The following is a 256,918-nucleotide window of genomic DNA, read 5'->3' on the forward strand; positions in this document are numbered from 1 at the left end:
TTTTCTCTTTCCAGCTAAGGATCTTCTTAAAGTCTTAGCTGCAGTGAGGTCTGATAAGAAACAGCGCTTAGATTTTAACAGACATTAAAATCTGTTTAATTTGGCTATGAGTGGGCATTTTCAGGCAAGGTAGCGATTGCCTCTTTTGAAGCTCCAGGTAGGGATGTTTTATGGCTTGCCCTCACCCTACAGTTTAGGCTGCAGGAGTGGGGAGAGGATTTTTCCTTTTGGAATTGATTGGCGTCGGCGTTGAATGAGGCTTGTATGGAAGGAGACGACTTTTTGCAGTTGCCTAGTCAGTGGTTTGTGACTCAGAGAACAGTTAAGATTGGAGGGACATCTGCTGGTCAGCCTGGCATTACAATGAAGAAGGCTTTAAACCAGGAAATTTTGGAGGCTGTTGAGCACAGTGTTTTGACTCGGAGCAGACCTAAGCAAAGGGTCAGTTACAGTTCTCCACATCTACGAAGGGGATTGCAAAAGGGCAATTTGATGGCTGAGTTACCACCTGAGGGAGAGGAGCTTGCCTCTGATTCAGATCAGGCTGAGGACATGGAGGATACCAGCACAAGGGAAGTGCCAGACAGGGGAAGGCCTTATGAAACAGCAGGAGCAGCAGCAGCAGGTGCTGCAGGGCAAGACCCCAATCAGAGTTTGTCAGCAGTGGACAAGTTAACCCTGATGTTTACTGATTTTGTTGCATGTCACTCTCAATCTATTCGTAATCAGGACCTGTCTGAGAGATTACTAAAGGAGTACAGATGAAGATTGCAAATTTAGAGGCTGAAAGGAAGGAAAAGGAAGCTTTTAAAAAATCCATAGCTAGTGTTGACAGAAGTAACCTGCCTTATTACCACGATGGCCAAGATGTCTTAGCATTTTTGGAGCTATTCGAAAGATCGTGCAGAGACCTTAATATTCCTGAGGACTGGTATGTAAGGCTAATATGTACCCAGTGCAGTGGTCAGCTTGCCAACATTGTAGCTAAATTACCTGATGAAAGAGTGGAGTGGCGTGTTTTTAAAGAGGCAGTGAAGAAAAAATATGGTTTTACTCCTGAGATACTTCGTCAGAACTTTAGAAAATTAAAAAAACAACCTAATGAGTGTTATTCTGCATTGGCTGATCGATTAGAGCAACTAAGAGATCAATGGTTGGACTCATTAGGCGTTAGAACCTTCAAAGATTTAAGAACAGTGATGTACATGGAGCATTTTCTTAGTTTGGTACCTACAGAGATAAGGAGTACTTTGTTGGAGAAAGACTTCAAAGACCTGCAGGCCCTGGCCTTAAGAACTGACGAGATTCTTTCCTTTAGGAAGCCTGAACCAGCTGTTAGAGCAAAGACTGCTCCAGTGGTCCCTAAGAGACAAAGTCAGCCTGAAGTTAGAAAGTCTTTTTCCCAAGACCCCAGACAAAGTTCATTTGAACTACGAAGGAGCCTAGCTCCTAGCCAGAGTAAAACACCTCTTAAATGCTATGAGTGTGGTGGCTCACATCTGCGACGTGATTGCCCAAGGTTGAATGTGTCAGCTAACCAAGATAAGGAGCCAGTTAGAAAAACTCCTGTCCCAACTCCACGCAGATCTAAAGCAGGCACTCCCAAGATGGTGTCTGTAAGTTCTGTGCCAGCGGGAACTCATCAAGTGCCAGCTGCCAGTAATGCAGTTTCTGTGCCTCACCAGTCAAGCATTGTGCCTTCACAGAGTCAGGAAGGAGTTAACTTAATTGTAACCCCTTCGCAAGCCAGTGGAATGCAGACAGCAGTAAACCAATATGTGCCTAGAATTTTGGACTTACAAATTGCTTCAATTTCCTCAGAAATTGTAAAAGAGACTGCATCAGGAGAGAGGTTTTCTGTTATGGACCCTGAATGCATAGTGCCAGATGCACAGATGGACTGGGCGACCCGCTCGTTCACTGAGGTAGTTTTCCTGCACACACCAACAGGCGATATGACTTTGAGCGCTTTTCGTGACTCGGGTGCCGACATTTCTTCGATAAGCCGACAGTTTCTAGACCCCACTTTGATTCTGAACAATCTGAAGTGTCCAATAAAAACTTATGGGTCCATAGAGACTGAGCAGAAGTTCGTTTCTTTGGCATATGTAAAAATTACCTACAAGTCCTGGTCAGGTGCAAAACATATCCTAACCCATGAGGGAAAACCTGATTTTCTGCTTGGAAATGATCTTGCCTTTTTGGATCACATGCAAAGTCAAAATGCAGCTTCGATACAGGTAGTCACCCGTTCTCAAAGTAGGGAGATGCATGGTCCTGAACTGGAGCAGGAATGCACTGAGGATAACTCAGATGGAGACCTTACCCAACAGCAGCCTCTTGTGACCGAACCTGATAATGCAGCTAAAACTGAAACTACAATAGAGGAGGTGATACCAAAGGGATCAGAGGACTTTAGACTGAAGCAACTTAATGATCCCTCGCTAGCTTCATTGAGGTCACAAGCAGACAACTATGCTGAACGTCCTGCACAGCAGCAAGTTAGCTTTTTATGGAGTGAAAATGGACTGTTGTATCGAGAGTACTACCCCAAGTCCAATATGGATGCCCAACCTATTCAACAGTTAGTGGTGCCTTCTGAGTATAGACTAAGAATTCTAGAAGTTTCTGGCCCTTGGGAACTCTGGGAAGAAGAAGCGATGGGGGAGAGAAAGTAGTGTGTGTTCCATCATGGATTATAAATAGTTTCCTCTGCCATGGACTGAGGGGAAACACCTGGATTGCATCTACAACAGCTTGTGAACCCAGGACACGTGAGATGGACTATGTTACCCTTTATATTAGTTAGCATAGTTTCATTTCTTTATTTTTCTAGCTGGAGTGGGGGAGGAATTATCTGTGCCTTGTATTGAAAATGTACCAACTAAACATTTGGTTTCTTTACTTTAACAACCTTTATTAATAAAACAGTAATGATTGATTTCTATCTAGAAGCATTGTTTCTTGTTCAGACTAGCTGAGGAATGTTAATTGGCCTTATATGTTCGCTACCAAAGATTTCTAGAGCCCAGATTAATCTGAGTATATCTCATGGTTATGTCTGTGTTGGCTATTTGGCTTACTAAAGGAGTGTGGCTTTTGGAAAAGAAGGAATAGACAAGACCTGGCTGAGATCCCCTGGGCTCTACTCAGCAGTATTGTGGTTTGTCTGTCTTTCAGATCCATCCCATTCTCCGGAACCCCACGAACGTCTCCTTGGAGATATGGGCGGTGTTTTCGCAGTGACATCACCCAGGAGAGTGTTCTCTGCACTCAAGAATCAGCAAACAGCTTAGCAACTTTGGGGAGAAGCGTTCCCCCCACAATAGACTACTGCAGTGCTCTCTACATGGGGCTACCGTTTAGGCTGATGTAGAGACTTCAACTGGTCCAAAATTTGGTGGCTACCAGTTCGTTTCTGCATCAACTTGAAGGTTATGATAACATTCAAGCCTCTCAATGGTTTAGGACCTTGGTATCTAAGAGAATGCCTGCTCTCAGCCAGATCTGTCCAGAACGCCTGCTTATTTATTTATTACATTTTTACCCCACCCCTCTAGACAATGTCTGCTCTCAGCCAGATCTGTCGGCTTCCTTTTTGCCATTCTTTTCATCATCCTTTTACCACCTTCACTGCTAGATGGTGCAGGGCATAAATCCAATCAATCAAGCAAGCAATAAATTGACCAGACAGAAACAATAAATATCAAAAAGAGAAAAAAGAAATTAAGCTGACTCTGGGGACCACAAAAGTAGTCCAGTTTATTGGCAGAGGCAGGGCTGTGGGCAAGGAAGAGACCCCGCCCCTCCTCTGTAGGAGAGCTCATCGAGTGTTGGAAAAGGATCATCCCTCTTGTCTTCTTTGCTCAAGGCTGAAATGTGCCCAATTCTTTTCAAGTGAAGTCAACTGAATACCAAGAATTGGAAGGACAGGATATGCTTTTTTTTTGGGGGGGAGGAAGGAGTTAGAGAGGTCCAGATGTGGGACCTTTTACCATTCCACCCTTCCACATCACCCCTTTGAGGTGCAGGAGACTTGTGCCCCCTTTTCCCCAGGACCACTTCAGGGTATTTGTTAACCTCAGGAACTCCCCACCACTTGACATTCCTACTGAAGACACTGGTAGCCCCTGGCCCAGACCAGCCCCCTCCTCTTCCTTCCCTTCTGCCTCTCAGCAGCAAAAGCCCAGCTTGATGGGGGTGTTTTGAGACTGGCCGTTGAAGGGACTTTTTTGAATAAAAGGACGGCTTTTGCATTTCTCTTCTTTTAAATCTGTATTTCATATGGTTTTCACCAAACATTTTTATATTATGTTCATTTAATTCTTCTGTAATATTGGAGTGATGTTCTGTTTTTAGCTTTTAATGTTGTGTTTCTAAGGATGGAAGATGTTAAATAAGTGAGATCTCCCCTTGTGAAGCCAGAGATTGGGAGTTTAATTCCTCCCCTGTGCCTCTTTGAGAAGGCTGGACTTCATGACCGAACTCCGGGAGGCTGTGGAAGGCAGGTGGGCCTGGCGTGTTCTGGTCCCTGGGGTCACAAAGAGTAGGGGTCATGACTTAACGACTAAACAACAATAAGTAAAACCCTGCCCCGCCCTTGTGCAGCATCCAAAAGATGACATGACTGTATTTGAATAAATGTAGATTATTGAACTAAGCCCTAATGCACTTTCTTTTGGCTATGCTCTTCCTTCCTTCCTTCCCACCCACCCCACCCCGGCTCGCTTTTCATTGCACCCTGAAAGCATCCAGGGGCTTCTCTGTTCAACCATAAGGAAAGAGCAGCAAGACGGAAATCTTTTGAGGTTGCACGCGAAGGGGGAAGGAAAACAAGGAAGGGAGCAAGCTAGAAGCAGGCCTTGCTAGGCACTGTCGCACTCTCTGCTTTTAATCCTTACAGCTCTTCTAAAAAAATTGAAAACCTTATTTTTGGGGAAAAAATAGCTTTATCAGAATCAATTGAAAAGGATTAAGGTTGGGTAAAGAGGAATTGCACGCAAATGCAGCAACTTCAGGGCCTGGCTTGTGGACACAATACAGATTTTAGTCCACCTGGTAATACTTAGCACCCTTTCCGGGGATTTTACAACATTGCCTCCCAGATAAGCTCGGTACTCAACTTACCAACCTTGGAAGGACGGACGGCTTAGTCAACCTTGGGCAGGTTCCCTGAGTCTTTCAAGAACAAACTCAGGTCATGAGTAGAGTCTTCACAGCAGTACTGCAGTTCAACCATAAGGTGCAACATAGCCATCCTTTAAACTGCCTAAGGAGGTAGCCGTGCACCTGAATCTATACACCTCCCCCTTTCATCAGTCATTATTGTCCCCTCAGGAATCTTCCCTATCAACATTCAAAACCGAAGCATGAAATCCCAAGGTTCCTCCTGCTGAGATGGAACTTGTAGTTCAAAACCCATCATGCTTCCACCCCAGTTCTTCCAACAGGCAAATCTCTACAATAAAAGACAAAAGATACAGTGGACCCTCGACCACCTTCCAGGGAGTAGACTGGGCCTACCGGGGGAAGCCCTCCCCTGGTAGGCCCGTTCCACCCTAGAAAAGCCGGTGGGGGCAGGGGACCTCTGACAGGCCTCCAACAGTTGCGGGGAAGCCCTCGGAGGCCTCGGGCAGCAGCAATGGTGGCAGCGGGGGACCCCTGGAAGGATTCGGACCAGTAAGGTGTTTATTTTAATTTTTTGTGGGGGGGGGGTATTTTTTCTTAGGTCGTACGGATTAATGGGTTTTCAATGCATTCCAATGCGAAATGGACCCTTGACCTATGGACTTTTTGACCTGCAGCCACCATTCCAATATGGATTAATTCCGTAAATCGAGGGTCCACAGTACACACAAGCTAGATTGGGCATCCTTTAGTCTCGAGAGACAATAGTAATGTGCCCTGAATAGAGGTCTTGGAACAGCGTCTCGTGTGGCTGAGAAGGCCAATTCGAGAGTGACCATCCCTTCCACACTGAAGACAAATACAATCTATCCTGTGTCCAGCTCCCTGATTTTGCTGCTTTTGGGACTTCCTCTTGGCCTGCTGGACAAGGGTTGCTTAAAAATGGGAGAGGCCGTGAAGCACCGTCTGCCTCCAGGCTGAATGCTGTTGAGGTCCATTCCTAAGGCCTTCAAATCCCGCTTGCAGATCTCCGTCTATCGGAGCTGAGGTCTCCCTCTGGGGCGCTTTCCCTGCACTCATTCTCCATAAAGGAGATCTTTTAAAAGCAGAAAACAGGCTGCTAATAATCAATATATTCCACACACTGGAATTCATTGTGTGAATGTGAAATTCAGCACAGGTCCAATCTCAGGAGTTTTTAGCCATGTGACCAGGCCCTAAGCAGGGTTTTAAAACAAGCTTAAAATGGGTCAAACCCCAGGGGTTTTGGATGTGGGACAAGGCCCAGGGAGTAGATAGATCCCTTTAAAATAATATCAGCCAAGTAATAAAAGGGTCCACACTTAATAGGTGGGGGCGGAGAGACAAACGAGATCCTAATCTTTTTGGCCTTCCAGAACTCTGCCGCAGGGCCTACAATGAACGAGACTTCAAGCTAGACCCACCGCTCACCTTTCCTCTGAAGGGCTTCCACCCTGCGGTGTTCCTGGCCTTTGTCGAGGTGCTCCAAGCAGCCTTCCCCATGTCGAGAGAGGAGGGGAGATCCGTCTCTTCTCCCCAAGCACCCTCCTTCATGAATCCACCTGGGACATCCTGCCTGTTGTAGCCATGCTTCAGATACTCTTTTCACTGCCCGTCTTCTCTCAGCAGCTCCCACCTTGGATGTTCTGCCAAGTCTTTAGAGGGCCGGTCTCCTCTTTGGTAAGCACAGAGCAGGGAGGCCGTGGGATGAACATGGCCTCCCGCTCTGGGAGGACCCCTTTGCACCCTCAGCAGCTGGTGCCAGGACCATTTACACACCTCTGCTTTTCTTACTCCTTGCTGAGGAGCGAGAGGGGGTACCAGCTTATCGGTCACAATCCTCTTCCGTGTCTCCAGCAGGAGAGACCATCGGGGGCAATCTGCCACAGATTCGAGCCTTCCTGTGGCCATTTCGGGGTGCAGACAAGCAGTATGACCAAGCAACGTATGCCCAGAAATCAGAATATGAAGCCTTTAATTGTCAGCTATTTGCTGATGACTTCATTCCCATTGTGCACACAGAATCCGGCTTTCTCAGTTTAGCCTTTGGCATTTGTGTCTCTGTGTGTGTGTGTGTGTGTGTGTGTGTGCATGTGCATGTGTGTGTGTGTGCACGCGTGCATCGGTCAGTTGCCCTGGAGGGGAGGAAGCCTGTGCAGCCCACAGACAGTGAGGAGAGTGCCTTGGCTCTTGCACACGCCACAACACAGACTTCCTTCGCAACTGAACCGGATGTACACATCGCACTATCAGCCTCAGTTATGGGCCTCTGGGCAGAATTCTCATAATGGCATCTCGATCCCGTCCTTTTGTAGATGGATGCTCTTTAGAACCCCAATCACAAAAAATTCCTTTGGGGCTCATTGTGAGAAAGCAGGGCAAGACCCTCACGCTGGGAAAGGAGGAAAGGCAGCAGGAGGAGGACCCAATACGAGACAGACTGACTTCCTAAAAGAAGCCCCAGCCTGGAGTTGATGCATGAGCTCAGCAGGACCGTTAGGGACCGGGCGATTTGGAGAGCGCTCCTTCACAGGGTCATCAGAACTGAAGGAGAGCCCTGTGGTGGGGCTACTTGTCCTCTGATCTTCCTCAGTAGGATGTTAGATGCCTTCCGACCTGAGGGGCTCATCTTCCAGCATCATATCTTTTTAGCCTTTTGTTTCTCTCCATGGATTTTTCTTGGCAAAGATCCTGGAGTGGCTTGCCAGTTCCTGCTCCAGGTGGATTACGTTGAGTCAGAACTCTCCACTATGACCTGTCCGTCTTGGGTGGCCATGCACAGCGTAACCCATGGCTTTTCTGAATTACTCAACCCCCTTCGCCATGATAAGGCAGCAATTTGTGAAGAGGAAATGGAAGGATAGGAAGGGTAAAATTTAAAAAGAATCAATGAAGAGGGTTTTTTTTGGAGAAGAATACTTGTTAAATCTGTTATGGGTGGAATAGCGGTTGAGAGAAGGAGTAAAAATTAAATTGAAGGATAAGCAACCAACAAAGTTTGAAAATATCATAAAGAATATGGAGAATGTGAGATGAACAGAAAAAAGGAGAGAGAGAGAATTGGTAGTATTTATAAAATATTGACAGAAGAGGCAGATCAGTAGGCAGATTAAGGAAAAAATGAAGAGGAACAGGAAAATGTATGGAATAGAAGGGTGTTTAAAACAGTGTCTCTCTCTCTCCTTCCAGACCAAGCCTGACCCTTCTCAAGACACCTGGAAGGGCTGGGCGTTCAACCCCTTCTCCGGCCGTCCTGGTGGGTCTGCAGAGGGACAGGCCACCCACCTGGCTCTGACGAATCTCCTTGGCTACCTGGAGAGAAAAGGGCGGTCGGATCTCCTCTCCCTCCTGTTGTTGAAGACTCACAATAAAGCAAGTTTACGATTTGCTCCCGACACCCAATGCACAACCTGCAGAAGCAGGAAGCCCACCAGTGGAGCAGCCATTGGCAGGTGGGACCTCCACCCTCTGTGCAAACAGATATTTGGGGGGGGGGCTTTTCCTCTAGCAATTGGGAGTGGGAAGTTTCCACTGTGGGAGGGGTGGGGAAAGGAAGCCCACAGGGTGGGTTAGGGAACCCTGAGTCTTCAGATCCTTGTTTCACTACAATCCCCATTATTCCCGACCATCTGCCATGTGGCCAAGCCTTCTGGGAATCGAAATTCAAAACATCTGGAGGGCCAGGCCGTTCGCTCTCTCTCCTCCAGCATAAGACAGGATGAGAGAGACACACACCTGCAGCAAACCCCCAGATTCGCCCGCTTCCCAGGATGAATCCCTCTGAGCAGTTCATAAGGCCCTCCAGCCCCTGGGGCTTCCTCCTCAGCCTGATCCGGACGGATCCGCACGAGGTCCAGCAGAGCAAAGCAGAAGGGCCCAATTCTGTGCCCCAAGAAGGCCTCCTTCACGTCACAAATCTTGATTCAGGGAATACCTCATGCCGGAAGGGGCACAGACTGCGTTGGCGGCTTCTTCAAGAACTGAAAGGGCTCCTCACAGGTAAGCGACCTCTCTGAAGCCGTCTCCCTGAGATTTGGCAGGTTGGCCCATTATTTTATTATTATTATTATTATTATTATTATTATTATTATTATTATTATTATTATTATTATTATTATTATGGCACCTTTATTTCCTGATAAGGAGACTCAAGTGGATTACAATATTAAAAGAGCAGAACTGAAAAAAAAACTGTACACCACTTTAAAAAATCTGTAGTCTAATTAAAAGTGGGGAAGCGGGTGCTAGCCAGGGGACCGACCATGAGGGGGGGAAAGGGCCTGGAGCCAGTGACTTGCGTGTTCAGAGTTCCCCTCCCCCCTCCTTGGACTGAACGGGGGGGTGCTGTTCCAGTTGTGGGGCGGGTGTGAAGATGGAGAAGAAGGGGGGGTCCCGGGAGAGGGGCTTGTGTCTCCCGGCTGGAGGAGGAGGCGGGCCTTCCTTTGGGGAAAGGGGCTGGAAGGCTGCGGGGAAGGGAAGAGAGCCCCCCCCCCCCCGAGGCTGCGCTTTTCTCCCCCCTCTAGAAGACTAAGGGAGGGGAGGCTCTTAATTATTCTTATTAATTATTACTCCTCCCCTTCCCTCCTCCCACGCCTCCCTTCAGGCAACTCTTAAGGGGAGGGGAAAGGGGAGGGACCATAGAGCTAAGAAGGAAGTAGAGGGGCCTCCCTCCATCTCTCCTTGACCGGAAGCGGAAGCCAGGTGCCTGCTGTCCTCTCTCTCCCACCTCTATGGTTTTCCTCCCGAAAGGAGGTGCGCCGAGGACGGTAGGGGTGTGTGTGTGTGTTTTTGTGGGTCGGTGGGGGCGATTTCCAAATACGAACATTAGGGGCCACCTCCCCAGGGACCTCGCGGGGCGGGGGGAGGAGGGGGAGGGGCCTCTTTTCCATCCGGTGGAAAAAGCTCCGCAAAGCCAACGTCTCCCCCCCCCCGCCTGGAAGGAAAAGCAGGAAAGAAGGACCCTCCTTTCAACCTCCCCCCTTTTTATTCCTCCTCTTCGTGTAATCCTGGGAGACCTTCTCCCTCCGGGGCCAACCCACCCCCCTCCCAGACCACAGCTGGGTTCAGAAGATCTCTGGCTCTCCTTGGGTGCCCCCTTTCAGATCCCTCTTGATCTGGTCCCCATGGGGCTCCCTGGTGGGGCACACCCTTGCACGGGGGGGAGGCTTTGTGGCCTACTGGGAAGAGCCGGGCCTTTTGGGGCAGGAAGTCGAAGTTAGGATTGGAGGCGATGCCCTCGACACTTGTCAAAAGACCCCGGCCGGTCCCTCTCCGGCTTCCAGGGACCAGGCTCCCTCCTCCTGCCCCCTCCACACACCCCATTGACTCCTCAAGGCAGAGGAGGAAGGAAGGCCTGGCCACCCCAAAGGCAAAAGCCGAGATTTTCCTCCAAATCCAGGATCGGAAAGGAAAAGCCTCCCAGACCGACCGCCCTCCGCCTGCAACCTGCCAGCTTTGAGGTTCTCCAGAATTCTTCCTCTGTGCAGGAGAGGAGATGATGGGGTGGAGGCATGAAATCCATGGGATCATGAATTAGGAGAGGGGGAGAGAAGAGGACAAATAAGGAAATGCCTTGCCCTCCCCCACGCCATTCCACCCTTTGGCCCTCTTTCTGTCCCCACTTCCCCCGCTTCCCTAGGCATCATCCCCCTTTTTTTCCCACCTCTCTTTAGCCCCTTTGTGATTTGCTTTCCCATTCCTGCTTTGTTCCCTCTCTGGAGGGGGGTAGGAGGCCACGGGTTAACCTGGCCGCCCCACAGGAGGAGAAAGGCACACCTTGGGAGTAAAACCTCCTCAGTCTCATTATTACCAGTAACTTCCTTTTCCCCCCAAGAAGCCTCCAGCGGAGCCTTTTTCTTCAAGCGTAGGAGGATGGGCTGCTATTCAGCAGGCTGGTAGGGAATTTGAACCCAGGTCTCCTGAATCCTCCCACCACCCGGCTTCTCTGCACTTGGGCAGAGAGTCTTTTCCTTTCGCCGGGGATCCTGCTCGTCCTGACCCCCACACTCTCACAGAGGTCAGGAACTCTTAGTGGGACCCTAACCCTGCTGTTGACCTGACCCGGAAGGCTTTCTTGGGAATCTCTCCTCCCTCCCCCCCCCCCAAATTTCAGGGATCTAGAAGGAGGAGGGCAATAGATCTCTTTCCCTGCCTCTGGATGGAGACCCAAGAAGGTAGGCAGGAAGAGGCATAATGTTTCCTCCTCTGCCCAAAATATCCCCACCACTGCCATCTCCTTCCTCTTCCACCTCCCCAGCTACCTTTCAACCACCCCTCATCTTTCCTTTTTCGGCTTCTCCCTGCTTTTTCTCTCTTTTTCTCCCCACCTTGGATTCTCCCCTAAGCTGGGAAAGAGGGGTGAGTGGGACAGAAGAATTAGGAAAAGCATGCCCCCCTCCAATTGGAGGGAAAAGAACCGATCCAGACCATGTTTTCCCTCCCCTTGGAAAGAGAAGTGAAGGGGGGGCAGGCGACTCTCCCCACCGGGATGAGATATTATGGAGAAACAGAGATCCCTCCCCAGCTGAAAGGTACAGGGCCTTTTGGGGGACCCCCTGGCCTTCCTGGAGTGTGGAGAGGGAAGGATCAGGAAACCCATCCCCGGTCCTCTGAGGATGGAAAGAAGGAGCCGACCTCAAGGTCCCAGAGAGGCAGATCTTCCAATCTTTGTGCGAATGGAAGAATTGCATTGACTCCTTTATTGTGAACTTATAAAATACCTATATTATTCTGTATTGTATTGACCTTCTGTCTGTCTGTTTTGTTCGGTTTTGCTCATTTTAAACTCCTCTTAGTGTAATTTAAGTTTATATTGTTATGTTAAACATGCTGGTGGGGGGGGGCCATTTACACACCTGTGCTTGTCTTACACCCTGCTGTGGAGCGCGAGAGAGGGCACCAGCTATCGGTCAAACTCCTGTCGCGTAGCTCCAGCAGGAGAGACGCCATCATTGGGGGCAGTCTGCCACGGATTCAAGCCTTCCTGGGACCATTTCAGGGTGCAGACAAGCAGTATGACCAAGGGACGTGTGCCCTGAAATCAGAAAAGGAAGCTTTTAATTGTCAGCCATTTGCTGATGACTTCATTCCCATTGTGCACACAGAACACGCCTTATTCCATTTAGCCTTTGGGGTCAGGAAGGGCCCTGGTGGCCGAATATTCTCATAGTTGCATCTGGATCCCACCCTTTTGTGGATGGCTCTGCTGTGGCACAATTCGAGTCTGGATGCTCTTTCGAACCCCAGGCCACAAAACGCCTTTGGGGCTCATTGTGAGAAGGCAGGCAAAGACCCTCAGGCTGGGAAAGGAGGAAAGGCAGCAGGAAAAGAGGAGGACCCAATACAAGACAGACAAACTCCCTAAAAGAAGCCCCAGCCTGGAGTTGATGCATGAGCTCAGCAGGACCATTGAGGACCGGGCGATTTGGAGAGTGCTCCTTCACAGGGTCATCAGAACCGAAGGAGAGCCCTGTGGTGGATCAGGCCCAGGGACCCTCTTAGTCCCACTTACTATGTGCCTCCCCTTTGTCCCCACCAGATGCCCCCCTGGGGAGCCCACGAGACCCCCCCAGATCCCAGTCTCCCGATGGGAACCCTCTTCCTCCCCTTCATCCGGCCTTTTGGGTCAACCCGAGGCCTTGACAACTTGGTGGCCCCGAACAACGAGCGAATCTTCAATGGCTTCCAAGGGCCTTCAGCTCATGCCCTGGTTCTCATTTGATGACCATTTCGTCACTTTTCCTCCCTTTATTTTGTGATTTGAGTTTTGTTTTGGCCCCCTCTCCCCAGGGAGATCAGGAACAGGTCCTTCCCTGTCACTCTTCCGAAAAAAGGCTAAAGACCTCCGTCTCGTCAGGCAGGCTTTTGACAATTACTGCATAAGTGAATCCTTGAACCCCATTTTAGCAGAGAGTCTTAATCTTTTCCATATTTTCAGGTTTTCACCTTTTAATTGTATTTTAAATCATATATTGTTTAATTTGTCTTTTAATATTTTAATTTATTGTGCCCTGATGGCTTCCCTTTCCCCAAGAAGACGAAAGGGCGGGTGCTCTTAATTATTCTTAATACAGTAATTATTACTCCTCCCCTTCGTCAACCGTCTCCTCCCTTCAGGGAACCGTTAAGTGAGGGGGGGAAAGGTGTGTTCTACTAGTCACATTGTTGTTGCGTAGTAGTTTAGTCGTGTCCGACTGATGATCATAGCCCCACTCAGCTCCAGGTCTTGTTTTTGCTGACTGCGTAGAGCTTCTCCATCTTTGGCTGTAGAGAACATAATCAATCTGATTTCGGTATTGCCCATCTGGTGATGTCCATGTGTAGAGTCGCCTCTTGTGTTGTTGGAAAAGACTGTGATGACCAGCTTGTTCTCTTGAGAAAACTCTATTAGTCTTTGCCCTGCTTTGTTTTGTACTCCAAGGCCAAATTTACCTGTTGTTCCTTTTATCTCTAGACTCCCTACTTTAGCATTCCAGTCCCCTAGAATGAGAAGAACATATTCCTTTGGTGCCAGTTCTAGAAAGTGTTATAAGTCTTCAATTTAAGTCTCTTCAGCATCGGTGGTTGGTGCATAAACTTGGATTATTGTGATGTTGAAAGGTGTGCCGTGGATTCGTATTGAAATCATTCTATCATTTTTGAGATTGTATCCCAGTACAGCTTTTCCCACTCTTTTGTTGATTATGAGGGCTACTCCATTTCTTCTATGGGATTCTTGACCATAATAGTAGATATGATAATGGTTTGAATTGAATTCGCCCATTCTTGTCCATTTTAGTTCACTGATGCCCAGGATGTCAATGTTTTATTCTTGCCATCTCCTATTTGACCACATCCAGCTTATCAAGGTTCATAGATCATACATTCCAGGTTCCTATGCATTTTATTTCCTTTCACCACCTGACTTTCCTGTCACGTTCGGGCGCGTCTGCAGCTGAGCATCCTTTTGGCTTTGGCCGAATCCCTTCATCAGCTCTGGGACTACTTGTACTTGTTCTCCGCTCTTCCTCAGTAACATGTTGGACGCCTTCCAACCTGAGGGGCTCATCTTCCAGCATATTTTAGCCTTTTATTTCTGTCCATGGAATTTTCTTGGCAAAGCTCCAGGTGGATTGTGTTTAGTCAGAACTGTCCACTATGACCTGTCCGTCCTGGGTGTCCCTGCACGGCATAGCCCATAGTTTCTATGAGTTACTCAACCCCCTTCGCCACGTCATGTCAAGGAAGGGACAGGTTTGTTTTCCACAGCTCCAGACACTAGGACAAGGAGCAATAGCTTCAAACTACAGGAAAAGAGATTCCACCGGAATCTCTGGAAGAACTTCCTGACAGTCAGAGCTGGTCGCAAGTGGAAGAGGCTGCCTTGGAGTGGCAGGAGTGTGGTGGAGTCTCCTTCTTTGGAGATTTTTAAGCAGAGCCTGAATGGCTTTGAAGGAGTTCCTGCATGGCTGGGGGGTTGGACTTGATGGCCCGTGGTCTCTTCCAACTCTATAAGTCTATGATTCTAAGTCCAAACCCCCTGCTCAGTACATCAATCCCAATTAGAGTGTATCTGATAATAAATGACTGTCAGGCTTTCTTTTCAATGCCTCCAGCCCTGGAGCCTTCACTACCTCCCAAGCTAGTCGGTTCCATTATTGTAATCTCAGATTAACGCCTGCAATGTAAGTATGTTCAATACCTTTTCAATCATTTTCTTTCTTGACTCTACCCTGAACTCTCAGCTGTGGCAAGGTTATTCTCCCCTGTGACCTTGTTCCCAGACTTGGCTGAAAAGCTCCCTCTTTCAAGCATCAGTTTTTCAACACATCTTACATTTCCACTGGGCTGACTTTCCTGGATGCCCTGCGTGTCCAGAGTTCCCCCTCCTTCCTCGGACTAAATGGGGGGGCTGTGCCAGTTGTGGGGCGGGTGTGAAGATGGAGAAGAAGGTCCTGGGAGAGGGGCTTGTGTCTCCGGGTGGGAGGAGGAGGAGGAGCAGGGCCTTCTTTGGGGAAAGGGGCTGAAAGGCTGAGGGGGAAGGGAAGAGACCCCCCCAGGCTGTGCTTTTCTCCCCCCCCAAAAGAAGACCAAGGGCAGGGAGGGGGTCGGTTCTTAATTATTCTCATTAATCTTTACTCCTCCCCTTCCCTCCCCCCCACGCCTCCCTTCAGGCAACCCTTAAGGGGAGGGGGAAGGAGAGGGACCATAGAGCTAATAAGGAGGTAGAGGGGCCCCTCCCTCTCTCCTTGACTGGAAGCGGAAGCCAGGCGCCTGCCGTCCTCTCTCTCTCACACACACACCTCTATGGTCTTCCTCCCACCAGATTTGCTGCCTGGGTACCAGGCTATCCTCCATATTACTTTATCAATGCTTCGTGCTCTGGAGAGGACACTCCAGCTTCGCATACAGTGTCAAAACAACACGGGAAGTAGCAGTTTCCAGTTATACATCTTTGCTCGAGTGGCGTTGAGTATGACACTAGGTGCTACTTCTGTCGGTGGGGAGGTCATTACACCTCACTAGGTAGCTACCGCCCACCTTAAGCAGGGCAGCCCCCAGCCAGTAAGGTGCTACCTTGCCACAGTCTGTTAACCTCATGCGTAGGTGGGGTTTAGGGTGAAAGCCAACAAGCAGATCGATAACCCTGCACCATGCAACAATCATAAGAAAACTTCTGCCATAAAGCTGGGCACCTGTAATGTACTGAAAATGACCCCTGGCTTTTCTGACTACGGCTTTTCTGATGACCTGCAGGAAATAGATGATGTGCACAAGACAGCTGTCATCAGCACGGAACTGAGTAGACTGCAGATTGATATTGTTGCTCTGCAAGAGACAAGATTGCCAGACTCGGGATCTGTCAAAGAAAAAAAACTTCTCATTTTTCTGGCAGGGAAAACCATCGAATGAGACCAGGGAATATGGTGTTGGCTTTGCAGTCAGAAATACTCTTCTGAGATGCATTGTTCCACCTTCTGTGGGGAGTGAAAGAATCCTATCTCTGCAGCTCCACTCATCAGCAGGACCAGTAACCCTCATTAGTGCATATGCACCAACACTGTCATCCACTCCAGAAGTGAAAGACAAATTCTATGATGACCTGGCAGTTACTATCAAAAAAGTCCCTGAAAGAGAGGCACTATTCATTCTTGGAGACTTTAACGCTAGAGTTGGTGCTGATCATAATTCTTGGCCCACTTGTCTAGGCCATTTTGGCATTGGAAAGATGAATAAAAATGGCCAACACTTGCTGGAGTTTTGCTGTTATTATGGTCTCTGTGTCAGCAACACATTCTTTAATATGAAGCTGCAACACAGAGTTTCCTGGAGATATTCAAGATCCAAGCATTGGCATCAGCTTGATCTGATCCTCACTAGACGTTCTAGCCTTCCTAGTATTATGATCACACGCAGCTACCAGAGTGCTGATTGTGATACTGATCACTCCCTGGTGCGCAGTAGAGTAAAACTGCAAACAAAGAGATTGTATCAGACGAAAAAGGAAGGAAGACCACGTATTTACATCAGCAAGACTTGCAATCAAAGAAAAGTGGGGGAATTTGACCAAGCTCTTGAGGAAACCCAGGCCTGGCTGATGCAAATGCATCTGAACGATGGGAACATTTCAAGAACGCTGTTTATAACACCGCCTTGTCCACATTTGGCAAGAAGACCAAAAAGACCGACTGGTTCAAAGCCCAGTCAAAGGAATTGATGCCAGCCATCGAGGATAAGAGTTATCTAGCAGCGTACAAAGCCTGTCCTAGTGAGTGCATCTTGCAAGCTCTTCGAGGTGCTCGTAGCCAAGTCCAACATGATGCTAGGAAATGTTCCAATGATTATTGGCTTCAGCTCTGCTCTCAGATACAGTTAGCAGTGGACACAGGTAAAATCAGGGGAATGTGTGATGGTATCAAGCAGGCTTTAAGTCCAATACAGAAGAAATCTGCTCCCTTGAAGTCTGCTACAGGCATAATCATCCAAGACCGTGCACAGCAGATGGACCGCTGGGTGCAGCACTACTTTGAGCTAGATTCCAGAGAGAATGTAGTAACCAAAGAAGCATTAAATAACACAGAGAGTGCCTGCCTGTCTTGGAAGAGTTGGACAGTGAACCAACCTTAGCAGAAATAAAAGTGGCCTTGGAATCCCTCGCCTCTGGCAAGACACCTGGAAAGGAAAACATCCCTGTTGAAGTGCTGAAGTGCTGTAAAGAGACTATCACCACCAAACTGTTTGAAGTCTTTCATCTTTGCTGGAGTGAAGGTGGAGTACCACAGGACATGAAGGATGCAAACATCGTCACATTGTACAAGAACAAAGGAGACAGGGGCGACTGCAATAATTACTGTGGCATCTCTATCATGCTGAAGCACACCTTTGGAACAGCAACAGAAGGTGTCTATTTCCGTACTAGATCAGATGGAAAGCTCTTTAATCTCTCTAGATTGAGAGCAAAGACCAACGTCCAACTGAAATGCATGAGGGACGTCCTCTTCACTGATGATGCAGCCATTGTTGCCCACTCTGCTGAAGACTTCCAACAACTCATGAATTGTTTTAACAAACCCTGCCAAAACTTTGGACTACAGCAGTACCTTGACTTACGAACTTAATCCATATTGGAACGATGTTCATATGTCAAAAAGTTTGTAAGTCAAAGTACCATTTCCCATTGAAATGCATGGGAATGGAATTAATCCGTTTCAGCATTTCAAAGGCAAAAAAGCAGGGGGAAAGGGCTGGAAATTCCAGTTTCCTGCCCTTTCCCCCCTGCTTTTTTGGCTTCGGAGGTCTCAAATGGCTTCCTCTGATATTGGGGCGGGAGGAAGCCTTTTGAGAGTTCCGAAGCCACCGATCGCGGTGGCAGGGGCCCCCATGGAGGTCTTCCAGGGCTTGCCTGCCACCATGGGAGACCTCCCTAGGGGTCCCTGCCACTGCGATGGGTGCCTTCGGAGTTCCCAAACGGCTTCCTCTGATGTTGGGCGGAAAGCCCTTAGAGAGCTCTGCAGGCAAAAAGGCTTGGAGAAAGGGCTGGAAATTCGAATTTTCCGCCCTTTCTCCCTGCCTTTTTGCCTTTGGAGAAACATCACCCTCTGCAGCCAAAGCTCAAATTGTAAGCCACCTCTCCCTGTTACTTCCTTGGTTGCAGCAGGCACTTGTAAATCCTCCATTCTTTCAGAGATCAGAGATAAGCCAGCTTGATTGGTTACAGCTGTGGATTAGCCCCAGGCAATCAGTCAATCTGAAGCTTCTGAATGACTGCTTCCTCCAGAAATGACTGCAAACAAGCAGGAGGAGGGAAGGGATCAAGAAGCAAGCAAGGGAAGGAGGGAAGAAAGGTACGAGAGACTGAGGACTTCATCAAGCTTATTTAACTTTAAATGATTGTAGAAAATAGAGGGAGGGAGAAAATGAAGTGAGGGAGAGTGGATGGATCAATATGTGTATGTTTGTGTGAGGGAGAGAGAGAGACTGACTCAAAACTATGAAGAAGAACAGGCAAGCAAAAGAGAAGCCGCCTAGAGTGGTCTATTCAGCCAGATAGACGGGATAAATGAATGAATGAATGAATGAATGAATGAATGAATGAATGAATGAATGAATGAATGAATTACATTTATGATGACATTTCGGCACCAGGTCAAAACCTTCCTGTTCCAAATGGCTTTTAACTGAAATAATACCAGCTGTAGGTCTGATGGCAATTTTTAGAATATATATTTTAATTGCATTTTAATTATTTTGCCATTTTATTTTGCCTTTTAATTGTATTTTAAATGCTGTAAGCTGCCCAGAGATCTTCGGGTAGTGTGGGCGGCATATAAGTTAAGTTAAATAAATAAATAAATAAATAAATAAATAAATAAATAAATAAATAAATAAATAAATAAATAAATAGAGAAACCCTGAATTAAGGTGTGGGGGAAGGGTGGCTTTTTAAGGTGTTGTCTAGGTTTATAATTGCTTTCCTTCCAAGAATATTTATTTATTTATTTATTTATTTATTTATTTATTTATTTATTTATTTATTTATTTATTTATTTAATTTATACTCTGCCTATCTGGACCGATGGACCACTCTAGGCGATGGACCACTCTAAGAAGCAGGCGTCTTTGAATTTCGTGGCTGCTGTCACCCTCTGCAGTGACAATGGAGCCCAAGAAAGTAAAATCTGTCAGGGTCTCCATATCTTCCCCTTCTATTTGCCAGTAGGTGATGGGACCAGTGGCCATGATCTTAGTTGTTTTGATGTTGAGCTTCAGACCATTTTATGCACTCTCCTCTTTCACCCTCATTAAGAGGTTCTTTAAGTCCTCACTTTCTGCCATCCTTTTCCGTAGTCAATGAAGCAGAAGCAGATGTTTTTCTGGAACTCTATGATGTTTTCCATAATCCAGCGCATGTTAGCAATTTGGTCTCTAGTTCCTCTGCCCCTTTGAAATCCAGCTTGTACTTCTGGGAGTTCTCGGTCCACATACTGCTGAAGCCTACCTTGTAGGATTTTGAGCATAACCTTGCTAGCGTGTGAAATGAGTGCAATTGTATGGTAGTTAGAGCATTCTTTGGCAATTCCCTTCTTTGGGATTGGGATGTAGACTGATCTTTTCCAATCCTCTGGCCACTGCTGAGTTTTCCATTGATGATGATAAAAAACACACACTGGTCCTTTGATATTGGGCAGTGGCACCAGGGTGTGTGACATGACCTTTAGCCTGGTTTGTTCCTTTTTGCACAATACCCATAGAATGATTAAAGTGGTAGGGAAACCCCCCCCCCAATTCTTCGTTGGCTGTCTCTAGCAAGCATGTCATTGCTAGCACCAATCTGGCAGCCACTGGTGATAATTAAAACCTCTGCGAGCTAGCAAAAATTTAACGCAACTTCCTAGGCACGTTGGATACCTTACTACTCCCTATACCACACCATGGCTGGAGTGCAATGTGTTCCACCAGAAATAGTGTACATCTTTATCAAATGTGGTGCATCCTCCTACTTCGGTACACAGCCTGTGAAGATTCAATAATATTTTAATTCAAATAATGTATGATTTCCTTCCTTTCGAATCAAGGCGGTAAAGTTGGCGTATATAAATTTGGGGGGGGGGATAAAAGGTAAAAAAGTTCCCTGACCCCTGTATTAAACAGACTCCATGCCATCTGGAGATAATTTTTTAACCTTTTCTTTCAACTTCTTTTTAACTAGTTTCCTCATCTGTGGGTAGTCCGCCCTTCAGAAACCAAAGGACGATAGCACACCCAACTCACAGTGATTCTATGTTGGACTGAGACCCACCATCCATCTCCATTCTGATGGATTCTACCCCTTCTTTGACCTAGATAGCCACCCCACCTCCCACATGCCCCCTTCCTATCCCTCCTGGATAGCCTGGGACTGCGGAATCAATGATGGCCGCTGTATCCATGTTCTATCTAGCCTCAGTGTGCCAGTTCTCCACTCTTTGCTCAGACGCTTCAGGCATCTCTGTAAAAAGCACCTGGGTATGGGGTCCCCCAAAAAGGGTGGCTTGTTTCTTTTTTTCCTGGAGCTCCTTGAAACGAGGACACACCCATAATACTTTTGCCCATGAGGCAGGTAGTCATGCAGATGACCCTCGATGAAAAACACAGGATAGCCCCCAACCCACTGCTGTTTTCTGACTGCATGCTGGTTTTTATTCGTGCTTGCCAAACCTCTTCTCAAAGGATGAGAGAGGCAGGATCTGGGGCCCTGGCTTCCTTGCCCAGCTGCTGAACTCACTGCATCTTCTTACCCTGCCTTTCCCTTCTAGCTCTGCAGTTCTAGTATTCTGTTAACTCTGTACCTATTTCCCTGGCCATCTCTGCTTCCTCTCCTGTTTTCAGAATGCCTCATGATTCTCTACCCATAAGAGCATCTTATAAACTCTACATCCCATCCCTTTCATGGGCCTGTCCTTTCTCTTCTCCTGCTGAAGGATAATCTCTCCAGATTTTGTCAGTTCCCTGCACTGAGCACTCACTGCTCTTTACCCATTCTCGAGTCCAATAATTGAACTGCATTACATTCATCCACATTGACTGTTCCTTTTCTAACACTGTCCTCCCCCATGTTCATTTCTGCTAACCAATCCTTTAATTCAAATATTGGTTTTCTCTTTAATAAATTTGGGAAAATCCTTTCTAATTTTCTGGAAAATTCATGACAGTCATTGGAAGGATTAAAAAAGAGAATTAAAAATTGATGTTCGGTACAGTTTTCATTTTAGACGAGACAATTTCAACCAAAGTGTGATGGCTAATCTTCCTATAATCATTTAAATTATGTTTAATTTCTAACTTCAACTTTTCAAAATTTTGATTTTTAAAATCTTTTAATTTTAGTAACATTTATTCCTCCTTATCCTAGTCTAGTAATAGTATTTTTCCTCCTTATTCTACTAAAACAATGTCATCTCAAATTTATTCCTGTTTATTTTGTCCTTTCCCCACTGATTATAACTGCTGCTGATCATGGTGATCTCTCCTTAAGAGGCATCTAGAACAGTGTTTCCCAACCTCTTTTGAGTTGTGACCCCCTTGTATAATTGCTACGCGATCTACAATTTTCATTAAAAGGCATTTTAATGTGATAACGACATCACATCAAAATAGACTTTTCAGAATAGAATTGAATGCTAATAATTAAGGAAGGGCTGCAAATCAGTGCTTTAGGAGCACTGATTGGACACTGTTTGAGGAGGACAATGTTAATACTTATGCCTCGACAGTACTGTTTTATATCAAAAGCTGCATCGATGTTATTGCTACTACAAGACAAGTACGAGTGTTTTCTAACAACAAGCCTTGGCTAAATAGAGAAGTGCGCCTTTTATTAAAAGCCAGAAATACTGCTTTTCATTCTGGTGATGAACTACAGTATAGAGAGGCCAGAGCTAAACTGAAAAGGGGCATTAGGGATGCCAAAGCTATGTACAGCCAGAGAATTGAACAACACCTTGAAAGTTCTGACACTCGCCGAGTGTGGCACGGCCTACGACAAATCACTGGTCAGAGTAACAAAAACAGTCTGTGTAGCAGCAGTGATTTTTTGGCTGAGCAGTTAAATCAATTTTTCAGCCGTTTTGAGGTGAAAACAGGAACAACCATTATTCCAGCACCTACTGTCCATAATACATCACTAGAATCTACCATCGACAGACAACCACTAGTACTGCAGATTTCAGATGTGAGACGCGCTTTCCAGAATATTAATATTCGAAAGGCAGCTGGACCAGATGGAATCATGGGACGAGTTGTTAGGTGCTGTGCTGCAGAATTAGCTGGAGTTTTTACGGATATTTTCAATCTATCCTTGTTGCACTTAGAACAACAGGGAACTTATGCGAGGCTGTTGTTTGTGGATTATAGCTCTGCTTTTAACACCATTCTACCAAATAGGTTGTTTTTAAAAATGATCAACCTGGGATTACCTCAGGAGATCTGCATGTGGATAAAGGATTTTCTGACAGATAGGCCACAGTCAGTAAGGATGGGATCCCACCATTCTTCTACCCTGGTACTAAGTACAGGAGCTCCCCAGGGCTGCGTGCTAAGTCCTTTCCTCTATTCCCTGTACACACATGATTGCACCCCACTATATAACACCAATGCAATTATTAAATTTGCGGATGATACAACAGTGGTGGGACTCATAAATAAGAACAATGAGTCTGCTTATAGAAAGGAAGTACAAAGATTGATACTATGGTGTAAAGAAAATCATCTCACACTTAACATCAAAAAAACTAAAGAACTCATAATTGATTTTAGGAGGAAGAGAAATGTACATTTACCACTGTACATAAACGGTGAGGAAGTGGAGAGAGTTGGTAGTTTTAAATTTCTGGGCACTTACAGCTCAGAGGACCTCTCAAGTCACACAGCATCCTGAGAGACTCTTCCCATCCTGCTTATAACTTTTTTGAACTGTTACCGTCTGGCAGAAGATATAGAACAATTAAGACTCGGACCACACGTTTTCTAAATAGTTTTTATCCTAGAGTTATAATTGCAATTAATAATGAGCTTAAAGACCACCAGTAGTGAATAATTAGTTGGACTGTGTTACTTGGCCTGAGGTATAGATGTTTGTATTTTTAGTGGGGGATTTCTAGTGGGTGGGGAGTGTTTGGGGAATGTTATGTGTGTGCATGTGTCTGGTCTCTGGGTGTCTGTGAATTTCGTTGTATGATATACTGTGTATATACTTACAATGACAATAAATTATATTATTATTATTATTATTATTATTATTATTATTATTATTATTATTATTATTATTATTATTATTATTATTATTATTATTATTATTATTATTATTATTATTATTATTATTATTATTATTATTATTAAATCTGCCTCTACCAAATGAAAATTGAGAAGGAAATAAAGTTAATATACTTTGAGGTACTTTTTTTGGGTGTGGAAATGTTCCTTCCTTCATGACTCCTGCCCCCAAAAGGTTCCTCAGTGAAGTGCTCCCCCCACCTCAAGGCCAAAGGAGCACCCTCAGGTCCAGCCACACACCCACCCTGTTTCTCCTCCCTCACCTTTTTGCCTGTCTTTCCTTCCTCCTCCGTTACTCAAACGGAGCCCAAATGCATTTCTCCTTATCCCTGCAGATTTCTGAAGTGGTTGTTTCTTTTCTTTTTCTAATCTACCAGATGAAGAACAGGAGAAGAAAAATCGCCCAGCAACACCTGGGGCATCCTCAGCAGAAACACATGAACAAGGAAAAAACAGAATTGAAAATCCAACAGGACAGGAATAGATGTCACATGAAAGAACTCATGCAAGGGAGAAACCAAATAAATGCATGTCACCTCAGTAGACATCAAATAACTCATATAGAGCAGAAAGAGTATCCATGCATGGAATGTGGAAAGAGCTTCAGCCGGAAGGATCACCTGCACTCACATCAACAAACTCACACTGGGGAGAAACCATATAAATGCATGGAATGTAGAAAGAGCTTCAGACACAGTAGTTACCTTAGTTCACATCAAAGAACTCACACCGGGGAGAAACCATATAAATGCATGGAATGTGGAAAGAGCTTCAGTCAGAGCAGTGCCCTGATTTCCCATCAAAGAACTCACACTGGGGAGAAACCATATACATGCATGGATTGTGGAAAGAGCTTTGGTCACAGTAGTTACCTTAGTTCACATCACAGAACTCACACTGGGGAGAAACCATATACATGCATCAAATGTGGAAAGAGTTTCAGTCACAGTAGTCACCTGAGTTCACATCAAAGAACTCACACTGGAGAGAAGCCGTATAATTGCATGGAATGTGGAAAGAGCTTCAGTCGGAGTGGTCATCTGAGTTCACATCAAAGAACTCACACTGGGGAGAAACTGTACAAATGCATGGAATGTGGGAAGAGCTTCAGTCACAGCAGTGCCCTGAGTAGACATCAAAGAACTCACACTGGGGAGAAACCATATAAATGCATGGAATGTGGAAAGAGTTTCCGTCTCAGTAGTGTACTGATTTCACATCACAGAACTCACACTGGGGAGAAACCATATACATGCATGGAATGTGGGAAGACCTTCAGTCAGAGCAGTGCCCTGAGTTTACATCACGGTACTCACACTGGGAATAAACCATATGCATGTATGGAATGTGGGAAGAACTTCAGTTGTAGGAGTCACCTGAGTTCACATCAAAGAACTCACACCGGAGAGAAGCCGTATACATGCATGGAATGTGGAAAGAGTTTCAGTCACAGCAGTAACCTGAATTCCGATCAAAGAACTCACACTGTGGAGAAACCATATAAATGCATGGAATGTGGAAAGAGTTTCAGTCACAGCAGTAACCTGAGTTACCATCAAAGAACTCACACTGGGGAGAAACCACATAAATGCATGGAATGTGGAAAGAGCTTCAGTCACAGCAGTAACCTGCGTTCCCATCAAAGAACTCACACTGTGGAGAAACCATATGAATGCATGGAATGTGGAAAGAGCTTCAGTCACAGCAGAGCCCTGAGTTCACATCAAGGAACACCGGGGGAAAACGGTATATAAATGCATGGAATGTGGAAACAGCTTGACAGAGTAATAAACTGGGTTCACATAAAAAAAAAAACTGATACTGGGGGAAAACCATAAAATGGCACAGAATATGGAAAGAGCTTCAGTGACGGGATCATATACTAAACATCAGAGAACTGCCACTGGTGAGAAACTGTATAAATACATGGAATGTGGAAAGACTTTCAGTCATACCAATAGGTCCCATCTAAAAAATTCACAATGGGGAGAAAACATAGAAATACACATGTTCATATCAAATCCTATCAATGCATTGAATGTGGAAAGATTCAGTTAGACCTTAGTTATCATTGTCACGATCTCTACCTGACAAGATAAGGATCGTGGGTCAGGGAGTCACTGTGGGTACAAACTACCACCTTTGGTGCCGAAGGTAGGTGCTTTAAGCCTCAGAAGTGTTTTCCTAAAGAGGTAATCGGCTTGCAGGGTGCATACATAATATTTTCCTTGAAACCATATTTTTCCACACTTCATATTTCTCCAAAAGTTAATCTTGTCACAGGTGTTAACTGGATTTTGCAAACAGGGTCTTAAGAAGCTCATAAGGATGTTGCAAATGTTATGTGGGGAAATCCTATTTTTTAAACCCCTTTTTATTATTGCTGTGGGTGCTTAATAAATGCTTAGTATCCTCTGAAAAGGCCTATGTTTTTTTAAAGCCTATTGAGGTGGCCTGAAGATCATAAATTTCTACAGAAGGTCTTATTAATTTTTCAGCCTCTGGAATATAATTTTTTTTCTGTGCTTCAAGACTGTAAGATTGAATAAAACCCCTTTTGAAATGTACTGTTCTGTCTTATTTTGTTTCCCCCTGAGAACCAGGATCAAGAAGGCTTTGCTTTTCCCTGAGCTTTGGACAACAGAAGCAACCTTAACCTTGCAGGGTGCATACATAACAGTCGTTTCCTTTTAGAAATGCTTTTTAAATTCATATATGACATTACTAGAGCAACCTGGCCTAGAGGAATGTGGGGCATTACATGGACAGGGGTTCTAGTAGCCATGATACCTCCCAAGTTGACCTTTTTAAATGCAGGTGAAACCCTATTTTTCCACACGCCATATTTCTCCTTATACAGAAGCTTTTTATACCTTTCTCCAGGTAATCAACATAAAGCAAAATGTATATCCACCCCCTCCTTTCCCCCTGCAAATAAACAGGGGTTTATTTTCCTGACCCCCCCCCCCCTACAGTGATGTAACAACCTTGGCTATTGGAGTCCAGAGCTGCTGCTGAGAACTTTGGCTAAGAAGAAATGGCTCAGGTAAGAATAGTAGTTAATTCTATAATCTTTTCTAGAATTTCAGCACTAAAATGCAAGTTCACCCTGGTCCTGACACGCAGCAGAAAGGTGAGAGACTGACTGTTTTAAAATATATTTTTATTTTACTGCTAGACACAGAAAAAGTTTTTAGGTAATACAAGACCCATCATCCACTTACAAAATATTAGTAAAATTTTATTGTAGTTTCACATCTTGTCTGAGAAACGTGTTTAACCCCTTTTCATGTAACAGAGAGAGAAAGTAGCGGTTATGTCTTTGCAGAAGAGGTCCATAGCTGTAAAAATGGTCTGTTTAGAAAGCAGTAATGCTGTTTTTACTTTAGATAAGGGTAAAAATACTTAGTGTTACATATCCAACTGCCGTTTTGAAGAAGCCACTCTCCATGTTGACTGATTATATAGGTCGTGATACAGGTTGCAAGAGAGTCTAGATCCTTGCTTGTTAAAGGTCTGTAGTCTTTCTGAAGCATCTTCGCCCGGCTGCAGCCAAAGCCGAGGATCGTAATCATCCACCCCAGTTAATTTTTCCATCTTCAAATTCAGATTGCATTGTTAATATAAACATAGAACAAGCTTCATCCAGGTTAGAAATCTTGAGTTGACTTACGTGAGTGTGGATTTGAAGTTCAAAGTGAGTTTGAATCAGAGAGTATATTTTTTAAATAACACTCATTTCTGATTTAGACCACGTATTTTCAGGCTGTCCACAGCCGATCTCAAGATAGGTGGAGACAATAGAGAAGGTCTGTTGATCAATCTTCTCCATGCTTGCTGTATATACCTAAAAAAAACAGGAGCCATTGTGAGGCGAGGCCTAATATGTGCTTTTCTTTACACTTGTGGGATCGCCCAGCATTGTGAGACAAGTCCTAACATGTCCTTTGCCCCTGCAGGAGGTCAGAGCAATGAAAGATGCTCACTGGCTCCAGATTTTTTGGGTGAGTCACAATGCCCTAAGATATAATGCTTAATGCCTGTGGTTCAGCTTTTAAATAGTGCAACCGATATAGAAATATCTTTTTCAGAAAAATATTTCCAAGATGATTTTATTGAGCCCATGAAGACACCTTCTCCTAGGCTCTACAAAGCTGAGCCAGAGAGGCTTTCTTATAATGGTATGCTGAGAATCAGCCAAAAAAATTAACCTTCAGAGAGAATTGGCTTTCTATTGCCAACAGAATGTTAACATCTTGGTACAGGCCTGTACAAAATATCACCACGAAATTATGGAACTGACAAAGACTAAGAAAACGTGTGATGGCGAATCTGAGTGGTTTGCCATAGACCGACTTCAGTATCCCACTGTGAGGGTCTGTTATTCTTCGCTTCCCCCTTCCCAAATAAAGCCTCAGATGCATTTGAACAAAACAACTTGTCTTCTTTATTTAACTGTGGCAACGGGATAGAAACGTCAATCAGGTTGGGGATAAACTTCTCCTGTTGAAGTAACGGTTCATACAGGGGCACCCAATCTTCGTCAAAAGGATTACTGGACTTCGAAGCCCATGGACCGGCCTGAACCTGGGAGGGTTCTTCAGGTTCGAAGTCATCTCTCTCCATCGTCAGTAAGGGGGTCGTCTCCTCGAGCCCTGCATATCCCCAGGGTGAGGTTGCTGTTGCCCCGAGGTGCTCCCAGGGTCCGTACGATACCCCAGCCTCCTCAGCTCCTCCAGATGCCATCGGGTCTTTTCTTCTCTCTCCCTCTCTACCCGTTTCTTCTCCTCAACTAACTTTCGCCTCCACTCACGGGTCTCTCTCCCCAGTAAGAGGGACGGACCCGAGCCTCATTCCTCCTCTCCTCTGCTTCTTGCTTCGTCATACACACCTGCTCCCACTTGCCCGACCAAGGGTCTTGGATCGAGACCCATTCCCATTCGCCTTCTTTCCCTGCCTGTCTCTGACTGACTTCCCCCACAGCTCCCTCTTCTGGATCTTTCGCCCCCCTTCCCGCCCAGACTAGAGGAGTCTGGGTCGCTATGCTTAACCCCTTCATACCCCTTTCTAAATCAATGGTATCCACTGCCTGGTGCAGCATCCGGGGTGGAAATGGCTTGGGTGCGGTCTGGGTGCCCACGGAGGCTCTAGGGCGAGACGGCACTCCTAACACTCCTAACTGTGGGTCTTAATGATGGCAATTTTAATTTTAATTGTATTTTTTAATTGTATTTTAATTGTATTTTAACTGTATTTTGATCATTTTATTTTATCGCATTGAATTTTAATTGTTGTAAGCCGCCCAGAGACCTTTGGGTAGAGTGGGCGGCATATAAATTAAATAAATAAAATAAAATAAATAACATCACCTCACGACCCGGGGAACGGGTGTCACACCCACCCTGGCTAGTGTGTGTCTTGCCACGTACAGATTCAGGTTTCTGAAGAAAAACACAATAGCTATTCCACAGCCAGACAACTATCGTAATCGATGTAAAAGATATTCTTCCGCATCGATCCAGTGGTTGTCTTATACTGCACATAAAGAAAAAACTAGGATTCAGCATGCCTTGAATGATGGGGAATTTTTTATTGACCCTTTTTATGTAGATGGGTTATATGGTTGTGAATGGTCAGGGGGTTTGTTTAGAGTTCTTGGGCTGTTTTTTCCACGGCTGTGTCCCTCTGGTTGGAAAAACCTATGGGGCTCTTTATAACGCTACACAGGGAAGGGCGGCTGTCCTGAAAAGTAAGGGTTTTGAAGTCAGATCAATTTGGGAGCATGAATGGAGACATTTAGTAAGAAATGACAGCGATGTCAAACAATTCCTTGCTTCAGCTGATTTTCCAGAACCCTTAGAACCTAGGGACGCTCTCTTGGGGGCGGGGGCGTACAAATGCAGTCTGTCTGTACTACACACCTAAACCTGGAGAGCAGATTCATTACTATCATTTTACCAGCCTTTACCTCTGTGTCAACAAAACTAAAGAGTATCCTCTGGGTCATCCGGAAATCATTTTTGAGAAGTTTAAACCTGTGTCTGTATACTTTAGCTTTCTAAAGGCTAAAATCTATCCGCCAGGAGGTCTCTTCTTTTCAGTGCTACCCGCCAGGGTCGGTGGAAAACTTGTGTTTGCGCTGTGTGCCACATGTGCAGAAGGCCATCAGTGAGAACTGTGTCAGCATGCTGATGAGGAGAGAGCCTTGATGGTGACCTGGTGTACTATTGAGCTGAATGCGGCCATAGAGAAGGGCTACAAGGTTGTGAAAATCTATGAAGGGTGACATTTTGAGAATGGATCCGCAGGCCTGTTTTCATAATAAATAGAGCTACGCCTTCACCACAAACAGAAGCAAACAAGCGAATGTGGGGCCTCTCCTTTTCCTCAGTGACGGCTCTGCTTGCTCTCAGTCCCTCCCCTGAACTTGCACCCACGCCACCCCCACCCCCATTGAAGAAACTTCCCTCTTTCTTCAGATTCAACCGGGACCACTCGTTGGGGTCATGCCATGCAACTGGGAGAGACTGGATCAGGTCATCCTACTGAGAGACCCCCCCCCCACTGTTCCACTTTTGATCCCCTTTTGGCATTTTTGGGGAAGCCCTTTCTTCCTCTGTCCTGATCCAGCTTGTCCCCCCCCCCTTTTCGTCCCTTTCCTGCAGGATGGGGTCATGGTGGCTGAGAAGGAGCACTGGCTTTTTCCATCTGTGCGGAGGGGCTGAGAGGCTGCACTCCGACCCCCTGCCGTGTGCCCCTCTCTGGTGGATGTGTAGCGCAGTCAGGTTTCCCCTCAGCGGTGGAGGGAGTCTGAGAGAGGGAATCTCTTACGACAGGGACAGCCAGTTCTCCAGAGCTGTGCCAGCCTTCTGCTCCTCACAAGACCCGTGTCGCGAGTCGTACATCTCAGCCCTTCCTGCAGGTGTCTCGGTGTGACCCAGACCTCTAGTGGGAATCCCTGCCCCTCTTCCGCTGTCCATCCTCTTCTGTTTAACCTGCAAGGTTTTGTCCTCACCCTCAGGCTAGAATTTTAGTCCTTTTAGCTAAACAAAGAGAAAAGACATTCAGACTCCCAGAGTTAGGTCAATACCCTTGTGGACAATGCCCTTGCGAGTGGGGTTATACCAGTTGTGATGATATTGGGTGGAAGACGGTCTGTTACCCCTCCTCCTCCTCTCAGCCCACAGAATCGAGGTAGCCCTATCTGCCGACCTTCTGATCTGCACATGGGACTGTTAAAAGCCGGTTGGGTCCAATTAGACCTGACAGAAGAGGGAAAGGCTGACCTGAAATCTGGGTGGGAGAGGAAAGGAGAGCCGCCCTTGTTTCCCAGGTTCCTCCATCCAGCATCAGGGCAGGGCAGGGGTGGGGTCCTCTTCTACAGGAACTTCTTCAATATCAGCAGGGTCTCTGCCCTCTGGCACCTCAGTTTACCTCATGCAGGACCACTGGGGCAGAATGAGACCGATGGTGCCACAGCAGTCTTAGACTGTACCTGGGTTGTTGGTATTTTTTAATGGTTCCATCATTAAAAAATCAAGACTGGAAGGAAACCTCAGCCCTTTTTGTGAACAGGAAACAGTCAACTGTGCTGTGTATGAAATAAGACTAAGATTTACTTAGTGCCATTCCACAGGCTGGTCAGTAATCTAGTTCACAGGCCATACATCTAGGCTAGTTCAGTCCACTTGTCCAGAGATCTTTGGCCTGGGATACCCTTTTGACCTAAAAGTTGCACCTGATCAACACATGAATGAATGGATTTGACAAGCCTTGCAACATATTAACATACCTGCAACCTCATTTCAGGGATTTCCCCACAGGAAACACTTGTAGTCCAGGTAGATCAAGTTTAGGAAGAGGGTGAAAGGGACTGTCTGGAATCATGGGGTCACCATCCGTTGCTTTTTTCCTATTAATCATTAGCTAGCCTAATCAACAAGGACAAAAAAAACCCTGGCTGCCCAAATGGGAATCCCCCACTATTTTGCTAAAAATCGGTATAATAGAACTTAATCTGAGGAAGCTCTTGAAAATCAATAGTGGGGAACCCATATGGAAGTCCCTAATGATAGATAATCATTTTGTTAATTGCCATAATGTTCTTACATTGTGAAGGTTCTAAGGAGCAAACACTTTCAATAGTTGATTAGCATACTGTGGCAGGATGTGACTAATCTTTGGAAAAGCAGCCGCAGACTTCAATTTGTTTCCTAATTCAATATGGCTGAAATGGAGGACTATACAACGCTGGGCGTCACTCACCAGGAAGTGCATGTGTCCTTCGCTCTCATTGCCTGAGCTTGATATGAGTGGCATCATTTTGAATGGAGCCAAATATTTCCCCAGAGCACCTGAGTCTGTTCATTTGCAAATGCTTGCCACACCTTTCTGCTTCTCTTATCCAATTATTTTTCTGTTGAAAAAAGAATTGAGTGGCTAATGGTCACCTATTTTTTTTCTCACCTCCTGCTTCTTCCTATGCCACCAACCCCACCATCTTGTCTTCTGGCCCTCTGATTACCCCTTGCCAGAATTCCTGGTCTCTTTGCAGAAGGGGGGGAGGGATCCCCTTTGATGGGAGGAATAACCTCCTCCAAGAATGTTGTTAAGCCTTTTCGTCCAAGTCCCAAGTTCAAGTCCTTCACATCAAGTTTAAGTCTAAATCTTTGATACAGAGTTTTAAAAACAAGCGTTTTCCCTCAGAAAAACGGGAGAGGTTGGGTGGGTTCTGAGTTGAGCCTGAGTCATTGGGAATGAACCCCCCCCCAAAAAAAAACCTGGTCCAGTTTGAGTGGTCACTGGTGCTTCTCGACAGTAAGCTACATCTCCACTCCTGGCCTCCTTTTCGGGGAGCTTTTCCCTCCAGGTACCGAGATCTGACCCTCCACCCCCCCAAAAAATAAACTCAGGTCTGGTGCGGCTGCCCGTCATACAACAGTCCCACCCAGCCTTGTCTCTGGGGGGGGGGGGAAGTCTTTCGCCCCATTGAAACGTGTGGGGAGGGAGGAGACGGTTGGGACCTGAGGAAAAGCCCCACCCTGTTGAACATCTGCCTGTCACGGAGGCCTTTAGAAGGGCAGGGTGTGTACGTGACGACACACAGATAAGAGGCGGGCATGAGGGCACTCCTGAACCTGACGGACAAGAACAGGGCATCCCCCACCTTTTTTCTCTCCCTCTCCTGAGGGAGGAATTTTAAAAAAATAAGCCGCTAGTAAAACTCGACAACCGCCTTTCTGAGGCGAGCCGTTAAGGCCAACGGCTGCCTTCTCACTGGCTAACCCAAGCGTCCCTCGACCCCTCTGTGAGGCAGGGGAACGCATGCGCAGGAGGGAGAGCGAGCGGAGCAGCCAGAGGGGATCTCGCGCGTGCGCAGAGAGGAGCCGTGGGTAGGCTTGGCGGGCAGCCCGTCAGTCAGTCTCTCGAGGGGAGAGAAAGGGGGGCTTGGGCAAAAGGCGGTTCTTGCCCAGCCTTCCAACGGGTGACGCGTCACTGGGTTGCCAGGCAACCCCCTCATAGACGCCACGCCATAAAACGGCAGAGGGACCCCCAAGGGGACCAGCCTTGGAGGGCTTCCGCCCAGCAATGGGTGACGCGCAAGAGGAGCGAGTTCTCATTGTGTTTAGTCGTTTAGTCGTGTCCGACTCTTCGTGACCCCATGGACCAGAGCACGCCAGGCCCTCCTGTCTTCTACTGCCTCCCGGAGTTGTGTCAGGTTCATGTTGGTTGCTTCGCAGACACTGTCCAGCCATCTCATCCTCGGTCGTCCCCTTCTCCTCTTGCCATCACACCTTCCTAACATCAAGGTTTTTTCCAAGGACTCTTTTCTTCTCATGAGATGGCCAAAGTACTGGAGCCTCAGCTTCAGGATCTGTCCTTCAAGTGAGCATTCAGGGTTGATTTCCTTTAGAACTGATAGGTTTGTTCTCCTTGCAGTCCAGGGGATTCTCAAGAGCCTCCTCCAGCACCACAATTCAAAGGCATCAATTCTTCGGCGGTCTGCTTTCTTTATGGTCCAGCTCTCACTTCCATACATCACGACAGGAAAAACCATAGCTTTGACTATTCGGACTTTTGTTGGCAAGGTGATGTCTCTGCTTTTCAAGATGCTGTCAAGATTTGTCATCGCTTTCCTCCCAAGAAGAAGGCGCCTTTTAATTTCAGGGCTGCTGTCTCCATCTGCAGTGATCATGGAGCCCAGAAAGATAAAATTTGACACTGCCTCCATATCTTCCCCTTCTATTTCCCAGGAGGTGATGGGACCAGTGGCCATGATCTTAGTTTTTTTGATGTTGAGTTTCAGACCGTTTTTTGCACTCTCCTCTTTCACTCTCATTACAAGGTTCTTTAATTCCTCCTCACTTTCTGCCATCAGAGTGGTATCATCTGCATATCGGAGGTTGTTGATATTTCTTCCGGCAATCTTAATTCCGGCTTGGGTTTCTTCCAGTCCAGCCTTCCGCATGATGTATTCTGCATATAAGTTAAACAAGCTGGGGGACAATATACAGCCTTGCCGTACTCCTTTCTCAATTTTGAACCACTCAGTTGTTCCATGACCAGTTCTAACTGTTGCTTCCTGTCCCACATATAGGTTTCTCAGGAGATGGAGAAGGTGGTCAGGCACTCCCATTTCTTTAAGAACTTGCCATAGTTTGCTGTGGTCCACACAGTCAAAGGCTTTCGCATAGTCAATGAAGCAGAAGTAGATATTTTTCTGGAACTCTCTGGCTTTCTCCATAATCCAGCGCAAGTTAGCAATTTGGTCTCGAGTTCCTCTGCCTCTTCGGAATCCAGCTTGTACTTCTGGGAGTTCTCGGTCCACATACTGCTGAAGCCTACCTTGTAGGATTTTGAGCATAACCTTGCTAGCGTGCGAAATGAGTGCAATTGTACGGTAGTTGGAGCATTCTTTGGCACTGCCTTTCTTTGGGATTGGGATGTAGACTGATCTTTTCCAATCCTCTGGCCACTGTTGAGTTTTCCAAACTTGCTGGCATATTGAATGTAGCACCTTAACAGCATCATCTTTCAAGATTTTAAATAGTTCAACTGGAATGCCATCACCTCCACTGGCCTTGTTGTTAGCCAGGCTTTCTAAGGCCCACTTGACTTCGCTCTCCAGGATGTCTGGCTCAAGGTCAGCAACTACATTGTCTGGGTTGTCCGGGATATCCAAATCTTTCTGATATAATTCCTCTGTGTATTCTTGCCACCTCTTCTTGACGTCTTCTGCTTCTGTTAGGTCCCTCCCATTTTTGTCTTTTATCATGTTCATCTTTGCGCAAAATGTTCCTCTAATATGTCCAATTTTCTTGAACAGATCTCTGGCCTTTCCTTTTCTGTTATCTTCCTCTATTTCTTTGCATTGTTCATTTAAGAAGGCCCTCTTGTCTCTCCTTGCTATTCTTTGGAAGTCTGCATTCAAGTTTCTGTAACTTTCCCTATCTCCCTTGCATTTTGCTTCCCTTCTCCTCTCTGCTATTTCTAAGGCCTCGTTGGACAGCCACTTTGCTTTCTTGCATTTCCTTTTCTTTGGGATGGTTTTCGTTGCTGCCTCCTGGACAATGTTACGAGCCTCTATCCAAAGTTCTTCAGGCACTCTGTCCACCAAATCTAGTTCCTTAAATCTGTTCTTTACTTCCACTGTGTATTCATAAGGGATTTGGTTTAGATTATACCTGAGTGGCCCAGTGGTTTTTCCTAATCTCTTCAGTCTAAGCTTGAATTTTGCTATGAGAAGCTGATGATCAGAACCGCAGTCAGCTCCAGGTCTTGTTTTTGCTGACTGTATAGAGCTTCTCCATCTTTGGCTGCAGAGAATATAATCAATCTGATTTCGGTATTGCCCCCTTTAATGCTCGGGGAGGGGAGGAGAAGGAGGAGCGCCCCCTCCCCGAGCATTAAAGGGGGCCAAGGGTTGGATAGAGATGGGAGAGTGGGGGGGGGGGGAGATGGCTCGGACAGCAGCCGCTGAGGGAAAGGGGGAGCCCTCGCTCGTGCGCGAAGAGGAGCCGTTGGGGGGGACGGGGGTGGCGGTGTTGGAGGACGGCCAGTCACTCGACCGGGAAGAAAGGAGGGTGACGCTCCTCTCGCGCGTCACCCGTTGCTGGGCGGAAGCCCTCCAGGGCTGGTCCCCTTGGGTGTATCCCGGCCGTTTTATGGCGTCTATGAGGGGGTTGCCTGGCAACCCGGCGACGCGCAAGGGAGGAGGTGCTGTTTCCGCCCAAAAGACAATGGAGGCCCAATGAGAGCTCGCTCCTTATCCGCCTCCTGCGCGTCACCTGTCTCCGGGCAGAAGCCCTCCTTTTTTCCCCGGTCGAGTGACTGACTGACCGGCCGTCCTCCAACACCGCCTCCCCCCGCCCAGGCTCCTCCTTTCCCTCAGAGGCGGCTCTTCCTGCTCTCCGTCCCTCTCGTGCGCGTGCGCCACCCCCACCCCCATGGAAATGAAAATCACACACACACACAGCCTGGAGAAACTTTCCTTCTTTCTCCAAACTCAAACGGGACCACCCGATCGAGTCACGCTATGAAGAGCTGGTCGAGTGAAGCGTTGTGAGCGTTGACAACCCAACTGGGAGAGACTGGAGCAGGTCATGGTGGTTGCCCAGAGTCGACTGGGAGGTGACCTTGCACCCCAGGTTTCTGCTTTGCCCCTTCCTCCTTCCTACTGAGAGACACACACCCCCACTGTTCCACTCTTGATCCCCTTTTTGGTTTTTTTTGGGGGGGAGGGGACTTTCTTCCTCTGTCCTGATCCAGCTTGTCCCCCCCCCTTTCGTCCCTTTCCTGCAGGATGGGGCCCATGGTGGCTGAGGAGCACTGGGTTCTTTCATCTGTCCAGAGGGGGCTGAGAGGCTGCGCTCCCACCCCCCGGCTGTGTAGGGCAGTCAGGTTTCCCCTCTCCGGTGGAGTCTGAGGGAGGGAGTCTCTTACGACAGAGTCAGCCTCTTCTCCAGAGCTGTGTTAGCCTTGTGCTCCTCGCAAGACCCATGTCACAAGTCGTACATCTCAGCCCTGCTGCAGGGGTCTCGGTGTGACCCAGAGCTCTCATGAGAATCCCTGCCCCACCTCCACTGTCCATCCTCTTCTGTTTAACCTGCAGGGTCTTGTCCTCACCCTCAGGCAGGATCTGCACATAGGCCAGGGTGAAACAAAAGAAGGGGTGTCACTCCCTGCCAATAGAAATCCAGAGCATCAGGGATATAGAAGGAGGATGTGTCCATTTTGTTTTGTTCTCTTGGCATCACGGGGCTGTTTTCGGAAGAAGCACCATAAATAAGTAATAACCTCAGAAGTCTCTTTTGCAGCCAGAACCCCTAAATGGAGGCTACTGTTCTTTTTGGGCGCAAGTCTTGTCAAAAAATATAAATAAACAAAGGCAGACGGGAGAGAGGAAGGACCTAACGCAAGGCTGAGTTTGCAAGCCTTAAGGATGTACACTAGTCCTTAAGGTACCACTAAGCATGGTGTTTGAGCTTTTGGATCTTTTTCACTACATTTTCCAGAACCCAGTATGAATCTTCCCCTGAAGCCAGATTTCTAGTCCTTTTAGCTAAAAAAAAGAGAAAAGAAATCCAGGCTCTCAGAGTTAGGTATGCCAACATGGACAATACCCTTGAGAGAGGAGTTACACCTGTTTTGATGATATTGGGTGGAAGACAGTCATTTACCCCTCCTCCTCTCAGCCAATAGAATCGAGGTAACCCTATCAGCCGACCTTCTGATCTGCACATGGGGCTGTTAAAAGCCGTGTGGGTCAAATTAGACCTGACAGAAGAGGGAAAGGCTGACCCAAGATCTGGGTAGGAGAGGAAAGGAGAGCTGCACTTGTTTCCCAGTTGTGCTTCCCAGGTTACTCCATCCAGCATCAGGGCAGGGGTGGTGCCCTCTTCCACAGGAACTCCCTCAATATCAGCAGGGTCTCTGCCCTCTTTCGCCTCAGATTACCTTTTGGCCAGAATGGGACCGATGGTGGCATACCCACTCCCACCGTGACCCAGCACGCCTGCATACCAGAACTTATGGAACAGGCCTTTGCTGTTGTGTTGAGAAGCCTTGGACATCTAAAATCTAAAGTGGAGGCCATCCGCCGGGAGCTCTCTCCTTTTTTTTAACATATTAGATCAAGCAGAGACGTCCAGCGCTCCACCTTGCCCGATGAGACTCAATCTCTTTCAGCCTGTGATGCCAGATATGGTTGATAAAGTGCTTGACTGCTGTCGTGCCTCCTCCTTGACCATTACCCAGCCTGGCTAATCAAAGCAGCCAGTCCTAAAAGAACAGAATGGGCCATAGCAATAATTAATGGGTCTCTCCAGGAGGGCAAGGTTCCTCTCGCCCTCAAGGAGGCACTCATTAGGCCCATAACGAAGAAACCAAGTTTGGTGGCAGATGACATTGGCAATTATAGGCACATTGCCAATGTTTCTTTCTTCAGCAAAGTGTTAGAGAGAGTGGTGGCTGACCAGCTCCAAGCTCTTTTGGATGAGACCAATGCCCTGGATCCATTCCGGTCAGGCTTCAGGCTGCACCATGGTACGGAAACGGCATTGGTCACCCAGTTTGATGACCTGCTGAGGCAGGCTGACATGGGCAAAATGTCTTTGTTGGTCCTCCTTGATATCTCAGCCGCCTTCGATACCGTCAGCCATGGTATCCTCCTGGGGGGCTCTCTGAGCCAGGAATCGGTGGTCTGGCATTTTGCCTGGCTCCGATCCTTCTTGGAGGACCATCCTCAGAGAGTACAGCTTGGAGAGAGTCATTTCCACGCGAGATTCTGTGGCTGGAAATCCACTTTTTCAGTGTTCATGGGTTCTTACACGGTGACTTTGACAGTCTTCTTTGTTTTCAAGTGGGTCGTGAGCCTTGTCCACATGGGGATAAGTATAAATGCAAAAGGAGGCAGTACGACAGCAGAGATTGCCCCTCTTTGTCCAGTGAATGAGAAGGTGGGTGGACGAAAACAGGCAGATGGGGTTGGTTGGAATACGTGATGGAGCCCTTGTAAGACCTGAAGGGCTGTGATCACATCACACGGGGCTGTCCTTGGAGGTCACCATGACTGCTGGCAAGAACAACTTATGGCAAGAACTTACGAAATCCCTGGAACGGCACCAGCTGCCCCACACACACATGGGGGTCTGAAGCTCATGGGAGCTCTCTCCTTGCCAGCAGCTGCCCAAGCATGGAGCTTGCCCAGTGTTTGGAGCAAAACCCAGTGTGGATCCATGCAACATGGGCTTTCCTGCTGTGGCCCTGGCTGGCGCCAAAACCTGGCAAAGCTCATCTCCTCGCTAAAACGTCAGGCTCTGGAGGGTTGGTCAGAGATGGGCTGCGTTATCTTCCTCTCTGGCTACTCTAAAGAGCTTCGTCTTGACGTTACTCTTTCTTGATTATTTCGATGGCTTTTTACGTCATTAAATGGAATTCATCGCTAGTACCCCTTACTGCTATGCCTAGACAGATGAAGTGGGCATAAATGTTTGTACAAATCAAAAGGAATAAATGCAGTCCATGCTGCTGGGAGAGAACGTGCTGGACTCAGTCCGCAGGCTCTGTTTGTGAAACAGGACAAATCTATGAAGTGGTAAGAAGTGTTGTGGTTGCACCTCGGTGTGAGTCTCCCCTGCAGACACCACTGTTTTTCCACTTCACTTGAGGGTGAATTTGCCTTGAATTCCGTCTTTGGAATTCTCTTTTTCGGGCCCCATGTTTTGCTGGTAGGGAGAGAAAGAAGGCTGCCTGGAAGGGGGGGCTTATAGAGCACCCCCTGCCTTAATGCGGTTCTCCCCCTTTAAGCCCCGATCCTCCTGAAGCCCTGCCACCCCTTGCTTTGCCTTCCCCCACCTCCAACACAAGAAGGAGGTGCCCTACCTTCTCTGCCCCAGCTTTAGAAGGATTTTTTTAAAATTCTGATTAATTGCCATCAATTAAGAGAGACCCACAGTGGATTTGAGGGAGCAGGAAGGGGGGAGGGTATTGGAGGGGGCAGCCATTGAGGTGGTGCTGGTTAGGGGAAGGAATGGTGGTGGGGGTAGATCATGCCCACGTAGGAGAAGAGGGGTTAGATATCTTACAGCTCTCCCCTCTTCTAGTCCTACCCCCAACCAGATGGTATCAGGTGACCGTATCAGCAAACCCTGGAGCCACAGGGTGCTGTTTTAAATCTCTCAACAACGGTTGAGAGGAGTAAAAATTAAATTGAAGGAGAGGCAACCTGTTCCTGGAGAATGTGAGATGAACAGAAAAAAGGAGAAAGAGAGAATTGGTAGTATTTATAAAATATTGACAGAAGAGGCAGATCAATTTAAAAATCATATTGGAGGCAGATTAAGGAAAAAAATGAAGAGGAATGGGAAAATGTATGGAATACAAGGGTGTTTAAAACCATGTGTGTGTGTGTGTGTGTTGTATTAATGGATGGTCATTGGGGTGAGGGGGTGCACTGTTACTTTTTCTGCTTATGTTTTTATTTTTCTCGAATGTAAACAAAACTTTAAAAAACTATATAGAGAAGAGTTGCTGGAGAAAGAAAGGCTTTCTGCCCTCTTTTTTTGCAGAGAGGTATTCCTAGAATGCACGCACACACACAAAAAGACAAAATCAGGGGTGGAGGATGGGGGGAAAGGCCAGCCTGCTTTCTTAGCCCCTCCTCCAAGTTCACCCCCCCGACCCCTCCCTCCTGGCCTTCCAGACCAAGCCTGGCCCTTCTCAAGACACCTGGAAGGGCTGGGCGTTCAACCCCTTCTCCGGCCTTCCTGGTGGGTCTGCAGAGGGACAGGCCGCCCACCTGGCTCTGACAAATCTCCTTGGCTACCTGGAGAGAAAAGGGCGGTCGGATCTCCTCTCCCTCCTGCTGTTGAAGACTCACAATAAAGCAAGTTTACGATTTGCTCCCGACACCCAATGCACAACCTGCAGAAGCAGTAAGCCCACCAGTGGAGCAGCCATTGGCAGGTGGGACCTCCATCCTCTGTGCAAACAGATATTGGGGGGGGTTCCTCTAGCAATTGGGAGTGGGATGTTTCCACTGTGGGAGGAATGGGGAAAGGAAACCCACAGGGTGGGTTAGGGAACCCTTGTGTCTTCAGGTCCTTGTTTCACTACAAACCCCATTACAGTGGTGCCTCACACAACGATGTTAATTGGTTCCAAAAAAATCAACGTTGTGTGAAACATCGTTCTGTGAAACACCATTTCCTATAGGAATGCATTGAAAACCGGTTAATCCGTTCCAATTGGAACGGATTGCCATCGCTGAGTGAAAATCCCCATAGGAAACATCGCTGTGTGAAACAATGTTTCCTCCATTGGAATGTATTGAAGCCGACTCAATACATTTCAATGGCTTTGCGAAGTCTTTTTTCGTTCCTGTAAAAGTGTCTTACAATGTTTGGAAGCCGTTTTAAATGGTTGCAATGGTTAGCCCACCTCCTGAAACCTACGCAAACTGATTTTGGTGTTGTTCTGACACTTCGTTAATTTATGGTAATTTTTTGTTTTTCCCCCTCATTGAAATGCATGCAGACACTTTTACAGGAACGAAAAAGAGACATTGTTGTGTGAAAATCCCCCATAGGAAACATTGCTGTGTGAGGCGGCAAATTTAACAGAAAAAGGCATCATTGTGTGAATTCATCGTTGTGTGAGGCACCCGTTGTGTGAGGCATCACTGTATTCCCGACCATCTGCTATGTGGCCAAGGCTTCTGGGAACCAAAATTAAAAACATCTGGAGGGCCAAGCCGTTCACTCTCTCTGCTCCAGGATAAGACAGGATGCCCACCTGTGTGAAACCCAGGCTGCTCCAGCTTTTGAGAGGGAGTGAGAGACGCCTGCAGTGAATCCCCGGATTCAACCGCTTCCCAGGACAAATCTCTCTGAGTGCTTCATAAGGCTCTCCAGCCGCTGGGGCTTCCTCCTCAGCCTCATCTGGATGGATCCGCATGAGGTCCAGCAGAGCAAAGCAGAAGGGCCAAATTCTGTGCCCCAAGAAGGCCTCCTTCATGTCACAAATCTTGATTCAGTGAATACCTCACGCCGGAAGGGGCACAGACCATGTTGGCTGCTTCAAGAACTGAAGGGCTCCTCATAGGTAAGCGACCTCTCTGAAGTCTGTCTCCCTGAGATTTGGCAGGTTGGCCCATTATTTTTGATGATGATGATGATGATGATGATGATGATGATGATGATTTATTAGGCACCTTTATTTCCTGATAAGGGGAATTACGTGGCTTAGAATATTAAAAAAACAGAATTGAAAAAAAAACAATCCTGTACACCACTTAAAAGACCGTCCTCTAATTAAAAGTAGGGAAGGGGGGTCTGGCCAGGGGAGGGCCTGGAACTGGTGACCTGCCTGTCCGGAGTTTCGCCCCCCCCGGGACTGAACGGGGGGGAGGGGGCTGTTCCAGTTGTGGGGCGGGTGTGAAGATGGAGAAGAAGGGGGGTCCCAGGAGAGGGGCTTGTGTCTCTGGGCGGGAGCAGGAGGAGGGCTTTCTTCGGGGAAAGGGGCTGGAAGGCTGCGGGGAAGGGAAGAGACCCCCCCCCAGGCTGCCTTTCCCCCACCCCCACCCATACACAAGAAGACCAAGGGTGCGGTGGTCAGAACTCTTCACTATGACCTGTCCGTCTTGGGTGTCCCTGCACGGCATAGACCATAGCTTCTCTGAATTCCTCAAGCCCCTTCGCCACGACTAGGCAGCAATCTGTAAAGGGGAAGGGCCGGGGGACGGGGGGCCCTTAATTATTCTTATTAATTATTACTCGTCCCCTTCCCTCCCCCCATGTCTCCTTTCATGAACCCTTAATGGGGAGGGGGGGAAGAGGGAGGGACTATAGAGCTAGGAAGGAGGTTGACCGGAAGCGGAAGCCGGGCACCTGCCCTCCTCTCTCTCTCTCTCTCTCCCACCTCTATGGTCTTCCTCCTCCTTCCCCCGCAGGAGGACCCGGAAGGAGGTGCGCCGAGGTCGGTAGGGGTGTGTTTGTGTGGGTCGGTGGGGGCGATTTCCAAAAACGAAAATTATGGGCCCCTCCCCCACCTCCCCAGGGACCTCGTGGGGGGGGGGAAGGAGGGGGAGGGGTCCTCTTTTCCATCCGGTGGAAAAAGCTCAGCAAAGCCAAATGCCCCCCCCCGCGGTTGCTCTGCCTGGAAGGAAAAGAAGGAAGAAGGACCCTCATCGGGGGGGGGGGGCAGTTTCAACCTCCCCCTTTTTCTCCTCCTCTTCATGGGGGGCACGGTTTCCTTTATTCCTCTTTCTGCTTGGGGAGGAGGACCGTTTATTCAGGGGAGGGGAGAGAGAAGGAGGCGGTCACGATCCCACCTCGTGGCGGGGTGGGAGAATAAGGAAGCGCTCCTGTTCCCCCCTCTTGCACGTGTGTGAGTGCTGGAAATCATCCTCGGGGGTGGGCGGTTCCCCCCTTTTTTAAAAGGGAAGGAGACTAGCCCCATTCCCCCCTTGCCCTCATTCTCTCCCCCCCCCCGCAACGCTGTTCTTCCTCTTTCCTGCGAGGGCCTCCCCCTACAGTGGGGGTGTGGGGTGAAGTAGGAGGGCACTCTCCTCCCCCCCTTCTGCCTCCTTGCCCTCTGCAGGCAAAAGGCCCCCCCCAAAGTAGGAACTTTCCTCACCCCACCCCTGAAGCTCAGCACCCCCTCCCCCTTTGGCCAAAGGGTGGGACAGTGATTTGAGTAGAGGTGGGGGGGAAGGTGAACAGAAATAGGGATTTTGGAAAAAAGGGAGAGAGGGACCAATCAGGACCCCCTCCCCCTTGCCTTAGGAAGTCCTTCCAGGATGCTGCTCTGCTGCCTGGATCCCTCCATGGGGTGGGGGGGCAGACGGGAGTCCACAAGTTGGATCCCATCTCTCCAGTTCTGGCTCACCGGCCTTGGCTTCTCACACTCATCTTTTCTGGTGGCCAGTTTGAGGTGTTTCTCCCCCCCCCCAAAAAAATACATCCCTTTTGAAAAGTTAATTTTGTCCCCCTGTTTCAGCCATTTGTTTTGCTTCAAATGTGTTGGGTTAAGGTTGGTCTAATTAGTACTAAAAGAAGCCCCCTATGAATCTCTGGAATCAACACCAGCACATTCATTCCTTCGTACCCGTGACGTACCTTTTCAATCCAGGCAAGGGCTCTCGGAGCCGGCCGGTTCTCCTGTCCCGGCTGGGAGTGTTTGGGGGACGGAGGGCAGGAGAGTCTCTCTGCACGTCCTGGAAAGGGGCGGAGGATTAAATATGGGTCGCCTTTTCTCTTTCCTGCTTCCAGTGTCCCTTGAGGAGGTGACCCCGTATTGCCCCTAACTCAGAGGGTGGGATCTTCTGGATCAAGACTAGAGATCTCTGTGCGAGGACCTCCTGCTGGAGATTTCTGGGATCAAATTATCTCCAGGTAAGGATCCTGTTGCCTCTTCAGGCTGAGACTGGGAAGGATGATGATTGGTTGCCCCACCGAGATGCCTCAGTCAACGGAAGCGCCCTGAGCATGTGTGTCGGGAGCCCAAAGCTCCTGTGCCACAGTCAAGAACATGACCATACATTTAAGGAAGCATGCCTTGGATTCGTATTGACATAGAATGATGTCAATACGAATCCAAGGCAGACCATTCAACATCACAATAATCCAAGTTTACGCACCAACCAGCATTGCTGAGGAGACTGAAATTGAACAATTCTATGAAGATTTACAACACCTTCTAGAACTGACACCAAAGAAAGATGTTCTTCTCATTCTAGGGGACTGGAATGCTAAAGTAGGGAGCCAAGAGATAAAAGGAACAACAGGGAAGTTTGGCCTTGGAGTTCAGAACGAAGCAGGACAAAGGGTAATAGAGTTTTGTCAAGAGAATAAACTGGTCATCACAAACACTCTTTTCCAACAACACAAGAGGCGACTCTATACATGGAAATCACCAGATGGGCAATATCGAAATCAGATTGATTATATTCTCTGCAGCCAAAGATGGAGAAGCTCTATACAGTCAGCAAAAACAAGACCTGGAGCTGATTGCGGTTCTGATCATCAGCTTCTCATAGCAAAATTCAAGCTTAGACTGAAGAGATTAGGAAAAACCACTGGGCCACTCAGGTATAATCTAAACCAAATCCCTTATGAATACACAGTGGAAGTAAAGAACAGATTTAAGGAACTAGATTTGGTGGACAGAGTGCCTGAAGAACTTTGGATAGAGGCTCGTAACATTGTCCAGGAGGCAGCAACGAAAACCATCCCAAAGAAAAGGAAATGCAAGAAAGCAAAGTGGCTGTCCAACGAGGCCTTAGAAATAGCAGAGAGGAGAAGGGAAGCAAAATGCAAGGGAGATAGGGAAAGTTACAGAAACTTGAATGCAGACTTCCAAAGAATAGCAAGGAGAGACAAGAGGGCCTTCTTAAATGAACAATGCAAAGAAATAGAGGAAGATAACAGAAAAGGAAAGACCAGAGATCTGTTCAGGAAAATTGGAGATATTAGAGGAACATTTTGCGCAATGATGAACATGATAAAAGACAAAAATGGGAGGGACCTAACAGAAGCAGAAGACGTCAAGAAGAGGTGGCAAGAATACACAGAGGAATTATATCAGAAAGATTTGGATATCCCGGACAACCCAGACAATGTAGTTGCTGACCTTGAGCCAGACATCCTGGAGAGCGAAGTCAAGTGGGCCTTAGAAAGCCTGGCTAACAACAAGGCCAGTGGAGGTGATGGCATTCCAGTTGAACTATTTAAAATCTTGAAAGATGATGCTGTTAAGGTGCTACATTCAATATGCCAGCAAGTTTGGAAAACTCAACAGTGGCCAGAGGATTGGAAAAGATCAGTCTACATCCCAATCCCAAAGAAAGGCAGTGCCAAAGAATGCTCCAACTACCGTACAATTGCACTCATTTCACACGCTAGCAAGGTTATGCTCAAAATCCTACAAGGTAGGCTTCAGCAGTATGTGGACCGAGAACTCCCAGAAGTACAAGCTGGATTCCGAAGAGGCAGAGGAACTCGAGACCAAATTGCTAACTTGCGCTGGATTATGGAGAAAGCCAGAGAGTTCCAGAAAAATATCTACTTCTGCTTCATCGACTATGCGAAAGCCTTTGACTGTGTGGACCACAGCAAACTATGGCAAGTTCTTAAAGAAATGGGAGTGCCTGACCACTTTATCTGTCTGCTGAGAAACCTATATGTGGTACAGGAAGCAACAGTTAGAACTGGTCATGGAACAACTGAGTGGTTCAAAATTGGGAAAGGAGTACGGCAAGGCTGTATATTGTCCCCCAGCTTATTTAACTTATATGCAGAATACATCATGCGGAAGGCTGGACTGGAAGAAACCCAAGCCGGAATTAAGATTGCCGGAAGAAATATCAACAACCTCCGATATGCAGATGATACCACTCTGATGGCAGAAAGTGAGGAGGAATTAAAGAACCTTGTAATGAGAGTGAAAGAGGAGAGTGCAAAAAACGGTCTGAAACTCAACATCAAAAAAACTAAGATCATGGCCACTGGTCCCATCACCTCCTGGGAAATAGAAGGGGAAGATATGGAGGCAGTGTCAAATTTTATCTTCCTGGGCTCCATGATCACTGCAGATGGAGACAGCAGCCCTGAAATTAAAAGGCGCCTTCTTCTTGGGAGGAAAGCGATGACAAATCTTGACAGCATCTTGAAAAGCAGAGACATCACCTTGCCAACAAAAGTCCGAATAGTCAAAGCTATGGTTTTTCCTGTCGTGATGTATGGAAGTGAGAGCTGGACCATAAAGAAAGCAGACCGCCGAAGAATTGATGCCTTTGAATTGTGGTGCTGGAGGAGACTCTTGAGAATCCCCTGGACTGCAAGGAGAACAAACCTATCAGTTCTAAAGGAAATCAACCCTGAATGCTCACTTGAAGGACAGATCCTGAAGCTGAGGCTCCAGTACTTTGGCCATCTCATGAGAAGAAAAGAATCCTTGGAAAAAACCTTGATGTTAGGAAGGTGTAATGGCAAGAGGAGAAGGGGACGACCGAGGATGAGATGGCTGGACAGTGTCTGCGAAGCAACCAACATGAACCTGACCCAATTCCGGGAGGCAGTAGAAGACAGGAGGGCCTGGCGTGCTCTGGTCCATGAGGTCACGAAGAGTCGGACACGACTAAACGACTAAACAACAACTTTCTTCTGCTGCTGCACGTGACTGGAGAGTTGGGATCCAGTGCAGGTTTTGGATTTAACTTTATTTTTCTAAAAAATCAATTGTCTAGTTCATAAACAATAGTCAATTTCATTCCTTACTCCCTCTTACTTACTTCCCACCCCACTCTGTCCCATTCCAGATGTATGATATAAGAACTTTGAAAAATGCTTTTAATACCATTCTACCAAATAGGTTGTTTTTTAAAATGATCAACCTGGGATTCCCTCAGAAGATCTGCATGTGGATAAAGGATTTTCTGACAGATAGGCCACAGTCAGTAAGGATGGGATCTCACCATTCTTCTACCCTGGTACTAAGTACAGGAGCTCCCAGGGTTGTGTGCTAAGTCCCTTCCTCTATTCCCTGTACACACAGGATTGCACCCCACTGTATAACAACGCAATTATTAAATTTGCGGATGATACGACAGTGGTGGGGCTCATAAATAAGAACAATGAGTCTGCTTATAGAAAGGAAGTACAGGGGTTGATACTTTGGTGTAAAGAAAATCATCTCGCAATTAACATCAAAAAAACTAAAGAACTCAATTGATTTTAGGAGGAAGAGAAATGTACATTTACCACTGTACATAAATGGCGAGGAAGTGGAGAGAGTTGGTAGTTTTAAATTTCTGGGCACTTACAGCTCAGAGGACCTCTCATGGAATATAAATGCCAACATGCTAGTGAAGAAGGCACAGAAGAGGCTGTATTTCCTGAGAATGCTCAGCAAGTTACATTTATCTCAGCATTTACTTCTGTCATACTATCGTAGCACCATTGAAAGTGTCCTAACCTATGGCATTCTGGCATGGTTTGAGAGCTCTGTAGCGGACAAAAAAGCTCTACAGAGAACCATTAAAATTGCCCAGAATATCATCGGGCTCCAGCTACCAACCCTGGATGACATCTTCACACATCCCGCTGTCTGAGGAAGTCACACAGCATCCTGAGAGACTCTTCCCATCCTGCTTATAACTTTTTTGAACTGTTGCCGTCTGGCAGAAGATATAGAACCATTAAGACTCGGACCACACATTTTCTGAATAGTTTTTATCCCAGAGCTATAATTGCACTTAATAATGAGCTTAAAGACCACCAGTAGTGAATAGTTAGTTGGACTGTGTTACTTGGCCTGCGGTGTAGATGTTTGTATTTTTAATGGGGACTTTTAGTGGGTGGGGAGTGTTGGGAGATTTTTTAGTGGGTGGGGAGTGGGGAATTTTATGTGTTTGCAAGTGTCTGGTTTCTGGGTGTCTGTGAATTTCATTGTATGGGTATATTGTGTATATATTTACAATGACAATAAATAAATAAATAAATAAATAAATAAATAAATAAATAAATAAATAATTCAGAAAGATTCAGGTCCACACTTCAAGTTCTTTTAAATAAAACTTTGGTTTATTGATTACATAGATTCATAAATATCTTCAGTAGTGAATCACATATAAACTCCCCAAACTACACATTCTCTTGCACACCCTGACTTTACTCTCAGTGACTCAATCTGACTTCAACTCCTTTAATCCTCACACTCTGACTGAAATATTGACTCAGGCTCCGCCTCTTATAGCATCTGTCTCTGCTCCGCCTCTCTGCAACATTAATATTCATAAACCATTATTTTACATAACATAGACCATAGATCAAATAAAGAGAGAACGCTACAGACCTCCCCCCTTAACTATGTTTGTTTGGGAGGGGAGACACCATTTTTCCTCCTAAACAAATAGATACAGTGGCATAACTTATACAGTGGTGCCTCGCTTAACGGGTGCCCCGTTTAACGACGAATCTGCATAGCGATGGCTTTTTTGCAATCGCATTATGGTGTTGCCTATGGGGAAAAATCGCAAAGCGATTTTTCCCCATAGGCCCTATTTTCACCCAGCTGGCCGGCGGGCGTTTCCCCCACGGTCCTTCCGAAACGCCCGCCAGCCAGCTGGGCGAAAATGCCGGCTAGGGCTTTGCGAGGACCGCTTTTCTTCTCCGCGTCTCCTCCCATGCGGGAAGCTCCAGCTCCTATCCCATCTGGAGGAGGGGGAGGCAGAAGTGCCCGGGGGGAAGGAGCGGTGGCGCTTTTCTTCTCCGCGTCTCCTCCCATGCGGGAAGCTCCATCCCATCTGGGGGAGGGGGAGGCAGAAGCGCCCGGGGGGAAGGAGCGGTGGCGCTTTTCTTCTCCGCGTCTCCTTCTCCTGTGCGGGAAGCTCTGGCTCCTATGCCAGCCAGAGGAGGGGGAGGCAGAGGCGCCGGGGGGGAAGGAGCTGTGGCACTTTTCTTCTCCGCATCTCCCCCTGTGTGGGGAGTGGCGGCGCTTTTCTTCTCTGCGTCTCCCTCTCCCCTGCCGACCTTGGTGAACATGAGGCAGCTTGGGCTCGGGAGCCGAGGTGGTGGCTTGGTCACTCTTCTCCGCGAGGCACCCTTGCACTGCCCATGCAGGAGGAAAAGGCTGCAGGCAGGAAGCGGGAGAAGAAGAAGAAGAAACGCCCCGTCGGCTCCTGAAGGAGAAGCCTCGCTCGGGTCTGGCGAACTCGGCGGGAAGCTTCGGCTCCTATCCCAGCCGGAGGAGGAGAAGGCAAAAGCGCTGGGGGGAGGAGCGGCAGGGCTTTTCTTCTCCGTGTCTCCTTCTCCCTTGCGGGAAGCTCCGGCTCCTATTCCAGCCAGAGGAGGGGGTGGCAGAAGCGCCGGGGGAGAGGAGCGGCGGTGCTTTTCTTCTCCACATCTCCTTCTCCCCTGCCAACCTTGGTGAACAAGGTGGCGGCTTGGTCGCTCTTCTTCTCCGCGAGGCACCCTTGCACTGCCCATGCAGGAGGAAAAGGCTACAGGCAGGAGGCGGGAGAAGAAGAAGTGCCCCGTCGGCTCCTGAAGGAAAGGCTCGCTAGGGTCTGGTGAACTTGGCGGAAAGCTCCGCTCGCCGCGTCAGCAGCAGTAGCAGAGGTGGCTCTGCTTTTCAGTTACCACCGGGGCGTTGAAGGCAGGAAGAGGCAGGTGCCACTTGATTGCGCGGAGTCCCCCGAGTTTTCGGGAGGGAGGAGCGGGGACACGAGGGTCCCGCTTGTGGCTTCCCTGAGGGGACAGTGCCCCAACACCTTGGCGTTTCCTGTCCCCCTGGAGCAAACTTTAAATGGTAACCAGGGATGTTTAAAAACCTCAGGAAAACAAAATGGCCTCCCACTGTTTTTCCTCGCTTAAGAGGCAGCGAAAATGGCGGCGCTATGGAGGATTTTCGCATACAGGTGAGTTTTTAAGTCAATAGGAACGCATTAAACACATTTTAATGCGTTTCTATGTGCTTTTTAAAATCGCTTAGTGATGAAATCACTTAACGACAATTTTTTGGAACGGATTAACGTCGTTAAGTGAGGCTCCACTGTATATCATTTAACAGTTCAATAGGTAATGTCATTCAATATAACAATTTCCATTCTTATTACTATAAACATTTTAAACAACTATCATTCCTTATACTCTAAACATTTTACTAATTTCAACAGTATACTTTACCTTATCACTTATACTTTATAATTATTTTTCATGAACATTACCAACTGTACAGTAATCACATCAGGAAACTTATACATAAATAATTAACTGGTGAATCATAGTCCAGTTCAGTTTGTAATAAACTCCAGGTATCATTCTTCTGGTTCTGTCCATGGATATACAATTTTTAATCATGTTTGCAAGTAGTGTCCATCCCCCTTCCATCAGTCATTTGGCTTCCGAAGCACTATCTGAGTCTCTTTCGCAAAGTCCAAGGTTGCAACGTCCAAGACAGGCTCACTCCCGCAGTCATCTGCATGGTACCACACCTCTCCAAGTCCATAGCTTGAAGCATCTGTAAAAAGGTTGAACTCACGGTGGTAACCAGGTGCGCTGAAGACTGTTCCAGATGTTACCGCCTCCATCTGCTGGACACATGACTGCTGGCACTCAGGAGTCCCTCTGTTGTCCACAGGCTCCTTCCTCCGCAACCTCTCCTGTTGTCTGGCGGTCATCGGCCACTCGGTTGACCCCGGGATGTCGTCAGCTGGTTGTTTTATAGTGAAGCCTGCTCTCTTTCTGGCTCAGGGCTTCACCATCTCGTTTGGGGAAAGGATAGGCAATTTCCTCTCCTCCCTCCGACCCTCTCTGGATGCGTCCCTCTTTAAGACATCAGAGTGGATGCCTTTCTCCACATATTGTCCCATAAGTACTTTCTCAGAATTCTTTTTTTCCTATGTGGGAGAACACTATCATGGGTCACTTTAGGATTCTCAGGTTTGTCAAGTGCAATCTTAAATGATTGGTTGCTTCTAAACGCACTGCACTTGTCATCTGATTCTGGTTCTTTATTCAGGGGCATGTCAGGTAGAGGTTTGCTTTGCAACCTTTTATAATCTAATTGTTCTGCCTCTGTCAAGAGCAATTTTCTCCCCTCTATCGTTCTCAGTTCTACTACTTCTCTTTCCTGGGCCTCATACAAGCTTTTTACTTTTCCAGGAGCATCTCCCAAGCTTGGCTCTGCCATCTCAAAGGACTTTTCTTTATGTAAAAGCTCATTATCCAGGCAAGACCTTGCAGGGTATTCAGTGGGTGTACTAGTGTCTGTTTCAAAGCAATCTACCAAACTAATCTCCTGCTGCTCCTGAGCCAAACTATTTTCATTTGAGGTTTTAAGAAGCATGAGATTGATTGATTGATTGATTGATTGATTGATTGATTGATTGATTTGTTTGTTTGTTTGTTTGTTTATTTATTTATTTAATATCCCACCTAGCTGGTTGGTTAAGATCAGCTACAGCAACACTCTTCAGCTGCGTAACCACGGAAACCTCTCTCTCAAAGCTCCTATATGATACTGTAACACTTTCAGCTGCAGTGGGTGATTCCTGGCCTCCTGGTGATAGTGTAAGTGGGAAAGCACTCTTAACATGCTCTATTAACTGCAATCCATCTCCATATATCAGGTCTTTGTCAGTCACAAATTTCTCTGGGTATTCAGGGGTTAGTGAAGTACTCTCTATCAAAGTACTATCTTCCTTCTGTTCCTCATTACAGGAAGGAACAGTAAGGGTTTTCACAATACTCTCAGCAGCCATTTTAGTTACGTCATGGTCCTTTTCTGAACTGGGGCATCCCTGGTTTGCTTCTAGGGTTTGGGAATCTATCTTTCCCTCAGAGGCCTCCACAGTTCCCAAACAGTATACTTTCTTGATCTGGCCATTATTCTCCACATTTTGAGGTTTATCTTTTGTACAAGGGTATGGTAAATGACCAGGCTTGTCGCTTTTGTAATTCCTTCTCTCATCCTCAAGAGATCTGGTAAATTTTTTCCTCAGAGTTCACTTGGTTCTGAGGACTAGGCCATACTAATTTAGCTGAGGCACCACTCTGGCCTTCGTTCCATGTTGTTTTGCTGAGGTAATTTTCACCAAAGGTCTGCTTATTGTTGTCCCAACTCTGCCTGCCAAAATCTACCTCAGACTGTACCTCCAACTGAAAGAGCAGTTTAATTTCCAACTCTATTTGTCTTTTTTCCTGCTCAAGTGTCCTTTGAATGGCTTCCTGCTCAGCTTTCCATTTCCTTTGTAATATACTGATTCTTTTTGTTCACTAATTCATCCATTGTAAATTCCAATTGTAACTCCATTTTTGAAAATCTAGGAAGCTTATAACACCTTTCCTCCCTGAGGAATAATACCCCTGAGCTTCATTTTGCTCAACTATTTCAGATAAAGGGTCTCTGTTTCTTCCCTCAATTTCTTGAGTAAAACCTCAGCCTCAGGATTCCCCCTGAACGTTTGGGTGGCATATTTACTTCTGGGATGATTACTACAGAGTGTGTATTTTTTTTAAAGGAACTGTTTTTCTTCTCTTACTTCCAGTCACTAAAATATTTCTACTTCAAGCAAAGGCTTTCTCCTTTCTTCCCTCAGATCTGCTCTGACCCCTGGCTTCTGCCTTTTCACAAGCACTCTCAACTCTTAGAGCCTTGAGCCTTAAGCTAGCCTTCTGGTCCTCAAATCCTGAGGTAAAACACAAGAATTTCCTGTGACAAACCCAGACCTACTGGGATCTGCCACACGTTAACTAAGCTGCCACCAACCATTCCCTGTAAGAAGTCACACAGACCAGGGATGGATTTTTAAACAAATAAAAGAATAAGGTTTATTTAAATACACACAGGGAAAAATAAAACGATCAGGTGAATAAGATAAAGTAACGTGGCTTATTCTCACTCATACATACACACAGTTTGGTTCACACAGAACCCTTAACTTGAAGCACAGACCCTGAACCTATCAGTTCTGGCTAACCAACAGACACCTGAACCTATCAGGTTGGTACTCTGACACACAGTAGTACCCTGTCTGACACACAGACTCCCACACCAGCTTCTTCTTCCCAGCTGCTGCTTCGTCACATCCCAGCGTCTCCTCACACGCTTCACATATATATACAGTACAGCCCCTCCTCCTGATGTCCCGCCTTCCACTCCCCATAGGATGGAACTTTCCCTCCAAACCCATGACAGACAGGTAACATCAGTGCTGTATGTAACACCTCCCCTCTTTATAAGTTGTTTTGTAGGGGGAAAGCTAAGGTGCTTTTTCCCAAAAAACAACCTGGATAAAACACACAACACAGTTATACATACAATATCATACTTACTTATACTTACATTCTAAGTTAACCATAGCAATTAGGCATTTAAACATTTACCATATACATTACATCAATTTACCTTTATTCATACAAACCAAGTTCAAAAAACAGGTACATTTAACTTTTTGTCATCAATATATATACATAGTCCATGTTCTTTCGCCGTCTTCAATCTTCAGGTCTTCTTGACAAGGCGTCAGCAACACAGTTCACTGACCCTCTGACCACCTTCACTTCAAAGTCATAGTCCTGTAGGTTTAAAGCCCACCTCATAAGTTTGCTATTGTGGGTTTTCATTGTCTTTAACCATTGCAGTGGTGAATGGTCAGTGCACAGAACAAAATGTCTTCCCCAGATGTAAGGCTTGGCCTTCTGGATCGCGTAGACTATGGCCAAACACTCCTTCTCCACGGTTGCCAAATGTCTCTCACCTTTTTGAAGTTTCCTACTCAGGTAGGACACTGGATGCTGGTCACCATTCTCATCCTCCTGGCACAGAACTGCTCCTACCCCGCTGTTAGACGCATCGGTGTAGATGATGAACTCCCGGTCGAAGTCTGGAGCCCGCAGCACTGGATAGTTGATGAGCGCCTGCTTCAACCTCTGGAACGCCGCCTCACAGTCGCTGGTCCACGGGATGCGGTCATCAGCCTTCTTCCTCGTCAGATCGGTCAGCGGAGCCGCAATCTCGCTAAACCTCGGGATGAACTTTCTGTAGTAGCCCACCAACCCAAGAAATGATTTGACTTTTTTCTTGGTGTTGGGTCTAGGCCAATCACGAACTGCTTCTATTTTGGCCTCTAGGGGTTTTATCACTCCTCCCCCTACCATGTGACCCAAGTATTTTATTTCTGGGATACCCAGCTGCAGTTTGCTCTCTCTGCAGGGCCTGGGCCAAAGCACTCCCTCCCCTGGGTTTAAGTGCCTCTCCCTGGCGTTCTGGTCATCCCAAGCTTTCTTTCTGACCTTTTGAGCTTGCAGGGTCTCTGCTGCTAGCTCTAGGTTTCTCTTTAGGTCCTTCCTTAAAGAGTCTATATATGTCACAACGTCTTGTGGGTCATCCTGGGTGATCTGCTCCCAATTTTGTCTGATCAAATCAAGGGGCCCTTTCACCCTTCTCCCAAATAAAAGTTCAAATGGACTGAACCCGGTACTGGCTTGTGGCACTGATCGACAAGCAAACAAAAGGGATTGCAGCTTCTGGTCCCAATTGTTTGGATTCTCTGCCAAGTAAGCCCTAATCATGCGCATTAGAGTCTCATTGAACTTCTCAGTTAACCCATTACTTTCAGGATGATAGGCAGTGGTTTCCTTGTGCTTAATTCCACAGATTTGCCATAAGCGTTTCATGAGCTTTGATGTGAACGATGCGCCCAAATCTGTGATTATTTCTGAGGCAAATCCCATCCTGGACATATACCCCACCAAGGCATCTGCCACTGTGTTAGTTTCAATGTTAGTCAAGGGAATGGCTTCAGGGTACCTCGTGGCATGGTCCACAATGGTGAGAATGAACCTGTTTCCCCTCTTTGTGGCCTTGGGCAAAGGTCCCACAATATCCACCCCTATGCATTTGAACGGAGTGTCAATCACAGGCAAAGGGCACAACTTTGCTTTGGTTCTGTCGCGGCTATTCCCCTGCCTTTGACACACATCACATTGTTTACAGAACTCCCTGATCTGCTTCCCTATGTCAGGCCAGTAAAAATTCTGTGTGATTCTCTGCTGTGTTTTGTTCACCCCTAAGTGTGCAGCAAACATGTCAGAGTGCCCCCTTTGTAAGATCATGGGGCGATACTTTTCAGGTACCACTAGCTGACTTCTGATTCCCTCTCCCCCTTTTGAGATATTCCTCAGGGTCTCTCTATACAAAATCCCCCTTTTCTCCAGAAATCTCACTGGGGTTTCAGGTGTTAGCTGGGCGTCAGTCACCTGTTCAAAACACTTTTGGAGAGTGGCGTCTGCCTTTTGCTCCTGTCCAAATCTGCTGTCTGTGGTTAAGGTTTCCACCACAGCTTCTGAACTCCCCCCACCTGCTTCCGTCTCTGGCTCATCATTACCCCCCTGAACTGTCCCCATGGTGGCTTGTGAACGTGTAATCACTAGCACCCGTTTCACATGTTCAGCCAGGTCATTTCCCACGAGCACGGCTGCTGGCAGAGTTGATGAAATCGCTAGCCGCCAAACTCCCCTCCAGCCTTGAAAGTTCACAGGTATCTCCGCGACTGGCAGTGAGATTATCTGCCCCTCAATCCCTGCCACCTTCATGCTTTCATTTGGGATTACATATTCCCTAGGAATAATATCTGGATGGCACAGGGTCACCTGAGAACAAGTGTCCCGCAGCCCCCGATACTGACGGTCAAGTATTCCTACATCCACCCCTGCTGTCTCAAACAACTGAGAATCTGTTCTCACCAGCAGGCAGCGCCTGACTTCTACAAGAGGACCATTTTCCTCAGCCTGATCAGCAGAGGTAGCTGTTCCAGACTGAGTAGCCATGGCAACAGGCTCCCTCAGTGACAATGAGCCTTGCTCTTTCTGGACACAGAACACAGCTTTTGGCTTGGTTCCACTCGACTCCTGAGGCACCATTCCTTTTAGCTGCTTTAATTTCTCACACTCTGAGATTAGATGACCCTTTCCCTGACAGAAATAACATTTTCGGGTGTATTTTGATTCTCTCTCCTCTTGTTTTAGTTTTCCCTCCAAAATCTGAGGTCTTGGTTTCATGTCTGAGGGCTTCCCTTCACCATGGGCCCCTCCCCCTTGCTGGCTTTTCCCTGGTCCCTGAGAGTACTTGCTGTAGGTTTCTTTGGGTTTACCTACAGATTTCCCCTCACCCAAGGGCTTTCTTATTTGCGAAATAAAATCTGTGATCTCAGCTGCTTCTACCACAGATTTTGGTTTCCTTTCCCTCACCTGGAACTTCAATTCCCCATGGAGAACTGAATAGAACTGTTCCAGCGCTATTAAATCTTTAAGCTGCTGAAAGGTCTCTGTCCCCTCCTGAGATAGCCATTTCTCAAGCAGCCTCACCAATTGGGCCCCCACTTGGGTAAAAGTCTGTTCTGGCTTCTTGGTGATTGACCTGAATCTTTGTCTCAGTTGTTCCGCATTTATCCCATGTCTTGCAAACACCAGTTTTTTAAACTCTGCAAAATCTCTCATCAGTTCCTCAGGCATCTCGGCATAGACCTCAGCCAGGCTACCACTGATTAAAGATCGCATGATGGTCATCTTCTCAGTTTCCCTCACTGAGAAGTCCACAAACGCTCTTTCCACTAAGGAAAAGAACACCTCAGGACAATCTCCCTTGTGGTACACAGGGAATTTCTTCAGGTCAGCCTTAGACAATTGGCCTCCCTCAGAATCCCTATTGTTATTATTATTCTGGTTCATCATTTCCAATTTCCTTAATTCAAACGCCATCCTTTCTTTTTCCAGAGCAATTTTCTCTCTCTCCATTCTTTCTTCCCTCTCCATTCTCTCTCTCTCTCTCTCTAATTCAAATTGCCGTTGTTTCTCTCTTTCCCTTTCCTCCATTTCCCTCACCCTCAGTTCATGCTGTTGGGCTATGAGTATTTTTCTGAGTTCTGGGTTTTGTTCTCCCGTGCTGTCACCTTGCACTGAGCCAAATTCATCCTCAGAACCTTGGTCTACCTGGGGGTCTTTCACTTCACCCATTTCTGCCATCTGGCTTCGAGTCAAGGGCATAATCCCCCCTCAGAACAGGCTGCTTTAAAAAGTCAAGCCTCAAAATAAAACGACCACCTTTTTTTTTTCTTCTCTTTTGCCTCAGAAGCAGCTTTCCCTATAGAATGCTGCTGTCCTTCAGCACTTAACTTGCAACTGTAGCAAGTTGGAGTCTACCCCCCTCTGCTGGGCCTCTCAGCAGGCAGGCTAGATCACTGTTACTATACAGTTTTGCCTCAGCTTTTTTCCCGCCAAAACAGGCTGCCTCAGAGCACTCTAATCTAGTCTCCCCAGTTGGCACGTTCTTCCACTAGCGCACCTCCCCGTGAGGTACACCTAGAAGATTACCTACGCGGCTCAGATTGTCCCTGACTAGACCCCCCTTGCTCTGGGCACTCTTGCCAAGGCTTTGCTGGACCACTGGACAACTGGACCAGTCGTATCCCACACGCTGGACACCAATCAATGTGACAAACCCAGACCTACTGGGATCTGCCACACGTTAACTAAGCTGCCACCAACCATTCCCTGTAAGAAGTCACACAGACCAGGGATGGATTTTTAAACAAATAAAAGAATAAGGTTTATTTAAATACACACAGGGAAAAATAAAACGATCAGGTGAATAAGATAAAGTAACGTGGCTTATTCTCACTCATACATACACACAGTTTGGTTCACACAGAACCCTTAACTTGAAGCACAGACCCTGAACCTATCAGTTCTGGCTAACCAACAGACACCTGAACCTATCAGGTTGGTACTCTGACACACAGTAGTACCCTGTCTGACACACAGACTCCCACACCAGCTTCTTCTTCCCAGCTGCTGCTTCGTCACATCCCAGCGTCTCCTCACACGCTCCACATATATATACAGTACAGCCCCTCCTCCTGATGTCCCGCCTTCCACTCCCCATAGGATGGAACTTTCCCTCCAAACCCATGACAGACAGGTAACATCAGTGCTGTATGTAACATTTCCTTTCAGAGTCATTTCCTAACTTAGACCCCCCAGATCTGGGTTCAGAAGCACCCACTACTAAGCTTTACCCAAAAGCTCTAGCGAGGAACCAAACTTCTTTGCCACAGACCTCTGTCTAAAAGGTACCCTTGACTCAGGGAAAATTCTTTTTAAAATCAGACTTGACTGGAATTCTTTGAGTTCAACTTAGGCTTCACTGGATTACTTCGTATCCCGCTGCTGAACACCAATTGTGACATCCACCCTCATGCCCCTTGCTTGACCTTTAAGCCCCAGAGCACATGAAGGCAAACCAACCTCACTCTTCTCACTTGCTGCCACCAGGTGATCTCTAAATCACCATTTAATTCAGAAAGATTCAGGTCCACATTTCCAGGTCTTTTAAATAAAACTTTGGTTTATTGATTACCAAACGGCGCATTCTCTTGCACACCCTGACTTTACTCTCAGTGACTCAATCTGACTTCAACTCCCTTCATCTCACACTCTGACTGAAATATTGACTCAGGCTCTGCCTCTTATAGCATCTGTCTCGGCTCTGCCCTCTCTGCAACATTAATATTCATAAATCATTATATTACATAACATAGACCATAGATCAAATAAATAGTGAACGCTACACTACTCTTTACCAGTTCTCGAGTCCAATAATCGAGCTGCATCACATTCATCCACATTAACTTTTCCTTTTCTAACACTGTCCTTCCCCCCATGTTCATTTTTGCTAACCAATCCTTTAATTAAAATATTTGTTTTCTCTTTAATAAATTTGAAAAAATCCTTTCCAATTTTCTGGAAAATTCATGACAGTCATTGGAAGGATTAAAAAAAGAGAATTTAAAAATTGATTTTCGATACAGTTTTCATTTTAGATGAGAAAATTTGACCAAAGTGTGATATTCCTATAATCATTTAAATTATTTTTAATTTCTAAGATAAACTTTTCAAAATTTTACTTTTTCAAATCTTTTAATTTTAGTAACATTTATTCCTCCTTATCCTAGTCTATATAGTAATAGTATTTTTCCTCCTTATTGTACTAAAACAATGTCATCTCAAAATTATTCCCGTTTATTTCGTCCTTTCCCCACTGTTTATAACTGCTGCTGATCATGGCGATCTCTCCTTAAAAGGCATCTAGAACAGTGTTTCCCAAACTTTTTTGAGTCGTTACCCATTTGTATAATTGCTACACAATCTACAATTTTCATTAAAAGGCATTTTAATGGGATAACAACATCACATCAAAATAGACTTTTCAGAATGGGATTTGATGCTAATAATTAAGGGAGAGCTGCAAATCTGCCTCTACAAAATGAAAATTGAGAAGGAAATAAAGTTAATATAATTTGAGGTACTTTTTTGGGTGTGGCAATGTTCCTTCCTTCATGACTCCTCCGCTCAAAAGGTTCCTCCGTAAGGTGCTCCTCCCACCTCAAGGCCAAAGAACACCCTCAGGTCCAGCCACACACACACCTGGTTCCCCTCACTCACCTTTTTTGCCTGTCTTCTTCCTCCTCCATTACTCAGATGGAGCACAAATGCATTTCTCCTTATAACTGCAAATTTCTGAAGTGATTGTTTCTCTTCTTTTTCTAATCTACCAGATGAAGAACAGGAGAAGAAGAATCACCCAGCAACTCCTGGGGCATCCTCAGCAGAAATACATAACAAGGGAAAAAATCAGAGAATTGAAAATCCAACCAGGCAGGAATGGATGTAACATGATAGAACTCATGCAAAGGAGAAACCAAATAAATGCATGTCACCTCAGTAGACATCAAAGAACTCACACTGGGGAAAAACTGTATAACTGCATGGAATGTGGAAAGGGCTTCAGTTACAGCAGTGAACTGAGTAGACATCAGAGAACTCACACTGGGGAGAAACCATATACATGCATGGAATGTGGAAAGTGTTTCAGTCAGAGCAGTGCCCTGAATTCACATCAAAGAACTCACACCGGGGAAAAACCATATCAATGCATAGAATGTGGAAAGAGTTTCAGTCAGAGCTGTCAACTGAGTTCACATCAAAGAACTCACACCAGGGAGAAACCATATCAGTGCATAGAATGTGGAAAGAGTTTCAGTCAGAGCTGTCAACTGAGGTTACACCAAAGAACTCACACTGGGGAGAAACCACATAAATGCATGGAATGTGGAAAGAGCTTCAGTGACAGCAGTGCCCTGAGGAGACATCAAAGAACTCACACTGGGGAGAAACCATATAGGTGCATGGAATGTGGAAAGAGCTTCAGTCGCAGCAGTGCCCTGAGGAGACATCAAAGCACTCACACTGGGGAGAAACCATATAAATGCATGGAATGTGGGAAGAGCTTCAGTGACAGCAGTTACTTTAGTTCACATCAAAGATCTCACACTGGGGAGAAACCTTATATATGCATGTTATGTGGAAAGAGCTTCAGTCACAGCAGTGCCCTGAGTTCACATCTCAGAACTCACACTGGGGAGAAAACACATAAATGCATGGAATGTGGAAAGAGCTTCAGTCAGAGCTGTCAACTGAATTCACATCAAAGAACTCACACAGGAGACAAACCACATAAATGCATGGAATGTGGAAAGAGCTTCAGTCAGAGCAGCATCCTGAATAGACATCAAAGAACTCACACTGGGGAGAAACCATATAAATGCATGGAATGTGGAAAGAGTTTCAGTCAGAGCAGTGCCCTGAATAGACATCAAAGAACTCACACTGGAGAGAAACCATATAAATTCATGGAATGTGGGAAGAGTTTCAGTGACAGCAATACCCTGAGTTCACATCAAAGCATTCACACTGGGGAGAAACCACATAAATGCATGGAATGTGGAAAGAGTTTCAGTGACAGCAGTGCCCTGAGTTCACATCAAAGAACTCACACCGGGGAGAAACCATATAAATGCATAGAATGTGGGAAGAGCTTCAGTCACAGCAGTACCCTGAGTTTACATCACAGATCCCACACTGGGGAGAAACCATATACATGCATGGAATGTGGAAAGAGCTTCAGTCGCAGCAGTCACCTAAGTTCACATCACAGATCTCACACCGGGGAGAAACCATATACATGCTTGGAATGTGGAAAGAGCTTCAGTCACAAGGGTAACCTGAGTTCGCATCAAAGAACGCACACTGGGGAGAAACGATAAAAATTCATGGAATGTGGGAAGAGCTTCAGTCACAGCAGTGCCCTGAGTTCACATCAAGGAACTCACACAGGGGAAAAAACCCTAGAAATGCATGGAATGTAAAAAGAGCTTCAGTCATACCAATAGACTTAGGTCTCATCTAAAAATTCACACTGGGGAGAAAGCATAGAAATACAGAGTGTAAACAGAGCCTCATTAGGAGCAATTATCTTTGTTCATATCAATACATTGAATGTGGAAAGCCTGAATTAGACCAATAGCCTTAGTCATTAGTGCCTGCAGTAAGTGCTTTAAGCCTCAGAAGTGGGTAGTACAAGCTCCATGGACAAGCCCAACCTTAATAGAAAACTTTGCTTACTTTCAAAGCAATAAATGATTGACTGAGTGCTTCTTTGGCAGGACAACAGCCTGAGCAAGTAGGACCTCTCAATATTACAGTAACAGTGAGTGACCTTCTCAGATCCTCAGTAGATTTATGTTTAATCCTGCTGTTCAAGAGACCAGTCCTCCATTGAAGAATTATATTTGTTTTATTAAGAAAATAAAGCCATTTCATTAGAATACAGTTGTAGCCTTAAAGGCATAAGCAGTAGGCATATCCATTTGTTACAATAATTAAAATAAGTCTACTATTTCTAAGTAAAATAACAACTAGAACCTAAGTTATCATCATTGCTCTCACTATATGTTAGCATCTAGGGAAGCTGAGTGATTTCTCCCCTCTCTTCTCTTTCAAAAGGCAAACCTTTCTAATTCCACAACATCCACCATCTTTGTCTTTGTGATGGCGAAGATCAGGATGAACTCTTCCTGACTGGAGTGCCATCCTTTCCTGACAAGAGGATGGAGAAGCTCATGAAGCCCCAGAGAAAGAACATATGACTATCAGAGAAGCGACAGCTCCATGAGGCGAATGCGATGAGAGATATCAGATGAGAAGGGTCACAGAAAACCAGGAAGATATAGGTCTTGGTGAAGAATCAAAGTTTCAGAACAGTGAAGGGATGGGAGAATCTGGTATTAAAGAGCCAGGAGTGCCTAAGGTGGAAGTTTGAGTGAGGGAAGCAGAAGACCCATCAGAGGGAAGGAAGGATCCACTGGGTAAGGGACCGTTAGGAGTGGCGGAGGTGAAGGAGAAAAAAAGAAAGGAATAAGACAGGAAGAGGGAAGAGAAATATATCGGGAGGATAAATCTATAAGGGGGACAGCGGAAGCTGGAGAGGCAGGAGGGCAAAAGAAGGAGAGGATATTTCAAGGCTGGAAGAGAATATGAATGGAGGACCCCTGGACCAAACAGGGGGAGAAATTGATGATCCCTCATGAAGAGGCAGAAAGGAGAAGTAAGACCTGAGAACCCCTTCAATTGGGGAGAGAAAGAGAAGAGAGTGGAGCAGAAAGATCAGGGAGGAAAGAGGCATGCTAGCCAAAGAGATAAAGGGGGAGATGGACCAACCCCTCAGATACGGCTTTTGGCCAGACCCTGGTGGGTCAGTTGTCCTTTTTGGAACCCAGAAGGGAATTTGCACATCTCCAGACATCTGAGAATACCGAACCCCCACAGTCTAGTTTCATTGTGGAAATCACCCTTTTTCTGCAATTGTATCAGCACTGATGAATCATAGAATCTCCTTGCCTGGGAGGTATGTAAATTTCTGTAGGATTCCTGTGGAGTCATGTGTCCTAATGATTCATAGCTATCAAAGACATGGAGAGGCCATGGAAATGCATGGAATGTAGGAGGACCTTTATTAAAAAGAGTCATCTTTTTAGTCATCCAAGATCTCCTATAAAGGGGAAACCCACTGCTCAAGTGAAACCGCTACTGTGTTTCCTCGAAAGTAAGCCCTACCCTGAAAATAAGCCCTAGTGAAGTGAAACCCTGCCCTCCACCAGGGACTCACCAAGATCCTCCCAGGGATGAGTCTCCCCCCTCCTGCTCCCTCCACTGCCCTCTCCATTGACTCCTCAAGGCAGAGGTGAAAGGAAGTCCTGGCTTTTTTATCTCTTTCTCCCCACCTTGGATTCTCCCCTAAGCTGGGAAGGAGGAGGGAGGGTGGGGGTCTTGGGGAAAGGGGGGGACAGATGAATTAGGAAAAGCATTCACCCCTCTCCAATTGGAGGGAAAAGATCTGATCCAGACTGTGTTTTCCCTCCCCTTGGAAAGAGAAATGAAGGGGGGGACTGAAGATATAGCAAGTGGGAGGGAGGGGGCGACTCTGCCCACGGGGAGGAAAGATGGAGGAACAGAGACCCCTCCCCACCTAGAAGGTGCAGGGCTTTTTGGGGGATCTCCTGGCCTTCTTGGAGTCTGGAGAGGGACACACACACACAGTCCTCTGAGGATGGAAAGGAGCTGAGCTCAAGGTCCCAGAGAGGCGGATCTTCCCACCCTTCTGCGAATGGAAGAATCTGTGACAATTTGCCTGTTTTGAAGGAAGATCAGACAGAAAGCCCCTCCCTGGGGATAGCTTGGTCGATCTATGGGAGCCCTTCCTTGGCTCTTTGTAAATGCATAAGATCCTTGGCTCATTTTAAACGCTTCTTAGGGTAATTTAATTTGATATTGGTATGTTAAACATGCTGCCGGGGGGGGGGACCATTTACACACCTCTGATTTTCTTCCACCCTGTTGTAGAGCCAGAGGGGGCACCGGCCATTGGTCAAAATCCTGTCGCGTGGCTCCAGCAGGAGAGATGCCATCATCGGGGGCAATCTGCCACTGATTCAAGCCTTCCTGGTGCCATTTCGGGGTGCAGACAAGTAGTACGACCAAGGGACGTGTGCCCTGAAATCACAAAAGGAAGCCCTTCATTATAATTCATTTGCTGATGACTTGATTCCCGTTGTGCACACAGAACCTGCCTTATTCCATTTAGCCTTTCGCCTTTCTGTGTGTGTGTGTGTGTTTTGCATCGGTCAGTCACCCTGGAGGAGAGGAAGCCTGTGCAGCCCACGGACAAAGGAGGAGAGTCCCTTGGCTCTCGCACACTCTCCACAACACAGACTTACTTCACAACTCAACCAGATGTACACAACACACCATCAGCCACAGTTCTGGGCCTCCGGGCAGAATTACCAAGGTGGCGGGGGCAGGGCGATTTGTAGTCCCTGGGGGCCGAATATTCCCATAATGGCATCTTGATCCGGTCCTTTTGTAGATGGCTCTGCTGTGACACAATTCGAGTCTGAATGCTCTTTAGAACCCCAGGCACCAAAAACTCCTCTGGGGCTCATCGTGAGAGAGCAGGGAAAGACCCTCAGCCTGGGAAAGGAGGAAAGGCAGCAGGAGATGAGGAGGACCCAATACAAGATGGACCGACTCCCTAAAAGAAGCCCCAGCCTGGAGTTGATGCATGAGCTCAGCAGGACCATTGAGGACTGGGCGATTTAGAGAGCGCTCTTTCACAGGGTCATCAGAGCCAAAGGAGAGCCCTGTGGTGGAGTTACTTGTCTTCTGCTCTTCCTCAGTAGCATGTTGGACGCCTTCCGACCTGAGGGGCTCATCTTCCAGCATCATTCTGCTTCACCTTCTGGTGTACAATGGACACCCCCTCAGCCCTCAACTGGCCTTCTTCCTTGTCCCTTCCCTCTTGCGCACCTCCGCTGTGGTGGTAGCGACCCATCACGGTCCGGATCTGCCACTTCATGGTGGTGCTTGGCATTTCTAGCATTTTGGTTGAGCCGGTCCCAGTCCTGGGTGTCCACCTGGATCATCTCCTCCATCCAGGACTCCTGAGGCTCCCCATTCTTCCACTCACTGTCATAGGAAGCAAAGACCCGAACATCCAAGTGTGTCGTGACAATGAACTGGGACAACCCCAAGCCAGGCTCTGACAGAACCATGGAACGATAGTGGAGGGAGTGCATAAAGGGGGGTGGGGGAGGAACCTGGAGGGGGGAATCAAGAAACATCAAGAATCTATCACAATACGTGGATGATTCCCTCACAATTTGGAAACAGTGAAAAAAAACTGGAAGAATTTCTAAACCATTTTAACAGTATCCACCCAAATATACAATACACAATGGAAAACGAAACAGACGGCCAACTCCCTTTCTTAGATGTCATGGTCATACGCAAAATTGACCACCTATTGGGACACAAGGTCTACAGAAAACTCACTCACACAAACTCCAACCACCACCCACGACAGAAAAGAGGCATATTCAGAACACTGGTAGACCATGCAAATCGGAACTGCGAAGCTCAATTTCTCAGCACCTAACTCAACCATCTGAACTGGGCCCTACAGGTGAATGGCTATTCCAAAAATGAAATCAAAAGAGCCATCAAATCAAGAAAACAACACCAAACTGAAGAGAAAAACAGCCACCCACAAATAAAGTATTTCTGTCATACATCAAAGGGGTCACAGACTGCATAGAAAAACTTTTGAGAAAACATAACCTACAAACAGTATTCAGACCCACCACAAAAATGCAACAAATGTTACGGTCAGCAAAGGACAAAAGGGATCCCCTTACCACTGCAGGAGTATACCAGATACCTTGCAGTTGTGGACAGGTATACCTATATATTGGAACCACAAAATGCAGCATTCACACCAGAATCAAAGAACATGAGAGACACTGCAAACTAAAACAACCAGAAAAATCAGCAGTAGCTCAACATGCCCTAAAACAAGCCGGACATGATATTCTATTTCAAAATACTGAAGTACTGGACAACACCAGCAATCATTATGTTAGACTTCACAGGGAAGCCATTGAAATCCAGAAACATCAACAGAACGTCAACAAAAAAGAGGAAAGTCTAAAACTAAACAAGGCCTGACTCCCCATATTGAAAAATACATCCTGCAAAAAGGTCAACAAATTCTCTGCTGGCCACAGAGACTGGTGAAACATCAGGAAGAACAACCTTCAGAACATGGCCAAAGAGCCCAAAAAAACCACAACAACCACCAGTCTATCAGGAATTAAACTTCCAACAGAACCGTAAATGTTTGTCAACAGAGGACTTCCGACGGATCAGAGGCCATGGGCTGCTTCAGTCCACCAAAGTGGCAATCAAACAAAACCTGTGAGTAAACAGCCACAGGACCTGATCCAAGAAACGTGACCCAGCGTGGATGGGTTCTAGCCCAGGATGGCCATCACTCCAGAAACCTTTTTTACTTTTTAAGGAGAAAAGAAAGTGTTTGTTCTCTTACACAAGGCCCTGCTGCTCACTGGAGGGAAGAGAGGATGTCAGGGGAAACAAAGAACCAAACAGATGAGGGATGGAGAGGAAGATGCCCCGTGGATGCTTACGGTTCGAATGGGCAGAGCTGGGCTCAATGGAGACCAAGGATTTGATTGAGGCGAAGGCAGCTTCCTCGGTCCCTCCTTGGAAGGGTAGGACTCAACACATCTTGCCCTCAAAAGGGTCTAGGTAGGACTTAAGGCTTGATGTTGCAACGAGACAGCAGCAGGAGGACAGAACTCTGTCCCCTGGGCTGAATTCTGACCTGTGTGCGACACCCCAGGGTGTCGGAACCACCACGGAGGGGTGGTGAACTGAGGGGGAAGCCTGTTGATCATGGGGGGGCGGTCACCCCCGTTTGATCCAGAAAACTCCCTAATCAGCCAATGGGCAGAAACAAGCAGCTTGGGCTCACTTGCAAGTCATTGGCAGCCGGCTAAGAGAAGCAATGATCAGCATCTGTCATCGCTGTTTACCATCGGGAGAGATTTTTACAACTAATTGCTTATGTACCCCTGGAGAAAACAATTCCTATATATGGTAAAAAAAAGAAACGCTATCTATCTCAGAAACTATAAAGCGGCAAAAAAATCTGGTGAGAGGATAGCTGATGGAAAGAAAATAACTTTTTAAAATATACTTCAAGAATATTACAATTTGGCGTAGAGCTGCTTTGATTTGGGTTCCCGCCTTGAGCAGGGGTTGGACTCCATGGCCTTATAGGCCCCTTCCAACTCATTTATTCTATGATTCCACTGCAATTAATTTATTTCCACCTTAATAGTCTCTACGTTATTTTCTAGATGTGGGATTTTTGTAGTGTTCTCCTTTGTTTTAATAATTCTATATCATTATTCTAAACGTATCCTGATGAGTGGATGTTTTATTTTTGTATTTTGTAGATGCAATGTTTTTTGGTTAAACTACTCCTGCAGCACAGGAGAATTGTAAGAGTTAACAAAACAAATAGCTTCAAGTTCCCAGGTTAGTACAATCCCTTTTGCCCACCAGCTGGCCCACGCTGAGACCAAATAAAAAGATCTCATTTACTCACAGTTGAACAGCTAACAAAAAACTAAAAACAAGACTGCTTTGAACAACAGGGCCTCAACAGACTATTTCCAATTTCAACACTGACTAAAAAGGGGGGTAAAGTCACTTAAACAAAGAGATGCCCTCTTTGACATAGAGACAGGGGCAGGAACATTTGGTCACCGTGCCCCCGAAATGTACCTCCCAATCAAATCTACTAAAGCCATCATATGAGGCTGAAATAACTCCAACATAAATTGCTGCTGAAGTTTTTAGGTATTTGTTACTACTGTATTATTTATATTAATTCAGAAGTTAGACTACAGCTCACAGAACAACAGTCATGCTGATTTGAGGGGTCTCTGGGATCTGTAATCCCAAAAAGGAAATTCCAAGCTGCTGCTGCTGCTGCTATTGATATTACTGTTACTACTATTAGATAAACCTTAGACATGTAGGATCAGCTTCTTAGAATCTGTAAACAAGGGGTGGGGGTGGGGGTAACCAAGACCCAATAACCAGAGTTGAGTGCAAAAGACATATTTTGAATGTGTTAGAATCACATTGAATAATTAGAATACTTCTTGGAAAATCAAAAGGGGGTTTTAACAAGCGCACAGGTATTCTAGGTATCTTCCTTGGTTGTAAAAAGGTGTGGAAAAATGTTTTACTCTGGACAGTCTTAAAACAATTTTACTAAAAGGTGGGGTTATTGTAGTGTTCTTGCAAAAGCATCACACACAGAGATTCTAGGGAAAGACCATGAGTATAAAAATGTTGAAAATGTTTTACTTTGGACATGTCTTAAAGCCATTGAGAAACATCCCCTGCCTTTAATGTTCTGATCTGTTTTTTTGGCCGGCCTAAAGAGGGCGCTGGGTTCAGACCTCCAAAATTCCCTGCTGGTGAGATTGTATAATAGCTGTCCTATTGAGCTATTCTAGCAGTCTGACTGTGCTCAGGAAAAAATGGAAATAAACCCTTCTTTTCCCCTTTCTGTGTTGCAGGAAAGTGTACTAACTGCTGGACAGGCTTGGCAAACTCAACACTTTAGAATTTCTTAACCTTTTTTCCAGCACTGAGGATTTTGAATATTGAAACTGAGTTTCATTCATAAACCATTAGCACTCCCTCACAGCTCTTTCTGTGACAGACCATTCAATGGTTTCCAGTGGAGAAAATTCAAAAAATCACCAAAAATTAACGAAGTGTCAGAACAACACCAAAATCGGTTTGCATAGGTTTCAGGAGGTGGGCTAACCATTGCAAGCATTTAAAACAGTTTCCAAACATTGTAAGACACTTTTACAGGAGCGAAAAGGGAGATCGGGAAAGGGCTCTTTGATCTCCGTTTGCCTTTTAAAGCTCTTCCCGATCTCCCTTTTCAAAATGAAGCAGGGTAAAGGCTGATAGAGGGCCTTATTAAATAAGCAATGCAAAGAAATAGAGGAAAACAATAGAAAGGGGTAAACCAGAGATCTGTTCAAGAATGCTGAAGATATAAAAGGAACATTTTGTGCAAAGACGGACATGATAAAGGACAAAAATTGTAGGGATCTTACACAAGCAGAAGACATCAAGAAGAGGTGGCAAGAAAAAACAGAGTAATTACACCAGAAAGATATGGATGTTTTGGACATGCCACATAATGTGGTTGCTGACCATGAGTCAGACATCCTAGAGAGGGAAGTCAAGTGGGCCTTAGAAAGCCTGGCTAACAACAAGGCCAGTGAAAGTGATGGCATTCCAGTGGGAAACCACAGGCCGGTTAGCCTAATTTCTGTTCCACGGAAGGTTTGCCTCTTATCAAGAGGACCTGCCATTGGTGACCATGGGGTTTGGGTTGAGCAGGATTGAAATCTTTTAAAAAAAGAAAACTAAATAAGACGCAAAGAAAACCATACCCCAAAAATCAACACGCTGCACATGGAAAGAAGAAGTGTTGAAAGAAGAAGTGTGGTGTTGTAGATGGAGTACCAGAGTGGAAACCAGTAGACCTGGATTCAAATCCCAGCTGGGCCAGGGAAACTGAGAGGAGAGAGCCTTTGGCAAGGCTACTTAAGCCACCTCTTGAAATCTCACTGACCTTGCAAATCCTGGAGGGCTCTGGTGTTTGGTTCTTTGTTTCTGGTCCCCAAAACAGCAAAGATGACCCAGCTCAGTCTCACCCCTTCCTCGCAGAAAAGAAAAAGGTCAGCCTGGAGGTTTTATGGATAAAGCAAATCAAAAACTTTTTCTTGCGGGATGTGCATCATGTTTCAATTGAACAGGGCTACATCCCCATCGCTCTCCCTTCTTCAGGCAGCAGAACAAGACAAACACAAACGTGGGCAGACAGGCAGGCAGGCATATCTTCCCTCTGAGAAATGTGATGAAAACTGTAGCATACAACATGGTATGTCTCCTACTGTCTACTGAAACTATTTTTACCCTGCCTTTCTCCTTAAAAACGACCCAAGGGAGCATATGTGCATCAGAAAAAGGCAATATTTCACAGGGAAAAACAGCAAGACTACAAACATTAAAATGAATCAAACTAAAGCTACACTAAAGATGGTAAACAAAATCAACAACATCTAGAAAACAGCAGAGCCCGTATGATGGAGTGGACAAAGGGATGGACCGGACCCTCTGTTGTCATGGGACCATTTGTAATTCAAATTGTGGTTCTTATTATTTTGGGATTATTTGTATGTGATATATCTAGACTTTTGCCTCTGTGTGTTGGTTTCTGTTCAGGAAAGGCTCAACAAAGAGGAGAAGATTTAAATTCAGCTTAGTTTCTATTGTCAGAATTTTAAAAGGGGGGGAGGGATACACAAATATGGCCAAAATTAGTTTTATTTCTGGTCTTGGGGGTAGAAAATGTTACTCTACAGATTCTGTTTGTTCCAACATTACTTCTGTCTTAACATTTGTATTCAAATGCCTATATTGCACACTTTCTACCCTCTCACCTTTCACTTAGTAGAGGGCCCATCTAGGAATGCTGCCTGGAGGCCAAACGTAGATAGAATCAGAGAATCATGGAAAGGTGAAGATGGAGGGGGCCCACGAGGCCATCAAGTCCAACCCCCTGCTCAACACAGAAATACAGTCAAATCAGATCTGAGGATCCAGAAGAGTTGAAACATAAAATCCAGCAGGGAGCCGGAGGCTGAAGGCCATACATCGGGGTCCTGCTTGGACTTTGGTTCAGCTGCTTGCGTCTTGTCTGACCTCTTGCTGGAGCTAAAATATTGGCTAGCGGGCTTGGTCCATAACAAAATGGTCACAGTGCCAGAGGACTGGAGGAAAGCACATGTCACACCAATCTTTAAAAAGGAAAGGAGGGGGGAGCTGGGAAACCGCAGGCCGGTTAGCCTAACGTCTGTGCCAGAGAAGACAGTGGAAAGCCTCATCCAAGATAAAAATTTTAAAATTGAACAAGCATTGCTGAGGGAGAATCAGAATGGCTTCTCTAAGGGCACATCGTGCCTCACAAACTTTTTAGAACTCTTTGAAAATCTCAACAGGCATGTGGATGTGAGCAAATTGGTGGATATTGTCTATCTGGATTTTCAGAAGAGGTTTGACACGATGACTCGCCGAAAGCTGCTGAGAAAACACCACAGTCAGGGGATAAGAGGGCAAGTCCTCTTATAGACTGAGAATTGGTTGAGAACCAGGAAAGAGAGAATTATCAATGAGCAATTTTCAAAATGGAGAGAGGGGAACAGCAGTGTGCCCCAGGGATCTGTCCTGGGATCGGTGATTTTCAACCTGTTCATAAATGATCTGGAGACAGGGATAAGCAGTGAGATTGACAAGTCTGTGTGATGAGATGGGTTTTTGAGTTAAAATTTTTTAAGGCATATGGGTTTTGTAATTAAGAAATGAGCCAGAGAGGTTCCATCTTGTTTCTTTGTATAAAGTATCTGTGCTATGCTGACAAGTTGTTTTCTAGGCGAGCAGAGAGAATGTTATTCTGAAAGCCTGAGAAAGGACTCTGTGTGATTAGATAGATGGGAATTGTTGTGACTCTTTGATAAACCACAGAAAACCCAAATAACATCTGGTGCGTATGGGAAGGAAGTCATGTGATGTAACAGGACTGTTTGCCTAGTAACGAACTCTGATTGGATGACATCGTGGGAAGGTGCATTAGGCCCTTGCCAGTTAGTCTTGAAAAAGGAACTTTTTGCCTATGGACTTTGTCTTTCCAAGACCGACCTTTCAGTCATTCGTGACCTACTCTTCAGCCATTTGGGACTCACCCTAATGTCTTTCGAGACGGACTGGTGGCCTACCTACATGGACTGGTTCCTATGCTTTGCTGGATTACTTTTGGACGTAGGGATTTTTCCTAAGGACTGTGCATGGACTATTTTCTATGGACTGTTACCTATGGAATATTCTTTATGAACTCCTTTTCTTGGAATACTCCATATGGACTATGCTCTTGTAATTTTGTAAGGACTATGGTATTTTTCTTTTCTAAGGACTATGGGACATATAAGGGATTTTTACTTTTGTTTAGGGGTTTTTATTCTATAGGATCACTGAGGACTATAGCCTTTTTATAACCTACTTGGATTATTTTGTTTTTACTAATGAATTACTGGAGTGGAACTGTTTTTATTCTTTTTAATGGCTTTTTGTGTTTTTGTAAGGTTTTTGAACTCTTTTATATTTTTCATGTTTTCTTTGCCTCACTACATCTGTGTAACTAAACAGCACAATGCTAGTTTATTTGTTTTGGTTTAATTTGGCTTTGATACCTAGTAACATGCTTTTTCTTTAATAAAATAAAGATTATAAAACTCAATTGGTTTTCTGAACAGTACACTTGTCATAGGGTCATCTGAGAGTGCTGCCTCGGCCTAGCTTACTTAGAGTCCTGTCAGTGGTGCAAGTTAAGTCTAAGGACTACAAAGCCCACTTGACCTTTTCACAATAATATCTGAGAGTACCAGGGTGTTCTTATGTGGGCAGACCTGCGAGAAGGAGTGTTGTATCAAGGCTAGCTGAGATTGGACTCACTCAGCCCATTTTAGCATGTGCAAACTCCTGATTGCTCTCTGTCCAAGCTTACACGTGAGTTTTCGAACCCGTGTTTGCCGACAGTCTGCAGATGACACAAAGCTTTTCTGGGTGGTGAAGCCCACAAGGGATTGTGAAGAACTCCAGAAGGATCTCTCCAAACAGGGAGAATGGGCAGTAAAACATCAAATGCGTTTCAATATAAGAAAATTTAAGAAAATGTAAAGGAAGGGAGAAGAAGCTGATGCGTGACACCTTTTCTGAAGAGAGACATGGATATATTCTCTACACATCTGGGGTGCATAGCCCTAAAAATAAAGGGAAAAAAGTTCTCCCCTCCTTTGTGGGGTAGGGCCGATGGGCCACTTATTCACTTTCCTTCTTTGCTTTCTTTTCCAGAGGGTTAAGCAGGGTGTTTTTTGTTTGTTTTGTTTTTATATCGAAAACTACAGATGCCCAGTAACCCCCTTTCAAGATGATCAGAGGGACTTACTTCCAGTAAAATAGATTTAGGATTCCAACTTAAAGAGCGGTTCTTTCCCTAGTTGGGCTAAAAGGAGATCGGATAAGAATGAAGGGAGTGAGTTTCTTTATTTCATTTATTTCAATGGGTCTGATCAAAGCCCTGCTAACCAAATAAAGCAGCAACAGCAACAGAAGGAGAAGAAGAAACCAGAATACTAGGTCAGGTCAAAGTGAAGGAGTATTTTTAACTCTCCAGGTGATTCCTAGATCACCTGTTAGGGGGAGGCACCAAAGTGTGTTTACAACAACGTTCACAAGTGCTCAGAATCCTGGATGCTCAAACCCAACAAGAAACGTTATGTTGTGTTTCCACTTTCCACCTTCCCACAATCGTCTTCTCCTTCCCAAGGGCATCAGGGAAACCCCCCCCCCCAGGCATAGCCCTGCCTGCCTCCCATCATCTGACGTCTGTTTCAGGCTGGGGGGGGGAATGAAGTCTTGAGAAGACCAGGCTGAAATGTCCCCCGCCCCCTTCTTACATCATTCCTAATTTCTTAATTTGGAATCACTCTCTTGCTTGTCCAGCAGAGGATCCCCCTCAGAGGGAAGGTGCAGGGAGGACCCCCCCTCCCTCGCAAACCCCACTTTTCCTGCTCACCCCTAAGTCCCCGATGAGCCTCCTCCTCCTCCTCCTGCCTTCCCCAGTGCAGGGAGGGGGGTGTCCTACGTCGTTAGAGGGTGGCGGGGGGGGGGGTCAGAGACGGGAGGCAAGTTACTTTCTCTCCCGTTCCTTTGTTTGCATCCATTCCTGTGCAGGAAGGAACCAGGGGAAGGCAGGGTCTCCTTGCAGAGAAGGAAACTCTCTCCCCACCCAAGTCGATGAAGCCCTAGGGCGTTGCAGGGGCGGGGGGGTCTCCCTACCCGTGAGGGTGGGATCTGGACCCCCCAGAGATTCTCTCTCCCCTTTGAATTCCCCTCCCCCTTCCTCCGAAATAGAGACAGAGGGAAGAAAAATGCCTTACAAGCAGGTCGAGCAGCAGCAATACGAGACTGGGAACTGGGTATCTCTCCCTACCCTGCAAATCTCACCTCCCACACACACACACACCGCACCCCCGACCTGCCCCCCTCCAGTGCCCACCTCCGTCCAGGTCCCGATCCGGGAGGTGCCCCCAAAAGTCCCTCTTCTCTCCACGCGCCTTCTTCGGGCAAAGGGGAAGAGACAGGCGTAGCGATCCCCGCTTCCGTGTTGAGTCAACTCCTCCTTCGCTTTCGTAGCTCTATGTTCCCTTCCTTCCGCCTCCCGGGGGGGGGGCATTGAAGAAGGAAAATGGCCGAAAGAGGAGCGTCCTCCGGGCGGCCCAAGTTCTCCCACTTCTAGTGGAAGGAAAGACTCAGACGAGACACAAGAGTTCCCGTCACCAGAATCAGTTCACAAATATTTGAAGAGAGAAAAAGGAGACAAACGAGCAGGGAGTTCAGGCTCTCAGACCGACCCGGATTGTGTGTCTCTCCTTCCAAAGAGAGACTCACAACACCCGAGGAGAAATGACGTCACATCAGCTTCTTCCATCATCTGCCTGCGCGGCAGGACTCTCCACTTTGTCCTCATTAATATCCTCTGCTCTGTCCCGCCTTTACCGCACATCTTTTTTTGTTAATAAATTCCAACACACAACGTGAAACACCTAAAATTGTTTTCCATTACTGTATTTTGAATTCTATCTCCCAAAGTAGCTCAAATGGTTTTTAACATTGCCAAGGAATCTAAGTGACATTCAGAATAAGAAAATTGCAATAGACCTTTCATATAAAATTTAAAATAGTAACAGCTCAAAAACCCAGCAAGCTCAATCAGAGGGGAAGTTTGTGGGGGACAGAGTGATTATTTTCTGTTTCTCAATGAATGCACTCCGACCTCCTTGTTTGCTGATTATGCTGGTCACGTGACCAGTTCAGGTGTCCTTTAGCTCAAGATGCTGCGTTTCTCCTTCCACCAGAGAAGATCATGTTGGCTGTTTTCCTCTTCTCTTTCATCCCCAACTTTATTTATCCCTTTTCTCCTCCTCCGACAGAATCCCGATCTCTCTCCTCTAACCTTTATACTTGCACTCACACCTCTTTCCAGACCTCTTTCCCCTGATATATAACTGGTATAAACTTGCCTTGGCGCTCAGAAAGAGGTGTGAGAGAGCCGGAGATTTGGGTTTGATTGATTGATTGATTTTTGTAGGTGCCCTGAAGGGGATGGAGCTGCCCTTTCAGAGACAGCAGAAACCTGAGAATTGGAGTCCCCTCCCCTGTGGAAGGTGAACAGCTTCCCTATCAGATCTTGCCAAGATCACAAACCAGTTTTTAGTCACCAACGAAAACTGATGCTCCTCTTCCTTGCGCCTCACACTTGTTGCATCCTCATATCTGAGAGAAGTGGGTGCGATTCAGTCACTGATTTTCTTCTGCAGACGAAGAAAGCAGAGTTCAGCCCAGCCTGTGAAAGAGAAAGACTGAACAGACAGGCAAAGACATGCAGAGAACCGGGGTGGGAAACGGGGACCATACATCTTAGAAGGCGGTGGTCCACCCTGGGGGTCAACAGTTGGATACATCCTGGCTGTGTGTAGCCCACCTCCCCAAACCCTTTATGCGAGTTCTGGACTGCCAAAGCGAACATGGAAACTAGTTTTAGGTTTAAAAGAGGTAGCCCCCCTTCGTCTGTGCAATAACTCAAATAATGGATAAATAAACCAATAAACCAAAAGAAGGTCCACGAAAGCTCACATCCAAATATAACAGTCTTTAAGGTGACACATGGTCTTTGGATTAGTTTGATTTCTTTGGATTTGATGGGAACAAATTGATTAGACTTTCTGGGGCTGCAAAGTGAGGGCCTGGGGTTCCTCCCCCAGCCCTCAGTGTTGCCATCAGGCGGCTCCCCACATGTTGGTCATTTGAGCAGGCAAGAGATTCTGAGAGTTGTTCCTCCCGCCAAAGCCTGCTCAGGATCAGACCAGCCTTTCCTTCCCACCCGGCTGGCCAGCAGGACAACCACACATTGGGCCTGGCCTAACAACGAAGATCTTGCTTGCTTGCTTGCTTGCTTCCTTGCTTGCTTGATTGATTGATTGGCAACGGCAGGCACCTCATTCAGCTACCGGGAGCGCCAAGCCCAGGGACTCCCCATACCGATGGGGCTGCTCCCGTCCAGGACCACTCCCCCTAAGTAAAGCCGGGCTCCCCCTTCTTGCCCAGGGGACAGGGGCTCTGGATGCTTGCGGGACCTCCCTGGCTTTCGAAACGCGGAGTTCTGGGGAATGTCTTCTTTCTTAAATTTGTGCTTCTGTGTTTGGTTTTTTGTTATGAGCTGGTTGGTTGGTTTGGGAGGACGGTGTTTGGCTTTTGCCTTTGCATACGATCCTGTTGGCCAGGAGTACAAAAGGGAATGGGAATCTGAGCTGGGCTGCACCCAGAGCTCCAAACACTCCCCGGAAGAGAAATGCATCAGCATGTTGCTCCAATTTGACAAGAAGGAACTGCAGAGAAAAGGTGAGGCTGGAGACCCGACCATAACACACTGTGTAGGAGTGAAATCTATAAAGGCACAGCCTGGAAAAAAAATTCTCCTTCCGAATCTTTGAGACCCCCAGACAACATATTCTGGGAACTGCAGTTCCAGATAAGACAAAAGCTCTCTCTCTCTCTCTCTCTCTCTCTCTCTCTCTCTGTGTGTGTGTGTGTGTTGGCAGTTCTGTTCATTCAGGACTGCTACCTGCACAGATGCCTCTCCTGCACCCTCCAAGTTGAGCAGTATACTTTTCTGATGTCTGCTCCATTTTTGAAATGTGCCTGTTGCAACATGGTGTTGCAGATCCCCCCTTGTCCAGCTGAATAGTAATCACACAGCGAGGCCCTGCATTGCCCATTCTCCCATCGGTGGCATCCTCCTGCCTCTGCCAGGTATGCCCTGGTCCATCCTCTTCCTCTCCCTGTGGCCAAAGTCACCCGGTCACTGCAATGGGGGGCTTGTAGTCAGCACTGAGAGCAGAGGCTGACGCCAACATTTGAGCCATCGATCTGTTCTGCCCAGGCTTTTTGTTAATTTCCAAAGCTGTATCCCACTCCTAAGTTTCCCCGAACCGCCCACTCCTCCCAAAACCCCCCGATGGTTTCTTATTTGAGACTTTCCCTCTCACTTTCCAAACTTTTGGTTGCAATACAACAGTTAGTCGCAAAGTTATGTTCTGGGGATAATTTTCAAAATTTGCTTAGAAGGGCCTTGTTATATATTCTGCCTGGCTTTGTATTTTTAGACTCATTCCCACCATGCCACGAGAGGGAAGCTGGTATTTGGGTACGACTCATTAATGACGGGCAATGCATTGAATTGAGCATCGGGAAGGTGAAGGACTGGGCTACCCACAACCAAGAAGCAGGAGTGCCTCTGAAACATCACAGTCCAAGCTCTGAGAAAATAAGAACTGACTCGTGACATGAATAAAAGTCAACAGAGATATATTTTACCTCCTATTGCAAAGGCTGGGCAACTTTGATCAGGTAGAGAGTAGGATTTTTGATACATTTGGAAATAGCCAAAATGTATTTTTTAAAAAATAAGGTGATGGCAACTAAATATCTCCTTCTGATTTCTTTTTAAGCTGAGGGATGTGCCCTTGGAGGAGAGGAAATAAGGTGAAAACATCTGCATGATTCCATGAGAAAAACTCAAATTGGGCCCACCTCATATTTTGTTTGTATTGGAGGAAGAACGGAAAGGTCTGGGAAGCCGAGACTCTGTGGGAATGTGGTTCCTAACTCGGATGGGAGCTTCCATACCTGGCTCAGTACAGTGGTGCCTCGCTTAATGAGCGCACCATATAATGACGAAATCACATAGCAATCCCTTTTTTGGGATCGCTAATGCGATCGCTTACCGATGGCCTCTATGGCGAAAACTCGCATTGCGTTTCGCTTACCGATCTTCGCATTGCGACCCCCGAAAATTAGTTGTTTGGCAGCTCCAAAATGGCCACTGCGTGACCCAAAATGGCCTCTGCAACCATTTTCGTGCCCTTCCCTCACTTACCGAGGGCGCGAAAATAGTGGCACAATGAGGAGACATTGCATAACGGTGAGTACAGAAGCCATTGGAATGCATTAAACTAAGTTTAATGCGTTCCAATGGCATTTTCCATCCCGTTTAGCGATGTTTCCTCATAGCGATGGTTAATCCGGAATGGATTAACCTCGCTATGCGGGACACCACTGTATTGAGATTGACTCGGAGGAGAGGGACCAGTAGTGTTGTACTGTGGAGCACAACAGCCTGCTCAGGAATCCCAACCCAACTGTGGAGCAGCCTGGTAAGAACCTGGAAGGGACGAGGAAGAAGGCCAGTTGAAGGCCAGTATCCGGGGGGTGGGGTTGTCCATTGTACACCTGGTTGTAGATCTGGATGTGCCATCAGCCATGCATCAGACACACCTTCCTGAACAGAGAATACAATTGCCTGTCTGAAGGAAATGTAACAGGATTCTGAGCTAGGATGTTCAGGACGGCTCCATGGATGGGAATACAGGAAAGGCCCTGAAGGTGAATCAGAATGAATGTTGTCTTCCTGGCTGTGATTGGGTTCAATAAACAGTTTGAACAGTTCCTCCTTTTGGGCAGGAATGAAAAATGGAGTCTCTTCGTGTGTTTCTAATGATAGAGAACATCAGGGCAGAGGCAGCTTTCTTGGTTTTCCAAGACACACGAGACCAACTGAGCAATAGTCCAGGGTGGGGCATAGGAGCTCCACCAGCAGCAGGTGGGGAAAATTGACTAGGTATATGCTAACATATAAGGGGGAAAATATGAACTGGCCAGAGGGATAGAGAGGAACAATTGCTGTGTTCTCTCAAGTTGTGTGCTTCCTTGGGTGCATAAGACTAGCTTTTTATGTAACTTAACGTCAGGAGAATCTACAATAACTTCAACTGGGTCAATTGGGTTAAATTTTAAAGGGGACTCAGTCCAAGGTAACATCAGTTCTTCCTTTAACTTCCCTTCATTCACTGGGGGCTGGTACAAAACATTCTTGATTGGGAGGGGAAGCAAAGGTTGGGGAGCGGGAGGAAGAAAGGAGAGTTTGCAGAGATCATCCCTCCCAGTATTTTGGTTAATGTGTTTTTTGTTTATGCTGTTGTTTTAGAAAAAAAATAAAACCCTTTAAAAAACCCAATTTACATTACATCATTGGACATTACATAATATTACATCATTTTCTCCAGCCACACAATAGTCTTTAACCTGGGCACACACCTGAATCCACTTTGTACATGACTCAGATTATATCAGCCATTTTACTTTTTCTATAAAACATTATATTTAATACAGTTTTAAACCAAAAATCTCAACAGCCAAATGAGCGACAGGGCTCAGCAGACCCTGTTGTTGAGGGACCAGGATAGGCTGCTGCAAAGCTACTGGAACAACGTAAATGCAAATCTTGGACTCTCACCGAAAATCAAGAAATTATGAAATGTTATTATGAGGCAAATCAGAGAGTTTAAGTACTTGGGTGTCTTTTTGCATTATAGACACTCCTGGTAAACGCACCAGTGGGCAGCGACTAAGTCAGCAAACTTTCACCACAGGCTGTCTTATGTTTCCATCGCATGTGGGGCCATTCTTTACATTCCTGCTGCACTGCAGATGTTTAATGCTAAATCAGCAACACAGCTTCTATATGGCGTTCCCATCTGGATGTCCGTATTTCACAGTTCTGTGGAAAGAGTCCAGTCAACATTTTTGCATAAAATCTTTGGCCTCCACCACTGTGTGTCTTATGCTACCCTATGCCTTGAAGGCGGCCAATACAGGATTGAGACTCAGGCCTGGCTCAGATTCTTGAAGTATTGGATTAGAATCTGTTTCTTCTCAGCTCCGGACACCTTATTTCAAGTGCTGCTTTCTAATAATCTGTTTCCAAAAGGTTTGGCCCAATATCTTCAGAAAATCAAGACCCTGGGGCTGTCACCAGATTTACTGGGCTCGATAACCCCCTGTAGGGTGTTCCAAACAATAAAAAAAAAGGGTTCTGGATATAGAGGGGTAAACTTTGCACAGCGCTGCCCAAAGAGTCTGTTCACCACTTTATTTTCAGCCAGGTGTAATATACTGTAGTACCATCGAGCTTAGCGCAGGGCAAGCATAAGGGTCTACCTACAGAACTCTGCCTGTGTGGTCAGGGAACGGTGGAATCCATGCAGCATATGTTATTTTATTATATTCTGTACAAGGACATCCGCCTGTCTCACTTGAGCATTTTTCTCTCCTCCCATTCTGGATGGGACAATTTGAGGAAAATGCAACATCTTTTAAGTGGCAATATTAAGGAACATACCCTGTCAACTGATAGATACGTCTACGCCATTATCCAGAGACGTCGTAGCATGCTCTCGCAGAATGAAGAGCCCTAAATATGCATTTGGCTGGTCCCTGCCACATGTTAGCTGTTGAACATTTTAGCTGTATTTTATTGTGTTTTAATTTGTACAGTATGCCAATACAGTGGTGCCTCGCTAGACAGTTACCCCGCATGACAGTTTTTTCGCTAGACTTTGACTTTTTGCGATCGCTATAGTGATTCGCAAAACAGTGGTTCCTATGGGGGAATTTTGCTGGACAATGTTTGGTCCCTGGTTCGCAAACCAATTTTCGCTAGACAACGATTTTGACAGCTCCCTCCGCGCTCGCAAAACAGGTGTTTTCGGGACCTAAGCTTTGCAAGACAGCTATTTAAACAGCTGATTGGTGGTTCGCAAAGCAGCTTTCCTATGGCCGATCTTCGCTAGACAACGACGATTCTTCCCCATTGGAACGTATTAAACTGGCTTCAATGCATTCCAATAGGGAAATGCTTTTCGCTAGACAATGATTTCACTAAACAGCGATTTCAGTGGAACGGATTATCATCGTCTAGCAAGGCACCACTTGTAAATGTTCCTGTCTGTCTGTCATTATGAGGCAAAGGCAACAGTCTGTGGTTTTCAAAAAAAGTTAGAAATTTGGAAAAGGCAACACCCAAATAATAACATAACTGAAAAACGATTAATAGACCAGAGAAGGTTTATCATCCGGAGTAAAGTGTTTTCAAAACTAGGATTGCAAGAACTAGAAAAGGTGGCAAAATCAACACAGGACAATGAGCATAATAGGGAAGGCAAATGGAGGGTAGAGGTAACCACAGCAGTGGAAGAAAACATATCAATAGAGCAACAGCTTGTGGAGCAGCCCAGAAATTATGAGTTGACACAATGGCAAATATCAGAGGGAAAAAAGAGTAATCCATATTAGCCAGAACTCAGATAGGCAAAGACTCCCCAATTAGCACTAATTACAAGGAAAACCAGTAAAAGATCTACCGAATTCTGCAAATGTTGTCATCAGAACAATCCCAAACAACATGGTGAAGGAAACAAACTAGCTCATGTATAGCACAGCTACCATAGGAAAACAACAGCAACAACTATGAAATTGACTGTGCCTGATATTTACAACTACCACCTCCACTACCACTGACTTCAAAGGGCAGAAAAAGCTCCCCACCTCCTTCAAGAGGAGAGCAGAAAGCAAGACGAATCACTCACGACGCGCCATTGTACTTTGAGAAGAGGGAGCCGACTTCTTGTTGACATATTCAACCATGTGTTCCATAGGGAAAGTTGAATCAGATCATTCAAATTGATCCATACTAGGTGCCGTGGATGGATATCCTCATGGAGACCCTGGGAAAGGCCTAATATATCAGCACATTTGATCTACACAAAGGTTATTGGCAGATGCAGGTAGATAAGAATGTTTCCAACAAATATGCAATTGTCCTGCATGTCAGCTTGTTGAACTGCATCCGAGAGTGTTCACGGAACTGGCTGAAGAACTTTCAACCACTGATTATAAAGTGACCACAATACAAACACCTACAAAACAAAGCAGTCATAACTAGAAGCCAATACGAATTTATCAAGAACAAAACCTGCCAGACTAAACTGATCTCACTGTTTGATTGGGTAACCTCCCTGATAAGGGGAATGGTGTAGACATCTTAGATCTTGACTTCACCAAAACTCTCTTCCCTCCTCCTGTCTTATTCCTTTCTTTTTCTCTTGCAACTAAGGTTCCTTTACCTGATAGATCCTTCTTTTCCTCTGATGGACCTTCTGCTTCCCTCTATGGAACTTCCACCTTAGACACCCCAGGATCTTTATTTCCAGGCTCTCCCATCCTTTCATTGGTCTCAACCTTTGATTCTTCACTCGGAATTATCTCTATATCCTCCTGGTTTTCTCTGTGACCCTTCTCATCTCTCCATCTTCCTGTTCTCCCCATGGAGGTGTATCTTCTCTGACAGGTCATATGTTCTGTCTCTGGGGCTCCGTGGGTTTTTCCCTCCTCAGGAAATGATGGCAATCCAGTCAGGATGGGTTCAGCCCAAATTTCTCCCTCACACAGACAACCAATGACATGGTGGTTGAAGCTCATCTGGGTATCTCATAAGAAGTCTTTTCATTGTTGCAATGATTCCAGGCAATTCCAAAATTTCTTATTTCTCTACAATTCATTTATTTACATCATTTCTTGCATCCATATTTAAATATACTAAATAAAAAAAATATGTAAGGCAGTCTTACAGGCATAGGGAAAAAACTGTCGGTACAGATCTTCAAATCCAAACATCATACTGTTATACAGAAACTGCAGACTTAGTTTAAATACATCCTTGCAACATGTAAACAGATGCAGGAATTTAATTTTAGATAATTGGGAAAACTTAGTATGTACTTGAATCTAAAATAAAAGCACATTAAAACACTGGAGGTCATAATCTAGAAAGACAGAGAATACATCTTCAGAACACTTCAAACTTTCTAAGAATACAATCAAAATGGAAAAAAAGATCATAATTTGTAATGAAATACATGTACAAGTATTTAAACATTAAAAATAAATGTATACAAAGGAAAAAAAGCAATATTTGGCTCTAAGTGTGTTGTTAAAACAGAGAAAATATTGTTCTCACCCAGGCAGGTGTAAAATCCATTGCTGGCTGTCCCTGCCTGATGGTTATCTTCCCACTCTTCCAAGCAGTTTCACCCGGCATCAGTTCCATGGTTCTGTTGTACTCCATGAAACCAAAAATCTACGATTCTCCATACCGTTCTAATAACAGCTTGTGGAAGATCTCCCCGAATATTTATATTCCTTTGTTCTGCATCAGTCAGAAAAACCAAATCTTCCCAAGGATTGGGTTTCCCAGCCTCTGAGAAGCTCAGATGTTAAGGATCAAAGGACTTGGTCACCACCGACCCAGTGCAGTCCAGGGCCTGCAGAGACCAGAGTTTGAAAAACCAAAATTTCCACTCCTTCCCACAATCCCTGCCATTACTGAGCAATATCCTCTCAATACAGTTAGAAACACCTAGTTCTTCATGAACAATACAGAATATATATATATTTTTGTTCATAAAAAATAGAGAACATTCATTGGTACCATCTTTAAAAATCAATTACTGTTATTATTTATGAGGGTAAAGCTTTCTGAAACAAATGAAAGCTTCTCTCTCTTCACTACTTGCTATTCTTTCATCAGTTAGCCTTAGAACACGCACCCTTTTCTCTTTTTACATTAATTTTGAAAAAGCGCCTATTGCAAAATACATGTGCTTATTCTTATTTTTTAAGCATACGGTTCGACATATATTTTGTGATATCTGTTAATAAACGATGGAAGTAAAACTCGTCACAAGTGGTACTTCAAAATGCATCCAATTTTATCTCTTTTCTGTTTTCAGCATTTTGTTATTTATTCTTTAAAGTGGAAAACAGCACAAAACTCAATGAGCACCTCAAGCCTTTTTATCAGGATCTCTGAATATAGCTCTTTCCACATTCTATGCATTTCTATGGTTTCTCCTCAGTGTGAGTTCTTTCACGTTTCCTAAGGATACCACTGCGACTAAAGCTCTTTCCACATTCCATGCATTTATGTGGTTTCTCCCCAGTGTGAGTCCTTTGATGTGTCCTAAGATTAACACTCTGACTAAAGCTCTTTCCACATTCCATGCATGTATGTGGTTTCTCCCCAGTGTGACTCCTTTGATGTAACCTAAGTGCACCACTCCAATTGAAGCTCTTTCCACAATGCAATCATTTATGTGGTTGCTCCCCAGTGTGAGTCCTTTGATGTGACCTAAGGGTACCACTGTGACTAAAGCTCTTTCCACATTCGATGCATTTATGTGGTTTCTCCCCAGTGTGAGTACTTTGATGTGTCCTAAGATTAACACTCTGACTAAAGCTCTTTCCACATTCCATGCATGTATGTGGTTTCTCCCCAGTGTGACTCCTTTGATGTAACCTAAGGACACCACTGCGGTTGAAGCTCTTTCCACATTCCATGCATGTATGTGGTTTCTCCCCAGTGTGAGTCCTTTGATGTGACCTAAGGGTACCACTTTGACTAAAGCTCTTTCCACATTCCATGCATTTATGTGGTTTCTCCCCAGTGTGAGTCCTTTGATGTAATCTAAGTGCACCATTGTGGCTAAAGCCCTTTTCACATTCCATGCATTTATGTGGTTTCTCCCCAGTGTGAGTCCTTAGATGTAACTTAAGATGACCACTCCGACTAAAGCTCTTTCCACATTCCATGCATTTATGTGGTTTCTCCCCAGTGTGAGTACTTTGATGTGTCCTAAGATGAACACTCTGACTGAAGCTCTTTCCACATTCCATGCATGTATGTGGTTTCTCCCCAGTGTGAGTCCTTAGATGTAACCTAAGTGCACCACTGTGGCTAAAGCCCTTTCCACATTCCATGCATTTATGTGGTTTCTCCCCAGTGTGAGTCCTTCCATGTGACCTAAGGTCACCACTCCAATTGAAGCTCTTTCCACAATCCATGCATTTATGTGGTTTCTCCCCAGTGTGAGTCCTTTGATGTGACCTAAGGATACCACTGTGACTAAACGTCTTTCCACATTCTATGCATTTATGCGGTTTTTCCCCAGTGTGAGTTCTTTGATGTATCCTAAGATTAACACTCTGACTAAAGCTCTTTCCACATTCCATGCATGTATGTGGTTTCTCTCCAGTGTGACTCCTTTGATGTAACTTAAGGCCACCACTGCGGCTGAAGCTCTTTCCACATTCCATGCATGTATGTTGTTTCTCCCCAGTGTGAGTCCTTTGATGTGACCTAAGGGTACCACTTTGACTAAAGCTCTTTCCACATTCCTTGCATGTATGTGGTTTCTCCCCAGTGTGACTCCTTTGATGTACCCTAAGGACACCACTGCGGCTGAAGCTCTTTCCACATTCCATGCATGTGTGTGGTTTCTCCCCAGTGTGGGACCTTTGATGTAACCTAAGGGTACCACTGCTACTAAAGCCCTTTCCACATTCTTCGCATTTATGTGGTTTCTCCCCAGTGTGATTCCTTTGATGAAACCTAAGGTGACCATGTTGACTGAAGCTCTTTCCACATTCCATGCATTTATGTGGTTTCTCCCCAGTGTGAGTTCGTTGATGTAACCTAAGTGCACCACTCCGACTAAAGTTCTTTCCACATTCCATGCATTTATGTGGTTTCTCCCCAGTGTGAGTCCTTTGATGTAACCTAAGTGCACCACTGTGAATGAAGCTCTTTCCACATTCCATACATTTATGTGGTTTCTCCCCAGTGTGTGTCCTCTGATGATACCTCAGGCCACCACTCTGACTAAAGCTCTTTCCACATTCCATGCATTTATGTGGTTTCTCCCCAGTGTGAGTTCTTTCATGTGACCTCAGGATACCACTCTGACTAAAGCTCTTTCCACATTCCATGCATTTATGTGGTTTCTCCCCAGTGTGAATCCTTTGATGCAGCCTAAGTTTACCATTTACAGTGAAGCTCTTACCACATTCCATGCATTTATGTGGTTTCTCCCCAGTGTGAGTCCTTTGATGTAACCTAAGGGTAGCACTCCGATTGAAGCTCTTTCCGCATTTCATACATGGATACTGTTTCTTCCCTTTGTGAGTTATATGATGTCTACTGAGATTACATGCGTTTATGTGGTTTCTCTGCTGCGTAAGTTCTTTCACGTGATGTCCACTCTTGCTTACTTGGATTTTCAATTCTCTGTTTTCTTGTTTGATTATGTGTTCCTGCCCAGGTTACCTCAGATGTTGCTGGGCAATTCCTCTCTTCATCATCTGGTATATTAGAAAAAGAAGAGAAACAACCACTTACAAAAGCTGCAGAAATAAGGAATGGTGTGTTCGGTCTGAGTCACGGAGGAGGAAGGAAAGACAGGCAAGAAGGTGAGAGAAGAGAACCACGGAGGAGATGAGGTGGGACCAGAGAGTTTTACTTTGGGCTTTAGGCTGGAAGGGCTCTCCACTGAGGAACCTTATGGAGGGAGGTGTAATGAAGGGATGGTCATTTTCAGAACCGAAAAAGTATTTGAAATTCAAAGTATATTGATTTCTTTCCCTTCTCAAATTCTCCCCAATGATTGTAACTTTAGTTTCCAGAAAAATAGAAGTTGATTTAAGAGGAAAGTTGATTAAAGAGGAATCACACTTGATTAAAGAGGAAACAAATATTTGAATTAAAGGAGTGTTTTGCAAAACTGAATAATAAAAGGGAAAACAGGTCAGTGTTAGAAAGAGTAAAAGTGGATTGACAGGTTTAAGTCAAGCTTGAGGGAATTGTTGAATACAATTCTATAAGTATTGACAGGATCAGAGCTACAAAATATGTATAGCTAGGATTAATACAGCTGAGTTGATTGTGACTGCTGAGAGAAGAATCTCAGGATTGGACAATCCTGAGATAAAGCTAGCAGAGCTAGCACACACACTCTGTTGGTGGTGTGGAATGGTTGATGTTGTGTCGGATTGCTGTCGTCGAAGTGCTGTGTTGGAGAGATTCTGAGAAGCCTGTCTCCGTGCTACATATTGGGGGAAGAACTTTGGCTTCAGGACTGCTCATCTGATAAATGAACTCTGGACTAATTTAGAGAATTAAATTCTCTAAAACAGCTCAAGGTGTATGAGGAAGTTAAGGAACCTGAGAATTGTAAAATAATAGGATGCAGGTGGGTATTTAAGAAGAAGGTAGATGCCGATGGTAACTTAAGATACAGAGCAAGGCTAGTTGCGAAGGGATATTCTCAGACTTAAGATACAGAGCAAGGCTAGTTGCGAAGGGATATTCTCAGACATCCAATGATTACGATCAAGTTTTTGCTCCAGCATTGAGACCAGAAACGTTGAGATTTGTATTGACTTATGCAGCTAAGCACAATTTAGTTTCCAGGCACATAGATATAGAGACAGCTTATTTATATGCTGACTTGCAAAATACAATAAATGAAAATTCCACCTATTATTGAGAAGAAAGGTAAATGTTGGTTACTGAAAAAAGGTTTATACGGATTAAGGCAAAGCAGTTATGAATGGAATCAACACCTATCCAAAACTCCGAAAGGTAATGGTTTTTCACAGGCAAAAGCAGACCCTTGTCTGTTTATAAAACGAAAGGAACAAGCTATCATATTAGTCTTTGTTGATGATATAGCTATATTTACAAAGAGTGAGAAAGCTGCTGATGAAATAATACAAATGTTGAAGAGAAATTATAAATTGAGAGATGTAGGTGAAATCAGCAACTATTTGGGAGTAGAAATTAAAAGATATGAAAAAGGATTTAAAATAGCTCAAAGAAACAAAATATTAAAGCTATTGAAGCAGTACAAAATGAAAAACTGCAAAGGTGCTGCAACTCCAATGAATGTTGAATATGAAAAAGAAAACATTACTGGTCCCGAATGTGATATAGATTTATACAGATCTTTAATTGGTAGTCTTCTGTATCTTAGTAGATGGTTAAGGCCAGATATTTCCATAGCAGTGAATTTATTGTCAAGAAACGTGTGCAAGACAAATGAAAAACATTGGCAATCAGCTAAGAGAGTGTTGAGATATTTAAAGGAGACACAAGACAAAAAGTTATATTTAGAGCCAGAGGGAGAATTTATCATAACTGCATACGCTGATGGTAATTATGGAAGTGATGTAATAACAAGGAGATCTACTTCAGGCATGACAGTACATTTAGGAGGTAGGTTGGTGAACTGGAAAAGAGCAAGGCAAAAATTTATTTCTCTATCGTCTGCTGAATCCAAATATGCTGCATTGTCAGAACTCTTTACTGATCTTGTTTATTATAAGCAATTAGTGCAGGATCTGGGAATATATTTACAAAATCTGATAACAATTTATGAAGACAACGAGGCAGTCATTCAGATGGCAAATCCTCCAAACGTAAAGAGTAGGTCAAAACACACTGATATCAGATATCAAATGTAAAACAAAGCACTGAAAATGGATTGATAGAACTGATATATTGTGAAACTGAAAAGAATATAGCTGACTGTTTAACCAGGGTATTGGGGCCAACAAAACATGAAAAAGCTTGTTACATGCTGGGATTAAAATGAAATGCATATGAATGTAAATATTTTGCTATGTATAAAACTATATATATATATATATATATATATATATATATATATATATATGTCTGTGTGTGTGTATGTATGTATGTATGTATGTATGTATGTATGTATGTATGTATGTATGTATGTATGTATGTATGTATGTATGTATGTATGTATGTGGAAACTGAGAATTGAATTCAACAATTGGAGGAGACTGACAGGTTTAAGTCAAACCTGAGGGAATTGTTGAATACATTTCTATAAGTATTGACAGGATCAAAATATGTATAGCTAGGATTAATACAGCTGAGTTGATTGTGACTGCTGAGAGAAGAATCTCAGGATTGGACAATCCTGAGATAAAGCTAGCAGAGCTAGCACACACACTCTGTTGGTGGTGTGGGATGGTTGATGTTGTGTCGGATTGCTGTCGTCGAAGTGCTGTGTTGGAGAGATTCATTTCTGAAACATTAAGGATATGGAGAAAACATAGTAAACATAGTAAAACATTGGCCCCCCCAGTATCCCCTTTATGTCCCCTCATGGATCACCCAGATTTTAAGTCTAAAGAAAAATATGCACAATTTAAGGAATGGAAGCAAATTGGAATATATAGAATTAATGACTTATTCGAGTCAGGGGAACCACTCACTATCAGACAAATAGAGGAGAAAACAAAGCAAATAAAAAGCAATTGGCTACAAATAAAACAAATGAGAAGTTTCGCTACTCACTTACAACAAAAAACTGGCCTTCTAAGAACATTAACCGAATTTGAACAATATTGTATACAAAAAGATAAAAATAAAAAGAAAGGATTAACCTCACTAATATATAAAAGTATTATTGAAAAAGAATATGGAAAAGGTGGAGGATCTAAAACAGTCTGGGAAACAAATTTAAATATTAATATACCTGAAGAAACTTGGACAGGAATCTGGAAAAAATATCCATATAAATCTATTTCAGCAAGTGCAAAAGAAATGGTTCTAAAGGTAGTGCACCGATGGCATCTATGCCCTACAAAACTACACAGAATTAATAAAGATATATCTGATAAATGTTGGAGGAACTGCGGTCAAAAGGGAACTCTGGAACATATGTGGATCTCTTGCCCCAAAATAGAAACTTTTGGGCTGGAGGTAATTAAATGGATAGAAACACTGACTAATCAAAAAATAGAGATTAATGAAACATTATTGTTATTTTCATTATTCACGGGGGGAAATGAGAAACTACAATATAAAGAATCAATTGCAAATCTCATAGGCACCGCAAGATCTGAAATAGCTAAAAATTGGAAAAAAGCCCAAGATCTCTCACTGCAAGCATTCACAAGTAAAATATGGCATACATTGTTGATGGAAAAAATGACGAATAAAGTTAGAGCACATAAAGGCAAAATAAGTCATAGTAAATTCACGGAAAACTGGAAGCCATTATTAAAATATGCCGATAAAATGGAGATATGTGGTTTGAAAAGAGACTTAGATTGTTGGTCAATTTTTTTTAAAGGGTAAAGGTATATATGTGTGATTTGGAGAAAAGTAGGGAATAGTTTTGTATTTAATATTTGTAAAATGTTCGATTGTCTTTTCATTCTTTAGAAATAAATAAAGGAAAAAAAACTCTGCTGGTGGTGTGGGATGGTTGATGTTGTGTCGGATTGCTGTCGTTGAAGTGCTGTGTTGGAGAGATCCTGGGAGAAGCCTGTCTCCGTGCTACATATTGGGAGAAGAACTTTGGCTTCAGGACTGCTCATCTGGTAAACAAACTCTGGACTAATTTACAAGGACTTTGACTGTGATTTATGTATTGAATCCTGTTGAACTGTTGTGCATGACCTCGGTCTGGAAAACTAAGACTAAAGCTGTAATACAAGTAATTCTTCTACCAACACTACAAGTTGTTTGGCGTCTTCATCTCAGGGAAATTTTTCTACTGATAGCGCCACCTGGTGTATCTTGGTATTTCTGCACCTCTGTCATGGATGAATGTGATGCAGCTAGATTATTGGATTTGAGAATGGGTAAGGACCAGTTAGTGGTCAATGGCGGGAATTGACAAAGTCTGCAGAGATTATTATTCAGAGGGAGAAGTGAAAGGACTGGTCCATGAAAGGGATGGGATGTAGAGTTTATAAAATAAGGTTACGGGTAGAGAATCATCAGGAATTTCTGAAAAAAGGATAGGAAGCAAAGATGGTCAGGGAAATAGGTACTGAGGGAATAGAAATGTAGAACTACAGAGCTAGAAGGGAAGTAAACTCCCATCCTCTTGCTCCAGAGTTAAATACCTTAACCAATGTCTATTAAGAGGGGGGGAAGTTGATGAACCACATCTGTGACAATAAAAGCAAAAATTTATACATTCAAATTGAGAAGGTATTTGACCTCCTGGTTCAAAATTGGGAAAGGAGTACGACAAGGCTGTATATTGTCCCCCAGCTTATTTAACTTATATGCAGAATACATCATGCGGAAGGCTGGACTGCAGGAATCCCAAGCCGGAATTAAGATTGCCGGAAGAAATATCAACAATCTCAGATATGCAGATGATACCACTCTGATGGCAGAAAGTGAGGAGGAATTAAGAAACCTTGTAATGAGGGTGAAACAGGAGACTGCAAAAAATGGCCTAAAACTCAACATCAAAAAAACTAAGATAATGGCCACTGGTCCCATCACCTCCTGGCAAATAGAACGGGAAGATATGGAGGCAGTGACAGATTTTACTTTCTTGGGCTCCATGATCACTGCAGATGGAGACAGCAGCCACGAAATTAAAAGACACCTGCTTCTGGGGAGGAAAGCAATGACAAACCTTGACAGCATCTTAAAAAACAGAGACATCACCTTGCCAACAAAAGTCCGAATAGTCAAAGCTATGGTTTTTCCTGTTGTGATGTATGGATGTGAGAGCTGGACCATAAAGAAAGCAGACCGCCGAAGAATTGATGCCTTTGAATTGTGGTGCTGGAGGAGGCTCTTGAGAGTCCCCTGGACTGCAAGGAGAACAAACCTATCAATTCTAAAGGAAATCAACCCTGAGTGCTCACTGGAAGGACAGATCCTGAAGCTGAGGCTCCAGTACTTTGGCCATCTGATGAGAAGAGAAGACTCCTTGGAAAAGACCTTGATGGTGGGAAAGTGTGACGGCAGGAGGAGAAGGCGATGACCGAGGATGAGATGGCTGGACAGTGTCTGCGAAGCAACCAACATGAAATTGACAGACCTCCGGGAGGCAGTGGAAGACAGGAGGGCCTGGCGTGCTCTGGTACATGGGGTCACGAAGAGTCGGACACCTAGAGTGGTCATTCGACTAGATAGGCGGGGTATGTACAGTATGTATGTATGTATGTATGTATGTATGTATGAATGAATGAATGAATGAATGAATGAATGAATGAATGAATGAATGAATGAATGAATGAATGAAGCAAGCCCACAGGAGACTAGCGTTCATTTTGGGACTCCTCATCCCTATGGAATGAGGGTGGAGAGGGTCAAGAACAACAAAATGATGATAGTGTAGTAATTAGGACTGAGAGCATAATGGGATGGAATTGTTGTTCCACTGGAAGGAGGAGCAAACAAGCAGCCCTTCGTGGGGGACCCCCATAAGAAAGTGCTTTTATGCAAATGCCCAAAGCAGCTCAGCAAAGATGAGAGAGCTGGAACAGGGATAGGGAGGGGCGCGTTGGAGTTGGGGTGGCCATATAGGTCAAATGGAGATGGATGGTGGGTCTGACTCCATCATGGAATCACTGTGGGTTAAACTACCAGGCTAAGGAGCAATGAGATAGTGTGTCGTGTGTATGTGTGTATCATCCTCCAGATCAAAAACTTGAGGTGGACCTTGAAATGCACAGAGAAATCAGGGAGGTGTCCAAAAGGGACAAGATTGTAATTATGGGGAAGCCAAATTCTCCTCACATCAATGGGGTCAATGTGTGCTTGAGTCAAGGAAGAGTGACCGGGTTTCTTGAGATGCTAAAGGACTGTCCCTTGGAGCAATTTCTTATGGAGCTCAACAGAGGACAGGTGACTCTGGATCTAATATTGTGTGGTACTCAGGACCTGGTTAGGGATGGGAATTTCACTGGATCGCTAGGGAATAGTGACCAGGCAGCCATCTCTGGAGTCTCTTTAAAACAACAGTAGTAGAGGCCCTGTGGTAGTGTATACCATAAAAAAAGGGGCTCAACTAACTCCAAGAAAGTGCCGGAATTGTTAACTAGCAAAGTTACAAAGGCGTTAACAGGAAAGAAGGGACCTTTCCATAAATGGAAATTCTTTCCAAATGAGGAATATTAAAAGGTACACAAACGCTGGGAAAAGAAATATACAGTGGTGCCCCGCATAGCGACGTTAATCTGTTCCATCGCTATCCGGAAACATTGCTATGCGGTGGGGGGGAACCCCATAGGAATTCCTTTTAATGGGGAGGCGGGGCTTGTCGCGGCGAAGCCAGCAGCAACAGGGAAGAGAGCTCCCTGGAAAATGCTGGAACTGCTAGATTCGGGACATCCCTGAAACACGGGAGGTCGAGGAGAGCTCAGGAGAGATCTCTCTGAAGCATTTGGTGACGACAGGAGGGGGAGAGAGTGGGTCGCGACCCAGTATCTCTTCCATCTGTAAGATTCACTCAAGCACGAATCGACGCAGGAGCCATCTTGTATGTATGGCACGAGCCGTGAGTACCAGAAAAGGGGGAGAGCGGAACATGAGTTATAATTTGGAAAACTAATTGAAGCCTCTGATTTATGAACAGCCCCGTTAAGCTGGAAAAAAAAAGAAGTAGAGTGAAAGGAATTTGGCAAAAGGAGGAAAGAAGCGGCGAGCGTTTGCTTACCAGTCTGCCTTTGATTTCTGAACTTTTAAACGGTCTTGGAAACAGGCTGGCACACAACCAAAAGAGAGACGGTGAAAGAAACTTGCTTGTTTTTTAAAATCCCGGAGGGAAACACCGAGGGATAGGATTTATGAGACTGAAACTTAGGCATTGCGACTCAATGTGGAAGAACCAGTCTGTGCGAGACCCTGAAATAGGCATTTATCGGGCTGCTGGAAGAAGACGGGATGAGTTGCTATTTTTAGATCATGAGAACAGACGGAGGAGGAAACGAAACAGCGACAACTGGCTAGTGGCTGGGCAGACCGGAAAACAAGGACTGGAGCTCCATTTAACGGATTCTAGAGACTCTGGACTTTATAGTAAAACTATATTGCTTGCTTAAAGGGGACTATGGACTATGGACTAATGGAAAGAAGATCAGTTGGATTATAAGGTGATTTGTTGGAGAGATTGAAATCTGGTGAGCTGAAATTCGGATGCTTTTGGCTGGACTTCGTGGGATCCTGATAATAGAACTTTGTTGACTTTCTGCAGGAAAAAAAAGGCTAACTCTGCCATAGCCATATTTTAAGCTTTTGGATTTAAAGTGGTAGGAGTAGAAATGATGGTACAAAATATAGATAAGGAATGGCAGTTTAATATACAGAAATTAATAATTTCAGGATTCCAGAAAATAAATGAACATCTTTGCCAGTTAGAAAATTTGATGAAAGAGAAATCATCAGATGGTGAAATACAGCTATGTAAAAAGGTAAACATTTCAGAACAGCCTCCACTGAGTAAGGTACCAAGCAATATAGATGGGGTAAAGAGCCATCTAGTGATCCATTCAAATACTGCAGTCAGAAAATGTGAGATTGAAAAATTGATGGTTGTGCCGGATGCATCCTCCTCTCTCAAAAATTGGAAGAAAGCAGAATTAGGGAAACAAGAGGAGTCTATTGAGAAAGTAGGAAATGAGAAAGAAATAGAAAAGGACTCAGATGTGCTTAATAGTTTTTTAAGCCAAAAGAATTTAATATACAAATCGAGATGGGTCTCAGACAGTGTCGGAATAACATAGATGTTAAATAGTAAGTGGGCAAATGAATTATATAAAAAAAAAAGAGTTAAGAATTGTTGCCTTGCAATATGACTTGATTGGATGATGGCATATTATGTGTTCTGCTATCCCCCCCAACCCTAACCCCTTCCCACCCTTTCACCCCTTCCATCCCCCCCACTGCCTTTTGCCTTTTGTATTCCTTCCCCATTACCCAATAGTTTTGAAAATAAAAATTAAAAAAATTTTTTTAAAAAAGGAATTCCTTTTAATGCAATCCTATGGGGACAAAACTCACTGTTGAGCGAAGATCCTCCATAGTGCCACCATTTTCGCTGCCTCGGTGAGGGCAGCACGCAAAAACACTGTGGGCGGCCATTTTGGTGACACATCGCAATGCGGTCGTAAAAACGATCGCAAAAAATGAATTGCTATGCAGATTCGTCGTTAGACGGTGTGCTCGTTATGCGAGGCACCACTAAAATAAGATTATATGAAGGGCAAAGAAAGACCTTGCGGAAAATATAGCCAGCAATATAAGGGGGAATAATAAAAGCTTCTTTAAATAGTTTAAACACAGAAAACTTGCCACAGAAGCAGCTGGCCCTCTGGATGGTGAAAAAGGGAAAGGGGAGGGAGATTGCAGAGAAATTAAATGAGTTTTTTGCATTAGTCTCCACAACATATGACTTTGGGCAGATTCCACCGCCTGAACAGCCCTCCTTGAATAATGAATTAAATCAGATCCAATTTATTCTACTCAAGCCACAGATATCATTAGGAGATCATCTCTGGAGGCCTGGAAATGGTCAACAGGGACTCAAATGGGAAGGAGCCTTTTTTCAGCAGTAGAGGTGACAGAAAGCTATAAAGACATTCCCACCTTGGCAGAATTTGTATATAACACTTCAGGAGCCATAAACCTCTTGGAGAATGTCACTATGGAGATACAAGCAAAATTAAAGGCTGAAGTAGTTTCCCTGAAGAATATGGCTTTGCAACAGAAGTTAGCCACTAATAGGCTGCTCCTGCATTGTGGTGGCCTGTGTGCATATATAAATCAAACACGTTGTATTATTTATTTATTTATTTATTTATTTATTTATTTATTTATTTATTTATTTATTTATTTATTTATTTATTTATTCGCTTTATATCCTGCCCATCTAGTATATTTATACCACTCTGAGCGGCTATTAGGATGCCTCAAAAAGACTAGTATGGGATCATGATATGTTAGCAGGTTCTAAAATCTGCTATTAAGGGAGAAGTGTTAGCACCTTCAGATTTCCATCACAACATCCATCAAACCACTTGATAAAATTAAAGCATTTGATGAGTTAATGGAACATCTCCACTGGGAATTAGGACAAGCTCCTTCAGCCCAAAGGTGCAGCAATCCCTCAAAACAAAGAACCTGGGTTTGATCCTGACTATAGGGATCTGAAAGTACACATCCGCCATTCATGGAGGGAACATAGGAAGACTGACTTCAACTGAAGCTTCAAAGAAAGGAAAAATTAACATTGCCAGACGGCAATCCACAGCTCATTGTTTGCCATCTAATCATCCTGTTGGATCCCTGGGTGAGTTTTTCAGTTTAAACTAGAAGCAACATGGGAAACGCCATATCTCCTTTACAAGGAAGTCACAAACAGAAGTTAATTTCTCTCCTACAAAGGGAAATTTTTTTTAATGACCTATCTCAACAACTAGTGCACATTTAATGACAGAGATAAGTTCTCTCTGCCCCTTCTATCCAGAGGGAGGCACTTTTAAATTTTCAGTTTGAGAATTAATTGGAAAAGAACTTCACAACACCAAGGGAATTTCACATGAAATTCTTAACACATGGCAGGTATGCAATTTCAAAGCTAGAAAATCCTCTCCTATCTCAGGGAAATGAGCCACAAGCTCTTCTGTTAACTAGCCCAAAAATCCTCCCCCCCGGTCAGGCCTCCCGAATTCCCTGATGAATCCCCTCAAAATGGTCTCCATCATGGTCTCCCTGCCCAGCTTCTAATTCATCTTCTCTCCCCCACTCCCTCCTTTTCTCTTTCTGCCCTGCTTTCCAATGCAGATGCTAGTTTCTATTATTCCCCACCCTTCTCCCCCTCTCTCCTGCCTTGTGATGCAGCAGTCTCTGTTCCCACACTCCCTCCTGCTCTTCCCCCTCCCAGTTCACTCCTTCCCTGCTCCGCTATGCAATTAGCTGAAACACCTGCAATTCTCCCTCTGCATGCCTCTCTGATCTTCTCTGGCAAGGCAAAGCAAAAAATGTTATCTCCTGAACAGCTTGGCAGCAATTCCCAGGGTTTCGCTTTTGTTCCCCCTGTGGTTTATAATGACCAAAGAGATTTGCGGGGAACTCAGTAAACAGCACCCCAATTAGAGAAATTCAACTTGCTACTGTTAAAAGTGCTCCTGTTGACAAATCAGCTCAGAATTTGGCAACAGCACATCATGAACCAGGTGCTGTAGATTTCATGTTGAAAACTGACTGGCTTGAAATTTATGCTACTCAACCAGTACAAAACAGGGAACAATCTGCTTTAACAATCCCTATGCACCACAGTTCACATTCTTCTCACCGGTACAAGGTCTTGCCAAAGGAAATGTGGAATGCTGGTTATCTAGTCCTAGAGACACCTTGTTTGGGAAACCCTGCGTTGTTTGCATGTCATTTCACGGATCAAACTTTGTTGGGAGATCAATTTCTCCCTGCTTTGATTTCTCCTTCTTTAACTGCTGTATTCTTCCATGTATAAGATGCCCCATGAACCAGACGCCCCCAATTTTTCTAATCCAAAATTAAGAAAAATAAGTGGGGCTTAGCAGGTGTAGGGAGAAAGGGATCAAAGTGCTCAAGGTTTGCTTTGATCCCTGCTTTTGCCTCTGTACTCTCATCAGATTCTGTGTATAAGACGAGCCTCAATTTTTAGTCGAAAGATTTTAGACAAAAGTATAGTCTTATACACGGAAAAATACAGTAATTGCTTACAGCAAACACATCTTTACATGGCTTCAGCATCCCCAAATTTCTATTTGGCACACCAATTCCTGAAGACTACATGTTCCATGTTTTTACCAGTACTACAAACTCCATCACAATTTGCATTGGTAGAAAGGCAGTGATTTCTTGAAAATTTAAATTGGGCTTGTGCATTCATGAACCTTAGGACACATGATTTCTAACTCCTGTTTAATGCAGTCCAGGGGCCTCAAATTCCTATAAAATCTTCCATAACTCAAATTCATGAAGTGGTTAAACAGTAGCATTGCAACTTCCTCTTTTTTTGACTCTTTGCAGCTGCTTATCACACATACAGTTCAGGTGTTTCTTCTCAAGGCCACTGAAATGCCTAAATTGCTTGACTTCTTTAACACTTCTGCTGGGAATGTTTACTCTGCGATTACAGACCATGTGACAAAGGGAAGCCAGCGTATCAAGCACTTCACAAATTTGGAGTGCCTGTGTTGTTACGTGCCTATCTTCAAGACTGGCTCACTAATTATTCACACTGTGGATTCATATTGCATTCTTGACATGCGCTTCAATCCTTTTCTGACCTTAGAAAACTTTCCTGCTGTTAACTCACAGCTTTTTTTACAGCTCACATTCCTTCTCGTAAGGAAAAAAGAAAAAGAGGAAATGTGGGGGGGAGGGCTTCCCAAGGTTGCTAAGCTGTTGGCTGATGGTACAGTTCTAGAGGACACTCTCTCAGATGATGTCACAGCTGCTTCTGAGAGGAGGCGTCTCAATACCTGGCAGATCGTCTTCTCCCACCCAGATCTACCCGAATCACCTGACATAGAAAACAGGGACAGCTAAGGGGTCTGATGCCGAGGGAGGCCCGGAAGGAAAAAACAAGAAATCAGGCAGTGGCCCCTCGTCTGTGGAATACCTTCCCCACTGAAATTCAGATGGCACCCTCGCTGGGCAACTTCAAAAGCCAGCTGAAAACTTGGCTATTCAAGCAGGCTATTCAAGCCCTTCAGTCAATTAAGTCATTCTTATTCCTTATTTTTCTTCTTTTATTCTTGCCATCTTGGGACTCTTTGCTTTAAAGTAACTGTTAAAATAGTAAATTCATATTATATTTTATATTGTTTTGTTTTATTAATGTAAAACTGTATATTTTCGATTGTTTTTATCTTCTAAGTTGTGAGCCGCCCAGAATAGACTATGTCTAGATGGGCGGCATATAAATGCAATAAATAAATACAGTGGTGCCTCGCATAGCGAGGTTAATCCGTTCCGGATTAACCTTCGCTATGCGAAAACATCGCTAAACGGGACTAAAAAAGCCATAGAAACGCATTGAACTTTGTTCAATGCGTTCCTATGGCTTGAAAACTCACCGTTAAGCGATGTTGTCCCATAGCGCCGCCATTTTCGCGCCCTCGGTAAGCAAGGGCAGGGCGCGAAATTGCGGCGCGGACCTTCCGGCGGCCATTTTGGAAACGCCGATCAGCTGTTCTCCCCCGCTTCGTTTTGCGAAGATTGCTAAGCGAATCGCTTAGCGATCATCGCAAAGCGAAAAATCGCCATAGGGGCCATCGCTGAGCGAATGCTCCAGCGATGGCCCGGACCCCCTCGCTATGCGAATTCATCGCATAGCGAAGCACTCGCTAAGCGAGGCACCACTGTAAATAAATACCCATCCTTTCGCTTTCTCATAGTGATAGTGAGCTAGCTTCAAAGCCTCTCTTTGGCCAAGCCTAATGTCATTATGCAACCATTGCCCTATCTGTATACTGTCAACTATTTGTGAGCTTGTAAGTTTATTGAAAGAGAGAACTCCGAGAGAGCTGGATCCAGAGGTGTGTATGGAGGACTCAGCTGGCAGACATCCTTGTGTGTGTAGTTGACTACTTTAACTTTTCTCTCTAGGACTCTTTGTTATCTGACTTATCTGCTGATCACCCTAAAACTATCTAAAAAATGACAGAATGATTTCAATACGAATCCAAGGCAGACCTTTCAGCATCACAGTAATCCAGGTTTATGCACCAACCACCAATGCTGAAGAGGCTGAAATTGATCAATTCTATGAAGACCTACAACACCTTCTAGAACTGAGACCAAAGAAAGATGTTCTTCTCATTCTAGGGAATTGGAATGCTAAAGTAGGGAGTCAAGAGATAAAAGGAACAACAGGGATGTTTGCGGTTGAAAATGAAGCAGGGCAAATGCTAATATAGTTTTGTCAAGAGAAAAAGCTGGTCAACACAAACACTCTTTTCTAACAACACAAGAGGCAACTCTACACATGGACATCACCAGATGGGCAATACCGCAATCAGATTGATTATATTCTCCGCAGACAAAGATGGAGAAGCTCTATACAGTCAGCAAAAAAAAAGACCTGGAGCTGATTTTGGCTCTCATCATCAGCTTCTTATAACAAAATTCAAGCTTCAACTGAAGAAAGTAGGAAAAACCAGTGGGCTAGTCAGGTATAATCTAAACCAAATCCCTTAAAAATACACAGTGGAAGTGAAGAACAGATTTAAGGAACTAGATTCGATGGACAGACTGCCTGAAGAACTATGGATGGAGGTGTGGGAAAATTTTATGCCTTTAAAATGTATATATCTATGGCAGTAGCAAATGTATATTATAAATGTACATAAATGTATATATCTGTATGCTAGTACCAGACATCATGTTAAAACTGCAAGGCTAACTTCCAGTAAGGATAATCATTAACCTGCTCTCTATTGTCTCTGGGTAATGTAGTTAAAGTGTCTACCTCAGGAATGTTTACATTGTCTGTGTATTTGGAGTTATCTGTGTCTGTTTACTATTAGCTGTCTGTTTACCAGCCTGTCTGTTTACCAACCACTCTGTTTACTGATGCCTGTGTATTCAAGGAAATTACCTGTCTGTTTACCAGCACTCTGGTTATTCTGTTGTGTATTCAAGAAATTAGTTACCTCTGTATTGATTAACTAGTGCTGTGGTAGGAGAAAACAATAAAAGAAGAGGAGGCGGGGGAGCAGGAGATTCCCTCAGAACAGCTGTCACGGCATGCTGTTGTTCCCGTCCTGAAAAACCACACTCGAGTGTCCTGTGTCTTTTCCTTTCTCCTTGCTGGTCTAGGAGAAAGATCCCTGCCCTGAGGCTTCATCTGCAAGATCCCTACTTCCTCTCATCTTGCAGATCCCAACATGGAGGCTCATAACATTGTACAGCAGACACCAAAAAAAACCATCCCAAAGAAAAAGGGAATGGAAGAAACCAAAGTGGCTGTCTAACGAGGCCTTACAAACAGCAGAGAAGAGAAGGGAAAACAAAAGCAAGGCAGATAAGGAAAGTTACAGAAAATTGAATGCACACCTCCAAAGAATAGCAAGGAGAGACAATAAGGCCTTCTTAAATCAACAGTGCAAAGAAATAGAGGAAAATAATAGAAAGGGAAAAACGAGAGATCTGTTCAAGAAAACAGAAGATATTAAAGGAACCTTTTGTACAAAGATGGACATGATAAGGGACAAAAATGGTAGGGATCTTACAGAAGCAGAAGACATCAAGAAGAGGTTGCAAGAATACACAGAGGAATTATACCAGAAAGATATGGATGTTTTGGACATGCCAGGTAGTGTGGTTGCTGACCTTCAGCCAGACATCCTGGAGAGGGAAGTCAAGTGGGCCTGAGAAAGCCTGGCTAACAACAAGGCCAGTGGAGGTGACGGCATTCCAGTGGGAAACCACAGGCCGGTTAGCCTAATGTCTGTTCCAGGGAAGGTTTGCCTCTTATCAAGAGGACCTGCCATTGGTGACCATGGGGTTTGGGTTGAGCAGGATTGAAATCTTAAAAGCCGCCTAGAGTGGTCCATTGGTCCAGATAGGCGGGGTATAAATCATATAAACAAATAAACAAACAAATAAATAAATAAGATGCAAAGAAAACCATACCCCGAAAATCAACACTCTGCACATGTTCCAAGAACAAGTGTGCTGATGTGGATGGAGTACCAGACTGGAAACCAGGAGACCTGGATTCAAATCCCAGCTGGGCCGGGGAAACTGGGAGGTGAGTGTGTGTGGCAAGGCTACTTAAGCCACCTCTTGAAATCTCGCTTACCTTGCAAATCCTAGAGGGATGTGGGATGTAGTTCTTTGTTTTTGTTCCCCAAAACAGTAAAGACAACTCAGCTCAGTTTCACCGCTTCCTAGAAGAAAAGAAAAAGATCATCCTGGAGGCTTTATGGATAAAGCAAATAAAAAACATTTCCGGGATGTGCGTCATGTTTCAATTGAACGGGGCTACATCCCCATCTCTCTCCCTCCTTCAGGCAGCAGAACAAGACAAACACAAAAGCAGGCAGGCAGGCAGGCGTATCTTCCCTCTGACACATGCGATGAAAACAGTAGCATACAACATGGTATGTCTCCCACTGTTTACTGAAAATATTTTTACCCTGCCTTTCTCCTTAAAAACGACCCAAGGGAGCATACGTGCATCAGAAAAAGGCAATATTTCACAGTGAAAAACAGCAAGAGTACAAACATTAAAATGAATCAAACTAAAGCTACACTAAAGATGGTAAACAAAATCAACAACATCTAGAAAACAGCAGAGCCCGTATGATGGAGTGGACAAAGGGATGGACCGGACTCTCTGTTGTCACGGGACCATTTGTAATTCAACTTATTTATTATTTATTTATTTCATTTATATCCCGCCTTTCTGGTCGGGTCAGGACCACTCTAGGCGACTGTGGTACTTATTGTTTTGGGATTATTTGTATGTGCTATATCTAGAATTTTGCCTCTCTGTGTTGTTTTTTGTTCAGGAAAGGCTAAACGAAGAGGAGCAGATTTAAATTCAGCATTGTTTCTATTGTCAGAATTTAAAAAGGGGGAGGGATATACGAATATCGCCAAAATTAGTTTTATTTCTGGTCTTGGGGTAGAAAATGTTACTCTACAGATTCTGTTTCTTCCAACATCATTTCTCTCTTGACATTTGTATTAGATCAAATGCCTATATTGCACACTTTCCACCCTTTCACCTTTCAATTAGTAGAGGGCCCATCTAGGAATGCTGCCTGGAAACCAAACACAGATAGAATCAGCGGTCAGAACGGTAAAGGTGAAGATATTACTAGAAGGGTGGGAAGGTTTCTGGATGGAGAAAGCATGGATTCATATCTAGGAGAGGATGATAATACCAAGAGAAGAGGCAGGAAGGGGAAGGAACCATCACTCAACCAGAAAAACTCTCTACTTGGACAAATGGGAGAGAAGAGGATGGAGCCGAAAGATTAGGGGAGACTGGACGCAAACAGGAAAAGAGAAAAGAGAATGTGGAACAGAAGAACCGCGGGGGTGTGGAATCGCCTTCCCAGAGGAGACGACTCGAGGGGGAGAGTGGAGGACTGAGGAGACGCTGCCCTTCTTGCATCTGATGGTGTCAGCCTCAAGAGAAGCCCCACATAAAGAGAATTACGGTAGTCTATTCTTGAGACTATCTGTGCGTGGACCAATCTGGGGAGTGACATTGAAGGAGAAGGTGGGAACAGAAATGACTTTACCTGTTAATCAATTATCATCAGAGACCGAAGTAAATGGTTGGAAAGCAAAATTCCCCACACCAACACTCTTCACATGTTCAAAGAAGGAGAGTGGTGTTGTGGATGGAGTACCAGACTGAAAACCAGGAGAGCTGGATTCCAATCCCTGCTGGGCTGGGAAAACTGAGAGGAGAGTGTTTGTGGGAAGGCTACTTAAGGCACCTCTTGAAATCTCACTCACCTTGCAAATCCTGGAGGGATGTGGGATTTGGCTTTTTGTTTATCGTCTCAAAAATAGCAAAGAAAACTCAGCTCAGTCTCACCCCTTCCTAGAAGGAAAGAAAAGGAAAAGATCAGCCTGGAGGCTTCATGGATAAAGCAAAGCAAAAATGTTTCCTTCCTGGGTGTGACTTTGTCATGTTTATATTGAATGGGGCTCCATCCCCTCTCTTTCTCTTCTTCAGGCAGCAGAACAAGAGGAACAGAAAAGCAGCCAACAAAGAAACCACAGGAAGGAAGGAAGGAAGGAAGGAAGGAGGGAGGGAGGGAGGGAGGGAGGAGCATCTATTGCTGGGCTCCAAGATAAAATCTCCTCCATCCCAGTGAGGTGGAAGCAACAGCAGAGAACCAGAGAGCAACAGGACATGCTTCCCACTGACACATGTGATGAAAGCAGCAGGAAACAAGAGTGTAATTCTCCCACTATTTTTTAAAAATATTTTACCCCACCTTTCTCCTTTAAAAAGACCCAAGGCAGCTTATGTAAATTTTTAAAACACAAAACCAACATTTAGAAAACACCAGAGTCTGTGTGATGTAGTGGACTGAGGGTTGCACCAGGTCCTCTGTTCTCAGGGGTGTATTTGTTATTTTTGTCACCCCAAGGATCCCAACGCAGGGGGCGTCTCCAAAGGGGCTCCTCGGCCTCGGGGAGAGTTCAGGTCTCAGGACTTTTCTCCCCTCCTGTCTTCCAACCCCCAACCTTGCTTAGGCTTCGCTCTTCCCTTTGAGCTCACTGGATACCTCACAGGGGCTTGGAGGGGCAGCAACTGAGGGAGAGGGTTGGAGGTAAGAGGGCGAATTCCCTAGGAAGCAGGAGCGAGGGGCAGGTCTTTTGCAGAGCCGATGGACCTGAATTGTGCCTTTAGGACCCAAAGACCATAACAGTTTTGGCCCTGCGGGAAGAAGAACAACGTCCACCAGGAGACCCTTCCTGGGGAGATCTCCCTTTCAGCCTCCGCTAGGAAACATCCCAGGGAGGAAAATCCACCCCCTTCTCTCTCCTGCTTTCTCTCCTGACTGACTTCTGTAAAAGGACAGTCTCTGTTCACAAACAACACAACAAGGAAGCCACGAAGCAGGGGGGGTGGAAGTCATCCCCGCTTCCTAAAGTTGATCCTCAGCTCATGATCTGGTCTTGAGAAGGATCAGAGTAGCCCTTCTCTCTGCTGGATCATCCAGGAAAATACAAAGACACACAACACACAGAGAGACTCACAGAAACAAACACAGAGTGTGTGCAAAAGGAAGAGGTCTGGCACAGGGTGGACCCGCTCCCTTGCAAACCCCACTTCTCCTCCCATTCCCCCCAAATCCTACACCTCCCTCCTGCCCCCCATCGCAGCCCCCTTTGCCTCTTCAGCCCCACCTGGGACTTTGACCCTTTAAAATAGGGAGAGGGTGTCCTACGTCATTAGCGGGAGGCACGGGGGGGGGGGAAGATGGGAGGCAAGTTACTTTCTCTCCCATTCCTTTGTTTCCATCCACCGGATGCTCGCAGGATTCAAGGGAAGGCAGGGTCTCCTTAACCCCCCCTTGACACTCACATACACAAACACACACACGCACTCGATGAATCTCCCTTCCCCTCCCTCTGGAGGAGACCCAGAGGAAAAAACTGCCTTGCACGAAGGTCGAGCAGCTCAAACAATACCTGGAGAAGCAGCTTCGACGCCCCCTTCCGTTGAGACTGGCGGGAATCTGGATATATCTTTCCTTCCCCATAGCAAATCTCACCCCCCCAACACTTCACCCCCGATCTGCTCCCCCTCCAGCGCCCACCTCCGTCCAGGTCCCGATCCGGGAGGCGCCCCCAAAAGCCCCGCTTCTCTCCTCCAGGCGCCTTTCTTGGGCCGAAGGGGAAGAGGCAGGCGCAGCGATCCCCGCTTCTTCCGGCTCCCGTTCAAAGGGCGTCCAGGGGAGGGGCTCTTCCTTCGCCTTCGTAGCTCTAGGTTCCTTCCCTTCCCCTCCAGCACGGAGAAAATGGAGAATTAAGGCCGGGGGGGGGGGCGGTTGAAGGGTAGAAAGGCGCCAGAAAGGAAAATGGCGGGAGTGAGGAGCTTCCTCTGGGCGGCCCAAGTTCTCCCACTTCTGGTGGAAGGAAAGACTCAGACGAGACACAAGAGAGAAAAGGAGACAAACGAGCAGGGAGTTCAGGCTCTCGGACCGACCCGGATTGTCCGTCTCTCCTTCCAAAGGGAGACTCACAACAGCCGAGGAGAAATGACAGAACATCAGCTTCTTCCATCATCTGCCTGCACAGCAGGACTCTCCACTTAATCCTCATTAATACCATCTGCTCTGTCCCGCCTTTACCGCACATCTTTTTTTTTTGTTAATAAATTCCAACACACAACGTGAAACACCTCAACTTATTTTCCATTATTTTTGAATTCTATCTCCCAAAGTAGCTCAAATGGTTTCTAACATCGCTAAGGAATCTAAGGAGGGACATCAGAATAAGAAAACTGCAATAGATCTTTCATATAAAATTTAAAATAGTAACAGCTCAAAAACCCAGCAAGCTCAATCAGAGAGGAAGTTTGTGGGGAACAGAGTGATTATTTTCCCCTTCTCAATGAATGCACTCAGACCTCCTTGGTTGCTGATTATGCTGATCACATGACCCGTTCAGGTTTCCTTTCTCTTAAGATGCTGCTTTTCTCCTACCACCAGAGAAGATCAGGTTGGGTGTTTTCTTTTTCTCTTTAATCGCCAGCTTTATTTATCCACTTTCTCCTCCTCCGACAGAATCCTGATCTCTCTTCCCTAACCTTTATACTTGCACTCACGCCCTTTTCCAGACCTCCTTCCACAGATGGATGCGTGGGTATAAACTAACAGATTTTTTTGGAGACAGGGGTTCTCCACAATGTCTTTCCATGCATGCCTTTCTTGCTTGTCTTGCATGTAGCCATTGGTTCAGATCATTTAAAAAACATCCACCCATATTATAGCATTGAATTTGTTGATGAATTTCTCAGGAGAGCACAGAACATCTAGACTTCAGTGACTCCAGCCCTCATTTCACTGAAAACCTAGCACCGGTGGGTCTCACGCTAGAATTCCCACAATGTCTTCCTGGAAATTTGGTGTTAGTTCAGGGCCAGCGCAAAGCATATCAGGTAGGCATCCTTCAGTCTCGAAAGACTATGGTAGCGTGCTCTGTATGGAGGACTTGAAACAGCGTCTAGTGTGGCTGAGGAGGCCAATTCGAGAGTTACAATCTCTTCCACATTGAAGACAAATCCAATCTGTCCCCTGTCCAGCTCCCTGGTTTTGCTTCCTTTGTGACTTCCTCTTTGCCTCGGCCTGCTGGACAAGGGTCTCTTCAAATTGGGAGAGGCCGTGATGTACCGCCTGCCTCCAGGCTGAACGATCAGATGTCAGAGTTTCCCATCTGTTGAGATCTATTCCTAAGGCCTTCAGATCCCGCTTGCAGATATCCTTGTATCACAGCTGTGGTCTCCCTCTGGGGCTATTTCCCTGCACTAATTCTCCATATAGGAGATCCTTTGGAATCCGACCATCAGCCATTCTCACAATGTGCCCAAGCCAGCGTAGACGTCGCTGTTTCAGTAATGTATGCATGCTGAAAATTCCAGCTCGTTCTAGGACTACTCTATTTGGAACTCTGTCCTGCCAGGTGATACCAAAAATCCGTCGGAGGCAACGCATATGGAAGGTGTTCAGCTTCCTCTCCTGCCGGGCACAAAGTGTCCAGGACTCACTACAGTACAGGAGTGTGCTGAGGACACAGGCTCTATAGACCTGGATCTTGGTATGTGTTGTCAGTTTCTTATTGAGCCATACTCTCTTTGTGAGTCTAGAGAACATGGTAGCTGCTTTCCCAATGCGTTTATCCAGCTCGATGTCTAGAGAGAGGGTGTCAGAGATGGTTGAGCCAAGGTACACAAAGTCATGAACAACCTCCAATTCTTGTGTGGAGATGGTAATAGAAGGAGGTGAGTCCACACCCTGGCCCATGACTTGTGTTTTCTTCAGGCTGATTGTTAGTCCAAAGTCTTGGCAGGTCTTGCTGAAATGATTCATGAGTTGTTGGAGGTCTTCAGCAGAGTGGGCAACAATGGCTGCATCATCTGCAAAGAGGAAATCCCGCATGCATTTCAGTTGGACTTTGGTCTTTGCTCTCAATCTAGTGAGATTAAAGAGCTTTCCATCTGATCTAGTCCGGAGATAGACACCTTCTGTTGCGGTTCCAAAGGCCTGCTTCAGCATGACAGCAAAGAAGATCCCAAACAGGGTTGGCGCAAGGACACAGCCTTGTTTTACTCTGCTTCGGATGTCAAAGGGATCTGATGTTGAGCCATCAAAAACTACAGTGCCCTTCATTTCCTCATGAAAGGATTTCCTCATGATATTAAGGAGTTGAGGTGGACACCCAATCTTGGGAAGTATTTCAAAGAGTCCGTCCCTGCTAACCAAGTCAAAGGCCTTTCTGAGATCTATGAAAGCCACAAAGGGTGGCTGTTGTTGTTCCCTGCATTTCTCCTGCAACTGTCTGAGGGAAAATACCATGTCGGTGGTGGATATATTAGCTCAAAATCCGCACTGTGATTCTGGATAGACTCTGTCTGCAAGCACCTGGAGTCTCTTCAGCACAACACGGGCCAGCAGCTTTCCTACAACACTGAGAAGAGAGATACCACGGTAGTTATTGCAGTCACCCCTGTCACTTTTGTTCTTATACAATGTGACGATGTTTGCATCCTTCATGTCCTGTTACACTGTGGTACTCCACCTTCTCTCCAGCAAAGACAAAAGATTTCATACAGCTGAGTGGTGATGATCTCTTTACAGCACTTCAAAACCTCAACAGGGATGTTGTCATTTCCAGGTGCCTTGCCAGAGGCAAGGGAATCCAAGGCCGCTTTTATTTCTGCTAAAGTTGGTTCACTGTCCAGCTCTTCCAAGACAGGCAGGCACTCAATGTTATTTAATGCCTCTTCTGTTACTACATTCTCTCTAGAACATAGCTCAGAGTAGTGCTGCACCCAGCGTTCCATCTGCTGTGCTCGGTCCTGGATGATCACACCTGTAGTAGACTTCAAGGGAGCAGATTTCTTCTGTATTGGACCTAAAGCCTGCTTGATACCGTCATACATTCCCTTGATGTTACCTGTGTCCACTGCTATCTGTATCTGAGAGCAGAGCTGAAGCCAATAACACCTCCTGGCAGTCTGTTGGACTTGGCTACGAGCAGCTCGAAGAGCCTACAAGTTGTTCTCACTAGGACAGGCTTTGTATGCTGCTAGAGGTCTCCACTTATCTTCAATGGCTGGAATCAGCTCCTCTGAATGGGCTTCGAACCAGTCGGCCGTCTTTTTGGTCTTCTTTCCAAATGAGGACAAGGCAGTGTTATAAACAGCTTTCTTGAAGTATTCCCATTGTTCAGGTGCATTTGCATCAGCCGGGCCTGGAAGGGTTTCCTGAAGCGCTTGGGCAAATTCCTCCACTTTTCTTTGATTGTGAATCTTGTTGATGTCTATACGTGGTCCTCCTTCCTTTTTAGTATGATACAATCTCTTTGTTCACAGTTTTATTCTGCTACACACCAGGGAGTGATCAGTATCACAATCAGCACTCTGGTAGCTGTGTGTGATCATAATACTAGATAGGCTAGAACATCTAGTGAGGATCAAATCAAGCTGATGCCAATGCTTCGATCTTGGATGTCTCCAGGAAACTCTGTGTTGAGGCTTTGTATTAAGGAACGTGTTGGTGACACAAAGACCATAATAACAGCAAAACTCCAGCAAGTGTTGGTCATTTTCATTCATTCCCAATGCCAAAACGGCCTAGACAGATGGGCCAAGAGTTGTGATCAGCATCAACTCTAGCGTTAAAGTCTCCGAGAATGAACAGCGGCTCTCTCTCAGGGACTTTTTTGATAGTAGCCGCCAGATTGTCATAGAATTTGTCTTTGACTTCTGTTGTGGATGACAGTGTTGGTGCATATGCACTGATGAGGGTGACCAGTCCCGCTGATGAGTGGAGCTGCAGAGACAGGATTCTTTCACTCCCCACAGTAGGTGGAACAATGGATCTCAGCAGAGTATTTCTGACCGCAAAGCCAACACCATATTCCCTGGTCTCGTTCAATGGTTTTCCCTGCCAGAAGAATGAGAAGTTTTTTTCTTTGACAGATCCCATGTCTGGCAATCTTGTCTCTTGCAAGGCAACAATGTCCATCCGCAGTCTACTCAGTTTGATGTCGATGACAGCTGTCTTGCGCACATCATCTATTTCCTGCAGGTCATCAGAAAAGCCGTAGTCAGAAAAGCCAGGGGTCATTTTCACTACATTACAGGTGCCCAGCTTTACGGCAGAAGTTTTCTTATGATTGTTGCATGGTGCAGGGTTATTGATCTGCTTTTCCGCTCTCCCACCATCAGAAGTAGCCCCTGGCATCATGCTCTACGCCGATCGAGCAAGACTTATAACCAGTAACTGCTAGTTCCTGTGTTATTTCAACACTGTATGCAAAGCTGGAGTGTCCTCTCCAGAGAACGAAGCCTGGGTAGAATAATATGGAGAATAGGCTGTTACCCAACCACGTCACTGAAATAATCCAATGGAAAGGCAAGAGCCAATACAACTGGTTCCAGCAACGTCGCAGGAGTTGGCAGAACAACACGAACTGTCTACGGGACTCCGGCTCCGGATTTTGCCTCGAGGTAGGAGTGAAGTCTATAAAGGCACAGCCTGGAAAAAAAATTTCCTTCCAAATCTTTGAAACCCCCAGCCAACATATTCTGGGAACTGCATTTCCAGATAAGACAAAAGCCGTGTGTGTGTGTGTGTATGTGTTGGCAGTTCTTCTGTTCATTCAAGACTGCTACCTGCACAGATGCCTCCCCTGCACCCTTCGAGTCTTGAGAAGTATACTTTTCTGATGTCTGCTCCGCCTGTTGCAACATTGTGTTGCAGATCCCCCCCTTGTCCAGCTGAATAGTAATCCCACAGCGAGGCCCTGCATTGCCCATTCTCCCATTGGTGACATCCTCCTGCTGCCACCAGGTGTGCCCTGGCCCATCCTCTTCCTCTTGCTGTGACCAAAGTCACCCGGTCTCTGCAATGGGGGGGGCTTGTAGTCAGCAGTGAGAGCGGAGGCTGACGCCAACATTTGAGCCATCGATTTGTGCTGCCCAGGCTTCTTGTTAATTTCCAAAGCTGTATCCCACTCCCAAGTTTCCCCAAAGCGCCCCCCTCCCCAAAAAAACCAATGGTTCCTTATCTGAGGCATTCCCACTCCTTTCCAAACTTTTGGTTGCAATACAACAGATAGTTACAAAGATATGTTCTGGGGATAATTTTCAAAATTTGCTTAGAAGGGTCTTGTAACATAATCTGCCAAGCTTTGTATTTTTAGACTCATTTCCACCATGCCACAAGAGGGAAGCTGGTATTTGGGTACGATGACGACTGGGCTACCCACAACCAAGAAGCAGGAGTGCCTCTGAAACCTCACGGTCCAAGCTCTGAGAAAATAAGAATTGACTCGTGGCATGAATAAAAGTCAACAGCGATAGATATTACCTCGTGTTGCAAAGGCTGGGCAGCTTTGATCAGGCAGAGAGTCGGATTTTTCCTACATCTGGAAATTGCCAAAATTTATTTTTAAAAAGTAAGGTGATGGCAACGAAACATCTCCTTCTGATTTCTTTTTAAGCTGAGGGATGTGCCCTTGGAGGAGAGGAAATAAGGCAAAAACATCTGCATAACTCCATGAGAAAAACCCAAATTGGGCCCACCGCACATTTTGTTCGTATTTTGATTGATTGATTGTCTTGTCAGGATGAGAAAGGGGTTGAAACAGCCTTTGATGCTGCATTGGTCTACGAGTCCAGGTTCAGAGATTGCTCTTTTTGCAGTGGCTCTAGGAGTGAAGGTGGTTCATAGAAGAGCCCTTCGTCGACCATATTCAGGGTTTCTACTCCAAGGCGGTTGGAGGAAGAACGGAGAGGTCTGGGAAGCCGAGACTCTCTGTGAGAATGTGGTTCCTAACTAGGATGGAATCTTCCATACCTGGCTCAGTATTGAGATTGACCCAAAGGAGAGGGACCAGTATTGTTGCACTGTGGAGCACGACAGCCTGCTGAGGGATCCTGACCCAACTGTGGATCAGCCTGGTAAGAACCTGGAAGGGACGAGGAAGAAGGCCAGTTGAAGGCCAGTATCCGGGGGGTGGGGATGTCCATTGTACACCTGGTTGTAGAACTGGATGTGCCATCAGCCATGCATCAGACACACCTCCCTGAATGGAGAATACGATTGCCTCTCTGAAGGAAATGTAACAGGATTCTGAGCTAGGATGTTCAGGACGGCTCCATGGATGGGAATACAGGAAAGGCCCTGAAGGTGAATCAGAATGAATGTCGTCTTCCTGGCTGTGATTGGGTTCAATAAACAGTTTGAACAGTTCCTCCTTTTAGGCGGGAATGAAAAATGGAATGTCTTCATGTGTTTCTAATGATAGAGAACATCAGGGCAGAGGCAGCTTTCTTGGTTTTCCAAGACACACGAGACCAACTGAGCAATAGACAAGGGTGGGGCATAGGAGCTCCACCAGCAGGAGGTGGGTAAGAATAGATTAGGTATATACCAACATATAAGGGGGAAAATATGAATTGGCGATGTGACAGAATGTAAGCCTTCCGTCTTTGGCGATTGGCCAGAGGGATAGAGAGGAAAAATTGTGTCAGGTATATAAGATGCGTTTACTTGAAAAAACCCTTCAGATCCCGCTTGCAGATATCCTTGTATCGCAGCTGTGGTCTCCCTCTGGGGCGATTTCCCTGCACTAATTCTCCATACAGGAGATCTTTTGGAATCTGACCATTCTCATGACATCCCCAAGCCAATGTAGATAGTGCTGTTTCAGTAATATGTACATGCTAAAAATTACAGCTTGTTCTAGGACTACTCTATTTGGAACTTTGTCCTGCCAGGTGATACCAAAAATGCGCCAGAGACAACGCATATGGAACGTGTTCAGCTTCCTCTCCTGCCATGCACAAAGGGTCCAGGACTCACTGCAGTACAGGAGTGTGCTCAGGACACAGGCTCTATAGACCTGGATTTTGGTGTATGCCGTCAACTTCTTATTAAGCCATACTCTCTTTGTGAGTCTAGAGAACATGGTAACTGCTTTGCCAATGAGTTTATCCAGCTCGACATCTAAGGAGAAAGAGAGAGATCGTTGAGCCAAGGTACACAAAGTCATGAACAACTTGATGCCGTGGATGGATATCCTCATGGATACCCTGGGAATGACCTAATATATCAGCACATTTGATCTACTCAAGGGTTATTGGGACAAATCTGCAATTGTCCTGCATGCCAGCTTCTTGAACTGCATCCAAGAGTGTTCATGGAACTGGCTGAAGAACTTTCAACCACTGATTATAAAACGGCCACAATACAAACACCTACAAAACAAAGCAGTCATAACTAGAAGCCAATACAGATTTATCAAGAACAAATCATGCCAGACTAATCTGATTTCACTGTCTGATTGGGAAAGCTCCCTGATAGGGGGAATGGTGTAGACATCTTATATCTTGACTTCACCAAAACTTTTGTTAAAGTGCCCCATGATATTCTGGTTAGCAAGCAAACAAGGTTAGCAAGCCGGGTAGGCGGGGCTCGTCAGCCATGGAAGGCAGCCCATCTAGGAGATGGAACACTCCGATTTCAAACCTCCACTGCCTTGTGGCTATATCCATTCATGGAAAAGGCTTCAGGAGTTAACCTAGAGGCAAAATCCGGAGCCGGAGTCCCGGAGGCAGTTCGTGTCGTTCTGCCAACTCCTGCGACGTCACTAGAACCAGTTGTATTGGCTCTTGCCTTTCCATTGGACCATTTCAGCAACGTGGAGAGGGGGGATCTGCTGCTTGGGTAACAGCCTATCCTCCATGTTACTTTACCCAGGCTTCATGCTCTGGAGGGGACACTTCTCAATTCAGAGCATGTTACCATAGTCTTTCGAGACTGAAGGATGCCTATGATGAAGCAAACTAGGTGTGGCCTGGATTTAACAGCTGGCAGGCTACAGAACCCTACACGGAGGATGATTGACACCTCCTTCTCAAACTGGGAGGAGTTAACAAGTGGGTTACCCCAAGGCTCTGTCCTGGGCCCTGTAAACTCCAACATTTTAATTAATGATCTGGATCAAGAGATACTGGGAGTGCTACTCACATTTGCAGATGACACAATATTGATGGAATAGCTGATACCCTGGGAAGAGAGAGAGAAAAATCAAAAAGGATCTAGCAGTTTCACTTTGAGCAGTGGGCTGAAAACAACAAAAGGAAATATAAGAATGAATGCAAAATACTGCACCTCAGAAATATAAGCCAAACACACAGCTACAAAATGGGGGCTATTTCAGGAGGAAGAAAGATCTTGGAATTCTGTAGATCACCAGCTGAACATCAGTTAACAGTGTGATGTGGCTACAAAAAAGGTAAACACTATTTTAGGCTGCATTAACGGAAGCATAGTCTCCAAATCTTCAACGTACTAGTTTCCCCTGTGTTCGGGCCCTTGTTAGGCCTCATCTAGAAGACTTTGTCCACTTCTGGACAATGTACTTCAAGAAGGATCCTGCCAAAAATGGAACAAATTCAGAGAAGGGCAGCAAAGATGATTAAGGGACTGGAAGCCAATCCATATGAGGAAAAACTGAAAAAAACTGAGCTTGTTTAGGCTTGAGAAAAGAACACTGAGGGGAGATCTGTTAGCACTTTTCAAAGACTTGAAAGGCTTTCATTCAGAGGAGGAGCAGGACCTGTCCTCGAATCAAACCAAAGTGCAGGACACACAACCGTGGGCACATATTACAGGAAGCCAGATTTTGGTTGAATAGCAGGGAAAACATCCTAACTGTTAGAGCAGTAAGACTGTGGAACCAATGACCTCAAGAGGTGGTGAGCACTCCAACACTGGAGGAATTTTGACAGCTGCCTGGTAGATATCCTTTGATTTGTGTTCCTGCACTGAGCAGCGGGTTGGACTTGATGAGTGGCAAAGGGATCGCCAGGCTGCTGTTCCACAGAGCCCGAAGGAAACACATGCGTCCCCTCGGGGTGGGGGCAAGGTGAAGCTTCCTTCCCCCCGCAACTCAATCAAAAATTCATCTGTATACTGTACTTGCACAGTCTGATCTCTCTGCCGTGCCATGAAGGACTATGAGATGAGGGAACACATACCAACAACCGATGGAATCAGCTGGAGTAGACCCATGGAAGGATCCCAAGCCATTTCCCTCTTTCACAGATCACCCACCTCTGGGTTCGCCTTGGTTCCCTGCCCGTTTTCCTCCATCCATTAATAAAGTCTTTCCCACATCTCACTGAGGTTTAGGGCTTTCCTTTGGGTTGCCCCCTTGTTTTCAAAACACACACACACAGAGTTGTCTGCCAGCAGAATCCTCCATGCCTACTACGATGCCTTGAATCCTATGAATCTTGCAAATCCTGGAAACGCCCCCAGGAGGACTCACTTTATTTCCTTACAGATTTTTGATAGTATACAGATAGTTGACAGAATACAGATAGGACAACGGTTACATAATGCCATTAGGATTGGCCGAAGAAAGGCTTTGAAGTTAGCTCTCTATATGAGAAAGAGGAAAGATGGATAGACACGCCTCCTCTCAGAAGCCGCTGTGACATCATCCAGGAGAGTGTCCTCTGCGACTATAGAATCAGCCAACACTTAGCAACCTTGGGGACCCCCACAGTAGAGTTACCCTTGATAGCTTTCAATATTATCTTTTAATGATGTAAGCCATCTTCGAGTCCTTTCAAAAGAGAAAATATTTCAAACAAACAAAAAAATATAAGAGTAATATATTAGCAAGTTCTAACATATTGATGGAAATTGTAAAAATAATGTAAAAGGGGGTGTCCAGACTTCACGCTTTCTCAGCCATTTTGACTCTTCTAACTAACGGGTGTCTCTGTCGCTTATTTCATCAGCTTTTATCCATGTAAAGAAACATGGAGTTTGCCTGTCAGTTCCTTGGGATATTATCAAATCTTGCTCCCATGCCAAGCATGTGATATGGAGGGAAGTTCCCCTTCGCTGAGTTTATTCAACTTTTCATATTTGCTCCACTGACACTCAAACCCTTTCCACACAACACAGACTTATAAAATTGCTCCCATGTGGGTTTTTTAAAAATTAACCTGAAGTTTCTACTCAAACTGAAGCTGGTCCCACATTCCATTTGTGATGAAGTGTATTTTTCTAATTAGGCAGTTTTTTGATTTTCCTAAAATTCTGCCTCAATAGCTCTTTTGTATAACCATATCGCTGTTTAATAACCCAAACTAATTCAGACCAATCATAATCTTCCTCAGCCACTTTGGCCACGATTGTGGCGAGTTGACCGGAAATTTGGGTACAAAAGGAGTTTGTTAACACTTTGAATCAGGCTGAGAAAGTGAAGAATAAGTGCAGGGAGCAAAAAGTGCAAGAGCTGCAGGAAAAGAGAAAGGCCAAACAGGCAATTAAAGACTCTATAGCCAGTGTGGATAGGGGAAGTCTACCTAGATACCAGGAGGGCGATTGTGTGTTGAGCTTCCTTAAGAATTTCGAGCAATCTTGCCAAGATTTGGAGATACCTAGAGAGTGGCTTCCCAAACTCCTTCGTACCCAAATTTCCGGTCAACTCGCCACAATCGTGGCCAAAGTGGCTGAGGAAGATTATGATTGGTCTGAATTAGTTTGGGTTATTAAACAGCGATATGGTTATACAAAAGAGCTATTGAGGCAGAATTTTAGGAAAATCAAAAAACTGCCTAATGAGAGTTATGCAGCTTTAGCTGACAGGCTGGAATTTTTAGGAGACCAATGGCTGGACTCTTTGAAAATCAGATCTGTAGCAGATATGAGAAAGGCATTATTCATGGAGCAATTTATGAACTTGGTCCCTTTAGAGTTGAGGAGTTCTTTACTAGAGAGAGAATTTAAAGACCTCCAATCCCTTGCGCTGAGGACTGACGAACTGTTATCGTTTAGAAAGCCTGAACCAGCGCCTAGAGCCAGAGCAGAGGCGCCTAGAGCAGAGGCACCTAAGAGACAAAGCCAGCCTGACTTTAAAAAGCCTTACCATCAAGAGTATAGGCAGACTTCAACTGATCAGCGCAGGAGTTTAGCTCCAAATCAAAGCAGACCCACTTTTGCTTGTTTCAAATGCGGTGGCCCTCATCTACAAAAGGACTGTGGACTATCTCAAGGACCCCCTAGTCAAGCTAGGAAGTCAGATGTTAGGACACCGGTACCAGCGCCACGCAAATCCAAGGGAGGCACACCCAAAGTATCTCTGGTAAGCCCTAACACCCCAGAGAGTCAACAAGTACCAACTCAAGGCCAGACTGTCATGGGCACAGTGCCTAGACAGAATCAACCCAGTGGGAGTACTACCGCTTCACTAGCCAGTGATAGACAGGCAGCGGTAAATTACTACGTGCCTCAAATATTAGACGTTCGTGGAGGAGAACAAGCAGGAGTTATAAGACAGTCTCCACAGGGGAAAAAGTATACCCTAATGGACCCGGATTGCGTAATCCCTGAGTCTCAGAAAGAATGGGCTATGAGGACTTATTCTGAAGAAGTGATTTTGTATACTGATAAGGAACAGGTGGTTCTAAATGCTTACAGTGATTCTGGTGCTGAACTTTCTTCCATATCCCGAAAATTTTTGCACCCAGAACTGATTTTGGACAATTTAAGGTTACCCATTAGGACCTATGGTTCAGGAGAGGCGGGAGAACAACATATTCCTCTCGCGTTTGTGGAATTATCGTTCAAGAATTGGCGTGGTACTAAACTTTGCCTCACTCATGAGGGGAAACCTGACTTCTTGCTGGGAAATGACCTCACCTATTTGAATTTTAAGCAGAGTCAGGAAGGTCCTGCTGTTAAAGTGGTTACCCGTTCCCAAACCCAAAAAGCAGAGACTGGGAGTGTTTCTGATGAAGCTGTCCCTACTACAAACTTAGACCAGCAGCAACATCTAGTGGCAGAACAAGATAATGCAGCTAATACAGAAGTGGAAATAGAGGAATCAGTGCCTATGGGGTCAGCTGAGTTTAAAGTGAAGCAAATGACTGATCCCTCACTAGCTTCCTTGAGAGCACAAGCAGATGACTATGCTCAAAACCCAATAACACAGCAAGTTAACTTTGTGTGGGGCCAGAATGGACTTTTGTATAGAGAATATCATCCCAAATCACACTTGAACATGCAACCCACACAACAGCTAGTAGTACCACAGGAATACAGACTGAGGATTCTTGAATTAGCTCATGACAATCCATCTAGTGGTCACCAAGGTGTGCAAAAAACTTTAAAAAGAATTTCTCAGCATTTTTATTGGCCTGGTATTAACAAAAATGTGAAGGACTATGTCAGTTCATGTGACTATTGCCAAAAAACAGGTTATCAGACCGATAAGACGAAGTCGGAAATGTTCTTAATGGAAATACCTGATCAAGTTTTCCAATGTTTGCAAATGGATGTCATGGGACCTTTTGTTCCAACTAAGTCTAAGAAGAAATACATCATCTCTTTCATCTGCCAAGCTAGTCGTTGGATCGAGGCCTATGCATTGAGTAATCTAAGAGCTTCCACCATCGCACGCATCATCATAGACTTGTGCTCACGTATTGGAGTACCATCTCAGATAAATTGTGATCAGGCGGGGGCGTTTCGTAGCTCCTTAATGGACAAAATTTGTGAACTTAGTGGAATAGAAATAAAATTTAGCTCCGCCTATCATCCTGAAAGTCATGGGTTAATTGAGAGAGGTCAACAAACCTTACTGAGGATGATCAAGACCATGGTACAGGTGTATGGTAATATTTGGGACGATCTGTTACCATTTGTTTTATTTGCTTATCGAAGTTCTGCTCACACTTCTCTTGGTGGTTTCTCTCCAAGTGAAGTGGTATTTGGGAGGAATCTACAAGGACCTTTGGATTTCCTGAAATCTGATTGGGAAGGTGTGGTGAAAAGCAGCACAGTTCCAGTTGCTGATTTTGTCAGAAATCTGCAAGAAAAACTGTTAGCTGTGCAAGAATTGGCCAAAGACAATTTGCTAAATGCTCAATCAACCCAGAAACTCTACCATGACAGACATTCCAGACACAGGGAATTTGATGTGGGAGATTTGGTTCTTGTTTTAAACCCCCTCAGACCTTCTAAATTAGAAGTTGGCTGGGAAGGTCCAGGGGAAGTGGTACAGAAACTGGGGAATAACAATTATTTAGTAAAAATGTTGAATTCTGATAAAAAGCCTGTAAGTTACCATGTCAATAGGTTGAAATTGTATAAAGACAGAACTGCAATGGTTTTGCAATATAAGGTTGCTTGTCATCAGTCTGAATATGAGCCTGTTGATATGCTAGCTGAATTAGAAGATGCTGGTGATTGGGCTGACAACCTTGTTTTGACAGGTACCTCACTTCAGAAGGGAAAGCTGTACCAAATCTTAGAAAAATATCAAGAGGTTTTTTCAGATAAGCCAGGTTACACAAATTTGGTCAGTCATGAAATTATCACTACCGATAGTCAGCCAATTCGATCTAGTCCATACAGAGCAGTTGGTGATCATGCTCTACGGATTGAACAAGAGATACAAAAGATGTTATCTCTGGATGTGATTGAGGAGTCATCATCCCCATACTCATCTCCAGTGGTTCTGGTTTCGAAAAAAGATTCCACTGGCAAGATTCTTGATGAGATAAGGTTCTGTGTGGATTACAGAAAGTTAAACAGTGTTACTGTTTCAGATCCTTATCCATTGCCTAGAATGGATCATTTAATTGAAAAATTGGCCAAGGCAAATTTTATCAGCATAATTGACTTAAAGAATGCTTACTGGCAGCTGGATTTAGCCGAAAATTCACGAGATAAGACCGCTTTTATCACTCATGTAGGCACTTTTAGATTCAAAAGGCTACCATTTGGATTGAAAAACGCAGGAGCATCATTTCAGAGAATGATAGATAAAGTTTTAAAAGGTCTACCTTTTGCTAGTGCTTATCTTGATGATGTTGCTATTTTCAGTTCTGATTTTGACTCTCATATGTCTCATGTTGAAACTGTGTTGTCTAGAATTCATCAAGCTGGTCTTACTGTCAAAGCTAGTAAATGTCAATGGATGAAAGGGAAGGTCACATATTTGGGTCATTTGGTTGGTCAAGGTGAAATTCATACTCTGCAAGCCAAAGTTCAAGCTATCAATGATTGGCCTATTCCAAAAACCAAGAAACAAGTGCGTTCATTTTTAGGTGTAGTTGGCTATTACAGGAAATTCATCCCTGATTTCAGTGAATTGGCTACACCTCTGACAGAGCTAACTAAGAAGAGACAGCCTGTCAAAGTTAATTGGACCCCCGAGTGCCAAGAGGCTTTTGAGGCCTTAAAAGCGAAGATTATTCATGCCCCTATACTGAAATCACCTGATTTTGATAAGCCTTTCATTTTGCAAACCGATGCTTCAGAATTTGGATTAGGAGCTATTTTGTTACAGCAAGGGGAGGATGGGAATCTATATCCTATCTCATACTTCTCTAGAAAGCTCTTGGAAAGAGAGAGACATTATGCAATCCTTGAAAAAGAGGCTCTTTCTATATATTGGTCTCTTAATCTTTTACGACCTTATCTATGGGGGCGTAAATTTACACTCCAAACTGATCATAGAGCCTTAGTCTGGTTACAAAAGATGAAGTCTCAGAACCAAAAATTGTTAAGATGGAGTTTAGCATTACAGGATTTTGATTTTGAAGTTCAACATATACCTGGAAAGCTAAATGTGGTGGCAGATGGACTTTCCAGGATGTACTGTGAAGATCCAGATGTTCCTGACCGCTAAAGAAGATGGAAGACGGTTGGAGTAGTTACTGTGGCTAATGAGCTAACATGCTTGTTTCCTTTTTGTATAACTGAATGGTGTGCCAAAAGATTGTATTGCTATATTGTTTGTTATAATCCATATATAATCATTTACTTTTAGTTGTTTTATCAATTTACTTCAAATTAGCTCAGAATAACTGTTCTGAATTTAGAAGAAATTTAGCGGGGGTGTGTGATGAAGTGTATTTTTCTAATTAGAGATGGGTTATGTAGTCATGTCTTAACCATAGAGGAATCCATTTTGAGTCTGACACAGGCTAAGTTCTGGAAAATTACTAGTAGTTATTTTCAGCTTTCCTTATCGCCGCAGCTGGAGAGGAAAACACGGCAGAGTCAAAATATCTCTAACCTGAATGATAAACAATTCTTTGGTGTTGGTGGGAAAGTAGGGCGTACCCTATGCTAATTCTTGCCTTCATGATTGGTTGAATATGTCAGGAGGGGGCAGGTTGGAGAAATTTACAAGAGGTTGGAAAAAGTAACTTGAGGGAGAGAAGAGAGTTTTGGGGTTTCTGAAAACATGGCGTCGCATTTCTTTGATCCAAGCGAAGGAACCTAATTCAACAATATGGACTGCGTAAGAATATCGTTTGCTTACCTTAGTTTATAGTTTAGTTTTTGTTTTGTTTTACTAGTTAACTTTTATAGAAGGTGCTGAACCATTATGCTGTTGCTTAGAAATGAAACTGTAGAGAAATGTTTTCTTTGTTCACTTAAATAAACTTCTGTTGTTTAATAATTGGCCTTTCTAGTCCTTTGAACAGAACAGTTTCCTTATAGATAATTAATTTGGCTTACGTTACCAAAATTGAGTCATTAAACAGTAAAGATACGGTATTGAGTGATTCCTTTTAATAAAATCGAAACAGACTTTAAATGCAGGCTGCCAAGAGTTCATGTCCCAGGAACTGTGTTGACTCAAGCAGTTTAATTTCGAATGGGAGTGAATGGGGCCTGGATTTTCCTGTTTCGTGGTTTTTGATCTCATTTATGGGACCAATAACTCACACCATTCATTTCAAAATTTTCCACTTTGTATGAGATCTTTGAATAGAAAGATGACTGCTTTTATTGAAGGTTCTCCTATTTATCACCTCTCCCCTATATGATGTCTTTGATATTTACCGGTCAGAACTTCATTAGGATACCTGATTCCCCAGGAATCCTACAGAAATTTACAGACCTCCCAGGCAAGGAAATTCTATGATTCCTCAATGTTGATTATGATTGCAGAAAATGTGTGACACCAACAAAGAAAGTAGACTGTGGGAGTTCGATATTCTCAGACATCTAGAGATGTGCAGTTACCCATGTGGGCTCCAAGAAAGACAACTGACCCAGCGGGGTCCTGCCAAAAACCCTCTCTGAGGGGTTGGTCCATCTCCCCCTTTCTCTCTTCGGCTAGCTTGCCTCTCTCCTCCCTCATCTTTCTCCCCTCACTCACTCACCTCTTTCTCTCATCAATAGGAGGGATTCACTGGTCTTGCTTCTCTCTAACTCATTTCTGCCTCTTCATGAGGTATCATCAAGTTCTCCCACTGTTTGGTCCAGGGTTTCTCCATCCATATCCACTCCCAGCCTTGTGGTAATATCCTCTCCTTCTTTTGCCCTTCTACCTCTCCAGCTTCCGCTGTCTCCCTTCTTGATTGTTCCCCAAGATAAATTTTCTCTTCCCTCCTCCTGTCTTATTCCTTTCTTTTTCTCCTGCACCTCTGCTGCTCTTAACATACCTTTACCCAGTGCATCCTTCCTTTCCTCTGATGGACCTTCTGCTTCCCTCATTGGAACGTCCACCTTAGACATCCCAGGCTCTTTATTTCCTGACTCTCCCACCCTTTCATTGGTCTCAACCTTTGATTCTTTACTCGGAGGTATCTCTGTATTCTCATGTTTTCCTCTCTGACAATTCTCACCTCTCTGTCTTCCCGTTCTCCCCATGGAGGTGTCACTTCTCTGACGGGTCCTACGTATGTTGTCTCTCGGGCTCTGTGGGCTTCTCCCTCCTCTCCTCAGGAAAGGACGGCAATCCAGTCAGGATGGGTTCAGCCCAAATCTCTCCCTCACGCAGACAACCAGTGACAAGGTGTTTGAAGCTCATCTGGGTATCTCATAAGAAGTCTTTTCATTGTTGCAATGATTCCAGGCAATTTCAAAATTTCTTAATTCTGTACAAGTTAATTTATTTACATCATTTCTTGCATCCATACTTAAATAAACTAAATCCAGAAAAGTATGTAATGCAGTCTTACAGGCATGAGGAAAAAACTGTCAGTACAGCTCTTTAAATCCAAACATCATACTGTTATACAAAAACTGCAGTCTTACTTAAAATACATCCTTGCACCTTGTAAAAAGATGCAGGAATTTAATTTTAGATAATAGGGAATACTTAATATGTGCTTGAACCTAAAATGCGAAAACATTAAAACACTGGAGGTCATAATCTAGAAAGACAGAGAATACATCTTCAGAACACTTCAAACTTTCTAAGAATACATCATCATAGGCATCCTTCAGTCTCGAGAGGCTATGGTAACATGCTCTGAATCGAGGAGTGTCCTCTCCAGAGCATGAAGCCCAGGTAAGGTAACATGGAGGATAGGTTGTTACCCAAGAAGCAGATCCTCCCTCTCCACATTGCTGAAATGGTCCAATGGAAAGGCAAGAGCCAGTACAACTGGTTCCAGCAATGTCGCAGGAGTTGGCAGAATGACACATGCTGCCTTCGGGACTACAGCTCCGGATTTTGCCTCTAGGTTAACTCCTGAAGCCTTTTCCATGAGTGGATATAACCACAAGGCAGTGGAGGTTTGAAATCGGAGTTTTCCTTCTCCTAGGTGGGCTGCCTTCCATGGCTGATGAGCCCCACCTACCCGGCCTGCTCTTTAATAGTGTGAAAGTATGATCTGACCATTAAAACTTTCCTGCCTCCCAGGCTTATGCAAATCTATTTGTCTTTCCTATATACCATATTAAGGCCAGAGATAGAATTTGAGAATTTCGCATGTTGTGAAAGCTTACCGCCGAAGAATTTATGCTTTTGAATTATGGTGCTGGAGGACATTCTGGAGAGTCCCCTGGACTGCAAGGAGAACAAACCTATCTGTTCTAAACGAAATCAACCCTGAGTGCTCACTGGAAGGACAGATCCTGAAGCTGAGGCTCCAGGACTTTGCCCATCCCATGAGAAGAGAAGAGTCTCTGGAAAAGACGCTGATGTTGGGAAAGTGTGAGGGCAAGAGGAGAAGGGGACGACAGAGGACGAGATGGCTGGACAGTGTCATCAAAGCTACGAACTTGAATCTGACCAAACTCTGGGAGGCAGTGGAGGACCGGAGGGAAGGAGGGGCCTTTTGCAAACAGTGCGGCTCTGAATGGGGCATCCAGGAGAAAGCCACCACCACCACCAGGAGGAGCCACTCCTTTGGGGGGAAGATCTCTTTTCCGCCTCTGGCCTTCCCTCTCTCTGAAAAAAGGGGGGATTTTCTCCCAATGCCACCAGGAAGCCCCCCCCAACACTCATACAGAGGGAGGGAGGAAATCCCTCCACCCAACCACCCCACCCCTCTTCCTGCAGGGGATTCCCAGCCTGGGATCTGGTCGGGAGAGGGATCTGGTCAGCCCTTCCTTCTCCTCCATCCAGAGCCACTGAACCGGCAACAACAAAAGTGCAGGTAAAGATACCAGCTTTAGAAACAATGGAAATCATGCAATTCCTATGAAGGCGTAGGCACATCATAGGAAGACCTCACCTCTCTTCTAATGCTGTTCCTGCTTGTCATTCACTGCCTGAGGCTCAAGAGGGACCCTTTGGCCTGAGGACATCTCCTGGAAAGAAGGAGGATGCCCTACCCTCTCTGATGGCGCACAGTAGCCAAGAAATGCCCCCAGATAATGAAATAAAGCATCTCAATCATGGGGTCATTTTCTGTCTTCCACCACAGACAGGGGAGACTCTGGAGTGGGCTACCAATGGCTTGGGGCCAAGGCCTTATGCGGGAAGTACGTGGCCCATGGGGCCGTTTCAACTAGGGTTCTCCGTGTGTGTGTGTGTGTGTGTGTGTGTGTGTGAGAGAGAGAGAGAGAGAGAAACACACAGAGTGTGTGCAAAAGAACAAGAGGTCTGGCAGATGTTCCCCCTCAGAAGGAAAGTGCCTGCCCTCCATCGCAGCCCCCTTTGCAAAGAGATATCAGCCTGAAGGCTTTGCGGATGAAGCACATCAAAAACATTTCCTTCTGGGATGTGCCTCCATCATGTTTATATTGAACGGGGCTACACCCCCATCTCTCTCATGCAGCAGAACAAGAGTAACAGAAAGGCAGCCAACGAAGAAACCACAGTAAGGAAGGAAGGAAGATCTCATGCTGGGCTCCAAGATAAAAGCTCTCCTGTCCCAGTGAGGTGGAGGAAACAGCAGGGAACAAGAGAGTAACTGGACATGCTTCCCACAAACACCTGTGATCAAAGCAGTAGCAAACAAAAGTGTATTTTTCCACTATTTATTTAAAATATTTTTACCCCACCTTTCTCCTTTAAAAGGACTCGAAGCAGCTAATGTAAATGGAAAAAAGTTTATAATTTTTAATGAAAGACATATAAAAGTATTTAAACATTAAAAATAAATGTATACAAAGGAAAAAAGCAATATTTGGCTCTAAGTGTGTTGCTAAAACAGAGAACATTTTGTTCTCAACCAGGGATGTGTAAAATCCATTGCTGGCTGTCCCTGCCTGATAGTTATCTTTCCACTCCTCCAAGGACTTTCACCTGGTATCAGTTCCATGGTTCTGTTGTAGTCCATGAAATCAAAAATCTATGGTTCTCCGTTCCTTTTTAATAACAGTTTGTGGAAGATCTCCCCCAATATTTATATTCCTTTGTTCTGCATCAGTCAGAAAAACCAAATCTTCCCAAAGCTTGGGTTTCCCAGCCTCTGAGAAGCTCAGATGTCAAGGATCAAAGGATTTGGTCACCACTGACCCAGTTCAGTCCAGGGCCTGCAGAGACCAGAGCTAGAAAAACAAAAATTTCCACTCTTTCCTACAATCCCTGCCATTACGGAGCAATATACTCTCAATACAATAGCATAGAAACACCTAGTTCTTCATGAACAATACAGAATATATATATAGTTTTGTTCATAATAAATCGAGAATAGACATTCATTGGTATCCTTTTTAAAAATCACTTAGTTATTATTTATGATGGTAAAGCTTTTTCAAACAAATGACAGGTTGTCTCTTCACTACTTGCTTTTCTTTCATCAGTTAGCCTTAGAACATCCATCCTCTTTTATTTTTACAAATTTTGAAAAAGCGTCTATTGCAAAATATATGTGCTTATTCTCATTTTTTAACATACGGTTCCACGTCTATTTTGTGATATCTCTCTGTTAATTAACGATAGAAGTAAAATACGTCACAAGTGGTACTTCAAAATGCACTCCATTTTTTCTCTTTTCTCTCTGTTTTCAGCAGACCAGGGTGGGGAGTGTTTGGGGAATGTTATGTGTCTGCATGTGTCTGGTCTCTGGGTGTCTGTGAATTTCGTTGTATGGTATACTGTGTATATACTTACAATGACAATAAATTATATTATTATTATTATTATTATTTTGTTATTTATTCTTTACAGTGGAAACCAGCACAAAACTCAATGAGCTCCTCATGCCTTCTTATCAGGAGCTCTGAATACACCTGTTTCCACATTCCATGCATTTCTATGGTTTCTCCCCAGTGTGAGTCCTTTGATGTGAACTAAGGGAACCACTTTGATTAAAGCTCTTTCCACATTCTATGCATTTATGTGGTTTCTCCCCAGTGTGAGTCCTTTGATGTAACCTAAGGGTACCACTCTGACTGAAGCTCTTTCCACACTCCATGCATTTATGTGGTTTCTCCCCAGTGTGAGTTCTTCCATGTGACTTCAGGCCAACACTCTGACTAAAGCTCTTTCCACATTTCATGCATTTCTATGGTTTCTCCCCAGTGTGAGTTCTTTGATGTAACCTAAGATTACCACAGTGACTAAAGGTCTTTCCACATTCCATGCATTCATGTGGTTTTTCCCCAGTGTGAGTTCTTCCATGTGACTTCAGGCCAACACTCTGACTAAAGCTCTTTCCACATTTCATGCATTTCTATGGTTTCTCCCCAGTGTGAGTTCTTTGATGTAACCTAAGGGTACCACTGCTACTAAAGCTCTTTCCACATTCTATGCATTTATGTGGTTTCTCCCCAGTGTGAGTTCTTTCATGTGACTTCAGGCCAACACTCTGACTAAAGCTCTTTCCACATTTCATGCATTTATGTGGTTTCTCCCCAGTGTGAGTCCTTTGATGTAACCTAAGGGTACCACTCTGACTGAAGCTCTTTCCACATTCCATGCATTTATGTGGTTTCTCCCCAGTGTGAGTTCTTTGATGTAACCTAAGGGTACCACTGCTACTAAACCTCTTTCCACATTCCATGCATTTATGTGGTTTCTCCCCAGTGTGAGTCCTTTGATGTAACCTAAGTTTACCACTCTGACTGAAGCTCTTTCCACATTCCATGCATTTATGTGGTTTCTCCCCAGTGTGAGTCCTTTGATGTAACCTAAGTTTACCACTGTGAATGAAGCTCTTTCCACATTCCATGCATTTATATGGTTTCTCCCCAGTGTGAGTTCTTTCATGTGACTTCAGGCCAACACTCTGACTAAAGCTCTTTCCACATTCCATGCATGTATGTGGTTTCTCCCCAGTGTGAGTCCTTTGATGTAACCTAAGGGTACCAATCTGACTGAAGCTCTTTCCACATTCCATGCATATATAAGGTTTCTCCCCAGTGTGAGTCCTTTGATGTAACCTAAGGGTACCACTGCTACTAAACCTCTTTCCACATTCCATGCATTTATGTGGTTTCTCCCCAGTGTGAGTCCTTTGATGTAACCTAAGTTTACCACTCTGACTGAAGCTCTTTCCACATTCCATGCATTTATGTGGTTTCTCCCCAGTGTGAGTCCTTTGATGTAACCTAAGTGTACCACTGCTACTAAACATCTTTCCACATTCCATGCATTTATGTGGTTTCTCCCCAGTGTGAGTCCTTTGATGTAACCTAAGTTTACCACTCTGACTGAAGCTCTTTCCACATTCCATGCATTTATGTGGTTTCTCCCCAGTGTGAGTCCTTTGATGTAACCTAAGTTTACCACTGTGAATGAAGCTCTTTCCACATTCCTTGCATGTATGTGGTTTCTCCCCAGTGTGAGTTCTTTGATGTAACCTAAGGTGCCAATTTACAGTGAAGGTCTTTCCACATTCCATGCATTTATGTGGTTTCTCCCCAGTGTGAGTCCTTTGATGTAACCTAAGGGTATCACTTCTACTAAAGCTCTTTCCACATTCCATGCATTTATGTGGTTTCTCCCCAGTGTGAGTTCTTTCATGTGACTTCAGGCCAGCAATCTGAGTAAAGCCCTTTCCACATTCCATGCATTTATGTGGTTTCTCCCCAGTGTGAGTCCTTTGATGTAACCTAAGTGCACCACTGTGAATGAAGCTCTTTCCACATTCCATGCATTTATGTGGTTTCTCCCCAGTGTGAGTCCTTTGATGTAACCTAAGGTGCCAATTTACAGTGAAGGTTTTTCCACATTCCATGCATTTATGTGGTTTCTCCCCACTGTGAGTCCTTTGATGTAACCTAAGATGACCACTCCGACTAAAGCTCTTTCCACATTCCATGCATTTATGTGGTTTCTCCCCAGTGTGAGTTCTTTCATGTGACCTAAGTGTATCACTCAGATTGAAGCTCTTTCCACATTCCAAACATAGATACAGTTTCTTCCCTTCATGAGCTATATGATGTCTACTGAGATTACATGCATTTATGTGGTTTCTCTGCTGCGTGAGTTCTTTTACATGATGTCTATTCCTGTCCACTTGGATTTTGAATTCTCTGTTTTCTTCTTTGGTTATGAGTTCCTGCCCAGGTTGCCCCAGATGTTGCTGCGCAATTCTTCTCCTCTTCATCATCTGGTAGATTAGAAAAAGAAGAGAAACAAGCACTTTCAAAATCTGTATATAATACTTTAGGAGCCATAGATCTCTTGGAGTATGTCACTATGGAGATACAAGCAAAATTAAAGCCTGACGTAGTTTCCCTGAAGAATATGGCTTTGGAACAGAGGTTAGCCACTGATAGGATGCTCCTGCGTTATGTTGTCCTGTGTGTGTATGTAAATCAAACACGTTGTATTTACCAGGATGCCTCAAAAGGACTAGTATGGGATCATGATATGTTAGCAGGTTCTAAAATCTACTATTAAGGGAGAAGTGTTAGGACCTTCAGATTTCCATCACAACATCCATCGAACCACTTGATAAAATAAAAACATTTGATGAATTAATGGAACATCTCCACTGGGAATTAAGCCAAGCTCCTTCAGCCCAAAGGTGCAGCAATCCCTCAAAACAAAGAACTTGGATTTGATTCTGACTATAGGGATCTGAAAGTACAAATCCGCCTTTCATGCCCCTGTTTTCTCTTCAATTGCTTATGTCCCCTTACAGGTTGTAACTCATAGCTTTTTTTGCAGCTGACATTTCTTCTTGTAAGGAAAAAAGAAAAATGGGAAATGGGGTGGGGCTCCCAAGGTTGCTAAGCTGGTGGCTGATTTTACAGATGTAGAGCACACTCTCTTAGATGATGTCACAGCTAATTCTGACAGGAGGCGTGTCTACCCATCCTTCCTCTTTCTCATAGTGATAGTGAGCTAGCTTCAAAGCCTCTCTTCGGCCAATCCTAATGGCATTATGCAACCATTGCCCTATCTGTATACTGTCAATTATCTGTGAGCTAGTATGTTTATTAAAAGAGAGAACTCCGAGAGAGCTGGATCCAGAGGTATGTATGGAGGACTCTGCTGGCAGACATCCTTGTGTATGTGGTTGACATCTTTAACATTTCTCTCTAGGACTCTTTGCTATCCGAATTGCCCGGTGATCAACCTAAAACTATGTCAAAAATGAGAGAATGATTTCAATACGAATCCAAGCCAGACCTTTCAGCATCACAGTAATCCAAGTTTATGCACCAACCACCAATGCTGAAGAGGCTGACATTGATCAATTCTATGAAGACCTACAACATCTTCTACAACTGACACTAAAGAAAGATGTTCTTCTCATTATAGGGAACTGGAATGCTAAAGTAGGGAGTCAAGAGATAAAAGGAACAACAGGAATGTTTGCGATTCAAAATGAAGCAGGGCAAAGGCTAATAGAGTTTTGTCAAGAGAACAAGCTGGTCATCACAAACACTCTTTTCCAACAACACAAGAGGCGACTCTATACATGGAAATCACCAGATGAGCAATACCGCAATCAGATTGATTATATTCTCTGCAGCCAAAGATGGAGAAGCTCTATACAGTCAGCAAAAACAAGACCTGGAGCTGATTTTGGCTCTCATCATTAGCTCCTTGTAACAAAATTCAAGCATAACCTGAAGAAAGTAGGAAAAACCAGTGGGCTAGTAAGGTATAATCCAAACCGAATCCCTTATGAATACACAGTGGAAGTGAAGAACAGATTTAAGGAACTAGATTTGGTGGACAGAGTGCCTGAAGAACTTTGGATAGAGGCTCGTAACATTGTACAGGAGGCAGCAACAAAAACCATCCCAAAGAAAAAGGAAATGGAAGAAACCAAAGTGGCTGTCTAATGAGGCCTTACAAATAGCAGAGAAGGGAAAACAAAAGCAAGGGAGATAAGGAAAGTTACAGAAAATTTAATGCAGACTTCCAAAGAATAGCAAGGAGAGACAAGAGGGCCTTCTTAAATCAACAGTGCAAAGAAATAGAGGAAATTAATAGAAAGGGAAAAACCAGAGATCTGTTCAAAAAAATCGGAGATATTAAAGGAATATTTTGTGCAAAGATGGACATGGTAAAGTACAAAATGGTAGGGATCTTACAGAAGCAGAAGACATCAAGAAGAGGTTGCAAGAATACACAGAGGAATTATACCAGAAAGATATGGATATCTTGGACATGCCAGATAGTGTGGTTGCTGACCTTGAGCCAGACATCCTGGAGAGGGAAGTCAAGTGGGCCTTAGAAAGCCTGGCTAACAACAAGGCCAGTGGAGGTGATGGCATTCCAGTGGGAAACCACAGGCCAGTTAGCCTAATGTCTGTTCCAGGGAAGGTTTGCCTCTTATCAAGAGGACCTGCCATTGGTGACCATGGGGTTTGGGTTGAAATCTTTGAAAAAAACTAAATAAGATGCAAAGAAAACCATACCCCGAAAATCAACACTCTGCACATTTTCAAAGAAGAAGTGTGGTGTTGTGAATGGAGTACCAGACTGGAAACCAGGAGAGCTGGATTCAAATCCCTGCTGGGCCAGGGAAATTGAGAGGACATTGTGTGGCAAGGCTACTTAAGCCACCTCTTAAAATCCCACTTACCTTGCAAATCCTGGAGGGATGTGGGATTTGGTTCTTTGTTTTTGGTCCCCAAAACAGCAAAGACGACTCAGCTCAGTCTCACCCCTTCCTAGGAGAAAAGAAAAAGATCAACCCAGAGGCTTTATGGATAAAGCAAATCAAAAATGTCCCTTCGTCATGTTTCTATTGAACGGGGCTCCATCCCCATCTCTCTCCCTCCTTCAGGCAGCAGAACAAGACAAACACAAAAGCAGGCAGGTAGGCAGGCAGGCATATCTTCCTTCTTGACACATGCAATGAAAACAGTAGCATACAACATGGTATGTCTCCCACTGTCTACTGAAACTATTTTTACCCTGCCTTTCTCCTTAAAAATGACCCAAGGGAGCATATGTGCATCAGAAAAAGGCAATATTTCACAGTGAAAAATAGCAAGACTACAAACATTAAAATGAATCAAACTAAAGCTACACTAAAGATGGTAAAGAAAATCAACATCTAGAAAACAGCAGAGCCTGTGTAATGGAGTGGACCGAGGGATGGACCGGACTCTCTGTTGTCATGGGACCAATTGTAATTCAAATTGTGGTTCTTATTATTTTGGGATTATTTGTATGTGCTATATCTAGACTTTTGCCTGTGTGTGTTGGTTTCTGTTCAGGAAAGGCTCAACAAAGAGGAGAAGATTTAAATTCATCATTGTTTCTATTGTCAAAATTTAAAAAGGGGGAGTGATATACGAATATGGCCAAAATTAGTTTTATTCCTGGTCTTGGGGTAGAAAATGTTACTCTACAGATTCTGTTTCTTCCAGCATTACTTCTCTCTTGAGATTTGTATTAAGTCAAATGCCTATATAGCACACTTTCCACCCTTTCAACATTCAACTAGCAGATGGCCCATCTAGGAAGGCTGCCTGGAGGCCAAACACAGATAGAATCAGAGAATCATGGAAAAGTTAAGTTGGAAGGGGCCAACTAGGTCATCAAGTCCAACCCCCTGCTCAAAGCAGGAATACAGTCAAAGCAGATCTGCCAGGTGATGATCCAAAAGAGTCAAAACATAAAACCCAGCGGGGACCCGGAGGCTGAAGGCCATACATTGGGGTCCTGCTTGGACTTTGGTTCAGCTGGTTGCGTCTTGTCTGACCTCTTGCTGGAGCTAAAATATTGGCCAGCGGGCTTGGTCCATAACAAAACAGTCACAGTGCCAGAGGACTGGAGGAAAGCAGACGTCACGCCAATCTTTGAAAACGGAAGGTGGGTGGAGCTCAGAAACCGCAGGCTGGTTAGCCTAACTTCTGTGCCAGAAAAGACAGTGGAAAGCCTCATCCAAGATAAAATCTTAAAATTGAACAAACCTTGCTGAGGGAGAATCAGAATGGCTTCTTTAAGGGCACGTCTTGTCTCACAAACTTTTTAGAACTCTTTGAAAATCTCAACAGGCGTGTGGATGTGAGCAAATTGGTGGATATTGTCTATCTGGATTTTTAGAAGATGTTTGACACGATCACTCGCCAAAGGCTGCTGAGAAAACGCCAGTCAGTATATAAGAGGGCAAGCCCTCTCTTATAGACTAAGAACCAGGAAAGAGAGAATTGTCAATGGGCGGTTTTCAAAATGGAGAGAGGGTAACAGCGGTGTGTTCCCGGGATCTGTCCTGGGATCGGTGCTTTTCAACCTGTTCATCAATGATCTGGAGACAAGGATAAGCAGTCAGGTAGACAAGTTGTCAGTAAAAAAGCTAATGCGTGTCAATATAAGAAAACTTAAGAAAATGTAAAGGAATGCACACTGAGGCATGAAATCAAATCTTTTTTTCAGGAGCTAATGGGTTCTGAATAGTCTGTGATGGATCAGGAAAGAGATCTTGGGGTCCTGGTGGACAGGTCGAAGAAAATGTCCACCCAGTATCTGGCAGGAGTGAAAAAAAGGCCAATTCGATGGATCTAAGGATCGCCCTAAGGATCCTATTTCCTTATCAACTGTGCTGTTAGTCTATACAACTGCTTGCCACAGGATGTGGTGATGACATTTGGCCTAGATGCCTTGAAAATAGGATTGGACGAATTTCTGGAAGAAAAGTCCATCACAGGTTACCAGCCATGATGGGTCTGTATAATCTCAAGGTTTTTTTAAAAAAAAGGTACCTCAAAAGGCCAGTGGTGGCACTTCGGGTTAAATGGGTCCTTAGCATGATCCAGCAGGGCTCTTCTGTTAATTACAGAGCCAGCAGCCTCTGAACAGGCAAAAGCTGCCAGCTTTCACTCCACCCCAAAGAAAAGATGACATGGGTAAGGGCTCTGATGCCACCACGATGCCTCTGGAGGGGGAGACAGAGGACGGCTGAAGGATGCCGTTTCTCAGGCTTTGACATCCTTCAAACACAAGGAAGGGAGAAGAAGCTGATGCGTGACACCTTTTCTGAAGAGAGACATGGATGTATTTTCTAAACATTTGGGGGTCATAGCCCTAAAAATAAATGGGAAAAAGTTGCCCCCTCCTTTATAAGGTGGGACAATGGGCCACTTATTCCCTTTCCTTCTTTGCTTTCTTTTCCAGAAGGTTAGCAGAGTGTTTTTTTATTTTGTTTTGTTTTTACATCGAAAACTACAAATGCCCAGTAACTCCTTTCAAAATGATCACAGGGACTTACTTCTAGTAAAAGATTTAGGATTCCAACCTAAAGATTGGGTCTTTCCCAAGTTGTGCTAAAAGGAGATCGGACAAGAATGAAGGGAGTGTGTTTCCTCATTTCGTTTATTTATTTATTTATTTATTTATTTACAATATTTTTTAGCCGCACCATTGCCAGTGGCTTCTGGGCTTCAATGGGTCTGATCAAAGCCCTACTAACCAAATAAAGCAGCATTAGCAACAGAAGGAGAAGAAACCAGAATACTGGCCCAGGTCAAAATAAAAGAGTATTTTAACTCTCCAGCTGTTTCTTGGACCATCTGTTAGGGGGAGGCACCAAAGTGTGCTTAACAATGAAGTTCACAAGTGCTCATAATCCTGAATGCTTGAACCCAACAAGAAACGTTAAGTTATGTTTTATTTTCCCTCTTCCCATAATTGTCTTCTCCTTCCCAAGGGCATCAAAAGAAGAGGCCGGAAGGGGAAGGAACCATCACTCAGCCAGGAAACCTTTCTACTGGGGCAAACAGGAGAGAAAAGGATGGAGCCGAAAGATAAGGGAAGAGCAGATGCAAACAGGAAAGGAGAAAAGAGAGAATGTGGAATGGAGGAACCTTCCCCCACACGGGGGTGTGGAATCTCCTTCCCAGAGGAGACGACTGGAGGGGGAGAGTGGTGGACTGAGGAGACGCTGCCCCTCTTGCATCTGCTGGTGTCAGCTTCAAGGGAAGCCCCACATAAAGAGAATTACGGTAGTCTATTCTTGACACTGTGCGTGGACCAATCTTGGGAGTGACACTGAAGGAGAAGGTGGGAACAGAAATGACTTTACCTGTTAATCAATTATCATCAGAGTCCGAAGTAAATGGTGTAAAGCAAAATTCCCCACACCAACACTCTTCACATGTTCAAAGAAGGAGAGTGGTGTTGTGGATGGAGTCATAGGCATCCTTCAGTCTCGAGAGACTATGGTAATGTGCTCTGTATGGAGAATTTGGAACAGCGTCTAGTGTGGCTGAGAAGGCCAATTCGAGAGTGACAGTCCCTTCCACACTGAAGACAAATCCAATCTGTCCCCTGTCTGGCTCCCTGCTTTTGCTGCTTTTGTGACTTCCTCTTTGCCTCGGCCTGCTGGGCAAGAGTCTCTTCGAATTGGGAGAGGCCGTGATGCAGTGCCTGCCTCCAGGCTGAACGCTCAGATGTCAGGTTTTCCCATCTGTTGAGGTCTATTCCTAAGGCCTTCAGATCTCGCTTGCAGATGTCCTTGTATCGCAGTTGTGGTCTCCCTCTGGGGCGCTTTCCCTGCACTAATTCTCCATACAGGAGATCCTTTGGAATCCGACCATCAGTCATTCTCACGACGTGCCCCAGCCAACGTAGACGTCGCTGCTTCAGTAATGTATTCATGCTGAAAATTCCAGCTCGTTCTAGGACTACACTGTTTGGAACTTTGTCCTGCCAGGTGATACCAAGAATCCGTCGGAGGCAACGCATATGGAAGGTGTTCAGCTTCCTCTCCTGCCGTGCACAAAGGGTCCAGGACTCACTGCAGTACAGGAGTGTGCTTAGGACACATGCTCTATAGACCTGGATCTTCGTACGTGTCGTCAGCTTCTTATTGAGCCATACTCTCTTTGTGAGTCTAGAGAACATGGTGGCTGCTTTGCCAATGCGTTTATCCAACTCGACATCTAGAGAGAGGGTGTCAGAGATGGTTGAGCCGAGGTACACAAAGTCATGAACAACTTCCAATTCTTTTGTGGAGATGGTAATAGAAGGAGGTGAGTCCACCCCCTGGCCCATGACTTGTGTTTTCTTCAGGCTGATTGTTAGTCCAAAGTCTTGGCAGGCCTTGCTGAAACGATTCATGAGTTGTTGGAGGTCTTCGGTAGAGTGGGCAACAATGGCTGCATCATCTGCGAAGAGGAAGTCCCGCATGCATTTCAGTTGTACTTTGGTCTTTGCTCTCAATCTAGAAAGATTAAAGAGCTTTCCGTCTGATCTAGTCCGGAGATAGACGCCCTCGGTTGCAGTTCCAAAGGCATGCTTCAGCATGACAGCAAAAAATATCCCAAAAAGTGTTGGTGCGAGGACACAGCCCTGTTTCACTCCGCTTCGAATGTCAAAGGGGTCTGATGTTGAGCCGTCGAAAACTACAGTGCCTTTCATTCCCTGATGGAAAGATCTGATGATGTTGAGGAGATGAGGTGGACAACCAATCTTGGGAAGTATTTTAAAAAGGCCGTCCCTGCTAACCAGATCAAATGCTTTTGTAAGGTCTATGAAGGCCACAAGGAGTGGCTGTTGTTGTTCCCTGCATTTCTCCTGCAGCTGTCGGAGGGAGAATACCATGTCAGTGGTGGATCTATTGGCTCGAAATCCACACTGTGATTCTGGATAGACTCTGTCTGCAAGCACCTGGAGCCTCTTCAGCACAACGCGGGCAAGCAGCTTCCCTACCACGCTAAGAAGAGAGATGCCACGGTAGTTATTGCAGTCGCCCCTGTCTCCTTTGTTCTTGTACAATGTGACAATGTTTGCATCCTTCATGTCCTGTGGTACTCCACCTTCCCTCCAGCAGAGACGAAAGACTTCATACAGTTCGGTGGTGATGATCTCCTTACAGCATTTCAGCACTTCAACAGGGATGTTGTCCCTTCCAGGTGCCTTGCCGGAGGCGAGGGAATCCAAGGCCGCATTTATTTCTGCTAGGGTTGGTTCGCTGTCTAGCTCTTCCAAGACAGGCAGGCACTCAATGTTATTTAATGCTTCTTCGGTTACTACATTCTCTCTGGAATATAGCTCGGAGTAGTGCTGTACCCAGCGTTCCATCTGCTGTACTCGGTCCTGGATGAGCACACCTGTAGCAGACTTCAAGGGAGCAGATTTCTTCTGTATTGGACCTAAGGCTTGCTTGATACCGTCATACATTCCTTTGATGTTACCTGTGTCCGCTGCTAACTGTATCTGAGAGCAGAGCTGGAGCCAATAATCGTTGGAGCATCTCCTGGCTGCCTGTTGCATTTGGCCGCGAGCAGCTCGAAGAGCTTGCAGGTTGTACTTGCTAGGACAGGCTTTGTAAGTGGATGGAGTACCAGACTGAAAACCAGGAGAGCTGGATTCCAATCCCTGCTGGGCTGGGAAAACTGAGAGGAGAGTGTTTGTGGGAAGGCTACTTAAGGCACCTCTTGAAATCTCACTCACCTTGCAAATCCTGGAGGGATGTGGGATTTGGCTTTTTGTTTTTCGTCTCAAAAACAGCAAAGAAAACTCAGCTCAGTTTCGCCCCTTCCTAGGAGGAAAGAAAAGGAAAAGATCAGCCTGGAGGCTTCATGGATAAAGCAAAGCAAAAATGTTTCCTTCCTGGGTGTGATTTTGTCATGTTTATATTGAATGGGGCTCCATCCCCTCTCTTTCTCTTCTTCAGGCAGCAGAACAAGAGGAACAGAAAAGCAGCCAACAAAGAAACCACAGGAAGGAAGGAAGGAAGGAAGGAAGGAAGGAAGGAAGGAAGGAAGGAAGGAAGGAAGGAGCATCAATTGCTGGGCTCCGAGATAAAAGCTCCTCCGTCCCAGTGAGGTGGGGGCAACAGCAGGGAACCAGAGAGCAACAGGGCATGCTTCCCACTGACACATGCAATGAAAGCATGATGATGTTGTTATCTCCCACCATTTATTTAAAATATTTTTACCTCGCCTTTCTCCTTAAATAGGATGTAAGGCAGCTTACGTAAATTTTTAAAACAGAAAATCAACATTTAGAAAACACCAGAGTCTGTGTGATGTAGTGGACTGAGGGTTGCACCAGGCCCTCTGTTCTCAGGGGTGCATTTGTTATTTTTGTCACCCCAAGGATCCCAACGCAGGGGGCGTCTCCAAAGGCACTCCTTGGCCTCGGGCAGAGTTCAGGTCTCAGGATTTTTATCTCCTCCTGTCTTCCAACCCCCAACCTTGCTGAGGCTTCACTCTTCCCTTTGAGCTCACTGGATACATCATGGGGGGCTTATAGGGGCAGCAACTGAGGGAGAGGGTTGGAGGTAAGAGGGCGAATTCCCTAGGAAGCAGGAGCGAGGGGCAGGTCTTTGGCACAGCCAATGGCCCTGAATTGTGCCTTCAGGACCCAAAGACCAGAACAGTTTTGGCCCTGCGGGAAGAAGAACAACATCCACCAGGAGACCCTTCCTGGGGAGATCTCCCTTTCAGCCTCCGCTAGGAAACATCCCAGGGAGGAAAACCCACCACCTTTTCTCTCCTGCTTTCTCTCCTGAGTGACTTCCCTAAAAAGGCAGTCTCTGGTCACAAAAAACACAACAAGGAAGCCCCCAAGCAGGGGGTGGAAATCATCCCCGTTTCCTAAAGTTGATCCTCAGCTCAGGATCTGGTCTTGAGATGGATCGGAGTAGCCCTTCTCTCTGCTGGATCATCCAGGAAAATACAAAGACACACAACACACAGAGAGACTCACAGAAACAAACACAGAGTGTGTGCAAAAGGAAGAGGTCTGGCACAGGGTGGACCCGCTCCCTTGCAAACCCCACTTCTCCTGCCCGCCCCCCATCGCAACTCCCATTTGCCTCTCCAACCCCACCTGGGACTTTGTCCTTTTGTCATGAGAGGGAGGCGGGGATGGGAGGCAAGTTACTTTCTCTCCCGTTCCTTTGTTTCCATCCACCGGATGCTCGCAGGATTCAAGGGAAGGCAGGGTCTCCTTAACCCCCCCTTGACACTCACATACACAAACACACACACGGACTCGATGAATCTCCCTTCCCCTCCCTCTGGAGGAGACCCAGAGGAAAAAACTGCCTTGCACGAAGGTTGAGCATAGCAAGCAACAATACCTGGAACAGCAGCCCCCCCTTCCGTCGAGAATGGTGGGAATGTGGATATATCTTTCCTTCCCCATAGCAAATCTCACCCCCTAACCCAACCCCGATCTGCCACCCCTTCCAGCGCCCACCTCCGTCCAGGTCCCGATCCGGAATGCGCCCCCAAAAGCCCCGCTTCTCTCCTCCAGGCGCCTTTCTTGGGCCGAAGGGGAAGAGGCAGGCGCAGCGATCCCTGCTTCTTCCGGCTCCCGTTCAAAGGGGGTCAAAGGGAGGAGCTCTTTCTTCGCCTTCGTAGCTCTAGGTTCCTCCCCTTTCCCCCTCCTGCATGAACGGGGGGGGGGGGAGAGGCAGAAACAAGGCGGGTGGGGGGCGTTGAAGGCTCCAAAGAGGAAGGAAATCGCGGGAGTGCGGAGCTTCCTTTGGGCGGCCCAAGTTCTTCCACTTCTGGTGGAAGGAAAGATTCAGACGAGACACAAGAGTTCCCGTCACCAGAGTCTGTTCACAAATATTTGAAGAGAGAAAAAGGAGACAAACGAGCAGGGAGTTCAGGCTCTCAGACCGGCCCGGATTGTGTTTCTCTCCTTCCAAAGGGAGACCCACAACAGCCGATTAGAAATGACAGAACATCAGCTTCTTCCATCATCTGCCTGCACAGCAGGACTCTCCACTTTATCCTCATTAATACCATCTGCTCTGTCCCGCCTTTACCGCACATCTTTTTTTTTGTTAATAAATTCCAACACACAACGTGAAACACCTCAAATTGTTTTCCATTATTTTTGAATTCTATCTCCCAAAGTAGATCAAATTGTTTCTCACATCGCTAAGGAATCTAAGGAGGGACATCAGAATAAGAAAACTGCAATAGACCTTTCATATAAAATTTAAAATAGTAACAGCTCAAAAACCCAGCAAGCTCAACCAGAGTGGAGGTTTGTGGGGGAACAGAGTGATTATTTTCCCCTTCTCAATGAATGCACTCTGACCTCCTCGGTTGCTGATTATGCTGATCACATGACCCGTTCAGGTCTCCTTTAGCTCAAGATGCTGCGTTTCTCCTACCACCAGAGAAGATCAGGTTGGCTCTTTTCCTGTTCTCTTTCATCCCCAACTTTATTTTATCCACTTTCTCCTCCTCCGACAGAATCCCGATCTCTCTTCTCTAACCTTTATACTTGCACTCACACCCTTTTCCAGACCTCCTTCCCCTGATGTATAAGTGGATATAAACTACCAGATGTTTTTGGAGACAGGGGTTCTCCACAATGTCTTTCCATGCATGTATTTCTTGCTTGTCTTGCATGTAGCCATTAATTCAGGTCATTTGAAAAACGTCCACCCACATTATAGCATTGAATTTGTTGATGAATTTCTCAGGAGAGCACAGAACATCTAGACTTCAGGGACTTTAACCCTCATTTCACTGAATACCTGGTACCGGTGGGTCTCATGCTAGAATTCCCGCAGTGTTCTCCAGAAAAGTTGGTGTCAGTTCAGCGCCAGTGCAAAGCATATCAGGTAAAATCCAAAGAAATGAAACAAGGCAAAAACATGTGGCCCCTTTCTGCTCCGTCAGACATATAGGGAAACTATGAAATCCTGGATGAAATAATCATTTCACAAGTCAAGAATAACAAATACTCATGGGTATGAAGTTACAGCTCAAATGCAATGATTTCTGGGCTATGTTTGGTGTTCGGTTGTATCATAAACATTCCTACAGGAGACAGAGAAGAGATGACAGGCACAAGCAAAAGGGAGTGGGGAAAAGAGGTGGGGGTGAAGAGTGTTAAAATCTCAAGGGAGAGTGGGGTAACAGTATTTACAAGAAGAGAGGAGGAGAACCATGAATGAAAATATAGAGAACATTGACCGTTTTGCTATGAGAAACGTGATGAGAGAAGGCCCTGGTAGTGATGAACGAAATAAGAGGAGCCATACTTAACGGTATACCTTTTTACATTCGGTAATGGCTTAAGAAACCTAGGCTGATATTCAATCCATATATATGGGTGTCCATCATGTGTATAAATGTTTATGGCAGCTGTTTATCTTTGCATTAGTGCCAAGGAATGAGGGAGGGGAGGGGGAAGTGTGGCTCCCACAGGACAGCATGTCCAAAGTGATCTGTGTTCCTAGAGCAACCCTCAGCCATTGTGTGGGTCTGTTTGGATTGAAGGGGGCTTCTCCCGCCTCAGCTGGTCCCAATTCACTAGGGGAAGGGGATCCATATGAGGGACCAATGGGGACCCTTTTGTTGCTGGGAAAGTCCACCCCCCTGAAGAGCCCTTGCACTTCTGAGTACTTTTGTGGGGTGAGGGGCGCATTGAGCATCCCTTTGCATAATTTGCACCCAGACCAGGAAAGTCCCTCAGGAAGCTGCTCAATGCATTTTCTTGCCTTGGCGCTCAGAAAGAGGTGTGAGAGAGCCAGAGATTTGTGTTTGATTGATTGAATTTTGTTGGTGCCATATTTCATGTAGGGCTGTGCCCCCGAAGGAGATGGCGCTGCCCTTTCAGAGAAAGCAGAAACTTGAGAATCGCAGCCCCCCCTCGCAGCAGGTGAATAGTTTCGCCGTCAGAGTTTGCCAAGATCACAACCCAGTTTTTAGTCTCCAAGGAAAACTGATGCTCCTCTTCCTTGCACCTCACACTTGTTGCGTCCTCATATCTGAGAGAAGTGGGTGTGATTCAGTCCCCGATCTCTTCCTTTCTCTTTCTGAAGGCGAAGAAAGCATAGCCCAGCCCAGGCTGTGAAAGAGAGAGACCGAACAGACAGGCAAAGAGATGCAGGGAAACGGGGTGGAAACGGGGGCCTTCCATGTCCGAACTAAGCTGTACCTCTTAGAAGGCGGTGGTCCACCTCGGGGGTCAACAGCTGGAGACATCCTGGCTGCCTGTAGCCCACCTCCCCGAACCCTTTCTGTTTCAAGAAGCGGGCTCTGGACTGCCAAAGCAAACATGGACACTAGTTTTAGGTTTAGCAGAAGTAGCCCCCTTTCCTCTGTGCAGTAACTCAAATAAATAAACAAATAAACAAATAAACCAAAAGAAGGTCCACAAAAGCTCACAAGAAGGGGCCCCTTAATGTATATATTTAACATCGGGAATTGTAAAAGGATATATCCTTTATATTAAAAAGGAGAAGCAAATTGAAATAAGGGAGCCCTAATCAGGGTAATGATGTAATATGGTGGTTTTTCATTTTAGGTAAACTAAACTAGATATAAAGCTGGGGCGTGGATCTGGAACCACTTTCAATAAGAATGTTATTAGAAGACCTTGAGAATATTGTACAATATGAGAGTAATATTATGATAGTAGTCATATTATATACTAAAATATGAGCCTCGTGGCGCAGTGGTTAAAACGCTGTACTGCAGCTAAAACTGTGCTCACAACCTGGGGTTCAAATCCCAGGTAGCCGGCTCAAGGTTGACTCAGCCTTCCATCCTTCCGAGGTCGGTAAAATGAGTACCCAGCTTGCTGGGGGGGGCAATGTGTAGCCTGTATAATTAAATTGTAAACCATCCGGAGAGTGCTTGTAGCGCTATGGGGCGGTATAGAAGTCCAATAAATAATAATAATAAATAAATGTATATGAACGGTTTGAATGTCTAAAAGATGTCTGGAATTTGGGGGGGGGGGACAACCGGGAAGACACTGAGATGTAAAAAATAAATAATTGTAAGCAAAGCATGTAACACGACGCTTGACAAGCACAAACCAATGTAGATAGATTAAAAAATTAATAAAATGTTTTTAAAAAGAGCTCACATTCAAATATAACAGCTAGTCTTTAAGGTGCCACATGGTCATTGGACTGCTTTGATTTCATTAGATTTGATGGGAACAAATTGATTAGACTTTCTGGGGCCACAAGGTGAGGGCCTTGAGTTTCTCCTCCAGCCCACAGTGTTGCCATCAGGCGGCTCCCCACATGTGGGTCATTCGAGCAGGCAAGAGATTCTGAGAGCTGTTCCTCCTGCCAAAGGCTGCCCAGTATCAGACCAGCCTTTCCTTTCCTTCCCATCCCGGCCGCCCCACAGGACAACCACACCTTGGGCCTGGCTTGGCCCAGCAACAGAGATCTTTCTTGCTTTCTTGCTTTCTTGCTTTCTTGCTTTTTCTTTCTTTTTCTTTCTTTTTCTTTCTTTTTCTTTCTTTCTTTCTTTCTTTCTTTCTTTCTTTCTTTCTTTCTTTCTTTCTTTCTTTCGCTTGCTTGCTTGCTTGCTTGCTTGCTTGCTTGCTTGCTTGCTTGCTTGCTTGCTTGCTTGCTTGCTTGCTTGCTTGCTTGCTTGCTTGCTTGCTTGCTTGCTTGCTTGCTTGCTTGCTTGCTTGCTTGCTTGCTTGCTTGCTTGCTTGCTTGCTTGCTTGCTTGCTTGCTTGCTTGCTTGCTTGCTTGCTTGCTTGCTTGCTTGCTTGCTTGCTTGCTTGCTTGCTTGCTTGCTTGCTTGCTTGCTTGCTTGCTTGCTTGCTTGCTTGCTTGCTTGCTTGCTTGCTTGCTTGCTTGCTTGCTTGCTTGCTTGCTTGCTTGCTTGCTTGCTTGCTTGCTTGCTTGCTTGCTTGCTTGCTTGCTTGCTTGCTTGCTTGCTTGCTTGCTTGCTTGCTTGCTTGCTTGCTTGCTTGCTTGCTTGCTTGCTTGCTTGCTTGCTTGCTTGCTTGCTTGCTTGCTTGCTTGCTTGCTTGCTTGCTTGCTTGCTTGCTTGCTTGCTTGCTTGCTTGCTTGCTTGCTTGCTTGCTTGCTTGCTTGCTTGCTTGCTTGCTTGCTTGCTTGCTTGCTTGCTTGCTTGCTTGCTTGCTTGCTTGCTTGCTTGCTTGCTTGCTTGCTTGCTTGCTTGCTTGCTTGCTTGCTTGCTTGCTTGCTTGCTTGCTTGCTTGCTTGCTTGCTTGCTTGCTTGCTTGCTTGCTTGCTTGCTTGCTTGCTTGCTTGCTTGCTTGCTTGCTTGCTTGCTTGCTTGCTTGCTTGCTTGCTTGCTTGCTGGGACTCCCCACACGGACAGGGTTGCTCCCATCCAGGACCACTTCCCCCCTAGTAAAGCCGGGCTCCCCCTCCTTGCCCAGGTGAAGTCTGCCCAGCAACCGGCTGCATTTGCAAGACTTTTTCTCCCCACTGGAGGACTCTTCTCTGACAGGCCAATCCTGGCACCACTTCTGGGGCCCTGCCCGGTTCTTAGCTGGAGTTTCTCACAGCAGCACTAAAAGGGTGCGGTCAGATCTTGTAGGCAGCGCCGATGCTGCTGTTTTGGATCCTGATGGGGGGCAGCTCAGGTGAGAAGATTCTGGGGTCCATGAAGGGGAGAGGGGCTCTGGATGCTTGAGGGACCTCCGTGGCTTTCGAAAAGCAGAGTTCTAGGGGATGTCTTCTTTTTTAATTTGTGCTTCTTTGTTTGCTTTTTGGTTTCTGAGTTGGTTGGTTGGTTGGTTGGTTGGTTGGTTTGGGGGGACGGTGTCTGGCTTTTGCCTTTGCTTTTTGACCAATCTGCTTCCACAGATTAAGATGGCTGCTTCTTGGAAACCCAGGCCAATCCTCAACACGGTTCTTCTTTCAGGGTTCCACACCCTCCAGTGGCTGTTCGGCTGCGAACTGAGCCATGATGGAGTCAAGGCCGGGGTCAACAAGTTCAGCTATGACGGGAAGGAGGCCCTCAGCTTCGAGAAGGACTCCCTGAACTGGACAGGCTACGATCCTGTTGGCCAGGAGTACAAAAGGGAACGGGAATCCGAGGCAGGACGCACCCAGGAGTGAAGTTGGAAGACCAGATGGGCGGGGTATAAATCAAATAAATAAATAAATAATAAAATAAAATATAAAGGCACATCCTGGAAAAAAATTCCCCTTCCGAATCTTTGAAACCCCCAGCCAACATATTCTGGGAACTGCAGTTCCAGATAAGACAAAAGCCACTTGTGTGTGTGTGTGTGTGTGTGTGTGTGTGTGTGTGTGTGTGTGTGTGTTGGCAGTTCTTCTGTTCAGTCAGGACTGTTACCTGCACAGATGCCTCTCCTGCTCCCGAGTCTTGAGCAGTATACCTTTCTGATGTCTGCTCCATTTTTGAAATGTGCCTGTTGCAACATTGTGTTGTAAATCGCTCCTTGTCCTGCTGAATAGTAATCGCACAGCAAGGCCCTGCATTGCCCATTCTTACATTGGTGGCATCCTCCTGCATAGTCAATGAAGCAGATGTTTTTCTGGAACACTCTGTTTTCTCCATAATCCAGTGCATGTTAGCAATTTGGTCTCAAGTTCCTCTGCCCCTTCGAAATCCAGCTTGCACTTCTGGGAGTTCTCGGTCCACATACTGCTGAAGCCTGCCCTGGAGGATTTTGAGCTAGCGTGGGAAATGAGTGCAATTGTACGGTAGTTGGAGCATTCTTTGGGAAAATATACTAGGTATATGCTAACATATAAGGGGAAAATATGAACTGGCAATGTGACAGAATGTAAGCCTTCCATCTCTGGCGACTGGCCAGAGGGATAGATTGGAACAATTGTGTGGTGTTTACTTGAAAAACTTTAGAGACCACACCCTGCCAGGTCGTGCTCTCTCCATGCCTGCAGACATGAAATAAACGCTTACTGTGTTCCTTCAAGTTGTGTGCTTCCTTGGGTGCATAAGACTAACTTTTTATTTAACTTAACGTCAGGAGAATCTGCAATAACTTCAACAGGGTCAATTGGGTTAACATTTAAAGGGGACTCAGTCCAAGGTAACATCCGTTCTTCCTTTAACTTCCCTTCATTCACTGGGGGGGTGGTCCAAAACGTTCTTGTTCGGGAGGGGACGCAAAGGACGGGGAGTGGGGGGAAGAAAGGAGAGTTTGCAGATATCATCCCTCCCAGTATTTTGATTGTGTTTTTTGTTTATGTTTATGCTGTGTAACCTCCTAACTGTTAGAGCAGTAAGACCGTGGAACCCAAGACCTCAAGAGGTGGTGAGCGCTCCAACACTGGAGGCAGTCAAGAGAAATTTTGACAGCTGCCTTGTAGATATCCTTTGATTTGTGTTCCTGCACTGAGCAGGGGGTTGGACTTGATGAGTGGCAAAGGGATCGCCAGGCTGCTGTTCCACAGATCCTGAAGGAAACACATGGGTGCCCTCGGGGTGGGAGCAAGGTGAAGCTTCCTTCCCCCCGCAACACAATCAAAAATTCATCTGATCTCTCTGCCGTGCCATGAAGGACTATGAGATGAGGGAACACATCCCAACAACCGATGGAATCAGCTGGAGTAGACCATGGAAGGATCCCAAGCCATTTCCCTCTTTCACAGATCACCCACCTCTGAGTTCGCCTTGGTTCCCTGCCAGTTTTCCTCTACCCATTAATAAAGTCTTTCCCACATCTCACAGAGGTTTAGGGCTTTCTTTTGCGTTGCCCCCTTGTTTTCAAAACAAGCTCCTTACATTTACCTTACATTGGAGTGTGTTGGGCCAAGAATGTCTTCCATTTTGAGCTCTTTTGAAATTCTCACAGCGTGGAGATGAAACAAAAAGACGGATAGGCAACCCTCATCCGCTTTTGGGAATAGAAGTGTGCTGGAGACAACAGGTGTGTTTCTCAAACGCTGCTAACAAATGCGTCTCTAATACAGCTGTGCACACCTGAGTTTCTCATGGTGGGATACTGAACAGAACATAGTTCACACACCTGTATCACAATGTCAAGAAGCTTCTGTGGGTCTAAAATGGAGCAGCTAGACTGTAGGCTTGGGCTAGTCACAGGGACCACCATACCCCCCACTTTGAGCCTTTTAAACATTTGTAGAGTGTTGCAGTCACGGAATGAGAAGGCTGATAGTTTAGGTGATCACCAGATAATTAGGAAAGCAGATTGTCTTAGAGAGAGAAGTTAAGAAGTCAGTCATACAGGATGGGGCGGAGCCTGGATCAGCGAGAAGCAGCAGGGGGCCAGGGCTCTCCCCGGTAACCAGCTACTGCTGTCGGATTGACTCCCCCAGAGTTTTTTGGGGGAAGGGGAGCCAGGAGAAGCTCCGCCCCAGTCGGTGAGGGGCTTAGAAACTGAGGAAGAGGCAGCTAGCAACCTTCTCTCCCTCGGGAATCTCTCCTTCAGACAGAGATCCGACTGGTGCCATCTTCTATGTGGCGTTTAGCTGAGTGGCTCCGCGGAAGGACTTAAAGATTCCAGTCTCGAGCATTCAAAACCTCCCTTGAGAAAGTGAGTACTGATGATGAAACTTAACACCCAGATGAGAATTTAGTGAGAGACTTTATAGGCCTGGGAATAACAAAGCGTAGAATATCCACCTTTTTTCTTTTTCCTTTTAACTTTGGCATGCTCCCTCAAATGCTGCACTCACTGCAAGGGAAGGAACAAAAGCAGCTATAAGCAAGGGGAGGGGGTGTACTCCCCCTCCGTATGCTTGAAGGAATTAACAAAGTACCCGCCCATTACTTGCTTTAAGAAACCGGAATAACAAAGAGAGGGAAGATTGTTTTGAGCTATTAGCAAGAACTGAGAACTAAAGGCGGAGAGCTCGGCATACTAACTGCAGCTAAGAGGGACTTTTTCACTTTCCAGTTAACCTGCCCATGTCAGGAAAGAAAAGAAGTTTGTCAGAGACTGGTCTTTAGGTGCAACAAGCCAAAATAAAAAGGGGGGAAAACAACACACAAACAATACACAGTCTTTTTGTTATGGAATACAGTCAACAGTCCTGAATTTGACTGGCGTATATACCATTACCCAGTCCGCGTGAAGAGGAGGCTGTCTCTGTTCTCTCTCATCTCAAACAAACTAACTGCCTGGCAGCGTGTGAGGGGAGTTCAACGGACAGATTTTGAGGCATGTTACAGAACATCTTCTCCAGTCTCTTTCTTATGGGAATACAATTTTAAAACTCTCAGCTGATACCTACAAGAACGCACGGTCCCCCTTTTGTGGATTATAATTCCAAGGTCCCAAATTTAGTTTTGGGCATTTTGCCGGCTAATTTGGGATGAAGATGGGTTTTTGTTCTTCCTTCCTGACCCCCTCTCTCCCTTGCCATCGAAGAGGGTAACTCCTGGCAATCTGCAAGGGGTGCGAGACACTCACAGGATACTTAGTGGGTTACAGAGTTGATTGAGCAGAGGGATTTACAGATTGCTGTCTGGATTGGCAAAGGAAAAATAGAGAAGTTTCAGATCAGCCTAAAACACTGAGGACATCCAGTGATTTGTTTTGGATTATATATTAGAATTTTTGTCTTCTATCCATTTGTCAAAATAGACCCTTTCAATTTGTAAGCAACTAGGTATCTGCATATGTTGATAAAAGGGGAACCATAAATTGTAAATATTCTGGGGGGAGGAAAGCATTAAGTTAGCCTGACAGGGAAGGACCGAAAACATCAAAATGAACACCAGGAGCTCCTCTTCCAAAGAATCGCCTACGCAGAACTCAAATCTGCAAAAATTGTTAGGACAGGACGTTTTTAGGAGCGCATTACAAGACATTCAGACAAGCATTGTCAAACAGCTATCAGAACAGATGCAGGAATTCAGAAAGGAAACCAAAGCTAGCGCAGAAAATACTAACAAGAAAATTGACACGCTCTGTGAATCTCTCCAAAAGACACAACACAGATTTACAAGGATTGAACAGGACATACAAGAGATGAAAGCTGAAAGAGACGAGATGCAAGCACACCTTGCAACTTTAGAGATGGAAAAAGCCTCCTACTTTTTACAAATTCAGAATGTGGCCCAACTCGAGGGAGAGACAGAAGAGGACCTATTGACATTAATATCTGAAGAATTGTCGGAGCAAACAGGGATAGATCGACAGGAATTTACTCAAGCTGTGGAGAGAATCTTCAGAGTCAGCAACGCGTATACTAGATGTAATAATTTACCGAAAGATGTCCACATAAAATTCTTAAGGAGAATGGTAAAAGACAAACTGCTTAAAGTAAACAGAGAAAAAGAGCTGACAATAAAAGGAATAAAAATCAATATACTCAAACAGGTACCCTGGATGGTGAGAAAGAAGAGACAAGAATATTCCTTCTTAACTAAGATATTACTGGACAGGAAGATACCATTCCAATGGAAAATCCCAGAAGGGCTGCTTCTGAACTTCCAATCCAGGAGATTTAACATCAACAGTAAAATGAAAGCCAGAGACTTTATGAGAGAAATGAAATAGGAACTGAACCTATCAGAAAAGGATCTACAATTCTCAAGTGACGAATCAGAAGAGGAAGAAGAGGAGGAGGAGGAACAGGAAGCAAAAGGTGCCGGAAGCCAAAGGAAATCATCTACAGGAAGGAAAACCAAGGGAAAGAAACAGAGAGATACAAAAGGTAGTAAAGATCAGCAAGATGTTTAAACAAACTAAGCTTCTCTCGGTGAATGTTAAAGGACTTAACTCACCCCAAAAAAGAAGGAAAATGTTTACTAAACTTCTCAAAGTCAAGGCAGACATTATATTTATTCAGGAGACCCACATTAGAGAAAAAGATAAAAAATTGTTAGAAAATCCAAAATTAGGCAAAGTCTTTATAGCGTCAAGTAAACAAAAGAAAAATGGGGTAGCCCTCTACATCAAAAAAGATTTAGAACCAGAACCAGTGTTTGCTGCTGAAGATGGGAGACTATTAATGGTAGAAATTTCTAAGGGAGGAGAAAAAGTCCTCTTGGTTAACATATATGCACCAAATGAAGCCCAAGGCAAATTTTACTCCCAATTGAAGAACCAATTAGTGCAAAGATCAGAACAGAAAATATGTATCATGGGAGATTTCAATGCAATAATTGATAAAGAGAAGGATACATCCAAAGAAACTCAACACGGGAGGAAAAAGTCAAGGAATATGATGCCCAAGGTATTTCTCGAAATGGCAGAGGAACTAAACCTAATTGATTTATGGAGACTAAGAAACCCGAATAGAAGAGATTACACATTCTACTCTAACAGACATAAATCATGGTCAAGAATAGACAACTGCTGATATCAGCGGAAGCTGCACACCAAGCAGAGGATACTGAAATCCTACCAAATACTTATGCAGACCATAACCCAATACTGATGACCTTAGGGCAGAGGATAAGGAACAGTTCCTGAAGACTTAATACGCAAGAGAGAAGAAACTTTTGTAAACAAAATCCAAAACGAAATGAACATTTTTTTTTCCAAATAAATAAACCTCAAGATACAGGAATGCAGCCAAAGCATACTTCCGAGGATACGCAATAGAATTTAATACGAAGAAAAAAGGAAAGGAATAAACAATACAAAACTCTAATAACATCTTTAAAAAAAGAGGAAGCAGAGCTTAAGAAGGCACCAACAAAGAAGGAATTACTCAACAAAATAAATATGTTACAGCATAAAATCAACTTATTAGAATAAGGAAGAGATGGAGAAGAAAATCAAATTTGCAAGGCAATTTTTTTTGAAAATGCAAATAAACCGGGAAGATGGCTAGCATACAGAATAAAAAGAGAAAGAGAGAAAATGATGATAACAACATTGCTTGACAAGCAAGGGAAGGAAGTATACAAAGAAAAGGAGATTGAGGAGGAGATCTATGGATTCTTCACTGAACTATATAAGAAAAGAGAAGGAGAAGAAGAGAGGATTGAAAATTACTGGAATAATATCCCAGAATGGAGATTGAATCCCCAACAACTGGGAAAAAGGAACAAACCAATCACAATGGAAGAGATCAGTGAAGCATGGAAGAAACAAAAAAATGGCAAATCGCATGGCCCAGATGGACTACCAGCAGAATATTATAAGACATTTGAAGAAATCTTAAGTCCACATTTCAAGAAATTAACTGAAGACATACAGACTAAAGGGAAAATTCCCAACTCATGGAAAGAAGCATACATCTCCCTAATACATAAAGAAGGCACGGATAAAAGATCAGTCAAGAATTATAGACCGATCTCTCTCCTAAATGTTGACTATAAGATCTTCACAACTATCTTAGCCACAAGACTAAAGGAGATACTCGAAACAATAATACATAAAGATCAAACAGGCTTTCTATCTAAAAGGAAATTATCTTTGAATATAAGGACAATAATAGACATATTGGAATATTATGAAATGCACCCTGGGAAGCAGATGATGCTAATCTTCCTAATGCAGAAAAAGCCTTTGATAATGTTAACTGGGACTTTATGCTATCATTACTGGAGAGAATGGGCCTTCAAGGAACATATTTGAAAACTATCAAGGCAATATACAGTGGGGTCTTGACTTGCGAACGGCCAGAGGTATGATCTTTTTGAGTTACGTACTTCTCCATCCGTAAAAATCCATTTTGACTTGCGAACGGAGAATTGACGTACGAACCGAAAAGTGGGGGGGGGGAGTGGGAGAGGCGGGGAAAGCGGGAAATTCAAACTGCTGTCGTTCGGCCATTGGCCAGGGCAGTGCCTAGGACCAAATAAGGGCAAAAAAGGGGGAGAGGCAGGAAAAGCGGTAGACTCGAGCTGCTTTCATTCATCCGTTGGCCAGGGTTAGAGAGAACAGTGTTGTAGCCTGCTTCCTCGCTCGTCCCAGCGGTTACAGTGCTGTATTCAGCGAGTCTGCCTGGTACAGTACTGTACTTTTTAATTTTGCCCTTTGGATCTGGGTAAACGTGTTGTTAGACTCCAAAATGAATTCTTTCCATTTTCCTTCCTTCTTAATTGTGCTGTGTGATTTAAGGAAACGTGTTCTGAGACTCCAAAATGAATTCCTTCCGTTTTTCCTGCCTTCTTAATTGTGCTGTGTGATTTAAGGAAACTGTTGTGAGACTCCAAAATGAATTCCTTCCGTTTTTAAAATGAATGCTTTGCCTTTTTAAAATGAATGCTTTGCCTTTTTAAAATGAATTCCTTCTGTTTCTCCTGCCTTCTTAATTGTGCTGTGTGATTTAAGGAAACGTGTTGTGAGACTCAAAAACGAATTCCTTCCGTTTTTAAAATGAATGCTTTCTTTTTTTAAATGAATGCTTTCTTTTTTTGAATGAATACTTTGCCTTTTTAAAATGAATTCCTTCCGTTTTTCCTGCCTTCTTAATTGTGCTGTGTGATTTAAGGAAACGTGTTGTGAGACTCCAAATGAATGCTTTCCTTAGAATCTGAACATTTTCTACCCATGATGCATGCATGTTTTCCCCCTTTGAATGCACTGGAAAATGGGAAATGGAAAATGGGCTTCTGATGCTTGCTATGCTCTCTCTCTCTCTCTCTCTCTCTCTCTCTCTCTCTCTCTCTTTGTCTGAGGGGTCTGTGTGCCCCAGTGATGAACATTTTGTGCTTCAAAGCACAAACCTTTGTCTGAGGGGTCTGTCTGCCCCAATGATGACCTTTTCTTTTTCCTTTCCTTTCCTTTCCTTTCCTTTCCTTCCTCCCTCCCTCCCTCCCTCCCTTCCTTCCTTTTTCTTTCTTTCTTTCTTTCTTTCTTTCTTTCTTTCTTTCTTTCTTTCTTTCTTTCTTTCTTTCTTTCTTTCTTTCTTTCTTTCTGGCATTCTGGCTTGCTAGCAAAGCCCGGGTCAAGATGTGAGTTCCACACTGCAAGGTGTGAGTTCCACACTGCAAGCTGTGAGTTCCCCACTCCTGCCCCTGTGTCTTTGTGGTGAAGAATTCTGTGGGTCAGGCATTCTGGCTTGCTTGCAAAGCCCGGGTCAAGGTGTGAGTTGCACACTGCAAGCTGTGAGTTCCCCACTCCTGCCCCTGTGTCTTTGTGGTGAAGAATTCTGTGGGTCAGGCATTCTGGCTTGCTTGCAAAGCCCGAGTCAAGGTGTGAGTTCCACACTGCAAGGTGTGGCTTCCACACTCCTGCCCCTGTGCTGAAGAATTCTCTGGGTCAGGAAGGGGACGTGGTGGCGCTGTGGGCTAAACCGCAGAAGCCTGTGCTGCAGGGTCAGAAGACCAAGCAGTCGTAAGATCGAATCCACGCGACGGAGTGAGCGCCCGTTGCTTGTCCCAGCTCCCGCCAACCTAGCGGTTCTAAAGCATGCAAATGCGAGTAGATTAATAGGGACCACCTCGGTGGGAAGGTAAACAGCGTTCCGTGTCTAAATCACACTGGCCATGTGACCACGGAAAAAAATGTCTTCGGACAAACGCTGGCTCTATGGCTTGAAGAGCAGGATGAGCGCCGCCCCCTAAAGTCGGACACAACTGGACAAAAATTGTCAAGGGGAACCTTTACCTTTTACCAGAATGTTTGCTTGCAAAGCCTGGGTCAAGGTGTGAGTTCCACACTGCAAGGTGTGGCTTCCACACTACTGCCCCTCTGCTGAAGAATTCTCTGGGTCAGAATGCTGGCTTGGAAAGAAAGGGCTAAGGTGTGACTTCCAGAGTCCTGCCCGTGTGTCTTTGTGCTGAAAAAATCAGCACAACATGCTTTTAAACATGTTTTAAAATTGGCATCCTTTAAAAAAGGGTTTCAAAAGTGCTTTGCAAAGTGTTCCCTGCTTTCCTGAAATTTTCTTGACCAAAGAAAAAAGAAACAAAATATCCCCCTTTAGTGGTCGAAGGCAGAATAGCAGCTTCCAATTAGTTTCTATGGATGGAAAAGAGCAGATACGGATTAAATGGTTTTCAATGCATTCCTATTGGAAATGCAGTTTTGACCTGCAAACTTTTTGACTTGTGAACCGCCTTCCAATATGGATTAATCCGCAAGTCAAGACTCCACTGTATACTAAGCAAGTAGCCAAGATAAAAGTGAATGGCAATCTAACTCGAAATATACAGATCGAACAAGGAACAAGACAGGGCTGCCCACTATCCCCCCTATTATTTATTTTAATATTTGAAATACTTAACAGACAGATCAGGAATAATGAAGCTATCAAAGGACTTAAAATTGGGGGAGAAGAATTCAAGTTACAAGCATATGTGGACGATTTAGTGATAATATTGATAATAGTGAAAATCCTATGGAAAATCTTGAAAGACTGTTGGAAGTTATAGAAGAATTTGGACAGGTGGCTGGCTTTAAAGTAAACTATCAAAAAACAAAATTTATGACAAAAAACATAAAGCAAGAAGATATATTAGCACAGAACTCCAAGTTTGAGGTGGTGAAAAAAATTAAATATTTAGGGGTGATCATCACCAAAAAACCAAGTAATTTAATGAACGAAAACTACTTGGCAACACAGAAAGAAATTCAGAAAAATCTGGAGGAATGGAGCAAACTACAAATTTCATTTATGGGAAGAATATCAACAATAAAAATGATGATCCTACCTAAACTTTTATTTCTATTTTCAAATATCCCAGTACTACTGAATTTTAAATATTTCAAGGACTTGGATAGACTAACAGCAAACTTCCTCTGGAAACACAAAAGGCCAAGAATAAAACTTAAACTGCTACAAGATATGAAAAAAAGGGGGGGAGCGGGCGTGCCGAACTGGTTACTATACTATAAGGCCTGTGCAATGACCTGGATTAAGGAATGGATAACCTTAGAAAACCAAAGACTTCTGAAATTAGAGGGACATGACTTAAAGATGGGATGGCATGCATATGTATGGTATGGGAGACACAAGGAGCACTCTCAGTTTGGAGAGCACATCATTAGGAAGGCCCTAGGGATGGGATGGCAGAAATTTCAAGCACAAACTTATGAGAAAATCCCATTGTGGGTGGCACCGATAGAGGCATTCTCATTTAAAACCCTGAACCAGAAAGGAATGTTAACCACATATGAAAATCTGTTAACAAAAGAGCTGAAGATAAGGGTGTAAGCTACACCCGTCTCCAGGGAGATCAGATGAGCCGGGAATAGAGAGATTCCAGAGTTTAGTCAGTCCCTATGTGGCTAAGATGAGCCCTGAAAACTCAGCCAGGCCACTGCACTAAACCTCTTTCCTCAAGTCCATCCCCTTTGTTAAGAAAAGACAGAAACACAACCAAACCATGAGTTAGTACTCAGATGAAATATGGGCTTGGTGGTAGAAAAATACGTGGCCAGTTAATCAGGCTATTCTGTTCAAGAGAGCAAACATAAGATCTTAAATATTACTGCTTTTATTAAGAAATATAGTTCTAAATAGAATTCAGTTTATTGCAAAGTAAAGCATTTAGTAACATTTCCAACCAAGACATCTAGTTCACCCCAGAAACTCCAGCTAAGAAAAATAAAACAAGAAATGCATACTAAGCTAGATTAAAGTATAGGTTTAGCCATCCTTCTCTTAAAGAAAAGGCATTCTTACGTATCCAAGGATTCCATAGTCCATAGTCCATCAGGAAAGGTAGCATCCAATTGTAATCCATGTTAGGAAAAAGGCTTCATTTCAGGAGTTACAATCCATTTTAGGAAAAAGGCTCCTCTCTGTCTTTCTCAGTCAAACGCCATCTTACAACTCTCTTCTCCTTCTCCTACAGAATGACCAATTAGGAACAAGCAACTACTGTCTTGTCCCGCCTCAAGTTCTCATGAGAACTTTCAGGTAGTATGATGTTGTGGCAGATTTATTATGACTATGGGCATTCCAGCTCTCCAGCCATCCTAGCAACTAGATAAGGCTAAGAGCTATGCAGTTTGAAAAACAGCATGTGAGATTCCATAAACCATTCTAACAAACACACAAATAACTTCAAAAACACATATCATTACAAAGGGATAAATAAGAGCTCGAAAAAATGGGTATAGCGGTTGACTGGTGGTCAATGGTAAAATTAGAATCAAGATACAAAAAAGACAGGACTGTGGGTTTTTTCAATGGCAAAGTCCAGGTGGACAGACTGTGGTTATATACGGACGAAGCAATAATTAAGAAAATGTATACATATCTATTAGAATATGAGCTAGAGGATGAGAGGGTGAAAGAGACAATGATAAAATGGGCAAATTTTTTTGGGTATAATGTGGACCTTGATGATTGGACTAAGATGTGGAAAGAAAGCTATAAGATCTTTAAGCCAGTAAATCCAAGAGAAAACATACTCAAAATGTTTTACAGATGGCACTATACACCTGTAAGATTAGCAAAAATGTCAGAGGGCAACAGCAATATATGTTGGAAGTGTAAAAAAATGCAGGAACTTATTATCATATGTGGTGGACATGTGAAAATGTCAAAATTTATTGGACACAGGTATGGGATTTAGCAAAAGAAATTACTCAGCAGAAGTTAGATATAAAACCTGAAATGACATTACTGAATGTCATTTCAGGAGTAAATGATAACAAATTGAAGCATTGTCTGATGTACAGTGGGGTCTCGACTTACAAACTTAATCCGTATTGGAAGGAAGTTTGTAAGTCGAAAAGTTTGTAAGTCGAATCAGCATTTCCCATAGGAATGCACTGAAAACCAATTAATCTGTTCCGGCTGTTTTTGGTTCTTAGGTTGAGGGGCATTTCCCATAGGAACTAAGGCAAAGCCGGTTAATCCATTCCTACCACTAGGGGCAGAATTTCTTTCTTTTTTTCCTTTTAACCTAAGATGACTTAGGTTAAAAAAAGGAAAGAAATGAGGGAGAGAAGGAGGGAACAGACACCTTTTCAACAGAACACCCTGAAAAGCACATTTTCAGCCAAGACAAGTACCTTCTGGAAAAAATCAAGCACCTTTCAGACAACAGATCACCTTGAAAAGCACCTTTTAAATCAAGACAAGCCAATACAAGCACCTTTTGGGGAAAGGGGGGGCAGCAAAGGAGGGAGGGAACACCTTTTAAAAATCCAAAAATCAAAAATTAAAAAAGCGCCAGAAATAAAAATACAGTCCGTACCGCACTGTACCAGGCAATACCAGCAGTACCAGGCAGTACCAGGCAGTCTGAAGACTGTCTCCAAATCCACTCTCAAAACGCTGGGAAGAGCGAGGAAGCAGATAAGCACCCTCTTCACTGGCCAACGGTTAACTGAAAGTTCAAACTTCATGCTTTCCCCACCTCAAACACGTTTTTTTTTTGTAACTCGAATCTAAGTGTGCAAGTCGAGTCAATATTTTTCTATCAGAGTGGTTTGTAAGTCGAAATGTTTGTAACTCGAGCCGTTTGTAAGTCGAGGGTTGACTGTATATACTCACAGCAGCTTCATGGATTGCTGCCTTGTCGTGGCGAAGGGGCTTGAGTAACTCAGAGAAACTATGGGCTATGCCGTGCAGGGCCACCCAAGACGGACAGGACATAGTGGAGAGTTCCGACTAAATGCAATCCACCTGGAGTAGGAACTGGCAATGCCACTCCAGTATCTTTGCCAAGAACGCCCCATGATCAGAAACAAAAGGCTAAAAGATATGACGCTGGAAGATGGCCCCCTCAGGTCGGAAGGCGTCCAACATGCTACTGAGGAAGAGCGGAGGACAAGTACAAGTAGCTCCAGAGCTAATGAAGTGGTTGGGCCAAAGCCGAAAGGACGCTCAGCTGTGGACGTGCCTGGAAGTGAAAGGAAAATCCAATGCTGCAAAGAAAAATACTGCATAGGAACCTGGAATGTAAGATCTATGAACATTGGGAAGCTGGAGGTGGTCAAACAGGAGATGGCAAGAATAAACATCGACATCCTGGGCATCAGTGAACTAAAATGGACAGGAATGGGCGAATTCAGCTCAGATGATTATCATATCTACTATTGTGGGCAAGAATCCCGTAGAAGGAATGGAGTAGCCCTCATAGTCAACAAAAGAGTGGGAAAAGCTGTAATGGGAGACAATCTCAAAAATGATAGAATGATGTCAATACGAATCCAAGGCAGACCATTCAACATCACAATAATCCAAGTTTATGCACCAACCAGCATTGCTGAGGAGACTGAAATTGAACAATTCTATGAAGATTTACAACACCTTCTAGAACTGACACCAAAGAAAGATGTTCTTCTCATTCTAGGGGACTGGAATGCTAAAGTAGGGAGCCAAGAGATAAAAGGAACAACAGGGAAGTTTGGCCTTGGAGTTCAGAACGAAGCAGGACAAAGGCTAATAGAGTTTTGTCAAGAGAATAAGCTGGTCATCACAAACACTCTTTTCCAACAACACAAGAGGCGACTCTATACATGGAAATCACCAGATGGGCAATATCGAAATCAGATTGATTATATTCTCTGCAGCCAAAGATGGAGAAGCTCTATACAGTCAGCAAAAACAAGACCTGGAGCTGACTGCGGCTCTGATCATCAGCTTCTCATAGCAAAATTCAAGCTTAGACTGAAGAGATTAGGAAAAAACCACTGGGCCACTCAGGTATAATCTAAACCAAATCCCTTATGAATACGCAGTGGAAGTAAAGAACAGATTTAAGGAACTAGAGTTGGTGGACAGAGTGCCTGAAGAACTTTGGATAGAGGCTCGTAACATTGTCCAGGAGGCAGCAACGAAAACCATCCCAAAGAAAAGGAAATGCAAGAAAGCAAAGTGGCTGTCCAACGAGGCCTTAGAAATAGCAGAGAGGAGAAGGGAAGCAAAATGCAAGGGAGATAGGGAAAGTTACAGAAACCTGAATTCAGACTTCCGAAGAATAGCAAGGAGAGACAAGAGGGCCTTCTTAAATGAACAATGCAAAGAAATAGAGGAAGATAACAGAAAAGGAAAGACCAGAGATCTGTTCAGGAAAATTGGACATATTAGAGGAACATTTTGCGCAAAGATGAACATGATAAAAGACAAAAATGGGAGGAACCTAACAGAAGCAGAAGACGTCAAGAAGAGGTAGCAAGAATACACAGAGGAATTATATCAGAAAGATTTGGATATCCCGGACAACCCAGACAATGTAGTTGCTGACCTTGAGCCAGACATCCTGGAGAGTGAAGTCAAGTGGGCCTTAGAAAGCCTGGCTAACAACAAGGCCAGTGGAGGTGATGGCATTCCAGTTGAACTATTTAAAATCTTGAAAGATGATGCTGTTAAGGTGCTACATTCTATATGCCAGCAAGTTTGGAAAACTCAACAGTGGCCAGAGGATTGGAAAAGATCAGTCTACATCCCAATCCCAAAGAAAGGCAGTGCCAAGAATGCTCCAACTACCGTACAATTGCACTCATTTCGCACGCTAGCAAGGTTATGCTCAAAATCCTCCAAGGTAGGCTTCAGCAGTATGTGGACCGAGAACTCCCAGAAGTACAAGCTGGATTCCGAAGAGGCAGAGGAACTCGAGACCAAATTGCTAACTTGCGCTGGATTATGGAGAAAGCCAGAGAGTTCCAGAAAAATATCTACTTCTGCTTCATTGACTATGCGAAAGCCTTTGACTGTGTGGACCACAGCAAACTATGGCAAGTTCTTAAAGAAATGGGAGTGCCTGACCACTTTAGCTGTCTCCTGAGAAACCTATATGTGGGACAGGAAGCAACAGTTAGAACTGGTCATGGAACAACTGAGTGGTTCAAAATTGGGAAAGGAGTACGACAAGGCTGTATATTGTCCCCCAGCTTATTTAACTTATATGCAGAATACATCATGCGGAAGGCTGGACTGGAAGAAACCCAAGCCGGAATTAAGATTGCCGGAAGAAATATCAACAACCTCCGATATGCAGATGGTACCACTCTGATGGCAGAAAGTGAGGAGGAATTAAAGAACCTTGTAATGAGAGTGAAAGAGGAGAGTGCAAAAAAACGGTCTGAAACTCAACATCAAAAAAACTAAGATCATGGCCACTGGTCCCATCACCTCCTGGGAAATAGAAGGGGAAGATATGGAGGCAGTGTCAAATTTTATCTTCCTGGGCTCCATGATCACTGCAGATGGAGACAGCAGCCCTGAAATTAAAAGGCGCTTTCTTCTTGGGAGGAAAGCGATGACAAATCTTGACAGCATCTTGAAAAGCAGAGACATCACCTTGCCAACAAAAGTCCGAATAGTCAAAGCTATGGTTTTTCCTGTCGTGATGTATGGAAGTGAGAGCTGGACCATAAAGAAAGCAGACCGCCGAAGAATTGATGCCTTTGAATTGTGGTGCTGGAGGAGGCTCTTGAGAATCCCCTGGACTGCAAGGAGAACAAACCTATCAGTTCTAAAGGAAATCAACCCTGAATGCTCACTTGAAGGACAGATCCTGAAGCTGAGGCTCCAGTACTTTGGCCATCTCATGAGAAGAAAAGAGTCCTTGGAAAAAACCTTGATGTTAGGAAGGTGTGATGGCAAGAGGAGAAGGGGACGACCGAGGATGAGATGGCTGGACAGTGTCTGCGAAGCAACCAACATGAACCTGACACAACTCCGGGAGGCAGTAGAAGACAGGAGGGCCTGGCGTGCTCTGGTCCATGGGGTCACGAAGAGTCGGACACGACTAAACGACTAAACACAGCTAGATTACTCTGGGCCCAGAAATGGAAAACAGAAGAGGTTCCGACGACAGAAGAGCTGTTAAAGAAGTTATGGGACATAGCAGAACTGGATACTCTATCAGAAGCACTACGGGAACAGCCAAGAGACTATGTAAAGCAAAGCTGGGGACTAATATATTCATTGGCCCAGAAGAAGACAGGAGTCTAGGGTAAAATTTATGACATATGTATGAACCATATAGTATATATTGTAAATCGATATAGGGAGAGTGGAGGGGCTAAGGAGGGTGGAATCTTCGACTCCAAAGGAGGGAGGGGATATTTTAAATAGAGGGATTAGCTAAGTTTTTTTCCTCCTTTGTATACGTGGTCTGATTTCTTTTTCCATTTCTGTTTTTCTCTCCTTTTTGCTTTTTTTGGGTGTTTCTATGGTTTTTTGCATGTTAGAAATTATAATTTTTTAAAGATGTCAGTCACAAACACACAGACTCGTCTGCCAGCACAGTTCTCCATGCCTACTACGATGCCTTGAATCCTATGAATCTTGCAAATCCTGACAACGCCCCCAGGAGAACTCACTTTATTTCCTTACAGAGTTTTGATAGTTTATAGTAAAGAGGAAGGATGGGTATGTATGTATGTATGTATGTATGTATGTATGTATGTATGTATGTATGTATGTATGTATTTATTTATTTATTTATTTATTTATTTATTTGTTCAATTTCTTTCCCACCCATCTGATATATTCTACCACTCTGGCACTCTGGGTAGACATGCCTCAACTCAGAAGCAGCTGTGACATCGTCCAGGAGACTGTCCTCTGTGACTGTAGAATCAACCAACAGCTTAGCAACCTTGGGGACCCCCACAGAAGAGTTACACTTGATAGCTTTCAATATTATCTTTTAATGATGTAAGGCATCTCCGAGTACTTACAGAAGAGAAAATATTTCAAACAAACAAAAAATATATTTATTTATTTATTTATTTTATTTATTTATTTTATTTATATCCCGCCTATCTAGTCACTTAAGACCACTCTAGACGGCTTACAACAAGCATGATATAATTAAAACAATTTTTAAAAGGGGACAAACTTTGGACAAGATGAAACAGACACCAGGAGAGAGGAAAAAAGAGGGAAAACCAGGAATTGGTTGAGGGGAAGGCCTGCCAAAACATCAATGTTTTTAATTGTTTTTTTAAAAATTTATAGGAGTAATATATTAGTAAGCTCTAACATATTGATGGAAATAGTAAAAAAAAATGTAAAAGTGAGTGTCCAGACTTCACGCTTTCTCAGCCCTTTTGTCAACTCTTCCAACTAATGGATGTCTCTGTCGCTTATTTCATCAACTTTTATCCATGTAAAGAAACATGGAGTTTGCCTGTCAGTTCCTTAGGATGTTCTCAAATCTTGCTCCCAGGGCAAGCATGTGATATGCAGGGAATTTCCCCTTCCCCGAATTCTTCAACTTTTCATATATGCTCCACTGACACTCAAACCCTTTCCACACACCACACTTACAAAATTGCCCCCATGTGGGTTTTTTAAACAGTATTCTTAAGTTTCTACTCAAACTGAAGCTGTTCCCACATTCTGTTCATTTCAAAGGTTTCCACTTTGTATACATCTTTGAACAGAAAAATGACTGCTTTTATTGAAGGTTCTCCTATTTCTATCACCTATCCCCTCTATGATGTCTTTGATATTTACAGGTCAGAACTTCACAGGAATCCTACAGAAATTTACAGACCTCCCAGGCAAGGACATTCTATGATTCCTCAATGTTGATATGATTGCAGGAAAAGTGTGACTCCCACAAAGAAACCAGACTGTGGGAGTTTGGTATTTTCAGACATCTAGAGATGTGCAGTTACCCCTGTGGGCTCCAATAAAGACAACTGACCCACCGGGGTCCTGCCAAAAGCCGTCTCTGAGGGGTTGGTCCATCTCCCCCGTTCTCTCTTCGGCTAGCTTGCCTCTCTCCTCTCTGATCTTTCTCCCTCACTCACTCACCTCTTTCTCTCAGCAATAGGAGGGATTCACTGGTCTTGCTTCTCTCCAACTCCTTTCTGCCTCTTCATGAGGTATCATCAAGTTCTCCCACTGTTTGGTCCAGGGTTTCTCCATTCATATCCACTCCCAGCCTTCTGGTGATATCCGATCCTTCTTTTGCCCTTCTACCTCTCCAGTTTTCACTGTCTCCCCCCTTAATTGTTCCCCAATATATATTTCTCTTCCCTCCTCTTATCTTATTCCTTTCTTTTTCTCCTGCACCTCTGCTGCTCCTAAGGTTCCTTTACCAGGTGGATCCTTTCCTTTCCTTAATAGACCTTCTACTTACCTCAATGGAAATTCCACCTTAGACACCCCAGGCTCTTTTTTTTCCAGGCTCTCCCATCCTTTCATTGGTCTCAACCTTTGATTCTTCACTCGGAAGTATCTCTATACACTCATGTTTTTCTCTGTGACCCTTCTCACCTCTCTATCTCCCTGTTCGCCTCATGGAGGTGTTACTTCTCTGATGGGTCATATGTTGTCTATAGGGCTCTGTGGACTTCTCCCTCCTCTCCTCAGGAAAGGAGGACAATCCAGTCAGGATGGGTTCAGCCCAAATCTCTCCCTCACACAGACAACCAGTGACAAGGTGTTTGAAGCTCATCTGGGTATCTCATAAGAAATCTTTTCATTGTTGCAATGATTCCAGGCAATTCCAAAATTTCTTAAATCTGTACAAGTTCATTTATTTACATCATTTCTTGCATCCATACTTAAATATACTAAATCCAGAAAAGTATGTAATGCAGTCTTACAGGCATGAGGAAAAAACTGACAGTAGAGATCTTTAAATCCAAACATCATACTGTTATCAAAAACTGCAATCTTACTTAAAATACATCCTTGCACCTTGTAAAAAGATGCAGGAATTTTAGATAATAGGGAAAACTTAATATGTGCTTGAATATAAAATACGAACACATTAAAACACTGGAAGTCATAATCTAGAAAGTCAGTGAATACATCTTCAGAACACTTCAAACTTTCTAAGAATAAAATCAAAAATGGAAAAAAGTTTATAATTTTTAATGAAAGTCATGTAAAAGTATTTAAACATTAAAAATAAATGTATACAAAGAAAAAAAGCAATATTTGGCTCTAAGTGTGTTGTTAAAACAGAGAAAATTTTGTTCTCACCCAGCCATGTGTAAAATCCATTGCTGGCTGTCCCTGCCTGATAGTTATCTTTCTGCTCTTCCAAGGACTTTCACCCGGCATCATTTCCATGGTTCTGTTGTACTCCATGAAACCAAAAATCTACGGTTCTCTGTTCTTTTCTAATAACATTATGTGTGAGAGCTCTTCCAATATTTATATTTCCTTGGTTCTGCATCAGTCAGAAAAACCAAATCTTCCCAAGGCTTGGGTTTCCCAGCCTCCGAGAAGCTCAGATGTTAAGATTCAAAGGATTTGGTCACCACTGACCCAGTGCAGTCCAGGGCCTGAAGAGACCAGAGCTTGAAAAACCAAAATTTCCACTCCTTCCCACAATCCCTGCCATGATAAAGCAGAATACTCTCACTACAATAGCATAGAAATGCCTAGTTCTTCATGAACAATACAGAATATATATATATATTGTTCATCAAAAATAGAGTATAGACATTCATTGGTACCCTCTTTAAAACTCAGTTACTGTTATTAATGAGGGTAAAGTTTTCTGAAACAAATGACAACTTCTCTCTCTTCACTACTTGCTTTTCTTTCAACAGTTAGCCTTAGAACATCCATCCTTTTCTATATATACAGTGGTGCCTCGCACAGCAAGGTTAATCCGTTCCGAATTAACCCTCGCTGTGTGAAAGCATCGCTGTATGGATCAAAAAAAGCCATTGGAATGCATTAAACAGCATTTTCGCGCCCTCGGTAAGTGAGGGGAGGGCGTGAAAATGCTGTGCGCGGCCATTTCGGCCACTGCGAGAGCGCAGATCAGCTGTTCGGCGGGTCCAAAATGGCCGCGCACAGCGTTTTCGTGCCCTACCCTCATTTACCAATGGCGCAAAAACGCTGTGTGCGGCCGTTTCGGCGGACATTTTGGACCCGCCGAACAGCTGATCGGCAGATCGCAAAGCGAAGGTCAGTAAGCGAACCGCTTACCGACCTTCGCTCTGCGATTTTCGCCCTATGTGGGCACCGTTTTGCGATCACATTTGCGATTGCAAAACCAGCCTCGTAGAGCGGATTCATCATTCTACGATGCGCCCGTTGTGCGAGGCACCACTGTACAATAATTTTGAAAAGGCGTCTGTTGCAAAATATATGTGCTTATTCTCATTTTTTAAGCATACATTTCCACATCTATTTTGTGATATCTCTCTGTTAATTAACGATAGAAGTAAAACACATCAAAAGTGGTACTTCAAAATGCACTCCATTTCTCTCTTTTCTTTCTGTTATCAGCATTTTGTTATTTATTCCTTAAAGTGGAAACCAGGACAAAACTCAATAAGCTCCTCATGCCTTCTTATCAGGAGCTCTGAATATAGCTGTTTCCACACTCCATGCATTTCTATGGTTTCTCCGCAGTGTGAATCCTTTCATGTTTCCTAAGGGTACCACTCCTACTAAAGCTCTTTCCAAATTCCATGCATTTATGTGTTCTCCCCAGTGTGAATCTTTTGATGTAACCTAAGGGTACTACTGTGACTAAAGCTCTTTCCACATTCTATGCATTTATAAGGTTTCTCCCCAGTGTGAGTTCTTTCATGTTTCCTAAGGTCAGCACTGCGACTAAAGCTCTTTCCACATTCCATGCATTTATGTGGTTTCTCCCCAGTGTGAGTCCTTTGATGTAACCTAAGGGTACCACTGCTACTAAAGCTCTTTCCACATTCTATGCATTTATGTGGTTTCTCCCCAGTGTGAATCTTTTGATGTAACCTAAGGGTACTACTGTGACTAAAGCTCTTTCCACATTCTATGCATTTATAAGGTTTCTCCCCAGTGTGAGTTCTTTCATGTTTCCTAAGGTCAGCACTGCGACTAAAGCTCTTTCCACATTCCATGCATTTATGTGGTTTCTCCCCACTGTGAGTTCTTTGATGTGACCTCAGGCCACAACTGTCACTAAAGCTCTTTCCACATTCCATGCATTTATGTGGTTTCTCCCCAGTGTGAGTCCTTTGATGTAACCTAAGGGCATCACTCCTACTAAAGCTGTCTCCACATTCCATGCATTTATGTGGTTTCTCCCCAGTGTGAGTCCTTTGATGTAACCTAAGGGCATCACTCCTACTAAAGCTCGTTCCACATTCCATGCATTTATGTGGTTTCTCCCCAGTGTGAGTAATTTGATGTGACCTAAGGTTACCAACCTGACTAAAGCTCTTTCCACATTCCATGCATTTATGTGGTTTCTCCCCAGTGTGAATCCTTTGATGTAACCGAAGGGTACCACTTCTACTAAAGCTCTTTCCACATTCTATGCATTTATGTGGTTTCTCCCCAGTGTGAGTTTTTTCATGATTTCTAAGGGTATCACTCCTACTAAAGCTCTTTCCACATTGATTGCATTTATGTGGTTTCTCCCCAGTGTGAATATTTTGATGTGTCCTAAGAATAACATTTTGACTAAAGCTCTTTCCACATTCCATACATTTATGTGGTTTCTCCCCAGTGTGAGTCCTTTGATGTAACCTAAGGGTACCACTGCTACTAAAGCTCTTTCCACATTCTATGCATTTATGTGGTTTCTCCCCAGTATGAGTCCATTGATGTAATGTAAGGTGACAATTTACAGTGAAGCTCTTTCCACATTCCATGCATTTATATGGTTTCTCCCCAGTGTGAATCTTTTGATGTAACCCAAGGTTACCAACCTGACTAAAGCTCTTTCCACATTCCATACATTTATGTGGTTTCTCCCCAGTGTGAGTCCTTTGATGTATCCTAAGTGTATCACTTTGATTGAAGCTCTTTCCGTATTCCATACATGGATACAGTTTCTTTCCTTTGTGAGTTATATTATGTCTACTGAGATTACGTGCGTTTATGTGGTTTCTCCGCTGTGTGAGTTCTGTGACGGGATGTCTGCTCCTGCCCACTTGGATTGTCAATTCTCTGTTTTCTTCCTTGCTTATAAGTTCCTGCCTAGGTTGCCCCAGATGTTCCTGGGCAATTCTCTTCATCATCTGGTAGATTAGAAAAAGAAGAGAAACAACCACTTCAAAAATCTGCAGGAATAAGGAATGATGTGTTCGGGCTCCGCCTGAGTTAAGGAGGAGAGAGGAAAGACAGTCAGAAACGTGGGGGAAGAGAATCAGGGAGGGGATGAGGCCAGATCAGAGGCTGTTCCTGTGGCCTTAAGGTTGGAAGGGCTCTTCACTGAGGGACCTTTTGGAGGGAGAAGTAATGAAGGGAGGATCATTTCCACACCCAAAGAAGTACATGATATTAAAAATATATTGATTTTTTTCTTCTCAAATTCTCCCCAATGTTTGTAACTTTAGTTTCCAGAAAAATAGAAGTTGATTAAAGAGTAAAGTTGATTAAAAAGGAATCAAAGTTGATTAAAGAGGAAACAAATATTTGAATTAAACGATTGTTTAGCAAAAATGAATAATAAGGGGGAAAACAGGTCAGTTTTAGAAAGGAAGAGTAAAAGTGGACGAATGTGATGCAGCTAGAATATTGGACTTGAGAACTGGTAAAGAGCAGTTAGTGGTCAAAGGCGGGAATTGACAAAGTCTGCAGAGATTATCTAGTGAAGAACAGATTTAAGGAACTCGATTTGGTGGACAGAGTGCCTGAAGAACTTTGGATAGAGGCTCGTAACATTGTAAAGGAGGCAGCAACAAAAACCATCCCAAAGAAAAGGAAATGCAAGAAAGCAAAGTGGCTGTCCAACGAGGCCTTACAAATAGCAGAGAAGGGAAACAAAATGCAAGGGAGATAGGGAAAGTTACAGAAAATTGAATGCAAATTTCCAAAGAACAGCAAGGAGAGACAAGAGGGCTTTCTTAAATGAAGTATGCAAATAAATAGAGGAAAATAATAGAAAAGGAAAAACCAGAGATCTGTTCAAGAAAATTGGAGATGTAAAAGGAACATTTTCTGCAAAAATGGACATGATAAAGGACAAAAATGGGAGGGACCTAACAGAAGCAGAAGACATCAAGAAGAGGTGGCAAGAATACACAGAGGAATTATATCAGAATGATCTGGATATCCCGGACAACTCAGATAATGTGGTTGCTGACCTTGAGCCAGACATCCTGGAGAGTGAAGTCGAGTGGGCCTTAGAAAGCTTGTCTAACAACAAGGCCAGTGGAGGTGATGGCATTCCAGTTGAACTATTTAAAATCTTAAAAGATGATGCTGTTAAGGTGCTATTCAATATGCCAGTAAGTTTGGAAAACTCAACAATTGCCAGAGGAGTGGAAAAGATCAGTCTACATCCCAATCCCAAAGAAGGGCATTGCCAAAGTATGCTCCAACTACTGTACAATTGCACTCATTTCACATGCTAGCAAGGTTATGCTCAAAATCCTACAAGGCAGCTATAGCAGTACAGTGGTGCCTCGCTTAATGAGAGCACCGTTTAATGACGAATCCGCATAGCACCGTGTTTTTTGCGATTGCATTGCAATGTTTTGAATGGCAAAACATTGCATTTCGATGATCGGTAAGTGTTTCGCTTACCGATCTTCGCATTACGATGTTTTAAAACAGCTGATCGGCGGTTCCAAAATGGCCACCTGGTCAACAAAATGGCTGCCCGCAATGTTTTCGCACGGTTTCCTTGCTTACAGAGGTGGTGAAAATAGCAGCCAGATGGAACATCTTCACTTAACGGTGAGTTTATCACCCATAGGAATGCATTGAAGGGGTTTCAATGCGTTCCTATGGGGTGTTTTGCCCCGTATAGCGACGTTTCTGGATAGCGACAATTTATCTGGAACGGATTATCATCGCTATGCGGGGCACCACTGTATGTAGACCAAGAACTCCCAGAAGTACAAGATGGATTCGAAGGGGCAGAGGAACTAGAGACCATACTGCTAACATGCGCTGGATTATGGAGAAAGCCAGAGAGTTCCAGAAAAGTATCGACTTCTGCTTCATTGACTATGCAAAAGCCTTTGACTGTGTGGACCACAGCAAACTACGGCAAGTCCTTAAAGAAATGGGAGTGCCTGACCACCTCATCTATATCCTGACAAGCCTATACTTGGGACAGTAAGCAACAGTTAGAAATGAATATGGAAGAACCGATTGGTTCAAAACTGGGAAAGGAGTACGACAAGGCTCTATATTGTCCCCCTGCTTATTTAATTTATATGCACAATACATCATGCGAAAGGCCAGACTGGGGTAATCTAAAACCGGAATTAAGATTGCCAGAAGAAATCTCAACAACCTCTGATATGCAGATGATACCACTCTGATGGCAGAAAGTGAGGAGGAATTAAAGAATCTCGTAATGAGAGTGAAAGAGGAGAATGCAAAAAATGGTCTGAAGCTCAACATAAAAAAAAAAAAAACTAAGATCATGGTCACTGGATTCATCACCTCCTGGAAAATAGAAGAGGAATATACGGAAGTAGTGTCAGATTTTACTTTCTTCCATGATCACTGCAAATGGTGACAGCACCCTGTCATGAGTGCAGCTGAAGACCTGGAACCACAAGGGTTAACTCAGGCTGGGAATGCTGAGCAATCAGAAACACCTGAATTGACTCCAGATTCTCCTTCCTCAGCAGACAAGCTTCGGGCCAGGCTTCAGGGAAGACTTATGGCAAAAAGGTCAGAGGATCGCTCGAAGGCTGTCCACAGAAACATTCGTTCAACTAGCCCTGAGTATTGACAGGATGGAAAGGTTTCCAGCAGCTCTAGGGGCTGTTTTGCTATAAAAACAGCTCCTAGTCAGCTAGAATTTCTGTGGAAGCAACAAGTCAAACCTCTGGCTAGCATCCACACTTCTACAACCTTGAACCGTGTTCCTGACTCTGGACTCTGACCCTGGAATACGTTGTGTATTTGACTCTGGACTCTGACCTTGGACTACATTCTGTGAGTTGGTTTGGTAAATGGTTATCGGCTTTGCATTCTTGGTATTCCTGACCTTGGACTGGTTTATCGGACTTCGGCTGTTGTAACCCCCGGGAACGTGACAGATTGCTTCCAACCCCCACACTTTTCCCCAACGTGGAGGGAAAAGCAAGCGAAGACTCAGGTCCACTGAATGCTGTGCTTGCTCAAGTGCAGTTTCTCACCCAGACAGTGGCACAGCTTCAACAGCAACAGCTACAATTCCAAGCCAACGCTGCTTCTCAGGCTAAGTGTCCTGTGCTTCCTCCGGAGAAATTTGAAGGAAGTGTGGAGGAGTTCCCAGAATTCTTGGCACAGTGTAAGCTGTATATTGAGCTGTGCACCAGAGACTTTCCCACAGACAAAACCAAGGTATGCTTTATAATCAGCTTACTCAAGGGTCAGGCAGCTAAATGGGCGACTCCTCTACTCCTTGCTCCTTCACTCCTGCTAACTAATTACCAGGGTTTTCTGGAACATATCTCAGCCGCGTTTGCTAACCCCTTGCAAGCTGCTACTGCTAACAGAAAGATTCGGGCCCTGAAACAGGGAAAGGCTTCAGTCTCCCAGTATTCTACTGAGTTCAGACTCTTGGCTCAAGATTTACTCTGGAATGAGGCAGCTCTTATGGACCAATATACGGAAAGGTTAGCTGATGGGATCCTGGATGAGCTAGCACATGTAGATCGACCCAACACGCTGCAAGAACTAATCACTCTATGCTTACGCATTGATGGCCACTTGGAGAGCCAACGCTTAGCACAGGGCGGTTCCCATCTCCTGCAGTCACCCGTGACAGCCCCCAATACCAGACCGGAGGATTCTGAACCTATGCAATTGGGAGCAGCTTGGCCACACCTCAGCCCTGAGGAAAAAACATGACGCCGCTCCCAGAATCTTTGTCTGTACTGTGGGGGAGCAGGACACTTTGCTTCTGGCTGTTTGGCTAAGTGGTGTAACGTTGGCTCTGTGAAACCATTGCCAGTAAAAAAATTGCTCCATGTCTGAATGGACCCTCAGACGTGGGGCACTTAGCTGGGTCTCCTGAACCATACCTTAACATCCCAGGACAATTCCTTGTACCAGTTAGACTCTCCCTGCCAGATGGACGTTTGTTTGTTCATGCCATAGTCGACTCTGGGGCGGATCGCTGTTTCATTGACACAACTTTCGTGAAACAGCACCGGATCCCTGTACAAGATAAAGAGATCCCAACCCTAGTCGAATCCCTAGATGGACGTCTCCTCCGCTCCGGTCCTGTGAGCCAAGAAACCCAACCAGTCATCCTCCGGGTTCAACACCATCAGGAGCAACTACAGTTCAATATTGCCTGCATGCCCCATTTTCCACTTATTTTGGGACTTTTCTGGCTCTGAACCCATAACCCCCTAATGGACTGGACACGAGGAGAGTTAAGTTTCAGGGACCCGTGTCCGCATCTGGGTCCACCAGCTACCTTGGCCGCAGCAGGGTCAACAGACAAGTCCGTAATACCCTCGGATTATGAGGACTTTGCTGATGTCTTCGAGGAGAAGGGGGCTGACCAACTACTTCCGCACCGACCCTTTGACTGTGCTATTAATTTGGTGCATGGGGCACCCCTTCCTGTGGCATGGATTTACCCCATGTCGGAACCCGAATTCGCAGACTTGAGGGCCTTTCTTGATAAAAATCTGAAACAGGGATTCATCTGGCCATCCACGTCGCCTCTGCCTGCACCTGTCATCTTTGTTAAAAAAGAAGGGTGGGGAGCTCCGCCCCTGCAATGATTACAGAGCCTTGAACAAGATAACTATTAGAGACCGCTAACACTCTACCATTGATCGGCGAACTTCTGGATCGCCTTAAAGGGGCACAAATTCACACCAAGCTGGATCTCCGTGGCGCCTATATTTTGGTGCGAATTCGTGCTGGTGACGAATGGAAGACGGCTTTTGGAACACTTTATGGCCAGCATGGAGGGACATGGTGGCGCTGCGGGCTAAACCACAGAAGCCTGTGCTGCAGGGTCAGAAGACCAGCAGTCGTAAGATCGAATCCATGCGATGGAGTGAGTGCCCGTCGCTTGTCCCAGCTCCCGCCAACCTAGCGGTTCGAAAGCATGCAAATGTGAGTAGATAAATAGGGACCACCTCAGTGGGAAGGTAACAGCGTTCCGTGTCTAAATCGCACTGGCCATGTGACCATGGAAAGATTGTCTTCGGACAAATGCTGGCTCTATGGCTTGGAAACGGGGATGAGCACCGCCCCCTAGAGTCGAACACAACTGGACAAAATTGTCAAGCGGAACCTTTACCTTTACCTTTTTATGGCCAGCATGAATATCTGGTCATGCCTTTCGCATTAACCAACACTCCAGAGGTGTTCCAGCAATTCATGAATGTCATCTTTCGGGACTTGCTCGATCGCTTTGTATTCATTTACCTGGATGACATTCTGATTTATTCCCGAGATCCCGCTCGGCATATGGAATATGTTCGCCATATTCGAGAACATTGACTCTATGCCAAGCTAGAGAAATGTGAATTTAACCTGCAAGAAGTCGAGTTCCTGGGTCACATTGTATCTCCCCAAGGGATCCAGATGGACCCAAAGAAGATAGAGACGGTACTGAGCTGGCAGAAACCTCGGAATCGTAAGGATGTACAATGGTTTCTCGGCTTCGCAAATTATTACCGCCAGTTCATACAATCTTACGCGGATGTAAACACGACACTGACCCACCTCCTCTGGCCCAAAGAGCCGTTTCTTTGGACTCCGGAGGCAGACCATGCCTTTACCACACTAAAAACCCGCTTTACCACTGAGTCCATCCTACGCTATCCGGATCCCTGGCTACCTTTTACTGTAGAAACAGATGCCTTCAGTGTCGCCCTGGGTGCAATACTGTCCCAACGAGAGGCCCCCTCACAACCACTGCAGCCCTGTGCGTTCTACTCCCGGCAGTTCACACCCTCAGAGCGCAATTACACCATCTGGGAGCGATAACTTTTGGCCATCAAAGCTGCTTTCGAATTTTGGAGGCATTACCTCGAAGGGGCCCGTCACCCAATCCAAGTTTTGCCGGATCATCGAAACCTGGAACACTTACAAACAGCCCGACGCCTTAACCAACGCCAAATCTGATGGAGTCTCTTTTTCTCCCAGTTCGACTTCCGTATCACCTATGTCCCACATACCCAGAATCGGAAAGCTGATGCCTTGTCCCGCAAACCGGAATACGCCATTCCAACCTCTGAAGCACCTCCAATAACACCTATCCTGCCTCCTTCAGTCGTTGCAGCCGTAACCACTCACTCCTCCCTGGCTGAAGATTCGAGCCAGTCAAGCTCGAGATCCCTGGGCCAAGCAACGTCTGCAGGAACTTCAAGAGGGCTCTGTCAACGACTTTACCAACCACCAGGGCCTCCTATTACATCGTGGACGCTTACATATTCCTCCGGGGCCCCTCCGAGCCAATGTCCTCCATCTGACTCATAATTCCCCTCCTGCAGGACATTTTGGTCAGTACGAAACTCTGCACTTGCTCACATGAGAGTTTTGGTGGCCCCAGGTTCGAGCTGATGTCGCCTGATATGTTGGTTCCTGTGAGGGTTGTCCTCGAGCCAAGGACGTACCAGCCAAACCTTCAGGTCTGTTACAACCAATACCTGTACTGGCCGGCCCTTGGGACACAGTATCTTTGGATTTTATCACAGATCTCCCGCGGTCACAAGGGTATACCTGTATCTTAGTAATAGTGGACCTGTTTACTAAGATGGCTCATTTTGTTCCATGTTCCAAACTTCCCACAGCTCCTGACACCGCCCAACTCTACCTCCATCATGTTTTCCATCTACATGGGCTCCCAACGCACCTAATTTCTGATCATGGTTCCCAATTCACTTCCTGGTTCTGGCAAGCCTTACGCACCAGTTTAGGTACCCAGGTGCACTTGTCGTCGGCATATCACCCCCAAACAGATGGACAGACCGAGCATACCAATGCCACTCTAGAACAATATCTCCGCTGCTACACCTGTTACCAGCAAGATAATTGGGCTACCCTGTTACAACTGGCGGAATTTGCTTACAATAACGCTGTACACACATCTACAGAACAGATGCCATTTGAAGCCAACTATGGGTACCATCCTCGCTTTTTCCTGGCTACTCTACCATCAACCATGGTTCCTGCTGCCGATGTCCATATAAGCAAGTTGCAGGCCCTCCAAGACTTACTCAAGAAGCTTATAAAACAGCAGCTGACCGAAAGCAACAAGAAGGGCCACCTCTGAAACCAGGAGATCAGGTCTGGCTTTCCACCCGTTACCTCTGCTGACCTGGTCGATCCTGAAAGTTGGTCCCTCAGTTTATAGGACCCTATGTAATCCTGGAACAAATCAACCCTGTTGCCTTCCGGCTACAACTTCCAGATACTCTCCGTATCCACCCGGTTTTCCATCAATCTCTCCTTGTTCCTGTCTCAGCACCGGACCCTGCTCGACCTTCGCCCCCGGCTCCGCCTCCACCTATTCTGATTGATGGCGAGGAACAATATGAGGTCCATCAGATCCTAGACTCCCGAATCCACCGAGGTCTTCAGTATTTTGTAGATTGGGAAGGTTACTGTCCTTAGGATCGATCGTGGGAACCCGCCAGTAATCTACACACCCCTGATTTCATACGGCAATTCCATGCTACCTACCCAGATTGACTCGGCCCATCTGAAGGGGGGAGCCCTGGGGAGGGGGATAGTGTCATGAGTGCAGCTGAAGACCTGGAACCACAAGGGTTAACTCAGGCTGGGAATGCTGAGCAATCAGAAACACCTGAATTGACTCCAGATTCTCCTTCCTCAGCAGACAAGCTTCGGGCCAGGCTTCAGGGAAGACTTATGGCAAAAAGGTCAGAGGATCGCTCGAAGGCTGTCCACAGAAACATTCGTTCAACTAGCCCTGAGTATTGACATGATGGAAAGGTTTCCAGCAGCTCTAGGGGCTGTTTTGCTATAAAAACAGCTCCTAGTCAGCTAGAATTTCTGTGGAAGCAACAAGTCAAACCTCTGGCTAGCATCCACACTTCTACAACCTTGAACCGTGTTCCTGACTCTGGACTCTGACCCTGGAATACGTTGTGTATTTGACTCTGGACTCTGACCTTGGACTACATTCTGTGAGTTGGTTTGGTAAATGGTTATCGGCTTTGCATTCTTGGTATTCCTGACCTTGGACTGGTTTATCGGACTTCGGCTGTTGTAACCCCTGGGAACGTGACACAGCCACGAAATTAAAAGATTCCTGCTTCTTACGAAGAAAGCGATTTCAAACCTCGACAGCATCTTAAAAAGCAGAGACATCACCTTGCCAACAAAAGTCCGAATAGTCAAAGCTATGGTTTTTCCTGTAGTGACATATGTAAGTGAGAGCTGGACCATAAAGAAAGCTGACCGGCGAAGAATTGATGCTTTTGAACTGTGGTGCTGGAGGAGGCTTTTGAGAGTCCCCTGGCGTGCAAGGAATCAATTCTGAAGGAAATCACGCCTGAGTGCTCACTGGAAGTACAGATCTTGAAGGTGAGGATCCAATACTTTGGCCATTTCATGAGAAGACTCCCTGGAAAAGACCCTGATGTTAGAAAAGTGTGAAGACAAGAGGAGAAGGGGACGACAGAGGATGAGATGGTTGGACAGTGTCATCGAAGTAACCAACATGAATTTGCCACAACTCCGGGAGGCAGTGGAGGATAGGAGGGCCTGGCGTGCTCTGGTCCATGGGGTCACAAAGAGTCGGACATGACTGAACGACTAAATGAAACAAAAAGATTATTATTCAGAGGGAGAAGTGAAAGGACAGGTCAATGAAAGGGATGGGATGTAGAGTTTATAAAATAATGTTACGGGTAGAGAATCATCAGGAATTTCTGAAAACAAGATAGGAAGCAAAAGATGGTCAGGAAATAGGCACTGAGGGAATAGAAACGTAGAACTACAGAGGTAGAAGGGAAGTAAACTCCCATGCTCTGGCTCCAGAGTTAGATACCTTAACCAATGTCTATTAAGGGGAGGATTTCATGAACCACATCTGTGAGAAGAAAAGCAAAAATTTATACAGTACATTCAAATAGAGAAGATATTTGACCTCAGTGAAATTAAATATTACAAATTCTAAATGCTGCATATTACAGTAGTACCTCGATTTACGAAATCAATGTGTCCCCCAGCATGTCACATCATGCGAAAAATACATAAACTGGAATGCAGATTGCCACAACGACAGTGGCAACGCTATAAACCTCCAGGTGCAGAGAAACTTCCTTCACAAAGTGAAAGAAACGGGGAAAAAGAACTTTAAACCGAGGCATTATTTCAAATTGATTTTCATTCGTAAACCAGAAATTACATAAACCTTATTAACTGCAATACTTTTTGTTGTTGTTGTTTAGTCATTAGTTTTTTGTCCGACTCTTCGTGACCCCATGGACCAGAGCACGCCAGGCCCTCCTGTCTTCCACTGCCTTCCGGAGTTGGGTCAAATTCATGTTGGTATCGTTGATGACACTGTCCAGCCATCTTGTCCTCTGTCATCCCCGTGATCGAGATACTACTGAACCTCAAAGGTAGCGTTCTCAGAAGTACTACCTGTTCCACACACAGGGCCAGTTAGGGCATGTAAAGCTCAGGGTTCTTGATCCGTGGATGACACAGTGGTGTCAAGGGGAGGGGTTTAGATTTATTTGGCACTCGTTAATGTTTTGGAACAAGCCAGGCTTGTACAAGATTGACGGGCTTCACCTCAATGAACACAGAACTGAATTGTTGGTGTGTAACATTAAAAAGGTGGCAGAAAAGCTTTTAAACTGAATCCTGGGGGAAAGCCCACAGGAAACTAGCATTCATTTTGGGACTCCTCATCCCTATGGAATGAGGGTGGAGAGGGTCAAGAATAACAAAGTGATGATAGTGTAGTAATTAGGACTGAGAGCATAATGGGATGGAATTATTGGTCCACTGGAAGGAGAAGCAAAGAAGCAGCCCTTCGTGGGGGACCTCCATACACAGGTGCTTTTATGCAAATGCCCAAAGCGTCTGAGCAAAGATGGGAGAGGTGGAACATTTGGTGTCTAGGGATAACATTGATATAGTGGCCATAACGGAAACCTTCGGGGAGATTTGGAGAACTAGTGGAATGCTGCAATCCCAGACTAATAACTCTATAGGAGGGATAGGGAAGGATGTCTTGGAGGTGGGGTGGCCATCTAGGTTAAATGGAGATGGATGGTGGGTCTGACTTCATCATAGAATCACTGTGGGTTAAACTACCAGGCTAAGGAGCAATGTGATCGTGTGTCGTGTGTGTGTTATCATCCTCCAGACCAAAAACCTGAGGTGGACCTTGAAATGCACAGAGAAATCAGGGAGGTGTCCAAAAGGGACAAGATTGTAATTATGGGGAAACCAAATTTTTCTCACATCAATGGGGTCAATGTGTGCTCTAGTCAAGAAAGAATGACTGGGTTTCCTGACATGCTAAAGGACTCTACCTCGGAGCAATTTCTCATGGAGCCCAATAGAGGACAGGTGACTCTGGATCTAATATCTTACGGTAGTCAGGACCTGGTTAGGGACGGGAAAGTCACTGAATCACTAGGGAATAGTGACCATGAGGCCATCTCTTTCTCCTTGCATGTTGAGGGGAGAGTGTCAAGCAAATCTGACACAAAAACCCTTGATTTCCAAAGAGTGGACTTCCCTCAGATGAGGAAGGTAGAAAGAAGTTGAAAGGGAAGGTTTTTAAAAAAAATCTCCAGAGTGCATGGAGTCTATTTAAAACAACAGTAGTAGAGGCCCTGTGGTAGTGTATACCGCCAAAAAGGGGGGAGGGCTCAACTAAGTTCAAGAAAGTGGCAGAATTGTTAACTACTAAAGTTTCAGAGACGTTAACAGGAAAGAAGGGGCCCTTCCATAAATGGAAATTCTTTCCAAATGTGGAAAATTAAAAGGTACACAAACTCTGGCAAAAGGAATATAATAAGATTATACGAAGGGCAAAGAAAGACCTTGTGGAACATATGGCCAGCAATATAAGGGGGAATAATAAAAGCTTCTTTAAATAGTTTAGAAGCAGAAAACTTGCCACAGAAGCGGCTGGCCCTCTGGATGGTGAGAGAGGGAAAGCGGAGAGAGATTGCAGAGAAATTAAATGAGTTTTTTTGCATTAGTCTCCACAACATATGAATTTGGGCAGATCACACCGCCCGAACGGCCCTCGTTGAATAATGAATTAAATCAGATACAATTTATTCTACTCAAGCCACAGATGTCACCAGGAGATCATCTCCGGAGGCCTGGAAATGGTCAACAAGAACTCGAATGGGAAGGAGCCTTTTTCCAGCAGTAGAGGTGACAGAAAGTTATAAGGACATTTCCACCTTGGCAGAACTTGTATATAACACTTCAGGAGCCATAGACCTCTTGGAGAATGTTGCTATGGAGATAGCAACAGGTTCTAAAATCTGCTATTAAGGGAGAAGTGTTAGGACCTTCAGATTTCCATCACAACATCCATCGAACCACTTGATAAAATTAAAGCATTTGATGAATTAATGGAACATGTCCACTGGGAATTAGGACTAGCTCCTTCAGCCCAAAGGTCCAGCAATCCCTCAAAACAAAGAACTTAGGTTTGATCCTGACTATAGGGATCTGAAAGTGCAAATCCGCCATTCGTGGAGGGAATATAGGAAGACTGACTTCAACTGAAGCTTCAAGGAAAGGAAAAATTAACATTGCCAGATGGCAATCCGCAGCTCATCGTTCGCCGTCTTACCATCCTGTTGGATCCCTGGGTGAGTTTTTCAGTTTAAACTAGAAGCAACATGGGAAACGCCATAACTCCTTTACAAGGAAGTCACAAATAGGAGGTAATTTATCTCCTGCAAAGGAAAACCTTTTTAATGACCCATCACAACAACTAGTACAAAATCTATTGACAGAGATACGTTCTCTCTGCGCCTTCTATCCAGAGGGAGGCACTTTTAAACTTTCAGTTTGGGAATTAATTGGAAAAGTACTTCACAACACCAAGGGAATTTTACATGAAATTCTTAATACAGTGGTCCCCCGCATAGCGAGGTTAATCCGTTCCAGATTAACTGTCGCTATGGTGAAACATCGCTGTACGGAAAGCAAAAACCGATTGGAACGCATTAAACTTTGTTTAATGCGTTCCAACAGGCATTTTCGCGCCCTCGGTAAGCGAGGGCAGGGCGCGAAAACTCTGCGCGTGGCCATTTTGGGGCTTCCGGTGGCCATTTTGGAACCGCTGAACAGCTGATTCCCCGACATCGCTTTGCGAAAAAACACTTACCGATCACAAAGTGATTTTTGCCAATAGTGGCCATCGGCAAAATCCACATCGGTAGGCAGATTCATCATTCAACAGTGCGCTCATTATGTGAGGCACCACTACATGGCACATTTGCAACTATGTGATTTCAAAGCTAGAAAATCTTCTCCTATCTCAAAGAAATTAGCCACAAGCTCTTCTGTTAACTAGCCCAAAAATCCTCCCCCCGGTCAGGCCTCCCGAATTCCCTGATGAATCCCCTCAAAATGGTCTCCATCAAAACTTTTCTCCCTGCGCAGCTTCTAATTTGTTTTCTCCCCCCACTCCCTCCTTTTCTCTTTCTGCCCTGCTTTCCAATGCAGATGCTACAGTTTCTATTACTCCCCACCCTTCTCCCCCTCTCCCCTGCCTTGTTATGCAACAGTCTCTGTTCCCACACTCCCTCCTGCTCTTCCCCCTCCCAGTTCACTCCTTCCCTGCTCCGCTATGCAATTAGCTGAAACACCTGCAATTCTCCCTCTGCATGCCCCTCCAATGTTCTCTGGCAGGCAAAGCAAAAAATATTATCCCCTGAACAGCTTGGCAGCAATTCCCAGGGTTTCGCTTTTGTTCCTCCTGGGGTTTGTAACAACCAAAGAGACAATGATAATGAGAATTCAAATGTGGGGAACTCAGTAAACAGCACCCCAATTTGAGATATTCAACTTCCTACTGTTAAAAGTGCTCCTGTTGACAAAGCAGCTCAGAATTGGGCAGCAACACATCATGAACCAGGTGCTGTAGATTTCATGATGAAAACAGATTGGCTTGAAATGTATGCTTCTCAACCAGTACAAGACAGGGAACAATCTGCTTTAACAATCCCTATGTACCACAGTTCCCATTCGTCTCACCAGTACAAGGTCTTGCCACAGGAAATGTGGAATGCTGGTTATCTAGTCCTAGAGACACCTTGTTTGGGAAACCCTGCATTGTTTACATGTCATTTCACGGATCAAACTTTGTTGGGAGATCAATTTCTCCATGTTTCTATTTCTTCTTCTTTGACTGATGTATTTTTCCATGTATAAGATTCCCCATGTATCAGACAACCCCAATTTTTCTAATCCAAAATTAAGAAAAATGAGTGGGGCTTAGCAAGTGTAGAGGGAAATCAAAGTGCTCTAGGATTGCTTTGAATCCCTGCTTTTGCCTCTGTTCTCTCATCAGCTTCCGTGTATAAGACGAGCCTTAATTTTTAGTCTAAAGATTTTATTTATTTATTTATTTTATTTATTTATTGGACTTTATATACCGCCCCATAGCGCTACAAGCACTCTCAGGGCGGTTTACAATTTTAATTATACAGGCTACACATTGCCCCCCCAGCAAGCTGGATACTCATTTTACCGACCTCGGAAGGATGGAAGGCTGAGTCAACCTTGAGCCGGCTACCTGGGATTTGAACCCCAGGTCGTGAGCACAGTTTTAGCTGCAGTACAGCGTTTTAACCACTGCGCCAGACAAAAGTACAGTCTTATACACGGAAAAATACGGTAATTGCTTATGGCAAACACGTCTTTACATGGTTTTAGAGCAGGTGCACACAGCATCTCCAAATTTTTATTTGGCAAACCAATTCCTGGAGACTACATGTCCCATGTTTTTACCAGGACTACAAACTCCATCACAATTTTCATTGCTAGAGAGGCAGCGATTTCTTGAAAATTTGAATTGGGCTCGTGCAATCATGAGCCTTATGACACATGATTTCTAACCCCTGTTTGATGCAGTCCAGGGGCCTCAAATTCCTACAAAATCATCCGTAACTCAAATTCATGAAGGGAGGCTGTTGTTTGTGGATTATAGCTCTGCTTTTAATACCATTCTACCAAATAGGTTGTTTTTTTAAAATGATCAACCTGGGATTACCTCAGGAGATCTGCATGTGGATAAAGGATTTTCTGACAGATAGGCCACAGTCAGTAAGGATGGGATCTCACCATTCTTCTACCCTGGTACTAGGAGCTCCCCAGGGCTGTGTGCTAAGTCCCTTCCTCTATTCCCTGTACACACATGATTGCACCCCACTGTATAACACCAATGCAATTATTAAATTTGCGGATGATATGACAGTGGTGGAGCTCATAAATAAGAACAATGAGTCTGCTTATAGAAAGGAAGTACAAAGGTTGATACTTTGGTGTAAAGAAAATCATCTCACACTTAACATCAAAAAAACTAAAGAACTCATAATTGATTTTAGGAGGAAGAGAAATGTACATTTACCACTGTACATAAACGGTGAGGAAGTGGAGAGAGTTGGTAGTTTTAAATTTCTGGGTACTTACATCTCAGAGGACCTCTCATGGACTATAAATGCCAACATGCTAATGAAGAAGGCACAGAAGAGGCTGTATTTCCTGAGAATGCTCGGCAAGTTAAATTTATCTCAGCATTTACTTCTGTCATACTATCGTAGCACCATTGAGAGTGTCCTAACCTATGGCATTCTGGCATGGTTTGGGAGTAGCTCTGTAGCAGACAAAAAAGCTCTACAGAGAACCATTAAAATTGCCCAGAATATCATCGGGCTCCAGCTACCAACCCTGGATGACATCTTCACATCCCGCTGTCTAAGGAAATCACATAGCATCCTCAGAGATTCTTCCCATCCTGCTTATAACTTTTTTGAACTGTTACCATCTGGCAGAAGATATAGAACAATTAAGACTCAGACCACACGTTTTCTCAATAGTTTTTATCCCAGAGCTATAATTGCACTTAATAATGAGCTTAAAGACCACCAGTAGTGAATAATTAGTTGGACTGTGTTACTTGGCCTGTGGTGTAGATGTTTGTATTTTTAGGGGGGGACTTTAAGTGGGTGGGGAGTGTTTGGGGAATTTTATGTGTGTGTATGTGTCTGGTCTCTGGGTGTCTGTGAATTTCGTTGTATGTGTATATACTTACAATGACAATAAATTATTATTATTATTATTATTATTATTATTATTATTATTATTATTATTATTATTATTAAACAGAGTATGGCAACTTCCTCTTTTTTTAATCTTTGCAGCTGCTCATCACATGTACAGTTGAGGCGCTTCTTCTCAAGGCAACTGCGATGCCTAAATTGCTTGACTTCTTTAACACTTCTGGTGGGAATGTTTACTCTGCGATTGCAGACCATGTGACAAAGGGAAGCCAGCGTATCAAGCACTTCACAAATTTGGAGTGCCTGTGTTGTTACGTGCCTATTTTCAAGACTGGCTCACTAATTATTCACACTTATTCAGATTGCATTCTTGACATGCGCTTTAATCCTTTTCTGACCTTAGAAAACTTTCCTGCTGTTAACTCACAGCTTTTTTTACAGCTGACATTCCTTCTCGTAAGGAAAAAAGAAAAAGGGGAAATGTGGGGGGGGGGGCCTTCCCAAGGTTGCTAAGCTTTTGGCTGATATTACAGTCGTAGAGCACAGTCTCCCGGATGATCTCACAGCTGCTTCTGAGAGGAGCCGTGTCTACCCATCCTTCCTCTTTCTCATAGTGATAGTGAGCTAGCTTCAAAGCCTCTCTTTGGCCATTCCTAATGGCATTATACAACTATTGTCCAATCTGTATACTGCCAACTATCTGTGAGCTTGTAAGTTTATTAAAAGACAGAACTCCGAGAGAGCTGGATCCAGAGGTATGTATGGAGGACTCTGCTGGCAGACATCCTTGTGTGTGTGGTTGACTTTTCTCTCTAGGACTCTTTACTATCCTAATTATCTGGTGATCACCCTAAAACTATCTCAAAAATGACAGAATGATTTCAATACGAATCCAAGGCAGACCGTTCAGCATCACAGTAATCCAGGTTTATGCACCACACACCAATGCTGAAGAGGCTGAAAGTGACCACTTCTATGAAGACCTACAACACCTTCTAGAACTGACACCAAAGAAAGATGTTCTTCTCATTATAGGGAACTGGAATTCTAAAGTAGGGAGTCAAGAGATAAAAGGAACAACAGGGAAGTTTGCGGTTGAAAATGAAGAAGAGCAAAGGCGAATAGAGTTTTGTCAAGAAAACAAGCTGGTCATCACAAATACACTTTTCCAACAACAGAAGAGGCTCCTCTACACATGGACCAGATGCGCAATACTCCAATCAGATTGATTATATTCTCCGTAGCCAAAGATGGAGAAGCTCTATACAGTCAGCAAAAACAAGACCTGGAGCTGATTGTGGCTCTGATCATCAGCTTCTCATAGCAAAATTCAAGCATAAACTGAAGAAAGTAGGAAAAACCAGTGGGTTAGTAAGGTATAATCTAAACCAAATCCCTTATGAATACACATTGGAAGTGAAGAACAGATTTAAGGAACTAGATTCGATGGACAGAGTGCCTGAATAAGTATGGATGGAGGCTCATAACATTGTACAGCAGACAGCAACAAAAACTATCCAAAAGAAAAAGGAAATGGAAGAAACCAAAGTGGCTGTCTAACGAGGCCTTACAAATGGCAGAGAAGAGAAGGGAAACCAAATGCAAGGGAGATAAGGAAAGTTACAGAAAATTGAATGCAGACTTCCAAAGAAAAGCAAGGAGAGACAGGAGGGCCTTCTTAAATGAGCAATGCAAAGAAATAAGAGGAAAACAATAGAAAGGGAAAAACCAGAGATCTATTCAAGAAAGCTGAAGATATTAAAGGAACATTTTGTGCAAAGACGTACATGATAAAGGACAAAAATGGTAGGGATCTTTCAGAAGCAGAAGACATCAAGAAGAGGTGGCAAGAAAACACAGAGGAATTACACCAGAAAGATATGGATGTTTTGGACATGCCAGATAGTGTGGTTGCTGACCTGGAGAGGGAAGTCAAGTGGGCTTGAGAAAGCCTGGCTAACAACAAGGCCAGTGGAGGTGACGGCATTCCAGTGGGAAACCACAGGCCGGTTAGCCTAATGTCTGTTCCAGGGAAGGTTTGTCTCATATCAAGAGGACCTGCCATTGGTGACCATGGGGTTTGGGGTGAGCAGGATTGAAATCTTTAAAAAAAACAAAACTAAATAAGACGCAAAGAAAACCATACCCCAAAAATCAACACGCTGCACATGGAAAGAAGAAGTGTTGAAAGAAGAAGTGTGGTGTTGTAGATGGAGTACCAGACTGGAAACGAGGAGACCTGGATTCAAATCCCTGCTGGGCCAGGGAAATTGAGAGGACAGTGTGTGTGGCAAGGCTACTTAAGCCACCTCTTGAAATTCCACTTACCTTGCAAATCCTGGAGGGATGTGGGATTTGGTTCTTTGTTTCTGGTCCCCAAAACAGCAAAGACGACTCAGCTCAGTCTCACTCCTTCCTAAGAGGAGAAAAAAAGATCAGCCTGCAGGCATTATGGATAAAGCAAATCAAATACATTTCCTTCTGAGATGTGCCTTCATCATGTTTTAATTGAACGGGGTCACATCTCCATCTCTCTTTCTTCTTCAGGCAAAACAAGAGGAACAGAAAAGCAGGCAGGTGGGCAGGCAGGCATATCTTCCTTTTTGACACATGCGATGAAAACAGTAGCATACAACATGGTATGTCTCCCACTATTTACTGAAAATATTTTTACCCTGCCTTTCTCCTTAAAAACGACCCAAGGGAGCATATGTGCATCAGAAAAAGGCAATATTTCACAGTGAAAAACAGCGAGACTACAAACATTAAAATGGTTCAAACTAAAGCTACATTAAAGATGGTAAACCAAATCAACATCTAGAAAACAGCAGAGCCCGTGTGATGGAGTGGACCGAGGGATGGACCGGACTCTCTGTTGTCATGGGACCATTTGTAATTCAAATTGTGGTTATTATTATTTTGGGATTATTTGTATGTGCTATATCTAGACTTTTGCCTCTGTGTGTTGGTTTTTGTTCGGGAAAGGTTAAACAAAGAGGAGCAGATTTAAATTCAGCATTTTGTCTATTGTCAGAATTTAAAAACGGGGAAAGGATATACGAATATGGCCAAAATTAATTTTATTTCTGGTCTTCGGGTAGAAAATGTTACTCTACAGATTCTGTTTCTTCCAGCATTACTTCTCTCTTGAGATTTGTATTAAGTCAAATGCCTATATTGCACACTTCCCACCCTTTCACCTTTCAATTATTAAAGGGCCCATCTAGGAATGCTGCCTGGAGGCCAAACACAGATAGAACCAGCGAATCATGGAAAAGTGAAGTTGGAAGGAGCCCACAAGGCCATCAAGTCCAACCCCCTGCTCAACGCAGGAATACAGTCAAAGCAGATCTAGCAGGTGATGATCCAAAAGAGTCAAAACATAAAACCCAGCGGGGAGCTGGAGGCTGAAGGCCATACATCGGGGTCCTGCTTGGACTTTGGTTCAGCTGGTTGCGTCTTGTCTGACCTCTTGCTGGAGCTAAAATATTGGGTAGCGGGCTTGGTCCATAACAAAACAGTCACAGTGCCAGAGGACTGGAGGAAAGCACACATCACGCCAATCTTTAAAAAGGGAAGGAGGGGGGAGCTGGGAAACCGCAGGCTGGTTAGCCTAACGTTTGTGCCAGAGAAGACATTTGAAAGCCTCATCCAAGATAAAATCTTAAAATAGAACAAGCCTTGCTGAGGGAGAATCAGAATGGCTTCTGTAAGGGCACGTCTTGCCTCACAAACTTTTAAGAAATCTTTGAAAATCTCAACAGTCGTGTGGATGTGAGTAAATTGGTGGATATTGTCTATCTGGATTTTCAGAAGAGGTTTGACATGATGACTCGCCGAAAGCTGCTGAGAAAATGCCATGGACAGGGGATAAGAGGGCAAGTCCTCTTATAGACTGAGAATTGGTTGAGAACCAGGAAAGAGAATTGTCAATGGGCAATTTTCAAAAGGGAGAGAGGGTGACAGCGGTGTGCCCTGGGATCTGTCCTGGTATCGGTGCTTTTCAACCTGTTCATAAATGATCTGGAGACAGGGATAAGCAGTGAGATAGACAAGTCTGCAGATGACACAAAGCTTTTCCGTGCGGTGAAGCCCACATGGGATTGCGAAGAACTCCAGAAGGATCTCTCCAAACTGGGAGAATGGGCAGTAAAAAAAGCTAATGCGTTTCAATATAAGAAAATTAAAGAAAATGTAAAGTAATGCACACTGGGGCATGAAATAAAAACTTTTTTTCATGAGCTAATGGGTTCTGTACAGTCTGTGATGGATCAGGAAATAGATCTTGGGGTGCTGGTGGACAGCTCGAAAAAAGTGTCCACCCACTGTCTGGCAGGAGTAAAAAAAAAGGCCAATTCAATGGATCTAAGGATCACCTTAAGGATCATATTTCCTTATCAACTGTGCCGTTAGTCTGTAAAACTGATTGCCACAGGATGTGGTGACGACATTTGGCCTAGATGCCTTGAAAATAGGATTGGAGAGATTTCTGGAAGAAAAGTCCATCACAAGTTACCAGACATGTAGGGATGTACAATCTCGAGGTTTAAAAGAAAGGTACCTCGAAAGGCCTGATGTAGGGAAGGGAGACAGGTCTCTTGTTTTCTCATGTGGCCGCAAAGGCATCAGGTAGAGCCAATGTCAGATATAGGAAGTTGGATTAGATGAGTCCTTGGCCTGATCCGACAGTGCTCTTCTCCAGAGGCAACAGCCTCTGAACAGCAAAAGCTGCCAGCTTCCACTCCACCCCAAAGAAGAGATGACATGGGTAAGGGCTCTGATGCCACCACGATGCCTATGGAGGGGGAGACAGCAGACGGCTGAAGGATGCCGTTTCTCAGGCTTTGACATCCTTCACCGTCAAACACAAGGAAGGGAGAAGAAGCTGATCTGTGACACCTTTTCTGAAGAGAGACATGGATGTATTTTCTACACATCTGGGGTTCATAGCCCTAAAAATAAAGGGGAAAAAGTTGCCCCCTCCTTTATAAGGTGGGCCAATGGGCCACTTATTCCCTTTCCTTCTTAGCTTTCTTTTCCAGAGGGTTAGCAGGGCGTTTTTTCTTTGTTTTGTTTTTATATTGAAAACTACAAATGCCCAGTAACTCCTTTCAAAATGATCTAGTAAATGATCTTCTAGTAAAAGATTTAGGATTCCAACCTAAAGATTGGGTCTTTCCGTAGTTGTGCTAAAAGGAGATTGGACAAGAACGGAGTGTGTTTCTTCATTTCGTTTACTTCAATGCGTCTGATCAAAGCCCTACTAACCAAATAAAGCAGCATTAGCAACAGAAAGAGATGGAGAAGAAACCAGAATACCAGCTCAGGTCAAAATGAAGGAGCATTTTTAACTCTCCAGCTGTTTCTTGGACCATCTGTTAGGGGGAGGCACCAAAGTGTGCTTAACAATGACATTCACAAGTGCTCATAATCCTGAATGCTTGAACCCAACAAGAAACCTTAAGTTATGTTTTATTTTCCCTCTTCCCATAATTGTCTTCGCCTTCCCAAGGGCATCAAAAGAAGAGGCCGGAAGGTGAAGGAACTATCACAGTCGGGAAACCTTTCTACTGGGGCAAACAGGAGAGAAAAGGATGGAGCCGAAAGATAAGGAAAGCGCAGACACAAGCAGGAAAGGAGAAAAGAGATAATGTGGAATGGAGGAACCTGGCCCCACACGGGGGTGTGGAATTGCCTTCCCAGAGGGGATGACCGGAGGGAGGGAGTGTTGGACTGAGGAGACGCTGCCCCTCTTGCATCTGCTGCTGTCAGCCTCAAGGGAAGCCCCACATAAAGAGAATTACGGTAGTCTATTCTTGACACTGTGCGTGGACCAATCTGGGGAGTGACACTGAAGGAGAAGGTGGGATCAGAAATGACTTTATCTGTTAATCAATTATCATCAGAGTCCGAAGTAAATGGTGTAAAGCAAAATTCCCCACACCAACACTCTTCACATGTTCAAAGAAGGAGTGTGGTGTTGTGGATGGAGTACCAGACTGGAAACCAGGAGAGCTGGATTCCAATCCCTGCTGGGCCAGGAAAACTGAGAGGAGAGTGTTTGTGGGAAGGCTACTTAAGGCACCTCTTGAAATCTCACTCACTTTGCAAATCCTGGAGGGATGTGGGATTTGGCTTTTTGTTTTTCTTCTCAAAAACAGCAAAGAAAACTCAGCTCAGTTTCGCCCCTTCCTAGGAGGAAAGAAAAGGAAAAGATCAGCCTGGAGGCTTCATGGATAAAGCAAAGCAAAAATGTTTCCTTCCTGGATGTGACTTTGTCATGTTTATATTGAATGGGGCTCCATCCCCTCTCTTTCTCTTCTTCAGGCAGCAGAACAAGAGGAACAGAAAGGCAGCCAACAAAGAAACCACAGGAAGGAAGGAAGGAAGGAAGGAAGGAAGGAAGGAAGGAAGGAAGGAAGGAGCATCTATTGCTGGGCTCTGAGATAAAAGCTCCTCCGTCCCAGTGAGGAGGGGGCAACAGCAGGGAACCAGAGAACAACAGGACATGCTTCCCACTGACACATGTGATGAAAGCAGCAGGAAACAAGAGTGTACATTTCGCACTATTTATTTAAAATATTTTTACCCCACCTTTCTCCTTTAAAACAGCCCAAGGCAGCTTATGTAAATTTTTAAAACAGAAAATCAACATTTAGAAAACACCAGAGCCTGTGTGATGTAGTGGACTGATGGTTGCACCAGGCCCTCTGTTCTCAGGGGAGCAGATCCCAAAACAGGGGGTGTCTCCAAAGGGGCTCCTTGGCCTCGGGCAGAGTTCAGGTCTCAGGACTTTTCTCCCCTCCTGTCTTCCAACCCCCAACCTTGCTTAGGCTTCGCTCTTCCCTTTGAGCTCACTGGATACCTCACAGGGGCTTGGAGGGGCAGCAACTGAGGGAGAGGGTTGGAGGTAAGAGGGCGAATTCCCTAGGAAGCAGGAGCGAGGGGCAGGTCTTTTGCAGAGCCGATGGACCTGAATTGTGCCTTTAGGACCCAAAGACCATAACAGTTTTGGCCCTGCGGGAAGAAGAACAACGTCCACCAGGAGACCCTTCCTGGGGAGATCTCCCTTTCAGCCTCCGCTAGGAAACATCCCAGGGAGGAAAATCCACCCCCTTCTCTCTCCTGCTTTCTCTCCTGACTGACTTCTGTAAAAGGACAGTCTCTGTTCACAAACAACACAACAAGGAAGCCGCGAAGCGGGGGGTGGGGGTGGAAGTCATCACCGCTTCCTAAAGTTGATCTTCAGCTCAGGATCTGGTCTTGAGATGGATCGGAGAAGCCCTTCTCTCTGATGGATCGTCCAGGAAAATACAAATACACACACAACACACACAGAGACTCACAGAAACGAACACATAGAGAGTGTGCAAAAGAGCAAGAGGTCGCGCAGACATTCCCCTCGCAGGAAGGCACAGGGTGGACCCCCTCCCTTGCAAACCCCATTTTTCCTGCCCGCCCCCCAAATCCTCCAGTTTCCTCCATCGCCGCCCCCTTTGCCTCTCCAGCCCCACCTGGTACTTTGACCCTTTAAAATAGGGAGGGGGTGTCCTACGTCATTAGCGGGAGGCACGGGGGGGGGAGATGGGAGGCAAGTTACTTTCTCTCCCGTTCCTTTGTTTCCATCCACCGGATGCTCGCAGGATTCAAGGGAAGGCAGGGTCTCTTTAACCCCCCTCCCGACACTCACATACACACACACGCACTCGATGAATCCCCCTTCCCCTCCCTCTGGAGGAGACCCAGAGCAAAAAACTGCCTTGCACGAAGGTTGAGCATAGCAAGCAACAATACCTGGAACAGCAGCCACCCCTTCCGTCGAGACTGGCGGGAATGTGGATATATCTTTCCTTCCCTATAGCAAATCTCACCCCCCCAACACTTCACCCCGATCTGCCCCCCCTCCAGCGCCCACCTCCGTCCAGGTCCCGATCCGGGAGGCGCCCCAAAAGCCCCGCTTCTCTCCTCCAGGCGCCTTTCTTGGGCCGAAGGGGAAGAGGCAGGCGCTGCAGGATCCCCGCTTCTTCCGGCTCCCGTTCAAAATGGCGGCTAGGGGAGGGGCTCTTCCTTCGCCTTCGTAGCTCTAGGTTCCTCCCCTCCCCCCCCTCCTGCACGGAGAAAATGGAGAAAAAACGGTGAGGACGAGGGCAGTTGAGGGGTAGAAAGGCGCCAAAGAGGAGGAAAATGGCGGGAGTGCGGAGCTTCCTCCGGGCGGCCCAAGTTCTCCCACTTCTGGTGGAAGGAAAGACTCAGACGAGACACAAGAGTTCCCGTCACCAGAGTCTGTTCACAAATATTTGAAGAGAGAAAAAGGAGACAAACGAGCAGGGAGTTCAGGCTCTCAGACAGACCCGGATTATGTTTCTCTCCTTCCAAAGGGAGAATCACAACAGCCGAGGAAAACTGACGTCGTATCAGCTCCTTCCATCATCTGCCTGCACAGCAGGACTCTCCACTTTGCCCTCATTAATTCCTTCTGCTCTATCCCGCCTTTTGAATTCTATCTCCCAAAGTAGCTCAAATAGTAACAGCTCAAAAACCCAGCAAGCTCAAACAGTGGGGAAGTTTGTGGGGGACAGAGTGATTATTTTCCCCTTCTCAATGAATGCACTCCCACCTCCTTGGTTGCTGATTATGCTGATCACGTGACCCGTTCAGGTCTCCTTTAGCTCAAGATGCTGCGTTTCTCCTTCCACCAGAGAAGATCAGGTTGGCTGTTTTCCTCTTCTCTTTCATCCCCAACTTTATTTATCCCCTTTCTCCTCCTCCGACAGAATCCCGATCTCTCTTCTCTAACCTTTATACTTGCACTCACACCCTTTTCTAGACCACCTTCCCGTGATGTGTAAGTTGGTATAAACTACCAGATTTTTTTGGAGACGGGTTCTCCACAATGTCTTTCCATACATGTATTTGCTATTTATTTATTATTATTTATTTATTCCATTTATACCCTGCCTATCTGGTCATATTGACCACTCTGGGCGGCTTACAATACAAAACATAAAATACAAAACCAATATATAATTAAAAAGGAATTTGTACATTATTAAGAATTCTATAAGATGGAAAAGGGAAAACATAATAAAGAAAGCAAGGGAGAGGTCAGGGATTAACTGGGGGGGAAGGCTTGTCTTGCATGTAGCCATTGGTTCAGGCTTTCAAAAACATCCACCCACGTCATAGTGTGGAACTGGCTAATCAGTTTCTCAGGAGAGCACAGAATATCTAGACTTCAGGGACTTTAACCCTCATTTCACTGAATACCTAGCACCGGTGATATCACGCTAGAATTCCCACAGAGTTCTCCAGAAAAGTTGGTGTCAGTTCAGGGCCAGTGCAAAGCATATCAGGTAAAATCCAAAGAAATGAAACAAGGCAAAAACATGTGGCCCCTTTCTGCTCCGTCAAACATATAGGGAACCTATGAAATACTGGATGAAATAATCATTTCACAAGTCAAGAATAACAAATACTCATGGGTATGCGGTTATATCTCCCATGCAGTGGTTTCTGGGTTATGTTTGGTGTTTGGTTGTATCATAAACATTCCTACAGGAGACAGAGAAGAGATGACAGGCACGAGCAAAAGGGAGTGGGGAGAAGAGGTGGGGGGGTGAAGACTGTTAAAATCTCAAGGGAGAGTGGGGTAACAGTATATACAAGAAGAGAGCAGAAGAACCATGAATGAAAATATAGAGAACATTGACCGTTTTTCTATAAGAAACGTGATGAGAGATGGCCCTGGTAGTGATGAACGAAATAAGAGGAGCCATACTTAACGGTATACCTTTTTATATTTGGTAATGGCTTAAGAAACCTAGGCTGATATTCAATCCATATATATGGGTGTCCATCATGTGTATAAATGTTTATGGCAGCTGTTTATCTTTGCATTAGTGCCAAGGAATGAGGGAGGGGAGGGGGAAGTGTGGCTCCCACAGGACAGCATTCTCATGCCCAAAGTGATCGGTGTTCCTAAAGCAACCCTCAGCCATTCTGTGTGTCTGTTTCAGTTGGGGAGTGCTGCACTCTGTGTGAAAAGGTCAGACGCCTGGATCTCCTTCAAGGGCTCTGCCTTGACTTCCTTCCTTTTTCCGCCTCCTTCAAGTGGGAGGGCAGGGAATTCCCAGCACCAGAGGCCTTTCCAAGTTATTTCAGTCCAAATGCTTGCAGGACCTCCCTGGCTTTTGAAAGGAAGAGTTCTGGGGAATGTCTTCTTTTTTTAATTTGTGCTTCTCTGTTTGCTTATTTTGTTTCTGAGTTGGTCGCTTGGTTTGGGAGGACGGTGTTTGGCTTTTGCCTTTGCTTTTTGACCGATCTGCTTGCACAGATTAAAATGGCTGCTTCTTGGAAACCCAACCCCATCCTCAACATGGTTCTTATTTCAGAGTTCCACACCTGCCAGTGGCTGTTCGGCTGCAAACTGAGCCAGGATGGACTCAAGGCCGGGGTCAACAAGTTCAGCTACGACGGGAAGGAGGTCCTCAGCTTCAAGAAGGACTACCTGACCTGGACAGGCTACGATCCTGTTGGCCAGGAGTACAAAAGGGAACGGGAATCCGAGCCGGGCCACACCCAGAGCTCCAAACACTCCCTGGAAGAGAAATGCATCAACATGGGGCACCAACTCCTGAAAACTGACAAGAAAGAACGACCGAGAAGAGGTGAGGCTGGAGACCCGACCATAATTCATTGTATACGAGTGAAGTCTGGAAAGGAACAGACTGGAAAATTTTGCTTTCTCTCTCTGAATCTTTGAAACCGCCAGACAACACATTATGGGAATTGCAGTGCCAAATACAGTATAATAAAAGTCTGTCTGTCTGTCTGTCTGTCTCTGTGTGTGTGCGCGCGCACGTGTGTTTTGGCAGTTGTTCTGTTCAATCAGGACTGCTACCTGCACAGATGCCTCTCCTGCACCCTCCGAAGCTTGAGAAGTATACTTTTCCAATGTCTGCTCCTTTTTTGAAATGCACCTGTTGCAACATTGTATTGCAATTCCCCCCCTTGTCCAGCTCAGTAGTAATCACAGGATGAGACCCTGCATTGCCCATTCTCACATTGGTGGCACCCTCCTTCTGCCACCAGGTATGCCCTAGTCCATCCTCTTCCTCTTGCTGTGACCAAAGTCACCTGGTATTTGAAATGGGGGGCTTGTGGCCAGCAGTGAAACCGGGGGGCTGGCCCCAACATTTCAGCCATCAAATTGTGCTGCCCAGGCTTCTTGTTAATTCCCAAAGCTGTATCCCACTCCCAGGTTTTCCCGAACCCCCCCCCCCCAAAGATGGTTCCTTATTTGAAGATTTCCCATTTTCTTTCTGAACTCTGAGTTGCGATACAAACGATAGTTACAATGCTATGTTCTGGGGATAACTTTCAAAACTTGCTTAGAAGGGTCTTGTTACATATTCTGCTATTCTTTGTATTTTTAGATGCATTTCCACCGTGCCACGAGAGGGAAGCATGTATCTGGGTAAGACTCATTAATGAGGGGCAATGCAGTGATTTAAGCACGGAATGGAATCCTCAGGAGGAGTCCTAAGAATAATAGGAGTGAATGGAATCTCTTTGGAGGTTCCCATTTTGAAAGCATTATTGAGTCGGAGGGGAAGGAAACAGCACTTCATAGCTTTTTGTGGATGCCAGAGAGTGGGCTAAATTTACTAGGTAGAGATCTTAAGGAGGTATTGGGGATGCATGTATTTCTGCAAGGTGGGAATGGCACTATTGTGTGAGGGAGATAAAGCAGAAAAAGACCGGAAGATGTGGGCCAGACCTGGAAATCCAGGACGTCTAAAAATAGAGCCAGTTACAATTGGAACCAGAAAACATGCATTGGTACAGGTCAGGCAATACTCTGTTCCAACGGCTGCCAAGGAGGGGCTGAGGCCAGTGATTAAGGAGCTCCTGCAAGATGGGCTAATTCAAGAGGCAGTATCAACTTATAGCACCCCTATACTTCCAGTAAAGAAAGGAGATGGGACTTGGACAGCATCTTGAAAAGCAGAGACATCACCTTGCCAACAAAAGTCCGAATAGTCAAAGCTATGGTTTTTCCTGTCGTGATGTATGGAAGTGAGAGCTGGACCATAAAGAAAGCTGACCGCCGAAGAATTGATGCCTTTGAATTGTGGTGCTGGAGGAGGCTCTTGAGAATCCCCTGGACTGCAAGGAGAACAAACCTATCAGTTCTAAAGGAAATCAACCCTGAGTGCTCACTGGAAGGACAGATCCTGAAGCTGAGGCTCCAGTACTTTGGCCATCTCATGAGAAGAAAAGAGTCCTTGGAAAAAACCTTGATGTTAGGAAGGTGTGATGGCAAGAGGAGAAGGGGACGACCGAGGATGAGATGGCTGGACAGTGTCTGCGAAGCACCAACATGAACCTGACACAACTCCGGGAGGCAGTAGAAGACAGGAGGGCCTGGCGTGCTCTGGTCCATGGGGTCACGAAAGTCGGGCACGACTAAACGACTAAACACACACACACACACACAGGATTTGAGGAGAATAAATGGCATTGTTTTACCCCAGGGCACCAGTTGTACCAGTTTCATTTAGTCGTTTAGTCGTGTCCGACTCTTTGTGACCCCATGGACCAGAGCACGCTAGGCCCTTCTATCTTCCACTGCCTCCCGGAGTTGTGTCAAATTCATGTTGGTTGCTTCGCAGACACTGCCCAGCCATCTCATCCTTGGTCGTCCCCTTCTCCTCTTGCCGTCACACTTTCCTAACATCAAGGTTTTTTCCAAGGAGTCTTTTCTTCTCATGAGATGGCCAAAGTACTAAAGCCTCAGCTTCAGGATCTGTCCTTCCAGTGAGCACTCAGGGTTGATTTCCTTTAGAACTGATACGTTTGTTCTCCTGGCAGTCCAGGGGATTCTCAAGAGCCTCCTCCAGCACCACAATTCAAAGGCATCAATTCTTCGGCGGTCTGCTTTCTTTATGGTCCAGCTCTCACTTCCATACATCACAACAGGAAAAACCATAGCTCTGACTATTCGGACTTTTGTTGGCAAGGTGATGTCTCTGCTTTTTAAGATGCTGTCTATGTTTGTCATCGCTTTCCTCCCAAGAAGCAGGCGTCGTTTAATTTCGTGGCTGCTGTCTCCATCTGCAGTGATCATGGAGCCCAGGAAAATAAAATCTGTCACTGCCTCCATGTCTTCCCCTTCTATTTCCCAGGAGGTTATGGGACCAGTGGCCACGATCTCAGTTTTTTTGATGTTGAGTTTCAGACCGTTTTTTGCACTCTCCTCTTTCACTCTCATTACAAGGTTCTTTAACTCCTCCTCACTTTCTGCCATCAGAGTGATATCATCTGCATATCGGAGGTTGTTGATATTTCTTCCGGCAATCTTAATTCCGGCTTGGGATTCCTCCAGTCCAGCCTTCCGCATGATGTATTCTGCATATAAGTTAAATAAGCTGGGGGACAGTATACAGCCTTGTCGTACTCCTTTCCCAATTTTGAACTAATCAGTTGTTCCATGTCCAGTTCTAACTGTTGCTTCCTGTCCCACATATAGGTTTCTCAGGAGGTAGATAAGGTGGTCAGGCACTCCCATTTCTTTAAGGACTTGCCATAGTTTGCTGTGGTCCACACAGTCAAAGGCTTTTGCATAGTCAATGAAGCAGAAGTAGATATTTTTCTGGAACTCTCTGGCTTTCTCCATAATCCAGCGCATGTTAGCAATTTGGTCTCTAGTTCCTTTGCCTCTTCGATATCCAGCTTGTACTTCTGGGAGTTCTCGGTCCACATACTGCTGAAGCCTACCTTGCAAGATTTTGAGCATAACCTTGCTAGCATGTGAAATGAGTGCAATTGTACGGTAGTCAAAGCATTCTTTGGCACTGCCTTTCTTTGTGATTGGGATGTAGACTGATCTTTTTCAATCCTCTGGCCACTGTTGGGTTTTCCAAACTTGCTGGCATATTGAATGTAGGACCTTAACAGCATCATCTTTCAAGATTTTAAATAGTTCAACTGGAATGCCATCACCTCCACTGGCCTTGTTGTTAGCCAGGCTTTCTAAGGGACACTTGACTTCACTCTCCAGGATGTCTGGCTCAGGGTCAGCAACTACATTGTCTGGGTTGTCCGGGATATCCAAATCTTTCTGATATAATTCCTCTGTGTATTCTTGCCACCTCTTCTTGACGTCTTCTGCTTCTATTAGGTCCCTCCCATTTTTGTCCTTTATCATGTTCATCTTTGCGCAAAATGTTCCTCTAATATCTCCAATTTTCCTGAACAGATCTCTGGTTTTTCCTTTTCTGTTATTTCCTCTATTTCTTTGCATTGTTCATTTAAGAAGGCCCTCTTGTCTCTCCTTGCTATTCTTTGGAAGTCTGCATTCAATTTTCTGTAACTTTCCCTATCTCCCTTGCATTTTGCTTCCCTTCTCTTCTCTGCTATTTGTAGAGCCTCGTTGGACAGCCACTTTGCTTTCTTGCATTTCCTTTTCTTTGGGATGGTTTTCGTTGCTGCCTCCTGGACAATGTTACGAGCCTCTATCCAAAGTTATTCAGGCACTCTGTCCACCCAATCGAGTTCCTTAAATTTGTTCTTTACTTCCACTGTATATTCATAAGGGATTTGGTTTAGATTATACCTGAGTGGGCCAGTGGTTTTTCCTACTCTCTTCAGTTTAAGCTTGAATTTTGCTATAAGAAGCTGATGATCAGAGCCAAACTTCCCTGTTGTTCCTTTTATCTCTTGGCTCCCTACTTTAGCATTCCAGTCCCCTAGAATGAGAAGAACATCTTTCTTTGGTGTCAGTTCTATAAGGTGTTGTAAATCTTCATAAAATTGTTCAATTTCAGTCTCCTCAGCAATGGTGATCGGTGCATAAACTTGGATTATTGTGATGTTGAAAGGTCTGCCTTGGATTCATATTGACATCATTCTATCATTTTTGAGATTGCATGCCATTAGAGCTTTTCCCACTCTTTTGTTGACTATGAAGGCTACTCCATTCCGTCTACAGGATTCTTGCCCACAATAGTAGATATGATAATCATCTGAGCTGAATTTGCCCATTCCTTTCCATTTTAGTTCACTGATGCCCAGGATGTCGATGTTTATTCTTGCCGTCTCCTGTTTGACCACCTCCAGCTTCCCAAGGTTCATAGATCTTACATTCCAGGTTCCTATGCAGTATTTTTATTTGCAGCATTGGACTTTCCTTTTACTTCCAGGCACGTCCACAGCTGAGCGCCCTTTCGGCTTTGGCCCAACCACTTCATTAGCTCTGGAGCTACTTGTACTCGTCCGCTGCTCTTCCTCAGTAGCATATTGGACGCCTTCCGACCTGAGGGGCCCATCTTCCAGCGTCATATCTTTTAGTTTTTTGTTTCTGATCATGGGGCATTCATGGCAAAGATACTGGAGTGGCATTGCCAGTTCCTACTCCAGGTGGATTGCGTTTAGTTGGAACTCTCCACTATGTCCTGTCCGTCTTGGGTGTCCCTGCACGGCATAGCTCATAGCTTCTCTGAGTTACTCAAGCCCCTTCGCCACGACAAGGCAGCAATCCATGAAGGGGAGTTGTACCAGACCCCTATACAATTCTGAATGGCATTTCAGCCAAGCATCCGGTGTATACATTAATAGATTTAAAGTCACATTTTTTTGGAAAGGCAGGGAATGTTACTGTCAATAGAGATCTTCAACTCCAAACATCATACCATTATACAAAAACTGCAGGCTTACTTAAAATATATCCTTTCACTTGTAAAAAGATGCAGGAATTTAAATTTAGATAACAGGGAAAAGTTAATATGTGCTTGAATCTAATATACAAACACTAGATGTCATGATCTAGAAAGACAGAGAATACATCTTCAGAACACTTCAAACTTTCTAAGAATACAATAAAAAAGTTGATAATTTTTAATGAAAGACATGTAAAAGTATTTAAACATTAAAAATAAATGTATACAAAGAAAACAAGCTCTAAGTGTGTTGTTAAAACAGAGAAAATTTTGTTCTCACCCAGCCATGTGTAAAATCCATTGCTGGCTGTCCCTGCCTGATAGTTATCTTTCCACTCCTCCAAGGACTTTCACCCGGCATCAGTTCCATGGTTCTGTTGTACTCCATGAAACCAAAAATCTACGGTTCTCCGTTCCTTTCTAATAACAGTTTGTGGAAGATCTCCCTCAATATTTACATTCCTTAGTTCTGCATCAGTCAGAAAAACCAAATTTTCCCAAGGTTTGGGTTTCAAAGCCTCAGAGAAGCTCAGATGTTAAGGATCAAAGTAAAAACAAGAGACTTCTGTATTTAGAAGGACATGATCTACAGTTGGGTTCGGCATGCCTTTTTATGGTATCAGAAAGCCAAAACTCATAGGTATTTTCAAAACCATAATATTAGAAACTCCCTGTATATAATATAGGAAAAAATAAAAATGAAAATGTACATGAAAATATCAGGATGGGTTTCACCCATAGGAGCATTTGTTCATCCCAACCTTTTGAATGTAAGAAATTTTTTTCCGTGATGGAGATGCTACTGTACCTCAAAGGTAGCGTTCTCAGAAGTGCTACCTGTCCCACACACAGGGCCAGTTTGGGCAGGCAGAGCTCAGGGTTCTTGATGCGTGGTTGACACAGTGGTGTCAAGGGGAGGGGGTTAGATTTATTTGGCACTCGTTAATGTTTTGGAACAAGCCAGGCTTGCACAAGATGGGCGGGCTTCATTTCAATGAACACGGAACTGAACTGCTGGTGTGTAACATTTAAAAGATGGCAGAGCAGCTTTTAAACTGAATCCCGGGGGATTTACTCTAGCCGCCTAGAGTGGTTGTTCGACTAAATAGGCGGGGGATAGATAGATAGATAGATAGATAGATAGATAGATAGATAGATAGATAGATAGATAGATAGATAGATAGATAGATAGATACATACATACATACATGCATACATAAAGAAAGAAAGAAAGAAAGAAAGAAAGAAAGAAAGAAAGAAAGAAAGAAAGAAAGAAAGAAAGAAAGAAAGAAAGAAAGCCCACAGGAGACTTGCATTCATTTTGGGACTCCTCATCCCTATGGAATGAGGGTCAAGAACAACAAAGTGATGATAGTTTAGTAATAAGGACTGGGAACATGATGTGATGGGATTGTTGGTCCAATGGAAGGAGAAGCAAACAAGCAGCCCTTCGTGGGGGACCCCCATGTGTAGGAGCTTTTATGCAAATGCCCAAAGCATGTGAGCAAAGATGGGAGAGCTGGAACATTTGGTGGTCAAGGAAAACATTGCTATAGTAGCCATAATGGAAACCTGGTGGGATTTGGAGAACCAGTGGGATGATGCAATCCCAGACTATCAACTCAATAGGAGGGATAGGGAGGGGCGTGTTGGAGGTGGGGTGGCCATCTAGGTCAAATGGAGATGGACGGTGGGTCTGACTCCATTATAGAATCACTGTGGGTTAAACTACCAGTCTAAGGAGCAATGAGATAGTGTGTTGTGTGTGAGTGTGTGTGTTTTGTAATCCTCCAGACAAAAAATGCACAGTGGACCTTGAAATGCACAGAGAAATCAGGGAGGTGTCCAAAAGGGACAAGATTGTAATTACGGGGAACCCAAATTCTCCTCACATCAATGGGGTCAATGTGTGCTCTAGTCAAGAAAGAGTAATTGGGTTTCTTCACATGCTAAAGGACTCTGCCTCGGAGCAATTTCTCATGGAGCCCAACAGAGGACAGGTGACTCTGGATCTAATATCTTACGGTAGTCAGGACCTGGTTAGGGACGGGAATGTCACTGAATCACTAGGGAATAGTGACCATGAGGCCATCTCTTTCTCCTTGCAGGTTGAGGGGAGAGTGTCAAGCAAATCTGACACCAAAACCTTTGATTTCCAAAGAGCGGACTTCCCTCAGATGAGGAAGGAAGTTAGAAAGAAGTTGAAAGGGAAGTTTTCTTAACAAAAACCTCTCCAGAGTGCATGGAGTCTCTTTAAAACAACAATAGTAGAGGCCCTGTGGTAGAGTATACCGCAAAAAAGGGGGGAGGGCGCAACTAAGTCCAAGAAAGTGCCAGAGTTGTTAACTACTAAAGTTTCAGAGACGTTAACAGGAAAGAAGGGACCTTTCTATAAATGGAAATTCTTTCCAAATGAGGAAAATTAAAAGGTACACAAATTCTGGGAAAAGAAATATAAGCAGATGATACGAAGGGCAAAGAAAGACCTTGTGGAACATAAGGCCAGCAATATAAGGGGGAATAATAAAAGCTTCTTTAAATAGTTTAGAAGCAGAAAACTTGCCACAGAAGCGGCTGGCCCTCTGGATGGTGAGAGAGGGAAATGGGGAGAGAGATAGCAGAGAAATTAAATGAGTTTTTTTGCATTTGTCTCCACAACATATGACTTTGGGCAGATTCCGCCGCCCGAACAGCCCTCCTTTGCGAAACCCTGCATTGTTTGCACGTCATTTCATGGATCAAACCTTGTTGGGAGATCAATTTCTCCCTGCTTCTATTTCTCCTTCTTTGACTGCCGTATTTTTCCATGTATAACACGCCCCATGTATCAGAGCACCCCAGTTTTTCTAATCCAAAGTTAAGAAAAATATGTGGGGCTTAGCAAGTGCAGGGGGAAAGGGAACAAAGTGCTCAAGGATTGCTTTGATCCCTGCTTCTGCCTCTGTTCTCTCATCAGCTTCCATGTAATAAAATGAGCCTCAATTTTAGGTCTAAAGATTTTAGACAAAATTATAGTCTTATAAACGGAAAAATACGGCAATTGCTTACGGCAAACAGGTCTTTACATGGCTTCAGAGCAGGTGCACACAGCATCTCCAAATTTTTATTTGGCAAACCAATTCCTGGAGACTACATGTTCCATGTTTTTACCAGGACTACAAACTCCATCACAATTTGCATTGCTAAAAAGGCAGCAATTTCTTGAAAATTGAATTGGGCTCGTGCATTCATGAGCCTTAGGACACATGATTTCTAACCCGTTTGATGCAGTCCAGAGGCCTCAAATTCCTATAAAATCATCAGTAACTCAAATTCATGAAGGGGTTAAACAGTAGCATGGCAACTTCCTCTTTTTTTTAATCTTTGCAGCTGCTCATCACACGTACAGTTCAGGCACTTCTTCTCAAGGCCACTGCGATGCCTAAATTGCTTGACTTCTTTAACACTTCTGCTGGGAATGTTTACTCTGCGATTGCAGACCATGTGACAAAGGGAAGCCAGCGTATCAAGCACTTCACAAATTTGGAGTGCCTGTGTTGTTACGTGCCTATTTTCTAGACTGGCTCACTAATTATTCACACTTATTCAGATTGCATTCTTGACATGCGCTTCAGTCCTTTTCTGACCTTAGAAAACTTTCCAGCTGTTAACTCACAGCTTTTTTTTTACAGCTCACATTCCTTCTCGTAAGGAAAAAAGATAAAACAGGAAATGGGGGGGGGAATTCCCAAGGCTGCTAAGCTGTTGGCTGATATTACAGTTGTAGAGCACAGTCTCCCGGATGATCTCACAGCTGCTTCTGAGAAGCCGTATCTACCCATCCTTCCTCTTTCTCATAGTGATAGTGATCTAGCTTCAAAGCCTCTCTTTGGCCAAGCCTAATGGCATTATGCAACAATTGTCCTATCTGTATACTGTCAACTATCTGTGAGCGTGTAAGTTTATTGAAAGAGAGAACTCCGAGAGAGCTGGATCGTGAGGTGTGTATGGAGGACTCTGCTGGCAGACATACTTGTGTGTGCAGTTGACTTCTTTAACTTTTCTCTCTAGGACTCTTTGCTATCCGAATTGCCCGGTGATCAACCTAAAACTATCTCAAAAGTGACAGAATGATTTCAATACGAATCCAAGGCAGACCTTTCAGCATCACAGTAATCCAAGTTTATGCACCAACCATCAATGCTGAAGAGGCTGAAATTGATCAATTCTATGAAGACCTACAACACCTTCTAGAGGTGACACCAAAGAAAGATGTTCTTCTCATTATAGGGAACTGGAATGCTAAAGTAGGGAGTCAATGGATAAAAGGAACAATGGGAAAGTTTGGCCTTGCAGTTCAAAATGAAGCAGGGCAAAGGCTAAGAGACTTTCACAAGAGAACAAGCCGGTCATCACAACAACACAAGAGGTGACTCAACACATAGACATCACCAGATGGGCAATACCGCAATCAGATTGATTATATTCTCTGCAGCCAAAGATGGAGAAGCTCTATACAGTCAGCAAAAACAAGACCTAGAGCTCATTTTGGCTCTCATCATCAGCTTTTTATAATAAAATTTTATAATAAAATTCAAGCTTCAACTGAAGAAAGTAGGAAAAACCACTGGGCTAGTCTGGTATAATCTAAATCAAATTCATTTTGATTATACAGTGGAAGTGAAGGAACTAGATTCGATGGACAGAGTGCCTGAAGAACTATGGATGGAGGCGCATAACACTGTACAGCAGACAGCAACAAAAACCATTCAAGAGGAAAATAATAGAAAGGGAAAAACCAGAGATCTGTTCGAAAAAACTGAAGATGTTAAAGGAACATTTTGTGCAAGGATGGATAAAGAACAAAAATGGTAGGGACCTTACAGAAGCAGAAGACATCAAGAAGAGGTGGCAAGTATACAGAGAGGAATTATACCAGAAAGATATGGATGTTTTGGACATACCAGACAGTGTGGTTGCTGACCTTGAGCCAGACATCCTGGAGAGTGAAGTCAAGTGGGCCTTAGAAAGCCTGGCTAACAACAAGGCCAGTGGAGGTGATGGCATTCCAGTGGGCAACCACAGGCCTGTTAGCCTAATGTCTGTTGCCTCTTATCAAGAGGACCTGCCATTGGTGACCATGGGGTTTGGGTTGAGCAGGATTGAAATCTATAAAAAAACACATAAGATGCAAAGAAAACCATACCATGAAAATCAACACTCTGCACATGTTCAAAGAAGTGTGGTGTTGTGGATGGAGTACCAGACTGGAAACCAGGAGTCCTGGATTCAAATCCCTGCTGGGCCGGGGAAACTGAGAAGAGAGTGTTTGTGGGAAGGCTACTTAAGCCACCTCTTGAAATCCCACTTACCTTGCAAATCCTGGAGGGACGTGGGATCTGGTTCTTTGTTTTTGGTCCCAAAAACAGCAAAGACGACTCAGCTCAGTCTCACCCCTTCCTCGGAGAAAAGAAAAAGATCAGCCTGGAGGCTTTATGGATCAAGCAAATCAAAAAAGTTTCCTTGCGGGATGTGCCTTCGTTATGTTTCAATTGAACAGGGCTCCATCCCCATCTCTCTCTCCCTCCTTCAGGCAGCAGAACAAAACAAACACAAAAGCAGGCAGGCAGGCGTATCTTCCCTCTGACACATGCAATGAAAACAGTAGCATACAACATGGTATGTCTCCCACTGTTTACTGAAAATATTTTTACCCTGCCTTTCTCCTTAAAAACGACCCAAGGGAGCATATGTGCATCAGAAAAAGGCAATATTTCACAGTGAAAAACAGCAAGAGTACAAATATTAAAATGAATCAAACTAAAGCTGCACTAAAGATTGTCAAGGAAAATTGCAGGCCTGAGCAGAATGCAGTGTATTAACAAGAACCCATAACAATCAGGTGTGCTGAAACAGAGTCAGGATGACTCAGCAGAGATGATGTAATCCAGGGATGATGCAATCCAGGGATGAGGTATGCATATATGTATGATTGTACAGTCAGTTGTATCTTCACCTGCATGAAGATCACATCTACTCGTTATGCTGCCAGACTGATGTAAATATTGCTGCAAATACATGTTGCTGAAGGAAATGCTGCTGAACTATGTGTGAGTTATTCCTCGACTGCCTGAACTGCCAAATACTCTGCGAAAAGTGTGATTTCCGCTGAGAAAGCTGGCAAAGATGGTAAACAAAATCAACATCTAGAAAAAAGCAGAGCCCAAGTGATGTAGTGGACCGAGGGATGGACCGGACTCTCTGTTGTCATGGCACCATTTGTAATTCAAATTGTGGTTCTTATTGTTTTGGGATTATTTGTATGTGCTATATCTAGACTTTTGCCTCTGTGTGTTGGTTTTTGTTCGGGAAAGGTTAAACAAAGAGGAGCAGATTTAAATTCAGCATTTTGTCTATTGTCAGAATTTAAAAAGGGGGGAGTGATATACGAATATGGCCAAAATTAGTTTTATTCCTCGTCTAGGGGTAGAAAATGTTACTCTACAGATTCTGTTTCTTCCAACATGACTTCTCTCTTGAGATTTGTATTACATTAAATGCCTATATTGCACACTTCCCACCCTTTCAACATTCCACTAGCAGATGGCCCATCTAGGAAGGCTGCCTGGAGGCCAATGTGTGTGTGTTTAGTCGTTTAGTCGTGTCCGACTCTTCGTGACCCCATGGACCAGAGCACGCCAGGCCCTCCTGTCTTCTACTGCCTCCCGGAGTTGTGTCAGGTTCATGTTGGTTGCTTCGCAGACACTGTCCAGCCATCTCATCCTCGGTCGTCCCCTTCTCCTCTTGCCGTCACACCTTCCTAACATCAGGGTTTTTTCCAAGGACTCTTTTCTTCTCATGAGATGGCCAAAGTACTGGAGCCTCAGCTTCAGGATCTCTCCTTCCAGTGAGCACTCAGGGTTGATTTCCTTTAGAATTGATAGGTTTGTTCTCCTGGCAGTCCAGGGGATTCTCAAGAGTCTCCTCCAGCACCACAATTCAAAGGCATCAATTCTTCGGCGGTCTGCTTTCTTTATGGTCCAGCTCTCACTTCCATACATCACGACAGGAAAAACCATAGCTTTGACTATTCGGACTTTTGTCGGCAAGGTGATGTCTCTGCTTTTCAAGATGCTGTCAAGATTTGTCATCGCTTTCCTCCCAAGAAGAAGGCGTCTTTTAATTTCGGGGCTGCTGTCTCCATCTGCAGTGATCATGGAGCCCAGGAAGATAAAATTTGACACTGCCTCCATATTTTCCCTTTCTATTTCCCAGGAGGTGATGGGACCAGTGGCCATGATCTTAGTTTTTTTGATGTTGAGTTTCAGACCGTTTTTTGCACTCTCCTCTTTCACTCTCATGAATCATGGAAAAGTGAAGTTGCAAGGGGCCCACAAGGCCATCAAGTCCAACCCCCTGCTCAAAGCAGGAATACAGTCAAAGCAGATCTACCAGGTGATGATCGAAAAGAGTCGAAACATAAATCCCAGCAGGGAGCCGGAGGCTGAAGGCCATACATCTGGGTCCTGCTTGGACTTTGGTTCAGCTGCTTGCGTCTTATCTGACCTCTTGCTGGAGCTAAAATATTGGTTAGTGGGCTTGGTCCATAACAAAACGGTCTCAGTGCCAGAGGACTGGAGGATAGCACACATCATGCCAATCTTTAAAAACGAAGGTGGGTGGTGCTGGGAAACCGCAGGGCAGTTAGCCTAACCTCTGTGCCATCCAAGATACAATCTTAAAATACACAGGACAAGCCTTGCTGAGGGAGAATCAGAATGGCTTCTGTAAGGGCAAGTCTTGCCTCACAAACTTTTTTAGAACTCTTTGAAAATCCCAACAGGCATGTGGATGTGAACAAATCGGTGGATATTGTCTATGTGGATTTTCAGAAGACGTTTGACACGATCACTCGCCAAAGGCTGCTGAGAAAACACCACCGTCAGGAGATAAGAGGGCAAGTCCTCTCTTATAGACTGAGAATTGGTTGAGAACCAGGAAAGAGAGAATTGTCAATGGCCAATTTTCAAAATGGAGAGAGGGGAACAGCAGTGTGTCCCCGGGATCTGTCCTGGGATCGGTGCTTTTCAACCTGTTCATGAATGATCTGGAGACAGGGATAAGCAGTCAGGTAGACAAGTTGGCAGATGACACGAAGCTTTTCCGGGCGGTGAAGCCCACAAGGGATTGTGAAGAACTCCAGAAGGATCTCTCCAAACTGGGAGAATGGGCAGTAAAATAGCAAATACGTTTCAATATAAGAAAATTTAAGAAAATGTAAAGGAATGCACACTGGGGCATGAAATCAAATATTTTTTTTCACAAGCTAATGGGTTCTGAACTGACTGTGATGGATCAGGAAATAAATCCTGGGGTCCTGGTGGACAGCTCAAAGAAAATGTCCACCCAGTGTCTGGCAGCAGTGAAAAAGGCCAATTCGATGGATCTCAGGATCACCCTAAGGATCATATTTCCTTATCAACTGTGCTGTTAGTCTGTACAACTGCTTGCCACATTTGGCCTAGGTGCCTTGAAAAGGGGGATTGGAGAGATTTCTGGAAGAAAAATCCATCACAGGTTACCAGCCATGATGGGTCTATATAATCTGAAGGTTTAAAAAAAAAGGTACCTCAAAAGGCCAGTGGTGGCACTTCGGGTTAAACCGCAGAAGCCTCTGTACTGCAAGGTCAGAAGATCAGCAGTCATAAGATCGAATCCTCAACGTTCACAACTGTTCAGAATCCTGGATGTTCAAACCCAACAGGAAACATTATGTTGTGTTTTATTTTCCCTCTTCCCCTAATTGCCTTCTTCTTCCCAAGGGCATCAGGAAACACACACACACAGACACAGACACACACACACACGCCTCAGGCATAGCCCTTCCTGTCTCCCATCATCTGACGCCTGTTTCAGGCTCAGGAATGAAATCTTGGGAAGACCAGGCTAAAATGTTCCCCTCCCCCTTCTTACATCATTTTCAATTTCTTAATTTGGAATCACTCCCCTGCTTGTCCGGCAGAGGATCCCCCTCAGAGGGAAGATGCAGGGACGATCCCCCTCCCTCGCAAACCCCACTTTTCCTGCTCACCCCTAAGTCCCCGATGAGCCGCCTCCTCCTCCTCCTGCCTTCCCCAGTGCAGGGAGGGGGGATGTCCTTCGTCGTTAGAGGGAGGCGGGGGGGGGGGAGCGATGGGAGGCAAGTTACTTTCTCTCCCGTTCCTTTGTTTGCATCCATTCCTGTGCAGGAAGGATTCAGGGGAAGGCAGGGTCTCCTTGCAGAGAAGGAAACTCCCCCCCCCCCCCGGCCGTCGATGAAGCCCTAGGGCCTTGCAGGGGCGGGGGTCTCCCTAACCGTGGGGGTGGGATCTGGACCCCCAGAGATCCTCTCTCCCCTTTGAATTCCCCTCCCCCTTCCACCGAAATAGAGACAGAAGGGAAAAAACGTCTTGCAAGCAGGTCGAGCAGCGCAAATCAGAACAGGGCACCATCAGCAATACGGGAAGAAGCAGCCTCCCCCTCCCCGGACACTGGCGGGGAGCTGGACATCTGAACCCCCCGCTTGCAAATCTCACCCCCTGCCTCTGATCACGTCTCGATGGGGGGCGCTCCAAAAGCCCCTCTTCTCTCCACCCGCCTTCTTCGGCCAAGGGGGAAGAGGCAGGCGGAGCGATTCCAGCTTCGGGTTGAGTCAAGGGGAGGAGCTCCTCCCTCATCTTCCTAGCTCTATGTTCCTCCCCTTCCCCTCCTGCACGAACGGGGGGGGGGGGGGGAATGGCAGAAACAAGGGGGGGGGCGTTGAAGGCTCCAAAGAGGAGGAAAATGGCGGGAGTGCGGAGCTTCCTCCGGGCGGCCCAAGTTCTCCCACTTCTGGTGGAAGGAAAGACTCCGACGAGACACAAGAGTTCCCGTCACCAGAGTCTCTTCACAAATATTTGAAGAGAGAAAAAGGAGACAAACGAGCAGGGAGTTCAGGCTCTCAGCCCGACCCAGATTTTGTTTCTCTCCTTCCAAAGGGAGTCACAACAGCAGCCGAGGAGAAATGACGTCACATCAGCTCCTTCCATCATCTGCCTGCACAGCAGGACTCTCCACTTTGCCCTCATTAATTCCTTCTGCTCTGTCCCGCCTTTACCGCACTTTTTTTAAATAAATTCCAACACACAACGTGAAACATCTCAAATTGTTTTCCATTATTTTAAATTCTATCTCCCAAAGTAGCTCAAATAGTAACAGCTCAAAAACCCAGCAAGCTTAATCAGAGGGGAAGTTTGTGGGGGACAGAGTGATTATTTTCCCCTCCTCAATGAATGCACTCCGACCTCCTTGGTTGCTGATTATGCTGATCACATGACCCGTTTAGGTTTCCTTTAGCTCGAGATGTTGCCTTTTTCCTACCACCAGAGAAGATCAGGTTGGCTGTTTTCCTCTTCTCTTTTCATCCCCAACTTTATTTATCCCCTTTCTCCTCCTCCGACAGAATCCTGATCTCTCTTCTCTAACCTTTATACTTGCACTCACACCCTTTTCAAGACCTCCTTCCTACGATGTATCAGTGGGTATAAACTACCAGATTTTTTTGGAGACAGGAGTTCTCCACAATGTCTTTCCATGCATGTATTTCTTGCTTGTCTTGCATGTAGCCATTGGTTCAGGTCATTTGAAAAATATCCACCCACATTATAGCGTTGAATTTGTTGATGAATTTCTCAGGAGAGCACAGAAGATCTAGACTTCAGGGAATTTAGCCCTCATTTCACTGAATACATAGCACCGGTGGGTCTCATGCTAGAATTCCTGCAGAGTTCTCCAAAAAAGTTTGTCAGTTCAGGGCCAGCGCAAAGCATATCAGGTGAAATCCAAAGAAATGAAACAAGGCAAAAACATGTGGCCCCTTTCTGCTCCGTCAGACATATAGGGAACCTATGAAATACTGGATGAAATAATCATTTCACAAGTCTAGAATAACAAATACTCATGGGTATGCGGTTACATCGCACATGCAGTGGCTTCTGGGTTATGTTTGGTGTTCGGTTGTATCATAAACATTCCTACAGGAGACAGAGAAGAGATGACAGGCACGAGCAAAAGGGAGTGGGGAGAAGAGGTGGGGGTGAAGACTGTTAAAATCTGAAGGGAGAGTGGGGTAACGGTATTTACAAGAAGAGAGCAGAAAAACCATGAATGAAAATATAGAGAACACTGACCTTTTTGCTATGAGAAACGTGATGAGAGATGGCCCTGGTAGTGATGAATGAAATAAGAGGAGCCATACCTAACGGTATAGCTTTTTACATTTGGCAATGGCTTAAGAAACCTAGGCTGATATTCAATCCATATATATGGGTGTCCATCATGTGTATAAATGTTTATGGCAGCTGTTTATCTCTGCACTAGTGCCAAGGAATGAGGGAGGGGAGGGGGAAGTGTGGCTCCCAGAGGACAGCATTCTCTTGCCCAAAGTGATTGGTGTTCCTAAAGCAACCCTTGTGGGGATCCCTTTGTCAAAGGATGATAAAAGACGTGGAGACAAGAATGAGGAAGGAATTGTTCTGCCCTCCCGATAGTGGGAGAGGTTTATTTATAATCAACTTAGAACACGTGTAAGACTAGGATTGGTTAAGTTTTGGTGCAGTGCTTGTTAATGATCGGCTTGACTTAGATTGAGGTGGGGTAAGGTGGTGATCATGTGCCTGCCTCATGCAGGGTGTATGCTTGGCTCATGAATCAGGGGTGACAGTGGGACTGTCCGCCACATGGCATGCCAGTGCTTTGGTTAGCCCTACAGCTCCCCCTTTTCTTTTAGCCGTTTATATTTATAATACGATCCTGTTGGCCAGGAGTACAAAAGGGAACAGGAATGTGAGCCGGGCCACACCCGGTGCTCCGAGCACTCCCTGGAAGAGAAATGCATCATCATGGGGCACCAACTCCTGAAAACTGACAAGAAAGAACGGCCGAGAAGAGGTGAGGCTGGAGACCCGACCATAACTCGTTGTGTACAAGTGAAGTCTGGAAAGGAACAGGCTGGAAAATTTTGCTTTCTCCTTCTGAATCTTTGAAACCCCCAGACAACACATTATGGGAATTGCAGTTCCAAATATAGTACAATAAGAGTTGGCTGTCTGTGTGTCTGCCTGCCTGCCTGCCTGCCTTTCTGTCTGTCTGTCTGTCTGTCTCTCTCTGTCTCTCTGTGTGTATGTGTTTGTGTTTATGTGTGTGTGTGTTGGGAGTTGTTCTGTTCAATCAGGACTGCTACCTGCACAGATGCCTCTCCTGCACCCTTCGAGGCTTGGGAAGTATACTTTTCCAATGTCTGCTCCTTTTTTGAAACCCACCTGTTGCAACAATGTATTGCAATTTCACCCCCTTGTCCATCTCAGTAGTAATCACAGGATGAGGCCCTGCATTGCCCATTCTCACATTGGTGGCACCCTCCTTCTGCCACCAGATATGCCCTGGTCCACCCTCTTCCTCTTGCTGTGAGAGTGTGTGAGACGGACATGATTCGTGGCCTGATGAAGAGATTGGGCTACAATGAGCCAGTCGTCGATGTATGGATAAATGGCCATGCCTCTTGTACGTAGAAAGGCAGCCACCGGTGCCATATACTTGGTGTAGACACGAGGAGCCATGGAGAGGCCAAAGGGTAAAGCATTGTATTGGTAAATGGTTTTTCCAGGGAGAAACGCAGAAACCTGCGGTAGTCCGGTCTTATGGAAATAAAATCGTGATCCGCTTGATGATCACCCCGATCTATGACGAAACCGCTTGATGATTATTGTTTTGCAATCGCTTTTGCAATCGCAAAACGATGTTCTAATAGTAAAAATCCGCTTTACCAGTGGCACCTTGCTTTGGGAACCGATTTTTTGCTAGACGATGATTTTCTAACAGCTAATCGATGGCTCTCAAAATGGCTCCCTGCTGTGCTTTAGGACGGATTCCTCGCTTTACAGGCATGGAAAATGGCCATTCTATGGAGGATTTTCACTGTACGGTGAGTTTTTAAGCCCATTGGAACGCATTGAACGGGTTTTCAATGCGTTTCAATTGGCTTTTTTATTTTGCTTAATGAGGATTTCGCTCTACAGCGATTTCGCTGGAACGGATTATCCTCATTAAGCGAGGCACCACTGTATGAAAATAGGTGTCACTTAAGTCTATTAAAGTGAACCAGTTTCCTTTCTGAATGAGGGGAAGAACCTCTACCAGGGTAACCATATGGAAACGATGGTAGGCAACAAAGTGGCTGAGATCCTGGAGGTCTAATATTGGGCAAAGGGAATCGTTCTTTTTCGGAACCATAAATTACCTGGAGAGGAAACCAGGGTAGTTTGGATCGATGTGGACGGAAGAGATGGCTGATTTTTTAAGAAGATGATGGATTTATTTTTGCAAGGTAACATTGGGGCTTGTAGTATTGCTGTGAATTATAGGCTCTTGCCGTTTTCTTCATTTTGTGCAGATTGTCCAGTTGATCATCCATTTTGGGATCAAAAAGACCGCAACCATCAAAAGGTAAGTCCTCTATCCTTTATTTAGTCATCTGTGATGTTAGCTGAGCGAAGCCACATGTGTCTCCTGATTGCCACACCTGTCATTAGATGTTTAGATGCGATTCTATATTGAGTCTGGGTGTCACCATTCTTGTTTCACCAGAGCCATACCTTCTTGATGTATAGATATAGCCCGTGTCCTAGAGTCTGAAGGGACTAGTTGTAGGAAAGGAAGGGCCTTGGACAACAAACGCTTTTGGTATGTGCTCATGGCTGCCATATAGTTGGGGGTTCTTAGGGTAAACGAGGCAAGCAAATACACCTGGCATCCAAGTATGTCCAGTTTGTGAACCTCTTTATTGGTAGGAGTGACTATGGACTTTGTGCGGGAACGAGCTTGAGTCACATCCACCACAATAGAATTGGGAGGGGGATGTTTACCCAGGAAAACAACATCTGTGCCATGTATCTTGTATAAATTTTCTACCCTCCTGGACATCTGGATGATCGAGAAGAGCTTGTCCCAAGACCCTTCATGACTCGAAACAGAGATGGAATGAAGGAGAGACGAAAAGGAGGTGAGTACTCTTGGTCAATGTCCTCCTAAACCTTATCCGTCTCGCGCTGAGGAGGCTGTTGTGCTGTTAAATCTAAAGCCTTAGCAATGTGTTGGATCATGGCAGAATAGGTTGAAAAGTCAGCAGGAGGATTGGCATCATCAATCTCGGAATCCGGGGTATTTATGTTAGGAGCTGGTTCTAATGGTGCTAAAGACGGAGAGGAATCTGCATCGGAATCTTCAGACACCGAGGAATAGGAAGAATCCAACTCACATTCGATACTTGGGTGTTGTTGGTGATGATTCTGTATAGGGGTATCAGATGGAGCTGGCACAGAATGGGAAGCTCGCTTGGTACCGTGCATGGTACCAGAAGGATCGGTACCACGATGGTCGGTACCAGGAGGAACAGCAGGAGCAGTGCAATGTCGGAGAGGAGCCTGCTTGTTTGAAGCCTTAGTTGAAGACTTGTGCCTCGGTACCGGACTGCTCCTTTTACCATGTTTCCTGGGTACTGGGAAGAGCCGTCGACGATGCTTCTTGTGATGTTGGGGTACCGGAAGTGTACTCCAAGGAGGAGTCTCGGTACCAGAAGAGGAGGGCGAGGAGGAACTAGAAGAATCTGATGAATCTGGAAGATCCAAGTCCATCTGGGGACCATAGTATCTGTCCCAGTCACAGTACCAATGACGAATTCGTTTGGATTGATGCTGTACCAGATGATGCCGACCACGCTCCCTGCATTGTTTTGGCTGATATTTACAAGCCCTGGAGCCATGGTAGCCATTTAGCCCCGAATGCCTAGGAGGCTGGCTATCATTGGAATCAGAAGCCTAGATATGGTGCCACTTCCTCTTTTTCTTTCTGCCAGCAGAGGGGTCTATAGGAGAGCCAGACCGAGAGGCAGACGAATCAGAGGCCTCGATATGGTGTCCCTTCTTTCTGCCAGCAGAGGGGTCTCTAGGAGGAGACTGAGAGGCAGTCAGAGATCGCGAATGTGACAGTGATCTAGGAGTGGCTGGTACTGGCGAGGGTCCCATCCTTGCCTCCAATGCAGTGGGAGGAGGCGGTACCGACAGCAGAGAGGATGGCGGTTAAGCCTGTATGCCCTGTACCAGGTTTCCTCAGTCAGAGGGATGAGAGGCGTGCGCAAAAGAGAGGGCTGGCATACTGGAGACAATGACTTGGTCTTTTTGGATTGAGACGATTTTGCCTTTGGTTTAGAAAGTGCAGTCCCCTGGGCACTCGATTTTCCCTTCAGCACCTAAAATCTTGGAGATTGTGAGGGCATGGGGAGAATGGAGGCCGTAGAGCGCTGAGCGGACGCTGGAGTGTCCATAGTGGGAGGTCTAAGAGACTTCTCCCTGAGAGCACACCTCAGTCTAAGTTTTCTGAGTTTAAGCACCTGTCTGGTGAAGTTTCTGCAGTGATTGCAAGTTGCAGGACGATGAGATTCACCTAAACAGATCAGGCAAAGTCTGTGTCCGTCCAAAGTCGGGATCTTCTTATCACAGGAAGGACAAGTTTTAAATGAGACTTTAGGGGCCATAAAAGGGGGAAATGGGGGGAACAGGGGGGTGGATAGTTTCTAAGTAACCTGAACAGTCTAAAGTTCTTTTTTCAACAAGGAGAAAATGAAAGAACAATACAAACAATTGACTGAAGAACTACCGATCCACAATTCTGTTTGTTGTTTCTCACAGTGAAGAGAGCTCCGTCAAAAGAGACCTCCTTGCAGCAACAGAAAGAAAAGGAACTAAGTTAATTGCTAGGATGGGCGAACCACGTGGGGTCGGAAAGGCAGTCCTAACGATCTTGTTAGCTCCAGATATCCAAGGCCTCTGCACATGCGCAGACTTAACCCATTAGTGTGCATTCACAGAGGCCACGAAGAACTGAAAAAAAACCCTGAGCTTGTTTAGGCTTGAGAAAAGAACACTGAGGGGAGATCTGACAGCACTTTTCAAAAACTTGAAAGGCTCTCATTCAGAGGAGGAGCAGGACCTGTTCTCGATCAACCCAAAGTGCAGGACTCACAACCATGGGCACATATTACAGGAAGCCAGATTTTGGTTGAATAGCAGGGAAAACCTCCTGTTAGAGCAATAAGACCGTGGAACCAATGACCTCGAGAGGTGGTGAGTGCTCCAACAGTGGAGGCAGTCAAGAGAAATTTTGACAGCTGCCTGGTACATATCCTTTGATTTGTGTTCCTGCATTGAGCAGGGGGTTGGACTTGATAGTAGTAGGTAAATGGTAGCCTACATCACAATCAAAATTTGACAGGTGCCCCGCCCCTTTTTGGGACCATCCAGCGGAAGGGGTGGGACTTCCGGCATCCAGGCTCGACCCAGGCCCCTTCCGGCAGAAGGGGCAGGTCGAGCGGTGACGTCAGGGGTTCTGGAGGTCCCCGTGGTCCTATAGGGGCCTTTGCCTAGAGTCCGGGGTCCCCCGTGACCCAAGGGTGGCCTGAGGATTGGTCCCCAAGGGGTTGTGCCACCCCCGCGGCCCTGTGGGCCAATGGGGAGCGGTTGTAGGGGTTTGGCTAGAAAAGGGGTGGCCGTAGGACATGTCCCGGCTTGCCCTAGGCCCTGCAGGGTGGGAAACTCCCCAGGGTTTGCTGAGACGCTATAACCGTGGTTCTGGGTCCCTTCTGCGCGTGCTTGCAGGTCTTTGTAGAGGTGTGTGGCTTTGGAGACATGGCGGACAAGGAGAACCAAGCTCCTGAGACAAGCCAAAAGCTTGCGGGAAAACCCAGGAGGTGTTTGCGCCCCAAAGGCTACTACTATGGGCCTGACGGTTTTTCCATGCCATTGTGTCCCTTAGGAACTCCTACAAGACTAAAGGATAGCCTTCCTGAAGACCCAGAAAAGTTAAGAAAAAAATGCAAGTCTGCAGAAGACGTATTTGTATTTACCGCAAAGCCGAAGCAGAAGCCGAAAAACACAAGAAAACCGGCCTGCAGCCTGATGTGGGGTGATGATGAAGATGCTGAGCCTCAGTGCGGTGATGGCGAACAAGGGATAAAAAGAGATTTACAGAAGCCGCCGGGTTTTGCGGAGATTGACGATGGTCATGAACAGCAAATGTTGGCAGAGGCTCCAGACGAAGGTTTTGAGAGTGATAAAGAGCACCAAGGCTTTCTGGTAAGAACAATTTTCTTTTAAAAAAAAAAGTCTTATTAAGGGTTCTGTTATAAGGGGTTTTATAAAGCCTTAGTTACGGGCTATGTTAGGGACAGGATTTAAGGTCTTTTAAACTTACTGAAATTATGTTTCATTCCCAAACATAGGATAAGGATTGGCATGTGGATGATGAGGATGATGCGCTTGATTGTGATTGTGGACACGGGCCAGCCAGACAACTGGAAGCGGCAGGCGTCATCGTTTCAAGAGAGAAACTGTCCTGAATGACTATGTGTAGGCATCCTTCAGTCTCGAGAGACTATGGTATCGTGCTCTGTATGGAGGTCTTGGAACAGTGTCTTGTGTGGCTGAGAAGGCCAATTCGAGAGTGACAATCCCTTCCACACTGGAGACAAATCCAATCTGTCCCCTGTCCAGCTCCCTGGTTTTGTTTGTTTCAGGACTGCCTCTTTGCCTCGGTCTGCTGTACAAGTGTCTCTTCAAATTGGGAGATGCCATGATGCACCGCCTGCCTCCAGGCTGAACGCTCAGACGTCAAGGTTTCCCATCTGTTGAGGGCCATTCCTAAGGCCTTCAGATCCCGCTTGCAGATGTCCTTGTAACGCAGCTGTGGTCTCCCTTGGGGGCGGCTTCCCTTCACTAATTCTCCATACAGGAGATCTTTTGGAATCCGACCATCAGCCATTCTCACGACGTGCCCAAGCCAACGTAGACGGCGCTGTTTCAATATTGTATACATGCTAAAAATTCCAGCTCGTTCTAGGACTACTCTATTTGGAACTTTGTCCTGCCAGGTGATACCAAAAATGCGTCGGAGACAACGCATATGGAAGGTGTTCAGCTTCCTCTCCTGCCGTGCACAAAGGGTCCAGGATTCACTGCAGTATAGGAATGTGCTCAGGACACAGGCTCTATAGACCTGTATTTTGGTGTATGCCGTCATTAAGCCATACTCTCTTTGTGAGTCTAGAGAACATAGTAGCTGCTTTCCCAATGCGTTTATCCAGCTCGACATCTAGGGAGAGAGTGTCAGAGATTGTTGAGCCAAGGTACAAAAATTCATGAACAACCTCCAGTTCTTGCATGGAGATAGTAATAGAGGGAGGTGAGTCCACGCCCTGGCACATGACTTGTGTTTTCTTCAGGCTGATAGTCCAAAGTCTTGGCAGGCCTTGCTAAAATGATTTATGAGTTGTTGGAGGTCTTCAGCAGAGTGGGCAACAATGGCTGCATCATCAGCAAAGAGGACGTCCCGCATGCATTTCATTTGGACTTTGGTCTTCGCTCTCAATCTAGTGAGATTAAAGAGCTTTCCATCTGATCTAGTTCGGAGATAGACACCTTCTGTTGCAGTTCCAAAGGCCTGCTTCAGCATGACAGCAAAGAAGATCCCAAACAGGGTCGGCGCAAGGACACAGCCTTGTTTTACTCCACTTCAGATGTCAAAGGGATCTGATGTCAACCAGAGTGGTTGACCAGACCAGATGGGCGGGATATAAATCCAATAAATAAAATAAAATAATAAAAATAAATGTTGAGCCATCAAAAACTACAGTGCCCTTCATTTCCTCATGAAAGGACCTGATGATATTAAGGAGTTGAGATGGACATCCAATCTTGGGAAGTATTTTAAAAAGTCCATCCCTGCTAACCAAGTCAAAGGCCTTTGTGAGATCTATGAAGGCCACAAAGAGTGGCTGTTATTGTTCCCTGCATTTCTCCTGCAACTGTCTGAGGGAAAATATCATGTTGGTGGTGGATCTATTAGCTCGAAAACCACACTGTGATTCTGGATACACTCTGTCTGCAAGCACCTGAAGTCTCTTCAGCACAACACGGGCCAGTAGCTTCCCTACAACGCTGAGAAGAGAGATACCACGGTAGTTATTGCAGTCGCCCGTGTCGCCTTTGTTCTTATACATGTGATGATGTTTGCGTCCTTCATGTCCTGTGGTACTCCACCTTCTCTCCAGCAAAGACAAAAGAGTTCATACAGCTCAGTGGTGATGATCTCTTTACAGCACTTCAAAACTTCAATGGGGATGTTGTCCTTTCCAGGTGCCTTGCCAGAGGCAAGGGAATCCAAGGCCGCTTTTATTTCTGCTAAAGTTGGTTCACTGTCCAGCTCTTCCAAGACAGGCAGGCACTCAATGTTATTTAGTGCCCCTTCCGTTACTACATTCTCTTTAAAATATAGCTCAGAGTAGTGCTGCACCCAGCGTTCCATCTGCTGTGCTCGGTCCTGGATGATCACGCCTGTAGTAGACTTCAAGGGAGCAGATTTCTTCTGTATTGGACCTAAAGCCTGCTTGATACCGTCATACATTCCCTTGATGTTACCTGTGTCCGCTGCTATCTGTATCTGAGAGCAGAGCTGAAGCCAATAATCATTGGAACATCTCCTGGCAGTCTGTTGGACTTGGCTACGAGCAGCTCGAAGAGCCTGCAAGTTGTACTCACTAGAACAGGCTTTGTATGCTGCTAGAGCTCTCCTCTTATCCTCGATGGCTGGAATCAGATCCTCCGAATGGGCTTCGAACCAGTCAGCCATCTTTTTGGTCTTCTTGCCAAATGTGGACAAGGCAGTGTTATAAATAGCGTTCTTGAAGTGTTCCCATCGTTCAGGTGCATTTGCATCAGCCGGGCTTGGAAGGGTTTCCTGAAGCGCTTTGGCAAATTCCTCCACTTTTCTTTGATTGTGAATCTTGTTGATATCTATACGTGGCCTTCCTTCCTTTTTAGTGTGATACAATCTCTTTGTTTGCAGTTTTATTCTGCTACACACCAGGCAATGATCAGTATCACAATCAGCACTCTGGTAACTGCGTGTGATCGTAATACTAGATAGGCTAGAACGTCTAGTGAGGATCAAATCAAGCTGATGCCAATGCTTCGATCTTGGATGTCTCCAGGAAACTTTGTGTTGAGGCTTTGTATTAAAGAACGTGTTGGTGACACAAAGACCATAATAACAGCAAAACTCCAGCAAGCGTTGGCCATTTTCATTCATCTTCCCGATGCCAAAACGGCCTAGACAGGTGGGCCAAGAGTTGTGATCAGCACCAACTCTAGCGTTAAAGTCTCCGAGAATGAACAGCGGCTCTCTCTCAGGGACTTTTTTGATAGCAGCTGCCAAATCGTCATAGAATTTGTCTTTGACTTCTGTTGTGGATGACAGTGTTGGTGCATATGCACTGATGAGGGTGACCAGTCCCGCTGATGAGTGGAGCTGCAGAGACAGGATTCTTTCACTCCTCACAGTAGGTGGAACAATGGATCTCAGCAGAGTATTTCTGACCGCAAAGCCAACACCATATTCCCTGGTCTCGTTCAATGGTTTTCCCTGCCAGAAGAATGAGAAGTTTTTTTCCTTGACAGATCCCATGTCTGGCAATCTCGTCTCTTGCAGGGCAACAATGTCCATCCGCAGTCTACTCAGTTCAATGTCGATAACAGCTGTCTTGCGCACGTCGTCTATTTTCTGCAGGTTGTCAGAAAAGCCAGGGGTCATTGTCTGAACATTCCAGGTTCCCAACTTTAGGGCAGATGTTTTCTTCTGATTGTTGCATGGTGCAGGGTTATTGATCTGTTTTTCGGCTCTCCCACCATCAGAAGTAGCCCCTGGCATCATGCTCTATGCCAATCGAGCAAAACGTATAACCAGTAACTGCTAGTTCTTGTGTTATTTCGACACTGTATGCAAAGCTGGAGTGTCCTCTCCAGAGCACGAAGCCTGGGTAGAATAATATGGAGGATAGGCTGTTACCCAAGCAGCAAATCCCCCCTCTCCACATCACTGAAATAGTCCAATGGAGAGGCAAGAGCCAATACAACTGGTTCCAGCGACGTCGCAGGAGTTGGCAGAACAACACGAACTGTCTACGGGACTCCAGCTCCGGATTTTGCCTCGAGGTTATCTCCTGAAGCCTTTTCCATCAGTGGATATAGCCACAAGGCAGTGGAGGTTTGAAATCAGAGTTTTACTTCTCCTAGATGGGCTGCCTTACATGGCTGACGAGTCCCACCTACCCGCTCTGCTCCCTAATAGTGTGGAAGTATGACCCTATTCCTGAAACATTCCTGCTGCCAGGTGTATGAAATGCTATTTGGCTATCCCATTTAGCAGATTAGAGTAAAAAATAGAATGAGAGGATGATGAGGATGATGCGCTTGATTGTGATTGTGGACACGGGCCAGCCAGACACCTGGAAGCGGCAGGCGTCATCGTTTCAAGAGAGAAACTGTCCTGAATGACTATATAACCTGCAAATATATCCTGTATTGTGTGTGTTTCTACCTGTACCTTCTGCTGTATTGCGTGTGTTTCTGCCTATACCTTCTGTAAAAGCTAAAATGTCTGCCCTGTATTTCTACTAGCACTGAGATTTAGATGTATGCTTTACAATATTCTTGTAATATACTGTTTTTTAATAAAGATTCTTTATTGTACCATACATTGTAAACCCTCATCAGCGGGGAGTCAAATGTTGGAATTATTACTTGAATTCTTAGGAGTTCTGGTATCAGAGAATGCAGATCTAACGCACCACTTAGTATTTACACAATGGTCCTTCATGTCCTGATTCACAGATGGTAATCCACACAAAGTAGAGGACAGAAGGCTTGCCTTTTTCATTTTTCCTTCTCTGCTGCAGGAGTGAAATATGTGAAGATTTACACCCTGGCTTTAGTGTATCACATTATTATTTCTCACAACATAATAGGAATTACAATCTTTATGATGGGTGCTGACTTACTGTACTGCAAAACACTGAACAAGAGTCAGTAGACACATTCCCTCGTTGCAAACAAAATAGGCGAGGGGTTTTTGGTGGTCTGAAGCCTCTCTTTAGGGAGGCCAAAAACAGGTAAAAACCTTATTTTAGAAAATTTCATAGTTGGTTTGTGAATAGGCAGAAGAAAAGGCTGGAATTCAATCAAAAGCCAATGTATATGTCCCTAAATTGACCTCTCAAAATAGATGAAGCTTAGAGGTTTTTAAATTGTGGATTCTGGTTTGTGAAGATAGCCAGGCAGTGAAGATAGCCAGGCAGGCCTTTGTTTATTGGGGGTAATTTCTGTGCAGATGAGGCGATAATCACAAGGATGTTGATTCCCTTTAAATGTGTATTCCCCAAATATCCTCTGTCTGGGTGTTGGAGCCCAGGAGGGGGCAGAAAAGGTCCACAGGCTTCCTTGGAAAAGCGTATAAAAAGGGGGGTTCTCTAGAGGGATTTTCATCAACCCTTCCTGAACTCCAGATCTGCATCTGCTCAGAACCTTGGCAAGACATGGCCCACGTGAGTAACTTATTCAGCTGAATTTTATGAGATTTAGCACTTTTTTAAAAAATAGGCATGCCTTTTTTTAAAATAGGTATTCATTTTATGCCCCTTCATGGATTGCTGCCTTGTTGTGGCGAAGGGGCTTGAGTAACTCAGAGAAGCTATGAGCTATGCCGTGCAGGGACACCCAAGACGGACAGGACATAGTGGAGAGTTCCGACTAAACGCAACCCACCTGGAGTAGGAAATGGCAATGCCACTCCAGTATCTTTGCCAAGAATGCCCTATGATCAGAAACAAAAGGCTAAAAGATATGATGCTGGAAGATGGGCCCCTCAGGTCGGAAGGCATCCAACATGCTACTGAGGAAGAGCGGAGGACAAGTACAAGTAGTTCCAGAGCTAATGAAGTGGTTGTGCCTAAGCCGAAAGGACGCTCAGCTGTGGACGTGCCTGGAAGTGAAAGGAAAGTCCAATGCTGCAAAGAAAAATACTGCATAGGAACCTGGAATGTAAGATCTAAGAACGTTGGGAAGCTGGAAGTTGTCAAACAGGAGATGGCAAGAATAAACATCGACATCCTGGGCATCAGTGAACTAAAATGGACAGGAATGGGAGAAATCAGCTCAGATGATTATCATATCTACTATTGTGGGCAAGAATCCCGTAGAAGGAATGGAGTAGCCTTCATAGTCAACAAAAGAGTGGGAAAAGCTGTAATGGGATACAATCTCAAAAATGATAGAATGATGTCAATACGAATCCAAGGCAGACCTTTCAACATCACAATAATCCAAGTTTATGCACCAACTACCATTGCTGAGGAGACTGAAATTGAACAATTTTATGAAGTTTTACAACACCTTCTAGAACTGACACCAAAGAAAGATGTTCTTCTCATTCTAGGGGACTGGAATGCTAAAGTAGGGAGCCAAGAGATAAAAGGAACAACAGGGAAGTTTGGCTCTGATCATCAGCTTCTTATAGCAAAATTCAAGCTTAAACTGAAGAGAGTAGGAAAAACCACTGGGCTCCTCAGGTATAATCTAAACCAAATCCCTTATGAATATACAGTGGAAGTAAAGAACAGATTTAAGGAACTCGATTTGGTGGACAGAGTGCCTGAGGAACTTTGGACAGAGGCTCGTAACATTGTACAGGAAGCAGCAACAAAAAGCATCCCAAAGAAAAGGAAATGCAAGAAAACAAAGTGGCTGTCCAACGAGGCTCTACAAATAGCAGAGAAGAGAAGGGAAACAAAATGCAAGGGAGATAGGGAAAGTTACAGAAAATTGAATGCAGACTTCCAAAGAATAGCAAGGAGAGACAAGAGGGCCTTCTTAAATAAACAGTGCAAAGATATAGAGGAAAATAACAGAAAAGGAAAAACCAGAGATCTGTTCAGGAAAATTGGAGATATTAGAGGAACATTTCGTGCAAAGATGAACATGATAAAAGACAAAAATGGGAGGGACCTAACAGAAGCAGAAAAGTCAAGAAGAGGTGGCAAGAATACACAGAGGAATTATATCAGAAAGATTTGGATATCCCGGACAACCCAGACAATGTAGTTGCTGACCTTGAGCCAGACATCCTGGAGAGTGAAGTCAAGTGGGCCTTAGAAAGCCTGGCTAACAATAAGGCCAGTGGAGGTGATGACATTCCAGTTGAACTATTTAAAATCTTAAAAGATGATGCTGTTAAGGTGCTACATTCTATATGCCAGCAAGTTTGGAAAACTCAACAGTGGCCAGAGGATTGGAAAAGATCAATCTACATCCCAATCCCAAAGAAAGGCAGTGCCAAAGAATGCTCCAACTACCGCACAATTGCACTCATCTCACACGCTAGCAATGTTATGCTCAAAATCCTCTAAGGTAGGCTTCAGCAGTATGTGGACCGAGAACTCCCAGAAGTACAAGCTGGATTCCAAAGGGGCAGAGGAACTCGAGACCAAATTGCTAACATGCGCTGGATTATGGAGAAAGTCTAGCTTCCAGAAAAATATCTACTTCTGCTTCATTGACTATGCAAAAGCCTTTGACTGTGTGGACCACAGCAAACTATGGCAAGTCCTTAAAGAAATGGGAGTCCCTGATCACCTTGTCTGTCTCCTGAGAAACCTATATGTGGGACAGGAAGCCACAGTTAGAACTGGATATGGAACAACTGATTGGTTCAAAATTGGGAAAGGAGTATGACAAGGTTGTATATTGTCCCCCTGCTTATTCAACTTATACGCAGAATACATCATGCGGAAGGCTGGACTGGAGGAATCCCAAGACGGAATTAAGATCACTGGAAGAAATATCAACAATCTCAGATATGCAGATGATACCACTCTGATGGCAGAAAGTGAGGAGGAATTAAAAAACCTTGTAATGAGGGTGAAAGAGGAGAGTGCAAAAAACGGCCTGAAACTCAACATCAAGAAAACTAAGATAATGGCCACTGGTCCCATCACTTCCTGGGAAATAGAAGGGGAAGACATGGAGGCAGTGACAGATTTTATTTTCCTGGGCTCCATGATCACTGCAGATGGAGACAGCAGCCACGAAATTAAAAGACGCCTGCTTCTGGGGAGGAAAGCAATGACAAACCTTGAGAGCATCTTAAAAAGCAGAGACATCACATTGCCAACAAAAGTCCGAATAGTCAAAGCTATGGTTTTTCCTGTCATGATGTATGGAAGTGAGAGCTGGACCATAAAGAAAGCAGACCGCCGAAGAATTGATGCCTTTGAATTGTGGTGCTGGAGGAGGCTCTTCAGAATTCCCTGGACTGCAAGGAGATCAAACCTATCCATTCTGAAGGAAATCAACCCTGAGTGTTCACTGGAAGGACATATCCTGAAGATGAGGCTCCAGTACTTTGGCCATCTGATGAGAAGAGAAGACTCCTTGGAAAAGACCTTGATGTTAGGAAAGTGTGACGGCAAGAGGAGAAGGGGACGACCGCGGATGAGATGGCTAGACAGTGTCTGCGAAGCAACCAACATGAAATTGACAGAACTCCGGGAGGCAGTGGAAGATAGGAGGGCCTGGCGTGCTCTGGTCCATGGGGTCACGAAGAGTCGGACACGACTAAATGACTAAACGAAACGAAACAAAATTCATTTTATGACCTTCTTTTCTAGACTTTCAACATTAAAGCCCAGATTCATCGCACAGAGATGGGTGAGAGATTGTTTTATTTTAAAAACTGTTAAATAATGGAAATTGTTCTTTTAAATAAATGTATAAACTTAGCGTAGAGTTTCTAAATATATATTTTATTTACTGCTAGGAATAGAAAAAGTTTTAGGTAATACAAGCCCCATCATCCACTTCCAAAATATAGCAATTTTTAATTGCGGTTTTACATCGAGTTTGAGAAATTTCCTCATTCCTTCTTCCTGTAAAAAAAAAAAAGAGAGAGAGAGAGAGAGAGAGAGAGAGAGAGAGATGAAACATTTATGTTTTTTATAGATTGTGACTGTATAGAAAACAGTAGGCTTTTTTTACATTAGATAAGTGGGAAAATACACACCAAAGTTCCATTCTGGAGAATCCATGTTGAATGTTGTTCAGTTATGCAGGTCGTGAAGTGTCGTGCCAGAAAATCCAATTCCTTTTTTGTTAAAAGTCTGGTGTTTTTCTGAAGCATTTTTGTCAGGCTGGAGGCAAATCCTAAGACTGCAAGCAAACGGCCCCAGTTAATTCCATCTTGAAAAACGTATTGCATAGTTAATACAAATGCTGAACAGGCTTCAGGCAGGCTAGAAATGTGGAGATGTCTTAAATGTTCGTTGAGGTCTCGTTCAAAATGTTTTTGAATCAAAGAGTCTATATTTTTTAAAAGAAGACTCATTTCTGATTTAGCCCCTGTATTTTCAGATTCTCTACAATTAATCTCAAGATAATTACGAACAAGACAATAAGTCTGTGACTCGACGGTGTCCATTTTGCAGTCTAAACCCCTGGGTGTCAATGTGCTTTTCTTTGCAATTGTTAGACCCTCTTTAAGACATGGTCTAACATGCCTTTTGTCTCTGCAGAAGGGGATCTCCAGGAAAAGTGCTCACTGTCACCTGAATCTTTGGGTGAGTGAGTGATAAGGCCATAAGATATGAGGTTTAAGGAGGGTTTTTCAGCTGTTTAAAAAGACCCCTACTGATATAGAAATACTATATCTTTTTTTCAGAGAAATATTTTCAGGATGATGATGATGATGATTTTGTTCAGACTGGCAAAGTTTTAGCATCGACCAGCTATAAACAACAGGTGGACAGGATCCAGTTTCGTGGTTTTACTTTTAAAAGAGGAAAAGCTGACCAGAGTAAGTTCTGTGCGTTTTCATGGTAGAACTTTTGCCTGGCTGCTGTTTTAACAGGGGAGGGGGGGTCATGCCCTTGTCTTGTATAAATTAATGTGTAGTTTTTTTCTGAACTCCTTTAAAACATGTGTATGTTTGTTTGTTTGTTTTTGTGTGTGTGTTTGTGTGTGTGTGTGTGTGTGTGTGTGTGAGAGAGAGAGAGATGTGAAATGCACCCCTTTACAAGCATCGTTGTTTCTTTTCTAGCTCAGAATATGGCAATTCCCCCCAAAAGATTCAAGGCTGGTGAAGGATCAGGAAACAGCAATGCACCGAACCGTCAGACACTGAAGGGTCCCAAGGTTGGCGAAAGGCCAAGCTCCAGCAAATCAGTGAGCCCCCAGGCCTTGAAGGGGACCAAGACAGCCAATGGAACAGGTGGCAAAAAACCAGCGAAACCTCAGATGGTGAAGGGGGCCGAGATTGGCGAAAGGCCGGGCTGCAGCAAACCATGGAGTCCCCAGGCCTTGAAGGGGACCAAGACTGCTGGTGGGGCTGGTGGCAAAAACCCAGCAAAACCTCAGGCGGTGAAGGGTAGGAAAAAAGAAGGGTTGTCTGAAATTGATGGAAATGTTTTAGCTGTATGCACCCCAAGAGTTTATTGTTGGTTTAAAAAGATACAAATGATTGTCAATATGATCAATTTAGCCAAAGAATGGGAGCAGCGGCTTGAACAGATTATGAGAGAAATGCCAAACATGGGAAACATCTGTGAATCGATTTAAAAAATGGATCATTTTTCTTGTGCAATGTCCTCTCAAATTCAAACAGGCCTAGGCTATCCTGATGTAAAGCAGACAACCAAAAGGGGTACAATGAGAAGGGGGCGCCCCGGTCATCAGCCTGGGAAAAAAAGGGGGGGAAACCTGTCACAGGGAAACTTTACTGGCACAATAGAGCTGTTAAATTGTTACAAATGGCTAAAAAAATGCTTGCACGTAGGAAAAGAGTCTCTCTGCCTTCTAGTTGTACACAGTCTCAAGAACACCCACCAGACTCTGGTCTGCAGACTCCTGAGAACTCTGGGGCGGTAGGGGTTAACAACCAAGGGTCTCAAGAACACCCACCAGAGGTCTCTCTGCCTTCTAGTTCTACACAGTCTCAAGAACACTCACCAGGCTCTGCTCTGCAGACTCCTAAACATGATGCAGACCTTGATGCAGAAACCCCACCGGTGTATGCAGAAGTCACAAATAGATGGGAGTGGTCAAATGAAAGGTTCAGAGCGCATCATATAGCACAAGAATTTAGATTTGTGAATCTAGAACATGTGACAAGCTATGCACAAGCCATTTCTGCCTTACATATTGCTGTTCAGCTAAAAAGGTCACAATAGATGCAGAGCTGACAAATGCAGCTCTGCAATTGTATCAGGCTGTCCACTGGCCTGTAGACAAAGAGGTGTCTTTGTCTGACGTTCCTCTTTTTGAGGATCACTTACAGGTCAATATCCAGATTGCCCACTATGGCGACAAAGGCTGGGGTTTATTTAAACCACAAGGACAGAAGTATCCACAAACATACACGTTGCTTCTCCATGATAATCATTTCTATGGAGTGCTAAATGTAAAGGGGCTCTTTGGCAGTCGAAATTACTGTCAATATTGCAGCAAACTCTACACCCATATTCATGACTGTATATTTTTCTGTAGACTCTGCCTAAGAAAAGATTGTGCTTCTAATGTGAACATCATGGAGAAGTGTAAGTGTTGCAAAATGAAATGCAGGTCGAGAGAATGCTTAAAATTACACACCAAGCTGGCTGCAGAGAAGAAGGTACCTTGTAGTTTTACAGAGTTTTGTGAGGACTGCAGACGTTTTCAAAATGCAGAGCATTTCACAAAGGCTTGTATCGGTAGGGTCTGTAATATCTGTTGGGCTCCTATGGGAGAAGAGGGAAACCACCTCTGTTTCATGCGCCCACTTAAAGAGCCAGAGATCTCAACCCATTATATATTTTATGATATAGAAGCAAGACAAGACACAGGATTACACATCCCCAATTATTGTTATGCCAGAGATTTTTGGGGTGAGACTGTAGGTCACTTTAAAAAAAGCACCCTCTGTGAAAAATAGGATGCCCGATTGGCTAAAGGAGATCCTTGACCAGAATTCTGAGGAGGAGGAGGAGGAGGAGAGTGAAGAATATGATGATGATGATGACGATACAGATAGCGAGAGCGATGTGGAGAAGGGCTCTGGGGACACCGAGAAAAAGGCTGAGAAACAAAAGGCTTGGCCTTATGATAAATCCTGGCGGCTTCTGTAAATCTCTTTTTATCCCTTGCTCGCCATCACCGCACTGAGGCTCAGCATCTTCATCATCACCCCACATCAGGGTGCAGGCCGGTTTTCTTGTGTTTTTCGGCTTCCGCTTCGGCTTTGCGGTAAATACAAATACGTCTTCTGCAGACTTGCATTTTTTTCTTAACTTTTCTGGGTCTTCAGGAAGGCTATCCTTTAGTCTTGTAGGAGTTCCTAAGGGACACAATGGCATGGAAAAACCGTCAGGCCCATAGTAGTAGCCTTTGGGGCGCAAACACCTCCTGGGTTTTCCCGCAAGCTTTTGGCTTGTCTCAGGAGCTTGGTTCTCCTTGTCCGCCATGTCTCCAAAGCCACACACCTCTGCAAAGACCTGCAAGCACGCGCAGAAGGGACCCAGAACCACGGTTATAGTGTCTCAGCAAACCCTGCAGGGCCTAGGGCAAGCCGGGACATGTCCTACGGCCACCCCTTTTCTAGCCAAACCCCTACAACCGCTCCCCATTGGCCCACAGGGCCGTGGGGGTGGCACAACCCCTTGGGGACCAATCCTCAGGCCACCCTTGGGTCACGGGGGACCCCGGAGTCTAGGCAAAGGCCCCTATAGGACCACGGGGACCTCCACAACCCCTGACGTCACCGCTCGACCCGTCCCTTCTGCCGGAAGGGGCCTGGGTTGAGCCTGGATGCCAGAAGTCCCACCCCTTCCGCTGCAGGGTCCCAAAAAGGGGCTGGGCACCCGTCAAATTTTGAGTGTGATGTAGGCTACCATTTACCTACTACTCTTGATGAGTGGCAAAGGGATCGCCAGCCTGCTGTTCCACAGAGCCTGAAAGAATCACGTGTCCCCTCAGGGTGAGGACATGGTGAAACTTCCTTCCCTCCAGAACTCAATCGAAAATTCATCTGTATACTTGCACACTCTGATCTCTGTGCAGTGCCATGAAGGACTATGAGATAAGGGAACACATCCCAACAACCGCTGGAATCACCTGGAGTAGACCCATGGAAGGGTCCCAAGCCATTTCCCTGTTTAACACATCACCCACCTCTGAGTTCTCCTTGGTTCCTTGCCAGTTTTCCTCCATCCATTAATAAAGTCTTTCCCACATCTCACAGAGGTTTAGTCCTTTCCTTTGGATGCCCCCCTTGTTTTCTAAACAAGTGCTTTACATATACCTTTCATTGGAGAGTGTTGGGCCGAGAATGTAGAGAAACGGGTCTGTCTTCCATTTTGAGCTCTTTTAAAATACTTACAGCGTGGAGATGAAACAAAAAGATGGACAGGCAGCCCTCATCCGCTTTTGGGAAAAGAAGTGTGCTGGAGACAACAGGTGTGTTTCTAAAACGCTGCTAACAAATGCGTCTCTATTACAGCCATGCACACCTCAGTTTCTCATGGTGGGATACTGAACGGAACACAGTTCACACACCTATATCACTTTTTCAGTCCACAATGTCAAGAAGCTTCAGTGGATCTAAAATGGAGCAGCTAGATTGTAGGCTTCACCTAGTCACAGGGACCGTATGTTCTCTGACAGGTCATACGTTGTCTGTAGGGCTCTGTGGACTTCTCCCTCCTCTCCTGGGGAAAGGACGGCAATCCAGTCAGGATGCGTTCAGCCCAAATTTTTCCCTTATACAGACAACCAGTGACAAGGTGTTTGAAGCTCATCTGGGTATCTCATAAGAAGTCTTTTATTTATTTATTTATTTATTTATTTATTTATTTATTTATTTATTTATTTATTTATTTATTTATTTATTTATTTATTTTATTTCTATCCCGCCTATCTGGTCATACTAGACCACTCTAGGCGGCTTACAATTGGAGCAACAATAAAATTATTAAAAACATTACAAATAGACAAAAATGGAAATCAAAAAATATAAAAGAAAAATTGTCAGGGATTATCTGTTGGGAAAGCCTGCCTATACATCAGTGTTTTCAATTGTTTCTTAAAAATGCCCAGCGAGGGAGCCGCGCGAATCTCAGGAGGTAAGTTGTTCCAGAGGCGAGGAGCCACCGCCGAGAAGGCCCGATTTCTGGTCTTTTCCTTCCAGGCCTCTCTCGGCGTCAGGCTCCTCAGCCTCACCTCCTGGCTCGCACGGGTGACACGGGTAGATCTAGGTGGGAGAAGGCGTTCCACCAAATATTGAGGTCCTAAACCGTTTAGGGCTTTGTAAATAAGCATCAACACTTTGAAGTCGATGCGGAATCGGATGGGCAGCCAATGCAATGCAGCCAGAGTGGGTGAGATATGTTGGTATCTTCTCACTCCACTGAGTAATCTGGCCGCAGCATTCTGGACCACCTGTAGTTTCCGCAGTAGCCTCAAAGGTAGCCCCACGTAGAGCGCATTGCAGTGGTCTAATCTTGAGATTACAAGCGCATGTACCAAAGTGTTGAGAGCCCCCACATCAAGGTAGGGTCGCAGCTGGGCTATCCGCCGAAGATGGAAAAATGCGGTGCGGACCACGGACGCCACCTGGGTTTCCATAGTGAGCGCCGGGTCCAGATGAATCCCCAAGCTGTGAACCCCATCCCTGGCAGGCAGGGTCACTCCCCCAAAAATGAGGGAGTTTCCCAAATCCCCGACTGTGGGAGCGCCCACCCTCAGTACCTCTGTCTTGTCCGGGTTCAGCCTCAGCCCATTCTCCTGCATCCATTCCCGAACGGTCTCCAGGCAGCAGTGAAGGGACAGAACGGCATCTCCTGTAGTTGGAGAAAAGGAGATGTAGAGCTGCGTGACATCCGCATATTGATGGCACAGGGCTCCACACCCCCTGATGACCCCCCCCAGCGGCCTCATATAGATGTTAAACAGCATTGGGGAGATGATCGACCCCTGTGGAACCCCACAATTGAGGCTCCACGGGGCCGAGACATTCTCCCCAAGCTGTACTCTTTGGGGACGGTCCTCCAAGAAGGAACGGAGCCAGGCAAATGCCCGGCCACCTATTCCCAAATCGGTGAGCCTCCCCAGGAGGATACCGTGGTCAATGGTATCTAAGGCCGCTGAGATATCGAGGAGGACCAGCAGAGACATTTTGCCTCTGTCGGCCTCCCTCAACAGGTCATCACACAGGGCGACCAATGCCGTCTCTGTTCCATGGCGCGGCCTGAAGCCCGACTGAAATGGATCCAGGGAATCTGTGTCATCCAGGAACGCCTGAAGCTGATCGGCCACCACCCTCTCGACTACCTTGCTTAAGAAAGAAACATTGGTGACGGGCCTATAATTGCCAATTTCGTCCGCCGCCAAACTAGGTTTCTTTCTTATGGGCCTAATGAGTGTATCCTTGAGGGCAGAGGGAAATTTGCCCTCAAGGGAAGACCCATTAATTATTACAGTAGCCCATTCCATTGTTGAAGGCCTGGCTGCCTTGATTAGCCAGGCCGGGCAAGGGTCCAAAGAGGAGGTGGAGGCACGGCAGCGATCAAGCGTCCTAGCCACAGTGTTGGGCGAAACAGGCTGAAAGGAGTCAAAAATCACCGGACAAGACGGAGCGCTGGACATCTCAGCTCGACTCACTGTATTCAAAAAAGGGGAGAGGTCCCGGCGGATGGCCTCCACTTTAGATTTAAAAAATGCTGCAAATTGGTCCGGTGTAAAACTAGGGGGAGGCCTATCACCCGGGCCAATTCCGGATAGGTCACGTACTATACGGAATAATTCCGCCTGCTGATTAGACGCCTCGTTTATCCGGTTAGCGAGGTATGTTCGACTGGCAGCCTTTACCTTGGCCTGGTAAAGGTTAGTAGCGACCTTAACAGCTATGTGATTAAAAACCGTCGGGTCCTTTCTCCATTTGCGCTCTAGCCGTCTCCTGACCCGCTTCGACGTCCCGAGATCCTGGTTAAACCAGGGCGGCGGGCGATCTCTGCGGCTGAGAGGGCGTTTAGGCGCAATTGTGTCTACGGCACTAGCCGCGGCTGTGAACCAGGCGTCGACCAGAGCCTCGACACGAGCGCCAGTCAGGTCAGCCGTAACCCCTCTCATGGCATCCTGGGACAAGGTGTTTGAAGCTCATCTGGGTATCTCATAAGAAGTCTTTTCATTGTTGCAATGGTTCCAGGCAATTTCAAAATTTCTTAATTCTGTACAAGTTCATTTATTTACATCATTTCTTGCATCCATACTTAAATATACTAAATCCAGAAAAGTATGTAAGGCACTCTTACAGTCATGAGGAAAAAACTGTCGGTAAAGATCTTTCAATCCAAACATCATACTGTTATACAAAAACTACAGTCTTGTTTACAATACATCCTTTCAGCTTGTAAAAAGATGCAGGAATTTAATTTTAGATAATAGGGAAAACTTAATATGTTCTTGAATCTAAAATACAAACACATTAATACACTGGAGGTCATAAGCTAGAAAGACAGAGAATACATCTTCAGAACACTTCAAATTCTCTAAAAATACAATCAAAAATGAAAAAAGTTTATAATTTTTAATGAAAGACATGTACAAGTATTTAAACATTAAAAATAAATGTACACAAAGAAAAAATCAATATCTGGCTCTAAGTGTGTTATTAAAACAGAATATTTTCTTCTCAGCCAGCCATGTGTAAAATCCATTGCTGGCTGTCCCTACCTGATAGTTATCTTTCCACTCCTCCAAGGACTTTCACCCGGCATCAGTTCCAATGTTCTGTTGTAATTCATGAAGCCAAAAATCTACGGTTCTCCATTCCTTTCTAATAACACTTTGTGCGAGAGCTCTTCCAATATTTATATTCCCTTGGTTCTTCATCAGTCAGAAAAACCAAATCTTTCCAAGGCTCAGATGTTAAGGATCAAAAGATTTGGTCACCACCCACCCAATGCAGTCCAGGGCCTGAGGAGACTAGAGCCTGAAAAACCAAAATTTCCATTCCTTCCAACAATCCTTACCATTACAGAGCAATATACTCTCAATACATTGCCATAGAACCACCTAGTTCTTCATGAACAATACAGTATATATATATGTTCATAAAAAATGGAGAATAGAAATTCATTGGTACCCTCTCAAAAAACCAATTACTGTTATTATTTATGAGGGTAAAGCTTTCTGAAATAAATGACAGCTACTCTCTCTTCACTACTTGCATTTCTTTCGTCAGTTAGCCTTAGAACATCCATCCTTTTCTATTTTTACACTAATTTTGAAAAAGTGCCTATTGCAAAATATGTGGTTATTTTCAATTTTTCAGCAGATGGTTCCACGTTTATTTTCTGATATATCTCGGCTAATTAACGATAGAAGTAAAACACGTCACAAATGGTACTTCAAACTACACTTCATTTTTCTCTTTTCTCTCGGTTTTCAGCATTTTGTTGCTTATTCTTTAAAGTGGCAACCAGCACAAAACTCAATGAGCTCCTCATGCCTTCTTATCAGGAGCTCTGAATATAGCTCTTTCCACATGCCAAGCATATATGTGGTTTCTCCTCAGTGTCAGTTCTTTCATGTTTCCTAAGGGTACCACTCCTACTAAAGCTATTTCTACATTCCATGCATTTATGCGGTTTCTCCCCAGTGTGAGACCTTTCATGTGTCCTAAGATTAAAACTCAGACTAAAGCTCTTTCCACATTCCATGCATTTATGTGGTTTATGCCCAGTGTGAGTCCTTTGATGTAACCTAAGTGCACCCATGTGACTGAAGCTCTTTCACATTCCATCATTTATGTGGTTTCTCACAGTGTGAGTCCTTTGATGTGACCTAAGGTTACCACTCCGACTAAAGCTCTTTCCACATTCCATGCATTTATGTGGTTTCTCCCCAGTGTGAGTCCTTTGATGTAACCTAAGGTTACCACTTGTACTAAAGCTCTTTCCACATTCCATACATTTATGTGGTTTCTCCCCAGTGTGAGTCCTTTGATGTGACCTAAGGTTACCACTCCGACTAAAGCTCTTTCCACATTCCATGCATTTATGTGCTTTCTCCCCAGTGTGAGTTCTTTCATGTGACCTCAGGACACCACTCTGACTAAAGCTCTTTCCACATTCCATACACTGATGTGGTTTCTCCCCAGTGTGAGTTCTTCCATGTAACCTAAGGACATCACTGCGACTAAAACTCTTTCCACATTCCATGCATTTATGTGGTTTCTCCCCAGTGTGAGTCCTTTGATGTGAACTAAGAAGATCAGTCCGACTAAAGCTCTTTCCACATTCCATACATTTGTGTGGTTTCTCACCAGTGTGAGTCCTTTGATGTAACCTAAGGTTACCTCTTGTATTAAAGCTCTTTCCACATTCCATGCATTTATGTGGTTTCTCCTCAGTGTGAGTCCTTTGATGTGACCTAAGGTTACCACTCTGACTAAAGCTCTTTCCACATTCCATGCATTTATGTGGTTTCTCCCCAGTGTGAGTCCTTTGATGTAACCCAAGGTTACCACTTGTACTAAAGCTCTTTCCACATTCCATGCATTTATGTGGTTTCTCCCCAGTGTGATTCCTTTGATGTGACCTAAGGTTACCACTCCGACTAAAGCTCTTTCCACATTCCATGCATTTATATGGTTTCTCCCCAGTGTGAGTCCTTTGATGTGAACTAAGAAGATCAGTCTGACTAAAGCTCTTTCCACATTCCATACATTTGTGTGGTTTCTCACCAGTGTGAGTCCTTTGATGTAACCTAAGGTTACCTCTTGTACTAAAGCTCTTTCCACATTCCATGCATTTATGTGGTTTCTCCCCAGTGTGAGTGCTTTGATGTAACCTAAGTGCACCACTGTGAATGAACCTCTTTCCACATTCCATACATTTATGTGGTTTCTCCCCAGTGTGAGTCCTTTGATGTGACCTAAGGTTACCACTCCGACTAAAGCTCTTTCCACATTCCATGCATGTATGTGGTTTCTCTCCAGTGTGAGTCCTTTGATGTAACCTAAGATGATCAGTCCGACTGAAGCTCTTTCCACATTCCATGCATGTCTGTAGTTTCTCCCCAGTGTGAGTTCTTTCATGTGATCTTAGGACACCACTCTGACTAAAGCTCTTTCCACATTCCATGCATTTATGTGGTTTCTCTCCACTGTGAGTCCTTTGATGTGTTCTAAGATTAACGCTTTGACTAAAGCTTTTTCCACATTCCATGCATTTATGTGGTTTCTCCCCAGTGTGAGTCCTTTGATGTGTTCTAAGATTAATGCTCTGACTAAAGCTTTTTCCACATTCCATGCATTTATGTGGTTTCTCCCCAGTGTGAGTCCTTTGATGTAACCTAAGGTTAGAATTTACAGCGAAGCTCTTTCCACATTCCATGCATGTATGTGGTTTCTCCCCAGTGTGAGCCCTTTGATGTGACCTAAGGTGACTACTCTGACTAAAGCTCTTTCCACATTCCATGCATTTATGTGGTTTATGCCCAGTGTGAGTCCTTTGATGTAACCTAAGTGCACCACTGTGAAGGAAGGTCTTTCCACATTCTATGCATTTATGTGGTTCCTCCCCAGTGTGAGTCCTTTGATGTAACTTAAGGTGACTACTCTGAGTAAAGCTCTTTCCACATTCCATGCATTTATGTGGTTTATCCCCAGTGTGAGTCCTTTGATGTAACCTCAGGGTACCACTCCGATTGTAGCTCTTTCCGCATTCCAAACATGGATACGGTTCCTTCCCTTTGTGAGTTATAAGATGTCTACTGAGATTATATGCGTTTATGTGGTTTCTCCGCTGCGTGAGTTCTTTCACATGATCTCCACTCCTGCCCACTTGGATTTTCAATTCTCTGTTTTCTTTTTTGGTTATGAGTTCCTGCCCAGGTTGCTCCAGATGTTGCTGGGCAATTCTTCTCCTCTTCATCATCTGGTAGATTAGAAAAAGAGAAACAACCACTTCCAAAATCTGCAGGAATAACGAATGGTGTGTTCGGGCTCTGCCTGAGTCACGGAACAGGAAGGAAAGACAGGCAAGAAGGTGAGAGAAGAGAACCAGGGAGGAGATGAGGCCGGTCCAGAGAGTTTTATTTTGGGCTTTAGGCTGGAAGGGCTCTCCACTGAGGGACCTTTTGGAGGGAGGTGTAATGAAGGGATGGTCATTTCCACAACCAAAGAAATATGTGAAATTCAAAGTATATTGATTTCTTTTCCTTCTCATATTCTCTCCAATGATTGTAACTTTAATTTCTAGAAAAATAGAAGTTGAGTAAAGAGGAAAGTTGATTAAAGAGCAATCAAAGTTGATTAAAGAGGAAACAAATATTTGAATTAAAGGATTGTTTAGCAAAAATGAATAATAGGGGGAAAACAGGTCAGTGTTAGAATGGAAGAGTAAAAGTGGATAATTGAGAACGGGTAAAGAGCAGTTAGTGGTCAATGGCGGGAATTGACAAAGTCTGCAGAGATTATTAAGAACATATCAAAAACAACAAAGTGATGATAGTGCAGTAATTAGGACTGAGAGCATAATGGGATGGAATTATTGGTCCACTGGAAGGAGAAGCAAACAAGCAGGTGCTTTTATGCAAATGCCCAAAGCATCTGAGCAAAGATGGGAGAGCTGGAACATTTGGTGGCTAGAGATAACATTGATATAGTGGCCATAATGGAAACCTGGTGGGATTTGGAGAACCAGTGGGATGATGCAATCCCAGACTATCAACTCTATAGGAGGTATAGGGAGGGGCGTGTTGGAGGTGGGGTGGCCATCTAGGTCAAATGGAGATGAATGGTGGGTCTGATTCCATCATAGAATCACTGTGGGTTAAACTACCAGTCTAAGGAGGAATGAGATAGTGTGTCGTGTGTGTGTTTGTGTGCTATTATCCTCCAGACCAAATACTTGAGGTGGACCTTGAAATGCAGAGAAATCAGGGACATGTCCAAAAGGGACAAGATTGTAATTATGGGGAACACAAATTCTCCTCACATCAACGGGGTCAATGTGTGCTGGAGTCGAGAAAGAGTGACTGGGTTTCCTGACATGCTAAAGGAGCAATTTCTCACGGAGCCTAAAAGAGGACAGGTGACTCCGGATGTGGATCGCTTGGGAATAGTAACCATGCGGCCATCTCTTTTGCCCTGCTTGTTGGGGGGAGAGCGTCAAGCAAATCTGAAACAAAAACCCTTGATTTCCAAAGAGTGGACTGCCCTCAGATGAGGAAGGAAGTTAGAAAGAAGTTGAAAGGAAAGGTTTTTTTAAAAATCTCCAGAGTCCATGGAGTCTCTTTAAACCAAGAGTAGTAGAGGCCCTGTGGTAGTGTATACCGCAAAAAAAGGGGGAGGGCTGAACTAAGTCCAAGAAAGTGCCAGAATTGTTAACTACTAAAGTTACAGAGGCGTTAACAGGAAAGAAGGGACCCTTCCATAAATGGAAATTCTTTCCAAATGTGGAAAATTAAAAGGTTCACAAACTCTGGCAAAAGAAATAGACTAAGATTATACGAAGGGCAAAGAAAGACTTTGTGGAACGTATGGCCAGCAATATAAGGGGGAATAAAAAAAGCTTCTTTAAATACAGTGGGGTCTTGACTTGAGAACTTAATCCGTATTGGAAGGCGGTTCTCAAGTCAAAAAGTTCTCAGGTCAAATCTGCATTTCCCATAGGAATGCATTCAAAACCATTTGATCCGTATTTGCTCTTTTCCATCCATAGAAACTAATGGGAAGCTGCTATTCCGCCTTCAATTAATGGAACATCTCAACTGGGAACTAGGACAAGCTCCTTCAGCCCAAAGGTCCAGCAATCCCTCAAATCCCTTGGGTTTGATCCTGACTATAGGGATCTGAAAGTACAAATCTGTCATTGATGGAGGGAATATAGGAAGACTGACTTCAACTGAAGCTTCAAAGAAAGGAAAAACTAACATTGCCACATGGCAATCCGCAGCTCATCGTTTGCCATCTGTTCATTCTATATAGTCTTATACATGGAAAATATGGTAATTGCTTACGGCAAACAGGTCTTTACATGGCTTCAGAGCAGGTGCACACAGTATCTCCAAATTTTTATATGGCAAACCAGTTCCTAGAGACTACATGTTCCATGTTTTTACCAGGATTACAAACTCCATCACAATTTGCATTGCTAGAAAGGCAGCAATTTCTTGAAAATTTGAATTGGGGTCGTGCATTCATGAGCCTTAGGATGCATGATTTCTAACCCCTGTTTGATGCAATTCAGGGGCCTCAAATTCCTATTAAATCATCCATAAATCAAATTCCTGAAGGGGCAACTTCTTGCAGTTGCTCATCACACGTACAGTTCAGGCACTTCTTCTCAAGGCCACTGCGATGCTTAAATTGCTTGACTTCTTTAACACTTCTGCTGGGAATGTCTACCCATCCTTCCTCTTTCTCATAGTGATAGTGAGTTAGCTTCAAAGCCTCTCTTTGGCCAAGCCTAATGGCATTATGCAACCATTGCCCTATCTGTATACTGTCAATTATCTGTGAGCTTGTATGTTTATGAAAAGAGAGAACTCCGAGAGAGCTGGATCCAGAGGTATGTATGGAAGACTCTGCTGACAGACATCCTTGTGTGTGTGGTTGACTTCTTTAACGTTTCTCTCTAGGACTCTTTGCTATCCAAATTATCTGGTGATCACCCTAAAACTATCTCAAAAATGACAGAATCATTTCAGTATGAATCCAAGGGAGATCTTTCAGCATGACAGTAATCCAAATTTAGGCATCAACCACCAACGCTGAAGAGGCTGAAACTGATCAATTCTATGAAGACCTACAACACCTTCTAGAACTGACACCAAAGAAAGATGTTCTTCTCATTCTGGGAATTGGAATGCTAAAGTAGGGAGTCAAGAGATAAAAGGAACAACAAGTAAGATTGACCTTAAAGTTCAAAATGAAGCAGGACAAAGGCTAATAGAGTTTTGTCAAGAAAACAAGCTGGTCATCACAAATACACTTTTCCAACAACACAAGAGGCAACTCTACACATGGACTAAACCAGATGGGGAATACCACAATCAGATTGATTATATTCTCTGCAGCCAAAGATGGAGAAGCTCTATACAGACAGCAAAAACAAGATCTTTTCACCTGATCTGGACATTTAAGTATTACAGGGACTAAGCAGAGAATATCTCAGAAGTATTACAGGCCAAAAATGGGAAAAGAGATAAAAGAATTTTGTCAGAGTTGTGACATATGTCAAAGGAAAAGAAATAATGAAGATAAATCCAAAAGGGAGGAAAAGAATAATAGGGATGATTATAGTAATTACATGGAGGATGTTAATACTATTTTTAATCAACTGAAACAGGAACACAGAGAGGTGTCAGTACTTAGAAAGAGTGGGGAGGAGGTAAAATAGGTTAATTTTGTCTATACAAATTCAAAAGGAAGACAGGAAACAATATCGGAACCAGATTGTGGATGACACCTTTGCAACTTGGAGCCACGGTGAAGAAAAACTGGAAGAATTTCTCAAACATCTCAACAGCACCCACCCAAATATACAGTTTACCATGGAAAAAGAAATAGAGGGCCAACTCCTGTTCCTAGATGTCATGGTCCTATGCAAAACTGACCTCCGACTGGGATACAAGGTCTACAGAAAACCCACCCACACAGACCGGTACCTACACAAAAACCCATATCACCACCCACAGCAAAAAAGAGACATAATCAAAACACTGGTAGACCGTGCAAATCGGAACTGTGAAGCTCAGTTTCTCAACACTGAACTCAACCATCTGAATTGGGCCCTACAGGCAAATGCCTACTCCAAAAATGAAATCACAAGAGCCATCAAACCAAGAAAACAACACCGAACTGAAGAAGAAAAACAGCCACCCATAAATAAAGTATTTCTTCCATACATCAAATGGGTCACAGACTGCATGGGGAAACTTTTGAAAAAACACAACCTACAAACTGTATTCAAGCCCACCACAAAAATACAACAAATGTCATGGTCAGCAAAGGACAGAAGGGACGCCCTCACCACCGCAGGAGTATAACGGATATCTTGCAGTTGTGGTCAGGTATATATTGGGACCACAAAACAAAGCATTCACACCAGACTCAAAGAACATGAGAGATACTGCAGACTATGTTTTTTAACTTGTTTTAACTGATGTAAGCCGCCCCGAGTAGACGTTGTCTAGAGGGGCGGGGTAAAAATTGAATAAATAAATAAATAAATAAATAAATAAATAAATAAATAAATAAATAAATAAATAAATAAATAAATAAATAAAACAGCCAGAAAAATCTGCAATAGCTGAACATGCCCTAAAACAAAATACTGGACAACACCAGCAATCATTACGTCAGACTGCACAGGGAAGCCACTGAAATCCACAAGCACCAGCAGAACTTCAACAAAAAAGAGGAAAGTTAACAAAACTTAATAAAACTTGGCTCCCAGCTCTAAAAATACAGCGTGCAAAAGGTCACGAACTCTACCCAGCCACAATGACAGGGGAATCACTACACACAGTGACCAGCTAATGACAACCACAGTGACATTATCACAATATACCCACAACATAAGACACTAATCACCCATCCACAGGAAAACAATACACCCACAACAAGACACACTAATCACCCATCCACAGAAAACAATACACCCACAACAAGACACACTAATCACCCATCCACAGAAAACAATACACCCACAACAAGACACACTAATCACCCATCCACAGAAAACAATACACCCCCAACAAAACACACTAATCACCCATCCACAGAAAACAATACACCCACAACAAGACACACTAATCACCTATCTCAAAGCCATAAATACTCCACTCCCTAGCCAACTACACCAAAGCACAGGTTGCTGTCCTCTGAAGATGCAGGCCACAGAGACTGGCGAACTGTTAGGAAATACAACCTTCAGAACATGGCCAAAGAGCCCGAAAAACCCACAACAACCATTAGATCCCGGCCGTGAAAGCCTTCGCGAATTCATTGTTCCAAGCATGTAAAAGTAAAAATAAGTACAGTGGTGCCTCGTTTAATGAGCGCCCCGTTTAACGATGAATTCGCATACCGATTGAGTTTTTGCAATCATAAAAGCGATTGCATTGCGATGTTTTAAATGGGGGTAAATATTAATTGATAAAAGTACTATAAATGGAAAAAAATGGTAAGCAATGGAAAGGTATAATAACAAAGGAATTGAAAGTGTTGATTGCAAATGTTAACTGAGTGAAGTTAAATATGTGGAGTAAGTATTAAGGTGAATTTAAAATCTGTAATGTTATTATATAAGTCGGTGGAAATATTATACTGCTTCTATGTTGCAAACCACTATAGGTTTACTCCTTGGAACAAACTTGCTAAGGGGAGAGGTATGTACCGGAACCCAAAAGATGATGTCATTCCTGCATGTCAATCAGAGTATAGAGCAGGAGGGGGCGGAGTCAGAATGACAGACAGCTGGAAGAGACAGAGACTATTGGAACCAGATAGGGATAGAGAGAGTTAGGGACCAGAAAATGTGGAGAGAGTGTTAGGGGTTTTAGGAATAGCTAAAAAAAGGGTTAAGAAAGGAAATTGAAAGAGTAAAACATATTGAACAAGCAGGAATGAACACAGAAGCATAACATGAGAAATACCAGTGATTGAATACATGATCTAATATATGCACACATGAAACAGTTATATTTGATTCTCCTTATGATTTGTTCAATAATAAAATAATATTTATTTAAAACCCCTGCTTCCTAAAATTGTATGACCCTTTGGGGTGACAGCTCTCGTGTGTGGGAATTGAAGTGGTATTGAAAGAATACCTGGTGGCAGCGGAAAGAAGAAAAAAAGGCTTGTTTACCTTTGTGGAGCCCAAAGAAATAAAGGGGCACAAAGGGGGATCACTACAAGGCTCATAACATTCTACGGCAGACAGCAACAAAAACCATCCTAAAGAAAAAGGAAACGGAAGAAAGCAGTGGCTGTCTAACGAGGCCGGGAAACCAAATGCAAGGGAGACAGGGAAGCTTACAGAAAATTGAATGCAGACTTCCCAAGAATAGCAAGGAGAGACAGGAGGGCCTTCTTAAATCAACAGGACAAATAAATAGAGGAAAATAATAAAAAGGGAAAAACCAGGGATCTGTTCCAGAAAAACTGAAGATAGGAAAGGAACATTTTGTGCAAACATGAAAATGATAAAGGATAAAAATGGAAGGGACCTCACAGAAACAGAAGACATCAAGAAGAGGTGGCAAGAATACACAGAGGAATTATACCAGAAAGATATGGATATTTTGGACATGCCAGATAGTGTGGTTGCTGACCTTGAGCCGGACATCCTGGAGAGGGAAGTCAAGTGGGCCTTAGAAAGCCTGGCTAACAACAAGGCCAGTGGAGGTGATGGCATTCCAGCGGGAAACCACAGGCCGGTTAGCCTAACGTCTGTTCCAGGGAAGGTTTGCCTCTTATCAAGAGGACCTGCCATTGGTGACCATGGGGTTTGGGTTGAAATCTTTGAAAAAAACTCAATAAGATGCAAAGAAAACCATACCCCAAAAATCAACACTCTGCACATGTTGAAAGAAGAAGGGAAATTGAGAGGACAGTTTGTGGCAAGGCTACTTAAGCCACCTCTTGAAATCCCACTTACCTTGCAAATCCTGGAGGGTTGTGGGATTTGGTTCTTTGTTTTTGGTCTCCAAAACAGCAAAGACGACTCAGCTCAGTCTCACTCCTTCCTCGGAGAAAAGAAATAGATCAGCCCAGAGGCTTTATGGATGAAGCAAATCAAAAACGTTTCCTTGTGGGATGTCCCTTCATGTTTCAATTGAACGGGGCTTCATCCCCATCTCTCTCCCTTCTTCAGGCAGCAGAAACAGTGGGCAGGCAGGCAGGCAGGCGTATCTTCCCTCTGACACATGCGGTGAAAATAGTAGCATACAACATGGTATGTCTCCCACTGTTTACTGGAAATATTTTTACCCTGTCCTTCTCCTTTAAAATGACCCAAGGGAGCATATGTGCATCAAAAAAGGCAATATTTCACAGTGAAAAACAGCAAGAGTACAAACATTAAAATGAATCAAACTAAAGCTACACTAAAGATGGTAAACAAAATCAATTATCTAGAAAACAGCAGAGCCCGTGTGATGGGAGTGGACCAAGAGATGGACCGGACTCTCTGTTGTCATGGGACCATTTGTAATTCAAATTTTGGTTCTTATTGTTTTGGGATTATTTGTATGTGCTATATCTAGACTCTTGCCTCTGTGTGAAAGGCTAAACAAAGAGGAGCAGATTTAAATTTAGAATTGTTTCTATTGTCAGAATTTAAAAATGGGTGATTGATATACGAATATGGCCAAAATTAGTTTTATTCCTTGTCTTGGGGTAGAAAATGTTACTCTACAGATTCTGTTTCTTCCAGCATTACTTCTCTCTTGAGATTTGTATTAAGTCAAATGGCTATATTGCACACTTTCCACCCTTTCACCTTTCAACTAGCAGATGGCCCATCTAGGAATACTGCCTGGAGGCCAAACACAGATAGAATCAGGGAATCATGGAAAAGTGAAGTTGGAAGGGGCCCACAAGGCCATCAAGTCCAACCCCCTGCTCAAAGCAGGAATACAGTCAAAGCAGATCTGCCAGGTGATGATCCAAAAGAGTCGAAACATAAAACCCAGCAGGGAGCCGGAGGCTGAAGGCCATACATCAGGGTCCTGCTTGGACTTTGGTTCAGCTGCTTGCGTCTTGTCTGACCTCCTGCTGGAGCTTAAATATTGGCTAGCAGGCTTGGTAGATAAGAAAACGGTGTCAGTGCCAGAGGACTGGAGGATAGCACACGTCACGCCAATCTTTGAAAACGGAAGGTGGGTGGAGCTCGGAAACCGCAGGCTGGTTAGCCTAACGTCTGTGCCAGAGGAGACAGTGGAAAGCCTCATCCAAGATAAAAATCTTAAAATTGAACAAGCCTTGCTGAGGGAGAATCAGAATGGCTTCTGTAAGGGCAAGTCTTGCCTCATAAACGTTTTAAAACTCTGAAAATCTCAACAGGCATGTGGATGTGAGCAAATTGGGGGATATTGTCTATCTAGATTTTTAGAAGACATTTGACACGATAACTCGCCGAAAGCTGCTGAGAAAACGCCACGGGCAGGGGATAAGAGCGCAAGTCCTCTTATAGACTGAGAATTGGTTGAGAACTAGGAAAGAGAGAATTGTCAATGGCCAATTTTCAAAATGGAGAGGGGAACAGCAGTGTTTCCCCCAGGGATCTGTCCTGGGATTGGTGCTTTTCAACCTGTTCATAAATAATCTGGAAACAGGGATAAGCAGTCAGGTAGACAAGTTGGCAGATGACACAAAGGTTTTCCGGGCGGTGAAGCCCACAAGGGATTGTGAAGAACTCCAGAAGGATCTCTCCAAACTGGGAGAATGGGCAGTAAAATAGCAAATACGATTCAATATAAGAAAATTTAAGAAAATGTAAAGGAATGCACACTGGGGCATGAAATCAAATATTTTTTTTTACGAGCTAATGGGTTCTGAACTTTCTGTGGTGGATCAGGAAAGAAATCCTGGGGTCCTGGTGGACAGCTCGAAGAAAGTGTCTACCCAGTGTCTGGCAGCAGTGAAAAAGGCCAATTCGATGGATCTCAGGATCACCCTAAGGATCCTATTTCCTTATCAACTGTGCTGTTAGTCTGTACAACTGCTTGCCACATTTGGCCTAGGTGCCTTGAAAAGGGGGATTGGAGAGATTTCCGGAAGAAAAATCCATCACAGGTTACCAGCCATGATGGGTCTGTATAATCTCAAGGTTTTAAAAGGTACCTCAAAAGGCCAGTGGTGGCACTTCGGGTTAAACCGCAGAAGCCTCTGTGCTGCAAGGTCAGAAGATCAGCAGTCATAAGATCGGATCCTCAACGTTCACAACTGTTCAGAATCCTGGATGCTCAAACCCAACAGGAAACATTATGTTGTGTTTTATTTTCCCTCTTCCCATAATCGTCTTCTGCTTCCCAAGGGCATCAGGGAACCCCCCCCCCCCAGGCATAGCCCTGCCTGCCTCCCATCATCTGACGCCTGTTTCAGGCTCAGGGGAATGAAGTCTTGAGAAGATCAGGCTGAAATGTTCCCCTCCCCCTTCTTACATCATTATTAATTTCTTAATCTGGAATCACTCCCTTGCTTGTCCGGCAGAGGATCCCCCTCAGAGGGAAGGTGCAGGGAGGACCCCCCTCCCTCCCAAACCCCACTGTTCCTGCTCACCCCCAAGTCCCAGATGAGCCTCCTCCTCCTCTTCCTGCCTTCCCCAGTGCAGGGAGGGGGGTGTCCTTCGTCGTTAGAGGGAGGCGGGGGGGGGGGGTCAGAGATGGGAGGCAAGTTACTTTTTCTCCCTTTCCTTTGTTTGCATCCATTCCTGTGCAGGAAGGATTCAGGGGAAGGCAGGGTCTCCTTGCAGAGAAGGAAACTCCCCCCCCGGCCGTCGATGAAGCCCTAGGGCCTTGCAGGGGCGGGGGTCTCCCTAACCGTGGGGGTGGGATCTGGGCCCCACAGATCCTCTCTCCCCTTTGAATTCCCCTCCCCCTTCCACCGAAATAGAGACAGAAGGGAAAAAACGTCTTGCAAGCAGGTCGAGCAGCGCAAATCACAACAGGGCACCATCAGCAATACCGGGAGAAGCAGCCTCCCCTCTCCTCCGAGACTGGCGTGGAGCTGGCACCCTCACCCCCCCTTGCAAATCTCTGCCCCCCACCTCACCCCCGATCTTTCCCCCCTCCAGCGCCCACCTCCGTCCAGGTCCTGATCCGGGAGGCGCCCCAAAAGCACCGCTTCTCTCCTCCAGGCGCCTTTCTTGGGCCGAAGGGGAAGAGGCAGGCGCTGCAGGTTCCCCGCCTCTTCCGGCTCCCGTTCAAAGGGCGTCCAGGGGAGGGGCTCTTCCTTCGCCTTCGTAGCTCTACTTTCCTCCCCTTCCCCCTCCTGCACGAACGGGGGGGGGGGGGAGAGAAAGGCAGGAACAAGGGGGGGGGTTGAAGGCTCCAAAGAGGAGGAAAATGGCGGGAGTGCGGAGCTTCCTCTGAGCTGCCCAAGTACTTCCACTTCTAGTGGAAGGATAGACTCAGACGAGACACAAGAGTTCCCGTCACCAGAGTCTGTTCACAAATATTTGAGGAGAGAAAAAGGAGACAAACGAGCAGGGAGTTCAGGCTCTCGGACCGAGCAGGATTGTGTTTCTCTCCTTCCAAAGGGAGTCACAGCAGCAGCTGAGGAGAAATGACGTCACATCAGCTTCTTCCATCATCTGCCTGCAGAGCAGGACTCTCCACTTTGTCCTCATTAATACCAACTGCTCTGTTTTGCCTTGACCGCACATCTTGTTTTGTTAATAAATTCCAACACACAACTGAAACACCTCAAAATGTTTTCCATTATTTTTGAATTCTATCTCGCAAAGTAGCTCAAATTGCAATACACCTTTCATATAAAATTTAAAATAGTAACAGCTCAAAGACCCAGCAAGCTCAATCAGGGGAAGTTTGTGGGGGACAGAGTGATTATTTCCCCTTTCTCAATGAATGCACTCCCACCTCCTTGGTTGCTGATTATGGTGATCACATGACCGTTTAGGTTTCCTTTAGCTCAAGATGTTGCCTTTCTCCTACCACCAGAGAAGATCAGGTTGGGTCTTTTCCTCTTCTCTTTCATCCCCAACTTCATTTAGCCCCTTTCTCCTCCTCCGACAGAATCCCGATCTCTCTTCTCTAACCTTTATACTTGAGCTCACACCCTTTTCCAGACCTGCTTCCCCTGATGTATAAGTGGGTATAAACTACCAGATTTTTTTGGAGAAGGGGTTCTCCACAATGTCTTTCCATGCATGTATTTCTTGCTTATCTTGCATGTAGCCATTGGTTCAGGCTTTCAAAAACATCCACCCACATTATAGCATGGATCTGGCTAATCAGTTTCTCAGGAGAGCACAGAATATCTAGACTTCAGGGACTTTAGCCCTCATTTCACTGAATACCTAGCACCGGTGGGTCTCACGCTAGAATTCCCACAGAGTTCTCCAGAAAAGTTGGTGTCATTTCAGGGCCAGCGCAAAGCATATCAGGTAAAATCCAAAGAAATGAAACAAGGCAAAAACATGTGGCCCCTTTCTGCTCCGTCAGACTTACAGGGAAACTATGAAATACTGGATGAAAGACCCATTTCACAAGTAAACGTAATAAATATTAATGGAGTCCTAAGAGTCTTGGGTCTGTGTTTACATGTCATATGCAGCCGTTTCTGGGCTATATTTGGTATTTGATTCTATCATAAACATTCCTACAGGAGATAGAGATGAGAGGCACGAGCAAAAGGGAGTGGGGAGAAGAGGTGACAGAGGTGCGGCGTTACCAGACTACGCCAGGGGGCGCTATGGTGAAATGAACTGCTCAGAGATTAAATCAGACACTGTTGTAGTGTTGTTAGAATTATTTACATTAAACTTCATATATGTGTGTGTGTTTAGTCGTTTAGTCGTGTCCGACTCTTCGTGACCCCATGGACCAGAGCACACCAGGCCCTCCTGTCTTCTACTGCCTCCCGGAGTTGTGTCAGGTTCATGTAGGTTGCTTCGCAGACACTGTCCAGCCATCTCATCCTCGGTCGTCCCCTTCTCCTCTTGCCGTCACACCTTCCTAACATCAGGGTTTTTTCCAAGGACTCTTTTCTTCTCATGAGATGGCCAAAGTACTGGAGCCTCAGCTTCAGGATCTGTCCTTCAAGTGAGCATTCAGGGTTGGTTTCCTTTAGAACTGATAGGTTTGTTCTCCTTGCAGTCCAGGGGATTCTCAAGAGCCTCCTCCAGCACCACAATTCAAAGGCATCAATTCTTCGGCGGTCTGCTTTCTTTATGGTCCAGCTCTCACTTCCATACATCACGACAGGAAAAACCATAGCTTTGACTATTCGGACTTTTGTTGGCAAGGTGATGTCTCTGCTTTTCAAGATGCTGTCAAGATTTGTCATCGCTTTCCTCCCAAGAAGAAGGCGCCTTTTAATTTCAGGGCTGCTGTCTCCATCTGAAGTAATCATGGAGCCCAGGAAGATAAAATTTGACACTGCCTCCATATCTTCCCCTTCTATTTCCCAGGAGGTGATGGGACCAGTGGCCATGATCTTAGTTTTTTTGATGTTGAGTTTTGGACCGTTTTTTGCACTCTCCTCTTTCACTCTCATTACAAGGTTCTTTAATTCCTCCTCACTTTCTGCCATCAGAGTGGTATCATCTGCATATCGGAGGTTGTTGATATTTCTTCCGGCAATCTTAATTCCGGCTTGGGTTTCTTCCAGTCCAGCCTTCCGCATGATGTATTCTGCATATAAGTTAAATAAGCTGGGGGACAATATACAGCCTTGCCGTACTCCTTTCCCAATTTTGAACCAATCAGTTGTTCCATGACCAGTTCTAACTGTTGCTTCCTGTCCCACATATAGGTTTCTCAGGAGACAGATAAAGTGGTCAGGCACTCCCATTTCTTTAAGAACTTGCCATAGTTTGCTGTGGTCCACACAGTCAAAGGCTTTCGCATAGTCAATGAAGCAGAAGTAGATATTTTTCTGGAACTCTCTGGCTTTCTCCATAATCCAGCGCAAGTTAGCAATTTGGTCTCGAGTTCCTCTGCCTCTTCGGAATCCAGCTTGTACTTCTGGGAGTTCTCGGTCCACATACTGCTGAAGCCTACCTTGCAGGATTTTGATCATAACCTTGCTAGCGTGCGAAATGAGTGCAATTGTACGGTAGTTGGAGCATTCTTTGGCACTGCCTTTCTTTGGGATTGGGATGTAGACTGATCTTTTCCAATCCTCTGGCCACTGTTGAGTTTTCCAAACTTGCTGGCATATTGAATGTATCACCTTAACAGTATCATCTTTCAAGATTTTAAATAGTTCAACTGGAATGCCATCACCTCCACTGGCCTTGTTGTTGGCCAGGCTTTCTAAGGCTCACTTGACTTCGCTCTCCAGGATGTCTGGCTCAAGGTCAGCAACTACATTGTCTGGGTTGTCCAGGATATCCAAATCTTTCTGATATAATTCCTCTGTGTATTCTTGCCACCTCTTCTTGACGTCTTCTGCTTCTGTTAGGTCCCTCCCATTTTTGTCTTTTATCATGTTCATCTTTGCGCAAAATGTTCCTCTAATATGACCAATTTTCCTGAACAGATCTCTGGTCTTTCCTTTTCTGTTATCTTCCTCTATTTCTTTGCATTGTTCATTTAAGAAGGCCCTCTTGTCTCTCCTTGCTATTCTTTGGAAGTCTGAATTCAAGTTTCTGTAACTTTCCCTATCTCCCTTGCATTTTGCTTCTCTTCTCCTCTCTGCTATTTCTAAGGCCTCGTTGGACAGCCACTTTGCTTTCTTGCATTTCCTTTTCTTTGGGATGGTTTTCGTTGCTGCCTCCTGGACAATGTTACGAGCCTCTATCCAAAGTTCTTCAGGCACTCTGTCCACCAAATCTAGTTCCTTAAATCTGTTCTTTACTTCCACTGTGTATTCATAAGGGATTTGGTTTAGATTATACCTGAGTGGCCCAGTGGTTTTTCCTAATCTCTTCAGTCTAAGTTTGAATTTTGCTATGAGAAGCTGATGATCAGAACCACAGTCAGCTCCAGGTCTTGTTTTTGCTGACTGTATAGAGCTTCTCCATCTTTGGCTGCAGAGAATATAATCAATCTGATTTCAATATTGCCCATCTGGTGATTTCCATGTATAGAGTCGCCTCTTGTGTTGTTGGAAAAGAGTGTTTGTGATGACCAGCTTATTCTCTTGACAAAACTCTATTAGCCTTTGTCCTGCTTCGTTCTGAACTCCAAGGCCAAACTTCCCTGTTGTTCCTTTTATCTCTTGGCTCCCTACTTTAGCATTCCAGTCCCCTAGAATGAGAAGAACATCTTTCTTTGGTGTCAGTTCTAGAAGGTGTTGTAAATCTTCATAGAATTGTTCAATTTCAGTCTCCTCAGCAATGCTGGTTGGTGCATAAACTTGGATTATTGTGATGTTGAATGGTCTGCCTTGGATTCGTATTGACATCATTCTATCATTTTTGAGATTGTATCCCATTACAGCTTTTCCCACTCTTTGGTTGACTATGAGGGCTACTCCATTCCTTCTACGGGATTCTTGCCCACAATAGTAGATATGATAATCATCTGAGCTGAATTCGCCTATTCCTGTCCATTTTAGTTCACTGATGCCCAGGATGTCGATGTTTATTCTTGCCATCTCCTGTTTGACCACCTCCAGCTTCCCAACGTTCATAGATCTTACATTCCAGGTTCCTATGCAGTATTTTTCTTTGCAGCATTGGACTTTCCTTTCACTTCCAGGCACGTCCACAGCTGAGCGTCCTTTCGGCTTTGGCCCAACCACTTCATTAGCTCTGGAGCTACTTGTACTTGTCCTCCGCTCTTCCTCAGTAGCATGTTGGACGCCTTCCGACCTGAGGGGCCCATCTTCCAGCGTCATATCTTTTAGCCTTTTGTTTCTGATCATGGGGCGTTCTTGGCAAAGATACTGGAGTGGCTTGCCATTTCCTACTCCAGGTGGATTGCGTTTAGTCGGAACTCTCCACTATGTCCTGTCCGTCTTGGGTGTCCCTGCATGGCATAGCCCATAGTTTCTCTGAGTTACTCAAGTCCCTTCGCCACGACAAGGCAGCAATCCATGAAGGAGAAAGTTCATATATACAGGTACAAATACAACTTCTCTTGGTCTTTACACAGTCCTGGTCTTTCACAGTAGTTCTTCAGTTTGCAATAGTAAATTACAGGTTCAGTATCCAAAGATTGTTACCAATATAAATAGTCCAGCATCCACGAAGTCTTCTCCTCTCACCACGGAGATAGTCTTCCTCCAGGATCTTCCTCTTGCAATGTAGCAAGTCTTCATCCAGCGATGCAGCATAAATTTCTTTCACAATCAAATAAACAGCTCTCAACTACACAACCACCAACTACCCAACAATCCAACTACCCAACAACTTGTGTCTGCAAGCTTGGCTAGCTTTATTCTTGGTTGCTCCAATCAACTTGGTTGTCCCACAGCTGTCTCAATTAACTCAGCTGTATTACTTTGGTACATGTTGCTCATTAAATTCTGATCCTGTTATAACTTATCTACTGAATTGCAATGAACAATTCCTAAGGTTGATTTGAGACCTGTCAATCTCCTCCAATTGTTTAGAGCAATTCTGTTACATATTTACTTACATTGTACATTGCTTCTAGCATATAAAGAGTTCTTTTCACATTCATATATATTATATCATTCCCAACATTTCACAAGCTTTGTCATGTTTAGTTGGCCCAATACTTTAGTCAAACAATCAGCTTTATTATTTTCTGTTCCACAGTATACTAGTTCTATTAACCCATTTTCTATACTTTGCTTAACATTTTGGTACCTGATATCCGTGTGTTTTGATCTGCTCCTTACATTTGGTGAGTTTGCCATTTGTATGACAGCTTGATTATCTTCAAACACTTTAATTTGTGATTTTATATTTACTTCCAGATCTTGTGCCAATTGTTTATAGAAAATTAAATCTGTACATAATTCAGATAATGCTGCATATTCAGATTCAGCAGAAGACAATGATATAAATTTTTGTCTAGCTGTCTTCCAGCTTATCAAACTTCCTCCCAAATGCACTGTCATGCCTGATGTTGATCTTCTGGTTATTAAATCACTCTCATAATTAGCATCGAAATAAGCAGTAATAGAAAGTTCTCCCTCTGGTTCTAAATTTAGCTTTTTATTTTGTGCCTCCTTTAAATACCTTAGTACTCTTTTTGCTGATTGCCAGTGTCTTTCATTCGGTTTGCTCACATTCCTTGATAGTAAGTTCACAGCTATAGATATATCTGGTCTTGACCATCTACTCAAATAGAGTAAGCTGCCTATCAGTGATCTATATATATCAATATCACATCCTGGACCATTAATATGTTCTTTCTCAAACTCAATGTTCATAGGAGTTGCTGCACCTTTACAATCTTCCATCTTGTATTGTTTTAGGAGTTTTAATATTTTGCTCTTTTGAGCTATTTTAAATCCTCTCTCACTTCTTTCTATTTCTACTCCCAAGTAGTTACTTATTTCTCCTAAATCTCTTAATTTGTAGTGTCTCTTTAACATTTGAATTGTTTCTTCAGCCTCTTTCTTATCTTTGGTAAATATGGCTAAATCGTCCACAAATACTAATATTATAGCTTGTGTTCTCTCATTTATAAATAAACAAGGGTCTGCCTTTCCTTGCACAAAACCATTATCTTTTAAAGTTTTGGTTAAATGTTGGTTCCATTCATGGCCACTTTCCCTTAGACCATATAAGCTCTTTTTTAATATCCAGCATTTACCTTCATTTTCAATGCCTGGTGGTATTTCCATATAAATTGTGTGTTTCAGGTCAGCATATAAATAGGCTGTTTCTATGTCATCATGCCTGGTCATGAGATTATGTTTGGCTGCATAGGTTAAAACAAATCTCAATGTCTCTGGTTTTAGAGCCGGTGCAAAAACTTGATCATAGTCGTTTGATGTTTGAGCATACCCTTTTGCCACTAGCCTTGCTCTATACCTCACATTACCATTGGCATCCACCTTCCTTTTAAATACCCATCTGGATCCAATTACGTTTGATTTTTCAGGCAGTTTCACCTCCTCATAAACTTTCAGTTGTTTTAATGAGTTTAACTCTTTCTCCATTGCCTCTTTCCATTTTATTTGTTCCTTCTCAGTCATATTGCATATATCATCATATGTCTCTGGTTCAGCCACATTGAGACAGAAATAGGTCTCAGGCTTATACCTGTCTGGAGTTCTTCTCTCTCTGCTAGACCTCCTAGGTAATTCCCTGTCCTCCTCGAGAGTTTCCCTCTCTTCTGAGTTGGATGGAATTTCTTTATCAGATTGGATTTCCACATGTCCTACTTCTCTTTTTATTTCTTGCTCTGTTTGAGAGTCACTATCATCTCCACTATCCTCACTATTCCTTTCAGACAATTTAATTATTGTTTCTGGGGGTTTACATATTTTGTCCCAGTTACTGTGCTTGTTAAATGAAGCACTGCTACTTATGACAAGTTTGTTGGTATTTGGCAATCCAAACCTAAATGCTCTCCTATTTTGTTGATATTCAAGGAAATACATTAATTTGGCTTTCTTCTCTCCCTTTCTCCTTATTTCTTTTGGGATGTGAACCCATGCAGGAGATCCAAAAACATGTAAAAATTTTAAATTTGGTTTTCTCCCAGTCCAAATTGTGTAAGGTATGTTGTCTATTCCACTGCGCCAAAGAATATTAATATAAAAATTTGTGCACAGTATAGCTTCACCCCAATATTTCTCAGACAATTACTCCCCCTAATCATTGCCTCAGCCATGTTCTGCAAAGTTTGGCCCCTTCTTTCAATAAAGGCATTTTGAGTAGGTGTATAGGGAGCGGCTCTCCTGTGAGTAATACCATTTTTTCTTAATATTGCTTGAAATTTGGCATTGGTAAACTCTGTTCCATTGTCAGTTTGTACCACCTTAACCTTTTTTCCTGTTTTGCGCTCTACAAATTTGAGCCATTTTTCAAACTCTACATGTACTGTACTTTTATCTTTCATGAGATAACAGTATCCAAACCTGGACTTTTGGTCTTGGATAGAGAGAATGTATCTAGCTCCTCCTAATGATGCACTTTTGGGTCCTATTACATCAATTGACACCAAATCTAATATATTTTTCACTTGTACATCACTATGTTTCATTATAGGAGCTTTCTTACTCTTGGCTAATTGACATGCTTGACAATTTACATATTCATTACATTGCTTTAAATTAACTCCTACTGAGTTTTCAATTGTTTTTCTAAGTGTTTTGTAGTTTGCATGTCCTTGTCTTTGATGCCATAAATGAATACAATCTTTGTGTATACATTTGTTCTCATAGACATTGTTAGCCCTAGTACAGTTTAGTCTATATAAATTATTTCTAACATAGCAATTCAATTTTTCATTGTTCTTGCTAGTTATTATACATTTATCCTCATAGAAAGTGCTGATAAACCCATTCTTTGCTAATGAACTCACAGAAAGTAAATTATGCTTCAATTTTGGAACATGTAAAACATCTATTGGTTTAGCTATATAAGGCAATTTAACTTTACCTCTTCCCAGTATTTTAGCACTAATACCATCTGCTAAGCATACTTGTTGGTTGGATACAGGTTGGTAGTTAAATATTAGCTTTTTGTTCTTACACATGCTGGCAGTTGCTCCAGAGTCAACAATCCACTCTTCTTCCTGTTCAGAGTTATAAATTTCCTCAGTTAGGTTTAGTGTTTCTCTCTTACGTCTTGTTTGTTTTTCTTTTTCTTTCTTAAATTTACAATCTCTTATCAGATGTTTTCTTGAGCCACAGGAAAAACAGTGTTTTCCAGAATGAATGTTTGCAGCTGTGTCCCCCTCCTCCTCACTTTCTTTCAGCTTATCACGGTGATTAGTGAGTTTGGAGTCTCGGAGTTGTTTGTTATCTTTCCTTTTTTGTTCCTCTTCCAAAAGTTTGCTCGTTATATTAATTACTGTTAGCTCTGCTTGAGGAAGAATTTCCAAATTGGTCACCAGCTGATCATATGACTCATCTAATGAAGACAGAATAATAAATGCTTCCTGTATTTCTGTAAATGTGATGTTCTTTTCTCTTAAGTCCATCAGCATTGACTTCATTACCTCTAAATGTTGAAGCATACTCCCTCCAGCTTGCAGTCTAGTTCGAAAAAGTTTTCTGGCAATTTGTATCTGGCTTCCAACGTTATCTCTTACGAAGAGTCTCCTTAAATCCTCCCATGCCTTCTGTGCTGAGTTTTGGCCTCTCAGGTGGATAAGAAGACGGTCCTCTAGAGTTAACCCAATAATCGCCAGTGCTTTTGCATTTAGTTTCTTTTTTCTTTCATTTAGCACTGCTGGGGGATTTTCTACTATGTCCCACAATGCTTCCTTTTGTAATAGCAATTGAACCTTCTGCTGCCAAGTTGAATAATTCTTCCCATTCAACTTTTTTATGCACAGTCCAGCCATAGACATTTCGTTGGCCATTTTTAACCACAGACTGTAGCCACACTACTTGGCTCTCTCTCTCTGGTCAGCAGTTTCTTCAATAGATTCTTAAATGTATACCTGGATGCAGTCTGGTCCGCTGTCTGGGCCCATAACCAATTGACAGAGGTGCGGCATTACCAGACTACGCCAGGGGGCGCTATGGTGAAATGAACTGCTCAGAGATGAAACCAAACAGACACTGTTGTAGTGTTGATAGAATTATTTACATTAAAGTTCATATATACAGGTACAAATACAACTTCTCTTGGTCTTTACACAGTCCTGGTCTTTCACAGTAGTTCTTCAGTTTGCAATAGTAAATTACAGGTTCAGTATCCAAAGATTGTTACCAATATAAATAGTCCAGCATCCACGAAGTCTTCTCCTCTCACCACGGAGATAGTCTTCCTCCAGGATCTTCCTCTTGCAATGTAGCAAGTCTTCATCCAGCGATGCAGCATAAATTTCTTTCACAATCAAATAAACAGCTCTCAACTACACAACCACCAACTACCCAACAACTTGTGTCTGCAAGCTTGGCTAGCTTTATTCTTGGTTGCTCCAATCAACTTGGTTGTCCCACAGCTCTCTCAATTAACTCAGCTGTATTACTTTGGTACATGTTGCTCATTAAATTCTGATCCTGTTATAACTTATCTACTGAATTGCAATGAACAATTCCTAAGGTTGATTTGAGACCTGTCAAGAGGTGTGGGGTGAAGACTATTAAAATCTCAAGGGAGAGTGGGGAACTTTATTGTGACGTAGCAGGCCACTCTGATGTCCCTGACAACTCAGGCCTCTCAGAATGCCAACCACACTACTTCACACTGGCTGCCACCAATTGTAATGACTATTTAAGAAGGACAAAGGTTTCCTTCAAACACAACAGGTTTATTGAAATAACAAAATAAAATATGTAAATCACAAGTAGCTAATCAAGATGTCAATCACTGTTTCTTATTTAATCAATCACAGACTTTCCCTCACTGACAACTTAGGCACACAGGCACACACTCCAGATCTGATCTCTCTCTCACACTTCACACCCCTTTTTTTTCAACTCCTCCCCCTACAGCACCACCCTCCGTCACCCCATTGGTTGATGATCCACTGTCCAGCTGTGAAGGAAAGGTGAGGTTAGGGCTGCCTGTTACAATTATATACAAGAGAACTGAAGAACCATGAATGAAAATATAGAGAACATTGACCGTTTTTCTATGAGAAACATGGTGAGAGATGGCCCTGGTAGTGTTGAACGAAACAGGAGGAGCCATACTAAACAGTATACATTTTTACATTTGGTAATGGCTTAGGAATCCTGGGCTGATATTCAAACCATATATATGAGTGTCCATCATGTGTATAAATGTTTATGGCAGCTGTTTATCTCTGCACTAGTGCCAAGGAATGAGGGAGGGGGAAGTGTGGCTCCCACAGGACAACATTCTTGTGCCCAAAGTGATCTGTGTTCCTAGAGCAACCCTCAGCCATTGTGTGGGTCAGTTTCAGTTAGGGAGCACTGCACTCTGTGCAAAAAGGTCAGATGCCTGGATCTCCTTCAAGGGCTCTGCCTTTCTGCCTTCCTTCCTTTTTCCACCTCCTTCAAGTGGGAGGGCAGGGAATTCCCAGCACCAGAGGCCTTTCCAAGTGATTTCAGTCTAAATGCTTGCAGGACCTCCCTGGCTTTTGAAAGGAAGAGTTCTGGGGAATGTCTTCTTTTTTAAATTTGTGCTCCTTTGTTTGCTTTTTTGTTTCCGAGTTGGTTGGTTGGTTTGGGGGGGGGGTTTGCTTTTGCCTTTGACAGATCTTCTTCCACAGATTAAGAGGGCTCCTTCTTGGGCCAATCCTCAACATGGTTCTTCTTTCAGAGTTCCACACCTGCCAGTGACTGTTCGGCTGAGAACTGAGCCAGGATGGACTCAAGGCCAGGGTCAACAAGTTCAGCTATGATGGGAAGGAGGCCCTCAGCTTCAAGAAGGACCTGGACAGCATACGATCCTGTTGGCCAGGAGTACAAAAGGGAATACGAATCCAAGCCAGGATACACCCGGTGCTCCAAGCACTCCCTGGAAGAGAAATGCATCAACATGGGGCACCAACTCCTGAAAACTGACAAGAAAGAACGACCGAGAAGAGGTGAGGCTGGAGACCCGACCATAACTCGTTGTGTATGAGTGAAGTTTGGAAAGGGACAGGCTGGAAAATTTTGCTTTCTCTCTCTGAATCTTTGAAACCCCCAGACAACACATTATGGGAATTGCAGTTCCAAATATAGTACAATAAAAGCTGTCTGTCTGTCTGTCTGTCTGTCTCTCTCTCTCTCTGTCTCTGTGTGTGTATGCGTTTGTGCTTATGTGTGTGTGTTTGTTTTGGGAGTTCTTCTGTTCAATCAGGACTGCTACCTGCACAGATGCCTCTCCTGCACCCTCCGAGGTTTGAGAAGTATACTTTTCCAATGTCTGCTCCTTTTTTGAAACCCACCTGTTGCAACACTGTATTGCAATTTCACCCCCTTGTCCATCTCAGTAGTAATCACAGGATGAGGCCCTGCATTGCCCATTCTCACATTGGTGGCACTCTCCCTTCTGCCACCAGGTATGCCCTGGTCCATCCTCTTCCTCTTGCTGTGAGTGTGAGACGGACATGATTCGTGGCCTGATGAAGAGATTGGGCTACGATGAGCCAGTTGTCGATGTATGGATAAATGGCCATGCCTCTTGTACGTAGAAAGGCAGCCACCAGTGCCATATACTTGGTATTGACACAAGGAGCCATGAAGAGGCCAAAGGGTAAAGCATTGTATTGGTAAATGGTTTTTCCCAGGGAGAAATGCAGAAACTTGCGGTGGTCCAGTCTTGTGGAAATACAGTCGTGCCCCGCTTGATGATCACCCCGATCTATGACGAAACCGCTTGATGATTATTGTTTTCCAATCGCTTTTGCAATCGCAAAACGATGTTCTAATAGTAAAAATCCACTTTACCCATGGCACCTTGCTTGGGGAGCCGATCTTTTGCTAGACAATGATTTTCTAAGAGCTGATTGGCGGCTCTCAAAATGGCTCCCTGCTGTGCTTTAGGACGGATTCCTCACTTTACAGGCATGGAAAACGACCATTCTATGGAGGATCGCTGTACAGTGAGTTTTTAAGCCCATTGGAACACATTGAGTAGGTTTTCAATGCGTTTCAATTGGCTTTTTTATTTTGCTTAATGAGGATTTCACTCTACAGCGATTTTGCTGGAACGGATTATCCTCATTAAGCGAGGCACCACTGTATGAAAATTGGTGTCGCTTAAGTCTATTAAAGTGAACCAGTTTCCTTTCTGAATGAGGGGAAGAACCTGTTCCAGGGTAAACATATGGAAACGATGGTAGGCAACAAAGTGGTTGAGATCCTGGAGGTCTAATATTGGGTGAAAGGAATCGTCCTTTTGCGGATCCATAAATTACCTGGAGAGGAAACCAGGGTCGTTTGCATCGATGTGGATGGAAGAGATGGCTGATTTTTTAAGAAGATGATGGATTTATTTTTGCAAGGTAACATTGGGGCTTGTAGTACTGCTGTGAATTATAGGCTCTTGCCATTTTCTTCATTTTGTGCAGATTGTCCAGTTGATCATCCATTTAGGGATCAAAAAGACCGCAACCATCAAAAGGTAAGTCCATCCTTTATTTAGTCATCTGTGATGTTAGCTGAACGAAGCCACATGCAACTCCCGATTGTGACACCTGTCATTAGATATTTAGATGCAGATTCTATAATGTGTCTGGGTGTCACCATTCTTGTTTCACCAGAGCCATACCTTCTTGATGTATAGATATAGCCCGTGTCCTAGAGTCTGAAGGGACTAGTTGTAGGAAAGGAAGGGCCTTGGACCACAAACGCTTTTGGTATGTGCTCATGGCTGCCATATAGTTGGGGGTTCTTAGGGTAAACGAGGCAAGCAAATACACCCGGCATCCAAGTATGTTCAGTTTGCGCCCCTCTTTATTGGTAGGAGTGACTATGGACTTTGTGCGGGAGCGAGCTTGAGTCACAAACACCACAATAGAATTGGGAGGGGGATGTTTACCCAGGAAATCAACATCTGTGCCATGTATCTTGTATAAATTTTGTACCCTCCTGGACATCTGGGTGATCGAGAAGAGCTTGTCCCAAGACCCTTCATGACTCGAAACAGAGATGGAATGAAGGAGAGATGAAAAGGAGGTGAGGACTCTTGGTCAATGTCCTCATAAACCTTATCCGTCTCGAGCTGAGGAGGCTGTTGTGCTGTTAAATCTAAAGCCTTAGCAATGTGTTGGATCATGGCAGAATAGGTTGAAAAGTCAGCAGGAGGATTGGCATCATCAATCTCGGAATCCGGGGTATTTATGTTAGGAGCTGGTTCTAATGGTGCTAAAGACAGAGAGGAATCTGCATCGGAATCTTCAGACACCGAGGAATGGGAAGAATCCAACTCACATTTGATACTTGGGTGTTATTGGTAATGATTCTGTTTAGGGGTATCAGAAGGAGCTGGCACAGAATGAGAAGCTCGCTTGGTACCATGCATGGTACGAGAAGGATCGGTACCACGATGGTCAGTACCAGGAAGAGCAGCAGGAGCAGTGCAATGTCGGAGA

General features: G+C 44.6%; 7 protein-coding genes and 5 long non-coding RNA genes across 25 annotated transcripts in view; 4 read left to right on the plus strand and 8 right to left on the minus strand.

The window, feature by feature from the left end:
• Positions 1–26,003, plus strand: part of LOC110070877 (uncharacterized) — a 65,308-nt gene extending 39,305 nt beyond the window's left edge. For 2 of the 4 annotated variants that reach the window (XM_078387858.1, XM_078387857.1), the window contains exon 4: positions 23,814–26,003. In XM_078387858.1, coding sequence (XP_078243984.1) covers positions 23,814–25,190 — 1,377 coding nt within the window. In that variant the 3' untranslated portion in view covers positions 25,191–26,003. Of the gene's footprint in view, positions 1–9,802; positions 9,915–23,813 lie in introns of those variants that run through there. The other 2 variants (XR_013542535.1, XM_078387856.1) reach the window with 2 other exon arrangements.
• A 16,332-nt stretch (positions 26,004–42,335) lies between these two features.
• Positions 42,336–65,426, plus strand: LOC140703894 (uncharacterized). Its single transcript, XM_078387790.1, has 3 exons — positions 42,336–42,411; positions 43,707–43,829; positions 59,552–65,426. Exon 3 carries the CDS (start codon positions 59,552–59,554, stop codon positions 61,097–61,099), a length of 1,548 nt encoding a protein of 515 aa, XP_078243916.1. The 5' UTR covers positions 42,336–42,411; positions 43,707–43,829; the 3' UTR covers positions 61,100–65,426.
• On the minus strand, positions 58,324–68,723 carry LOC144587431 (uncharacterized). The gene is made up of 2 exons (XR_013542588.1): positions 63,708–68,723; positions 58,324–62,793 (listed from the first exon to the last, which is right to left on the minus strand). It is a non-coding gene; the product is annotated as an uncharacterized LOC144587431 (long non-coding RNA).
• Positions 68,724–82,400: 13,677 nt separating this feature from the next.
• Positions 82,401–85,856, minus strand: LOC140703758 (uncharacterized). Its single transcript, XM_078387544.1, is given in 1 exon segment — positions 82,401–85,856. A coding segment is annotated over 1 exon segment (2,094 nt). The 3' UTR covers positions 82,401–83,762.
• Positions 85,857–86,035: 179 nt separating this feature from the next.
• Positions 86,036–94,508, plus strand: LOC140703883 (uncharacterized). Its single transcript, XR_012083059.2, has 2 exons — positions 86,036–86,168; positions 89,959–94,508. It is a non-coding gene; the product is annotated as an uncharacterized LOC140703883 (long non-coding RNA).
• A 22,476-nt stretch (positions 94,509–116,984) lies between these two features.
• Positions 116,985–125,971, minus strand: LOC144587406 (uncharacterized). Its single transcript, XR_013542554.1, has 2 exons — positions 125,676–125,971; positions 116,985–121,014 (listed from the first exon to the last, which is right to left on the minus strand). It is a non-coding gene; the product is annotated as an uncharacterized LOC144587406 (long non-coding RNA).
• Positions 125,972–126,145: 174 nt separating this feature from the next.
• On the minus strand, positions 126,146–188,511 carry LOC140703752 (uncharacterized). Of its 3 annotated transcripts, XM_078387686.1 has the most exons (6): positions 188,360–188,511; positions 186,549–186,636; positions 182,773–182,860; positions 136,282–136,369; positions 130,463–130,550; positions 126,146–128,026 (listed from the first exon to the last, which is right to left on the minus strand). In XM_078387686.1, the coding sequence occupies exon 6, from the start codon at positions 128,024–128,026 to the stop codon at positions 126,146–126,148; it is 1,881 nt and encodes a 626-aa protein (XP_078243812.1). In that variant the 5' UTR covers positions 130,463–130,550; positions 136,282–136,369; positions 182,773–182,860; positions 186,549–186,636; positions 188,360–188,511. The 3 variants fall into 3 exon arrangements, with proteins under 3 accessions (XP_078243812.1, XP_078243813.1, XP_078243814.1); XM_078387687.1 differs by lacking the exons at positions 182,773–182,860; positions 186,549–186,636; positions 188,360–188,511 and adding an exon at positions 138,037–138,184 and having other exon boundaries at positions 130,463–130,546; XM_078387688.1 differs by lacking the exons at positions 130,463–130,550; positions 182,773–182,860; positions 186,549–186,636; positions 188,360–188,511 and adding an exon at positions 138,037–138,184.
• Positions 188,512–188,529: 18 nt separating this feature from the next.
• On the plus strand, positions 188,530–223,930 carry LOC140703850 (patr class I histocompatibility antigen, alpha chain G). Of its 2 annotated transcripts, none has more exons than XM_078387981.1 (5): positions 188,530–189,153; positions 190,836–191,111; positions 209,611–209,663; positions 213,027–213,346; positions 213,493–219,988. In XM_078387981.1, the coding sequence occupies exons 1-4, from the start codon at positions 189,120–189,122 to the stop codon at positions 213,042–213,044; spliced, it is 381 nt and encodes a 126-aa protein (XP_078244107.1). In that variant the 5' UTR covers positions 188,530–189,119; the 3' UTR covers positions 213,045–213,346; positions 213,493–219,988. The 2 variants fall into 2 exon arrangements, 1 of the variants encoding a protein (XP_078244107.1); XR_013542549.1 differs by lacking the exons at positions 188,530–189,153; positions 190,836–191,111; positions 209,611–209,663 and adding exons at positions 222,667–222,711; positions 222,813–222,947; positions 223,191–223,930 and having other exon boundaries at positions 209,694–213,346; positions 213,493–221,806.
• On the minus strand, positions 196,319–205,681 carry LOC110071472 (uncharacterized). The gene is made up of 3 exons (XR_013542571.1): positions 204,772–205,681; positions 201,515–201,598; positions 196,319–201,311 (listed from the first exon to the last, which is right to left on the minus strand). It is a non-coding gene; the product is annotated as an uncharacterized LOC110071472 (long non-coding RNA).
• LOC140703838 (RNA-directed DNA polymerase from mobile element jockey) lies at positions 221,881–229,249 on the minus strand. The gene is made up of 3 exons (XM_078387543.1): positions 224,764–229,249; positions 222,159–222,304; positions 221,881–222,024 (listed from the first exon to the last, which is right to left on the minus strand). Exon 1 carries the CDS (start codon positions 229,247–229,249, stop codon positions 227,150–227,152), a length of 2,100 nt encoding a protein of 699 aa, XP_078243669.1. The 3' UTR covers positions 221,881–222,024; positions 222,159–222,304; positions 224,764–227,149.
• An 88-nt stretch (positions 229,250–229,337) lies between these two features.
• LOC140703862 (uncharacterized) lies at positions 229,338–230,898 on the minus strand. Its single transcript, XR_013542552.1, has one exon. It is a non-coding gene; the product is annotated as an uncharacterized LOC140703862 (long non-coding RNA).
• On the minus strand, positions 229,338–243,086 carry LOC110070872 (uncharacterized). Of its 8 annotated transcripts, none has more exons than XM_078387526.1 (4): positions 242,942–243,084; positions 241,983–242,032; positions 239,797–239,880; positions 229,338–233,061 (listed from the first exon to the last, which is right to left on the minus strand). In XM_078387526.1, the coding sequence occupies exon 4, from the start codon at positions 233,059–233,061 to the stop codon at positions 230,914–230,916; it is 2,148 nt and encodes a 715-aa protein (XP_078243652.1). In that variant the 5' UTR covers positions 239,797–239,880; positions 241,983–242,032; positions 242,942–243,084; the 3' UTR covers positions 229,338–230,913. The 8 variants fall into 8 exon arrangements, with proteins under 8 accessions (XP_078243652.1, XP_078243653.1, XP_078243649.1 ...); XM_078387527.1 differs by having other exon boundaries at positions 239,797–239,884; XM_078387523.1 differs by having other exon boundaries at positions 241,983–242,096; positions 242,942–243,083.
• Positions 243,087–256,918: the final 13,832 nt, after the last annotated feature.

Source organism: Pogona vitticeps, chromosome 2 (assembly GCF_051106095.1).
Source record: "Pogona vitticeps strain Pit_001003342236 chromosome 2, PviZW2.1, whole genome shotgun sequence".
NCBI classification, from domain to species: Eukaryota; Metazoa; Chordata; class Lepidosauria; order Squamata; family Agamidae; genus Pogona; species Pogona vitticeps.

Bases quoted from the DNA above. Each gene is read 5' to 3' on its own strand.
- LOC140703752 (XM_078387686.1), bottom strand. From the start codon at position 128,026: ATGATGAAGAGGAGAAGAATTGCGCAGCAACATCTGGGGCAACCTGGG.
- LOC140703850 (XM_078387981.1), top strand. From the start codon at position 189,120: ATGCTGCGTTTCTCCTTCCACCAGAGAAGATCAG. The intron at 189,154-190,835 runs GTTGGCTGTTTT...TTCTTATTTCAG, and splicing joins CTTCCACCAGAGAAGATCAG to AGTTCCACACCTGCCAGTGG. The intron at 191,112-209,610 runs GTGAGGCTGGAG...CATTTTGTGCAG, and splicing joins GAAAGAACGACCGAGAAGAG to ATTGTCCAGTTGATCATCCA.
- LOC140703838 (XM_078387543.1), bottom strand. From the start codon at position 229,249: ATGAGAGGGGTTACGGCTGACCTGACTGGCGCTCGTGTCGAGGCTCTG.
- LOC140703894 (XM_078387790.1), top strand. From the start codon at position 59,552: ATGAAGAACAGGAGAAGAAGAATCACCCAGCAACTCCTGGGGCATCCT.
- LOC110070872 (XM_078387530.1), bottom strand. From the start codon at position 233,061: ATGATGAAGAGGAGAAGAATTGCCCAGCAACATCTGGAGCAACCTGGG.